At 42.6% G+C, this 202,329-nt stretch overlaps 4 protein-coding genes, 1 long non-coding RNA gene and 1 pseudogene across 7 annotated transcripts; 3 read left to right on the top strand and 3 right to left on the bottom strand.

Moving 5' to 3' along the window:
- Positions 1-37,211: 37,211 nt before the first annotated feature.
- Positions 37,212-78,140, bottom strand: LOC116155806 (uncharacterized). Its single transcript, XR_004139695.2, has 4 exons — positions 77,403-78,140; positions 76,550-76,610; positions 42,338-42,509; positions 37,212-38,103 (listed from the first exon to the last, which is right to left on the bottom strand). It is a non-coding gene; the product is annotated as an uncharacterized LOC116155806 (long non-coding RNA).
- Positions 51,275-52,208, top strand: LOC105102857 (tRNA-uridine aminocarboxypropyltransferase 1-like; annotated as a pseudogene).
- An 85-nt stretch (positions 78,141-78,225) lies between the features above and the next one.
- SLC16A12 (solute carrier family 16 member 12) lies at positions 78,226-171,023 on the top strand. Of its 2 annotated transcripts, none has more exons than XM_031461362.2 (7): positions 78,226-78,341; positions 137,877-138,125; positions 147,429-147,532; positions 150,314-150,457; positions 152,105-152,684; positions 154,639-154,898; positions 168,437-171,023. In XM_031461362.2, the coding sequence occupies exons 2-7, from the start codon at positions 138,016-138,018 to the stop codon at positions 168,448-168,450; spliced, it is 1,212 nt and encodes a 403-aa protein (XP_031317222.1). In that variant the 5' UTR covers positions 78,226-78,341; positions 137,877-138,015; the 3' UTR covers positions 168,451-171,023. The 2 variants fall into 2 exon arrangements, with proteins under 2 accessions (XP_031317222.1, XP_031317219.1); XM_031461359.2 differs by lacking the exon at positions 168,437-171,023 and adding an exon at positions 157,769-160,488 and having other exon boundaries at positions 78,229-78,341.
- Positions 170,482-181,115, bottom strand: IFIT5 (interferon induced protein with tetratricopeptide repeats 5). Of its 2 annotated transcripts, XM_064488195.1 has the most exons (3): positions 180,987-181,074; positions 174,461-174,654; positions 170,482-173,506 (listed from the first exon to the last, which is right to left on the bottom strand). In XM_064488195.1, the coding sequence occupies exons 2-3, from the start codon at positions 174,520-174,522 to the stop codon at positions 172,063-172,065; spliced, it is 1,506 nt and encodes a 501-aa protein (XP_064344265.1). In that variant the 5' UTR covers positions 174,523-174,654; positions 180,987-181,074; the 3' UTR covers positions 170,482-172,062. The 2 variants fall into 2 exon arrangements, with proteins under 2 accessions (XP_064344265.1, XP_031317223.1); XM_031461363.2 differs by lacking the exon at positions 174,461-174,654 and having other exon boundaries at positions 180,987-181,115.
- Positions 180,462-187,001, top strand: LOC116155805 (proline-rich protein HaeIII subfamily 1-like). Its single transcript, XM_064488198.1, has 2 exons — positions 180,462-181,300; positions 183,477-187,001. The coding sequence occupies exon 1, from the start codon at positions 180,494-180,496 to the stop codon at positions 181,199-181,201; it is 708 nt and encodes a 235-aa protein (XP_064344268.1). The 5' UTR covers positions 180,462-180,493; the 3' UTR covers positions 181,202-181,300; positions 183,477-187,001.
- On the bottom strand, positions 186,231-193,769 carry LOC105102837 (interferon-induced protein with tetratricopeptide repeats 1). The gene is made up of 2 exons (XM_010996286.3): positions 193,610-193,769; positions 186,231-187,987 (listed from the first exon to the last, which is right to left on the bottom strand). The coding sequence occupies exons 1-2, from the start codon at positions 193,612-193,614 to the stop codon at positions 186,556-186,558; spliced, it is 1,437 nt and encodes a 478-aa protein (XP_010994588.1). The 5' UTR covers positions 193,615-193,769; the 3' UTR covers positions 186,231-186,555.
- Between the last annotated feature and the right edge of the window lie 8,560 nt (positions 193,770-202,329).

Genomic DNA, 202,329 nt, shown 5'->3' with positions numbered 1-202,329 from the left:
AGTGAGAGCTGAGAAAGGTTTAGGGGAGTACAGCAATGAGGGAGGCCCACTACCCCAAACCCAGCCTTGAAAGGTGTAAGACATGCTCCAAGATACTCCTACTATGCTGGGAGATTGATTACTTCCTGGCTTTGCATATGAAGGAAAAGGTGGCCAGGGTCCCCAGCCAGGTCCTTCCTTCCACTTGTCCAAGCTGCCTCTGTCCTCACATGGTCCACAGTGAATGGCCAGCAAGGGGTTTGAAGTCTAAGCTGGCTGAGGGAATGAGGTGCAGTGTGGGAAGAGTGTCCCTTGCAGGCACAAAGGTTGGTACTTACTGTAGACTTCGGTTTTGTCCAAATTATATCTGCAAGCATAGTCTGGAATTTTACTTTGAATAAGGCCATATGCAAAAAATCCAAGTTGGTAGGGTTCTGCAAGGGCAACAACCAGAGGTCTGGGTTAGGAGGGGCTGAGCACTGTCTTCCTTCTGATCTCGTAATTATGACAAGACACCCCATAACTGAGTTCCAAGGGGACTCCTATGAGGAAGCAGTTGTGTCTGAACCAACATCTTTCTGCGCCTTGGGCTCACCTGTTGTCACTGACGGTTCACTCAGAGGTGGTGGAGCTGGGCTTTGAGCACCTGGGGGCCCTCTCACTATCGCCATTACTCATCAAGCTCATTAAAGGCAATCAATCTTGTCCCCTCCACAGGGACAAACCTGGCCATGGGTTTCTGACTGAGAAGTCCCAAGATCTTCCCTAAGGTGTGCAGGCAGGGCTCTCCACCAGGCCCTCCCTTATATAAATGACAGAGAAATCAAAACAAGGTGGGCTGAAGACAGCCTTGACCTCTGTCTGAGCTGATCATACAATTCTGGGTGCCAGTGGGACTTTCTGACACTTGTGGGGGTCTATTCCTCCTCCCTGCGTTTCTCTGTGCCTATGGCAGGATGGAGATCCCAGGAGCAGGGCCAGGACCTGGGTGAGTCAAGCAAAGAGGCAAGGAGCCTGCACAGGAGAGTCTCCTGCAGAAGGTGAAATCCTGTCTTAGCTGTGGTTCTGAAGTCTGCAGTGACTGCCCGTCCCCTCCCTCTTCCTGACCCTTGATGTGCCTCACCCACCTCCACCCCAGAGATCCATCAAGCACCCCCTTCTGCCAGGGGGGGAGACAATGATTTGCTAAGGTGCAGTTCTGGGCTATAGCCCCTTGCCAGGCTGCTGGGGATTTTTGGCTCCTGAAGCAAATACCAGGGGATCCAGAGAGGGCAGCTAGTGGGCCTGGCCCCCGAGGAGCTGGCCAGGATAACATGCAAGTCTTCCTGCTGCAAGCCCCAGGGCATTAGCCTCACCCCTGCCTCCTGGCCCAGGCTGGTTATTCAAATCCCAAATGCTTGATTTACCCAACGTCAATTAACTCCAGGAACATTCCTCAGAAATGCCAGCACATCCTTGGCCCTGGCAGTCCTGATTCCTCCTGCTTCAGGTCTCCCTGAAGCTCCTATCATATCAAGACAGAGTTTGCAAATTCTCTGCTTGCAGAAAATAGATTCTTGGCCAGTGGGCTGAAGCTGGCCTGATGACATATTTTGTTAGGACTTCAAAAAATTGGACCCCATGTTTAAAAGCTGCACACTTTCTCAACGCCAAACAGCCAAAAACTTCTTGAGAGAGAACAGAGCTGGAGGTATGATGCCCCATATATACTGCAAAGCTACAGTAACCAAAACAGTATGGTACTGATGCAGAAACCAACACAAAGATATAGAGAGACCCCAAATAAACCCATGCACATGTGATCAATTGAACTATGACAAAAAAGGCAATAATATACAATGGGGATATGACAGTCTCTTCAATAAGTAGTGCATGCAAAAGTGGCCAGCTACATGTAAAAGATAAAATTAGACCATTTTCTCACACCACCTACAAAAATACACTCTTTATGGATTAAAGAGCTAAATATAAGACTGGAAACCATAAAGCTCCTAGAAGGAAAAGGAGGCAGAACACTCTTTGACATAAATCATAGTGATACATATATGTGTTTTTTATCAGTATCCTAAGACAAAGTAAACAAAACCAAAAATAAACAAATGGGACCTACTTAAACTTAAACGCTTTTGCACGGGAAAAAAACATCAACAAAATGAAGACAGCCTAATAAATGGGAGAAAATACTTGTAAATGATATAATGGATAAGGTGTTAACATCCAAAACATATAAACAGGTAATACAACTCGATATCAAAAAAAAAGGAAAACCTGATTATGAAATGGGCAGATGACCTGAATAGACATTTTTTTCCCCAAGAAGACAAACAGGCACATGAAAAGGTGGTCAACATCACTAATCATAAGAGAAACGCAATCACTGTAGAAAACAGTATGACGTTTCCTCAAAAAGCTAAAAATGGAACTACCATATGAACCAGCAATTCCACCTGTGGCTATATAGCTGAAGAAAATAGAAAACACTAATTTGAAAAGATATATGCATAGAATACAAACTTGTGGTTAACAAGGGTCGGGGTGGGAAGGGACAGACCGGGATTTCAAAATGCAGAATAGATAAACAAGATTATACTGTAAAGCACAGGGAAATACATACAAGATCTTGTGGTAGTTCACAGCAAAAAAGAAAATGTGACAATGAATATATATATGTTCATGTATAACTGAAAAATTGTGCTCTACACTGGAATTTGACACAACATTGTAAAATGACTATAACTCAATTAAAAAATGTTAAAAAAAAAAAAAAAAGAAAAGATACATGCACCCCCACTGTTCACAGCAGCATTGTTTACAGTAGGCAACATATGGATGCAACCTAAATGTCCATCACAGATGACTGGATAAAGAAGATGTGTTACACATACAATAGAACACTACCCAACTGTAAGAAAGAATGAAATGCTGCCATTTGCAACAACATGGATGGACCTGGAGGGTACTATGCTAAGTGAAATAAGTCAGAGAAAGACAAATGCTGTATGTTATCTCTTATATGTGGAACCTAAAAAAATAAAATAAAATAGTGAATAAAACAAAACAGACTCACAGATACAGAGAACAAATTAGTGGTTACCAGTGGAGAAAGGGAAGGGGAGAGGGGCCAGATATGGGCAGGGAATTAAGAACTACAAACTACTATGTGTAAAATGAATGATTTATAAGATACTTTGTACAGCACAGGGGACATAGCCAATATTTTATAATAACTTTAAATGGAGTATGGTTCATAAAAGTTTTGAATCCATATGTTACACACCTGAGCGCTGTCTTGCCTTCTGATGAGGCAAAAAGAGCCAGTATAACCTTCCTGCCACAAGCAAAAAGCCTGAAACTAATATTATAAATCAACTCAATATAAAAAATAACTAGAAAATAAATAATTCAAAACAAGTAATAGTCTGTCTATTTTCCCTATGAATCCAGATTACTAGCTTTGTTTTGGAAAATGGGAAATCTGGCGTCAGTGGGTTTGCATTTCTGCATATGAACCACTGACTAGGGACAGGCCACTGTCCTCCTCAGCTCAGAAGGTTCCATGATGGCTCAGCAACTGCCTTCCTTCCAGGACCCCTCACACTGCAACTAATCATCCTGGCTTGGCCAGGCCCACTCCTCTTATTCATGGTACTTACCTGGTCTCCAGGGGTAACTGATGGCAGTGACCCTGACCTTGGAAGAGCCTGAGCACATGGGAGAGTGGGGAGAGCCCTGAGGCTTTGAGAAAGAGTAGGGAAGGCCATCTTCACCCTGTGCTAAGATCAGGCACCTGGCCCAATCAGGACATCTTTGGTGTCCCTAAATGGTGGCACATCCTCACCCATGTCTAGTAACCAACAGCCCAATGCTGCTTCCAGCCCCAATTTTGCCAGGCTGCACCCTCCCTGCTCACATTTCACAAAGGTCCTGCACACCATGGCATGGGAATCCGTATTTGTCCTGGAAGCAGTGGTTGGGACAGTGTCTTGCACACACACATTTGCCAGCATAACGTGGTCCAACCTGAGCAGGGTGGCTGCTCCTCTGTCTCCCAGAGGATAGTTTGCAATTTACATTTTAGGGTTATTTATTGCAAAGAAGTGCTTCTTTGCAAGCCAGAACCCTAAACTAATAAACCATATAGCAATTAGATATAAGCAGAGAAGGGAAACCTCAGCTGTCTGAATATGGAGAGGTTGGGTGCTAGATGAGGCAAAAAGAGCCAGTATAACCTTCCTGCCACAAGCAAAAAGCCATAGGGAACCAGAAGTGGGAAATCTGTGTCAGGCCAAGGCATGTAGTCCCTATGCTCATTCAAAATGACACTGCCCACAAATGAGCATCTACTATGCTCCCATCTTTACACTTTCTACCTGAATTTCCCCGAATCCCATGAACTAGGCATGACCTATGACTCCAAGTTTACAGAGAGGGAAACTGGAGCTAAGATAGGGCAGGAGGTAACCCCTGGCCCCTGGCAGTTACAGGGCCAGGATCTGATCTCGAACACCAAGCCAGCACCCATTTTCACCACCTCTGCTCTTGTCTTAGTTTTGAACATCCATCACCCTGCTCTCCCGGGACAAGCCCTCTCTGATACCCTGAGATGTGGTCTTCAGCTCATGGGGCTGTGAGTCTGGACCCAAAAAGCTCCGTTGGGCACTTGGCCGTACCAGCCTCAGGGCGAAGGGTGAGCCCAGCCTCCTCCTCCGTGTATGTGATGGGAGGGAGGGCAGCAGCTGGGGACAGGGCCCTTGGACAGCCCTGCGCACAGCCTCTGCCGGCCCCTCAGGAGCAGTGCGTGCTCCCTTCCACCTGATGCCCTCCTTCCTCCCTGTGTCCCGCTGCCCTTCAGCCCTGGTCAGGGGCCGCTTCACCTCTGCCCCAGGCACTGCCCCTCTCAAAGGGGGGCTTCTGAACTCTGGCAAGTCTCCAAAGAGGAAGGCGGGGTGATGGTTTCAGATTTTTGAGCAGAAGAGACTTCAAAATAAAGGAATTTTCTTTGTCCAGGTAGCAGCCTTTTCTGTTTCCCAACACCTAATATTCTGATTCCTCCAACAGTTACAACCACAGGGTGAAAATGAAGTTACAGACAGGACTAAAATTGGCTTCCAGGGCCGTATTTCCCATGGACAGCGCTGCTGCCCACCAGAAGTCCAACAGCCTGTGGGATACTGAGCCTTTCTGGAACACAGAACTTTCTCTCTGGATGAAAAGTTTTATACCAGGTGGCCCTGCAGCTTCAGAGAGAGAGAGGAGCTGGGAAGGCAGGTGTCTGCCAGAGAAGGCCAGTGGGGCTGAGCACGGAGAAGGCATCTGACTGCAGGAGGCTGACAAGGGCGCACGGGTGGGCGGGACCTGCTCTGGGGAGGGCGGGTCTGGGAGCACCGCGTGCCGCTTGGCTCAGCTGCTTTCAGAGAAACTGGACACTGACCTTTAGGCAGCAGTTCTACTTTGGTCTTAATTCCTGGGAATTCCTGACACAGGATGGTCCCTACAATGTGACTTGTAGTATCGACTTATTAGGAACAATCTAAATATTGACCAAGGGAGACTAATGAAGTCAATTGGCCCATCTATGCAATGGGGCACTGTGCAGAGATTTGGAAATTATTATCTATTGCATGATCCCATTATGTAAAAATATCCTTGTAAAGTACATTTAGATAAGTATTTACATGTAAAAGACAAACTGCTTGTGGTTGTTATCTCTGGAGACAGTGGATGGGACACGAGGGAATCTTATCACAGTGGAGGGACAGCGGCTACCCAGGCTGGTTGCAGGAGGGTCCCTGGCTGCACAGTCCTCCTGCCCCACCCACCCCCACAGAGGGTCTCCCGGCCATGATGCAGACCTGGAGGCCGGACCTCAGAGGGACTCCGTGCTCTGCGCTGTGTCCAACTATGGCCCCCACCGCTGTGCCCCACCTGCTGGGCTTCTTTGCAGACACTCGCTGGGCCCAGCCACATACAGGAAAAAGAGGGGCCAGGTGCCGCCACCTCCAGCCTACCCCCGGGTCAAGCCCCAAGTAAATCCAAACCCAGCAAACACATAGGAGGGAGGAATCCCCAAGCCACATCGCCGAGTGCCCCAGGCCAGACACCGCGTTCATCCCACGTAAAGGAGGGGAGGAGAGGTTCTAAAGCAGCAAACTAGCCTACTGAGTGATAACAATAAAATGTATATTTTAAGGCAGGACAAAAAAGTTAAAGAGTAAAATCGTCTCCTGCGTTCACCAGTGGGCTCTCCTCCCTTGCCTCCCCTCCCTCCTGTGCAGGGAGCGTCTGCATTTCACGTGAACCAGAGCTGCTCAAAGTTGGGAGTGCCCCCTTGACCATAAAAGATTTTTTTCTCGCTTTGTTCTTTCCCAGCTCGATAGGGGCTCAGAGTGACTTACTGCTCACTTTGGACGTGTTCACCTGGACCGTGTACGTGTCCTTGGTGAGTTTTATGGAAAAACCAGTGTGTTATTTTGATGGCCCATTCTTTGTCTTGCAAAGATAGTGACTTCTAAGAGGTGGAACAGTTCTCAGTGCTTTCTGAGAGGCTGTCTACTGGGTATTAATCCTCAGTTTGGCTCCAATAAAATTTCATATTTTTCTTCTTAACTTGATTTTTAATTGAATTTTCATCAACAGGAGGAAACAATCACAGATTAGCTTCCTCTGAGGCTGAGGTCAGAACTACCAGGCAAGGGATCTGAGGGGACTTTTTGGGGACAACTGTAGTGTTCTCAGTCTTCATGGGGTTTGGGGTTACACACGTGTCGTGTCAGAACTAATCAAACGATACACTTAAGTTTGCTGCATTTCAAAAAGAGAACTCAACAAAAATTGTTCCTCAGTTAAAAGAGATGCAGAAGAAGGGCTTGGGGGTGAGGGAGCCCCGTGATAAACGATGAATGCTGTCGGATAGAAATCACATATCCAGGTAATGGGGATAAGGGTGTCCATTGTGCGATGGTTTCCACTTTGCTGGAGGACTAAAATTTTTCATACTAAAAGGATGGGAAAAAACAATGAACTGAACGACAAAAATTAAAAAACAAAGCCATGAAACAGTGAACATGAGACAGTGAAACAGCAATCACGGTACATACTGGCCGACAAATGACTAATAACAGGAGAGGATCAAGGGCTGAGGGAAGCCAGAGGGGCTAGTGGACCAGGAAAGCCCTCAGGATTAAGGTGCCTTGGGGGTAAGGTCTAAAAGGCTGGGTGGGCTGCAGCCTGTAACGCTGAGGAAGGTTTTGCAGGAAGCCTAGTCCCCCATGCCCCGCACTCCCCCGTCTCTGCAGCAGGTGGGCTTAAAGCAGAGGCTGGAGCTTGGAGGGCCCCGCTGTCCGGCTAGGGGGCCTCAGCCTCCCCGTTCAGGCTGGGTCAGGCAAGTGGCCTTCTCAGCCCCTCGGGCCCTGGGCACAGGATGGGCTGGAGCACAGGCCTGGAGGCAGGGAGGCCAGCAGAGGCCTATGACCAGCACAGGAGAGAGCCCAAGAGGCTGAGGAGGCCGAGTGCCTCATGCTCACCCCGTCCCGGCCTCCTCACAGCCGGCCCACTGACTCATTCAGAGCAACACCCTGATGAACAGGTCCGACTTTACTGGGGTCCAGGTTCCTGCCCTGAGCTTCCTGTCCAAGGAACTGTCATGCTGTGTGGCAGCTTTCGACAAGATGACAGCAGTTTTAAAGGTCAGAGCAGCACTGCTGGGCCACGCAGGCAGAAGGGGTGCAGCGGGCACCTGTCACCTCGGCTGGGCCATCCCAGGGCATAGGTGACAACTGGGGCTTGACAGGCCTGTGTGTGTCCCAGGGACACAAGCAGAGACCTGCAGCTGTCAGGCCGCTGCACGGCTGGCACGTGGCACCAGAACCCTCCGTGTGTGGGGTCTCGGGCCCACATCCACACCCCACCCTGCAGGTCCCAGGGTCAGAAGACAGGAGGAGTCTGACAGCTGCCAGCAACAGCGGGCTCAGCTGGAGCCCCTTCCCCCTGGATGTTCTTAAACAGCTTCCCGCCCCCAAGCTGGGCTGACACGGGGGTGGGGGCGGAGCTGTGGTCAGTGATGGAATCTGAGCACCAGCTCCTGGTGGTGAGGGGCCCCAGCTTCTAGATCCTGTGCGGGTCACTGTGAACGCCACTGGACTACGTCTCACTGCACATCTGACGGTGGGTGTTATTTCTACCTCTAGGGGACGGAAGTCGAGCTCATAGATATTTAGCAATTTGCCTCGGTCCATGCCTGTGGGCAGCAGAGCTCAGGAACGGACACTGCCCCGTCTGACCCCCGGCCTTGTGCACTGCAGCCCTGCATTTCGGAGCATGGGGCCAGGACCAGCTCCCGGGTCCGCATCCAGCTGCATCTAGCTGAGTGCTGGTCCCTGGGGAAGCACTGGCTCGTCCCCCCGCCTCAGCTGCACAAACCCCCGTGATGTGGACACATGAGCTGGCACACACAGTGCTCACTGCAGAGAGAGGGCTCCTATCAGAAAAGGACCTGCACAGGGAACTCACCGCACTGATGCGGGGACCCTCCCAGGGGAGACAGGGCATCTTTGTCCAGTCGCAGACCTCAGGGAGAGGCCTTCCCCATCTAACCATTGGGTGTAATGCTGGCTGTGAGTATTCGTGTGATGCCTTATGTCAGGCCGTGTTCCTAGTATGATGCTGGAATCGAACTGTGTCCAATTTTTTTCATCATCCATTGAGATAATCATGTTCCCGTCTCCATTTTGCTGATGTGGCAATTTATATTGATAATTTAAATATTGAATCAGACTCGCATTTCTAGGGTGATCCTTAATTAATCTTGATGTGTTGTCCTTTTTATATATTGTGGGTTTCATTTGCTAGTGTTATGTTCAGGGTTTAAAAACTATCTTTTCTTATTTCTTAATTAAACTTTTGGTTTTGAGTTTAAAAAAAGCAATTGTACTAAACTTACAGGGGTAATTATTTCCCAGTAAATGTATGTCAAGTCATTGCGTGGTTTATCTTAAATTTATACAGAGCTGTATGTCAAGTGTATCTTAGTTAAAACGGAAGAAATGGCAATTACACACGTAATCACACCGCAGCCCCCAGCAGGTACATCTCACATAAACTCATACTCAGGGCACAATCACATACCTGCCACATTTTTGTAAAATCTCCTCAGGCGCACACACACACACGCTCTATTCACAACACAGTACCAACCCCCCCCACACCACACTCACACAAACACCGTGCTGCCGACGACAGTGACCCCAGCACTGACCTCCCACACAGGCGTAGAATGTGTCTCCACCCATAACTTCCTTACAGGAATTTCCCACCAGCTGGAACACAGGGATGGCGGCGGGGTCAGGGAGAGTGACAGGCGTGGCCATGGTGAGAAACCACCCCACCCCCCTTCTCACATTCAGCCCACACTCACCGATATAAGAAAGCCTTCGTTGTCAGGGATTTGGGGTATCTCATACATTTGGGTCTTTCCTGCAACAATTTGAATCAACTGCAAGGGAGAGGAGACGACTTAGCCCACAGCCAGGGGTTGAGGACCTAGCAGGTCCCATCCCAGGAGACAGGCTCTTGCTTCCTGCCGTGTTAGACTCCAAGGGCCACCGCCTGGCATCTGCCAGCAGCCCATCGTTAGGGACCGGGAAGCTCTGTGCCCGCACGTCTGGTGTGTAGGTCTACACAACACTCGTTGCTCATCTGCAATGGCTGTCTGCTGTCTGAACATTGGGGTGGGTAGAGGGCCATCCTCGGGGTGACCGTGGGACAACTGCCTTTGAAAGCCTTCCCCAACTGGTTTACCTGTTCTGAATTACCTGGTCTCTCTGATAGTCTTTTATACCCAGGCTGTAAACCTTGGCCTTCATATTCCGAGCCCTGTCAGCCTAAGAGAAAGAAAGGCTTTGAGTATCAATCACACAAGCACATGGAGCACAAAGCTGGGAATGATGGATTGGACTCACTTCGCTCTTGGATTTCCGTAAATCTGTTGGCAGGAGTGGCCCAGCGGTCACAGTGAAAATCAGGCTGGCAGCCTTCTTGTCTGCAGAAGAAGCAGGGAATGGTCTGGTCAGCAAGGCACTGGAGGGCCCTGCCTCAGGCTGCCAGGCCCACAGCACTGCTCCCCACGCCCCTCCCTGGGGAGAGGCCAACCCCACCCGAGCGCCCGCCATCCAGAGCGCCTGGAGGGAGAAGGGGCCGAGGCCCAGGACCCACTTGACAGATGAGGAGCCTGAGAGCTGCTCAGAGCTCTTCCTGGTGAACCCTCACTATGACCAGATGGCACAGCCTTGGCCCTGAAAGGCCACACCAGCGACCTCCCTGGACAAGGACCAGCCTTTCTGGCGAGCAAAGGCAGGAACTGGGCTCCAGCCTGGGCAGCGAGCAGCCCCCACCCAGCTTTCCACCTTTCCCTGCAGGCCACAGATCTCTTCTGACAAGAGCCACAACCCTGCAGTCCAGGAGCTGAGAGTTCAAGGCTGAGGACTGCCCTTCCTACTGTCAAAGACTCAGTCACAGGATGAGAGTCTACCCAAGGGCAAAAGCTGAAGGGCAAGGTGCCGAGCCGGAACTGGGGTGGACACAGGTGTGGGCAGCCAGAGGGACATCAAGGCCTTTGTTCCCTCAACTGAGCCCTGTCTGCTCGTGGCCCCTGTATTTTCCTTCTTCTGCCTCATGCAGCCTGACTGTAGGTCAAGCACCTCATAATAAGAACCGTCTGGTTCTCAAGAACAACCCTGGGGTGGTTTCATCCTCACTGCGCATAGGAGAAAGCTGCAGGGCAGAGAGGGCAAGGAACTCGCTCCGAGAGGCAGCGCTAGGAACCGGCCGAGGTGGTTCACCAACCCTCGCTGCGGCCCGGCCTGGCTCTGTCCCACCCGAGCACAGTGGAGGCAGCAGGCAACTTACTACTGTAGAAAACTCTTGCAATCTCCTCATTTGCCTGCAACAAAATGAAGGAATATGGGTGGAGGGCAGTGAGATGCCCAGTAATATCTAAGAACTTGATAAAGCAGAATAAATTCTCAGAACGCAGCGCGCGAGGACGGGGGCGGGGGAGGAGAGGGGGGGTAGGAGGAGGGGGCGTGGGAGGAAGGGGGGCCGCTCGACTGAGCTTGTATGTCTCCTCTGAAACAAATTAGAAAAAAGGGTAGAGGAGGAATGAAAGTTGATTGCCACACTGAAAAAAAAAAAAAAAAAAAAGCAAAGCAGACCTGTCCTGGCACCATTCTGCCCTGTGCAGACCTGCCTGGACAGGAGAGGACACAAGTCACCCCATCATGACCTTCCTGCCTGTGTCTCTGACATGACAGGCCTTGCTCAGGACTCCTCTGTCCCCTGTTTGGTGAGCGTGGGGATGCTGCTTTGCTGGTCTCATGGGAAGGGTCTGGCTTCCAATGTGCTCATCCCTGTCCCAGGAAGGCAGCCCTCAGGGACTCAGCAAGGGCCCTGCCTTGACTGTCCGTGGTGAGAGGGCGTCACCCAGGGCCGTGCACCTGGGAATCCAGTGCTTACAACGTGACTGATGGGACTGCTGGCACCTAAGGGCTCCCCCATGAGGGCGCATCACCCTCCAACAGGCAAAGCTGAGTCTGGAAAAGGTCATCCTGCTGACACCCCTGCCCTTTCCTATCAGCCCCTGCCACTGACCCCTGAGGTCCACTTGGTCCCTCCAAGCCACTTCCCCTTGGGATCCGAGCTAAAGGAAGTGGCCAGGCTGCTTCATTAGAGAGCTGGGGCTCCTGGACTTCATGTGCCCCTGGAGAAACAGGCCATAGGCTGGAAAAGAGGCCTGAGGGCAGTCCACACAGGAGGAGAGCAGCGACCCCAGCTCACCAGGATGGCCTGTTGGCCTCTGTTAAAGCAGACGGCAAGGGGTGGGCTGGGACACGTGAAGGGGTGGGGCTAGCTCAGGCTAATCCAATGTGACTGGATCGTGAAGTCCAAGGAGAATGTGGACCTGAAGCCTGGCTTCTCACTGTGGGCAGAAGAGATTCTGATGTGTGGTGAGATATGAGAGCCCCAGACCTTCCCAGCCCAGCCCAGGAGGAGAGGACGGGCAACAATGGCCAGTGGGGGCCAAACCAAGTCTTGCCTAGTCTAGCCAGACACCTGTCTTGGCACTTTTGGGAAGATTTCCATTTTATTGATCGTGCCCTGAAATACGCTGGAACTCTCAGCCCTCCCCAGCCTCCTGCCCAGGACGCACGTTGCCAGGTGAAGTTCTTGCCTGTGTGGGCTCTCCCTGGTGCTGCCCCTCCAGGGCTACTCCCAGCTCTGTTCATAGTGGGACGCCAGGATCCTGGCACCCTCAGCAACCCTTCTACTCTTAAAATACCCCCTCAACTCCTATGAGGTCCTTCACCTCTTCCCAGTTCTCACTCACCAAGCCATCACCCCTGGGGCTTCCTAGTCCCTGTGCTGTCTGGATTCTCCAGCACCCAGAGCAAGCCCCTGTGTGGCCTGTGCCATCTCCATCCTGCTCCCCCTAGTGGACAAGTCTCAGAAAACATCATCCCTGGTCCCAGTCCTGGCCTCACCTTCTCTGCAGACCCACCAGCCACACCTCTTATCAGGCTCCACTGGCCACTCTAGACTCACCCTGCACACCAGGGCTTACCACAGCCCTCTGCCACACACTCCTAAACTCCTAGGCTGTGAGACACTTTTGGGAATGCCCAATCCCAGGCTAAGCTCAGCTTCCAGTAAGATTCTGTGGGCTCCTCCTGAGCAGAAGCATTAGGACCATGGTTGATTTTGAGATATCTTCTTAGGTGAATGACCCCCCTGCCCCCACACCTCAGGATTTCACATATTGTCAACTCTTCCAAGCCCTCCCCCACCTCCCGAACCCTGTGTCATAGAAGACTTCCCCTCCTTCTCTCCAGAGAAGAATAGGGAGGACTTCCATGAGCTTCACCAAAGCTCTCTTGGTCCTGGCCTTGAGCCCCTGCCTTGGAGAAGTCAGTGGTCTTCCTCTCCCCCATGAGCAGCTCCTCCACCAGAACCCCACAGCCAGTCCCCGCTGCCTCTCTCTCTGCCTCCTGCCAGAGTCCCTCCTCATAGACTTGCTTTCTTTCACTTCAAACCCACTCCAGTCTCTTTCCTAAAATTGAACCACAAACATGCACAGAACTTTGCCTTCCTCTAGCTGACTGAGTAGGAAGCCCAGTCCCTTCTCCTGGGAGCCAATCTCGGGGAGTGCTGTCCTCAGGCATGGCACCCCCACACTCCCTCCCTTGCAGCCTTGCTGTTCCTGCTTACCTGCTGTTCCCGGCTTCTCTCGAAGGTCCTGAAGAGTGGCTCTGTGCCACAATTCCTGGATGCATCCAGTCCCAAATGTCCTCATCCTATCTTTGGTGCGTCACCCACTGAATGGGGTTCCAGTCACTTGCATCATGGGAATCTTAACCTCCCAGCTACTCAGAAGCTCTATGTTGTCCCACCTCAAGGACTTTGCACCCACTGCTGGGCCCACCTATGGCCCACCTCTGCTGCTGGTGTATCACGCCTCCCCCCGCACCCTAGCCTAGCCTGGTGTTCGGAACCACACTCAGGAATTCCCCTGTCTCAATACCACCAAGGGACCCAGCTCCCCTCCCCTGAAGTCTCCAGCACTTTAACACCGCCCATCCCTCCCTCCCTGGTTCTGACTCTGTCTCCTCCTCACCCTGCACAGAGCAGGGAGTGGCACACACAGCAGCTGGCCAGTGTTCATAAAGGACTCACACATCTGCTCCACCAGATCAAGGAGATCCCCCCAGCCAGACTGAGCTGAGGAAAGGGAAGGGCACCATCAGGTCAGGCGGAGGGCAGGGCTTAGAGGGGGCAGAGATGGTCTAGCCGCACAGGGGTCTGCCCGTGCCAGCGCAGCCACGGGTCAGTGGGAGCCAGGGAGCTGGGGCTGGGGGTCCAGGTGGGCACTGCGGGGAGCCCACCCAGCGCAGCCCGTACCCAGTGAGTCCCCGTGGGGCTTCCAGGAACCTCTCAGCTCCTGCCTCTCCCTGAGGCCCTTTGATCCCTTGAGGGGAATCAAAGCAGCACTTACCTGTCTGAGGTGAGGCGCAGGAGGACGTTGCCATAATTCGAGTAGGTGATGAAGGACATTCGCAGTTTAGGGCTGGGGAGGAAGCACATGTGTGTGAGGAGCTCAAAATTACACCCCCGAGCAGTGAGGAAGGGGTATATTCCAACTTCCCTGGTCCCCACCCCAGCTCTTCTGTTTGGGCCCCATTTCCCAAACCCTGGAATTTCCCATTCCTTTTGTGAAGGGTCAGGAGGCCTGTAAGATGTGCTGTCTTGCTGCAAGAGAGGGTCTGGGTGGCATCATGTTCCGTCCTTACTCCCCAACACCTGAGGTCTTTCCCTTTCTCTCCCTCTCTCCCTCTCTCTCTCTCACACACACACACAAGCACACACACACAGGTGTATGCACACGTTCCTACAAGTACAAGAGGGTAGACTCCTATGCAGTCCTGCAAGAGGGCCTTCTCCCCTGGCCTCTCTTTTAATGTCAAACTCATTGGACCTTCTACTCTCCCCTCCTCGCCTGTCTTCCCTGCCTGCCTCTCATCTCAGACAAATTGATCTGCCTCTCAGCAGCCATTCATATACAGACTTCCCTCTTTCCTCCTTTCCTGACTTCTGATCCATTGATCCCCATTATCTTTTGGGAGGGTTGGGAGAGGGAGTTAATTAGGTTTGTTTGTTTGTTTGTTTGTTTATTTAATGGAGGTACTGGGGATTGAACCCAGGACCTCGTACATGCTATGCATGGACTCTACTCCTGAGCTATTCCCTCCCCCCAGATCCCCATTATCTTTTTGCAAAATTGCTCCTATAGGTCCCTAGCTGGGTTCTTCACTTCTCCTGGTTCATGTTCCAACTCATTTTAGCCATAATTATCAGACTTTTCTCCTGAAGCCCAACTTCGATCATGTCAGACCCCTGCCCAAAAATCATCTATAGCTCCCTATCGTTCACAACAGGGAATCCAAGACCCTAGGCCTGGCATTATGAACCCTATGGACTTGGCCCCAAGCCATGCTATCCAGCCTCATCTTCCAGTTCTCCCCTGAGTTAATCCTGCTCTCCAGCCAGACAGACCCCTCGCTGTACAAGAAGTCTCCTCGATGGTTCCTGTCTTTCCTCATCCTTCAAGATCTAGTTCAAAATTCCACATTCTTTAGGAAACTAGCTTTTTTTTCCCCTTAAGAATATCTGATTTTTCCTTAAAGTTGCAAGTAACTCCTTTGCCCTTTTGTTTTGGTCCTTGGCACCCTTTGACCCAGTGTTTAGTTATATGTTACTGGTTTGCCTGTTTCCTAATCTATGACTGGACAGACTATGTCTTCTACAACGTGACCTGACTCCCAGGCAGGAGCCAAGGAAGCTGCCCGGACCTGGTGGAACCAGTGTGATTGGTAACTGTTTCTGCTTCAGATCACCACCCTGGGCTCTGTGCTCCTGACCTCAGGGACTCCTGTGCCCGCCGGGTCTAAAGAGCTGTGTACTCTGAACGGCAGACGAAAATGCCAGACATACTTTGTGTACCACTTCACCATACTTTCCACTAATTTGCAAATGTCCTTCCATTTGTCACCTACGCCGCTCGACCTGAAAACAAAGAAGACCTGAGTAAGAGGGATGAGGCACCTCCACTGGGTGGGCAAAGTTTTTGCCTCCTCAGTTTCCAGCAGACCCTTTAGCAACTCTTTCCCACCACACATAGCTGAAGGCTGCCACACTCCCTCAGTAACGTCAGTGGGTCACTCTGTGGGCAACTTGCATCAGTATGAGTGCTGGGGGGGGGTGACCAACCCGACATGTGGGCATGGGATGAGGGACTTGGTGTGGCAAACCAGGATGGTTGACATACAAGGAATGAGGGAGGATGTATTGGTTGGAAAAGGCTAAGCAATTCTGATATGTTGGCTCTCCCAGTCCCCCAGTTTTGACACATCAATAAGAGTGTTGGCCTCAGGCAGGAAAAGGATGTGCTGTTCAGGCTACTTTTCCCCCCTTCTTTCTTAACAAATTGCAAAGCTGAGCCACTGTGGACACGGAAGGTCTTTTCTGGGAACACTCATGGGAAAGGGCAGAACTATGCCTTGGACACTGTTGTTCTGGACAATCAACATGCCCTGACCAGCAGGGAAAGCTGCAGGCCCTTCCCGGGTCTACTTTCAGCTTCTCACCACCATTGGCTCTGACTTTAGTGCCTGAATGGAGATTGAGGAGGCTCTGTGGGGGTTGGAGCCTCATGCAGCTTCCTGTGGGGGTGGGGGTGGGGATGGAATTCTATGTGCTGTGCTGGCCAGGGTTCAAAGGTCCTTGCAATCCCACACCTCTGCAGGTCTGCACCAGTCCAGTTTATGGAGGGCAAATGTGGTCTCATTGGCTAAGTGGTTTGTCAAGGCTCAGCAGATGGTAGGGGGGAAACTAGGCTGGTGCCCTGTTCTGGGCTCTCTCCCAGTGACTGTTGGCTTATGTCTTTCATATGGCATGTGAGTCTGAGGAACTCCCGGCAGCTCCTTCATTTCACCTCCAGTGATCTCTATGCCCCTAAACATCCTGAATGCCATATTTACATGTGTGCTTCCCGTATACCCAAGAGCATCCTTCTCCTCCCTACCACTCCTTCTACCTCCCCTTGGCTGCATCTAAAACTGTCAAGAGATGGCAAGTAAACTAGACAGGTAATTCTAACAATACTAGAATTATCACTCTTGGAGTATGTGTATACCAGACACATTACATGCATGATTTACAGTTCCAAAAGAACACTGTGATATCATCATTACTCCCATTTTACAGATGAGAAAACTGAGGCCCTCACAGGTCAAGGATTTTGCCCAAATTTCCATGGATCTGAACCCAGACCTAGCTGGAATCCCCATGATTTAACCCCTGAACTTGGTAGATCTGGGAGACACTGCTGTGTGTGACAATTGTGGGTAGCAAAGCACGAGACTCTGTCAACCCACCCAAAATACAGACTTTTTAGTGGGCACTTTTATGCATAAATGCAAGGCAACTCCTTTCCTTACTACCAATACCACTTTCCGCTTTCCTTCTCACAACTCTTCTTCTCTGCGTTTTCCCTCAGTGAAGAGAATTTCCCAAAGAAGATATACAGGAAACAAAGAGTCTTCAACCCACCTACCTTCTCTGGAAAAGGTTCTACTGTGTGATTATTTTGAGTGAAGTTCTAGCTTTTAGAACGCAGAAGAACATGAGTGCTTATGATAGTGGCAAATACCACAGGGACCTTCAGGTCCCTAGGCAGGAGGTAGTTTGGAAGATAGCTTCAATCATGATTTTGTGCCTGACTTTTAAATGAGAATGGAGAGATAAGGGTCATCAGAAATTTGAGGTTATTACTGCTACTAAAGCTTGAGGCCAAAACGTCCTGGTGAGATACCTACACTAGGAGATTGGAAATACCTATGGCAGCGTCATGCGGGGGAGCTGACCTATAGAAGGAAGCTAAATTTTCCTCCCCCATAGTAAGAACACAGCAGAGGATGTATAAACCTCAAAAAGCAGGAAACGGCAGTCAGTACAAGGTTGGCATTAGAAACAGGCTCACACATAGCACCAAAAGAAAAATCTGGAAGATTTTTAAGTGGCTGCCTCTGGGAAGTGAGATCAGAAGTGGGGAGGAGAAGTTTAGGAGCCTCAAGATTTTTGTTGTTAACAGCAATGTGTCTGATTTAAAATGTATGTTCAAGCATTTCCCTCTAAATGTGAAAATAAAGTTGCAAACAAAAACTTTTAGCATGGAGGACGTCACCAAAGTGGCAGATTCTGAAACTCTAAGCCTCATTCCCCCACAGAGACATTGAGCAATCAATTATAAGCTGTGCTGGGAAACAATAAAGCGTTTACAACCATAAAGCAATGTGCAGTCAAGAAATAGCTATCTTCAAAAGGGTAGGAGAGTTTTGCTGCATAATTCATTACACTTCCCCCACACCTTCTCTGGCGTGGTGGCAGTTTTGGTCTTGAACACTGGTTCAGTCCCATGTTGTCCTTGATCCAGAGGCAGCAGTATAGAGTTTACTTAAAAATTATTGGGTAAAACTCTCCTTCCCTGACTGGCACAGCTGTGGGTATAGGTGAATTTAGAAACTGACACATATGCCCAGGCCAGGAGAATGCTCAGGAAAGTCTTGAGAAGACCTCAAGCTTTTACCTTAGGCTGGTTTCTAGGCTCAGTGCTAGTCCAGCTAAGTGTCAAAGGAATATCCCAGGAAATAACCATTCTGCAAAAATGGAAGAGGCTGCTGCTCTCTCTCTATCTGTCTTTTTACAATTTTGTAATAGTTTTATGTTTGTTTCAGATCCTGGTATTTGAGGAGATCTCTGTGAAGACATTCAGTGAATAAGAGTTAAGGGAACAGAAACTCCAGTCATCACATACAACAAGGAATATTCTTTGCAAAAATAGTTCGGAAAAGTTTCAGAATAAACAGGCAATGACCCACGTCTACATTAAGAGATGAAAGCAAATACAACCCAGTAAGCTGTGGTGAATTCTGCTTTCTAGAGTTACCACATTACAGTAATAAAAAATCCTAATTTTCAACAAAAACTGAAAACATACAAAGAAACAGAGGATCATTGTTCATCCAAAAGAACTAAATAAAATTATAGAAGCCATTCCTGAAGAAGCCAAGGCATCAGACTTACTAGATAAATGCTTCAAAGTATCTGTCTTAAAGATGCTTAGAGATAAGAAAAATAAGGGGAAAAAACAACAAAGAAATAAAGGAAATCAGGATAATGATATATGAGCAAAATTAGTATCACCAAGAACAAAAATTCTTAAAAAAAAAACAAGAAGAAATTTTATAGAGGAAAAAGGCAATGATAAATTGAAAACTTCATTAGAGTAGTTCAATGATAGATTTTACTGGGAATCAGCAAAGTTGAGGATAGGACAGTTGATACTATTGAGTGTCAGGAGTAAAAAGAAAAAAGAATTAAAGGGACCTGTAGGACCACCATATATATTGCATGAATCATAGGAGGAAATAAGAGAAAGGAGCAGAAACATTATTTGAAGAAATCACACCCCAAACTCTTCAAAATTAGATGAAAGACATGATCCTACAATACCAAGAATCTCAACTAACTCTAAATGCAGTAAAATAAAAACATCCACACCAGGACACAGTATAATCAAATGTTGAAGACAAAGACTAAGATTCCAGAGTTTAAATTCTGGATCTGTGTTTTCTATGTGGAGGCTTTGGTGGGTCATCCCTAGGCCTACAGCTGCCTCCTTGCCTCATCTGTAAAATAGGGGTAGTAATATATAGTCACACTGAGGAAGACATGCTGATGAAACTGCTTTCCCACCCTACCCCTCTGGGGCATTCTATGGACACATCTGGCTTTCCCCAGCCCACACTGTCTGGAATCCTGTAGCCTCTAATTTGAAAATAGGTCCAGAATATGTCTACTCATCATTGCCACCCATACCCTACCGGTCCACACCACCATCGTCTCCTCCCGGGATCCCTGCATCAGGCCTCTCGCTTGTCTCCTGGAAGACTCTGTTCTTGTGCCCTTTAACTGGGACCCTTTTAAACATGATCTAATCACACACTTCTCCGCTCAAAAATCACCTGAGACCTCCCACCCCACCCCCTCACCAGTCTGTCAGCATGGCCTTCCTGAGCACCCCTTTAGAACAGCCCTTCCCTCAGCCTTTCCCATCCTCCTGTACTGATCCCGCCCCCCCGCCCCCCGCGCCGGTATTTATCCCCATCTAATACACTAGTTCGTCTTTTATTTATTTCTTGTCTCTCTCCTACCATGAAAACTCCAAGAGGACAAAGACTTTTTTTTTTTAAGTTTTAAGAACTTATTCCTACTTCCCCAAAAAGTGGCTGATAAAGCAGTTGCTTAGTAATTATTTGTGAATAAGACTGCCCACCAATGGATGTAAGATCCAGAGAACTGGGTGTGCCACCAGCAGAGGTGTCTGACCTGCACCCCACCTCCCCGCAAGGACACATGGGAAGAGAGTGAGCCAGGGAGCCAGGGCTGGACGAGAGGCCCCTGCTGTGCCAGGGAGTTCCCAGAGTGTGTGACTCTGACTTCCCTGGCCATTTATTTTATGCTCATTCCCCATGATTGCAACTGACACATGCTGGTCAAAACGTCTATAAAGTCCCCTCCATCCTCATCACAACCTGGTGAAGGGGGTATGAAGACCCCACTGTACAGAAGGGGATGCGGAGGCACAGAGAGGTGAGGTGACGCGCCCAAGGCTGCATAACTGACTAGTGGAGTCTGCCTGACTGCAGAGCAGGGGCTGTGCTCTCAGTGGTCCTTGCTCCCCTTTCCCCAGCAGAAGCACGGAGCATCAGGAGGGAATTTGTCCTCACCCTCCAAAAATTCTCTTCAAGATGGTTTCGAGGGCAGCAAGGATCTCTACAACTAGACTGAATGAACACAGTTCCCAGGGAGAAAGTGTTATTTCTTTGGGACTGAGGAGTATGCTGTGCTTTAAAACAAGCCTGGCCTGGCCCTAGAGGCTTACTCCTCCCTGATGCCTGGGGCCAGGAAATGGGTGTGCAGGGCCCTTTTTTGGACACCCTCAGCTCCTCCTCCTGTTTGTAGAATCCAGTAGGATTCAGTCCTGGAAGCCCTGCCATCTTCTGGGCTATACCTCATCCAACTTCTAGGAGCGCACTTCCCTTTCCAGGAGATTGCATAAGCAAATACCTTCCCTGCACTACCTCCCAGGATTGTTTTGAGGGTGACAGACATGCTGTGGTGGGCTTTGGGGATTGTCAGTGCTTCAGTGATATTGTGAGTCATACCACTGTTGTTATTGAATAGGTCAAGTTTATTCTCAGCCCCACGGAGGAGGTGAAAATGGAACCAAGGCAAAAATCTCCAGCCCGGGGACCCGCTCCTCCCTTTCCTTCTTTGAAGGCCAGATGGTGCCTAATGCACAGCCCAGCTGTCCCAGGGCCACACCCAGACACCTAACTGTTCAGAAAGTGCACACAAACTGTTATGTGGGTCTCCAAGTTGTCGGGAAAAGAAGCAAAACACTTAGAACCAGCAAAGCAAAGGACTTCCTAAGCAGTGACACTATGAGAATGCCTAACCAAAGACACAGCAATCTCTCTGGGGTCTGGTAAAAAAAAAAAAAAGAAAAGAAAAGAAAAACAATACAAAGCAAATCCAAAACCCACGGTGAGCTTCTCAAAACTACTGAGAAAGCAGCTCCTAGCAATTAGCTGCCCCCTCTCCCCAGTTATCTAAGGGGTGTGCAGATCACAGATCCAGGCCAAATTGATGGAGAGATTGAGTACCATCAAAAAATCTTATGGTGACTTTTTTCCTTTCCAGAAGTAAGAGTCCCAGGAAATAAATGCCTGGGGCTTTCTTTTCTGTTTAGGAGCACGGAGGCCACAGAGGTCTGCTCCTTGGGTCTGACTGAGACTGTCCTTGCTTCGTCTCTTTCAGAGGCTGGGGTCCACTTGGACCACTTCCTGTCATCAGTGACCTTGGCAACAGCAGCACCCTGAGGAGCACCAGGGACCAGGTGGGAGGGCCACTTACGCATCCAAGACGAAGTAGAGGTCAAAGGCACCATTGCAGTCATACAACTTCTTTGACTTGCCCTTCTTGAGATCTCTCCACTCTCGGCTGAAGTAGTTGTAAATATCTTTCAAGTTAATGTCAAAGTGGCGGAAATTTCTCCGGTCCAGGACACTGTGCTTGAAGCTCCCTGCACTCAGCAATGGAAAGGGCAGCAACAGCAACAGGAAGAGCCCGGGGCCGGGCATCCAGGGTCCCCGGCTCTCCATTTAGCTGTCGAACCTGCGGCCCCACTGGGCCCCAGCCACCTCAGGCTGCAGTTTCTACCAGCCCTGCTAGTGCTCAGGGGCCTCCACCTCTCCAGCCCTATCACCAAGGTGCACTGTGAGCCTCCCCCTGGTACCTGTCCTGAGGGTGAAAGAGGCAAAGACGGCTGGCCTTGGGTGATGGCCCCCTACCTGCATGGCCTGTCCCCTGCCTCCAGAGGGTCAGAATTTCCTGTGATGTCCATTATGATGGGCAGGAAGGTTGGCATGGTGACTTTGTGACCTGCAGCTCTGCTCAGCGTCTTACCTGTTGACAATCCCAGGGCAAGTCAGGGGAATCATTGGAGGGGCAGTAAGATGAAGCTCCATTTACTCTTCATCCCAAACCCTCTCCGATGGCCATTAAATCCTGGAGAAATCTAACCTTTTTGTCAACTGAAAGAGGGCAGCTGAAGTGGCTTAGATAAGAACATCACTGTAGGGGAGGATGTCAAGGAATTGGGAGTCTAGATTGTGGCAGTGGTCATTCCTGTGACCCAGTGGATAGAAGGATCTAGAAGGTGAAGAAGGTCCCACAAGTATGTCAAAGTCCTTTGTGAAAGAGGCACATGTCAGTATCTTCTGCTGTGTAACAAACCACCCCAAACTGAACAACAACAAAAGAACTGTTTTATTGTGCTTACGGGTTCTATGACCAGAAACCAGAGAGGGCTGAGTGGGGATGGCCTGATTCTGTTCCATGGATCAATACTGGGCATTAACAACTCTGAGTCAAAAGTGATTCAAAAACTCAGACTGCGAATGTATGAATTTTTAGAAGTATTTTAACCAATTTATTTTGTTTAATTTTCTTTTGTATGCAAAAAAGTAGAGTGATTTATGCTAAAAAGCCACTCTCTAGTGAGTCTAAAATAGATCTTTCAATATGTATAACAAAAATATTACCGGCTGGAATGACATCTCCAAATGGAAGCCCTCAAGGCACAATCAGATTCAGGATGAGAGGTCACTGGCCCCAGCCCAGGCTGGCAGCCCCTAGCCACAGGCCCCAGTGACAGGTGACCAGGAATCCCGGGCCGTTTACTGGGAGAACAGAAGGCGGAGGAGCAGTTGCCTTACCTTGGGAGAGCCTGGCAAGCCAGCCAGGGTGACTGACAGTGACAGCTCGCCACTGCTTCCTGTGAAACTCAGGGTGCTCACTACTCAACCAACTGCCTTTTACCCACCTTTCTGGGTCACTCAGTCTGCCTCCCTCCCAGCAGCTGAGGTGGGAAGGCCCCGGTGGGTCGGCCTGCCTGGCTTCGTGTGTGCTCAGATCCCAGGGTGGGAAAAGAGCTTGTCACAGCCATTGCTAGGATAAGGCCAGGGGAGAGCATGTGCCAGGGACACTACGTGAAGTCTCAGTGACTCTCAGGCACAAGGGGAGAAGTTGGACCGAGGTAGCCACTCTTTCTACGACAGCTAATGTGTGTGTGTGTGTGTATGTGTGTGTGTGTTTAACATTTTTTAAATTGAGTTATAATCAGTTTACAATGTTGTGTCAATTTCTAGTGTAGAGCACAATTTTTCAGTTATACATGAACACACATATATTCATTGTCACATTCTTTTTCGCTGTGAGCTACCACAAGATCTTGTATATATTTCCCTGTGCTATGCAGTATAGTCTTGTTTATCTATTCTGCATATGCCTGTCAGTATCTACATATTTCGAACTCCCATTCTGTCCCTTCCCACCCACCTCTCCCTTGGCAACCAAAAGTTTGTATTCTATGTCTATAAGTCTGTTTCTATTTTGTATTTATGTTCTTTTTTAGATTCCATATGAGCAATCTCATATGGTATTTTTCTTTCTCTTTCTGGCTTCCTTCACTTAGAATGGCATTCTCCAGGGACATCCATGTTGCTGCAAATGGCATTATTTTGTCGGTTTTTATGGCTGAATAGTATTCCATTGTATAAATAGATCACATCTTCTTTATCCAGTCATCTGTTGATGGACATTTAGGCTGTTTCCATGTCTTGGCTATTGTAAATAGTGCTGCTATGAACACTGGGGAGCACGTATCTTTTTGAAGTAGGCTTCCTTCTGGATACATGCCCAGGAGCGGGATTCCTGGGTCATATGGTAAGTCTATTCCTAGTCTTTGAGGAATCTCCATACTGTTTTCCACAGTGGCTGCATCAACCTGCACTCCCACCAGCAGTGTAGGAGGGTTCCTTTTTCTCCACTGCCTCTCCAGCATTTGTCATTTGTGGACTTTTGAATGGTGGCCATTCTGGCTGGTGTGAGGTGACGCCTCATCATAGTTTTGATTTCCATTTCTCTGATAATTAGTGATATTGAGCATTCTTTCATGTACCTATTGATCATTTGTATTTCTTCCTTGAAGAATTGCTTGTTTAGGTCTTCTGCCCATTTTTGGATTGAGCTGTTTGTTTTTTTCTTATTAAGTCATATGAGCTGCTTATATATTCTGGAGATCAAGTCTTTGACAGTTTCATCTTTTGCAAAATTTTTCTCCCATTCCATAGGTTATCATTTTGTTTTGTTCATGGTTTCCTTTGCTGTGCAGAAGCTTGTAAGTTTAATTAGGTCCCATTTGTTTATTCTTGCTTTTATTTCTATTGCTTGGGTAGACTGCACTAGGAGAACATTTTTGAGACATATGTGAGATAATGTTTTGCCTATGTTTTGTTTTAAGGGGTTTATTGTATCTTGTCTTATGCTTAAGTCTTTGATCCATTTTGAGTTGATTTTTAGGAGTGTTCTAGCTTCATTGGTTTACATGCTGCTGTCCAGTTTTCACAACACCATTTGCTGAAGAGACTGTCTTTATTTCATTGTATATTCTTGCCTCCTTTGTTGAAGATTAGTTGACCAAAAGCTTGTGGGTTCATTTCTGGGCTCTCTATTCTATTCCATTGGTCCATATGTCTGCTTTTGTACCAATATCATGCTGTCTTGATAACTGCAGCTCTATAGTATTGTCTGAAGTCTGGGAGACAGGACAGTTAATGTTTATTCAGCGTGTCCCAGTGCCCGGCTCTGCAGGCTGGCTGACCCTCACAATAGCCCTATGAAATCAGTCCCGCTATAGCCCCTTTTACAGGAGAGGAGACTGGGCAGCTGGGAGGCTCAAGTCATTTGTCCAGGTCCCAAAGGAAGCCAGCGTTCTAACCCAGGGCTGCTGGAGCTCAGAGCCCTGGTGCTGGATGCCGGTTCTGGAGGACAGGATGCCAGGAGCCCTCAGGCTGCCCCATTGTTGGGTCCTCTGACTCTCAGCTTCTTTCCAGACAGCCTTGGTCCTCCACATCAATCTGAAGAAAGATGAAGAGCTCTCAGGCTTGCTGTGTGCTACTCTTGACAAGGGTTTATTGTATCAAAATTATATTGTAGAGAGGGACAGAGAGACCCAGAGAGGTTCAGCAAGTTGCCTAACAGTACACAGCAGCGTTGGGAGCAGGGACAGCATGCCTCCAGAGTGAGCCCATCCCAAGGATGCTCTGTTACCAGGCACCATAACCTCTAGGTCTGTGTTACCTTAATAGTTGTGGGGAGGGGGAAAGGAGGCAAAATTGAGGATAGAAGTCGTCCCCAAGGTCCTGGACCCAGCCCAGAAATGAGAGCCACATAAGCTCAAGAGGTCACCTGCCACCAGGTGCTCATGTGGGAGGACAGAGCCTCAGCCTCTCAGCTCCCTGGCCCTGCCCCAAGAGGAAAGCTTCATGACTATCTTTGCCCACCCCTGTCTCCTGCCCCAGGCCCCATGGCTAAAAAGACTCCCACAAGGTGGCTTTGGTGTTGATCTGGCTGGGGTTTACTTAGAGTTCATAAGGCAGTGACCACCAGAGTCCAGAGCCTTCTAAATAGGGTCAGCTGCAGACCTCCATCCATCTGGAGACTCTGGAGTGGGGAGGAGTGAAGGGATTCCCTAGAGATTGGCCAGTCTAATTCTATGACCACACAGGTGGGGGAACCGAGGCTCAAAAGGAGAAAGCAAGTCAGCACCACAGCCTGTCGGCCTACCTGGAAGGGCTCCACCTCCCCTGGAGCAGGTGCCTCCTCTCAGCCCTTGGAGCCTTCTCCCTAACATGGACAGAGCTGATCAGATCCCTGGGGCTGTGGGCCATGGGAGCCTCAGGCTTTTCCAGCAGGTTTAGGGCAGGGCATTCCTTGACTTATGGTTCCCCTGGCACCATGACCGGCCCTTCCCACCTTCATGTTTACCTGAACTCTGGGAGGGGAGAACCCTGAGCCCCTCCCCACATTCCCAGCACTTGGGAGGACTTCTGCCCCCACCCCCACAGCAGCCCCAGGACCCAGACTAGGGAGCCTCACTGGCCTGGGGCATACAGTTTAAGGGGGCATCAAAAAACTCAGTAATCAAGATAAATATTTTATGTAATTTTTAAAAATGAAGATGAATACAGAAACATCTATCACGTTAGTTTCCTACTGCTGCTCTAACAGACTCACAAATTTAGCAGCTTAAAACAGCAAGAGTTTATTCGCTCACCGTTCTAGAAGTCAGAACTGAGATTTTATGATTCTAAAATCGTGGTGATGGAAGGGCTGGTTCCTTCTGCGGGCTCCAGGGGAGAATGCATTCTTTGCCTCTTCCTCCTTCTAGAAGCTGCCCACGTTCTTTGGTCATGGCCTCATCACTCCAGTGTCTGCTTCCCTCCTGACATCGCCTCCTCTTCTGTGGTCAAATTTCCCTTTGCCTCCGTCTTTTAAGGCCCACTGGGATAATCTAGTATAATCTACCCATCCTCAATTTGATCACATCCACAAAGTCCCTTTTGCTCGGTGAGGTAATGGAGTCACAGGTTCTAGGGATCAGGACATGGATGTCTTTGGAGCGGGGCCTTATCTAGCCTGCCACATCCGTGATAAAGAAAATATCAAAATTTTAAATCAAGACAGGACCTGTGAGTGGGATTGGGGGAGGCAAATGAGGCACTCACTCCCAAAGTCTGCAAGTGCAGGGTAGGATCCTGTCTTGATTTGAAATGTTGATATTTTGTTCATTATGGATCTTTTTGCATTAATTTGTATTTTTTAAAATATTGCAAAAATATTTATTTTGATTACTGAAAATTTTGGCACCCCCCCCCTTTGATTTTGCAACTGTAGTGCAAAATTCATTTGCCTCACTCTGAGTCCTGACCCTGATTAGTTGGTTGAGTTTTGGTTACAGCCCAGACAATTGCTTACAGCTCTGCGGCTCAGCGGTACCTAGAGGAGGGCAGCGCTTGGGAGTGATGGACACAGGGGATTTACCCTGCCCTACATACTCGGCTTTCAGATGAGCCCTTTCCAGCCCCAAGGCTCCCCAAAGCCCCTCCCTTACAGAGTTCTGCCTACAGACCCCTCTGGGATCTCCATCCCTCCTTCTGGTGACGCATGGCCCCAGCTCTGCTTCTTTCTTCACCTGCCCTCCTGGTGAATGCCTGAGGCTGTGCACCCATCTGGGTCCTCACACTTTGCACGCTCTGGAAGTGTGGGATTGTGGGATTTTTTCATTGGGATAGAATCCTACTCTGGGAAGAATACAGGCTTTGCAGAAAAGCTAATATATGTTTCAATGGACTCTGTCACTAGTAGCCCTGTGGCCTTGGGGAAACTACGTAACCTCTCAGCTTCAGCTGTCTCATCTGTAAAATGGGGACATTAATGCTCATACTGCTCCGGGCTGCACAAGACACGAATGTTAAGCACCCTCCCTGGCACTGAGAGCGCGCTGGCCCCGGGCCGGACAGAGAGCTGGAGCCCTGAACGCCAGCTCCGCGGCCCGCAGCCCAGCTGTAGATCAACGCAGACCGAGTCACCTGACCTCCCTGAGCCCCCGCTGCCTCCACCTGGAACACCTGCTTCCCATTCTGCGGGGAGCGGAAGCTCCTAAAGCGAGTCCTTGACCAGGAAGAAGGAGCGGGTCGTTGGGAGTTGCTGGTATTCCTAGGGTGCGTGTAACATCGAGCGTTAGGGAACAAGGGGGTCGAAGGTCCGAAACGGGAGAGCCATGGGGGCCACCTCCAGGCGCCGCATTCCAGGAACTCGCCGGTCCCGGGCCCTCCCTCCCTCCCTCGCTCCGGGGGCCGGGCCCTGGGCGGGCGGCGGGCAAGACGCTACCTGCGCGCGTGCCGGGCATTCCTGCCGCCGCCGCGCCGCCGCGCCGCCGCGCCCGGGAGCGCCGTGGGCCTGATGCCGGCGGCGCGGGCCTTCTCCGGGTGCCGCGCCGGCCCGCCGCCGCCCTGCCGCGTGCCCGCCTGCCGCGTGCCCGCCGCCCCAGGTAGAGCGGGAGCGGGGCCGGCGCCCCGCGAAGCCGCGCCGAATCGGTGTTCTGGGCCCGAGAGCGCGCTCCAACCCGGGTCCGCGCACACGGGGCGAGGACCACGCTGCGCCGGCTAATCGCGGGGCGCCCGGGGTTGCCGGGGCATCAGCCTCCAGACCGGTCGCGAGACCGAGGGAGCGGGTGCGCGTATTGAGGGGGAAGAGGCAGAGCCTGGACGCCTCCTCCTACCTCCCGTCGAGAGGTGAGCATCCTACGTGCAAGGATGAAGAACCCAGTCTTTAGGGGCGCGGGAACTTGCAGAGGATCACCCCTCCACACCCCGCCTCCTCCACCACTGCTAAGGGGACCAGGCAGGTTGCCAGCTCTGGGTTACCGACTCCAAGCCCAGTGCTCAGCCCATGTTTGACTCTTTGGGCCTCAGGAAGGCCCCGTGCCTGGGTTGGGGCTGGCTAACACCAGAAGGCTAGGGATCCCTTCTCCCCTCGGCAGGACCCCCACCCCAAGATGTGTGCCTCTCGCTGTATTATCTGTCTTTCCTGGGCCGATTTCAGCCTGTTGGTTGGCTGAGGCTTGGTTACAGCCCAGCCAATTGCTTACAGCTCTGCGGCTCCGCGTACCTAGAAGAGGGCAGCGCTTGGGAGTGAAGGACTCAGGGGATTTACAAACCGCAGAGTGGATGCAGGGAGGATGGAAGTGCCCTGGGTAGAGGGGTAGAGAACAGGAGGGGCTTACCTAAAGTGTGACCCTCTGGAGTGAATTTAAGAATTATTTTCCTCATTGTGTCTCTTCTCTGACTATGTGCCCCACCCCCAACCAGAGAGGGCCCTAGTATGGCCAGAGCAGGCCTGAGGTCTCCACTCAGGGTTCAGCTCCAGGAGGGAATCCCAGCTGCCTCCCTTTTCTGCTGGGACCTGGGGGCAGGCAGAGCCCTGACCCGGCCCTCCTGGATCAGAAGCAGCCATGTTTATCAAGCACCAGCTTCTTTGTGCCTGGTGCCATAGGCTCTCCTGCAGCTGCTGACAGCCCTGTGAAGTGGCAGAGACAGAGGCTCAGAGAGGTTGAGGACTGTGCCCAAGGTCACCCAGGACAGGGATCTGAGTCAGCTGAGTGCTGGGCCTGTGCCTTCCTGCCCCTGCCTGGGATTCTGGGGAGAGGGGAGTAAGGGCCAGGCTTTGCCAGGGAGTAGTGGGCAGGGGAAGAGGCCTGGCTCTGCACCCATCAGCAGGTTTACCCAGAGGAAAGGTGGCCTCTGCCAGTTTCCTCTCCCGTGGTAGAGCCGGTGCTGTGGACAGCATGGGCTGGGACCTTGAGGAACCCACACGCTGGCTGGGTTTCCAGGGATTTGACAAACCTACTGTAACTGGTTCTTGGCAAGGCTTCCCCTCTGAGATGTGCCAGGAGGCCTGAGGAAGTTCAGTGCGGCCATTCCAGGCCCTGCCAGGCTCTGCCCAAGAGACCCTGGCAAGGGGAGTGGTGGGCCAGGCCTCTGGCTGAGCACAGGGGTCCTACAGCGGGAGGAAACAGGGAGGGAGGCCCCGGGAGGCTGAACTTCCCACGGGGCTCCCAGAGCATCTCCCCTCCAAGGGGGCAGCTTGCATCTGGAGTAGAAGTAGGTCTGACGAAGGCCCCACAGAGCCGTGCTGGGAATGTGGAGTCAGTCTGGGCCTGGTGTTTCCTGGGGGCAGGGACTCAGGCAGCCGCTAAAGACAGGTGTGATCACTTCCCTGGTGTAGATGGAGAGAGTGAGCCCCAGGAGAGGGTCACTCCACTCCTCCATGGCCCAGCCGGGATGTGCCCCCAGACCAGTGCAGGTGCAGACTTGGCATCTTTGTCTCTGGCCTTCGTCCTTGACCAGCGCCTGCCCCCTGTATCCCCACCTCCATCTTAACCCAGCATTCTCACCAGGCTTAGTGCTTGGAGGGCCTCTGGCGGTGGGGGCCGGGGAGTCTTGTCATTTCCCAGAGCCCCTGAGCCATGGATGGGGTCGGTGCTCACCAGGACCCATGCTCGTTGCCAGGGCAGGGGGCTGTTGTGTTCATAGCCTCTTCAACCATACTCTGTCACACCCACCCTCCAACCCCCAGGGTCCCCGTCAAACCCTCCCAACCCAGGTCTGCCTTGTGGTCTCTGCTCATGTGCCCCTTCCAGCCCCTGGCCTGCCTGCCTGCCCATCTCCTGCTCATTCTTACACCCCAGTTCCCATGTCGCCTCCTCCTCAAAATCGCCTCTGTGTAGAAGCGCCCAGGGCCCTGTGGACTTGTGTTTCCTGTTCAAGGGCTGGGAGAATGGTCTGGAAGGCTGCACGAGGGAGGCAGTGGCTGAGCGGAGCTTGGGAGAGGGCTTCAGACATGTGGGAGTTGCCTGGCTGCAGGCGCCGCATGGAGAGTGGGGCTGACCTTGCAGCAGCTGCTCTCTGCCTGGCCTGGGCTCTGTGCCCCAGAAGCTGGTGGAGGGAGGCGGGGGCAGAACCGGCCTGCCTGCCAAGTTTGGGTTTTATCCTGGGTGGGGAGGAGGAGGCAGCAAAGGGTTTCAGCAGAGGAACTCGTGGTAGGATTTTTGTGTTTCTAGCCCTCTGGGCAGCTCTGAGACCCTCTAAACTTTAGAACTCAGGGTGGGGCACGGACATGAGAATGAGGGAAGGGTGGATGGATGGACAGATGGATAGACAGATGGCAGGTGTCCTAGGGACAGCAGATGGGAGAGCAGGAAAGGCTGGAGCCAAGAGGAGGCTGGATGGAATTACCCAGACTTTGTGGATCTCTAGAGAGGATTTTAGAATTCCTTTCCTCAGTGTCTCTCTTCCCTGACTGTGGCCTTCAGTCGCTTGTGAGCCGAGGGTGGGGAGCTGAGTACATGAAATCAGGACCCCAGACTGTCTTGGTTTGTGGGTTCACCATTCTTCACTCAGTGTCGTTTGACCTCTGCTCAAGCCCAGCATCGGCTCAGGACTGGGGAGAGAGGGAGGTGGTTCCCAGAGAGAAATCAGGCAGAGGCAAATGTCTTCACATCATGTGATTGATTGATTGATTGATTGATCAACTGATAGATGAGAGCCAGCCAGGAAGAGAACCTGGGAGCCCTTGGTTATGCTGAAGGAAGAATCCAAGATAGCTCACGTAGGAGGGGACATCTGAGCTGTCCTCAAGGGCTAATAAGAAGTTGGTGCAGACTGAAAAGGGAAGAGACTCCTGTATACAGGCCAGGCAGCAGGATAGCAGACGTATTCAGGAGGCTCACATAGTGGGCAAAGAGGAAGTGAAAGGGGGCAGGGACAGGCCCCTGAGGGAGGAGGGAGGTGGGGGGCAGGTACTGAGGATGCGGGGCCAGGCTGGCTCCTTCCCCTCCCGGGCAGTTCCCCTGTATGTTCTCTGCTCATGTGCAGTCCTGGCAGATGCCTCTGGTCCTGACAGGCCTGGCTCCCCACTTCTCCCTTCTGTGGGTCAGGACCCCTCTCCTTCATCCTGCCCCAGTGCACTTGCGGGAAGTCTCTGCCTTGGAGGTAGAGGTAAGAGAGGTGAGTACCTGGCAAGGCCACATGAGTGGTGTGAGGCAATAGGGAATGGTGGGGACGGTGAAGAATTAGCAAAAACAAGGGCTGTTGCAAGGACACAGGTGCCACTGAACTCTGCCAATGTTTCCATTTGGGAATTTGGGCCTGGTGCCGCCAGGTCTGTGGATTCTTTCAAGAGAAGCTGGGAAGCCAGATTTGGATAGGAAATCTCTTGATTTAAATAACAAATTTTAAAATGTGTCAAACTTCATAGACCTAAAAAAGCGCACCGTGGACCCTTGTGGCTCGTTGTCAGGTGTAAGTGATTGAGCCCTGAGAGAGGTGAGAGGGACCCGTGGCTCTGTGTCCCCAGACCAGCCCAGGCCACTCTCAGGCTGGGCAGAGCGGCCAGGAAGAAGCCCTTGGACAGGCTTCTTCTCTGAGTGGCCCCAGGTAGCCCCTAAGCCAGTCAGCCCCTGTGTTCAAGGCCGATGACTGGCCCGTCAGGCCCCACCTCAGTGGGCAGGGGCGGCTGGGCGCTTCCACCAGGTCCCAGGAGACAGACAGTTTCCTTTCTTGTCAGTGTCTAGCCTCTGCTTACCCCTGCCTGTCACCCACGTGAGCACATGCTTGGGAGCTACTGGTGAAGAAAGGGAGGAGAAAGATGGGATGCGAGGCTGGTGGGTGGAGATCACCACACAGGTATCTGTTCCCGCTTGGGTGGAGAGCAGCAGTGTCTTCTCAAACATTCTCTGCACCCAGAGCCAGACTGCTGGGGTTGGAACCTTGACCCTGCCACATGCTGAGTGAACTTGGGCCCATTCTGAAGCCCAGTGCCTCTCAGTGTGTTCCTCTGAAAAATGGGAATGATAACGGCGATGATAAGAGTAAAGGCCATGTTCCCTGAGTTACCCAGCTGTGCAAGGCTGGAACAAAAGGATACATGTCAAGTGCTTGCAATAGCACCTGACGCCACAAGTGCCGTGTCTCGGCCATTTCAGCACACTGTCCTTATGCACACGCACATGTGCCCACACAAGTCCACACACGTGTGTGCACGTACACCCACACGCTCCCATATGCACGCATGCACACACTTCTCCCTGAAGTGCCTGTGTGTCTCTGGGTGCCTTCCACGTGGGCATGTTTTTTTGAAAGGGGAAGTCTCATCCCCCAGGTTCTGTACGCTGTCTTTCGGTTGAGCAGGATGAGAAGGAGCATTTACCGAGTCCTCCTCTGTGCCAGGCACAGTCTCAGGAATGACTGATGTATCTTATCTCAAAAGAGCCATTGTATGTGGGAAGCTAAGTAGCGCCCAGAGTCCTGCCACCTACTCACCTGGCTGGTTCACCACCCAGGTCTTGGGAAGCCACCGGTCTGGGCTGCATCCCTCTGGGATGACAACTGCCTGGATGGAATGGAGCTTTGATGTCACACCCTGGCACATTTCACAGCCGCCCTGTGGGAAGATCTCCACATTGGGGGGCCTCCCAAAATCCTCATAGAGCTTAGAGCTGGGAAAAGTCTCTGTCCTGTCATTCACTGTGAGAGAGAGAGCTTCATGGATCTCAACTCCTTTCACTCTTTGCCTAAGCTGCCAGGAACTTCTTCGCCCAGTTGTATATTTAGGTGTCACAGGTTTTCTGGTCAGAACTTCCTCTACCTTCTTGCTGTCTCCCTCTGTCCCTCATTTGCTTTCTTGTCCTGTATTTAATGTTTTGGATCTTTTGCTTCCAGATTTTTTTTTTGGCAAATGTTATTGAACGGTAGCAGACAGAAATGTGTAAAAATCACAAGTGTACAGTTTAATGATTGTTCTCAAAGTGAGCAGAACTGGGTGGGCAGTGCCCAGGTCCAGAATCTGAGCGTTACCAGCACCCAGAAGCCCCTCAGGCTCCTTCCAGTCACTGACCCACCAGGGTAACCAGGTCCTGACCCGGTTTTGCCCTTTACATAAATGGAGTCATGCAGTGTGTCCTCTGGCTCTGGCTTCTGCTCACAATTATGATTTTCTTTTAATTTTAAAAAATTTTGGTAGAATAGATCTGACATAAAATGTACCATTTTAACTGCTTATTTAAAAGTGTACAGTTCAGTGGCATTAAGTATGTTTGTCATGTGTAATCACCACCATCCTCCATCTCCAGAACTCTTCTTATCTTGTAAAACTGAACCTGTGTCCGTCAAACAGTAACTCTCCATCCCACTGTCCTCCAGGCCCTGGCAACCACCATACCACTTTCTGTCTCTATGAATTTGATTATTCTAAGTATCTCACATAAGTGGAATCATACAGTGTTTGTCTTTTAGTGACTGGCTTATTTCACTTGGCATACTGTTCCTCAGGGTTCGTCGATGCTCTAGCATGTGTTGGAATTCCCTCCCTTTTTTATGGCTGCATGATATCCCATTGTATGTATGTATCCCATTTTGTTTATCCGTCTATCCATCAGTGGACACTTGGGTTGCTTCCAGCATTTGCACATTGTGAATAATGCTCCTGTGAACACGGGTGTACATACATCTGCTCCAGTCTCAGCTTTCAGTTCTTTTGAAGGATGTGCCCAGGAGTGGGATTGTGGGGTCACATGATATTCCTGTTTTAAATTTTCTGAGGTGCCTCCATGCTGTTTTCCACAGCGGCTGCCCCATTTTATGTTGCCATCCGCAGTGCACCAGTGTTTCAGTTTTTCCCCATCCTCACCAGCCCTTGTTTTCTATTTTCTGGATAGTAGCTGTCCTGCTGGGAATCAGGTGGTATCTCCTTGTGGTTTTGGTTTGCATTTCCTGATGAGTCGTGATGTTGAGTTGTGATTGTGTTTTCACACTGTCCGTCGTCTGTCCTGTTGCACAAGCTTTGCCCCATCTGTTCCCATCGCTGCCCGGTGGGTGCTGCCCGGTGTGAGCAGACCGTGACCATCCACTCATTCCACTGCACATGGGCCTTGGTGGGGCAGTTTCCCATCTGGGCAGGTGGCAAGTAGTGCCGCTGAGAACCTTCTAGGGTGCATCTCTCAGTGGACACTGCTGGGTTTTTTAATGTAAGCCATTTCTATTTGGAGGTTAGTGTGCATAAATAAACCAATCAGTAAAGCACGTGACGCATACTCCCTGAGGACCCTTTGAAGGTTCCACAGGCCAGGCTGCTGCCGGCTGTGCCCTCCAGCCCCATCCCAGCCGCCTCGTGCATCTCCTCCCTCTTTCTAATTTGCTCCCTTGGAAGGGAGCCACCCTTGGCTCTGGCAGAGCCCCCTGCTGTCCATTGTCCCCGGCGCCCTCCCCCATTGCTGAGCCAGATTGCTGAGGGTGTGACCAGGGAGCTTTGTGCCCAGGGATCTTCGGGCAGCGCCTGGAGGACTCTGTCCACCACGAGTGCAAGTATGGCCCACGCCTGGCACCCCTGCTTGTGGAACAGTGCGTGGACTTCATCTGGGAGCATGGGCTCACTGAGGAGGGCCTCTTCCGCATGCCCGGCCAGACCCTCCTGGTGAGGGACCTGCAAGATTCCTTCCACTGCAGGGAGAAGCCCCTGTTCGACAGGTGAGCTCCTGGGATGGGGGCACAGGTGGGGCCACCTGCCCATTCCCCACAGCTATGACCCAAACTGATCAAAATCTTGTTCTTATTTGGTGAGAGTGGGAGGGGGACAGGGAGACCATAAACAAGATAGGTTTTTAAAAAACTATATGTTAGAAGGTCAGATAGAGGAGGCGGGCAAAGGGGAGCATGGGGGAGAGGGTGGGGAGGCACTGCCGGGAGGGGGATCAGTGCTGTGGGCAGAAGGCCTGGTGCAGAAGCCGGCAGCTGAGGGGGGCTGGGGCTGTGTGGGCAGGTGGGGGAAAGAGTCGGGGCAAAGGGCCGGGGAGGGGAGGCGAGAGGCCTTTTGGCAGGAGTGATGCTCTGATTTTATTCCCAGTGAGATGCGAAGCTGCTGGAGGGCCGTGAGGACTTTGATCACTTTGATGAGCCTGACCAGGCTCGAGAGCAGACAAAGACCAGTCAGGAGGCCCCGGCCACGCAGGCCAGAACTGCAGTTGGTGTGGACCTGAGGGGCAACAGTCGAGGTGGGAGAAGCAGCCAGATTCTGAACATGTTTGGAAGAGACTTTCCAGTTTTGATTGGATGTGGGGAGGGAGAGGAAGAACTGACTTGAGGGACATTTTTGTTTTGGCTGAGCAACTGGAGGAAGGTGGTCACTGGGCGGGGAGACTAGGGCAATGGGAAGGTGACTTGGGGAAGGACGGTCAGGAGCTTGGCAGTGGGCCTTTTGGGTTGGAGATGCTTATTAAGTTTCTGAGTGGAACTGAGGGAGATGAAGATCGAGAGCTGTCGGCACGGAGCTGGTGCTTTTGGGTCTGGAGGCTGGACATGGTCACTCAAGGAGCGGCGTGGAGGGGAGGCCCAGGCTGTGCCTGAGAGCAGCTGGGGTGGGGAGGACCTGGCGAAGGAGGGGCCTGGACTGGAGGAGGAGCAGTGGGGGGAGTCTTTTCTCTCACACCATGCCCAGTGCTCAGGTGGGGTGGGGACGAAGGGAGGCTTTCTCCCTTCTCCGTGCTTCGTGTTCGGTGGTCGAGGGTGGAGGCCCGGGCCTCATCCCGGTTGCCGCGGGGAGTCGATACTTGCTCCACACACCCCGTGTACCAGGTGGTGTGCGGCACACACGTGGTCTCCTTGGGCCACTGTAGCTACACCGCTTAGGGGAAGGTTGTCCCCTGCATTTTTAGGAGAGACACCAGGGCTCAGTGTGGTCTGTGTCCCACGCACAGTCACATGTCTCAGTCAGCCCGGTTCCCAGGGGCCAGGCGCCGCACGTCCCTCAGGCCTGATAGGAGCACGTCGTCTGGTGCAAGAACACAGCCAGGAGACCCTGATCACATCCCCGGAGCCTCTCTCCCCTACTTCTCTGTAACCTTGGGCACAACGACCCCATCTCTCTGAGCCTCTGTCCCCACACCTGCAGTGAGGAAATGCCGGGCACCTGAGAGCTTCAGAGAGCGCTCACAGACAGTCCCAGCACACGCCAGGCCCACGTTGGGGCTTAAGGAACAGGATCTGTTCTCGTGCTGTTGTTCATAACCAGGGGCACATGTGCTGCATTCGAGGACCCGCGCACTGCACAGCCTTCCCTAAGTCAAGTGCTCTGCTTGAGAGAAGCAGGGCAGGGATGAGGGCGAGAGAGCCTGTGTGCAGGAAACAGGGCAGATGAAAGGAGAGGCCCAGTCAGGCTGAGGGGACTGTGTGCTGGGCCTGGAGCCTGAGGCTGCTCCTGAGTTCTCTACTAAATGTTCCTGTGGACGGATGGCTGCAGGGGGTGGCACCCTGGTGGGAAATGTGTAGGTTCAGTCTCTGATCTGCGGGGGGATGTGCAGGGACAAGGGAGACAGACACAGGGAGACTGTCACATGGTTGGCACCCTCACCAGCTGGTACTGGACACTAGGGTGGTGGCTACCCGGCACAGGTGTCCCTCACTCCAGCCTGACACTCTCTGTGCTCCTTGTCGGGCAGCCCCAGGCTAAGGTGCCCAGATGATGTGGAGCTTGGAAAAGTGGGTCTTAGGGGAGCATCCCTGTGTTCCCAGCTTCCTCTCCCCAAGATGAACCCCCACCCTCCCCACGGCCCTGACAGCTTCCCGACCAAAATAGGAGAGTCTCTCTGCAGAGACCAGAATGAGTCAGGACAGAGGAACAGCTGAGGAGCATGAGAAAGAAGAGGCACAGGGAGGCTGATGACATCTGCAAAGTGACAGCCAGTGTCCCCAGACAGGCTCAGGAGGTGGGGGCTGTGATGGTCAGGAGTGGGTTCAGAGCCCTCCCAGCTGCTTCAGCCACACAGCTGAAGTCCCTGACTCTGCTTGGCCACAGCTGGTCCAGTCCTCCCGACCCCTGTACCCGAGACCCCAATTTGGAGGGCCCGAGTGTCCCAGAGGTCCTGCACTCTGTCTCCTAGGACACAGTGTCCCAGCCTCTCCAGCTAACCCCGCTGGAATCCGAGATGGAGCCCGGAGCTCCCCGGCACAAGGCTCGGGCCAGTGGGGATGGCTAGGTGGGTCCAGGGTGGGCAGAGCCTCAGCACTGTTTCTGGAGTCTGTTTAGAGCTCTAATTGGTCCCTTCCAAGTGCCTTCAATGACATTGCTTTCACAGAGACAGCAGAGGTTTGCAAGGTCTGGACAGTAAGTAGTACCCCGGGTGCTCTTTTTAGTAACACTCCCAGAGCACTGCCCAAGCCTGATGCGGGTTCAGCTCCTGGATGTGGGGCTCAGGTCCCTGAGCTGCCTGTGAGATGCTGCTCTAGAGGCCTGCCTGCACTGGCTGCTTGCCAGGCCTGCCCAGGGCCCACTGCTCCCCGCACTGGCCTCCCGGGGCGTCTCGCCCTCCCGCGCAGGGGGCAGGGCGGCCCTGGGTCTGGGAGCCGCACCCCGGTGGCCGCACGGCTCCTGCTGCTGATGCGCACGTCGGTGTTGGTGACGGCGGTCCCGTGGTTCAGGCCGACGTCAACATGCAGCTCCCTGCAGCAGAGGAAGGGCAGGCAGTGACCACGAGGCCGGACAGACACTCTTCTTTCACTTGGCTCGCATTGTAGTTCATAGTCTCCTCACTGTAATGACTTTGAACACCAGGCATTCGGGGCTACCGCAGAGCAGACAGCAAGGGTAAGGAGAGCTCATCCCAAAGTACTATGAGGTTGACCTCTGCATTGAAGGCTGCCCAGGCAGTGAGGACCCCCACATGGATCAGATGTCCTCCTGGCCATGAGCTAAGTGATTAGGGATGGCAGTACGGTGACACCATCCCGATTGCTCTGTATTTAGAGTATGTGAGTTTAGCTCCAAAAGGCTGCCTGGAGCAAAGGCACCACCCTGGGGGCACATCATCTCCTGCATCCTGCCCTCCTCTGCAGAGCCTGGGCCACAGTGCATCCCCAGAGGACCATCAGCCAGGGCAGGTGCGGAGGATTCCCTGAGCGCTCCTGGAGACAGACAAGTACTGCCTCAGGAGAGGTGGCGTCCCACATTCTTTACACTTCATGGTGGCAAAACCTGCCCATGGGGCCTCCAGGCTGGGCACTTACTCATCTGGCTTCTCTGCCTTTACTCCTGGGCATATTATGGTGGCATCTTCCACAGAGATAGGTTTTTTTTATCTAAGACAACCACACAAGAAGAATGTCAATGGACTTGTCCATCCATCCATCCCTCCCCTTCTGCCTGCCCTTGGCAAGCCGAGCTCACACTTTGGCAGAAGCAGCTTCTCTTCTCTGCCCTGTTCTGACACCTCCCGTGCACCAGGCACTGTGCAGGGCTCGGGGGTTTAGTGGGGACAAGACAGGCAGACACCTTGCTCTCCAGGGCCTGACATTGGAGGGACTGGGGAGGGAGACAGACAATAAAGTAACAAACAATGAACAAACAAATGCTAAAATGAAGTGCTATGACATCAGTACACAAGGGAAGGGACAGCCGTTTAAGAACAGGTGACCTGTCCTGTCTTTTAGAGACAATTTTTCTTTAAAAGAAAGTGAAATATTTATACAGGAAGTGATGTAATGTCTGAGATTTGCTTCAAAATAATCAATGGTGAGGGATCAGTAAAACCAAACTGGCCGGGGTTGACCATCACTGAAGGTAGGTGAAGGCAGCTTCAAGTGCCATATACAACTTTTGTACTTTTGTATATTATTTAAAATTCCCAGCAAGCTCAGCTGTCTCTGAGGCAGTGGTCCTGGAGCTGAGGCCAGCTGATGGGACGGCCAGGTAAAGTCCCAGAGGAGAGGGTTCCAGGCTGTGTGACCAAGACCTGAGGTATAACCAGCTGAGCCGGTTGAGGGGAAAGAGGTGAGAGGCGAGGGGCAGTGCCTCGGGAGCCCCGGGAAGGGGTTGGGGCTTTGCTCTAAGTACAGTGAGTCTGTGGAGGGGCTGGCAGGTCCGGGTGCATTTGGACACAGAGGCAGCAAGAACAGCGGGGAGGACTGGATGAGGAGGTAGGGGCCAAGGGGGATCCAGGACAACGTTCAGGGAGTAACCTGAGCGCCTGGGGGTGGGGGTGTCATTTACTGACACAGGGGAGCCTGAGGAGGGGGTGGGGCTTCTGTGTGCGTGTGTACTGTTATTTGGGGGAGCTGGGAGGTGGCACTCACGGGGCTCAGACAGTCCACAGCTGGCAGCTGTGGAACCATCTCTGTCCTGAGCCCTAACTCGCTGCGTCCCTGCTGTAAGGAGAGAAGGGCAGGCCCAGCTGCTCTGCCTGGTTGCTTTCCTGCCAGTGCCCTCCCCACCCTGCTCCAGCTTCCCCAGGTCCCAGACTCCTCTGAAAGTTAGGACCCATGGTTCCTGAGGGCCACACCACTTCTGACATTGGTGATTCGGGAGGACAATTCTTTCCCTGGCCTTTTTCATGATCCATGCTTCCCTGGGTCCTAGGAGCTAGGCCACCAATTCCCAGAGGCTGGAACCACGGCTCCGCACCTGCCACCCGGGGTGGACAGATGCGGGTCTGCACGTTTCCCTCTGTAGGACGAAAGGCCAGTTCTCTCTTGCATCTGCACCCACTGGGCTGTGATCAGAGGGTGGGGAGGAGGCTCTGCAGGAGGGACCATACTCAGAGACTACCCTAGGAGAATCTCCCCAAGAGTGAAAGTAGTCTTAAACGTCGTTCTTTAAAAAATTTTTCAAAAATAGACTTGTCTGTTCAGAAATACTCTAATTTTTATGAGTCTAATTGTCACTACCTGGACACTTAAATTTTAAAAACACACAGATTATAATCAAACTAAAGATTCTCCACTTAAAGCCCTAATCTGTTAGTGGTTTCATAGACTCATTTTAACTTTAGGGTTTTTTTGGCGGCAGGGGGTGGGGAAATAGTTTGTCTCATGAAGAAACGTCTGTGTGATGCTCAATACTTTCTTTAATTAACTCCACTGCAATTTTTGGTCTGTCCTTCAAGGAGAATGAGGTTTACTAAAGTGTATTTGACACAGTACAGGCACTTATCTGTGGGTTTAGGATTTGGGGTAATATTTTATTCTTTACTCTTTTGTATTTTCCTGCTTTCCTGATTTTCGTATCTTTTTAATTTTTATTTTTTATTGAAGTGTAATTGATTTACAATGTTAGGTGCACAGCAAAGCGATTCAGTTATACATATATACATACATATATATTTAATGATTCTTTTCTATTGAAAATAAATCTTTGGCTTTTGGGGGGATAATTAGGTTTCTTTCCTTCTTTCTTCCTTCCTTCTTTCCTTCTTCCTTCCTTCCTTCCTTCCTTCCTTCCTCTCTCTCTCTCTGTCTAATGGAGGTACTGAAGATTGAACCCAGGACCTTGTGCATGCTAAGCACACACTCTACCACTGAGCTGTACCTGCCCCCTGTGTATCATTTTTATAATGAACAATCTCTAATAATTTAAAAAATTGGACACTCTGAGCCACACTTGAAAAGCACTAACTCTGAAATATCCTATTAACTGTGTATGCCACAACTCTTACATTTCTGTGAATAAACCAAAAAGAGAGAAATACAGCTGAGAATCTTACCATGAAACTCTTAGGAGCTTCAACCTATTTGGGGACCAGATTCTTTTCATTAGAAAAACTAAAAATAATCTTATTTCACTTAAACCACATCTAGCATGTAGTGAAATCTAAAACCATCTATAAGAATTCAGAAAATTATTTATGAAAATGAGTGAATAAAGTTAAAATTTAGTATCAAGATCCAAAGTTCCTGAGTTATTCTTAATAATTCAACCTACATAAGCACCAAAAATAGTCATCTTATACAAATTCTGAAGAAAAATTTGGGGCAAATATTCCTCTTCATTAAAAAATTTATATTATATAACAATAAACCTACAGATACACCTCATTTTTTTTCAACCCGTATTTGCCCTCTAAATACAGTTGCTATAAAAGCTACTGGAAAACTTTTATTAGTTTCCAAAACTGCTAATCACTGACATTTACTAATTACTGGGATTCAGCAACCTTAAATATATCTTTAAATGCTGTGTAGTTTGTTATACCTTCAACCAGGAGTTAGCAATTTTTTTTTTATCATCATTTCTGTAGTTAGGAAGCCAATGCAATTTAGTGAAAAGCATTTCCCACTAAAATGGTAGCAATTTTTCTGGTTATTTTCACTATTTTACTCTCTCTTCATCCCAAAGTGTATAGCATATTGAACCTAAAACATACCCTCTTTACTTCTTCACTCAAAATAAATTACTTTAATTACATTTAGTTCATGGAAATTGTGTGAGTGTGTTTGTAAAACTCATCATCGAAGGCATTATTCTATGTACTATGCTTCTGAAAATGAAATTTATAAACACACACCCACATTTGAGTTCAGGAAGTATGTTATTACATTATACCACGCAGTGAGTAAATTCCGCAAATTCTGTATCAATGTTAAATTTTAACAATTGTGTATAGATGATAGCTTAGTATATCTCAATAGTGACACTGGTTAGGGTCATTTTTCTATTTCTGGTTTATTAAATGATAAGCTGTTTGTAACTATATGCAAAAATATTTTAAAGTAATCCCTAATAATTACAAATTAACCTCAAAGGATTGAGGCAAAAAGCTAGGAAGATGCCACCATCTGTTTCAGCTATTTACAAGGATTTACATTTCACTTTTATATTCAATTATACATTTTTTTCCTCCACAAATGGTAGCTTCTTTGCTTATATTAAAACTAGCAGTATCTTATGTTTATAGAGATCTTACCTGAATGCTTATCCTCTAGGTGTGTTGCTAAATCTGACATCTTCACAAAGGAGGGTGTGCTTCTTTGGAACTTTGCTTTAAATGTAATTGCCCTTATATCATCATCAAACAGGCACTCACAGGATGGCCATGCTGTTGTATGCAACTCTAGGTTTTCTAGGATGCAATTGCGCTGAACAAAAAGATATTTAAATTCCCAAATGCAATCTTAAACAAACAAGCAAACCAAAAAGTTACTAAAAGGGAAATAATCTAGGCTCATAATCACATTAAATAGATTGACCTGATTAAATCAATGAAATACAACTTTTATCACATTAAGGAATTTGGGTATAAAGAGGCAAAATGTGAATGTTGTATTGAGGCAATAAGGAGATAATATTAATCAAAATTTTTCCAAAGATTACCTGGCCTCCTTAATAGTCAAAATTTATCATAACCAACTGCTTTTCAGAGCAGCAAGTTCTTATTTTGATATCTACAGGAAAGTTTTTTTAAAATAAGAACATAGAAATAAACACATCTGCCGTATGCAGTATTTCCCACTGATTTTTCAACACCTTGGTTTCCTTATTTAGCTAATTTTTTCAGAACAACAAAAAAGCATTTAGATTCAGTTGCTCCTATTCCTACTATTCTCTCAGTAATAATTCTAAGTCTTAACACCACAGTAGCACAGCCTTTCTTGCCAACTAATCATATTATATGTTAATAAATTCAACTTTAAAAGTACGTTAAAATAAAAAGAGGCGTCTTAGCACTAAGTTTTCTAATAACAGCTATCTTTTTAGTATCCCACTTACTTCAGCCTATAAACCTAATTCACACACCCCACCCACTTCCTCAGTTTCTTTCACTGGACAGATTTTTTTGTGGAGAATCTTTAAATAAGTCAGTAAATCCATATAGACAGAGCATCATTAGATAGTACTAAAGCATATTTATTTCAAGTTGTTGCTTAAAACCAATCGCTATTTTTAAAATAGTTTTTTTGGTCTTATTACAAAATACATGCTTAGAAATCACAGATAAGCTAAGCAAATAAATAAATGGCAGCCTTAATCAGCACCCCAAAATAGACACAGTTAATGTTTTAGTGGCCATCCAGTTATTCTCAATTTGTTTGACTTTTACTTAATATGTCAAATACATGTTTACATGTCACTAAGTATTATTCTACATTATTTTAAAATATTGTGTAATATGCCATTGCACAGATACATCAAAATCTTAAAAATTACTATATCAATGGTCTATTTTGGGGCATGTTGGTTGTTTCTTGTTTTTCACTATTATAAACAGTACTGGGATAAAATATTTTTAACTGCATCTTTATGCATAGCCATGATAAATTCCTATTAAGTATAATTATTAAGCCAAAGGTATTCCAAATTCTAAGGCTTTTCATATGCATTGTTAACTGCCCTCAAGAAAGGTTTCCCCCCTGAAACTAATATATTGTAAGTCAATTATATTTCAATGAGAAAAAAAGAAAAGATTTGCCAATTTACATCTCCAATACGTTACAAGAGAGGCTATTTTCCTATATCTTCTCTATCAATTTCTTAGGAGTAAAATCATCCATCATTATTATTTTATTTGTCTCTGTTCAGTTACTAGCAAAAGCAACTTTTTAAATATATTTGTTGGCCACTTTAATTTCTCATTTATGGACTTGGCTGTTCATGTCTATTGCCCATTTATCCTTACAATTATTTGTCTTCTGCTTTTGCATTATTTTCTGACAAAATGCAACTATTTTCTGGCTTTTCACTTGTGTTTTAATTTTGTATACAGTGACTTTTATATATGGTAGTTTTTGCTGCTGCATTTTATTTGACTTACAAATCTCTGGAGACCAAGTGAGTTTCCTTATATTTTCTTCTAGTACTCATTGTTCCTTTTTTTTTTTTTAGTATCTGAATTTCTAATGCATCTGGAATTTCTTTTGGTCCAAATATAAAGCATAAATTTAATTCTTAATTTTTCTCAAGTTGTTAGATATTCCAAATATTGTCTATTCTTTTTTTAAAGGAAACTTTTGCTTTAATTTTTAATTATGAAACTAAATGTACTTTTTGTAAAATACTTAGACTGTAAGGAAAGTAATAAGTGAAATAAGATTGGCCATGGTTTTTTTGTTGTTGTTCCTTTTTATTTTTTTGTGGTCATGTTTTAATAAGATGGATAATGGGTACTTCAGTTCATTATATTATTCTGTCTATATGTTTGAAGTTTTTCATACTAGAAGGTTTAAAAAATAAATGCAGATTCTATACATTAAAATTCAAACTAAAGACATAAAGAAAAAATTAAAACCACATAATATTACTATATAGAGACAGTCACTGCTTGCATTTTAGTATCTGTATTTTCAGATTTTTTTAATGTGTATTTACATACTTACACATTCACTTTTACTAAAATGGGATCTTATTATAAAAGAAGTTTTATAATCTACTTTTTAAAATTAAACATAAATATTATATCACACACACCTCTCCAGAACATATACATCTTTGGTAGTGAATATCTCTGTGTGTCCATGAGACCACAAATGACCCTCTTCACTGTTCCCTCACCCTCTGAAATAAGCTCAGGTATTCCAGTTTGTACTTTGTGACCATGTCCTCCAGGCCTCAGTTGATTGAATCAAATTCAGTCTGGGCAAGCAGATTCTCTTTGTTGGGAATTTGGAAATGGAACTGGTCTCTTGAAAGGAAAAGTAAAATAGGAGCTACAGAGTAACAATCTACTTTCCATAAGATTGAGAACCAGAGAAAGTCTATACCGAGTGAATAAAAGCAGATACATGCAGAAGCTGCCTTGGACCTAAAAAGCTTTTCAGCACCTAGTTCCCAGTCCCCATGAAACCCATGAGCACTCTTGCCCTATGTACTCTGAGATACTCCCATATGCTTCCAATATAACCCGTAAATTGTTTAAGTTAACCACAGTAGAGTTCTAGTTTTAACTATGAACCCTCAGTGCCCAAGTTTAAATATAATTTCTTAATACATCCAATGGTTTGCAAAACCTTCACGTGCATGTCCTTTCAACTCAGATTTTTTTTTTCTTATTATCTGAAACAAGCAAAGTTATCTCCTCCTCAGGCTTGAGTCTCTTACTCCTTAAACATAGTGGGAATTTTGAACAGTTGCCTGAACTGTTTTCTTCTTCATTGATTCGCAAAAAAGATATCTGCTAGTGCAGGCAGTGCTAAGTGATGGGGATACAATGGTGAACAAACTGGTCAGGGTGCTTTTTAATCACAGAATTTACAATCTACCAAGAAATTTAGTTAATTATCAAGCAAGCAAATAAACTAGATAATCCTGATTGTGTTAAGGGGCAGAAAAGGAATACAGGGTGATCTGATAGGGAGTGATAAGCATACACATGCAGGAGGGCTCTCCGAGGGCATGAAATTGGAGCTGGGAGGTGAAGGAGCCATCTGTGTGGAGAGCTGGAGGAAAAAGCACCCTAGGCAGGGGAAACATGTAAACTGATGACCCGGAGGCAGGAAGAAAAGACTGGTACAGTCAAGTAACAGAAAGGAGTTGTATGCAGGTTAGGCTATTAAGTCTGAGGGAGACTGACCAGTACTGAGACAATTTGTGATACATTTCTACATTTCAGTCATGAATTACAGGTGTGAATGGATTTCAAACTGCATGCAGACATAACTGTGATTCTGCATGAAGTGTAATCACAAAGGTCAGGGTCATCTGTATTACTCTGTGCTTAATTAGTTATGTCCTAAGAGTACTCTATTGTAATCTGTTATACTTTTTAAATACTGGACTTTATTTAATGAGTTCAGGAGAATACATTGGAATGGCATTTAGTTTTGAATAGCTTATTTTATGTGTACCCTATTATTCCCAAGAAGCGTAATTTATGTCCCTAGTCTACCCTCATTAGGACCTAAGTTGTGACCAATGCTCGCTACATATGAGGCATACCAAATTCTTACTAGCGATGCATATTTCAAAAAAATGTGAATTTGGTATTGATATTCTATTATTCTTATCCAAAACATCAACTGTGGTATCTCCAGTATTCAGTAATGACTCCTTGATGATCATTTCTGATTATATCACCTTGGTGTGAGTTTGTCATCCTTGGGAACTAGTAAAACCAGTGCCCAGTATAAAGGTTAATACAGAGAATGCCTCAAGAAATACTAAATGAATAGACAGAATGCTAACAATTTCTAAAAGTAGAATCACTTACTTAAATGATCCTTCCAAATTGGTATTTTCCCATTTAAATTTTTAAAATTATTATTTTTATTTGTTTAGGAGGGAGATAATTAGGTTTATTTATTTATTTATCTTTTTAATGGAGGTACTGGGGGTTGAACTCTGGACCTCATGCATGCTAAGCGCACCCTCTACCATGGAGCTATACCCTCCCCCTGTATTTTCCCATTTTAGAGAAAGTCATATGATTTTTATTCTTCATTTTGTTACTGTGGTGTATTACATTGATTGATTTGTGGTTGTTGAGCCATCCTTGCATCTCTGGGTAAATTTCAGTTGATTTTGGTATATGATTTTTTTATGTATTTAAAAATTTTGTTTGCTAATATTTAATTAAGAAATTTTGCATTTATGTTCATTGGTGATATTAGCTTGATTTTTTCTGTGCCCCCACCCCCTTTTTTGTAGTATCTTTGCCTGGTTTTGGTGTCAGGGTAAAGCTGACATTGTGGAATGAATTTGGAATCTTTCTTTCCTCTTCAATTTTCTGTAATAGTTTGAGAAGAATAGGTATTAACTCATCTTTAATGTTTGGTACAATTCACTTGTGAAGCTATCTGGTCTTGAATTTTTGTTTCTTGGGATTCTTTAAACTGTTCATTTGATTTCATTATTAGTTATTGGTCTATTCAGATTTTCTATTTCTACCTAATTCAGTTTTGCAAGATTGTATGTTTCTAGAAATTTATTCTTTTCTTCTAGGTTTTCCAATTTGTTGGTATGTACTTAATCTCTTATGATCATTTGTATTCCTGTGGTATCAGTTGTAACTTCTCCTCTTTAACTTCTTAATTATTTGGGCAAATTCTCTTTTTTTGATGATGAGCCTGGTTAAAGGTTTGTCAATTTTGTTGATCTTTTTATAGAACCAGCTCTTAGTTTCATCGATCTTTTCTATTGTCATTTTAGTCTCTATTTCATTTATTTTCATTCTGTTTTATATTCTTCCTTATTCTAACTTTGGGTCTTATTTGTTTTTGTTCTAGTTCCTTTAGCTATAAGGTTAGATTGTTTGAGATTTTTGTGTCTTGAGGTAACCTGTATCACTAGAAACATCCCTCTTAATACTACTTCTGCTGCACCTCATAGATTTTGGAATGTTGTGTTTCTATTTTTGTTTGTTTCAAAGTATTTTTTGATTTCCTTTGATTTCTTCTTTGACTCATTATTTAGTAACATACTGTACAGTCTTCACATGTTTGTGTTTTTTCAGTTTTTTTCCTTGTATTTGATTTCTAGTTTCATTCTTTGTGGTGGAAAATAATGTTTGATATAATTTCAACCTTCTTAAATTTACTGAGACTTGTTTTGTAGCTTAATATGTGATTTATCCTGGAGAATACTTCATGCCCATTAGAACTGAATGTGTATTCTGTTATTTCATATGGAATATTCTGTATATATGTATTAAATTTATCTCATCTAATGTGTCATTTAAGGCCAGTGTTTCCTTATCAATTTTCTGTCTAGATGATCTACCCATTGTTGTAAGTGGGTATTAAATCCTCTACGATATTGTATCACTGTCAAGTTCTCTTTATATGACTGTTAATATTTGCTTCATATATTTAGGTGCTCCTATGTTGGGTCGATAAATATTTACAAGTGTTATATTCTCTTGTTGGATTGATTCCTTGATCATTATGTAATATCCTTATTTGTCTCTTATTACAGCTTTTGTTTTAAAGTCTATTTTGTCTGATATAAATATTGATACCCCAACTTTCTTTTTGTTTTGTTTTAAAGTCTATTTTGTCTGATATAAACATTGATACCCCAACGTTCTTTTTGTTTTCATTTGCATGCAGTATCTTTTTCCATTCCTTCACTTTCACTCTCTGTTTTTCAGCCAGTTCTTCAAATAAGTTTTCTGTCCCTTTCTTTCTCTCTTCTTCCTCTGGGACCCCTAAAATGTGCATGTTAGTATGCTTGATGTTGTGCTAGAGATCCCGTAAGCTATCTGTATTTTTTAGGATTCCTTTTTCTTTTGCTGTTCTAATTGGGTGATTTACAAAAACCTGTCTTCCCGATTCCTGCTCCACTCTTCTGCATCATTGATTCTGCTGTTCATTCCATGTAGTGTATTTTTAATTTTATTAGTGTGTTCTTCAGCTCTGATTGATTCTTTTTTATATTTTCTATCTCTTGAAGCTCTCACTGTATTCATACATTCTCAGAGTTTGATGAGCATCTTTATGATCATTACTTTTATCCCTTTATCAGGTTGATTACTTATCTGTTTAGTTTAGTTCTTTTTCTGAGGGTTTTGTCTCATTCTTTTTAGAACATCTTCCCCTATGTCTTCATTTTGTCTAATTCTTTGTGTTTATTTCTATGTATTAACATAGATCAGCTACATCTTCTGGTATTGAGGGAATGATCTTACATACAAAGTTTTCTGTGGCTTTCAGGAGAAAAATCCCTCCTGATGACCAGGTCACAGGTGTTCCCTGTGCGTGGGCTCTGTGCACCCTCCCGTTGTGGCGGTTTCTTGTTGCTGGAGGCATGGAGGTCTGTGGGGTTGTCCTTTAGATTGAATGGCTGTAGGCCTGGCCACAACTGCAAGCACACTGGCGAGTGGGGTTGGCTCTGTTATGGCTAGCTGCATGGCGGTCATGACTGCTCTGCGTGCTCCAGTGGTCTGGGTTGGCCCCCCAGCAAGACTTGGCCATATTGTATTTCATGCAATAATGACCTCCTAGAGTTTCCTCGTAGCATTTAAACAAAGAGTCAACATGGGGTATACAAAATCCCCAAATGATTTTGACATTTGAACCAATCACATCACTGGAGCCAAGACTCTGTTCTTTAAAGTTGCAGCTGGCTGTTCTAACGGCTGGCTACCCACCCAGCCCACTGAGCAGGGGGCTTGGCAAGACTTTGAGGGACATATTCTGCTTCCAGAATCAACACTGCATAGTGATTATTTCTCTCTCTCTCTTTTTTTTCCTTTTCTTTTCCCCCGTCACTTTATTTTCAATCATCCCCACTTTCCTGAAAGAACAGATTTGGGGAATGTGGACCACTCTTTCAAGAAAAGTTAGAGTTAGTGTTTTAATCACCAAAGGCAGGGACTAAAAGAACACATGACTGCACCACATTTTTGTGTTTAAGTCAAGTCAGGGTTATGACAGAGATTAATAACACATTGACTAAAAAAGTCAGCTGGCGTGATGACGAAGGGCAGATTTTTCTGGTTTTAGTGGAGAAAACAAAAAAAGCATATAATTGACTGCATTCTATTCTACTTGAAAAGGGCTTTCTAGCTTTTTTAAAAAAATCTTCATACTTCTGTTCCATATCAAACTTGGAATTCTGTGCTTTAAAAAATGTGCTATTAACAAAATTTCGTCTTGGCAGCTGGTTTAAATATTTATTTAAGAATATGTAGCAGTCACGGCACTTAGAATTTCAAACAGATGGTGGGACTACCCTGGCACTGTACATTATTGGCAAAAGAAGATTATTTGAATTTTCTTAAAGTTGTGTTGCTTTGAAGTTTGAAGGGACATAATTTACCCTCTTCTGCTCTGTCTTAGGGAAGCACCACGAAGGTTTGTGATGCTCACTCAGCAATCGTGACTCTGAAGATGTTTCCAGCTGTTTAGGAGAGCGAATGTTAGCGGCCGGTACCCACAGGAGTCTCACCTCCCAGCCCCTCCCTTCCAGCTCACTTGTTCTCTCTTCTTGTCAGGACATTTGCTTTATTTTCTGGCTCTCTGGAGACTTACTGCTAGAACATCTTCCCACACTAAGACAGTTCATTTTCCTCATCAGGAAAGATTAAGAAAAGAAAAGAAGACTGTGTGGAGGTAAAATGCCTGTTGCCAGCATTTCTCTACCAACCTCGGTTATTAATGACTCCAAAGTCCACATCTTGGTAGAATCTTAAAGATACTAAGGGCTTAGCACAAGGTCTGGCACACAGTAGGTACTCAGTAAATCTTGAACAAATATTTCCTTCAGTTAGACCTTCCTTAGCTTATTCGGACTCGCTGGTAATTATCTTATTTGTTCAGTTATTTATTCATCATTCAATCAGAAGATATTTCTTGAGAGCCTACTAAGCGCCCACGACAATACCATGATTTTGACGAATATTTTGCCTAGACCTTGCTCTTTATCCACAGGATTTTACTGTAAAAATAAACACTTTAATTCTGCAAGCATTTTTTTTTCTATTTGGTTCAGTAATTTTCTCCCAACACAGCATAGCTGTTTCACAAACAAGGTCAAGAACCATCTAGATGACTCAGTCAAGTGGTAAATAAAGTTTAAGTAAATGTTTGGTCTGAGATAAAGACATTAATGAGCATAGGAATTGCTTGAGGGGCTTGGTTGAATGCAGATTCCTTGGCTCTATCCGCAGAGATTTCAATTAATCAGTGGAGAAAGGGGCCAAGTCGTAGTTTTCAACTCTTTCTTTGTGATTCTAATTTGCAATCAGGGTTGAGAACCACTGGATTGAGGGCAGCAAAAGATACTGGAAGTCAGCACTGATAACATTTCAGCATCAGTGATTATTTAGTGACAGCTTCTGACTGTGGGATGCTGTGTGAGGTGAAGGAAACTAGTGAAAGCTTTTCTGAGCAGAAGTATGATGTGATCTATACCATGTTTCTTGAATTTGTTTGGCCAATTAAAAATTATACTGTCAGGCTCGGGTGGAGTGGAAGACACGTGGAGCTGTGGGAGGACCTGTGGGCTGTGCAGGGCTCCTGTGATATGTGTCTTAGAAATAGATGTTATACTTTGGTTTGAATGAAAAAAATGCCTCTCGATACACCTATATGTCTCAAAGAAAGAGAAGAAGATAATTCAGAATTTGTGGAAGTAAAACCTACTTCCATAGCTGTAAGAAGGTCCTCTTCAAAATTTATCCTTAGCATATCAAAAAGTTCTTCAAAAAGCTCAGCAAAATGCAAGAGTAAAGTGTCTCAAATGTGGTGGTTCAAAAATGTTCTCCTGCTACACGTGTTATGTCCCAGTTGAAAATGTACCTGTTGAACAGACACCATGTGTGACGCATTTGCTTTTAGACAGACTGCCTGGGAAGGGAAGATGACACATGACAACGCCTACTGAAGGCAGGTGGACATCATTAAACATCGAGTGAAATAGATAGCAAAAGCACTGCTGTCTGTGCAAAACTTAGCACCTGAGTTTGTAAGTTTATAGGTTTTAAGGTATTTATACATGTCCTTGTATTCCAGACTATGAAGAAAAGGACCATGAAGTTGTACCTGTTTTTCCTGAACCTATGTCTGTCTCAATAAAAGGTATTTCTTTTCATCTGCAAAAAAGGATTCAAAATAATGTAGAGGCAAAAATGATGGCCCTGACAAGCTATCCATTAAATGCAAGAAAACTGAAGAAACAGGATTTGAATGACATTAAGTGCAAAGACAAAACACTGAAAAAAATTTTATTTATAGATAGCACCTGGAACCAAACAAACAAAAATATTCACTAATGAGAGATTTCAAGGGTTGCTAGGAGTTGAAAACAAGAAAAACTTGCTTTTGGAGCCATCAGAAAGGAAAGCCAGATACTTTCCTTTCCACAATGGGAGCCATTTACTACTTTTTGGTAGACTACCGTACTGATTTATTAAAAGAGAAATACAAAGGACAACTTGATAACCTTCTAGTTTTCCTAGTTTTTTATGTACCAGTTGATAAAGAACGCCAAAAGCCCCGGAGACAAGGAAACAAGAAAGCTTAACCGTTAGTTTTTAAGAAGTCACTTATGTTGTTTTATTTTGCTAAAAGCAATAAAATTATAATTGTGCTTTGTTTAAAAATAAATGTCTTTTTTTTTTGCATTCTTGTCTTGTTTATTTTTGGTGGGGAGGTAATTAGATTTATTTATTTATTTATTTTTATTGACGTACTGGGGATCAAACTCATGACCTCACGCATGCTAAGCACGTGCTCTACCACTGAGCTATATACCCTCCCTCCACTTTACTCTTATCCATTGCCCCTGTCTCTGTCTCCCCAGAGATAAGCACTGATGTCAGTTTGGTACCTATATTTCCAATTTTTTCTATTCATTTGCATTTATAGGCTCTCATGGAAATATAATTTTAATACTATATATTAGTTATGGATACATACTTACATATTAGAAATATAAAAGCATGCATGGGAATAATAAAGATGAAGTTCAAGGTAAGGTTATGAAAGGAGGAGGAAGGCATAGGAGGTTAACAGGAGATGGCTTCACATGCTGCGAAATAAGAGGGGTAGATGAGTGTTCTTTACGATACTATCTACACTTCTCTAAATGCATGGAAGATAACACAAATCTATGCTTTTATTGTCTGTCGGTACATATTTTTATTTTAGAATAGTTTTAGATTCAGAGAAGATGTGCAGCTAGTACAGAGAGCTCCCATGCATACAGTGCACTGAGTCTCTCTACTGTTGGTGTCTTACAGCAGCAAGGTACATGTGTTACAATTAGTGAACCAGTCTTGTTAACTAATGCTTTATTAGGACTTCACAGCTTTTACCTAGTGTTCTTTCTCTGTTCTAGTGTTCCATCCAGGACATCACATTGCATTCAGTTGTCACGTCTTCTTAGGCTTTTCTTTGCTCTGACAGCTTTTCACTTTCCTTGGTGTTTTGTTTTTGTCTGTTTGTTTTAATTTTTATGGGGGGATGTAATTTAAGGTTTGTTTGTTTGTTTATAAGCAGAGGTACTGGGACTTGCACCCAGGTGCATGCTAGGCATGCACTCTACCACTGGGCTTTACCCTCCCCCTACCCACTTTCCTTGTTTTTGGTGACCCTGACAGTGTTAATTACTGGGTAAGCATTTTGTAGAATCTCCTCAACTGGGATTTGTCTGGTGTTTTTTCATGATTAGACGGGTTACAGGTTTTGGAGAGGAAAGCCACGAAGGTAAAGTGCTAGCCTTACCACGTGATACTGAGGGTACGTACGATCAACATGCTTCATCACTGATGAGGCTGACCTTGATCACTTGGCTGAGGTTGTGTATGTCAGGTTTCTCCTCTGCAAAGTCTTTTCTCTCTGCTTGCCGTACTGTGCTTGTTAGAAGGCAGTCACTATGGGAAGCCCACATGTAAGCAGTGGGATGTTATGTCCCACCTCTACATCATTTCCTTAGAACTCTTCGGCATGGGAAACTTGTCTCTTCTCTCATTTATTTATGTATTCAATCTTTTACTTACCTCCATATGGATATTTATTTTATTCCTTAGGTTAGAATCTAATATGAATTTATTAATTTTGTTGCTCAAAGCCTGCCAGCTTTGGCCACTGGGAGTTCTTTCAGATTATATATTTGGTAAAATGCTTTTAAAAAACAGCTTTGAGACAATTTACAAACCATACAATCCATTCATTTAAAGTGTGAAGTTCAAGGGCTTTTAGTATAGTCACAGAGTTGTGAGACCATCACCACAGTAAGTTTTAGAACATTTTCATCACTCCCCCACAAAAACCTACCCTATTAACGGTCAATCCCCATTTCTTCTCAACCATTCCCTAACGCTCTAGGTAATCACTAATTTTCTTTGTCTCTATAGATTTGCTTGTTCTAGGCATTTCATATAAATGGAATCATACAATATATGATTCTTGTGACTGGCTTTCACTTAGCATAATATTTTCGAGATTCATTATGTTGTATCATATATTAGTACTTTCTCTTTTTTTTTTTACTGCTGAATAATATTCCATTGTATAGATATACACTTTTAATTTATCCATTCAATATTTGATGAGCATTTGGGTTGTTTTCACTGTTTGGTTGTTGGGACTGATGCTGCTATGAACATTCTTGTACAAGTTGTCACGTGTACCTGTGCATTAGTTATCAGCATGATACACCTGTATTACTCTGCATTCTACCTGCCACATTCATGGTCATTCTACCTATTGGCTTAAGCTCTACTATTTAATTTTTTAATAAGGTTGTGACTATTTACTTGTTGAAATGTTTTGTATCATAAATTACTGTCTTTTCATTCTTTTGCATTCATTTTAGGGTTTTTTGGTCAATTCTTTTAAAATTCTGTTGTAGGTAAGTTATATCCAGGAATTTTATTTCGGGATAGCCAAAAGGGCATTCCAATGTATTTCATATTAAAAGGAAAGGGTGTTGGATTTGAGAAAATTGGGGACCACTGGCTCTCTTCTTCCCCTCAGTCAGACTTAGGGACTCCTCCTATGCACCCCATACTTTGTATTTATTGTCACTAAAGCAATTATGCAATTGTATGATCATTGTTAACAGGTCTGTTCTCCTTTAAAGACTATGAGCGCTTTGTGGGCAAGAATACTGTCTTTTATTTATCTGTTTCCAGGGTCTAGACAGGTTGTAGCACTCAGTCAATATCTGCTGCATGATGAATAATGATGAATATATGAAAGGACCATACAAAGCAGCAAAGCAGGGATAGGTGGGAAGAAGGGATAAGCACTGGGTGCTGACATCTGATTCCAGACTCTGTCCCTCACTTCTGATCTGATTGCAGGTTGGCCTGCCTGGATCAAGGCTCAGATTCCATCTGGCAGAATTCCCTTCACCATCACCTGCCCCAGCTCCAGGTGGCCGGGACTCCGGATGCCCCGAGCTCTCAGTCGCAGTGGAACACGGCATTCACTTCCAGCTCTTTCTCTAGTGCCCACTGGGTGAGAGCTGCCTTTCAGAATACTCGCGCCCAGACCTCACTGCTAGAACAGGCAGCAGTGAGACGCACACTGCTGCACTGGTTGGGCTCCATGACAGCGTGTTTAAGTTTAAGCTGAGTTCTCTGCAGTGTGTTGGTTTCCATCAAACTCCAGCTCTAAAACCACCTTCTCCAGGAGTCTTCCTGCACTGCCACCCTGCCTCAGCCCCCACTGTGAAGAGCTCCACCATTCCCCGGTTAACCAGAGTGAAGGCACACCTCGTTCTGTTGTGTTTCACTTTATTGCACTTCGCAGATATTGTGTTTTTGACAAACTGAAGGTTTTTGGCAATCCTGCATGGAGCAAGTCTATTGGTGCCATTTTTCCAACAGAATTTGCTCACTTGGTGTCTCTTTATCACATTTTGGTAATTTTTGTAATACTTCAAACTTTTTCAACATTATTATATTTGTTATGGTGATCTGTGATCACTGATCTTTGATATTACTATTTTAAGTATTTTGAGGCACCAAGAACTTTATCGATAAATGTTGTGTGTGTTCTGACTGCTCTACCCACTGGCCATTCCCCCATCTCTGTCCCTCTCCTCAGGCCTCCCTGCTCCCTGAGACACAACAGTATTGAAATTAGGCCAACTAGTAACCCTACATTGGCCTCTAAGTGTTCATGAGAAAGGAAGAGTCGCACGCCTCTCACTTTAAATCAAAAGCTAGGAGTGATTAAGCTTAATGAGGAAGACACGCTGAAGGCTGAGACTGGCGTCTGGTGCCAGTCAGCCAAGTTGCGGATGCAAAGTACAGTTCTTGAAGGAAATTGAAAGTGCTACTCCAGTGAACACACAAATGATAAGACAGTGAAACAGCCTTGTTGCTGATGTGCGGGAAGTCTGAGTGGTCTGGGGAGAAGATCAAACCAGCCACAACATTCCCTTCAGCCACAGCCTAATCCAGAGCTAGGCCCCAACTCTCTTCAATTCTGTGAAGGCTGAGAGGTATGAGGAAGCTGTAGAAGAAAAGTTTGAAGCTAGAAGAAGTTGGTTCATGAGGCTTAAGGGAAAAAGCCGTCTCCGTAACATAAACACGCAAGGTGATGAGCACGTGCTGATGTGGAAGCCGCAGCACGTTACCCAGAAGATCTAGCTGAGATAACGAATGAAGGTGGCCACCCTAAACAACAGATACTCAGTGTGGATGAAACAACCTGCTGCTGGGAGGAGATGCCAGCTAGGACATGCATGGCTAGAGAGGAGAAGTCAATGCCTGGTTTCAAAGCGTCAAAGGACAGGCTCTCTTGTTAGAGGTTAATGCAGCTGATCACAGTAAGTTGAAACCAATGCTCATTTACTATTTTGAAACCCTGGAGCCCTAAAGAATTATGCTAAATCTACTCTACCTGTGCTCTATAAATGGAACAAGTCTGGATGACAGCACATCTGTTGACAACATAGTTTATTGAATATTTTAAGCCTGCTGTTGAGACTTACTGCTCAGAAAAAAAGATTCTTTTCAAAATATGACTGCTCATTGACAAGACATCTGGTCACCCAAGAGCTCTGATGGAGATGGACAAGGAGATTCATGCTGTTTTCACGTCTGCTAACATAACATCCATCCTGCAGCCCAGGGGTCAAGGAGTCATCTTGATAGTCTTATTATTGAAGAAATACCTTCCATAAGGCTCTAGCTGCTATAGTGAGTAATTCCTCTGATGGATGTGGGCAAAGCCAACTGAAAGCCTTCTGGAAAGGATTCTCCATTCTAGATGCCATTAAGAACAAGCTTATGGGAAGAAGTCAAAATGTCAACATTAACAGGAGTTTGGAAGAAGTTGATTTCAACCCTCATGGATGCCTTTGAGGGATTCCAGACTCCAGTGGAGGCAGTAACTGCAGATGTGGTGGAAATAGCAAGTGAACTAGAATCAGAAGTGGAGCCTGAAGATGTGACTGAATTGCTGGAATCTCGGGATAAAACTTTTGCAGATGAGAAGTTGCTTCTTATGGATGAGCAACCAAAGTGATTTTTTGATATGGAATCTACTCCTGGTGAAGATGCTATGAAGACTTAAAATGACAACAAAGGATTTAGAATATTACATAAACTCAGTTGATAAAGCAGCAGTAGGGTTTGAGAGGATTGACTTCAATTTTGAAGGACATTCCACTTTGGCTAAAAATGCTATCACACAGCATTGCACACTACAGAGAAATCATTCATGAAAGGAAGAGTCAATTGATGTGGCAAATTTCCTTGTTGTCTTATTTTAAGAAGTTGCCACCCCAAACTTCAGCAACCACCACCCTGATTAGTCAGCAGCCATCAACACTGAAACAAGATCCTCCACCAGCAAAAAGATTACAAATCACTGAAAGTTCAGAGGATGGTTAACATTTTTTAGCAATAAGGTATTTTAAAATTAAGATATGTACATTGTTTTATTAAGACATAATGCTATTGCGCATTTAATAGACTACGTTATAGTGTAAATTCACTTTTCTTTATATGCACTGGAGAACCAAAAAATTTGTGTGACTCGCTTTATGCCATGGTCTCCAACAGAACCCGCAATATCTCTGAAATATGCCTGTAGTTAGCTTTCCTCTCCCTTGTTCCACTCATGACATTTGTCTGGTCCTGTTTTTTGAATGTACAACTCTTCACCACTAACCTGTAACTTCTAAGGATCGAAACTGGGTTTTGCATTTTCATATTCTCTTAGTGCCTTAGAACACTGTCTCAGTCAACAAATGACAGGAGCAATATGGTGTATTACTTGTTTCGTACAAATGAAGATATTACAAGTTAATAAGTTCTATATATTTATATTATTAAAAATGTTTTAAAATGAAGTGAAATTCAATTAATGGCGTATAGAATGGTGAATCCTTCCCCGAAGGTTTGCAACTGACTTTGCCTGCTTTAACGTGAGCAATTCAGTGGCATTTAGTACATTCATGATAGAACGCATCAACTCTCTGGTTCCAAAACATTTTTACCACCCCAAAAGAAACCTCTGCCCATTAAGCAGTTATTCTCTTGGCCCCTGGCAGGCAGTGATGTGCTTTCTGTCCCTATGGATTTAACTATTCTGGATATTTCATGTAAATGGAATCATATAAAATGAAAGCTTTTGTGTCTGGGTACTTTCACTTACCACAATATTTTTAAGATTCATATATGATATATCACATGTCAATATTTCATTCCTTTTCATGGCTGAATAAATTAATTCTCTATATTTTATTTGTGTTGTCTTGCAGGTACATGTCATCTGCCTGATTTTACCATTAGATGGCACTACCTTCCTAAAAATTTCCCAGTCTGTCCCATACTAGTTAGTGAAATTAAACTGTGAAATTATATCAATTCAAGAACTAATTTCACTGCAAAGCCAATTGACGCCTAATAAATCTGACTTTATGGATGCTTTGACACTACAGCATACAACATGTTGTGGATCTGGTCACAATATACTGTTACAAGCAACAGCGACTTCCAGGTAAGTAGATACTACTTTTCAGATGTGTTTTTTAAAAATATCTATTTCATACTGAATTATTGTAACATGAATCTTTTTATTAAGCTGACAATAAACAATAATATCCCTGTTAGGACTGGAAAAACAAAATACTGTAGGGGATTTTGTAATGTCATTGTGAACCCTACATGATACTTGATTTGGTTTATAGACCTGGCTCCACCTATCAGCTAAAGGACCATCGACAAATCTCACTGGGCTTGCTTAACCGTCTAGAAAAAGATGAAAGTAAATTAGCACCTTCCTTCTGGGATTTTATGAGTATCAAATGAAAAATGTCTGAGAAAACACACTGTCATCTAAGGAGCACTATGTTAATTGTTCCTAATTTTGAAGACTTAAAAATTCATACTCATGGGTATTTATGCATAAAAATGTTATTCTCTTTAAGGTAGTCAGTGTAATTAAGCTCAGGACTTACCAGGAATTTTAACAGTTTAAAAATCAATTTGTTTAGTTCAGTGAAGTGAGGTAAATTTGACTTGATTGAAATAGATTTTAGTATGAGAAGCATTTGTCTTTTCTGGTGATAATAGTTCAGAGCTTCTTTGTACATTTAGTGCCCAAAAGAATTTGACCTATAATAACCCTTAAATATATAATGATAAATAAATGAGTTCTATTTCTTAAATTTCTCCTTTCTGACTAGAAGTTTCTTTAGGATAACAATAATTTTATTGTTTATTGAATTCTCATTACCAAACAATGCCTGACCATCAAAAACAAACAAACAAACAAAAACCCTCAAAAAAAACACAACAAAACCCATTCAAACCAAAAAAAGTGTTTATTGGATGCAAAATGGATAAATTAATAGATACAGATATTGCTACTAAAGATGCAGAAAATATAGGTTTAAAACAGTTTGTTGTTTTAAATTATTAACAGTTTATTCCAAAGTTATATGTTCTCCACTTGTTGACCTAGTTGCTTAATTAAAGCTGCCCAATCTGTAAGCATCTTTTGACAGATAAAATCAAAGTAAGTAGGTGGTGTTCATATGTAGGTTTATAAATGAGCCATGTGACCTAAATTTCTTAAAATGTAAGCAATACAGAGTTCTCTCCATGGGTATGAAGCACTGAGATTATGAAAACAGAATGAGCAGAGGCTTGGGGACAGATGGGTTAAGTGAGATAACACACACAAAGCATTCAACTCACGAGGGGGCTCCCAGCACCTTTGTGCTAGTTATGTAAAGGCCTCTCTGGGCGGATGCAGCCCGGCAGGCCTACAGTTTAGCAAACAGAGTGAGGACTGAATTTCTGTCCCCAGACTCCCTTTGGCGGCAACCTTGCACAATGAACAACCTGCAGAACTATTTTTGGAGGCCCTCGGGCTAGCTATTGTCATCAAGAGACATCACTGGAGGCATCACAGAGCAGTCAACCTCCCCAGCTTACCAGCGGATGCCTGGCAACACAGTAACCTGTCTGTGGCTTACTCACTCACTTGCAAAATGAGACAACGCTAATACTCACCTCACTGGGTCATTATGCAGACTGAATGAGCGAATGCATCTAAAACAGTGCATGGCAAATGTACATATTCCATAAAATGTTACATAATATTATCAATATAAGACTTGTTCCAATAACAGACAAGGCACAGCGGTATCCACTCTTTGAGGGTCTTGAGGCACGGGGTTCAGGATGGTAAGGCTTTGAAGAGAGAGCCATGCTCTGCACAAAGCTCCCGGATGAGAGTGCTATGACTAAGTGGTCTTGCAGAGAAGTAGGAGAAGCCAAACCTAAAGAGTACTGTCCAGATTTAGGGGAGCGGAATTCTTCCTTTTTAACTCTGTGATCTCATTCACTACCTCTGTTCCAATGACTTCCATGTAGATGCTCAATACATATTTGTTGGTGAATTTATGAAGTAATTGGAAATGTCTACAGATCTTTGCTCTCCGTTCAGTGCTGCCAACTGGTTTGCTAGGACTGCTAGTTTATGCTGAAGTCAAATGAGGCAGTTTTCTCAATCTCTTCCCTAAGATGATAATTTATGACTCTTTTCCAAATACTGCAACATTCTTTTTTTAAACATTCCAGATTGAACTTTTAATTAATAATTTATCTAATTAAAGTATGGATAATTGACAGTTTTATATTAGTTTCAGATGACATAGTGATTCAATATTTTAATAGTTTATACTCCACTTAAAATTTTATTACAAAAAATGGCTATATTTCCTTGTGTTGTACAATAGATACTTGTTGCTTATTTATTTTATACATAGTAGTTTGTATCTCTTAACCTTCCACCCTTATCTTGCCCCTCCCCTCTCCCCTCTGGTAACTATTAATTTGTTCTCCACATCTGTGTGTCTGTTTCTGCTTTGTTATGCGCATTCATTTGTCTCTGTCACTGTACCCCCAACGATAGGAATGGTGCCTGACTTTTGGCTGGCAACTCGTGTATGTTTATTTTTAAGTGAGTGCCATGTCACTGCTGTTAATTTGAAGTCACAGTACACTTCGCTGAATGACAGTTTTGCTCATATTTAACTTGTGCATTTGTTTTTGTTTTATAATCATGCAAGAGCTAAAGACCTACAGAGCTCATAGCTAACATTTTTATAGGTACTAAAACAGCCAGCACTATGATCAAAATAATTCAAGCTGAGCTTGGTGATGGGGAAAACTCTGAGAAGTTTTTTACTCCTTTAAAAGGGGTTCCCACATTCCTCAAATGGTGTATAAGAAACACTGAGAGTATCTTGGGCTATCTGCCCTTTTTTTTTTCAATTAATAAAGAAAATGGGAGTTAAACATTAAACACCTGAGTCCCACTACTTTCTAGCCGTGTGATCTTGTACAAATTACTTATCATCACCTGCCTATAGTTTGAGAGGACTGAATGAGATCATGCTTGAAAGGAGCTTAGTACGAGGTGCAGGCAGGTAAGGTTCTCAAGGAACTGTTCTACATTTTGCTAATTGTCTTGGGAGGCAGGGAGTAACACTGAATCCTTCTCAAAGCACCATATCCTTTCCTCCAAAACAGTTACTGCAGCTGGAAGTTCCGTATTTGAAGAATCATATACTTGAGTTTTCCCTCCTGAAATGTCAGGAGCTGTGTTTTGCTCACTCTTGCTCTCTAGCGTTCTCATCTCACAGACTCAGCGGAAACAGCGGTGTAAGTTCTAACACTAAACACAAGGGGGTAGCATTCTGCCACCCATCCCCACCTGGGCTCCACTCAGAAACCTGATTTTCAGAAAGTGCTTTTTTAAGCCTATCTTAGTCAAGGAAGCAAATTCATCACTCCTTTAAGACTCAGGCTTACTGTTTTTCTTCACTGTCTTGCCTTCTGTAGAAATAAAAATGAAGCTAAAAGCCTGACTTATATTTGTATTCAGGACATGTTAATGAGTTTACACAACAAAATATTTAAACTAAAGCTGGCTATCCCTCTCTATTGGGTAAAAAACGATATTGCACATAAGGTGATTATATGTGCTCTCTTAAACACTGATTTGCTCTGTTAGTCATTGTGGATTCTTTCCAAAGGAAATTGCTAACCCCGAATACTCTATTCCATAAATATTTACTGAATGCCTTCTACATGCTAGGGATTTTTCTCAGCGCTGGGGATTTAATGGAAGACAGACCAAGATTGTATCTTTGCATTTAGACTGGTGATGTCCTGCCAGGAAAGGGAGGGAGCAATATACCCGTTTGCAGAGGCTCGACACCCTTGAAAGAAAATCTTAGAAATCTTAGATCTGTTAAGGTGGAAGAGGATTTAGAGATTATCTAATGGAAACTCAGATGCCTAAGTTAACTAATTTATTTGTTATTTATTTATTAAATAAATAAATAAAATAGGCAAGGTGGGGACTACTATTAAGTGATGAGCAGGAGTCCAATTTAAAGACCACTCTCTCCCAAACAGTTCAGACTAGAATTATCTTCTCTCTTTTTTTAATTTTAAATATTTATTTATTTATTTATATTTGACATACAGTCAATTTACAATGTTGTGTTAATTTCTGGTGTATAACATAGTGGTTCAATTACACATTTATATTTATTCCTTTTCATACTCTTTTTCATTATAGGTTATTACAAGGTAGTGAATATAATTCCCTGTGCTATACAATAGAAACTCACTGTTTATCTACTGTATATATAGTAGTTAGTACCTGCAAATCCCTAACTCCCAATTTATCCTTCCCCACCCCCTATCCGCTCTGGTAACTGTAAGTCTTTTTTCTGTCTGTGAGTCTGTTTCTGTTTTGTAAACAAGTTCATCTGTGTCCTTTTTTTTGGTTTTCACATATAAGTGCTATCATACGGTATTTTTCTTTCTCTTTCTGGCTTACTTTGCTTAGTATGATGATCCCCAGGTCCATCTATGTTGCTGCAAATGGCATTATTTTATTCTTTTTTATCTCTGAGTAATATTCCATTGTATAAATATACCACAACTTCTTTCTCCAGTCATCTGTTGATGGACTTTCAGGTTGTTTCCATGTCTTGGCTATTGTAAATAGTGCTGCTATGAACATTGGGTGCATGTATCTCTACGAATTAGACTTTCTTCCAGATATATGCCCAGGAGTGGGATTGCTGGATCATAGGTAAGTCTATTTTCAGTTTTCTAAGGAATCTCCATGCTGATTTCCATAATGGCTGTACCAAACTACATTCCCACCAGCAATGTAGGAGGGTTCCCTTTTCTCTACACCCTCTGCAGCATTTATTGTTTGTGGACTTTTGAATGATGGCCATTCTGACTGGTGTGAGGTAATACCTCATTATTGTTTTGATTAGCATTTCTCTGATAATTAGGGATATTGAGCATTTTTTCATGTGCCTATTGGCCATTTGTATGTCTTCATTGGAAAAATGTTTGTTTAGGTCTTCTGCCCATTTTTGGATTGGGTTATTTGTATTTTTGTCATTGAGTTGTATGAGCTGTTTGTACGTTCTGGAAATTAAGTCTTTGTCAGTCGCATTGTTTGCAAATATTTTCTCCCTTTTCCCTCAATATACACACACACATGCACACACACCCCTTCTCCTAAAGTCACCGAACAGAAAGAACCACACTAGGGAAGGTGGATTCAGAGAACTAGAGGGATGAGAGGGCAAGACAAGTCACCTTGTTCTCCAGCCCACCCCTCCCCAAGTATTTTTTTCTTTTTCTTTTTCTTTTTCTTTTTTTTTTTTAATGGACGTACTGGGGATTGAATCCAGGACCTCATGTATGCTAAGCACGTGCTCTACCACTGAGCTATAACCACACCCCGACCCCAAATATTTTTTGAAACAAACCTGTTCAACTCAAACTGTGCTAAATATTGAACAATGCAAGACCACAACATGAACAGTGACCAAGGGCTAAGGTATAGGTGAGGTCACTGTTTTCCTCTTTCCTCAGAGAATTTTCTAGGCCACTAAGGGAGCTTCCCTTTCTGATCTGGTTCTTCTAAGCCTTCTGTCAGATTTCAGGAGGAAGGGCCTGGCCCACAACCATCTCAGGGGCCATCAGACGACAAGTGAGATTGGCTAGCCGTGTCTTCCTCCCTTGTCGTTTGTGAGTGTGACAAGGATGTGAGATTGAGGCAGTCTCTGGGGCCAGACTTTTACAAGGGAATTCGGGTATTGATTTTTCATGAGAAGCCAGAAATCCGAAGTTTCATGGGAAAACTCCCAATTTTAGAAAGCTGCCAATGAATAAGAATTACCTAAATGCTGTGAAGGCCAACCCGAGCTCATCTGAGAGCTAAATTTGCCTCATTGTCCAGTAGCTTAACCTCCAGCCTAATTACATCCTCTGATTTTACAGATGAAATAACAGGCTCAGAGACGTTAATGACTTGCCCAACATCACCACATCATCTGTAATTTTTCCACTTACTCAATAAAATAGCTGAAAAAAGTGGAGGAAATGGCTGACAACTAGTGAGAAAACTATTGGTGACTTAAAATAAAAGGTTAGGTGTGACATGAGCCATCTGCTTGGCAATGTTGGTGCTGAAACAATTCAAAAGAGTATGATTGATGCTGACAACGAATGCAGTGCCTAATGTGGAAGGGGAGGGTGTAGCTCAGTGGTAGAGTGCGTGCTTAGCATGCACAAGGTCCTGGATTCAATCCGCAGGACCTCCACTGAAAAGTAAAAATAAAATTAATTTAAAAATACATAAATAAACCTAATGTGGAAAATGATGATTATTGCAGAGGGGATAGTGAGAAGACAAAAGATGCACTACTCTGGTTGCCATCGGGAACCGGCAGGCACCATGATGATGCTCTCAAATGCGAGGCAGTAACTATGATGACAACAGTATATTGGAAAACAGCTGCAGGATCACATATCAAGAAATTCTGGGCAAGTCAGGCATTCTATTATTTCATAAACCTAATAAGAGGAGCGTGTACTGATTTCACTATTAAATTAAGGGGGGAAATGGCGCAGTATCACACAGGAAATGCAGTAAACACGGAGGTATGGTGAAGGAGCTCAAACAAGCGAGGAAGGATGAAGGAATGAGGGAACATTCAAGCGAAGGCAGTTGGAATTTCAAACTCTGGGGCCATTTCAAATGCACCCAGTGGTCATTTCATGGAACTGGTGACTAAAAATGTTTTGGTACCATTCAAGAAAGTGCTATTTCTTTGATTGTTCATGACACGTAGCTGGTTCTGGTGCCAAACTGACACTCCGAGAGGAGAGCCACGTGCTGACTAAATGATGTCACCATCTGGTTTGGCCAAGTCATGTTCACTTCCCATTTACCATCTCCAGATTCTGTCAGGGCAGAGTGGGTGTCTGAGTTGTTCATGCTTACACTCCCAGCTCAGTTCCTGGCACCCAAAAGGCCCTCAATAACTGTTTAGGTTGACTGAATTGGCTCAGCTGGACCTGAAGAATCAGAAGCAATTGGAAGGGAGCTTAGAGCTAGTTCTCGTCCTCCTCCCTCACCCTCACCCCTCGCAGCACGACATCATACCCTCCTCTCCCACGTCCACTTCCATCAGTGCTGGGAAGTACAGTGTAGCCAGATCTACACTGCAGCCAGATCTAATTCAATAATCCTGCCTTAGATCCTTTCCAGATGATGCCTAATGTCAAATAGATTGTCATAATGTTCTTAGCCAAAAGCCTATACTTTTAAAATGAGATTACATGGGACTCATGAGTTTTAATATAACCATAATAAATATTAATAATGTATGCTGTATAATCAATTGGCATTCTACCCTAAAAAGCTCAAACTCATTTCTTATTGTGATAAATTTGTACTTACAGATAAACATTAATAAATCTTTTTTCATAAGAGGCAAAACAACCTTTTAGCTTCATAAAAGTTCCTCAGCAACAATGTGATCCAGCTCCACTAGGCAGGAGGAGCCATGGGCTTAGGAATTTCAGATCACCTGTCACCAATCTAACTCTGGAATGGAGTGTAATTTCCGAATGCACACTCTCACCATCCAAAATTTCTCACTTGTCTACCTCAGGGACCTCCACACCTTGACAATTTTGGATCCTTTTAGCCATTCACTCATCCAGTAACTGAGTTCCTAACATATACCAGGAACCATGCGAGGTGCCAGAGACACAATGATGAACACAATGAATATGGTCCCTGTTCTCACTGAGGCCTTAGCTTAGAGCCAGATAGAATGAAAGCAAACAGCAACAAAAATTCAAATTGCAATAAAAAGTATGAAGGGGAAAAAAGTGATAAGATGGAGAGTAATGGAGGAGGGAGATTGAGTTTAAATAGAATGGTTTTTGAAGACCTCTGGGAAGGTGATATTTAACCTGAGGTCTTTGCAAAAACAATGAAGAGCTTCCCAGGCAGAAGGAAGAACAAATGCAAAGACCTCTGCCTCCTTGGCTTGATGCTAAGAAAAACAAAACAAAACAGACATGGAGAAGATGACGTAGAGACAGGCAGGGGTGTGACATTCTTACAGGCCATGGTCAGCAGAGGCCAGATCAGTGCTTCGGAAGCCATAGAGAAATTGTAAGCTGGAAGGCAATATGATGTCATTTAAGTTTTGAGAAAAACATTCTTGGTGTTCTAATGAGAATGGAGTGGCAGAGGCTAAGAGCAGAAACAAGTAGAAGGGTTAGGGGGCTATGGCGGGAGTAGGCAAGAGAAGGTGGCAGGTTGGATTCAGGTGTTGGCAGTGCAGATGGAAAAAGTGAGGCAGATTTTGAGATATACTTTGACGAGATAATTGGCAGGACTTGCAGATGGTTGATGTAGGGGGTAAGGGACGGCTCTCAGATTTCTGGCACGATGAATGGAATGGATTGGGAGTCCAGTGCAACAAGACCATAAAGCAGAGCTGCTCTCCTTAAAGAGGGAGAAAAGGAAAAGGGGAGGGCTGGTTGGGTCCTGTCTACGTGGGCGCCTTCCCCCTTTCCAACGGCCCTTGGTCTTCCTGGAATACGTAGGTTACGATTCTCAAATTTTAGGGTGCTGATCTATTTGGAAAGCTTGTTAATATACCGGGTCCTACAAGCAGTGTTTCTGGAGCAGAGCACTTGGAGCAGATATAGACCAGAAAGTCAACGTGGATGGTTCCCACTAATGTCTGGCTGGATGTCTGGTTACAAAATCCACTACTTCCCACTAACCTTCAGATTAGTTGGAAACACTCTAAAGCAACTGGTAAGCAGTTTGCTGGCAGACTTATGGCTTCTATAAATTTATAAAAATAAAGTAGCCTTAAAATATAGAAACAAAACAACAGCCTTTTTTTTCACTTTGTGCTTTTCTATTCTTCACACTCTACTGAAATAAAACACAACCAATGGCTATTATTTATAGTGCTAGGAACTCTGAATGGTTCTCCCAGTGGTTGGTATGAATTGTACTTTCTCAGTGTTGTTATCACGGCATATCTATAACCATGATAACCAATTAATATGAGTATAAATAGGAAAGAAACAGATACAGTAGTATCCAGTATGTGTTCATTTTTGTACCACTTAAGATATACTCTAGCATAGAAGCTAAAAAGGTATTTGGCCATTGTTTATTTACCTTGGTGCTTTATTTATTCGGATTGGCTTTATCCTCACCAAATATTTTCAATTTGCACTTTCTGAATTTATCAAAATGAAAAAAGGTGAAGCAGAAACTTGCTAATTAATCCATTAAGAAGATCAACACAGATAGTCAGAAATGGTAAATCAGCCTCAAATAAAGCTGGTTAATTTTTTTTTCAAAGTTTAATCAGTCTCCACTGTGTTTCTGATGTCAGCAGGTGAGCTATCTAGCAGGAACCATGCATCCCTTCAAATGACTTACAGCAGCAGTGCAGTCCTGCTGTGAGCAGATCCTGCTCATTATCACTCACTCTTCTCTCAAAAGAGAATGTTTCTGCTCCGCTGGTGTACACCTCTCTCCTGTCTCTGAAATGTTATCACACTTAAGTGACTCATGTGGCCCCCACTACATCCTGCTTAGCAATAAGCTGCGCGTCTTATCTCCCCTACTAGACCTTGCAGACATTCCCCAAGGTCCAGTCCTTGCCCTCCTGCTCTGGTTTCATCTCAGCTCTGTTGCACTGAAGACTTTTCAAGCCTTATCTCTAACTTTGACCTTTTCCCTTGGCCTCTGACCTAAATTTCCAACAGCCTGCTGGGTATTTCACTCCCATCTCAAGCTCCATGTGTCATATATTGAATAGTTTATCAACTGCTACCTCTTAACTCCTCTCTCTGTTAATGATCACCATCCTCCCAGTTGGAGGCACGCATGCTCCTCATGCCTCTTTCACTCCATATCTAATCAGTCCCTTTGTCCTATTGATTTTCTCTGTTCTCATCAAAATGACTTATTTACTCACTGCCAAATACACCTTGCACTTTCCCACTGCTAATACTTCTACCTGCAGTTTCACCTACTGTGGGAGCCTTCCTACCTGCATTTTGAAGTGCTCCAGTGAGTTCCAGCCCCACCTATAAAGTCAGCCTTCACCTGGGCAGCTTCTGTCCCAAGTGTTTAACTTCTCTTCTGAATTCTAACAAGTGTTGACTTCCTTTATCAAATTGATTATGCACTTTTTCTTTCTCAAATGTACAGTTGTGGTGAAGGTGTTCTTGAAATCTTTTACTGTTATTCAACTTCTCTCATTTGCATGGCTACCTATACTTCAGTTAGATTACAAATTTCTTGAAGACAGGAACCCTGTCTAAAAATACAGTGGTACCATGCACAGGCTAGATACTCCAAAATACTGGCTGATTTGTTTTCATTGAATTTGATATTCTGAGCATTCTGATGATAGAAATGGAGAGACACGCACTGCAGTTCAGTTGGCAATTTAGTCGCTCATTAAATTGGTCCATTAAACACAAATAATCTCTTTTCTGATAGATCGCTCGCAACACTTGTTTCCCCTCTTGAGTAACTGAAAAGGGCATAATAGGATGATAAAAACTGGGGGAAAAGACTTCTGACAGATATTTTGCAAAAACTTCTCTTTATACTATTATAAGGTAAATAGATCTGCAGACATTGTGAATTTATATTAGTTATCTCTTGGTTAAATAATGCTGCATGACAAACCACCATAACCCCTCAGTGGCTACAGTAAGAAACCTTTATTTCTGTGTGTGAGTGTGAGTGTTGGCTGGGCAACTCTGCTGACCAAAGTTGGTCTTGGGGGGCTCACCTGTGCCCCCGAAACCTCCCGTAGGACTATCAGCCAGCTTTGCTAACCTTAGCTTAGCCACCTCCCTGGTGTCTGTGGCTTTGGCAGGTGTGACTGAACAGACTGAATTTGGCCCCATGTGTTCACTCATCTTCCAGCAGGTTAGCTCAGGCTCGTTCTCATGGTAAAGCTCACATTGCCAAGAATACAGAATCAGGTAGAGAATCCCAGCTGTTTTTGCAGTCAGTCTGCCTCCGGGTTAGACAGACGTGGTTTCATACACTAGCACAGTTTTCTAGTTGCACAATATTGGGCAATTTATATAACTACTCTGAGCCCCTTTCCCCTCAACTGGAAAATAGGTCCTGTAAGAATCAGATGAAATATATACACAGGGCCTGGGACACCACAGGAACTCAGTAAATATCAATGAGTTCCTCACAACTCTCCCCCCCGCTGTTCAGAGAAGGGAAAAAGGGGTCCATCAGCTCTTGATGTTGCCAGAGAAGAGGTTCTTGTCTTGCACAGGAAAGAATTCAAGACTGAGGCATAGTAGAGGGAAAGGAAGTTTATTCAGGGAGATACACACTCCATAGACAGAGTGCAGGCCGTTTCAGAATGCAGGAGAGAAAGCAACCAGGAGATGCCGGCTTGTTAGTTTTTATGTGCTGGGTAACTTCATATGCTAATGAGTAGGAGAATTATTCCAACTGCTTTGGGGAAGGGGCGGGGATTTCCAGGAACTGGCCCCCCTACCTACTTTTTGACCTTTTATGGTCAGCCTAGGAACTGTCATGGTACCTGTAGGTGTGCTGTGAGGCTCAAGGTCTACTGGAAATCGAATCTTCCACCATCTTGGTTCTAATCAGTTTCTTGTGTCCTCAACTGTTGTGTCATTCTTTCAAGGATTGTGCTCTGCCCCCTTCCCTCCTGTCTCACTAACATCAGGAAAATTAAATAATTTTATTTAAATTGGATTTGGAAAAACTAAACCCAAATGCATACTTCAGAAAAAACTGACATAAAAGTTTGAGCATTATTTGGTGTAGCCACTTTGGAAAACAGTGTGGAGATCCCTTAAAAAACTAAAAATAAGAGTTACCATTTGAACCAGCAATCCCACTCCTGGGCATATATCCAGAGGAAACTCCAATTCAAAAAGATACATGCACGCCAGTGTTCATAGTAGCACTATTTATAATAGCTAGACATGGAGGCAACCTAAATGTCCATTGACAGATGACTGGATAAAGAAGTTGTGGGATATATTATATAATATAATTATATATATATAATGGAATACTACTCAGTCATAAAAATGAATGAAATAATGCCATTTGCAGTAACATGAATGTACCTAGAGATTACCACACTAAGTCAGACAGAGAAAGACAAATATATGATATCACTTTTATGTGATATGAGACTCACAGACATAGAAAACAAACTGGTTACCAAAGGGGAAAGGGAGTGGGGGAGGGATAAATTAAGAGTTTCGGATTAGTAGATAAAAACTACTATCTATAAAAATAGATAAACAACAAGAATTTACTGTATAGCACAGGGAACTACCTTCAATAGTTTACAATAACCTATAATGAAAAAAGAATATTAAAAGAATATATATATGTATAACTGAATCACTATGTTGTATACCAGAAACTAACACAAAATGGTAAATCAACTACAATCAATTTGAAAAAAAGTTCAAACAATAATTTGAAAGATTTTAAAGAAATTAACTGGGAAACAAAGCTCAATATTATTAAAATCAGCAGGACCTGTGTGCTGTTCCTATGGGATCAAAAAAGGGTCGGTCACAAAATCTGTGGGTCAGACCATGGGGAACTTCCCACTGTTTTTTGGTCAAACTCCACTGACGGGGTGACAAAACCAGCAGCTTTTCTCTCTTCCCCACATGCTTATCCCAGATGTGTTCCCAGAAGGAGTCCTAGCTGGGTCAGAGAGCTCTCAAACTGCATAGCAGCTCTGGACTAGGGAGACACAGTCCTGGGTTAGGTGTAGGGTTATCATGGGTCTTCCCAAGGTTGCTGACTTTGTTCAAGTCAAATGCTTCATAAATACTAATCGATTCAATATATGAGAGGAAGAACAACAGAGGTGACAACAAAGTGATGCATAACTATATTCACTCATTCCACAAAGATTTACTGAAGTGTTCCTACTCTGTCAACATTGGGGGAATAGTAAATGAGACAGAGAAGCTTCCTGCCATCAATAGCCTGCACTCTATGTGGTCCAGGGAGGAGTGTTTGTATTTGTTATATTTTCAGCTAATATTTTTAATTTAGCTCTACTGGGGTATAATTGACAAATAAAAATTAAATATATTTAAAGTGTACAATGTGATGATTTGATATATGTATACATTGTGGGATGATGAACACAATTAAGCTGCTTAAAACATTCATCAGCTACCATAGTTACCTTTGTGTGTGTGTGTGTGTGTGTGTGTGTGTGGTGAGAACATTTAAGATCTACTTGCTTAGCAAATTTCAGTATACAATACAGTATTGTTAACCATGGTTACCATGCTGTACATTAGATCCTCAGAACTTACTCATCTTATCACTAAAAGTTTATACCCTTTGTCCAACATCTCCCCATTTCCCACGCCACCCAGGCCTTGGCAAACAGCATTCTATTCTCTGCTTCTGTGAATTTAAAACTTTTTTAGACTTCACATGTTAGTGAGATTATAGTATTTGTTTTTCTGCGTCCAGCTTACTTCACATAGCACGGTGACCTCTAGTTTCATCCATGTTGTTGCAAATGGCAGGAGCTTCTTTTTCAAGACTGAATAATATTCCATTTTATGTTTATAGATCACATTTTCCTTATCCACTCATCCGTCAACAGACAGTTAAATTGTTAAGTTAAGCCATATCTTGGCTACTGTCAATAATTCTGTATTTCTGTATTAAGTATGCATTGGCTAGTGTGCTAGGTACTTCACAAGTAGATACCTTATCTAACCTTTACAATAGTCCTAGAAGGAAGTTGGTGTTGTTATGCTCATTTCATTAATGAAGAAACTGGACTTTTGAGTTGACATGCAACATACCCAAAGTCACCTAGTTAGCAAGAGGTGGAGCTGGCCTTGTACTCATATATGCCTGATGCCAGAGTCTGAATTCTTAACCACTGTGGACAGGAGATGGGTGGAAAGGCTTGCTATATTTGTTTTATTTTTCTTTTTTTCTAATTTATTTTTATTAGAACAATTTTCAAACTTAGAAAAATGTTAAAAACATTATACAGTGAACCCATATACTGCTTCCTAAACTCTAGATTAACATTTTACTAAATTGCTTTTATCACCTAACTGTTCCTCTCTCCATTCCTCCATCCAATCATTAACTCATCTTATTTTTTGATGCCTTTCAAAGGAAGTTACAAACATAAGTAGAAGTCGGAGTCTGAATTGGGATGTGAAGGATGTTATCAAGTCTATGAAGGCAGAATTGAGAAAGCAAGGGGAATTCCCATTACGGGGAACAATGTGGATAAAAGAATAGAGCCAGAAATGTGTGTGATGACTTCACAGAACAACATGCAGGAGACTGTGACAGTTAAGTGTTGGGGAATATGATAATGAAAAGTGGAACGAAGCTTGGATGGAAGAGGACTTTGGCCAACCAGCAGAGGAATTCCTTTCCAATGAAAGTAAATTTGGAATGGGGAGAGAATAGCTCAGTGGTAGAGTGCATGTTTAGCATGCATGAGGTCCTGGGTTCAATCCCTCAGTACCTCCATTAAAAAAAAAAAAAAATCTAATCACCTCCCCTCAACCTCTGCCAAAAAAGTAAAGTAAATGGGAGAAACAGGAACTACCAGCACCAAGAGTATCAGGAAGATTAGCTGTATAGATGGGCATGAGGAAGGAAGTAATGGAAGTGCAGTGGTTCTAGTGATGGACCTGAGACAGGAAGGAAGGGGGCAGGGCACAGCCGTTCAAGGAACAACGCAATAATTGTCATCAAAATGGCAGAAGATCCAACCCCTCATGAGGCCTTGAGGCTCAAGATGGCGGGAGATTTGAGTTCTAGTAGACTTTGAGCTTCATTATACGCCCACTGTATTAGCATGGTGAATAACACGCCCACAGGCACCATGGCAGCTCCAAGGCTAACCATAAAAGGTCAAAGAGTGGGCAATGGCCAACTTCCTGGAAATCCCAGCCCTTTCCCCAGGGTAGTTAAAATGGTCTTCCCACTTGTTAGCATATGAAGCTACTGAGCTCATAAAAACTGGCAACACGGTGCCTGGTGGCCTCCTCTCGCTCCCTCATCTTTGAAGATGGCCTGCACTCTATGTCTATGGAGTGTGTAACTACTTTTACTCTAATCAACCCCCACACCTCGTGGCCTTTCTCTTGCCTTATGAAGCAGCCTACACTCTATGCAGTATGTATCTCTCCAAATAAATCTACCTTTACTCAACTGTGGCTCGCTCTTGAATTCTTTCCTGTGTGAAGCCAAGGACTTACACTTACGGGGAACTCAACTGAGACCTGGGACACAGTCCTCCTCACTCCCTACATCCGCTTTTCCTGCATCAGACCCATGAGGCACTCTGAGGCTGGAGAGGAGTGAGAATAAATGGGCGAGAACAAAATGATCAGGAAGATGTAATATAGAGAACTTGTTTTAGTGTTGCTTAAATCCAAAAACAATACTTGCTAGGATATAATAATTGTTCAGAACAATGCAATCTAAATTTCTTTTTTCCTAAAAATGTTTTTCAACTGTGATTTTCGGAGAATCCCTTAACTTGATGGAGCTTCATGAATAAGTGAACACCCACGTTCTGCAAATGTTGAGGTGGTCAGGTGCTGTGCCAGTGGCTTTTTTTTTTCATGTTTGTCATCTTGTGTAATCCTCACAAACCCACAGAGTAAGGCACTACTGCCTCTCTAAACTACTGGTTCTCATCGGGTGGTGATTTTTGCCCTCCGGCTCAGGGGACATCTGGCAATGTCTGAAGACAACTGTGACCATCATGACTGGGAGTGTTATTACTGACATCTAATGGCTAAAGGCTGGGGATGTTGCTAAACATCTTGCAATGTGCAAGGCGACCCCATGACAAAGATTTATCACGTCCAAAAGGTCATTACTGCAAAGTGGAGAGTCTAACCTAATTAGCACAGAGGCTGAGATAAGCAGCTGCTGAAACCATATTTTCTGAGAGGTACTATTGACCTAATTTTATAGATGAGGCTGAGGAAGGATAAAACATTTCCCAAGTTCATCCTGCTAAGAAGTGACAAAAAGGGGATTTTTATTTTGGTCCCATAATTCCAAATCTAGTGTCTTCCATTATACCAATTCTCCACGAAGAAGAAAAATGAGTTAAAATGATTCCACAGTTCAAGTCATTCTCTCCATGAGAGAATTTTAGCCCCAGAGACCAAGGCCGTGATGACAGAGAAGAGAAACAGGAAGTTTGGGGGGAGCTCCGAGCAGATCACAATGACAACTTTAGTTCCTGATGGGGTTAACATTTGAAGTGATAGGGTGAGGAGGATTTCAGTGACAATATCCACTGGGGATCTGGCAACAAGAATTGGTGTTCAGAGAGAGGTCAGAATTGGAAATGCACTGCCCAGGACAGCGGCTGTTAGCTATAGTCATGACCAGGGGGACGGTATATGGGTGACGAAAGGAGAGCAGAAAAATAGGGGCTGAATTCTAAGAAAACCTTCTCAAGGAAAAGGAACCGAGGAAGACAACAAAGAAAATGGGATCTAAAAGGTGCCCACAGAGGGGTGGTGGGTATAGCTCAGTGGTAGAGTGTGTGCTTAGCATGCAGGAGGTCCTGGGTTCAATCCCCAGTACTGCCACTAAACAAACAAACAAACCTACCTAATCCCCCACCCCTGCCAAAAAACCTAAAAATAAAATAAACAATTGCTTTAAAATCAATAAAAAATAAAAGATGTCCACAGGATGTGATCTTATTAAAGAAGTCAGAAGGAACAGGAGTTTGAGAAGGTTATTCACAAATCACTGTTTCTTGCTGTCCCAGGAAGAATTTCACAACTTCACATTCTAGGTCTTGCCCTCATTTGCATAATTGACAGCATAACATACTTGCATCTTTTTTATGCTGTTTGTAGTTATCCTTAGAATCTTTGTTAGCCATGGAAATAAACCTTCAAATTCTATTTAGGTAAAAGCCTCAAGTTTCCACCCCCCACCCTCAACCTTCAGGTAATCCCCAGTCTGACCTGGACACCCCCAAATGTTTCTTATCTGAAGCCAATGTTCTCGTTTCTAACTGCTGAGTCCACACATCCTTGTTTGACCAAATAAAAGGAACAAACAATTCCTTCCATAATGGATGTACCCTAAGGTGTCAGGCTTCTGAGAATCTCATCTGAAAATGGATTCTCCTGAACCATGGTGCAATGTGATTTTAGTTAACACACTCATTTATTGGATACAAATGGTAGGGATATGACGAAGTATGCTGTGCCTCCAGGCCAGAACAGTACAGGTAGTGCCCAGCTCAGGGTAGGGAGGGAGAGGCCACGGGAGGGGCTGGAGCACAGATATTAAATGGTAGTTGAGGTACCAGAGTAGCTGATCACATCAGCAAGAGTTATTTAACTAATAATGCTGCAACTGTAGTACCTTGTCCCCCCAACTTCGTAAATATAAAATGACTAGCACTAAGACACCAACAATCTGAATTTAATTAAACCTGAATCTTAATTAAAATTTAAACATAAAGAGCCACATTTCATAGCCATTTGGGACTATAGACCACTTCCACCACTGCAGGAAATTCTATCGGACAGTGCTGTTTGGGAGAAATGCTGCCTTTTCCCTTTCCTCCCTGGTTGGATTCCAAGGCAAGCAGTGGGGTGTCTCCTCCCCTCCCCAGCTCCTCCGACCCTCCCGAACTCAGAAGAAGGAGATTCCTTTCCTTTTCCCATCTTCCCTTTCTCTGCCTCCACATGGCCCACCCATGACACCAGCTTGTTCAACAACCTTGAGGGGTTTATTTGCAGCCCCCAAAGGGGAGGCAGATGGAAATGACCTGATAGAGTCAGTATCAGCGTCATCGACAATCCAGAATTACTCACCTCGCAAGAGATGAACAGCACTCTGCCTGTGGTAGAGTCAGCCAAACTACATCTGAACACTCTGAGAATTAAAAACAAACACACACACACAAAACACAAACACAGAGCATTTAATCACATAAAGTAATTGCTTCGGACTTTGCTAGAGCCTCTGTAACTGCTCACTTAGCTAGGTAGAGGAAAGCACGTGAGATTTCTTTCAATTTTTCAAAACTTTTAAAAAGAAGACACCTGGGCTTATTTGCCACCCCAAACAATGTTTAACTAAGAGGAGTATTTTTCTGCTAAAGTATTCAGGCCTTTAACCTAAAGGCCTTCACAGATGAGAGCTCAGGGCTCACCCCCGCCTCAACATCTTAAGTCCATTTTCAGTGCTAATGAATTCTTTTACAAGCCCTATTTGCTAATTCTTTTCTGATTTTAGACACAGATTCACTAACCATTACTTAGAGGTAGCCCAGAGGTTTTTGCAAGGGAAAAGAGGACCTCAATCCAGATTTATAGTTGAAGAGCAGGAAATTGAGGGGTGGGGAAGAGATGAAATAGCCAGAGGGTAAAATGAGGACGGACTTTACTGGTCTATTTAAAAAAAACCCCGAAGGTATTGTGTGGCCACCATACAGTATCTCTCAAGTATCCTTTTAGTCGAACTCACTTTGAAACTTGGAAGTACAACAGAGTAAATCACCTAGGGATTCTGGCTGAAAGGCTCTGGGGTTGGGCCTGAGGTTTCGCATTTCCAGCAGGGCCCCGGATGAGGACGACGCTGCTGAGCAGCGAAGGTGGAGACCCCAAGACGTTGGCATCAGTCCTCGTCAGTTCAGAGACTGTGCTGACAGGGGGCATAACTTACAGGAAGGTTAGCCTGGCATCTGCCTTATCTGAGGTACATCTCGGCAGCTCCTTCCTCAAGCCGGTGAGATAGGCGATCCCAAGGCGACGTTTGGGGACTTGGGCGAACCTCAGCACAATCAACAGCAGTAACTTTCACTGGGCTTGTTACATACGCCGGGCTTCTGCGCCTCCATTTCCGCCAACCACAGGAAGTGCGCACTATCATTCTTTTAGAGGTGAAGAAACTGAGGCTCGGAGATTTAAGTAACTTGTCTAAGGTCACTGAACTTTTCAGAAGAGTTGAATCCAGGCCGGTCTAACTCCAAGGAACAGCTTTTTAAACGAACACTTTGGGGCCTCGGTTTTCTGTGCTGTGAAATGGGACGGGCTGCAGATACACCTAAAGGAGGCCTTGGATTCCTTCTCCACAGCTTGCTCTTTGGCCCTGCCGGGGAAAGTTCTTTTTGAGAACACCGGGCCCTCTGCTTGCCTAGGTCAGGGGCACGCACGGCTGTTCCGGGGAGGTCGGGCAGTCCGGAGCGAGCTAGCTCGGGTCACAGCGGGCTGACCCATTACATAACCGCCGGGCGTCCCTCCTCCTGCGCGCCCCTCACCCTCCTGCCAAACCGCAGCACGTAGAGCGGATCCCGGTGGTAAATCCCATTCACCCGCCGGGCAGAGTCCGAGGCAGAGCCAGGGTCGCTGAACTCGCCAGTGCCCTTCGCGGGCAGAACGCCGGAATCTTCCCCCGCCACGCGCTCCGCCTCCCGCGCTGCCCGCGGGGCCCTCTGCCCCAGCCCCGTCGGCGCCTCCGCCCCGTCGGCTCCCCGCCCCTCAGACGCGCGGACCGTGGCGTCTGGGGCCCGGGAAGGGGCCACCGCGCGGGGACGCGGCACGGTGTGTGCGCCCCGGGGGCATGTCCGCGCGCCGCAGCCCGGGCTGCAGCCGTCCACACGAGGTGAGCGGGCGGCGGGGCCGGGCGCGGGCTGGGCGCGGGCTGGGCGGGGCGCGGGGGGGGGGTGCGGGTGGAGAAGGGGTCTACGCGCTCTGGGCGGGCTGCGGAGCGCGGGAGCCTGGCCAGGCCGGCTGCCGGGGCGCCGTCTCCCTCCCGCCGCGGCGGCGCCCGAATCCCCAGCGCGCGGGTCCCGGAGCCCCCTGGCTCGCCCTCTGCCCGCTCCCGGGTTCGGCTGTGACGAGAAGGCGGTGGCTCAGGTGACCCAGGCATCCCTTACGGCGGGGCGACGGGCTCTAGGGCTGGGCTGGGCGAAGGTGGCGGAGGGCGCTCCCTCGGCTCCTCGCCGCCCCCGCGCCGGGCGGCACGCGGGGAGCCCGGCGCCGCAACCCCGTCCCTCGGAACGCCTGTTGGGTTGGGGGAGAGACTCGTGCCCGCTGGCCCCGGCGGTGTTGGGCCGGCGCTCCGGCACTTTCAGGGCAGGTGGCTGGAGAGGGAGCGGCTGAGGGCCCCCATCTCCTGTGGTTTCCAAATGCAGACTCCTCGTGTGATGAAGACCGCCTTTCTTCTGGATTCTGTTTCTACTGTATCTTACTTATTTTTTTTTAAAAAAGCTCTCCCCTCTCCCTCTGGTAATAATATTCACAACGTTCAATTGACTTAATTTCTTAGTTGCTTTTTTCCGTGAAGAAAATCAGTGATACCTGTAGTGCAGGCTCAAGGAAAAGTGTTAGAAGCAAAATTTAAAAGCACGATTCCAATTAAGTCCTGGAGCTATTTGGTTAGACATCGGCTTTCACAACTCAACGTTCTGAACCTCCTGTAATTTTTTTTTTTTTTTTTGAAGTGTTGAGTCAGATGGGACCTGCCAGAGCACTGGTTACACCCTTCCATTCTAAAGGGTCTCTAATGAGTTCGTCTTATCTTTTCTTTGCTGAGAGCTGGGAACTCTGGTGGTGCACTCAGCCTGACTCAGGAAGAAAGTCTTCAAACCCTCCAAATTTAGAAACACACAATCTCCACAGATATCCGAGATCACTAGCTTTTCAAGTCGTCAACTGCTTCTGCATAGTTTGCTCCCCACCCTCCCCTCCCCCACTGTGAATGTCCTGCCAAACTAGGCAAAAGGCGTCGCACCGTCCCAACGAGAAGTAGAAATTAAGTGACTGGATTTGATCATTTATAATCACAGGGTCTTGGAAATTGTAAGAGTTTTTAGAGATCATCTAGTCAAAGGCTTCACTGTGCAACCCAGGAGGAAGCTCAGTTTCCTGTTAGCAATGATTGGTTAAGCTCATAGTGTTCATTTTTGATGGAGTCAACACTAGAATCCAGGCCTTCTCCTTCTGACTTAGTTCAGTTTTCAAAGCATATTGCTTCCAGGCATTTTGAACAGAAATGATGACCAGAAACGCCTAATCATATCATTTGCCTGCTCTTATTTTTTATTTATCTATCTTTTTTTTTAACTGGTGGGATTCTGAAGTGAATGAGAGGTTGATTTAGTCAAACCACCTTTGTAGTATAAATTTTAAAAATACAAGCCCTTAATTTTAAATAGTACACTCTTCTTAAACGAAGATGAATGTGCAGATACATCTCAGGTGAACTTCCAGTAGAAGAACAGTAATCAAAACAGTTGAACTAAATTTATTTCCATCTCTCCTTGGAGTTTCTTCTGATTCTTACCTCTCTAGAGAGATGATTGGTTAGAGTTTAAAGTGTGATTTGTGACTTTGGAGAAGGCTTGAGAAAAGTAGCTTATATGAGGACAATATGTGTGTTGTGATTAATACTGTGACCTATAACAGAGCTGAGAAAGGAATTTTAAACTGACTTATTTAGCATTACACTGCACATTTTTTTGTTTGTTTTTCAATTTAGTTTAATTTAAAAAGCATTTATTGAGTGCCTACTATGGGCTCAGTGTTGTTCTGGACACTTAGGGGTATATCAGTGAACAAAACAAAGATCTTTGATCCCCTGGACCTAAACTTACAGTGTATTCGTTAGAATTTTCCAGAATTTTGTTTGGCAGATAGAAAAAAATTTCAGTTTTGTATCAAACATTAATGTCCCAAATTATTTTTCTTGCAGTCCTGTAATTCTGCAGATTTTATAATCACTGAAAACAAAGAAGCAAATTCAAATAAAGTCAGTTTGACTTTTATGAATTGAAGTATGTGAACTCTACATGAATAGAAATTCTCCCACATTTCATTATTTTATGTATGTTTGTTCACTGTCCCTGAAATTACATTGCCTTTAGTGCAAGGACATCACTGTAGTGACATTAAACTTGATGAAGCATGAGAGGATTAGTTTTCTCAATAGTGTCGGTGCCCTCATGTCAGTGTGGCAGGCTGTAATTGTATTAGTTTTAAGATGTAGCTGCTTATTTATTTATGAAGATGCTGTTCTGCTTTTATTTTGTCTCACTTTATATTTTGTCCCCCCTCCATATTAATAGGTGACACGGTCCTGTGACTTATTGGTATATCCGTTACCACAGAAGTTGTTTTTTTTTTAAATCAGATATGCAGTTTTAAGCATTTTCTAATTCTCTCAATGACTTGTTCTTCAAAATGGCATGGTTTGCAAGCTCAGGCAGGTTTATTGTTTTTAATAAAGGCTTATCAAAATGAACTTGGCAGTTTTTCAGTTATATACAGCCAAAAAAAAGTATTCAGTGTGCCTGTTGGGGTTGTTTATGCATTCCTTACCTAACCAATTGCTTTTCTTTAAAAAATTGCCAGTTTGGAAGCTATTTGCTTATGAGTACCTTTCTAGGAGATCTAGAAACCCGTTCAAGCAGTAGAATAATTTAATTGAGAAAAACCAAATCCACATTTGAAGATGTTAGGAGGTTTTCGAGGACAAAGATTTTCTCTCTGTTTTTAATTTGTTCTACATCAAAGGACATCAGGAAGTGTCATTATCTAACAGTGTCCTGTTTGAAAGTGATCTCTGTTAGACACTAGGAGGAGAGTCATGGTTGCTGACAGCAGCGAGGCACCCAGAATAGCTGCTTTTCTTCCTTTGCTCACCACTTTTCCCCATCAGATTCTCATCCCCCATCTTTTACTGCAGGTTGAAGGAAGAGGTGTGTTGCTATATAGCCAGGTGGGAAGTTACGCACCATTAATTAATCATTTAATCAATGTGCTCCTTCATTACTTACTTCATATTTCTTGAACTTCTTACTACAGATTTGTGCAGAGATTGTGTCTTGAGCCCCTCTGTTCCTGTGCTGTAAAGACACAAATCCTGCCTCTGAAGACACTTCCAGCCTGGTCTGGAAGAAAAGATATTGTGTAACTAGCTACCTAATACCAGTTATAACCACTGTGAGGGAGAAAGAGAGATAAGTACTTTGGAAATTAAAAGGAAGGAGAGAGAGCATGTAGGCTCTGCGAGGAGTCAAGGCTTAGGGAAGACTTTAGAGAGGAGGACACTTTTGAGCTGATCCTTGAAAGATGGGTAGAATGGTGACGCTTTTATAGAGGCAGAAGGGTCTACCTATCTATGTGGGAACATGTGCTTGCTTCTTTTGAACACGGAGACATACAGAAGACTTCCTTTTGGGGACAGTCGAGGCTGGGTTGGGTTGTCTCCCCTTTACATCCTCTGCATGCATACCGCTCAGTCCTGGGTAACGGAGTACCGACAAACACTAAAACAACTCATTGGGTTAACCAGGGCTCTCCTTTTCCTCGGAGAAACGAACAGGTTGTTGCTCAGAGCACAGAGGCCACTATGGGAAATAACTGTCATCATAATAAACTGGTGTACTTTGCTTTTATCAGCTCAGGTGCACGCTTATGGTGGTGTTTGGTCACAGCCTTATTTATTTTAGTAGTACTTGCTCTTGTAATTTTGTAATTTGATTAACTATTACGTAAACTGATACAATGGGAGTGCCAAATAAAGAGTGCTCTTTCTACGAAAACTAAGTTGATTGCCATAGAGACTCATAAAAATAAGGCATTTAAAAAAACAATATTAAGGTGCTACAGCCTGGATGAACCGTGAAAACCTTATGCTAAGTGAAAGAAACCAGAGACAAAAGACCACATATTGTGTGATTCTATTTACATGAAATATCCACAATAGGCAAATGGAGGAGACAAAAAGTAGATTTGTGGTTGCCAGGGTATGGGGTGGGAGGAATTGAGAGTTACTGGTCATGGGTACAGTGTTTCTTGTTGGGGTGATGGGGGTTCTGGAATTAGGTTTTACAACATTGTGAGGGTGCAAAAAGCCACTGAATTATATATACTTTAAAATGATTAAAATAGTGAATTTTATCTTAACTTTAAGAAAGAGCGTAAGGCTATATTGAAAAAAAAAATCAACAAACTACTGCTCCCCATGTGTGGAATAGACAGCTATGAAAGATTGGAAAATTATAGTAAAAAGCTAGGAAGATTTTGCTGTCAAGGTTTTCACAAGTGCCTTCAAGGTACAAATGCATTTAAGAAACAGAGGTGACAAGAAAAAAAAAAAAATGGAGGTGGCAGTGTGGGAGTGGTTTAAACACAAAAATGCAATCATGACCTGACATCCAAAGATCAGTGAGTGATTTTACTTTTGTTTATGTGGCTAAAATTGAAATATGACACAATATTGTAAACTGACTATACTTCAATAAAAAAATACATAACAGCAAAAAAAAAAAAAAAAAGAAATACAATGTCTGAAACATGATGTATCCACTTTTTGACTCTCTACTTTTACTGACTCCTGATTGCTTCAGTTAAGAGAGCTTTTAATGTTTTCAGTTTCTTAGGGTTCCCCGGTGTATCTTGAAAATAGCTTATCTCTTTGGCTCTGGAGAGAAATTCCATGTTTATGAGCCTTTCCTATTGATGTAATATTAGTCACTTAAGATTACAGAGGAGACATAGAAAACAAACTTATGGTTACCAAAGGGGAAGCGGGAGAGGGATAAATTAGGAGTTTGGGATTAGCAGATACAAACCACTATATATGAAATGGATAAACAACAAAGTCCTATTGTAAGCACCGGAAATTACACTCAATATCTCGTAATAACCTGTAAAGAAAAGAATATGAAAAAGAATATGTGTGTGTATACACACACACACACGCACACACACACACACACACATGACTGTATCACTGTGCTGTACACCAGAAACTAACACAACATTGTAAATCAACAATAAAAAGAAAAAAAGATTGTACAGGAAACCTGAACCTAGGTTTTTTTCTGCATAGGGTGGGGGTAATTGCATTTATTTATTTATCAATGGAGGTCCTGGGGATTGAACCCAGGACCTCTTCCATGCTAAGCATGCACTCTACCATTGAGCTAGTTTTCAAGCTTCTAAATCACCATGAAAATCACAATCTGTTTTAACCCAAACTGCCTTATGGCTCCCTGGTTCATATATGTAAACCAAGTAGCAACATAAAATCTTAACTCTAGCAATACTTAAACACTTGTAGACTATAATTTTTCAAAATATTTCTGAGCACAATTCATCATTTTCTGGTTTACTGAATATATTACAGACCAAGGCCATAATTACTCATTTTGGGGGACAGTTAGTACTGATTTTGTAATTCTCCTTTTTTTGATGAAATACTTCCCATGGAAGTGAGCTCATATCTGTGTACCAAAACCAGTTGTATTTATTAAAATAGCAATTCAGTTCTCTCTACCTGTATCCAGACAACAGTGTTCACAGCCCATGAAGGAATCACCAACCCCCCCGCCCCTCCAATTCACACTCACAACAAAGTTAGATCTGCTTTAAAGGAGAAGAAAGTGCTGCCTCGTCAGTCAGATATGGGTCAACCAGACAGCTAGCAAAAAGCGACCTTACCCATCACTATTAATTAGTCACCGGTAGAGGGGAACCCAACTCCCAGGCATCACTGTTATCAAAAAGGAGTGGTTTGTTCAAATTGGTGTTTGACAACTGAGTTGATGTGTTGATTCAAGACTATATTAATTGTTCTCAACCCTGATGACACATTAGAATCACCTGGGGAAGGTAAAGAAAATATTGGTGCCAAGGACCCACCCTCAAAAATTCTAATTAGGTAGGTCTGGGATAGATCCAGGGCATCAGGAATTTTTAAAGCAACCCCTCCTGCCTGGGAATCTCATGGTAATGCGGGCCTAGAGTCACCAATCTATATAATCTACATAATATTTAATCACTTTATGCTTTTTCAGAATAAATTTTATAGAAACAAATGGTTGTTATAGTATCTTTTTATCATATCTGGTAGAAAAATAGAACATGATAATTTTTTCTTTTAATTTTTTTTGTAATTTCTCTACTCTGTGTCCATACAGTATATGAGAAGCTTTCCTTTTTTCTAAATTAAAGTATAGTTGATTTACAATGTTCTGTTAGTTTCTGGTGTACAGCATAGTGAATCAATTATATATCTATGTAAGAATATACATATTCTTTTTCATTATAGGTTATTATAAGCTATTGAATATACCATTAATTTCACTAATTTTTATGGAATGCAATCTTTAGGGAAGCGATATTTATTTATTTATTTATTTAAATTGAAGTATAGTCAGTTTACAATGTTGTGTTAATTTCTGGTGTACAGCATAGTGATTCATTTATATATATGCATATTCCTTTTTACATTCTTTTTCATAATAGGTTATTATAAGCTATTGAATATAGTTCCCTGTGCTATACAGTAGGACCTTGTTGTTTATCTATTCTGTATATAGTAATTTGTACCTGTCCTTTTTTGTTTAATACTCAGAAATTGTCACCCACAGTTACTGGGTAGCTTTTCCAATTTTTTGTGTTAAAAATAGCACCCTCATGGATCTTGACCAATAGTTCTTGAACTAAATTTTGCAGATTTCTGAGAGTTTCAAGGAGCCTCAGGGGCTGTGACACGGCACAGGGACAGGGGAGAGGGGAAAGTCCAGCTTAGGGTTCCTATGCATGGTCTCTTCTGTAACCCAAGCAGGTGTGCCATCCTAGATTGCACATTTTGGGTTTCCAAGTAAGATTTTATTTGAGCAAAGGATTTCTTGGCAAAAAACAAGTTTGTAAATACCTACGCCAACATGTTTCTAAGTTTCTGCTTCCCTCTCCCTACCAAATTTGGTTTATGAGGTCTGATAGCTCCTAATTTTGAGTTGCTACTGTGTATCTGTGTTGAAAAAGCAAGGGAAGACTTGGGTCTTATTAACTTTGTAGCCTTTGTGCTTGTGGGGAGTGAGAGCCAAATGAGCAGTTAGATGTCCTGGGCAAGAAATCTAGATTGGCAGTTATCAGCATAGAGAATCAGTTTAAGTTGCGTGTGTGGAAATCATTACCCAAGGAGAGTGCTTATAAAGAGACGTGCGATGGGTCAAAGATAAAATCCTGAGGAATGGCTGTGCGAGGTCAGATACCCTCTTCTGTACTCTCATTAACCCAATACACACTGGTCAGTGAAGTTTCCTTTGTATATTTTTATTTGTTATTGCTTCACACATGCGTGTGCAAAACTGTGAAAGAGGTGGCGAATGAGTGTATGTGTGTGTGGGTGGGGTGTGGGGTAGCCTGGCAGGGTCAGGGCACAGGCTGTGGAAGCCAGTCAAGGAAGTTCTCCCACTGTTCAAAAATCCTACATCCAGTGCAAACCTATAGGGCTCCTTCTATATGAGTATTGAGGTACAGAATGAGAAGATAAACTTGAGTGGTTAGCCAGTGGATTTGGCAGTGTAGACAGCCATGGTGGTATTTTTGGCATAAAATCATTTAAGAAGTATTGTGGTTTCTTGACTTTTAAAATCCAGACATTTTCCCCATGTCCCCGTTCTCGCTTGGAATCAGACCAGTGACTGCTAGGTTCTGGGTATGACCCTGGTGAGGCCCGGGGGTAAGGTCCATTCCACATGGGTCTGATGCTTCATTTCATATCATTGACACAGACCTGACCCTCAGTGCTGGCCAGCTGTTTGGCAAATTTAGTTACAAGGCTCACCAGGCAACAGTGTTTTGCCTTAATTAAAAAACTCATAAACATTCTTAGAAAAGTCTGCCTGGGGAAAGCATAAGCGGTTATAAATGAGATACTTTAAAAAATATTTTACTTAATATTTAGGGTGTTCCAATGATAAAGAGACTTGGTCATTGGGACAAAAATTAAGCCCTACATATTTTTTTCTCTCCTTTTTACTTCTTTAGGTTGACTTCCTTGATTATCCTACACATTCAAACAAGATAAAATATAGGCAACCATATATTTTAATTTTATTAGAGATGACAGTCTAACTAAAATTTCAAGTGACATACCCAAATTGGCATCTCAAAAGTGTCGGGGCACATTCTGCTTTACATACCCAAATTGGCATCTCAAAAGTGTCGGGGCACATTCTGCTTTATCAATTCTTGCATAATAGCATACCTAATTGGCTGCAAATACAGCATCTATTAAGGTGAAGTTTCCATTTAAGCTTTCTATAGTTTTAATAGTCTTAAGCTGGGGAAAGAGACATTTGATGAAATAGAATTAATTACTTTTAAGGCCCCTAATGAAAATATTGTGATTAAACAGTGTTAAAATAGTTCAGAGAGTTTACCTCTTCATCAGGTTGAGTACCCGGCACGTACTAAACACTGCGCCGGATGCTGAAGACCCACGGAGAATTGGCAGGGTTCTGACTCAAAGGCTTACATGCTTCTGGGAGGGACAGGTGTGTGGACAAGTAATCACAGCCTTGTGATGAGTCCCGGAAGTGACTGCCTTCTATGGAAGTTTAGCGCCAGAGGCAAGAACGCTGCCCAGATTGGTCAAACAATTAAAGAAATGTAGAAATTCCCGAGGTGAACAAGCAGAGGAAGGGCGTTCTAAGCAGCAGGAGCGGTAAGTACAGAGGCAGTGAGGCGGGAAGGTACACCGTGGATTGAAAGAACTGAGCACTTCTTCGGGGAAGTTTGGTGTGGCTGACGCACAGGGGACCTAAGTGGCCCCACAGATGCCAGACAGACGAGCAGGCAGGAGCTAGATCGTTTACCAGCTTGTGTCACACGGAGGTCCAGGGAGTTTCAATTTTGCTTTGGCCGCTAGGAGTAATCCTTGAAGGCTTTTCAAGTGGGAGTAGGGCTTTGGTGAAAAAATTAGCTTGTGTTTTAAACAGATAACTCTTAGTTGGGCTTCTACAAACGTCCAAGAGGGTGACAAACTAGGGGTGGGAGTCTCCTGAAGTGGTACCGATGGGAAATAAGACTTGCTTTATTTATATTTATAATTTTGGTGCTCAGTGTCCCTTAGGGCACGTGGTAGAGATGTTTGGTCGGCAGTTTGATAGTCTGCAAATAATACAAAATTGGGGCACCATCGGCTAGTAGGTCCAGATAAAAATCACATGATTGGATGTAATTACCTGGGGAGCATGTGAAGAGTGAAGTGTGAAATGAGTCAAAAAATTGCAGGGCATAACTAGGGTGTGTTCACGTTCTACACAGAGCACACCTGGGTCACTGTGCCTTTCTTCTTGTCCTCTGATGGTCTGCGACATGTTGGTCTTTTTCACCAGACTATTTGTGAGGGTAAGGACTGAGTCCTGTTTACAGGGTGGCTGCCATCGCCCGACTTCACAAGCCACCACTTAGTCTGAGTAATCGTGTCTCATGCGGAACGGTGTCCCCCGGGGGTTGTGTTTCAGCTGTCCCTGCTTAACTGGTGCCAGCAGCTGTCATGGGACCTGACGTACCGTAAGTGTCCAGTACATGTGTTGAGTGAATGAATAAATGACACAGTGCATAATGAATGGTCAGGGGAAGAAGGATCTAGCGACGGAAATAAGGAATACGGGTCTGCGGGGAGGAAGGCTAAAAGGAGAGGCTCCTGTCATGGAAATTCAGAGCAGGAATGAGAAGGTCTGCAGTGTCAGATGCTACAGACAGGTCAGTTCATTAAAGGTGGCAAAGCTAACACAGGCAATTAGGAGTCATTGGGAGTAAGGTCAAAAACAGCCCGAGTGGTGTGTATGGAGGCAGGTGGCAGACTGCATTCCATGGAGGTGGGAATGAGAACAGGGATGAGGAGACAGTCAATGCAGACGGTTCCTTGGGGGCTGGGCACATGAGGGGAGGGAAGTAATTGGTGGTAGCCAGGAAGGGTGGGAAGGCTGAAGGGGAGTTTTCTCCCCTTCTCTTACCTTTTCCTTTCACCTGCTCTTCCTTCCTGCTTTCAAGATGAGAGACACTAGAGTAAATTTATAGGGTAAAGAGGACCCAGTGTAAAGGACTAGATTCAAAATATAGAAGAGAGGGGATGCTAACTGGAGAAATTAATACAAATGAGAAAGGTAGAAAAAAGATAAAGATGTATGTGGATGTGAATAAACCAGAAGACTAGCTGAAGGAAAGGAAACAGGAAAATCCTACCCAGCAGTTACTCTAGAAGAGTAACTGACATGTTTTGGACAATTTCTATACTCTAAGCATGGTTAAGGTACGTATGTTAACTCGCTGATTTCTTGCAACAACCCTATAAGGACGGGATTGTTATGCTCACTTTACAAATGAGACAGCTAAAGCACAGAAGGGTTAAGCAACTTGCCTGAGGTTGTACAGCTACTAAGAGGCAGAAGCAAGATGCAAGGCTGTTCCCTACTGTGCTCTCCTGCTGGAAGTGGCAGGTACGCAGAGTCCTCTGGATCTGCAGTAACCAGCGTGTGTACGGGACGGGCACAGCGTCTTGTTGTTGAGTCACTCCAAGCTCTTAGCCTGTGTTGGAAATCCTAACTGTGCTGCGCCATTAATCTGCAAGGTTGAGGGATTTCCTGCGTCAAAACTTGCCTTACCAGTTATAGGAGTGGAAATGTTTGGTATGAAATTGGGGATTGGTGACTTGGAAGGACTGGGGGTGCCTGAAAGAGAGCAATTTACATGATGGATCATGAGCTGTAGCCTCCAAGGAGAAGGAAATAAGAGTGGGACAGTCTGATGGAATGGGAGAGAATGGAGGAGAGTGGACTTAAGGGCTCAAGGAGGTTGAAAACCAGGTACAGTAGGGGTGGAGGAGCTGGAGACTTGGGGAGGATAGAAGGTTGGGGTTAGAGAGGAATATTCTTAATTTTCACAACACCCCTACATTTTGGAAGTGGAAGTAGACACAGATGAAAACAGGCTGATGGTGTGACTTTGGGAGTACACGACTGAAATGGATTGGAGGTAAATCTCACGAGACATGATGAAGTCAAGACTGAGGCTGAGATCAGCAGAGATGTTGGGTAGGTGTTGACTAGACCCTGCTTCTCCTGGGAGGATGGTGCCAAGAAGCCCTAAGGGCTGGACTTGAGAAAGCTGCAACTCAAGTATGGCATGGTTTTAGGGAAAGATAACAAAAAGTTAATGGATACCTGGCATTCAATAAAAATCACTCAGTGGTTTCAATAGAATCTTGTCAGAGTGGTTGATAGCTTCTGTTTTGCACTATAATTTTTGAAAAAAAGAAATTGAAGTGTCAATTGACAAAACAGCACATTTCACAAGTAATTTTGGATGCATTAATCAAATCATCATGATCGTCCTGGAACGAAAAGACCACATGCTCTGATGAAATCTCTTCCTCTTTTTCCTTCTCCCTCCTTCTTCTCGTCTCCTGGTGGTGTGCAGTATGACACTTTCTGGGCAGAGAGACACAGCTGAAGATCATCAGGCTTCCAGATGTAGAGCTTTGTTGTGATTTATGGGAGTGGGGGTCATGGGAGAGGGGCGGGAGACTTCAGTGGGACTCAACTCAGTGTGGTGTTCTCGGCTTCTATAGTTAGCCATGTGCTGGGAACCAGCGGTAAGTGTTCCCTTTGTACAGCTGTGCATACCACGGTCTCCTTTTTTCTTCTGCCATTTAGAATTTCAGGAATCAAAATTACATTCGATGTAAGTTTAGTAATCCCCACATGTGAAGATACGGAGCTACCGCACAGGGGAAAAAAGTGTATATGCTGGGTCTGATACATGAGTGGCATGTGTAGCCTCTGTGTTTTTCTATAGGATCATTGTGGGAGTTGACAACACTTTATAAACTTAAAGGAGCTATAAATTTAGTAACTACTTAGTTAATAATAATATAATATTTATAAAGATTAATTAAGAATAAAAGCTTTTATTTACTGAACAGTTACATGTTCCAGGCACTTGCTACGGGCTCAAGTGCATTCTCTTTATTACTCACTAAACACATATTAAGCAACCATCATACTCCAGGCACTCTACAAAATGCTTTCTTTCTTTTTTGTTTTTTTAATTGAGATATGGTCAGTTTACAATGTTGTATTAATTTATGATGTACAGCATAGTGATTCAGTTATACATATATATATATATATTCCTTTTCATATTCTTTTTCATTATAGGTTATTACAAGATATTGAATATGGTTCCCTGTGCTATACTGTAAATCCTTGTTGTTTATCTATTTGATATATAATAGTACCTGCAAATCATACTGCCAGTTTATCCTTCCCCACCCCTTCCCCCCAGTAACCATAAATTTGTTTTCTATGTCTGTGAGTCTGTTTCTGGTTTGTAAATAAGTTCATTTGTGTCATTTTTAAAGATTCCACATATAGGTAACATCATATGGTATTTTTCTTTCTCTTTCTGGTGTACTTCACTTAGTATGATAATCTCTGGGTCCATGTATGTTGCTGGAAGTGACATTATTTCCTTCTTTTTTATGGCTGAGTAGTATTCCTGTGTGTGTGTGTGTGTGTGTGTGTGTGTGTGTGTGTATAGATATATATCTATATATATGTATATATATCTCACATCTTCTTTATCCAATCATGTTGCCTCCGTGTCCTGGTTATTGTAAATGGTGCTACTATGAACATTAGGGTGCATGTATCTTTTTGAATTAGAATTTCCTCTCCATGTATGCCTAGGAGTGGGATTGCTGGATCATATGGTAGGTCTATTTTTAGTTTTTTAAGGAGTCTCCATACTGTTATCCGTAACAGTTGTGCCAAATTACATTCCTACCAACAGTGTAGGAAGGTTCCCTTTTCTCTACACCCTCTCTGGCATTTATTATTTGTAGACTTTTTAATGATGACCATTCTGACTGGTGTGAGGTGATACCTCATTGTAGTTTTGATTTGCATTTCTCTGATAATCAGCGATTTTGAGCATTTTTTCATGTGGCTGTTGGCCATCTGTATGTCTTCATTGGAGAAATGTCTGTTTAGGTCTTCTGCCATGTTTTGATTGGTTTATTTCTTTGTTATTGAGTTGTATGAACTGTTTGTATATTCTGGAAATTAAGCCCTTGTCAGTCCCATCTTTGCAAATATTTTCTCCCATTCCATAGGTTGTCTTTTTTCTGTTTATAGTTTCTTTTCTGTGCAAAAGCTTGTAAAGTTTGATTGGGTCCTATTTATTTATTTTTGCTTTTATTTCTATTGCTTTGGTAGACTGCCCTACGAGAACCAAAATGCTTTATTTCTGATTTCATTTAATCTGAGATTGCAACAGTAAGGCTCAAGGGTATGGATAGTGAACAGATGTGGGCTCAGTTTCACTCAGGGGTTCCATTGTTTTGGCCTTTGTGACTGAGTCCCGGCAGCTGGCTGTGGGCGTCTGACAATTGCTCTGTTTTCTGCAACTGATTGTCTTTAGCTAACTAGTTCAGGGCTCACTGCACCAGGGATTTGCTAAACACAGGTGTATGTGTACGTTTAGAACACGTGATACTTTTCTTTCCACTCTTCCTTTCTTGCCCCAAATACAAGCTTTCTGCATATTTGTGCTTTTGAAATAGTAGAGGGATTTACAAATGTTTATTATTAGGTTCTCCACATACGTTGTGTCACCTGAGTCTCGCAAAGAAGTCAAGACTGAATTTGTGTTGTATTGAGGTTTGGCGGTCCAGAGACCTATCCGGTAATGAAGTCACTAAGTGTGAGGCATCATTTTTTTGATGTTGCAAATTGCCCTGCTTTGAACATCGCTGTGAAGTGAGCTTTTTCTGTACAGGTATTTTGGTGTATATCCCTATGATGGTTTCTTTGAAGGAGAATAGCTGGGTGAACGAGTTTGAGATTTTTATATGAGTGGCCTGATTTGTTCATGGAAGGTTTTTGAGCGGTGAAAATGACACATTTAGAGTGTTATTTTGGGATGATGTGTTTTATTGTTCTGGTGTTTTATATGCTTGGGATCATCAGATACTTCCAGAAAATCTGAACTGTTCTGTCTGATACCACGTAACTTACTTTTTCCCAGGCCCCCTTTGCAACTTTAATAAAAATAGTGTTTCCGTGGCTCAGCCTATACTGGATTTTGAGGAAATCCTGCCCATGTCAGTTCCTCCTCATCAGGTGTTAAGTCCAGGGGAGAAACTAAACTTGTGCATCTTGGCTCATTCTCCCCTTAGCGTGTTACTGCTCATAAGGCTACTTGATTTGCATGCAGATCAACTCCCTGAAGGCTTGTCTTTCAGACACATCTGCTTTTTATTCATGGTTCTGGTCCTCATGCTGGGACCTCTGCTATACTCCTAGAGAATCTGTGAGTAAACTGATGGGAAAAATGATGTGAGAGATACTGGGTCTTTTTGCTAACGCAGTAGGAGCATGGAGCATTTGTTCTGATGTTGTGGAGAAAGTAGAAAAGACTTGCATTCATGTAACTTAACTTCCCGTGTGATTCTTTCAACAATTCCCCTGGTCCCTCCCCCCATGTCTTCCCACCTCCCACAAGACACATTGATAAATGAACCTTGGTAGCAACAGAAAGTCAGAGGAAGGAACTGCCACTATTAAATAGATTTTTAAAAACCATAGTTGTGAGTGGAGTGTATACCATATAAATTGTGTTCTCTGCCTGTATGTTTCCCCAGGTAATTTTAAACACTAAGTGTCATGTATGGTAAAAGGAAAAAGCAAGGAATGCGACCATCCCTGCCTTGGAGGGGCCCATTAACAAACTGACCACACAATGTGACCCGGACTGTGGGTTTGGGGAGGTGGACAGAGCGCTGTGGCAGCAACTAAATTGTCTGGAACACTCCTATGAAGTAGGTAGAAAATGGAGACCTGGTTACACAGCACGTCAATGGGAGAGCCTGGATTTCAACCCAAATCTTTCCGTATCCAAATTGCACATTTTGCATTTGCTTTTCTTGGTTTCTTTTTCCAGATTTGCATTTTCAAAATTACCTCTAAAATAATTCAGACTTTACAGAAGGGTAGGAACAATGTGCTACTCCGCCCACCTCCCCAACACCCCTTCCCCCAGGCTTACACTGCTAACACTTTGGTGGATGTGCTCCCTGGCCACCTTCTCTGCATGTACAGATCACCTAAGAGAGCCAGGTCTGCCGGTCTCCAGCCAGACAGAACTGCTGAGAGGGCAGAGGTGGGGCTCAGGAATGCATGGTCCTCTCGAGGACCTACCTGGGTGAGGCTGGTTGGGGTGCTGGGCTCTGGGAACCAGGATATTCGCAGTCCTTGAGGCCAACCCTTCTGGGAAAGGAGAGTGATTTGTGCTGCCCCGGTGCCCTGCCTTGCATCGCCTGCCTTACTCAGGCAGAGAGCAGAGCCCCTTACAGTGAGAGGTGGGGAGGGCACGAGGGGCTGCCTCTTGCCCATCTGTTTTTCTAGTGCCTGCACGTGTTGGTGCTCAGCTGCTGCTGCACGAAGGAAATGAAGACGCTCTAGCCTTAGTCCTGCAGGCAAATCATTTGAGTGATTTTGGACAAGTCGCTGAAGTTCAGTCTCAGTTTTCCTACGTCTAAGATGTGCTATTTTTCCTCCTCATTTTAATGTTTCTGAAATAAAATGTGATCAGCAGTAGATACATTTAATATCCTAGTGTTTCTTCATTTTTCTTTTCTCTTGGAAAACTGTTATTAAGTCTGTGTGGTAACTTACAATTTTTGTTATTTTAGGATTGTGGGAATGTGGTAATCAATCCCTTGAGGACTGGTTTGGGGAATGGATAATGCCTGATAACCCACTTTGTGAATGGCAGAGTTCTGTATAAATATGAAAGGTCAGAAGACTACCCAACTGCTCCTGCATGATAGTTTCTTAGATTTGCTCTGACAGGAAATTCTTGATTAAAAAAAGTAGAGACAGTCTTGTATTCAATGAAGTTGATGTTCTGGGACATGAGAAGTTACATTTCTAATCTCCCCATTCTCCCAATAGGATTTAAGAAGCTATTTTCATCTTGAATTTTTAAAAATGGCTCTTAAACATTTGAAATTTTTTGAATTAGTCCTTGGCAAGAACTGTTTGCCTATCAGGGATTTAGTGGATTCCTGGCCGTTATTGGAAATACCAGATTGGCTACAAAACTGTTGTGACCTGAACAGAATGTTAATCCAAAGGAAGTGCCTCAATTCAAATGGGAAGTTGCAATGCCAGATAGTTCCTGTGGTATGCCAGGTAATGAGAGAGGATTAAAAACAATTACACTGTTGACCTAAAACGAATAGACTGCCAGACATTCCTCCAGCAAAGATGAGTTTATTCGGGATCAGCAGAGAATTGTAGTTCAGTGTTTGCCACCATGGTGAGCCACCAGCTAGTCCCCACACAGCCAGGGGAGAACTCTTTTATAGAGGGGAAAGGAGGTGGGGAGAGCTATAGTAAACCCAGAGTCCGTGGCCTTTCATTGGCTGAGTTGTTGCCAGGAAACAAGAGGAGTCTTTTCATCTTCCTACTGGGCTCTGCTCTCATCACAGGTCACGAGCACTCCAGTCTCCTGACTCCATTTAACTGAGGTTTCTGTTTGTCAATTTTTTTTATGAGACTTTCTCTCCAGGTGGAGTTCAGTTTGGAGAGCCTTTAAATGACGAAGGCTAGGCACCAAGCTAAAATTTCCCTTTGCAGCTCAGTTCAACCAATTTGCCCCAGTAACTAGATGAAGTTTACAATCTGGTAGGAAACAAGGTAGACATTTAACCTGGCCAGATAAAAACAACCTTGCTAAGCAAACAACCAGTGAAAACAAGACCACAGAGAGAATATTTATTTTCCTACAAGAAATTGTATCTGTTATTTAGAGTATCCGTTTACAAGCAAATGGACTGTTGTAGCACTTAAACCAGGGGGTACAAAATCAAAGGTCTTTGGGGACTCAAGTGTGAGAAGTGGCTGAGTTGTGACATAAGGGGATGGGACTGGGCTATAAAATTGAGGAGAACATGTATAGGCTCATTCTCTCACCATCCAACAGATGCTTTGAATTCTCTTCTTGGTGTCAGAGAATCATCAGTGAGCAAAACCGACAAAAATCCTTGCCCTCCTGGAGTTTGCTTTCTGATCTGTTGCTGCCTTGAAAAGCAAATGACTAAGCCAGTTAGAATCATCTAAGCTGGAGTAAACGAATCAGACACGTTGGTATGTTCCTGTGAATAAACTGCACAGATTTCAGTTTTGTTAGCTCTTTAGGCCTTTTTCACATAGCTAATATTTCTAGATAAGTGAGATTATTCTCCTTATAAATCGAGATAGCTTCTTTTTTGGCATTCTTCTTGGCCTGTTGCCCTAATTTGCCAAATAGCCACGATTATCAAACATGATTGGCTCAGCAGGGCAGCACTTGGTTTATTTAATTTAAGTTTTAATTGAAAAGAAAGCCCTGTGGAAAATCCCATCTCTCCTTGTGTAGACTGTGATGACTTTCCGTGATTAACTAACGATAGCTAAGTGCAGTTTATGGTCACCCCAGTTAGTGGGTCTTGGGGGTGGGGCCCAAGAGCTGACAGCTGAGCTGGGAGCCCCCCCCCGCCACCGCCCCAAGAAGCTGTCCCACGGGGCGGAGAACTCTTGCAGGCCTGGTTTCCTGCAGGGCTTTCTGCAGGGTGACTCTGATGAGGTCACTGGGATAACAAGCCTGGGATCTTGGACCTCAGAAACCATCTGCCTTTTTCTCTGAGCTTCTTGTGGGAAAGAAGCATTTGTGACTGCACTTATCTGCCATTTCCACAGACAGGACTACTGCTGGGCCTGCAACGTGAGGCGAAATTGATAGTTTCAGAGAGAGAGAGTGCAGGCTGCAGGGATTAGAACCCGCTGACCATTCTGGTCAGTCTGCAGGGCCCAGGCTGACTGTTTTTAGCAAATTAAAGGGTATTAGGGATGTGAATGTTTGCGGCCTGGGCTCCTGTTTGAGGAGCTTCTTGGCCTGTGCACCAGGAGCTCCCGCCTCCTCCTGTGTGTGAAGGGTGCTGCACTGAGCCGGGAGGCAGCGATTCTGCAGAGCCAGGACCTCAGCATTCCCACCCTGGGGGGGACTTGATGGTCCTGACAGGCCATGAGTATTACAGAAGTGGTCTTTGTTGTCCTAATGAATCTTGTGCCCTCAAGTAATCATATCACCCACTGAAGTGGCCGCCAAATACCTAGTGGGCATCTTGACATTTTCACAAAGTCCAGTGGGCACTCTTAAGGATGCCGTGTTTGTGTCCCCTCCCCAAATTCCTATGTTGAAGCCCTAATCCCCAGTGTGGTGGGGCCTTTGGGAGGTATTCGGTTTAGATGAGGCCATGAGGATGGGGCTCATGATAGGATTAGTATCCTTGTAAGGAGAGGAAGAGAGAGAAAGCTCTCCATCTACATGAGGGGAGACCATGTGAGTACATAGAGAGGAGGTGGCTGTCCACAAGCCGGGCCGAGAGCCCTCACTAGAACTGGACCAGGCGGGCACCCTGATCTCAGGCTTCCAGACTCCAAGCTGCGGGAGGACAGATGTCTGTTGTTTAAGTCACCCAGACTGCGGTACTTTGTTGTGACAGCCCGAGTAGGCAAAGGCAGGCTCGGGACCTCTTCTTAAGGTCTCAGCTGATCCATCAGTAGGGTGGGTAATGCTGTTCCTTTCTTCTTAGACCTCAGTGACCCCAGGCTCTCTCGGACTTCTTTTACCTGTCTCAATTCCCTTGCAGCCTCCTCTTCTAACCCTCCCATGAAGATCAGGGTTCCTCAAAGTCCTGTTCTCTCTTCTGCCCACCTCAGGACACCCTGCTCCACAGTTTGTAGTCTGTGGACCAGCATGGGCCTCCCTCGTGAGCTTAAAATATATGAAGATCTCAGGCTCCCCCCAGACCTGCTGAATTGACTCTACCATTAACGGGTGACACTCACAGAAGTCTGAAAAGCCCGCTTCTTAAGATCTCAGGGACAAATTGTGTGCTCCAACTTCCAAGTGCACGTTTGATCTGGACACCAGATCTCTCTCCTGGGCTCTGGACCAGTTTATCCAACAGAACCTCTAGACTGTCCACTTCCGGGCCCTGCAGGCATATGGAGATTCACCAGTCCGGAGCCGGGCTCCTCTGTTCCCAAACGCGCTCTTTCTCCTTTGGGCAACCAACAAAAGATAGGGTCTGCTTAGAAACTTTTACTTTAAACCTCCCCTTCAACCACATACTCCTGGGTTAAATGGTTTCTTTGGGGTTAGTCAGGGCTGCTAGTCAAGCAGTGTGCACCAGTCTGACTGACCCATTTTCCAGCTGGTGTCTTCTCTGAGTGATCAGCCTCTTGTTAAATATTTTGAATTTTGCCCATGGTATCATGTTCACTTAGTAACATTTCTTATTTTTTTCCCTCCGTCATTAAGTTTGAAAATGTAAAAGTACTTAATAAATATTTAAGTATTAATCATTATATTTGTTATTAATTATTAATATATTACAGGTATAAGTAGTTAATGAATATTTTTAATGGTGAGGAAGTTTTGCTGACGGAAGCGCAAGATTTTCAGAGTATTTGTGAATGACCATAATGAGTCCAAAAGGAGGATCATCAGGAATGGAATGTGACCTGATGTCACATGATTGAATCATACATCTTTTGGGAGAGAAAAATCAAAGGCAGCCCAACTGTCTCTAACAATAGAGGGTTGGTGACATGGATTATAGTACATTCATACAATCAAATACTTTGCAGTCGTGTCTGAATGATCAGAGTACGTTCATTAACATTCATGGTATCAAATGAAATGAAAAGAGCAAATTACAGATGGGATGATCATAGTTCTTTATTTAATTGTGGTAGAAAATACCAAGTGTAAAATTTACCATTTTAACCATTTTTAAGAGTGCAGTTCAGTGACATTAAGTACATTCACATTGTTGTTCAACTTATCATCACCATCTATTTCCAGAACGTTTTTTATCATCTGAAACTGAAACTCCATGCCCATTAAACAGTAACTCCCCACTCTCCCTCCCCAACCCCTGGCAACCACCATTCTCTTCCTGTCTCTATGAATTTGACTACTCTAGGTACCTCGCAGAAGTGGAATCACAATATCGTCCCTTTGTGACAGGCTTATTTCACTTCATGTAATGTCTTCAAGGTTCGTGCGTGTTGTACCATGGGTCAGAATTTCCTTCCTTTTAAGGCTGGCCAGTATTCCGCTATGTATACACGCACCACATTTTGTTTACCCGTCCATCTGCACACTTGGGTTGCTTCTCTCTTTTGGCTGTTATGAATCATGCTGCTATGAACATAGATGTACAACTGTCTGGTCTGGTCCCTGCTTTCACTTCTTTTGGATATATACCCAGAAGTGGGATTGCTGGATCATATGGGAATTCTATTTTTAATTTTTTGAGGAACGGCCATACTGTTTTCTGTAGTAACTGCACTCTGTTTCCTTCCCACCAGCAATACACAAAGGGTTCCAGTCTCTCCACATCCTTACTAACACGTGCTAACTTTTGGTTCTTTGCCTTTTTTTTTCTCATGACAGCCGTGTGGGAATGGGTATGCAGTCTCAGTTTTGTTTTTTAAAAGATGTTGTTACATATATATGTAATATAAAAAAAAACCCTCAAAGGATTTATTCCAAATAAAAACAGTGCCTATTAGTTGGCAGGATGTAGATGATTCTTATTATTGTCTTTCTGCTCTATTCTCTCCTTTTTCTGCAGTAGGCGTGTGCAGTATGTGTGATGACAGATGCCTGAAATTCAGACTCTGGCTCTGTCAGTTCAAAGGTTGACGGTGCCTCCGGTTTGCCCCTGGCTGTGCAGCCTTCACGTGGGTCCTCAGACTTGTTGACTTTGGACTTGAGGCTGCCCCTGTCACGTTGCCACTTTGTGTGGGTTGAGGCCATGCACGGATGCTCCAGTGCTCCAGCCTAGCTGCCACACGTTCCTCTGCCCGGTGAAGCAGAAACAGGGCTCTTGGCAGTGGATTAGACCACGCGGGCTCCTACCACCAAGTCTCAGCATGGGGCTTTCTAGTGCCCGAGTCCACCTTCCTCCCTCATTTCAATGTTTAGCGCAAAGAAATCTCCTTCTTTTTAGGTGTGTTTACGCACCAAGGTTTTGGCTGATTACAAATGAAAGGGAAGGGTGCTTTCTTCCTATCCTGTGAAATTATGTGTTTTATAATTTTCCAAAGAGTTTTAAGGCTCATAGCAAGTGTCTCTGTCAGCTTACAAAGCAGTAAAGATTGCATATTTACCAATTCAGGAAGAGCTGAAAGAAATCCTTCCACGGAGCAAATGACTACCTTTATGAAAATAAGACTTAACCTACTTTACAATAATATAATTTACTCCTTTTTTTTTTTTCAGTTACTGTATTTAATCACCTACAGGCTGAAAGGGTGGGTTACAAAGTATGGATTTTTAGGGATAGAAGGAGTGATGAACGAGGGCTAGAAGGACAGGTGGTAAGGAAAGGCACTAGTTAAGGGCCTCTTTACATGCGATTGACTCTTTTAATCAATTATCAGTGACCTTTTGTGGGAGCCTTCGGTTTGTTTTCTCTTGATGTGATGATTCCGGCTGCCTCGTTGGAGGGCCAAGAATTTGAAGCAAAGAGTCCGTTGGAATGGTCTGAGCTTGAGCTGTTAGGACTTGTGCTGGTTTGGTGGAGACATGAGAGAGAGCAGGAGTATCTGATGACTCAGAATGGGGCCTCGTAGAGCTGGCAGGAGGTGAAGGGGAGGACAGATTGCGTACCAGGGAGGCTTGAGAGTGATTCCACTTCTTAATCATATGACATATGGATAGACATCGCTGTTCATTGCATCCCAGAGTCTCTTCCCATGCTCAGTTTGCTCACAATATTCTGAAAGAGGAGTCGTGACTTGGGGCTTTGGCTTTCTGTCGCCTTCCTCCCTCATTTCCAGCCTTCAGGCACATGGCAGTCTTCCTCCATAGCCTCTCCCCACGGCTGCCGTTCTCATCCACCGCCGCAGCCCCCAGTGGTCCAAGTGGTATGGGGACCGTTGCAAACTCCCCTGCAAGCCCCTTTCCTCCCAGTCTCTTCTCCACCTGACCCGGGGTTTGTCTTCTCCAGTGACTCTGCACATACCCACCTCTCCTGACCCACCTGGCCCTGTGGCCTTTTTCGGATCACAGCCTGTGACTCACCTGTTTGCGTCTCTCCTTTTTTTACATGCATCTAGAAATTCATGTGCTCCAGGCACTTGCCGGATGCTGCCTTCTCTCTGCCCGCCTCAGTGTGGAACGACTTCATGTTTCGTCTACTTCACCATCACTCTGTGCTTCCACACAGAGAAGGCAGAGAGCCAGGAAGAGAGGTTCTCCACAGGTTAATGGGATTTTACAGGGGCCTTTTTTTTTTTTTTAAATCATTCTAAGTACGATTGGCATAGCAGCTCTGAATTTGAAAGCACTACATTAATTGTGAGTTTTCTTTTTTTGCCAAAGCACATTTTGACCACCTTCTTTTAAAACCAGGCGACGTTTATGTCATGAGGCTAGTCAAGGATGTACTGCTTTAGTAAGGATTTTATAATGTCAAAGGAAAACAATGTAAAAAAAGGTAGAGCCTAGTTACGTGAGAATCAAGTCGTTTGATGTATTAAAATTTAATACGATTTGTTACAGGAAGAGAGAATTGCCTCATCTTCTTTAATATCTGTTGTTTTGAATGACATGGGGCTGCTTTTAGAACATTTGCCAGAGAGAAATGAACTAAGCATGTGTCTGTTTTGACAAGGTTCTCATTATCAAATAGGAATCTCCTAACCTGACCTCAGCTTAGGTAGATCATGCGTTTTCTACAAGCTTTGCCTGTCACTGTTGCTCCTTATCTTTTCAGTCATTGATGAAGACGTCAGAGAAAGCTGACTCCTGGCTTCTTTGGACAGATGGAGGCTGAGTTGATATGAAGTTGGGGAATTTTGATCCTCTGCCAAGTTAATATTTATAAGCGTCGTGTTGGCCTCAGTCTGTGCCAACCAATGTGATTTAGACTGGAGACTAGATAACTGCTCCTTGTGGACGTGGTATCAACTGTATTGATGCCCAGCCAGTGTCCCACCAAGATGACGGAAGTCTCTTGGCTTCTGTAATCCCAAGGGCTCCAGGGACGTGACTCAGTTTTGATAGCCCTCCAGTGACAGGCTCTGAAATGCTACAAACTCCTGGGCAAGCTGCTGAATTCTGCCCACCTGCTGGTGAATGCAGGTGGCATCTAGTTCTCAGCTGGACCAGGAATATTTCCAGAGGGCATCATCCTTGCCAGAGTTCCATTGTCAGATGGTGGCTGTGCCGCCTGTGTGCTTCCTATACCGTCCTGACTGGGGCAGGGCTTTCGAGCCATAGTGGATCTGGGCCGTGTGAGCAGCCAGCCAAGACCACTAAGAAGGAAAGCAACGTGGCAAGGGTCACATTGTCTGTGATTCATGAGGCAACTAATTTTTTCAATTTCAATAAATATTTCCTGGAACCTGCGACTTATAAGGCACATTCTAGGTGCCGGGAATCCAGCAGTCAGTAAGGGAGGCAAGATTCCCTCCCTCATGAAGCTTACAGCTTCGTGGTGAAGATAAACAATAAACAAATACATTAATACATGTGACAACTTCAAACAGTGGTAAGTGTGCTCTGAAGAAAATTAAACAGCCTAATTTAATAGAGAGTTGCTAGAGGTTGGCGGGGCTGGGGACATTGTAAATTGTTACGGTGTGGAAGAGCTTTCTTAGAAAGAGACGTTTGATCTGAGATCTGAAGGACAAGAAGGAGCCAGCTTTGTAAAGAGGGTGAGGGTGGTCGTGGGGCATTCCAGGCCAAAAAGAGCAAGTGTGAAGGCCCTGAGGCAGAAGTGAGTTTGGCATGTTTAGAGAACAGAAAAAAAGGTATAGGAAGCTGCTTCACTATGACTGAGGGGAAGAGTGGTAAGAAGTGACATTAGAAGATTTGAAGGGGGGTCATTCAAGGCTTTGTGTGTTTTAAGGAGGATAGATGGTATTCTCAGGACAATGGAGAGACTGGAGAAACCATTGGAGAGTGTTAAGCAGAGGAGTGATGTAGTCTGATAAATAGTGCTGCCTTCCATTCAATTTTACTTTTATAGTCCAGTCTAAAAAGCCCTCCAAAAAGTGGTGCTGTGCCTTCTATTAGAATGCTGTTGAGGATCCATCAGTCCTACTACTAGGCATATACCCAGGAGAACTCTTACTTGAAAAGTTACACACACCCCAATGTTCATAGCAGCACTATTTACAATAGCCAAGACATGGAAGCAACCTAAACGTCCACTGACAGATGACTGGATAAAGAAGTTGTATATGTATGTGTGTGTGTGTGTGTGTATGTGTGTGTGTATATATATGTATATATATATATATATATATATATATATATATATATATATATATATGTATGTATTTTTTAAATTAAAAAAAAGACTGCTATTGAGATGCTAGTCTTACATCACCCAGTTTTTCCTATGAGGGATCGAGGAGACACTGTAGTGGTTAAAAGTTGCTCTGTCTGAATTCTAGCCTTAAGTGGAATTTGTAGGGATTATGAAGCCAGTGTGCTACAGGCAGGGTTTAAACACGTGTGTGACCTTTGCTGAGTCATTAACTTCTGGTGCCTCTGTTTCCCCATCTGTAAAGTGGCACTGATCATTTTAGCACTTCCGTGGGTCATTGCAGAGGAAATTAAATGAATGGTGCCCAGGAATATGGTAAGCACTATGTAAGTGTTCACTCTGATTACTATTAGGAAAAATTGTCTGGCTTTAGCCCAATTGGTTTGTCTTTACCTCTGGACTATACAAATTATGTAACTGCCTGGGTTTCCCTTTATAGTCTATGTCTGGAATTTTTTTTTTTTTTTGGCCGGTGGAGGTAATTAGGTTTGTTTGTTTTTTTGTTTGTTTTTAGTGGAGGTACTGGGGATTGAACCCAGGACCTTGTGCATGCTAGGCATACACTTTACTACTGAGCTATACCCTCCTGCCATGTCTTGAAATTTTAAGGCCAACTTTTGTGGCTTCCTCATAGGAGGTGGATTGGTTTTATCTGTGTTAACATTCTCCTTCGTTCCATTTCATAGCTTTGCCTTAGTCTTTCCTTTCTATATCTTAACCTTTTACAATATAATGTTCCAGATGTGTTGTAGGTACTTTATATATATATTTCATAAAAATGAGGTAGACCGTACACAACTTTGCAATTTAATTTGTTCACATAACTGTAACTATGGATCTGGAACAACTCTCCTTGTAGGTAATTATACTTCAGCCAATTGTGTGTAAATGAGAATAATTAATGTATAACTAATGTAACTAATCTCAGTCAATTCAGCCAGAAATGTTACTGTCTTTATTTTTACCAGTTGTAACAGTAATACTTGTTGATACTCTTCTCTTTATATATATATATATATATATATATATATATATATATATATATATATATATATATAAGTATAGTCAGTTTACAATGTTGTGTCATTTTCTGGTGTACAGCACAATGCTTCAGTCATACATGAACATACATATATTCGTTTTCATATTCTTTTTCACCCTAAGTTACTACAGGATATCAAATATAGTTCCCTGCGCTATACAGTATGAACTTGTTGTTTATCTATTCTATATATATCAGTTCGTATCTGCAAATCTCTAACTCCCAGTTTATCCCCTCCCACCCGCCTGTCTTCCCCATAACCATACGTTTGTTCTCTATGAGAGTCTGTTTCTGTTTTGCAAATAAGTTTGTCCTTTTTTTTAGATTCCACATGTAAGTGATATCATATGGTATGTTTCTTTCTCTTTCTGGCTTATTTCACTTAGAATGGCAATCTCCAGGTCCATCCATGTTGCTGCAGATGGCACTGTTTTATTCTTTTTTATGGCTGAGTAGTATTCTGTTGTATAAATGTACCACAACTTCTTTATCCAGTCGTTTGTCGATGGACATTTAGGTTGTTTCCATGAATAGACTTTATTTTTTGGAGCAATTTTAGGTTTACAAAAAAACTGAAGAGAACATATAGAATTTTTATACACTCTTTCTCCGGCTTGCCACGGTTTCCCCTGTTATAAACATCTGGCATTGGTGTGGTCTGTTTGATACAGTTGTTGAACCAGTATTGATACATTATTATTATGATTATGACTAACTAAAGTTCCTAGCTTCCATTAGGCCTCACGAGTCTCTCATTGTGTTTTTAATTTGCGTATCTCTGATTACAAATAAAGTTGAGCATCTTTTCACATATTTATTGGCCACTGGATTTCCATTTGGGTGGATTGCCTGTCCAGGTCCTTTTTCTATTGGATTGTCCCATTAATCAAATTGATTAATAGGAATTTCTTCTATATTCTCAATAGGAACCGTTTGTAGGTTATATATGTTGCAGATACAGTCTTCCACTTTCTGTCTTCTTTTTACTCTTTGAATAATATCTTTTGATGAACACAAGTGATTAATTTTTAATAACAGTCGAATGTATCAGTGCTCTTCTGCTTTATGATGAGGACTCTTAAGAGCTCTTCTTTAGAATTCTTTCCCTACCTCCAGCTCATGAAGATGTGGTCTTCTTAAAGCTTAATCGTTTGGCTTTCATAGCTTGTTGTGTAACACACCGGAAATTGATTTTTGTAAATGCTGTGAGGCTGGGAGCTGTGGGTTTCTTCTTTAATTTTGTTGGACACTCAAATGTAGGATATATAGTGTTTATTTCATCATGTATTTCCTCTTGTTTCTTCTGTTTTGGGAACACCTATTATTTGAATATTTGATCTTTGAACTAATACAATAATTTTCTCATTCGTTCTCTCTAATATTTTATATCTTCATGTATTTGTCTACTTTCTGGGGACATTTCTTCAACTGTATCTTCCAATCCTTCCATTATATTTTACATTTCCACTATCATATTTTCAATTCCAAGAGTTCTTATTTTTCCCTTTTTTGTAGCCTCTATTTTTTGTTTCATTTGTGCACTTTTCTTTATCTCTCTGAAGATATTAGCTAAAGTTTTTTGAAGTTGTCTTTCCTGGCCTTGGCCTTTTCTTTCAGGCCCTGAGTTGTCAATGTCCTTGTTTCTTCTGAGTTCATTTCCCCATCCCTCTCCTGATTCCTTATATCCTGGCTTTTATATTAGAGGCTTTTAACCATCTGGTGAGCTTTGATTGTCTATTCATTTAAGAACAAGATGCTAAAAAGCTGATTGGATGGAAGGGTTTGTGAACTGACCCGCTGTGTTGCGAATGAGGCACTCTGGATCCAGCAGTTTTGTTGGGTATAGTTCTTGCATCTCCCAAGTACTAGTGCCTTTTCTTTCAGTTTGGTCAGTTTCTCCAAAGATACATCTCAGTCCTTTGCCCCAAGGTTAGAAGCTTGGCTGCTAGTTCTGGGAGTCAAGTGAAGTCTGGGTTTCGGGACAGGGTATTTCACCATTCAGTATGGTTTGCATTTCATCGCCTTACCTCCCCCCACCACCCCCAGCTGTATCTGCTGTTCCCAATAACTTAGCATGTAGCATTTCCACAGAGTAAACAACATTTTTTATTCCATAGAAGTGGGGAGGCCAACTATCTGCAGTAGGGGGAAGAACTTTTAAAGACTTCCTATCAGTCCTATTTTTAACCACATTTGCTGCCTCTGGAAGTCCTCTGTTCCTTCATCCCCGAGTCTCTCTGTGATTCTGTAGTTGGCTTACTCCTTATTGTTTTCCTTCCCTGTTGGCTTAGATTTCAGTGTTCTCTGTTTTGCTGAGTTATGTACCATCTGTGCATTTACCTCCCAGCTTCCAATATTTGGTTCACATCTCCTGTTTGTGCTCATCCTCTCTCCTGTCCTCTTTATCTTCCTGGCTTGTTTCTTTTTTATTCCTTTACCATCAGTGGTATTTTAGGAGAGAGCAGAGATACATGTGTGTTCAATCTGTAATAAATTGATATCCGCATGTACCACAGTTTATCCAGCTTATTCCCTGCTAATAGAAACTTATTCCAGTGCTTTTGCAGTTATAAGTAATGCTAATGCACCACTATACAAACATACCTGAGCATTTGGGGGAGTGTTACTATAGGATAGATTCCTCCATAAATATAGAAAGTATTGGGTCAGAAGTTAAGTTCATTTAAACTTTTGATAAATGAAGCCAAGTATCACTCCAGAAGAACTGAACCAGTTCAAACTCCTATCAACAGTGTGAGAGAGAACATATGTTTCTGTTAATGAATGAGTTATACATCCTCTCTGATCCTTGACTGAGTGATTTCTTTGTTGGATTTAAAACTTCTGTGTTATTTAATAATCCTGGCAGACTTTCATATTAGATCATTGAAAAACTTGACACTAAACATCGCTGTATTACAGTTCTTCAAGAAAAGAAAAGGTAGTGTGTGGATGATTTAAATTAGTTTGCCAACAGGAACAGAGCCAATACGATTACTTGGATTTTCTTTATTTCTACTGTGTTCCCGTGGCTCATAATGCTTCAGCTTCCTAGGCTTCCAGAACTTTTAGCATTAGAGAAACTAAGACTGACTGGTACTAGTCTGCTTTGACAAAATCGCTTTAGTGAGAACCCTCCGTTTATCTGCTTTCTGTTGCAGACTCTTTCTCCTGATCCTCCTGCTTCTGATAGGGCTGCAGCCTCATCTGATTGAGTGTTTGTGCAAAAAAGAGAGAAAATGTGTTTGCTGAGGCCTATACAACACTGGTAATATAACTATACGGGATGGGCAGCCAAGCTTGGAATTGCAAAGAACTCCGGATAGGGAATTAGACAGTTTGGAGTTTGCATCCTGGCTGAGTGACCTATTACTGCATGATCTTGGACAACACGTAAGCTCTGAGCCATGTTTATAAGACAGAATAACAGTGCTTCAGAAAATTAGTCAGGAGCTTGGGTGCCAGTGACAGAAATCAAATTCCACTCGACTAAAAGCAAAAAGCTAATTCATTTATTCACTCAACAGAGAACTCCAGGGATGGAGTTTAGATGTCGCTGATTTGGATAAGATTACACAATTTCAGAAATATGTATTTCTCTACCTCTCACTCCTCTTTCCTGGGTTGACTTCATTTTAGGTGGGGTCTCTCCCAGTGGCCACTGGCAGCGCTGTGCTTCCATTCTGTGACTTAGAAATCCCACGCCGAGAACATCCTTCCCAGTCGTTCCAGCAAATGCTGCCAGGCTGACTCTCATTGGTCCATCTTGGCCCATAAATCTCCAAATGAATCATTGTGTCTCTCTCATGGGCCAGGCCACTGCAGGAGCCTGGAGGTTCCCAAAGCACATGACCTGAGTATGGGTAAGATGCCCGACGGAAAACTGAGAGGCTGCTGCCCAAACGCTACGGCCTGGGTGCTGGGCAGCAATAAAAATGAGAGCTGACTGTTGCTTTCTCTGTTTTCTTCACTGCATCTGAGGCTTCAACACAGCAATAATTGTGAATAGAAAGTCCATTGTGCTTTACAACAAATGTAAGTTATTCTTTTTCCTTCATTTTACAGATACTCAACCATGACTAAGTAGTGCAGACGTACTAAAATAAATTATTGGTAGTTAATCTTTGCAAGTTCTTTTAGGCATGGCTGGGTGGTTCCCATTCTTGTTCCTAAACTGCTCATGTCTCAGGTCACAGAAGATAAAGGATAACTTGAAGGGAAGATCAATAATAACCTTTAGTGGATAACCAATATACATTTATCGCCATCTTTATAGAGCCTTATTTAAAATGCCTTGGTCAATGAAGTAATAATCATGATAGATCACTCTATCTTGGTATATAATGGTTCTGGTCAATTATGATGTGCACAGCTTTAAAACAGCAACGCTGATCTTTCGCTTGTTTGTTTCTGTGACACCACGAACAGAAGAAGCCAGTAGGAGGCCAGGGATATCATGTTTTAGCCCGAAAGTGTGACAGCGTCTTCCAACTATTCCCTCTGTCCCATGGTAACCTATTTTGATATTATCCACGAATTGGTCTAAGCTTTTCTTGACTCTGTTTACACGTCAATTGGTATTGCCTCCAGAGATGTGTTCTGTAAAATTTTTATAGGTCTTATTGCGCCACTTCCTCTTGTGTATTTGATATGCTGCACAGGCATCACTTGTGGGATGTAATATGGCTGATTTTTGTTTCTGGTTTTTTTAGGGGAGGGTGGGGAGGGTGGTAACTAGGTTTGTTTATTTATTTATTTTTAATGGAGGTACTGGGGGTTGAACCCGGGACCTTGTGCATGCTAAGCACGTGCTCTACCACTGAGCTATCCCCTCGCCCTACTTGCGGGATGCAATAAAACTGCAACTTTATTTTTCATCTCCTGTTTTCTCTGTAAAACTTGTTCCTTGGGGAATTGCCCTCCCCTATCTCTGGATGAAACCTGGACAGGTCCCCTGGCTTTGTGTTCATTCTGGGTTACTTCAAGTCACATGGTCTCAATTCAGGAATCAGAATATCTAACCCATGTAAATGATAAAAACATAGAATTTAATTTAATGGCAGTTCTTCCCTCCTCCCCGGGCAGCACCATTGTAAAGTTGGCTGTTTGTAGTGGGAGAGGGAGGGATGAGCCTTCCTTTTCCAGCCTAATGTTTCTTTTTTTCCCCACTAGCTTGCTATAAAGGAGGGTGGGGGGTTAGGAGATGGGGACACAGTCTTGCTTGGTGTGTACACATGTGGACTCTTCATCCAGAGGGTGATTTCATATTGATTGATTGATTGATTGCTTGTCTCTTCTAGGCACAACATCTGTGAGGCATGTGGTACATCCCCTCTGGCTGGTTGCAAGCTCCTCAGTCCCTGGTTCTCCTGGCTGGGGACCCTTGCCGTTACAGAACCATTTCCCCTGTTAAGAGGCCCTCTTGGGTGGGACTCTAATGGCTCCAGGCAGATCTTTCCTCAGCAAAGTCTGTCCCTGGCCTGTGGGAAACTTTCCTGCTTGTCTGGAGTCACCGTGGGAGAGGAGGCGTGTGGCTACTATTCCTGGGAGGATGCAGCTCTCCTTTGTTCCAGGGTCAAAGCCATTTGCCAGGCTCTTTTCTGATCCCCCGGGCCTGGAGTCAGATCCCCCTCCACTGTGTTTCCAAACACAGAGTCCCAACTAAGGCCCTGGATTCCTCCACACCTTCTTTTTTCTAAGCTTGAGGTGGGATGGGGCATCCCCCATGTCTAAAGAAATTGTCTTAAAAAAAAAATCCTCTTTTGAATCTCCATTCTCCCAGTTTATTTTTGTATTTTCAAAGCTGGGTGAGGAGCCCAAGAGCTATGAAATGAAATTTTTTTTGGGGTGTAAATTCTAAAGATGGTCATCTGGCCCTTCACAATAGAATTTCATGCCAATTTTATTTGGGTATCTTTGCTGAAACTTTAATGTGAACATACTTGGAGTATAGTAAAAAAATATATTTGATCTTTGTCCCTAGCTACTGGCAAGGCACCCTGGGAACCCTTGGGATTTCCTGAGTGATTGGAGTGTCTTTTGTTATTTTATAAGGAGCCCCTTTGAGCTCCCCTGAGTTTATGCTAATAATTTCGGGTAGGGCTGCCTTGATGGTGTCAGGGTGGGGCTGGTCTCCAGAAAGACTGAGTGATTAGAGGGTTGGAACTTTCAGCCCTGCTCTGCAGAGCTTCTGGGAGGGGAGAGAAGTGGGGCTGGAGATGTAAGTCTATAAAAACTCTTGAACTAGGTGATTCAGAGGGCTTCTAGGTAGGTTGGTGAATACATCCACTTGGTGGCACACCGTAACTCCACAGACAGAAGCTCCCAACTCAGGATTCTTCTGGATCTTGCCCTCTGTACCTATCTGGCTGTTAATCTGTATCTTTTATAATAAACCAGTAAACGTAAGTAAAGTGTTTACTTGAGTTCTGTGGGCCATTCTAGCAAAGTATTGCCCCTGAGGATGGGGGTCCTGGGGACCCCAATTTCTAGCTGGTCAGTCAGAGGTATAGGTGCTCCAGGACCTGAGACTGGGGTTGGGCTGAGACTGGGATCTGTTGCCAGCTCCGGGTTGACAGTGTCACAATGAGTTGACTTGTTGGATGCGCAGTGGGTAGAGGACTGTTGGGGGACTTGAGAATCAGAGAATGCTGTTTTATGTATAAGCCGACACAATCTCTTCCAGGCTTCTGGAGTTGTCAGCAAATTCTGATATTTGTTGCAAGTCTAGGCTCACCAGATTCGCTCATCATGATTTGATAATCTTCAAGCCCATTACCCTTTGATCTGTTTCTTTGCCTATTGAAGAAACACTCTACTTTTTAATTCCTCTTCGTGTGAAGACCCTTCGTATCTTGAGCCATCTATCTCTTGACCTTTCTGAAATTGTTATATATTTATTTTTATTTGCAAGTGAACAGAACTGTATGTAGCACTGTGGATGCCGATGTTTGGGGTGAGGGGAATTATATTTTTCAGTTTGCTCCTCTTTATCCTTGATGATGACCAGCAATTATATTGACTTTATGATCATAGGAAGACAGTGGACTGTAATCTTTAGGGATGGGTCAACAACTGTTACACCTTTTTCATTATATCTGAAATAACAGACCTTATTCTACATTCACAGGTATAAACACAAGTAAAATATTGACTCAAAAACATAGTGTGAGATATATAGACAAATGATACCATCTTCCTACAAGTAGCTTTAGGAAAGTTTAAGGTCAAGCTGTCATTGTTCACGAAATTTTAGAGCCTCATTTTTTGAAAGCACTTTAAACTTTTAGTTCATTCTTCTGAATATCAGTAATGGCTAGTCTCCAAGAAGGTGATTGTAATTTTTGGAAACAGCAAAAAGTCACTGGGAATCAAGTTTGATGTGTGTTACTGATCAAATTAGGTAGCGCTGTTGGCGTCAAAATAATATGTCTACAAAAATCATGAGCCTGGTTTCCTTATTAAAATGACCTGGCTTTGGAAACAATACCAAGAGTAATTTCAAAGGCTTTTTCACAGTATAATGCCTTTATAAAATACCCACATTTTCTAGAGGTGATTATGTAAAAGTAAAAAGTTCAATCACCCGTTCTTTCCTCGTCAAAGACTCCTTTCAGGAGGCCAAACCATACCTTGTGCTGACAGGGATGTTAGCCATTTGCTAGTCACTTTTCTGATATGTCAGTTCTCATTTTGACTCTTGTCACATCAGAGCTTCTACTGTGCAGAATAAGCTCAACCAGATCTTGATATTTCTAGGTATAGATTATATGTTAGTTCACCATAAACTCTCTGCAGCCTAGTCATCCTTCCTCCTAACTTCTTTTGTAAGAGGGAGGTGGTCCTCTGAAAATCCTCCAAACTGCTGAGAAAAGGAGCACCTTTAGATTTCTAACGCATCCTTTGGTGGGGGACTGTCACTGTTGTTGGTTTGCTGCTGCTGCTGCTACCCCAGGCACAGACATGGCAGTGACCCCAACTAATGAGAGCCAGCTTATTTTCAAAGCCTCACTGAACCCCACCCACAGCCCCCCAGTTTGGAGGTGAGGGAGTTTGGTCCCCAAGCCCTTATTAGCACCTCTATAGGCATGGCATCAATTCGGAAAGGAAAGTGAAACTCTGCTGTACCAAATTGTGGTACCATGATGCCGAGCTGCACCAGTGCTGAAGAGCTGGTACCCAGATTTCCTTCTGAATGACTATAATGAATGTATGTGTCTATCTGAGCAGAGTGCCTGGCCTGCAGGTAAATTCTCAAAAAGTAGTGGCTTTTGTTATGATAATGATACTCATCTGTGGAATTAAAATGTTGCGCAGTCGTTTTGCCACACCATCCTGGGTATTTCCTTTAAACACCCCATTGGTTGATCCGATGTTATTTCCCGTTAGAGGAGCCTTGTTGCCTTTCCCCAGGATGGCCGTGCTCCCTCAAAGGAATCTGACCCTTTGTACAGACCCCGCAGAGCCCACGGCCTCCTTCCCAGCCAGCTGTGAAAAGGGTTCCTGGTGGCCGTCCACCAGCCTCTGAAGCACTGCCTGTTGGCAGTGAAAGGATCTGCATTTCATCCCATAGTTCCAGATTTCATTCTTGAGTGTCTTTTGACCTGCAGGGGTTTGATTTGGTACCAGGAAGCCACACACATCTCTCCTGGAACGTTGTGTGTTGACTGTTTTCGGATCTGAGACTTTTGACCTGCTGACTACAAAAGCAACTTTTCCGCAGGGAGTCACATTATCCATGGTAGAAAGCAAGGGAGAGGAAAGAGAAATAAGGCATTGAGGAGGTCTTTGTATTAATAATACTCATTTCTTCTTCTCTCTTTGCTTCTAGACTTATTTCTCTCACGTGTCACAGTCACATAACTGACATGTGTATTTGTCCTGCTTGTTTTTTCTTCCCCAGGAAGATTGAAAGATGCTTTTAGGAATCCTAAATCCCCTTCCTTGACTGAGATGAAGGGGGAGTCCATTTCACAGTCTTTGTGGACTTTTTCTTTTTTCCTTTTTTTTCTTTTTTTTTTTAATAAGTAAGCCATATGGGGCTTTTACATTCAACCTCAGACCCTCATCTGTGCCAGGCAGTGAGCTGCTCGCTGGCCCCCCGGCCCTGTATCTTCCCTGACAGAAGTGGATCCAAAGAGTTTATTGATTAAAAACTATTTTGGCTGATGGCCACAAATGCTAGAGATTTCTGCTTCTGCTTTGGTTTATTTCACATATTGGGAAAATTCTGCTTGTTGTTTTTTTTTTTTTTACGGATCGGGCAATGTTTCTACCCAGTACAGATGGTTTGCTATGGGACTATACAGTCCCAAAGGTACTGCACTGCTATCTGTTCAAAGGATGAATTAGGCCTAAAACAGTCACTGTTATGCAAGCCTGTATTACAATTGTCTAGTCTGATGCTTCTTTCAAAGCTGTTTCCACTTAGATGAATTTCTTTAATTTCCCTAGCACACACCTGCTGGTCTAGTCAGACCACTCTCTGTCCTGCATGGAAACACCCCACTCTTATTTATTGCTGCTTCTTCGCCCTGACTCATGTCTTTCCTCTCATCTGCCTTGTTCTTCATTTTCCCCTCTGTGCTTCTCCACCTGCCTTCTCAACCTCTGAGCCTCGACGTATCCTGTTTATTCTGTCTGAGACACTCTTCCCATCGTCTTGCGTTGCTCCCCCTCAAACCTGTCTCTGGTATCTTTGGTTACAGGTAACATCAACTCATTAAATTGGTGGAAGGTAAAGGGGAACTTTTATGGAATGATACACAGACAGGAAGAACATGGGCCATAAATTTCCTCAGGGGAGCCTGGGGTGGGAAGAGCCATCAGGCTTTCTGAGCAGCTGGAATTGGGATCTGGGAGCCACGGGAACTAAAGCAATTAATTTCTCCATCTCACCCTCTATGTGGGCCACATGGTTGCTTGTCTGAGTCTATACCAGGGTTTCTCAGTTTTGTCATGATTGACATTTTGGGCCGGATAATCCTCCCTCTCTCTCTTTTTTCCCCAGGGCTGTCCCATGTGTTGTAGTCTGATTAGCAGCATCCCTGACCTCTGTCCACTAGATGCTATAAAAAGCACACTCTGACTATGACAACAAAATATGTCTCTAGACATTGCCAAATGTCCCTTGGGGGACCAAATTGTCCCTGGTTGTGAACCACTGGTCCACATGGAACTCCTTCCTTCCTCTCCTAGTCCCTGGCTCCTCTGTATACGTGCATGGCAGAGAATGGCTCCCCCTCCTGGCTCTCAGCACCTCCCAGCTCCAGCCTGACTCAGTCCCCATTCCCAGCTCCACAGATGCAGAACCTCAGAGTTTGGTTCAGCCTTTGGTTGGTTGCTTGGGATCAGGTGAGGCCTCCCAATTCGGTGAGCTGGACCAGGGAGGTACAGATGTTATAGCACTGATGTGACTGCTGGTCCCCTCCCCCAAGGTCGGCCCTTGAATCATTCTGAATGATGGAGCAAAATTCCCTTGGAGCTGAGCTGAAATTTCTAAAAATATTTTATAAAAAACATTGCTTTCTTAAACATGGAACACTGAACACAGTTGAACAAAAATGAAACACGTGTAACTTGTGGAGATGGCAGAGTGCAGTGGTTAAGACCAGTCTTTATGACTGAGGCATTGTGCTGTACACCAGAAATTGACACAACATTGTAAACTGACTGTAGTTCAATAAAAATATATTTTTAAAAATCTCACTCAAAAAAAAAAAAAACAACAGCCTTTGGAGCCAGACTGTCTATTCACTTTCAGCCAGATTGCTAGCAGCAGCTTAGACAGACTGATTTCTCTTTGCCTCAGTTTCCTCATCTAGAGAGTGACAGTAAGAACAGTAACAATAACAACAACAGTAATAGTAATACTTGTGTCCCCAGGCACTGTCCTCATTATGTTAGTTAAATTAACTTACTAATTCTCACAACTAAGTTGAAACCTTTGTTCAGAAATCCTGAGGACCAGGTGTTTTCATCATGGTATGTAGAGCATATACTTGTAACCCTCCCACAGGGTCTGGCGGGGAGCACCCTGTGATGATTCTGCAATGAAACACATAAGAATATTCCACTCAGAAAGATAAGTAAAAACTATGAATGTTTAGGTCTCCCCACAAAAATGAGTGCACTGCCAATGTATGGAAAGATTTTGGTGTTCAGAGCTTTTTGGAATTGTATGCTTGTATGTTTATCTCCGTTTTATAGATGAGGAAACTGAGGTTCAGAGAGACTTAGTAACTTGACCAAGGTTACAGAGCTAAACGCACAGAAGCTGAGATCTGAACTCAGGCAACTTGATGCCAAAGACCATGGGGTTATAATACTTTATACAGCAGAGGGCCGTTGTATTAAATGAGTGAACACAAATGGAAAAAAAAAAAACAAAACGCTAAGAGCCGGTGCAGCACGTAGTGAATGTTATTTAAGCATTCGTTATTATTGTGATTTTTCTTCACTCTAAGGGGCCACTGAGATTTATTATCATAATGGTCAACGGTGCAGTGATGTATTCAGGGTTCACTAAAGCAGTTCTTCCCAACCTCTCTCATGGTGCCAAGCCTCAAAAATCATACTCTTTCTCAGCTACATTGGGGTAAACCATGAGACTCTTCTTGGTCTGGGCTCTGGCCCACCAGAGGCTCTGCCCAGCTGGGGGACCCTGTTATGGACTGAATGTTTGTGTCCCCCTCAAATTCATATGTGGAAGCCCTCATCATCTTAGCCGTTTGGAGATGGAGCTTCTAAGGAAGTCATTAATTTTAAATAAAGTTGTAAAGGTGGGGCCCTGTTTTGATAGGATTAGCGTCCTTGTAAGAAGAGACAGCGGAGAGCTCCTCCCACCTCTCTACTTCTGGCCCAGTACCCACCTCCTCTGCCCCCCACACTTGCCAACGAAAGGCCTTGTGAGGACACAGCAAGAACGTGGCCATCTGCAGGCCGGGAGGAAAGCTCTCACCAGAAACCAGATTTGTCAGAACCTTGATCATGGGCTTCTAGCCTCCAGAACTATGGGGAATGAATGTCTTGTGTAAGCTGCCCAGTCACTGGGGTTTTGTTATGTAGTCTGAGCTGACTGATACAGATCTGCCTCTCACCTGTAGCCCTGTGCAGCAGTTGGGAAGCTCTGAATTGAGACATGTTGATGTATTTCCTTCTACACAAAATGTCCCCAAGTTGTTGAATTTTCTGGGTCTTTTTTTTTCCCCTTTCTTTTTCTTTCTTTCTTTCTTTTTTTTTTCTCTTGGTCTATTCTATTGCCATTAGACTCAACAGTGATCTCGCACTTGGTTACAGATTTGCCTGTGATATCTTTTTCCCTCACGCTGTGGTTACAGATCATCACTGGTGGGCTTGAAACCCATAAAATTAAACTTGTTAGTATAGAATACACAGTAAAATTACACTGGCTTTTGGAAGGTAGACTTCAGCCATTCATCAGTCTTTTTGGCTGTGTTCTTAATTGGTTGTGTTCTTGAGAAATGAGAAACCAAGTCAATTAAGTTTGCATTATTTGACATTCCTTCCTAAGTGAGGAGTATGGCTTTAAGACATGAATGGTTAATTGCAGATAGAACTGTACTTTTCAATCTTATAGGTGATGGATTATTTTGTAGAAATTTTCTACATTTTATTTTATATTCTCAGTTTAAGATCCTAAAACTATTCAGTATAAATCAAGCTTTTATTTATTTTTCTCCTGAAACTATTAGGTAACTCATTCTTCTCCTAACCCCCAGCAAAGACAGTTTTGTCATTGTCAGCCTTCCCTCAAGAAGTTTATCAAAGAAAAGGGAATGGTATCCCTGTGTGAATCTAAAATGCCATGAGAAAGAGCATCACGTCTCATTCTGTTTAGTACAGTTGTCCTGAGGTGGACCTCCTCATTCTCTGTTGTTTACTCATCAAATATTGCATCACTTTGTAAGAGGAACGCAATGTTGAAAATTTCAGTGAGACACCATGTTGGAATCAATTTCTTTATGTTATACACAACACACTCATTCACTTTTATGGGGGGGAAAAAGACACAAAACAGCCTTAAAATATGATTGTAAGTGTCCTATTTCCACAAGTAGATTTCTTGCTTTCAGCCTATTGGGAAGGAAAGAAGTGAGGGGTAACTTTTAATCCATGTATAAGAGAGAGGCCCCAAAGCAGAGCCCTCTCATGTATTCCAGGAGGATAATCTCTTGACAAGTTTGAACAAAGGGCAGACATAAGCATGACAAAGATATAAAATGGCAAATGTCAACTCTGTCAAACATACAAAAAGCTTATATGAGTCAGTGTTGGATGGAAGAAAGGGAAACAGTAAGAATACACTTAGTTGCTATTATATAAAAGTGGTTTGATTATTAAGAAAGGTATAAGAATTTCAAGAAGTTCAGAAAATACAGGAAGAGATAATTCATCTGTTTCTGTTTTTTACGGGAGGTACTGGGGATTAAACTAGGACCTCGTGCATGCTAAGCACGTGCTCTACCACTGAGCTATATACCGCTCCCCACGAGCGATCATTCATAACCTTACTTCCCTCACACAACTATTTTCTATTTCTGTGCATTTCTTTCTCATTTTCCCCTTGTTCACATGTATTTTCTGTAGTTGTATTTACACCTTACACATTTTGTGTTCTGATCATGAGTTAGCCCAACGTAGGTATCTTTTTGGTGCTGCTACAGCTCTCGTAACTGTCATTTGTAAAGGTTTTATAGTCATGGATGGGACGTGCCATCTGTACTATTTAGGAAAAGTCACTAAAAAGGGAAGAGAACATGGACGCAGGTATTTGGTATACGGATATTTGCTTGCAAAGAATTTCAGTGTGCAGATCAAAAGAAAGAACCAACTAAATGCTGCAAAGAGGTGAAAATTAGTTTGTATTCAAAGAGCATGGTATTTCTTGAATTTATTGTTTTCCCAATCATTTTCTCTTTGCCACTTCCCACTATTCACTTACTTAGCTCTTTCGTATTGTCTCTATATCATAAGGGAAAGTTGACATAGAAAGCTCAGGTCTTGGGGTCCTTTCCTAACACTTTTTCCTATGAAAAGAAATACGGTGCTTTCAGCTATGATGAACATATTTATTTACTAGTAATCTGCTAATCATGTCGCTGTTTGACCTAGTAACTTGTATAAGTTTAACTTAGGTAAGCATTTTTGGAGTGCCTATTGTGTGCTACTGTATAGCTTTTACAATTGCTTTGCTGTTTTTTTTTTTTCTACTTCACTTTTTAATTTGGGAAATTATTGAAAGGAATGAGTGAAGATGAAAAAAATGTATCTGCTGGTATAAGAGAGAAGGAAATGCATGTATGTTATTATGTGCATATTTTAATGGTTGTCAGGCGCTTTTACATGCCTTTTGCCCTTTAATCCTCATTAAAGCCCTAATAAAGAGACACTATTAACTCCAACGTACAGAGCAGGAGACAGACTCAGGAAGCTAAGTCTCACATCCAGGTCATTCAGCTAGTAATTGTCTGCCCTGAGTTTCAAAGCCAGACTGTGTGTGACCCCAGGCCAAGTGCACTGTTCTGTGTGCTTAAAAACGTAATGCAGCATTCATATCTGTAGCAATCTAAAAGGCCTCAAAGAGCAGTTGTAGGACTTAGGGCCAGGGAAACCTCTGGAACTCTTTAGAGAGGGGTATCCTGTCAGAGAAATGTGGGTTTCTTTTTTAAACTTTTTTTTCTGAGCCATATTATGCTGCTATTTACAGCTGCATCATGGCCTTTTGGTTTTTAAGATTTTTTTTTACTTATTTACTTATTTTTTAGGGTTTTTTGTTTTTTTTTTTTGGAGGGGAAGGGGGGTAATTAGGTTTACTTATTTTTTTTTTTTAATGGAGGTACTGGGGATTGAACCCAGGGCCTTGTGCAAGCTAAGCATGTGCTCTACCACTGAGCTATACCCTCCCCACTGAGGGCCTCTTGTAAGCCTCCTCAGAGAAGTGTTCTTTCAGAATCCTTTTCGTAATCAGCCTTGGAACACGTGTGAATGCCTCTCTGCGAAGCTTCTGGAGAGGAGATGGGGATAGATTTTCTTTTGTAGTTTATCAAGTTCTACTTGTGACTGGTGTTCTCCCACACTATCTCAAGATAATATATTATACTAATTGTACGTTATTGAAATTTTAAATTCCTACCCCTTTCCCAAGGCTCACGGAGGCAACCTATAACCACAAGAGCAATAATAGTAGTAACAGCTAATGTGTATTTGAATGAGTACTATGGCTAGATCCTGTGTCTTGTGATAGAGTATGAATGACCTCATTTCATTTTCTCAATAGCTTCACGAGGTGGGAATTGGGATTTGAAAGGATGAATAGAAAGCACTTGTCTTCTCCCTACATTTAAAACCAATTTAGAGCTAGAAACAGAAATCAAAGGTCGAAATGCTACCGTATGTGCTAATAACAGTGATATTGGGGACTAAAACTTAGATCTGCTGGCCAAGTAGGACCACAGTGCTCTCCCCACATGAAAGATGGATTCATCCAGCTGTAATCCCCCGCAGCCCTCAACCACAGGCGTCCCTTTAAGGGCACCAGCCCCCGTTCCATTTACAGTGTGGGTGAGCTGATAAGGATCAGCTCCAGATGCAGAAACTGAGCCACTGAGACACTAAGTAAGAGTCGTAAGTAGTAAGTGCAGGGAAGTCTAAACAGGGTCACTCTCTCAGGAGTAGAGTCGGGATTAACCAGGCCAGCTGGGACAGGCTCGGACCTCGTACAAGGCCCTGGGAAATCAGCAAGGGAGGGCAGGTGTGAGAGGGACACAAGCAGGTTTAGACTCACTTGTTAGGAGGGGTGGGGAGGAATCAATTGACTCAAAGTGTTCTTGCATGTTTAGTTGGAAAATGATGAAAGCATTAAAAAAAAGTGTTCCTAGGAAGAAAGGAAAGGGTGTGCTTTTCTGGACACATGAATTTGAGGTAACTTACAGGCTGTTGGAAATTTGAGTCCAAAACTTGGGAGGAAGATTGACAGCAGAGATGCAGATTTTGGAGTTGCCCTCCAAGAAATAAAGATAATCACTGGCTGAAACTGAGGGAGCATTTAAGTATGAGCAGCAAAAGAGGAGGTTGGTTTCACCATTGAGTTTTGTACATGAAATACACCAAAAGTAAGTTGATATCCTTGAGTGGCTTGATCTGGTTTTAAAGGCAAGGCCCAGTATTGATTGGCTCGGGACTTGACCTCGGTTTTTGTTTTTTTTTCAATTGAAGTATAGTCAGTTTACAAGGTGTTAATTTTTGGTGTACAGCATAGCAATTCTGTTTTATATATATATATATATATATATATATATATATATATACACATACGTATATATATATATATACACACACACACACATATATATATATTGCCTTTCATATTCTTTTTCATCATAAGCTATTACAAGATATTGACTACAATTCCCTGTGCTATACAGTAGGACCTTGTTGTTTATCTGTTTTTTATATAGTGGTTAGTATCTGCGAATACCAAACTCCCAATTTATCCCTCCACCCCTACTTTCCTCCTTTGGTAACCATTAGCTTGTTTTCTATGTCTGTTTCTGTTTTGTAAATAAGTTCATTTGTGTCACTTTTTAAAGATTCTGCATATAAATGATATCATATGGTGTGTTTCTTTTCCTTTCTGGCTTACTTCACTTAGTATGACAATCTCTGGGTCCATCCATGTTCCTGCAAATGGCATTGTTTTAGTCTTTTTTTTATGGCTGAGTAGTATTCACAACTTCTTTATCCAGTCATCTGTTGATGGACATTTAAGTTGCTTCTATGTCTTGTTGGAGAGGGTGTGGAGAAAAGGGAACCCTCCTACACTGTTGGTGGGAATATAGTTTGGTGCAGCCATTATGGAAAACAGAATGGACAATCCATAAAAAGCTAAACGTAGACTTACCATATGATCCAGAAAACCCATGCCTGGACATATACCTGGAGGAAACTCTAATTTGAAGATACATGCACCCCAATGTTCATAGCAGCACTGTGTACAATAGCCAAGACATTGATCCTGTTTTTAACCATACCCCGAGTGCACTACCGGGTAATCTTACAGGTTACGCTGGTGTGCAGGACAGTTTCCATTTGCCTCTCCAAGTTCACTGCCCATCCCGTTCCCACCCAGTTCTCGGCCCTGTATAGGCTGCATCAGCTGGGTTCCTGTTGGGTTCAGCCACTGATGGGACTGGGAAGGCAAGAGGAGTGTGAGGTTGGTGTATTTATTTCCTTGGTTCTTTTGCTGTCAGATCTTTGTGGACGGGCTGCTTTCCTTTACCCAAGACTTTCTAAAATGACTCTGTGGAGGGTTCCAGTAACTGCTCTCTCCCTTTGCCTCTCAGGCCTGGAGGGGGTAATGTCACTGGCCCCAGGGGACTCTACTGACCTTTGTCAGATTTTATGAGCACTTGTTCACACCTTTATAGATGTCTTTGTTGAAGTCTCTCCAATTCCTTAATTCCTCCTGGGGCCTTGAATGAGTAATATACCTAGTAAACCAGAAGGAATTTCTGTTCTTTAAGGCGCCAGCCCTACCCTCAATAAACACAGTGAGGCTTCTCATCTGAGAGTCTCAGACCTGGGAGGAGACAACAGAATTAGTTCAAAGTGTGCAGATCCACAGGTGCGTGACAGCATTCTGTCAGTGGTCAGAGTGATACCTTACACGGTTATCACGATTCTTCAAGTGTTTCTAAGTGCTTTAGTGATTCAAAAAGTAAAATGAAATGTATTTAAAAGTACCATGAAATTTGATTTAACTGTTGTCTTTACATATTTTCTTAATCAACAGATAATTGACTCCAAAAATATAACTGTTGCCATGTTTGGCTAAGGAAATATTTTTAAATGTGTAGAGAGGACTCACACTCAAAAAAGTCAGGAACCACTTCCAAGGCCTTTGTTCATCAAACTTTTCCGTGGGTCCAAAACTAGAAGGCAGTGGAATACACTGGTTCAGGCCTAACTCTTTCTATCAGGATAGAAACAAAGACGACCACCTCCATCTTGAAGGAACTTTTATAACAGCATTTCTGACTCTTCCATTGCCAGGAAGAAATTCAGATCCTGGGTCTTGCACAAAAGAGTACACCACATTCTCAGCTTGGCAACACCTTGTCCTCTGTGTGACCTACCGTGGCTCCAGCAGGGAGCTGAGTCTACAGAGCGCAAAAATAAACATCTCTAAGGGCCTGTGGAATTTGATGGCCTGTGCAGTGTGGGGCAGACAGTGGGCTGAGCGCCAGGCCCTGTAGGTGAGCCTCCTAACAGCCCACGTTCGTTTTTAGCTGCTCTGCAAAAGCAGGAAGAGAGGGCCAGCCTGGCAGTGATGTTCTGGGTCCGGGTTTGACCTTGTCTGGGGTCTACACCTGCCCGTGCCCCAGGTTCTCAGTGAGATATACTCACTTGCGGCTCTGTTACTCAGATGCTGGGAAGGCAGGTTAATCTGGTTTGTCAGTGACTGAAAAGAACAAAGACAGATGGGTAATTTCTTGCCCATTCTCAAGCTCCGTGTACCCGCTCCCCGTGTGACTTGAGAAAAACATCTGGCGCTTGAGAATTGGAGGGGCTTATTCACTTAAATATTTACTGAGTGCTGGTCTCTTCCAAGCCCCACCTGAGGCACTGAAGCAGCCAGGGCCCGTGCTCTCAGAGAGCCCACACTCTGAGGGCACACCCTCAGTTCTCCGGCCTGCACTCTGTTAAACACCAGTGCTCCACCACACTGTGTGACTTCGGGGGTTAACTTCCAGCCGACTGGAGTACTTCCCTCGGCGCCCCTCCCATGTCAACAACATGGTGGGAGCAGTGATGAGAGAGTGAGGAAAATGTGGTATAGACGGGCAGCCCTGTTCAATGAAAGGCTCTCTGTCAACCAACAGAAAGACTCTGTGAAGTGCATCTCAGACTCTAAGGTTCTCCTCTGTAGCCCAGAAGCCTCTGATATAACATAATCTGACTTCATAATTCCATAGGCTGTAAGAGTGTAAAATTAGAATTCAAGAGTCCTGCAAGGCCACTGAGTTAGACACAAACATTCATTCCTTGAACCACACAAATACTGAGCTACAGTTTTACACCAGACATTGTGCTAAGCACTGGAATGCCTGACTGCATGTTATATTTTTTATCAAAAGGGGGCTACCGCGCAGGCCTACCACTTCTTTTACATATACTTCCAAAAAGGGGAGAAAAGAACTCTGTTTCTGCAGGAAATGGTTACTGGGGGGAGGCTCCTGGTTATGAATTGCAGTGTCAACAAACTATTAGACTCTGAAGTAAGCATTTTTCTGATGTTGCCTAGAATCAGCGACTCTGTGGCTTAGGAACCAGCAGGGTGGGAAAGAAGCTTGCTTTCTACTCTCTGCCTCTTATGTGAATCACAAGTTGTACCTTTTCCCCCTTTCTGTAGACAAAAATACCGTGTAAATCACTGCTGTTTATTCTGGGTCTCATGTAAAGTATTCCTATGCTCAGAGTCTCACAGACAATGTAGAAACGTTGTCAGCTTTATTAGCAAAGGTCAGTGTTTCAGTTTAGTGCCCCAGGGTCCTGACAGACATCCAGAAATTTCTGGTTGAAGTCAGTAATTATTTACTCTCCTGTTACCAGGGTCTGTTTGAAGACTAAGTAGAGAGAAGCAGAAAGGAAAAGAAAAGGGGAATAAAAAGCAAATGACTAGTCTTTCTGCACCTAAGAACAATATATTTTTTATAGTACATGTATAATATCATTGAGGAACAAAAATAAATAAATCTGTATGCATTAGAAGGCGTCCCTAAGATCCAGAGACTCCAAGGGGCAAAAAAAAGCAATTGGGTTTCTGGGCCAGAGATTATACAAACCTGAGCAGAGAAAGAAGGGGTTTCTTTAACTTGCCCCCACATTCAGTCCTTTTTGGAGTTTGAGTTTGCCCCTGGACAGAAGTGTGTAAGGCTCAGCTGGAACACGGCTCCTCTGCTCTAAAGGCTGTGCAGGAAAGTGTTGGAATTCCTTCCTGGCTGACCTGAAGATTGCCCTTTAATGCACACCTCCCAGGCCAGGGTCTTCAGTGGGGTGCTGAGTCCTGGGATGGGATAGAACTGGACATTTAATCCTTGGTGAGAGGGTGTAATAAAACGTCCAGCAACTTGTCCGGGAAGCAAGATTATCTTTCTCTTCCACAGGAGGCTTATATTTCACCACAACATTTAGCAAATATACGCCAGGCACTGTTTTAGGTGCTGGAAACACAAGATTGCACATAACCGCGATGACTTCCGCCATGAGGGTGCTTGGCGGCCCGTGGAGAGCAACAGGATGCAGCGATTAAGACCACACAAGCTTTGGACTCAGGCCGAGGCTGAATCTTGGAGAGTTAGAGCATTCCTTACTTTATCTGTAAATGGAAATTGTAATAGCTCCTTCACAGGGTTGGGATGAAGATAAAGTGAGATAACATGTGTAACAGTGAATTCAGAAACTGGTGGATGAAGTGCCCCTAAATAGTAACTGTTGCTGCTATTATTACTTCGTGACTTGCTCACTGACCTGGGAGCCAGAGGCGTGAGCTCTGAGTGCTGGCTGGTTCCTCTGTGACAAGAATGCTCCTGAGCGCGCGTCATTTAGAGGAAAGCTGATTTAGCTAAATATGCTTCATTTTCTCGTGATGGTTGATTTTCTTGCTCGATGTCTGAAGGTTAGGCCTCTCTGATGAAGATAAAGTGCTTTTCATGTTTCAGTCAAATTACCATTTTAAAACTAGTGACTGTTATTTATGCTTTTAATTTATTTCTTATGACTTGCTGAGATTGTCTCTGGTGAGGGCAGAACTTATTTCGTTTACTTATTAGACACTGATAGAGCCCTGCTCTGGACCAGACATGTGTGTGTGTGTGTGTGTGTGTGTCTGTGTTGGGGCTTGGAGGCGGTGGAGAAAATTGGGGGAAGATACAAGGATGACTTAAGATAGCTTCTGTTCTGTGGAATTAAATAGTGGGAGAGAGAGACAAATTAAATAGATAACAGCAGTGTACTTGACAAGGGCCAGGAGGGCCGCATACAGAGAGTTCCAAGAGTCTGTGAAAGGGAGATAACTACTTTGGGGGATGGAGGTGGGGTGGAGGTGGGGTGGAGGCAGTTGAAGCAGAAATGATAGATAAGTCAGCTGGGCAAGTGGGGAAGGGGGAATTTGAAGGTAAAGAAAACAGCATGTAAAAAGATAATAGAGCTTAATTTTTTCAGTGGATTGCAAGAAACTTATAGTATCATAGGATAGATGGGAGTGATCTAATAGGCTGGGAGTGAGGCTGCTATTTGGTGAAGGAGATGGTCATATATATGGACTGTTATCGGGACCAGACAGTCTTCAGCCAACAGCATGTGGCTAACTAAGGACATGGTGTTCCTCTATCAGGAACAGTATCTCTCAGTTTCCTCCTTGTTTCTACAGAGACAGGAGTATCTAGATAAAGAGCTTCAAATGGGACACCCTAAGGGCTACAAATGGTGTATCTTGAAAGAGTACTTTCCCACTGCAGAGGCAGTAGTGGAATCCATTTGGAAATCTTCTCTAGTGAGTTGTGATAGGGTTGAGATTTGCTCTTATAACAACACAGATGTGAAAAAAATAACAGCTTCCTTGCTGCTATAATAAATCTAAACCTCTTCATAAGCCTCTGTGAAGGCAAGAGTGGGGAGTTCATTCTGCTTTTTATGTCCTGTCTGAAAATCCTTTGCCAATCCGCAAATTATCAAGATTTTCTCCTATATTTTCTTCTAGAAGTTTTATAGTTTTTGTGTTTATGTTTAGAAGTTGTTTTGAGTTAGGTTTTGTATATGGTGTGAGGTAAGACTTGAGTCATTTTTTTTTTTCCATACAGGTAAATGTGTGCATCTGTTTCAAAACTCTATTTTATTCCACTGATCTAATACACCAGTATCACACTTGATTGTTTTGGTTTTAGAGTAAGTCTTGTAATCAGTTATAAGTCTTCAACTTTTGTACTATCTTTTGAAAATTATTTTGGATTTTCTAGGTTCTTTGCATTTCCAAATGAGTTTAAGAATCAGCTTGTCAGTTTCTGTTTTAAAAAAAAGACTGCTGGAATTTTGATTGGGATTTAATTGAAGCAATCAACATCAGTAGCTATGACATCTTCTCAGTCTTCGATGGAATGAGCATGGTCTCTCTTTCTCTCAGGCCTTTATAAATGTCTCTCAGCATTGTTTTGTAGTTTTCAGTGTACAAATAATGCACATATCATATTAAAATTATTTGTAGGCATCTCATGGTTTTTGATGAATTGCCTAATGTAAAGTTTTTTTTAATTTCAATTTCTAATTGTTCACTACTAATGTATAGAAACATAACTAAAAAGAAAACTAATAAATTCCAGTTCACCCAGAATTAGTAGTTTTTGCTCTTCAAAATGAACTATTAAGAAATGAATAAGAAAATATTTGCAGTACACATATCTACAAAGGATTTGTATCTAGAATACACAAAGAATTTGTATATCTCAATAATAAGAAGATAAATGATCCAATTAAAAATGGGCATGATATTTGAGCAGAGACTTCACAAAAGAACATATATGATAGTTAACAATACATGAGAAAATGGTTAACACCATCAGTTGTCAGGAAAGTGCAAATTAAAACTACAGTGAGAATCCATTACACACTGGAGCTCTAATATGTTACTTGTAATACCATACAGCCATCTTCAAAAACAGTTTGGCAGTTTCTTCTAAGGTTAAATATACACTTATATTATGACTCAGTAATTTCATTCCTCGGTATTACTCGAGAATGAAAACATCTGTCCACAAAAAGACTTGTATATAGGTGTTTGCAGAAGCTTCATTCACAGTGGTCTAAAACTGGAAACAACCCTAATATCCATCAACAGTTAAATAAATAAATTATAATATATCCATAAAACAGATTACTATTCAGCAATAAAAAGAAATCAACTACAGATATGCACAGCAACCTGGATAAATCTCAAAACATCATGAGTGAAAGAAGCCAGAAGCAAAATAGTCCGTATTGTGTGCTTCCGTATTTATGAAGTTCTTGACGGGCAAAACTCATCTGTGTCAACAGAAAGCAAACCAGTGGCGGTGCAGTGCTGAGATTGGTGGAGACTGGCTGCAAAGGAGCATGAGGGAATGTTTGGGGTGATGGAAATCTTCGATATCTTGATTGTGGTGATTGTGGTTACATGAATGTGAACATTTGTCAAAAGTCATCAAAACGTAGACTTAAAATGGATGTGTTTTATTGTATGTAAATTATACCTCATTCTGAAGAAGTTTCTAGCAGGTTTTGCAAGTTTAAAGTAATCTTCATCTTAGCTTAGTCTTGAATCGATTTTCAGCCAAGCTGAAGGTTAATATCTGTATAAAGTCATATCTCCCCTGTGTTGTGTTTTTCCCTCCCTCTCCTTTATGAGTGTTTGGTTTAGGGGAGAATTCATATGACCTCACAGTAATGGTGGAGGAGGTGGTTGTTGGTGTGCAGATCCCTGGGTTCTCACTGGCCTAAGCAGAGTTGCCCCTAGTGTTGGTTACCGGGCCTTCTGCTGATGAAACGCATCTTGCTGGTCTCTAGGCAATGGCTTCTGTTGTCACTGGGTACGGTGCTGATATATCTGCTGCTGCTGGCACTTAACGGTTTGTACTCTCTGTCCAGCACCTGGGGAAATTCCTCACCTTTCCTGTTGTAGTTCTTGAGGATCAACCATGATTTCCATTTGGTTCACATTGTTTGCCATGAACTCCCTTTCCTCCTCGCCCCAGCCTTGCCTCTCATCTCTTAGTTGTCTTCATGTCTCCACTGAGAACATGAGACAGCCTCCAATCACACTCCTGTGGTAGGTGAGGGACAGTCAGTGGGCACTATCTGTGCCTGTCTCTCTGCCCAGACATCACAGGCAAGGGGCTCCCAGGGGAGCAGTGTCTTCCCACTGTTGCCCACGGGATGCACAGCACAGGCCTCCTTATTGCATCCTCGCCCTCAGCTACTCCGGTTCCTGTCTCTTCACTGTATCACCTGCCTGCCCCTGCTCAAGACTCAAGGGACGGGAGACGTGATCCCTGAGATACCTGAACAGCTCATCACTCTTCCTTTAAAGAAATATTTCCCCTCCCTCTCTTGGTAGGCCCCTGCTTTCTCTATGACTTCATACTTATGGATGGATTTACTCTGGGTGGGACCTCTTCTTGTTCCCTACAGCAGTAAACTTCTTGACTTAGCCTTAATACAAGAAGGGGGCCAGTGGGATAAACTGGCTTACCAAAAGGAAGAGCAACACATCAAGAGATATTTCAAAAATATCGTCTGTAGTACAAGAATATTTTAGAAAAGCCTAAGAGAGAGAGAGAGAGAGACTGGCAAATTTCACAATTCTTAAGTAATAACAAAGCAGAGTTGACTCCTTCAGAGAGGTGTTAAGTATTAAGGAAGGGTGCAGCCAGTCAGAGTTTACTTAGAGTGCATGGTCTACCAGGTATCTTAGATACTGGAGACGAGATGCTTAATAATCAGTCACCTGGTTTAAAGTCTAGACATCAGTAATTTGATGCCCTGGTTTACCAGATTTAGAAATAGTGGCAGGGAGGAAGTGATTTACACAGGGTCATAGAACGAAGTATTGTCACTTGGACCCAGTGGCTTTGAATCCCACTCTTGGTATCTTTCTGCTACACACCTTTACCTCTCTTGTGGCTGCAAATCAACTTAAAACCTAAGGGTACTTACTGGTGTACAGCATAGTGATTCAGTTATACATACACGCACATACACACATTCTTATTCATTACAGGTTATTACAAGCCATTGAATATAGTTCCCTGTGCTATACAGTAGGACCTTATTGTCTATCTGTTTCATATATAATAGTTTGTATCTACTAATCCCAAACTCCCAGTGTATCCTCCCCCCATCCTTCCCCACCCCATGTAACCATCAGTTTGTTTTCTATGTCTGTGAGTTTGTTTCTGTTTTGCAAATAAGTTCGTTTGTGTCTATTTTTTAGATTCCACATGTAAGTGATATCATATGATATTTATATTTCTCTATTCGACTTACTTCACTAAGTATGGTAGTCTCCAGGTCCATCCATGTTGCTGCTAATGGCATTATTTTACTCTTTTTTATGGCTGAGTAGTATTCCATTGTATATATACCACATCTTCTTTATCCAGTCATCTGTCGATGGACATTTACGTTGCCTCCATGTCTTGGCTATTGTAAATAGTGCTGCTGTGAACATTAGGGTGCATGTGTCTTTTCGAATACCAGAAATAGTCCATCAGAAACTAATACAACAATTTAAAAAAAAGGGGAAAAAAGAAATTCCATGGGGGAAAAATGCCCCATATTTCACCCAAAAAGTTGGTCTGATGTAGTCAAAAAAAAAAAAAAAAAAAGTAAGGGTACTGCTTAAGATTAAGGCTCTGGAAATGGAAGGGTTTGGGGAAGGAAAGAACAATGGAAAGGCAGTGTTGGGAGTCCCCCAAAAAGGCCCCTTTTCCCCAGCTGAGTGCTGACTGTAAGAAAGGTGTGGTTTTTCTGCTGGTAGAAGGCATCACTTCAGAAAACTTTCCTGAGGGCACCATGAAAGATTTGCCCCACAAATGGAGTGCTTTACTGGAAGGTGATTCTTGCAAATCGTTAGGTTTTTGAAAGCAAAGAGGATAAAGTGAAATTGAAAATGTCTCCCAACCTGCACCGTTAAGGAGTGACCTTACAGGGACATTGTAACACAGAGCCTCATTTGTTTCAAATACTTTTTTTCTGCAGCCAAAATGAGATGATGCCAAATGCAATTACATTTTAGTGGCTGGATGTCAAAATAAAATAGAAATCTCTGTAGTAAAATGAAGAATTACATGGTGGTAACATACTTCCTTTGCTTGTAGTTTAAGGCATACTACTAACTCAGTGAAGACTTTTTCCACTATATGTGTGTCATATCAGGTGGGTTAATTACAAGATGCTCAGGCTGATATGCTAGGGAACTGCAGGCTGCTCCAAAGTCTCTAGGAAACTAGGTTAGCCTGGTTTAACCTGTGCGTGTCTTCTGACTACATATAAATCTCTTACACGACTTGTTTTGAAAGAAACTCACGTGTTGTTTTGCGAGCAGCAATATACCCCTGAGTTAACTTCTTGGTTAACCTTCCCCCTGCTTCCTTTTGTCATGGCCTCTCACCTGAATGGGTGCTTAAGCTTGGCCATGGCTTGGACGGCTTGTTGACACGAGTGCCCAATAACAATTTTGAAATCTGGAGGGCAGATGGGCAAGGGCACTGTGCCAAATCTGCCAGGGCCACTTGTCTTCATTTGGATCCAGATACTGTGTTGTCAGCGAGCTCTTCACTTCTTTGGACTTTAGCTTCATCATCACAAAGGGGGAAAACAGTGCCCATTTCTGAGGCTTTGAGGCTCAAGGGCAGCCACTCATGAGGAATATTAATAACAGTATCACACACTGATGGCTGCAGAGGTCATTTCTCCCCACCTGGAACCCTGTGAGGACGTTCCTTGTTCCGTGGTTTTATGCAGCTATACTCTTAGAACAGACCTTTGCTCATTGTGCTGTTACTTGTATATTTTTATTTGGATCTATGCAATTACAGTTTTTAAGAGATCCTCACAAATCAGGTCTTAACTTATAAAATGTGGTAATGCCGAAGAGAGGTTGTCCAACTAAAACAAATGAAAATGGAAGCATCTAGAGAGAGCAGAGGCAAGGTGAAAATGAATGATGCTTGCTATCCTTGTGAAGAAGTAGAGCATTCTGTTTTGCCTGGGGCTTGGTACCTTCAATGTGCCTTTTCTGGGATAATCACGCAGTTTTCAATGTGCAGCATCAGTAAATGATCTGGTTATCTTTAGTCCTTGAGAAACCATACAAAAGAGATTTTTGTGCCCATATTTACACTTGGGGAGCAGCCTGAAGTATCTCTTTAAGAAAATTATATATAAAATGGTATTAAATGTAATGTAAAAAATGAATCCCAACTTAATTGTACCATCCCACCTATGCTTGTTTTTGCATATGCTCCCCATTTTTTGTGACAGTTACAAGTATACAACTTTTACATAAGTTGTACATAGCTTCCCTCACAACATGTATGCAATTTTAGACTCTTCTTTTTGCTTTAGCATTGCATCTTGCTTTCCTGTTTTCCAGTATTATCTTCTTGTTTATAATTTTAAAGAATTGTCTACCATCCCATTTGTTTAATGTACCATAGTTCTCTAAATGCTTCCCAGTTGTTGAGCATTTAGGTTGTTTCTGTTTTATACGTTGTTCATCATGCAGCTATTATTTCTTTGCCCATAGTGTTCAGCTTCTCTGAAATTGTTTTCTTAGGATAACTTCCCAGAACTGAGATTGCTCTTCAGAGAGCAGAAATAACTTTGTAATTCTTGATCCGTTGCACCGCGTTGCTCTCCAGAGGGCGGTTGCACAGCTCTGCCAGCCTCAGCATTCTTACACAGCCCTGGGCCGCGCTGACCCAGGCTGGTCTCCACCTGGACATTCATGGGCAGGTGGGTTTATCACCTTAGGTTGGAAGACAGTCTAACCGTGGGAACTGTTTGATGTTAACACCCGTGAAGGGGCCAGGACTGTACCAAGGCACAGGTTCCTAAGCTTCGGCTTTTGCGCTTGGACAACTGATCCTGTCACCTCGTAACACTTAATTGAAGTGTCAGGAAATTGATGTGTCCAGTTGGTGAGTTTATTACACGGTGTGTGTTTATACGCAGGTGTCGGTAGAATCTCGAATGCGAGTCCTGCTGGAATTGTGAGAGAGAGTGCTAGACGTCATGCATACCATAAACGTGACTCACATGTGACTGTTGAAGAAGCTTTGACTTGCAGCAACACAGTACAGGCAAAAGTGGAAGATCTGACTGCCTCCAGGGGCCCAGCGGGTGGTGTCCGTGAAACAGCACAGGGGCTGGACAGTGCAGATGTCAGGGACGGAGGGAAGGTGGGGTCAGGCCTCATCCAAAGGAGGGGTGCCGATCGTGACTCCAGCTGAAGGCTGCCACGAAGGAATGCCAGCCCAGTATCTTTACTGCTTTCAGTTTTTCAAGACAATTTGGAAATCTGGATTTTTCGATATCTTAGTTCAGGCTGCTATAACAAAAATGTCACAGACTGGGTGGCTTAAACAACAAAGCTTTAGTTTTCATGGTTCTGGAGGCTGGGAAGTCCAAGATCAAGGTGCTGGCAGATTCAGTGTCTGGTGAGATCTCTCTTCCTGGTTCATGGGTGGCTGTGTTTTCGCTGTGTCCTCATGTGTCAGAAGGGACAAAGGAGCTCTCTGGGGTCTGTTTTAAAAAGGCACGAATCCCGTTATGTAAGGGCAGAGCCCTCATGACCTAATCACTTCCTAAAGGCCCCACCTCCAAATTACCATCACGTTGAGGATTAAGTTTCAGCATATGAATTTGGAGGGGACAAATTCAGTCTACAGCATTAGGTGACTCCTATTTACATGTAGCAACCAAAGCAAACATTTTAAAAACACTGTAAGCCTAACAAAAATGTCCTAAAGTTTGATTTGCTCATCACTGCCCCCAGCTGAATCTAACTACCATCCTATGAAGTAGGTGTAGGGGACTTTTTTTTTTCCTGTACAGACCAAGAAGCTGAGGCTCAGAAATTATTGTTCAACAGTTTATTGACTGCCTATCCCACTAGGATGTAAGCTTCCTAAAGGCAGGGCCACTGTTCATTTCCTTCACTGCTCTAAGACCTGCTCCTAGAATAAAACCTGGTACATATTGGGCACACAATAAATATTTTTTTATTGAAATAAAGTCAGTTTACAATGTTGTGTCAATTTCTGGTGTACAGCATAATGTTTCAGTCACAACATATACATACATATATTCATTTTCATATTCTTTTTCATTATAGGTTATTATAAGATATGGAATATAGTTCCCTGTGCTATACAGTAGAAACTTGTTGTATATCTATTTTGTATATAGTAGTTAGTATCTGCTAATCTCAAACTCCCAATTTATCCCTTGCCACCCTCTTTATCCCCTAGTAGCCATCAATTTGTTTTCTATGCCTGCAAGTCTGTTTCTGTTTTGTAAATAAGTTGATTTATGTCTTCTTTTTTTTAGATTCCACATATAAGTGATATCATATGGTATTTTTCTTTCTCTTTCTGACTTACTTCACTTAGAATGACAATCTCCAGGTCCATCCATGTCGCTGCAAATGGCATTATTTTAATCTTTTATATGGCTAAGTAGTATTCCATTGTGTAAATATACCACAACTTCTTCTTTTTTTAAACATTTTTTATTGATTTATAATCATTTTACAGTGTTGTATCAAATTCCAGTGTAGAGCATAATTTTTCAGTTTTACGTGAACATACATATATTCATTGTCACATTTTTTTCTTCATGAGCTACCATAAGATCTCATATATATTTCCTTGTGTTATACAGTATAATCTTGTTTATCTATTCTACAATGTTGAAATCCCAGTCTATCCCTTCCCACCCTCCGCCCCCATGGCAACCACAAGTTTGTATTCTATGTCTGCAAGTCTATTTCTGTTTTGTATTTGTGCTTTGTTTGTGTTTTTTTTTTTTTTAGATTCCACATATAAGCGATCTCATATGGTATTTTTCTTTCTCTTTCTGGCTTACTTCACTTAGAATGACATTCTCCAGGAGCATCTATGTTGCTGCAAATGGCATTATGTTGTCGGTTTTTATGGCTGAATAGTATTCCATTGTATAAATATACCACCTCTTTATCCAGTCATCCATTGATGGACATTTAGGCTGTCTCCATGTCTTGGCTATTGTAAATAGTGCTTCTATGAACATTGGGGGTGCATTGGGGTGTATCTTTTTGAACAATATTTGTTGAATTAATAAGAGATGAATAAATGAAAACAAGTTAAGTCACATGGCAAATAATATGTATGTTTCTGTACCAGGTGCTCTTCATGTTTTATCTCACTTTAATCCATACAACATTCTGTGAGAATATTACCCCAATTTATGGATGAGTAAACTAAGGCTCAGAGAGGTACAATAGGTTGCCTGAGTTCATATAACTCATGAGACAGAGTCAGGACCTGGAAGGACCCAGATCTCCCTCTGATTGCTAGTTCTTTTCATTCTTCTACCCTGCCCCTCTGCCACCATAGTCATAAATATCGATGATCTCCCACTACCTCCCAAATGTTCACATTTTATTCTGCAGACCAATGCATCACATCTTCCCAGAACAGGGGTCTGCATACTTTCTGTGTAAAAGGCAAGATAGTAAATATTTTAGGTTTTGCTGACCTAGATCCTTTTATTTTCTCAGTCACAGCTATTCAATTGCCTTTGTGGCATGCAAGCAAAGACAAAATGCAAATAAATGGATATGGTAGTGTTTCAGTAAAGTTTTATTTACTAAAAGAGGCAGCAGGCCAAATTTTGCTTGAGGGCTGTAGTTTATTAATAAGATAAGACACACAAATTATCTTCTAAAAAAATTTTGTTTTCCTTCTTAATAGAGGTACTGGGGATTGAACCCAGGACCTCGTGCATGCTAAGCACACACTCTACCACTGAGCTCTACACCCTCCCCGACACAGACAAATTATCTCATCAAAAAGATAACAAGTTAGCTAAGTTGCTAGCTCACTGTATAGATATTTCAATTCTTTTCTAGTTCTTTGGCTTTACTTCATATTTCATAGAAATATTTATTGTATACATCTTAAATTACCCCGACGTTGCAGTGGGGTGCTAGTAAACGTTTAATGACTGGTTCTCTCAGAGGTTGTAAAAACTACAGTATTTGATGTGGAGTGTACCAGTGTATGGTTTCTGTGGTAGAGGCACTCCTACTATGGCCAGTTTCAGACCACCGACATGACATCACTGAACATGGTTGCAGCATACCACTGTAGAAGGCATATATCCATTTGGATTCTTTTGGCAGAAATTACAGAAATCTCAATAGTTCCAGCAATAAGTAAATGTATTATGTTACCTAATAAGCTAGGCAGGGGGGCTCCAGAATTGGTTAATTTGGTGTTTCAGCCATGTCATTAAAGTTCCATGTTCTCTTCCTCTTTCTACTGTGCTTGACCGATGGTTTCTTGACTTTGTCCTCAAGCCAGCTTCCTCATGGCTAAGAAGTGATGGCTGTAGTTCCAGGTGTCGTATCCAGATTCAAAATGTCTATGGAAGAAGAGGTTGTTCTTTCTGTGTCTTTTATTAGGAGCAAGGAATCCTTTTCCAAAGGACTTTCCCTCATAGCTCATTGGCTGGAATTGCTTCACCTCCTCTCCCTAAGCATTTACTGACAAGGGAAAGGGAGACCAATCAGAAGCCGTTCCCTGAAACAGGGGATTGGACCACCTTCCCTGAAGCAAACAGCTGCTGGAGAAAGAGCAGATAGTGTAGATCCCTGAACAAAGCCAGGCTTATGATAGACTGGAGGAAGGGGTGAGCTATGGATCTGGGATAGGCAACCAGCTCTGTCTGCTGCAGTAGGCTGTGTACATTTAAAGCAAAAATACAAGTATGGTAGATCTTTTCTTTGTGTGTTTACTGTTGGGGAAGAAAGAAGTTGACTATTAAAAATACTTACCCATACACAAAGTTATGTTTGGGAGGGGTTGGTCCTGAAGGTCCAAGAGTATTGGAGACTCCTTTGGTTGCTTTGAAATCAGGGCTAATTCCCTGGCTGATTGAGTCCTTGGCCTACAGGCATGTTTCGGGGAAATACCAATGGTACCTCTAAAGAACTGCATTTCTAGCTGCGTCAGGCTGCCATTAATGTTGCCCTCCTGGTGTGCTTTCAAGAATTATATGTGTATGATTAGATGAAAATGTCCATGAATTGACATCGAGGAATAAGGGAAGGCAGGGGAAGCAGTGTAGGGCATTGGTTAGGAAAACTGGTCTTGGAGTAAGACTAAAGTTCATATCTCATTTCTGCTGCTTGGTAGTGCTACTAATAATTGGGAAAAGTATTTAATCGCTCTAGGATGAGTTGCTTTATCTGTAAAATAGGGATAATAATACCTACCTTCTATGGTTGTTGTAAGGGTTAAATGAGATACTGTCTGTAACGCTGCTTCCTGTGGTAATGCTCTGAGAAGCTACTGCCATATTGTTTTCACTTAGCCCAGTGCTTTGGCTGCTACTCTGTCCTCAGGCCAGTGATTAGCAGTGTTACCATTTCAGACAATAATTTTGAATTTCTGTCACAGTAAGCGTAATATTTGTACTAATACTGCTCTTCTGATACTTCTGATGGATTTATACTCTCCAGATGTTCACTCCATCTCCATTGTCAGCGCCCCTGCATTCATGGGATGGCTAATTAAGATGAAGAGGGAGGCAAAGCTGAGTCCTGAAAGTGCCCAAACCTAGGTGGTCTGTGTGAAATCTCTCTTGCTGCCTTGGCCTCACTGTCTTCGCTCTGCGTTTGCCTCTGAGCTCACAGGCTGCCACTTTGTTCCTGTGGCTGCAAAGATTGCACACTTGCAAGAGTCTACTCTGAGCCATTTTCTTGAGAAAGTTGTGGTTTTAAAGTAAAACTTTCTTATCAGACACTTTGGTTTGCCCATAATTTACCAGGTGGTGCATAGCCTCCATTCACCGAACAATGTACGCTTGGTTGTATTTGAAGTGTTTCATTTAATTAATATTACCTAATTTTTTCCTATTTTCTTATTTTTTAAATTAATATTACTTAAAATTTCTTCTTGTGATCATAATAAAATTGTACCAGCAACTGGGTGATTGGCTCAATCCAGTGGAAAAATCATCTGTTAAAATTCTTATTTAGCCTCTTAAAAAATTCATCCCTAATCATAATTATGAAGCTTGTTCAACATGCCGAAGGCTACCTCAAGGAAGACTCGATCTCCCAGTTCTTGTGGGGTCAAATCCAGGCATAGTTTAGCTGGGTGCTTGGCTCAGGGTCTCACAGGGCTGCAGTCAGAGTGTCAGCCAGGCTGTGTTCTCACCTGGAGGCTCAACTAGGGAAAAATCTGTTGCCACGCTAAACTTGGGTTGTTGGCAAAATCCATTTCCTTTCTGTTGGGCTGACAGCCTTAGCTTTTTGCTGTCCCTGGAGGCTATCTTCAGCTCCTGCAGGCTGCCCACAGTTCCCTGCCACGTGGCCCTCTCCATAGGCAGTGTGCAACGTGGCAGTGTGCTTCTTCAAGCAGTCACTGTCAGACTCATTCAGTACCATAATTAGGATGTAGTCTGAGCTGTTGTAGTGGAAAGACTCCAAAATACAGATACACAAATAAAACTGAAGCTTATTTACCTTCGGTGTCACAGTGAGGGGTATGTGATGTCCAGAGCTGGAGAGGCATCCCTTCTCCACAGTCACTGAGGCCCCAGGCTCCTTCTGTCCTGCAGCTCTGCCAGCCCCCAGGGTGATGTCTGGGCCTGTGTGGTTGGAGCTGTCTCATCTCCACATCCATGTTCTAGGCTGTGAGAGGAGGTGGTGGCCGTCTTGGGAAAGGGCCTTTGCCTCTAAGCTGATGAACCCGAAGTGGCATGTATTCCTTCTGCTCACATTCCATTAGTCTAGACTAAACCGTGTTGCCACATCTATCTTCAAGAGCGACTGGGGAATAAGGAATCAAACTGGATGGATGTGGATGTGGCAAAAAGTTGAGAGAATCTACTCTCAAAAGAAGAAGGGAGATGGGTTCCAAGGACATCTAATGGTCTTTGCCCCAGTCCAGTATTCATAGTTACAGATAATCACGTTTAACAGCAAAGTAAAATCATTTTCACCAAGTGAAAAATTAACCTTTGGAAATGGCAGTAATATACAAATATGTCCTGATTTTTGGTTTTAGATGGCCGGTAACCCATGTGCCAGGTAGCACTCCCTGCCAATCTTGAATGCCAACAGGAAGTCACTGGACAGCAGACTTTTCCAAGATCATAACTGGGCTGTTGGAGTAACTTGGAAAAGAAGAAAAAAGAATCGAAACTATGGCAAAAGTAAATAGAGCTCAGTCTACCTCCCCTCCGGATGGAGGCTGGGGCTGGATGATTGTGGCCGGCTGTTTCCTCGTTACCATCTGCACCCGGGCAGTAACCAGGTAGGTTGCATTTTCTTCTTGCTTTATTATTAGATGATCTGGCTCGTCTGTTTTCCTAAGTTGGCTACATTCCATTTCTGAACCTGTCATTGTGAAAATATACGTGTATATGTAGGCTTTGTGCTTGTTGGTGTGTATTTCCTTTGACTGCTCAGACATCTTTTTCTTTGCAAGGAATGTGATTTTCTGACAGTTGAAAGTCCAGGATAGTGGTCTCTTTTATATCTGACACGTAAACCTGGAGAGTTAGGACATTTTTAGACTAAATATCATGGCTATTCCAGACATTTATTTTCCTAAGCAGCTCATCCCACAAAGGACAAATTTATAAGCTCAAAATAGTCCTTGGAAACCTCTCAGCTCACCAGAATCCTGAGCCCTTGGAAGCTTAAAACCTAGGATTTACATACTTTTGCTTCATTTTGTATTTGGCTGTGGGAGTGGAGGCTGATTTCTAGGTTGAAGGAGGGAAACAGGGATAAATCCAGAGATTCTCTCATCTTACTCAGTCATGTCTTCTCTTTTTCATTTACCCAAGAGCATAGTGTTGATAAAGCTTAATAAGTTAAATGTGCATACGCTGAGACACATTCGTCTCATTCACATTTGGAATAAATACACACTTGAGACCTGCATGTGCTAGCTCTTTCCTCTAGAGGTGCCTGCTTTTGAACTGAACTCTTCATTGCTCTTTGGCAACACTCCCTTGGCGCCAAAAGAAAGCGATCTGCGCTGCATAACTTGACTCAATGGCCTCATCAGTAAGAGCATGGATGTTCCCCTCATAACAATATATAATGCAGGAAAGAAGCCGGATGTTTGCGTTTGCTACAATAAGAGTTAGTCGATTATGTGTCATAATAAGCCGTAGATTTATTTAACATATTATGATTGCTGAGTCTGAGTTTTCTCCCGTGTCTATTAGGATCGTGTGTTCTGGGAGTGAGGAGGCCATGCAGGGGTGAGGAGGCTCATCTTGGGTCTGACGTGTAGAAGCTCTCATCATTCCTGTGAGAGGAAACTTCTACAGTGAGCTCAGTGCTTTATAAGAAAGGCTGTTGGAAACCAGAAAAGAGGGTTGTGGCTAGCAGCAAAGGCTTGATTTCAGAGGTTCCTGGGAGAGGCTGAGAGGAGCATACCTGAGCAGAATAAGCTTAGAGGAGGAAGTGGGAAGACCAGCCTTGGCATCTAAGTGTCACACACTAGGCAGCAGCCAAGAGAACGGGAGACAGAGGCAAGGAAAGCAGCCTGCACGGTGATTTGTTGATTCAGGGGATCTGTGCCTCCTGGGCAATTATTCTTTTTTTTCTCTTTTTTTCCCCCCAGTTTTACTGAGAAATAATTGATAATAGATCACTGTAGAGGTTTAAGGCGTACAGCATGATGACTTGATTTACGTATGTTATGAAATGATTACCACAGTAGGTTCAGCCAACACCCATCTTCTCGTATAACAACAATAAAAAGAAAAGGAAGAAGAAAAGAAAAAAAGGAAAGTTTTTTCCCCTTGTGATGAGAACGCTTGGGATTCATTCTCTTACCGGCTTTAGTATTATCATAGTACAGTGTTAGCTGCAGTCATCGTGCTCTACATCACATCCCTGGGACTCATTTATCTTATAACTGGAAGTTTGTATCTCTTGACCAGCTTCCTCCAGTTCCCCTTTCCCCCACCGGCTGCCTCTAGTAACCACAGATCTGATCTTTCTTTATATGAGTTCAGTTGTAGTTGCTGCTGTTTTTGATTTCACATTAGGTGAGATCATATAGTATTTGTCTTTTTCTGTCTAACTTATTTCACTTAGAAGAATGCCTTCAAGGTCCATTCATATTGTTGCAAATGGTAAGATTTCCTCATTTTTTCTGGCTGAATAATATTCCATTGTATATACACATCTCACCTTCTTTATCCACTCATCCATCCATCAGTGGATACTTGGGTTGCGTCTACGTCTTGGCTGTTATAAATCATGCTGCTGTGAACATGGGGGTGCAGATATCTTTTCTAGTGAGTGCTCTTATTTTCTTCAGATCTATTCCCAGTAGTGGAATTGCTGGATCACATAGTAGTTCTGTTTTTACCCATATTATTTTCTGTAGTGGCTGCATCAGTTTACAGTCCCATCAACAGTGCACAGAAGTTCCCTTTTCTCCACATCTGTGCCAGCATTTGTTATCTCTTGTCTTTCTGATGATGGCTATTGTAACAGGCATGAGGTAATATCTCATTGTGGTTTTAACTTGCATTTCCCTAATTAGTGATGTTGACCATCTTTTTGTGTACTTGTTGGCCTTTTGTATATTTTCTTTGAAAAAATATGTTTAGGTCTTTGCTCATTTTTAAAATTGGGTTTTTTGTTTTTTGGGTTTTTTTGTTTGTTGGTTGGTTTTGTTTTTATTATTTTTTTAAACTTTTTTTATTGAGTTATAGTTATTCTACAGTGTTGTGTCAAATTTCAGTGTAGAGCACAATTTTTCAGTTATACATGAACATACATACATTCATTGTCACATTCTCTTTCGCTGTGAGCCACCATAAGATCCTGTATATATTTCCCTGTGCTACACAGTACAATCTACTGTACTGTTTATTGTATTGTTTATCTATTCTACATTTTGAAATCCCAGTCTGTCCCTTCCCATTCCCCATCCCCCTGGCAACCACAAGTTTGTATTTACTATTAAATTGTATGAATTCTTTATATGTTTTGGATATTTAACCCCTTATCAGATACATGGTTTGCAAATATTTTTTCCCATTCTCTTCACTTTCTTGATGGTTTATTTTGCTGTGCAGCTTTTTAGTTTGATGTAGTCCCACTTGTTTAGTTTTTATTTTGTTGCTTGTGCTTTAGGTGTCATATCCAAAAAATCATTACCAACACCCATGTCATGGAGCTTTATTACTATGTTTTCTTCTAGGAGTTTCATGGTTTCAGGTCTTATAGTTTCTTTAATCCATTATGTTCAATGGATAAAAGACAATTTCTTCAATAACTGGTGCAGGTGGATAGCTCAGTGGTAGAGTGCTTGCCTAGCATTCACAAGGTCCTAGGTTCAATCCCTAGTACCTCCACTTAAAAAATAAGTAAAATAAATAAACCCAATTACTTCCTTCTCTAAAAATAAAAAAGACATTCAAATAATTGATGCATAGGTAATTGGATATTCACATGTTGTCTTGAAATCTGTCCAGAAATTTTCCATTAAAACCTTATACCCATAAATAAAGCATATTCTTTCCATTTACACCAAGAGGATCATACTGTACATACTATTTTGAACTTTTTTTTTTCGCTTAATACTATCAACAATATGGTTCTACCTCATTGAGAAGTAGCTGCTTAAAATTTCACCATATGGATGTGTCCATAGTTTATTTAAAGCATTTTTATTGATGGACATTTATATTGGTTCCTGGTTTTTGCTTTACGAAAAATGCTACAATTATAATCTAGGCCATTTAAAAAACCGTATTTCAGCTCTTGCCTTTAACTGATGATGCTTCCTTACACATAAAATTTAAAGCTTAAAGTTGTGCCGGCTATTAAAGCAGTCATTCTTATTTTATTTACCCCCTGTGTTTGTTAATGTGCATTGATTATATATTTTTTCTTTGAGACATCTTATTACCAAACACATTATCTATGTTCAGAATCATATTTCATTGTAAAATTGCATGACATTGTATTAGTAAATTGACATCTGGAGTTGGAGTTGATACTTGAAAAGCAATATTTGTTTTAAATGTTCAAGGAAACCCCCCAGCTCTGAGACCTATTTTTTTCTAAGTCTTCTGGGTCCAAATTAACTTAATTGCAATAGATGTCCAGAGTCCTGTGGAACTGTGGATCTCTCTTAACAACAGTTGAATTCCTGTAAATAATTGCTTATGTTAGCTGAGCCCTTACTCTGTGCTTGTTGGCATTATTTCAAGCACTTTTCATTGAGTTATTTAATCCTTATAATAACACACAGAGGTTGCATAATATGTCCAGAGTCACATGGTTAAGTGGCAGTGCTTTTAACCACCAGGCTACACTGCCCAGTGGATTACTCACTGCACTGATTTAGTGGATAGCTTCATCAACCAGAAAAAAGTCTTTACCAAATATCAGATATAGTCAGCTTTCCGCTGTACAAGAGCCAGAGAAGAGTTTTAAAGCAGAGAAGAAAATATATTGACCCCTTGAGAGAAAATATCTTTGAGAATGTTATTTCATAACATATAACACTTGGGTGGTATTATGATCAAAACCTATCAACTCCTGAAGGATGTTTGGAGTTACTTGCTATTGCAGCATGACCCAGTCCACTCCACTCTGATTCATACAGTCATGCTTACTAAAACGCTTATTTTATAGCTAAGGAAACCAAGATCCTGAGAGATTAAGAAGCTTTATCAAAACTCTCAGCGTGGGAATCAGAGATCAGAAGCCAGTTCCTCTGATATCTGTCTGATGAGCAAATATTCCAAAGGACGACAAAACTAATTTCTGGAAAGAGAATTACATGTACTTCCAATAAAATTTGTTTTCTTTAAGGGCCTGTGTTTAGAAGGCATAAATCATGAAACTTTACCATTTGAAAAGTTCCATGGTCCTTTCCCTTTTGAGAACAAATTAAAATACAGTGATTCTTCCCATATTTTGTGAAAGTCACAATCAGTCAGAAACATGTATGTGGTTGTTAAATTTTGCCTCTGACAAGCCTACTCACATGTTTAGACAAGACTCTTAGGTGTTACTCTTGAATTTCACATACCTAAATTTTGACTGAGATGACTCTCTTAAGTCAGTTTCAAAAACCCATCAAGCAGAAAACAACAGCAAAACAAGATGTGTAAAGAAGTCACAGGGGCAAACACAGCCACACAAATATTCAATCCTCCAGAATGATTTAGAGAAGAGAAGAGATTGCGATTTACAGTTCCAAAATATCTCATCATCATCCTGGGTTGTTCCACATCTCCGGCTTCTGCATCTCCCTTTTACTAATTCTTCCCCTCAGATGCTTCACATCTCTGCTTGACCATATCTAGCCACGTGCGCCTATGTGGCTGCCATCCATTCTTCCTCTTCTCTTCCTCATTCATGTTCTTGAAGTTGCTACTCAACCATTTCACTTCTTTATCTTCCAGTCCCTTCTCTGCCAACTCTCATCCTTCCTTCCCTCCTAGGTTCCTTCCTTCCATACCTTGACCTTGAACAACATTTAATGAGCACCTGGTATATGAAAGCTATAGTACCAGATATTTGGGAGTCAGTGCAAGATTAGGCAGACATGGTCTTTGCTGTCCCAGAGCAACAGTCTAGTGGAGAATACAAACAAATACAGAGGGCATTGCCGTGCAGTGTGGTAAGTGTCCAGCTGTAGGGGAAACACTTAAGAAAAGCCCAGATTCAGGTCATCAGGGAAAGCTTCCCGGAGGAGTTGACTATTATCTGAAGACTTAAAGAATGAGGGAGGCTGGGTGAGCAAAGAAAACCCTAGAAAAACAGTAATGCTCAGAGGTGTGAAAAAGCATGTGTGATGCGTTGAAAGTTGTAGAGAGAAGTTCAGTCTGCCTTTCATGAGGGATGCACCGGTGGGAGGAAAGGAGAGACTCTAAGAAGGGCCAGTGTATGCAGGGTCTCCTAGGTCATGTTAAACAGTCTGAAGCATCAGGATCTGATTTGTGTCCCAGTGAGGTCATTCTGACCATTCTGAGTGTAGAAAGGACTGAAGGTGGCCAAATGGGAATTCAGGAGAATCAGTTAGGAGGGTTTGGGCTGCCGTCCAGGAAAGAGATGTTGGCACAAGTGACGAAAGATGAAGGAGATATGCGGAGGCATTTGAAAGACAGGAATGAGGGAGAATAAGCAGAATTTGACAACTCATGAGATCAGTGGTCCTCAATGGGCTGATTTTGATCCCTGGCAGTGGAGCGGGGTGGCATTTGGCGATGTCTGGAGACATTCTGAGTAGAGGCCAGGGTGCTGGTAAACATCCTGCAGTGCACAGGACAGCCCCATGACAAAGAATTGTCGGGTCCAAAATGTCAAGAGTGCTTGGGTTGAGAAACCTGCACTAAGGGTATGTAACTGTTTTGATAATGAGGCTGTGTCCAAGAGACCCTTTTCCTCCCTTTCTTTCTTTCTTTCTTTCTTTCTTTCTTTCTTTCTTTCTTTCTTTCTTTGTATAGTTGATTTACAATGTAGTATTCGTTTCTGGTGTACAGCATAGTAATTCAGTTATATATTTCTTTTCATACTCTTTTTCATTAAAGGCTATTACAAGATATTGAATATAGTTCCCCGTGCTGTACCATAGGACCTTGTTGTTTGTCTATTTTGCATATAATAGTTTATATCTCAAGGAATCATTATTCATGTAAATTGAAGGCCTAGAGGTTGGGAGAAAATCATAGAGTTTTAAGTACTAGTCTGGTAATCTTTAAGATGTTAAGAACCATTATAGAGTTTTCTGTTGTTGTACTGAATTAAAACTAGTATAAGGCTGTTGCATTTAATTCATGCTTGAAACAAATATTCTGCAATATATTAATTAAATTTAGATTTATACAATCAGCCAGGTAGTTTATATTACCATTCTTGGTAATGTTAGTTGTAACATTGTTTCTGTACTCCAAAATCTGATATAATTATTAATCTCGAGTCCTATCTACTGTAGCATGTTGTCTGGCTTCTTAAATCTGTGGGTGGGGAAGGACCACTTTTGGGAGCCCTTTCACAGAAACCATCACATACAGTGCTCAGTATGGAGAACAAGAAGCAAGAACGGGAGTGTGGTGAACACAGAGGTGTGCCATCCAGAGGGCGTCAGCTGCAGGGTGTACGTCAGCAGACAGCCTGCAGCTGTCAGTGTCCTCAGGGTCCCCCTCAGCTGTGGAGAGCTGCCTCTCTTGAGAGCTTGCCATTCCAGGGGCACCCACATCCAGTGAGTGATGGAGGGAGGTGGGTAAGGGCCCGGCCATTTCACTAGGGACTGGCCGAGGACTGTCAGGCCTGATCACTGGGACCTCTGTCTCTGCCTAATCCTGCTTCCACCCTCTTCCTTGCACAAGGGTTATCCCTACCTATACTCTGCACATCAGACTCCGTCTCAGCATCTTCTGGGACTTAGAAATTCGCCCTCCACATGGTGCCTTTTCTCTTTCCTCTCACCAGGGCTGGCGACATAGTTGCAGGGCCCAGTGCACGATGAAAATGCAGGACCACTTGTTCAGAAGGCAAGAGAAGAAGGGCTTTTAAAAGTAGTAAAATAGGAAGCTTTTCCTTTCTTCAGTGGTCTCTCTCGGTTTTTCATGGTGTTTTTAATTTGCTATTTGTGTTGTTCTAAATAAAGAAAAATGGAAATGTTAAACCACTAGGACACATTTACTGTTCATCTTTGTATTACGGGTAGTCCTGTCTTTCCTTGCCTCCTATGTCATCATTTTCAGCCTAAGTGGGGGGTTAAAGCAGAGAAGCAACAAAGTAAGAAAGGATCTGCTAGGAATCCTTGGCCCTTTGTGTTTCTTAGAACATCATTGCCTTCCTTCTGCATTTGAAGCAAGAAAGCGTGGTCTCTCTCATGCCCCTCTGCCCAGGCTCACTCAGCTGAAGGTGTAGCACACTTCCCTTGTGCTCACTCTGAGTCTTGCTGAGCTCCCACACAGCATGAGCCTACTGGAATCCTGTGCCCTGGGGCATCTCTAACACCAGGTGCAACTGGAAAAGCAAAGAGTTGCAGACAAGACGATGTGTGGATCTCCTCTGCTCAAATGCATACTCCATTGTCCCATTGGATGTCACTGACAAAATGCAAATTCAAAGATAAAATTAGTAGGAATTTTAGGACAGTGACAGCTGAGTGAAACCAAGTTTTATGCTTCTGAGTGCCAGATTCTCTGTGACTGTATGGATTGCACGCCCATAAAGCCAACCTGCCTAACACAGCCATCCTAATTGAACCTGATTCTCTTCCCTCTTCTTTAACTTCTCCATCACCCACCTTCACATCCAGCAGCAACTGGAGAGGGAAGGGAGAGTAACGTGCCGGGTTACTCTGGGCTGCTGAAGCATAGTGAGTTGGAACGTAGTCCTACCCAAAGAGACTGATCGCCTCCTATCCCATCCCCAAGCCGCACGGCCTCATTTCTTTCCCTGCTGTCACGGAGCTCTGAAAGCTTCCTGTCCTGAATTAGGAGACCAAGCTAATCTGCATGAGGTTCATTCCAAGTTGTACAGTGATACAAACTATTGCTTTTGGATCACTTATGTCTTGTTTCCTAAGTAATTAGCTCTTTTTCTTTTCTTTTCTTTTTAACGCAGGTACTGGGGGTTAAACCCAGGACCTCATGCATGCTAGGCATGTGCTCTACCACGGAGCTATGCTCTTCCCCCTAGCTATTTTTCAATATAAAAATTTGTCTCTGACTCCATCTCTGTCTCTGTGTACAACCCCCCATATATATGTATATACATACACACATATATTTCTGATTGTATAAGAAATCATATGCACTATAAAATAATTCAAAATGCATAATAAAGACAAAAAAGAAATACTTTATAACCCTACTATGCACATATATTGACTGGATACATTTTGGTTTATATGTTTTCAGGCTTTTTCTATTTACCTGAACTATGTTTTTATGAAAATAAACCATTATTTTACTTAACATTGTATTGTGAATTTATTTGGAAATCAATACATACAAATCAAATCATAATTTTTAATACCTAATAATATTTCATCTTATTGATATGCTATAAACTACTTAACCAGCCCTTTATTGATGGACAAATAGGTTGGTTACAATATTTAGCTATTGTAAGTAGTTCTCCAGAATATGCCTTTTTATGTGTATGTATTATTATATCATCATTTGTTTATTAACTTTCGTTAAAACCTAGAAGTGAAATTGCTGGGTGGTGTATAACTTTTTACTATCAAATCATAACTTATATAACAACCTCTTAGAAGTTAGAGATATTACCGAAATATTAGGCTGAGTAAGAATCCATGATTTTGACCTGTGGTCTTTTCCATGAGACCTTCCTTAGAGCAGCCACCTTCACAGCCACTTGGCTTCAGCAGCCCCTCTATTGGATGAACACTTGTTCTTCTTATCCCTTAGGACGTCCCAGTGGTTAGCTTCTGATTTCCCACTTCCTGTGGTCCAGCAGCGTACCACTGAAAACCAGTGGAAACCTATGGAGATGGGAACAGCTGATTGAACCAAAACTTGAAGCTCTGGTTCAAATCCATGTTTGTTCATTTTTGTTGTATAAAATGCTTCACTGTATTTTTCAGATGTATTTCAATTTTTTTTGTGGAGTTCCAGACATACTTCTCTCAGGATTATGCACAGACAGCATGGATCCATTCCATTGTAGACTGTGTGACCATGCTCTGTGGTGAGTATTACTTACCAAAGATAGACAATTACTGGCTACCCTTGAACTGTACATGCCAATGATCTTCCACTACCTTTGATTACCAGTTTTTCTGAGTAGAAGGGTTATGGTAAAAATTGTCTAAAATGATATGAAAAGAAAAGTAGGATCCTGTCTATTGCCAGACGCAACCGGACGTGCTTTTGGAATGAATGTTCTTGGCTGACATCAGAGGGACCAGTTAGCGAATACAGACAAATAGACATATACCATTTGGTTCTTCCATGTAGAGTAGGGTGCTGGGCATCATAGGACTTGTCCTGATTTTGGAAGCAGTTAACCGTCAGTATATGCTTGCTTTCTTCCTAATGCTGTGCCCCCTCATTCTCCAGTCATGTAAACAGTCATCGGAAGGCACTCTGAGCCATTTCTATGTGATCTCCTTGCATGAGTGCCAGCAGTATGCGCATCATGTCTCAAGTCTTATTTTCACTCTCTTCCCTTCCCAGAGGGTTCAAAATTTGGCTCATGGAGTTCATTTTTCATGCATTAATCTTCATTCTTAGAGAAGTATTGGGGAAGGATAGGATGGTGCAGTCATGAGATAAGCACATTCACCATGGCTGTAGTTTCATTCCAGAAACCTCAAAGGTGCTGTGTTCTCAGAATTCACAGACTTTCTCATTCCATCTGTATAGTAACGGAAAACTAACCTTGAGATTTTTCTTTTTCTAAATTTCCAACCAAAGTTATTAAATTAGTGTCTTACAGATTTTCTGAGGTTGGGTAAAACTGGAATGATCTATTTGTAGGCTCAACCCATTTAATCCTTTCATTTAGATGAATCCTGAGTGTTTTAGACAACTATTGTCTGTTCAGGCCATGTCTTGGTGGCAAAAGAGAAATACTATACTATTTAGTAACTCATAAATAATCTCATCTATTCCGTTTTAGGAACTGATTCGTATTTATTTTTTGGAAAAACATGTATATAATCAGGAATCAGTTGAATTGTGCAGAAATGTATTTCCTTGGTTGGGAGGAATTTAAGTGCAATTCTAGGACTAAAAGCATGTTTCATAAGATGGTTAAATTAACTCTACTGATAATGCTGGAAGGTTTTAAGGGATCAAAAAAATCATATCTTTAGATTTTCTGGCCTTTTTTTTTTAACTGTTAAGACAATCCCTTGGTTTTCAGGGTCAGATGGTTAGTCACAGCCTTTGCACCAGCACGTCAAGACAGCCATGTTTATCTTTCGCAGAGAATACAGGTGACTCATTTCTCTCACTGTTATCCCTTGAACAATATTTATAATCCCCCAAAGAGGAATAAATGGCCTTCAGTGACCAGTATGGTCACAAGGACCATGTAAGGCACTGAGCTAAGGCAGGGCCATGTTAGATGCAGTGTATCTAAATTCTTTCCACAGCCTCCAGGCCCCTTGTACCTAATGGCCGTATATTCACTTGCTCATTTGGCAACATCAGTTGAGTTCAGAATATGGACAAGAAGCTGCACGATCACATCCAGGACACCCCTTGGGGCCGTATCTGCCCTGTGATAAACAGAGAAGTGAACGCTTTTCATTGAATTTGGTGTCCATTTTGTCACTTTCCAGTAACCATAGCAGCAGTGGCCTGGAGAATTGGATATATTTTCAGGAGATTTGCTCATTCCTGTTCTCCAGAGGTTGTAGATACAGCCAGTCACTGTTCTGACTAGACAGGGGATATTAGGCTGATGATATCGTGTACATTTGAGTCAGGTTCCAATTTTAATTTGATCAGTATAAAAATTATGCTCCACAGAAACCCAGAGAACGACTCTTCTGTTCTTGTTACTAGGAGTACTGGTGTCAGCACCAATTGTTCTTTGGAAAGAAATCACGTGCTTTCCCCACCCATTACCTCTGCCATCGTTCTGGGAGACCTAGAGAGCCAGAGTAACAGGGTGAAATAACCCTGCACTCGGTGCCAGGTCCCCTGAGCTCTGTACTTCTTGGTGATCTTGGGTATGTCGTATTCCTCTGAACTTCAGTTTCCTTTTGGCCTCTTTCAGCTTTAATATTCTATAAGCCTGGAAGTTGGCAAAATTCTGACACATTGTTGAACCACAAATAGAGTGAGGCCAACCAAAATGTCACCATGGCATTTCCTAGATTTTCTGACCTTTGATTTCTCACCACAGAGTTTCCCAAAGCTCAAAAGCAGTGCCAGATTGTGGAATTTGTCTACGATCTCTCTCCCTGACCTATTCCTGTATCACACTGTTGGCCACACAGTGTTGCCCAAATTTTGAATATCTGTGTCTGCAGTGCCTTGATGCAACCAGTTACTCTTAAAGAGGAGCATGCAACTCCGGAACCACGTCTGCAGAGGGTGCAGAATGTGCCCTTCTCCACCACTTAACTGTCATGATTATTGCTCATGGTGTATGATCAACACTATGTGAACCATAGAAGGCACATTGCTGTACAAGTGACATGTGGTTCAAATAAGCAGTTAATTCACTGTTTAAGAAGCACTCTATAGCTCTGGGACTGGGACCGTCGTAGACTGGAGGAGTGCAATGAGAACAGAAATGCATGTCAGCAGGCATGGTCCTAGTGCCAGCTTGGCTGCTTACTCTCCGTGTGAGTGACCGTGGGCAAGTCTTGTTCTCTCTCGGTTTCCAAATCTGTGGGACGGGTGGGGCGGGCTCAGTGCTTTAAAGGATGGCTCGTTCTCTGCACAGCACCACAGCCTTTCCACAGTGCCCCCAAGGCCTTTCTGTTGAACCTATTTATTATTGTTTTTGAAGCTCCACTTGGGAGTGTGGTCAGTAACCACTTATCCTGTCAAGTGGGAATCATGCTGGGTGGCTTGCTTGCGTCTACTGGTCTCATCCTGGGCTCATTTGCCACCAGTCTGAAGCATCTCTACCTCACTCTGGGAGTTCTTACAGGTAAGGGCGCTTCGTACCACTCGTCTCACCCCACCCTAGTCGGGGCGGTCAAGCACCTCCCACAGAGCTGCAATCATAAAACATTCATTTCGTTAGATGCATCATTTAGCCAAATGTCTGCCTACCTAGCGGTTAAACAAAAGGGCTGGGAATGCAACTGACTATATACTGTCATGAAAATGTGTCACCACTTAAATTCAGCCACATGACAAAAGTGACTGCTGCCTTTCCCTTTGGCAGCAGTGTATGACTGAGATTCTTTGCTTCAGGCAACAAGATGTTAGCCAGGGCAACATGCATTTTTCAGCAATGATCATTCTCCCAACATCTTTGTGCCAAGACTTTGAAATACTATCTGTGGTTGACCTGAACTGCCCCAATTTTATAGTGAATATCATTGTCCAATAAATGGGGTGGGGGGGGCTACAATGTGAAAAGGAAAGCCCCTTGGGAATATTCTCTTTCAATGTTATGGAAGTAGACTTTAGAGAATGAAGTCCATAGAAAGAGAAGCAGCCTTTGTGCACTCCAGAGATCACACTGAAGGGGACTGCACAGGGTGAAGGTGGGCTCGGTTGGTGGGACTAGAGTAGCAGTTTGCCCCGTCCCTCGGGGTGAGTGGCACCGGCTCTTGTCTGGGCTCTCTGTCGTGGGATGGGGTGGCCTGATCAGGCCAACAAAGGATATAATCTCATGGTGAGGTTGTAACTCTACCTCTATCAGGTGAAAAAGGTATCTGTCCCCTGTCACCCAAAGGGCCTGACTGCTAGGGTGTCCCATCATCCCAGTTTTCCAGGAACTGTCCTGGTCTTGGTGCTGAAAGTCTCGCATCAGGGAGACCCCTCAGCCCAGGCAAACTGCGATCTTTGTTCACCCTGCACTGCAGGGGGGGAGCAGGGACTGATGGTAGTTCTCCTTTTCCTTCCTTGACGTTGAAATTCCAGGTTTAAAGCCCTTCAGACTTGCTTGACTTAAAAGGAATAGAAGTGGAAAACCTTTAAGAGCCTTTCTGCTGACTTTAAGGGATATTTTCAGATAGCTACATGTACATGCTATGTTCATGTATGAAATTGGCATGACATTTCCTAATGTGAAATTACTCTGGAACTTTCATGGGGTCACATATGCTGTTGAAACCCAAATTCCAGAGTGGTCCAGATGATCAGAGTTGTGTCTTCATAGGCAGTGAAAAGTTGAAGTAATTCTCTGGATAATTTGAGTATTATTAAATTACCTGGAGATAATTGATTAAAATTAATTTTAATTTATTTTAAAAAAGGTGTCGGTGGAGAGAATAAGTTTCTTAATTAACTCAGTGTTATCCTGATTGTCTATTTAATTCTAACTTAATTTAAATTTAGTTTGTCTAATAGTTTTTAAATTCTTCATTTCACTTTAGTCATAATCCCTTAAGGCTTTTCTTCCCAAGAAGAAAATTGTACGTAGGTTATACTTTCCAAATTGTGGATAGCTTGTGTGGGGAGACTTATTTTCAGCTTGGTGTAGTAAACAGTTTTAAAAGCGTTTATTTGAAAGTCAGATGCTCTTTAATCCAAAGAGTATTATTCTGAGAAATGTTCTTTCGCTGGCTGTTCATGGTGTAGCACCGGCGCTCAGAGATGTTACCAGAACTCTCTTTATCCCCAGGTCTTGGATTTGCACTCTGTTACTCTCCAGCCATTGCCATGGTTGGCAAGTATTTCAGCAGACGGAAGGCCCTGGCTTATGGAATCTCCATGTCAGGAAGCGGCATTGGCATCTTCATCCTGGCTCCTGTGGTCCAGCTCCTTATTGAACAGTTTTCCTGGAGGGGAGCATTACTCATCCTTGGAGGCTTCGTTTTGAATCTCTGTGTCTGCGGTGCCTTGATGCGGCCAATTACTCTTAAAGAGGACCGTACGACTCCAGAGCAGAAGCATGTCTGTAGAACTCAGACACAAGACTTTAAGCGGGGGTCTTCCTACTCGACTTTGACTAAAGAATGGGTGCAGACCTGCCTCTGTGGCTCGTTGCAGCAGGAATACAGTTTTTTACTGATGTCAGACTTTGTTGTGTTAGGCATCTCTGTTCTGTTTATGGCTTACGGCTGCAGCCCTCTCTTTGTGCACTTGGTGCCTTATGCTTTGAGTGTTGGAGTGAGTCACCAGCAAGCTGCTTTTCTTATGTCCATTCTTGGGGTGATTGACATTGTTGGCAATATCACCTTCGGATGGCTAACCGACAGAAGGTAAAATCCTTGAGATCACCATTGGTTTCCCAGCAGAGGCTTTAAGCTTTGAGTTCCCCCTCATCACCTGACCCTCTAGAATACCTAGATCTGAATAATGTTACCAGATTTTCAATATCTGAAGGCTACTCCCTTTTATTATTTTCAGAAGAACATTTTTTGTAAAGGGACAGACAGTAAACATTTTTGGCTTGTGGGTCACATGATTACAACTGCCCAGCTCTGTTGTAGCACAAAAGCAGCTACAGACAATATGGAAACCAAAGAGAGTGGCCATGCTTCAGTAAGACTTTATTTAACAACACTGAGATTTTGTTTTCTCATAATTTTTACATGTCACAAAATTTTATTCTTTTGATTTTTTTCCCAGCCGTTCAAAAATGGGGAAAACCGTTCTTATTTCACAGTTCCAAAAAACAGGTGGCGGGCCAGATTTGGCCATAGTTTGCTGACACCTGTTCTAGATGGTTCAGGATGGTGGGTATGTCTAAATTTCAGAAGCCTAGGGTAACTGACTGTGAGTTCTAGTGACAAATTTAATTCCATCCTAAGTCAAGTCAGTCCACTGGTAAGGACTTCTGGCTGGGTACTATGGTTTTAGTTTCTTTTAAACCACCCCAGAGACTGGCTGGCAATAGAGAGGAACAGAATCCCGTCCAGGCAGGAGGATCAGGTGAATAATAACACGGTATCTGTAGCCTCGTGTTTATGTTTGACGGTGCAAATAGCAGATACTTTCATTATCGTCGTAGGGTTAGAAACCAAAGTTGTAGGAAATCTATTAAGTAGTTTATTCAGCTAATGCTCATCTGTTTGGATTGAAGAGAGCAGGCTACGCATATCTCCTAAGTGATGGAGTCCTCACACTTGAGCTGTGACCCGGGAGAGCTGGTGTCACGTGGCTTCTCACTCGTTATGTCTTTGGGAACTAAGCAGGCTCCAACTGCCATTCTCCGGTGTTAGGAATATAGTTTTAGGATTAAATCCACATTTTTAATGGTTAAGGAAGCAGGGGAGAGCAAAGGGTATGTATCTTTACAATCAAATAACTCAACAAGAAGCAGCCTGGCGTAGGTCTGAGAGAGGAATCTCTAGTCTGAGATATACAAGACCTAAGTTCTTGTGCTGGCTCTGCCCCTTATTGTCCCTGTGACCTAGAGAAGATCACCTAACCGTCAGATCCTCAAGGGTCTTCATCTGTAAAATGCGCCAGTTCAATATTTGCCTTGTTAACCTTATAGCATTTTGTGAGGCTCAGATGAGATTGTGGGTGGAAAAACATTTGTAAAGCATAAACTACTGCTGCTGATATCATACAGAATCTTTAAAATGATTGGTATCATAGACAGATTTGGATCTACAAGGGAAAAAATGTTCTTGGAATTACCACTGGGGAGGTCTTGAAATAAGACTTAGTCCTAGGGCAAGACCTTCATAATCTCTGGTAAATCATTTTCATGTCTTTATATCATGGCTTTGCTTTGTATAACCTACTTGGGTTACTGAGCATAGATGATGTGCCAGATACCAATGGATAACATATCTGAAAGCACCTAATATGGTAGACTTCTAGGAAATATTAGTCTCCAGATACTCTTCAAGTTATGTCACAACTATCCATAGAGTAACCCTGTGAACCAGGTGACTTTTCCATTTTACAGCTAAAGGAATTAAGGTTAGAGTTAGGCAGTTAGTAGGTGGCAGAACTGGATTCAAACTTCCATCTTTCTAACCTTAGAGCATGTATGATTTCCTGCCATACCATGCTTCTTGGGAACATGAATTCTTGCACTTGTATATTCCAGATAAAGCTAGGAAGACAGTGTGTGTAACACACAACAGGGAAGCCATCCCTGTAAATGACTGCAGTGCTTACTGCTGCATGGCCTTGCTTCTGAAGCTTTTTGATGGAACCTGTGCATCCTCCACTCATTCTTGGTCTTCAAATCCACAGGTGTCTGAAGGATTACCAGTACGTTTGCTACCTCTTTGCCGTGGGACTAGACGGGCTCTGCTATCTCTGCCTCCCAATGCTTCAGAGATTCCCCCTGCTCGTGCCTTTCTCGTGTACCTTTGGCTACTTTGATGGTGCCTACGTGACTTTGATACCAGTAGTGACTGCAGAAATAGTGGGGACCACCTCTCTGTCATCGGCGCTCGGTGTGGTGTACTTCCTTCACGCGGTGCCGTACTTGGTGAGCCCACCCATCGCAGGTAAGTTTCCAGAGAGAACCTCAGTCTCCTCTTCTCTTTGTCATACTGAGGTAGAAACAGTGAACTCACACCCAGACCATGAGGATTGGAAGTAAGTTGGGAAGAGAGAAAGAAAAAGGGATGCAAGAGCCGCCAGAGACATCGTAGTCTCGCCTGTATCCTTGTTTTACAATCTTCTTCCAACTAAGTGGGGGGAACCTTAGCCTACTTGGAAAGAAAAGGTCCCAAATTAGAGTCTTGATTCCATTCCACACTAATGATGGGACCAATGGAATGGAGCGGCTGTTCAGACTCATAAATAAGTAAGTTGGGCACATTCGGAGGAAGGTCTGGCGGGAATACAGGATTCCAGTAGGGGGCAGGAGGCGGTGAGGCTGGCGCTGAGGCTGAAATGGTGATGTGTGGGTGTCATGGTGGAGTGTCTCGAGTGCCAGCCAGAGATGCCGGGGCCCTGTATTCTTCAGAGACTATGGGTAGTAGTACAGTTTTTGTGCAAAGGGATAATATGGCAAAGAGTATATTTTAGAAAATGTGATCTAGCAATTTAGGGGGAAAGCAGCCAGGATTTCACTCTAATAGCTCAAGATCCAACTGATAAAGGCCTGACCTAGGGCTGCTGCGGCAGAAATGGGAACGAGCTCTGGGGGCGAGGAAGAAATTTGGGGGAAAAAAAAATCAACTGATTTTAGCATGTGGGGATGAGGGAAGGAAAGAAGTCATGATAACTTAGGAAAGAATAGTTTGGCAGAAAGAAATAAGGAACTTGTAGTAAGTAGCTTTGCCAGAAAAATAATAAATTTGCTTAGACATATTCAGATATCTGAAATACCCAATAAAATGCTCAATGGTGCTGTTTAAGGATGAAATCTGAGCCTTAGAGGGAGGCCAGATTTGGATATACAGACTTGGGAATCATAAGACAGAGCATATAGACTGTTTTGTAAACTGTAAAATGCCATAGAAATTCAAAACAGGATTAAGCAAGTAATTCAACAAACGTTTATTGCTTGTGTACACCAGCACTGTGCATGGCACTGTCTGTATAGCAGCAAACAGGTCAGAACCTGTTCCTCCGTCCTGGAATGTGTGGTCTAGGCCAGCGTTCCTCAGAAAGAGGTCTTGGGACTACCTGCATCAGAATCCCCTGGGCCCTTGTTAGGATGCACATTCCCTGACCCTCCCGCTGGGAACTGAACCTTTGGGGGTAAGTTCCAGGAGTCTACATCCTCAGCCAGTTTCCTTGTGATGAGATGGTACCCTGAAGATGAGACTAATTGGTGCAGATTATTCCCTGCCTAAATTAAAACCGAGAGTGAAGAAGGTCTCTGAAGGCAGGTAAAAGAGAAATGAGCCAAGCATTTGCCTAGAAAGGAGGAAGGAAGGGAATTTTTTTTAAACATTTTTTTTTATTGAGTTATAATCGTTTTACAATGTTGTGTCAAATTCCAATGTAGAGCACAGTTTTTCAAGGAAGGGAATTTTTTGAAGAAGGCAGGATTTCTGCTTTAGCTGCTTTGTGAATAGACAGTTCAGGGTTATTTCTAAACCCCAACGATGTTAAAGCAGCACATTAGGGGAAACTGTGGCCGCTTGATGGCTGCAGATGAAAATTTCCCTAGCAGTTTAAACTCCATGATATAGGACTAAGTTTAGTGCTTCATTTTTGGCAAATGCCCTGCAAATGCTCCCACATCCTCCCTCCATAGCCAATTTACGTATTTACCAACCTTTAGGAACAGTGTAATTCTGTTAAAAAAGGCATAGGACATAAATTGCAATTCCTGGATCTTTTTTTCAAACCATGGTCTTCATTTGGCAAATCAGACATTATGCTCATTGCCAGGTTTTAGAGGATTCGTGTGTGAGTTCCTATTGCAGTACTTCTCTTATTTAATTACCTTTAAGATGACAACTCTCAACTCAGTCTCTTCTGTTTGCTGCTATAGAAATTCACAAGTCAATCATATGGTAACTAAAATATTTGAGAGTAGTTTGGGTTGCAGGAAACTTTGTGGGGCTTCTAACGATTTTTGCATGCTGTTTTTGACTAATGGATTTGAAGTGGGTGAGAGGAGAAATCATATATTTCTGTGGTGGATTTTCTTGGCATGTAAGTAAAGTTTGGAGGAATTAAAAAAAAACAAACCTTTTTAATCACAAAATAATTTCCTGCCAGGGTCTAATCTTATCCCACTGATTCTCTGATCATTGTGGCCTTTATTTTGCGTATCACATGTCCTGGTTCTCCTCAAAATTTAGAGCTGGAATAGATATTGTGGTTAACTTGTTGCAATGAGACATAAAGAAAAAAAAAGCTGTGATTACAGAACTATGACTTCTGAAGTTTGCATTTGAAAGTGCTAAGATGGCCCAAAGACCTAATTTTCAAACTGGATGGGGTACAATGACTGGATCTAATAGAAAATTTGGATTCTGCTTTCACCAGAGAATGTGATGTTACTCAAGACAGATGTTATATGGGGGCTGGGAATACTTGCAGCATTCTGTGCAATTATATTCTCTCTAGATAAATAAATAATCCCAACATAAGTAATTCGAATTATGTTCTTCTACCATATTTCATAGGATTAATAATAATAACTACATTTATTGTGTAAGTACTAGGAATATGACACTCTTCCAAGCACTTTCCATAACAGCAACAATCTATTTTAGAAGTTTCCCTCGCAAAATAGAATGCATTGTTCAGTTGCTGCACAATATTTTTAGGAGATCTACTTTTTATGTCAAAATTATAGTGGTGGTGCTAGCAATCTATCATTATTATCCTTGCAAATTATTAGATTTGAGAGTGGGTAAATAATTGAATTTTCAACTCACCAATGCCGTTTTGCTGTTGCTCGTTACAGGCTGGCTTGTAGATACGACTGGCAGCTACACTGCAGCGTTTCTTCTCTGTGGATTTTCAATGATATTTAGCTCTGTGTTGCTGGGCTTTGCTAGACTTGTAAAGAAGATGAAAAAAAACCAGCTGCGTTTCCTTGCCAAAGAATCTGATCCCAAGCTGCAGCTGTGGACCAATGGCTCGGTGGCTTATTCTGTAGCACGAGAACTAGATCAGAAGGACGGGGAATCTGTGGCGATAGCAGTGCCTGGCTACAGCTCCACATGACCAACGGCCTTGAGCCGGGGAATCTTCAGGCCTGAGATAGGTGGGACCACTGGGTTATCTGTGTTTCTAAAGCGTTTTATTTTGGCAGAATCATTACCTTCCAAGGAAATGAAATCGTTCTACTAATACATTTATAGAGGAAAGTAGCAAGTAACAAAGCAAGCTGGACGGGCTCAGCGTTTCCTCCCGTGGGATTCGTACTCACAAGTAAACTCACGTCTTTTGAGCAAGGAGCAACACTTTGTGGAGAATGTTAGGACCTAGCGGATATAATTAGCTATAAATTGGGATAATTTCAAGGCACAACCAAAGCAGATGACACTGGGAACAGCTTTGTTTCAAACTCTCCGCCCGTCCATCCAAGGTCCTCAGTTAGAAGGTAAACAGACGTTGACACTTAACGTTTCTTACTCTATGCTGTTTGGAGCAGGGGTTCTGTATTAATCATTGCCTTTTGAAGGATCTAAAGTATTCTTCAAAACCCTGTCTAAAATCCTAGTGAGAAACTCTACCGTAAAGAAGGTTTGACATCCTCACGTTTCCCCACCACTGAAGGCTCTTCTCCCAAGAGTGAGGCACGTACCTCTGACCAGGTGCTCACCTCTGTTAGTTACTATGACGTAGAACACTTAACTCAAAGTTTAGCAGAACACGCAAGACACTAGAGCGATTTCTAAATTTTACCTGAAATGTTAACATCAACACTGCCCCCTTTTTTCCCCCTTAGGAATAAGGCATTTATTTGAACTGTAGACCATTTCTGTTAGGAACAGAAAAATGTTGGCAGCATTCCAACTGGACAGGAATTGAATGCTTGAATCAGCAGGTCTCTGGTGAGAGTTTTCTTTTCAGATCAGACACTTAGGTTCATCATTACCCGAAATGGGACTTGGGAGTTTTGCCTGAAAAATATTATTCTAGAGATCTTCTAAAGGTGAGATTCCTTTCTCCCTGTGTTGGTTTTTGTTCCAGTGTCCACTGCTCTTCATCTCTTTATGGATAATCGTTAGAAACCTGGAGGACCTTTTCAGCTGGATGGGAAGGCCTCAGGGGTTGACTCCAGCATCACAAATGATAGCTTTGCCCAGGGGAGAGGGAGGACAAAGTTATGCAGGCTAGTGGTGTGACGTTTTACAGTTTATGGAACTCTTTCACATACCTTCACCCATTGGATTAGAATAGCTTACTCGTTCCCAAGTACTCTGCTTTCCTATGGTTTGGGGTAAAGCCTTCAGACTGAAGAGGGAGGGCGTGGGGAGGGAAGAGAAAGGCTACATTCCCCTAGCCTGTCTCATCCACATAAAATCCTCTGAATTATAATCCTGAATCCTAAATCAGGTTGCACTTGTAAATAGGGGCAAGTTATACAATTGAAAGGGGATTTTTAATTATTCAAAAATTTAAGACCTGAACCTCAAGGAACTATTTTGATCCAGAAGACAATTTAACTGAGGCATCATTGTCTCCCAAGAGGCCTCACAAATGCTCTGCCAGGGGAACCAAAAGAAAAAAACACAGCTAAGGGGAAGATCCTGGGTTCTCTAAGCATGTTCAGCAAGAGTCTTTGCCTATAACTGGATTATTTTTAAAAATTACATATTAATACATTGCTTTTAGAATGAAAGACTGACTTGATTCGATGGGAGAAGACTAAAATTTCATAGGTGTTTTCCAAAGAGAGATTTGAACGTTACTTGTTATCTTTATACTTTTTGGATTTAGTTGTGAAACCACGTATTTTGTCGTTTGCAAGTCAAAACCAGTATTTGGAAAATTAAAGGGTCAAGTTAAAGTGAAGTCATATGTGTTTGGAACAGAGCTTTACACTAAATGTCATTTCTTGAATCTTCAAACCTAAAGATTTTTTTCGAAATATAAATGGTTATAAATATTCTTCTACATATTTTTCCTAGTGATGATCACAGCAAAATTTTGTTTATCTGTTTCTGCGATATAATTTCTCTAAAGTATTATAAAGTATTCATGAAAAATGAGCATGGAGATCAGAGCTTTTAAAAATTTGTATAAAATATTTGGGATATTCTGACTTTATACATGCATAAATTTGTATTTTACTTTTCTTTTTGGAGCAGCATTTTCAGAAAACCAGTAAGGAAAATGTAGATCTTAGAGATTACCATTGTTGTTGACACAAAATTTTACTGTTATGTTTCATGTGCCTATACTGTTTATTTCAAAAAGGAGAGATTCATGGGCATGATGTATTTTGTGGGATCAAGAACAAAATTGTGGTGGATGATTCTACACCTTAAGTATTTCTTTGTAACACTGCAAGCTCTACTTTGAAACTGTCTGAGTAGAAAAACAAAAGAAATATCTAAATACACTGTACCTACCATTTGGCCTTTTTTTCAGATTGTGATTTCACTAATAGATCAAATATTTATGATAATATTTTCTTATTTCAAAAGCATAATAAAAACGAGTTTCTAGTCATGTTTGGAAAAACATTTTTCCCCTGCACAAGGAATTTGGATAAATTATGAGTGGGCCTGTCTGGATCACGCTAAGATGTAGCTGGCATATAAAGATGTGGTAAGCAGTCAAATAATTTACAAAAACCCAAACCATTTACTGAGTACTTCCAATGTGTTAGCTACTGTTTTAAGCACTTCCTATGCATTATCTTATTTAATACCCATAATAATTTATATTATCACCATTTAATAGATGTAGAAACTGAGGCATCAGGTCCCACAGGTAGCCAGTGCACTCCAGGGCCTCTAGTGAATTCCTGCAAAAGTCAGGAGCTGTCTCATGCTGGAGCCTGCGCCTCCCCTTTGTGCCTACTCAGATCATCTGCTCGTGTAAGTTCAAGAGGCCCTCCCTTGGGCAGATAAAATCCTTTGGATTATGCTTCAGAATTCCAACTAGTATAGATGGAAATTTCCAAGAGTTTTCCCAGGACTCTGATTCTATCAAGACCACTACTTCCAGGCTAAATGGTTTAATTTGCTGTCTTTTGATCCAGGCTCCTCTTTGGGAGCCTATGTGTGGGGGGATGGGGAGAAGATTGGGGAGCACACTTAGCCCTGCCTTCCGCATTACCAAAGTCATGCTTTCCTAGTTGGGAGCTGAGTTCTTTCTGAAGTGCCTGCACCGTTGCCCAGTGATGATGAAGATGGTAACATCCATTTGGCCCTCACCTTCCTGGTTCTAATAGGTCTAATTCTGAAATGAATTATTGAAATGAAATAGTGTGAATTATTCTAATTCTGAAATTTATTGAAACGAAGTGGTACAAATTCAAGGTAGATATCTGAGTTTCTCATACTTCAAAGTTTGAGTCTTTTTTTTTTTTTTTAAACTCCATCAAACAATAGATTTGTATACCTGTTGCCAGAGCAGCTACCAGTAAGAGATGACTGGGATTTTGTCCCATAGCACAGAGAAGTATTTGGTGGGAGGAGTGGGAAGATGTTAAGTAATGATAAAAAGACTGACGTTTAAAACAGAACATTTTATTATGAAACTTTTTTATACCACCCTTTCCATGACCTCAAGTGTGCTGCCTAATTGGTAAATTGAAACAACACAGGTGAGGACAATACCAGCAGGTTATTAAGTGCTGACCTGAGGCTAAGGGCACTGCATACTCTGGGAGTTAGGAAAGGAAGAACTCATGATGGGCTGGAGAAATCTGAGGTGGTTCCGAGGAACTCAGGTATGGGACTGTATGCGTTGGAATCAGCCTCTGCTCTTTTCAGGGAAGAAGCTGGGGAGTAAGGAAAGAGATGTGAGGCAGCTGCTTTATGTGGCTACCCGAGGTACCAGCAGCTACCTAAGGCCAGTGCAGAAGCCAACACAAGCTGCCGCTAATGCATGTTCAGGGGAGGGGATCTGCAAGGGTGTCTGGACCTTCAGAGATGGAGATGCTGGGATTTGGGGTTGCACATGGCTCCTCTAAGTTAAAAACAGGGATTTTAGGGCATGGGGTTATACTTTAATAATTACTTCTTAACTCTAAAAAGGAATCATCTGTAAGTTATTCCTTCTTAAAAGGTCCAGAGATTCAGGAAAAGTTTGTTTTTAAATAAGTATGTGTCATGCAGCACTGCCATCTGCTGGAAATAGTGAGACCACCTCCCCAAGTCAGCGATGCCTCCAGTTACGCTCAGTTGGACCAGGCCTGCCTTAGAAGGAACATTAACGTTCGTTGTTCCCTCCTCTTCCCTCCCCAGTCCCTACTCATCACCCATACCACATTCATCCTCTTCTTGCAAATACGAATATAGGGATAAAGATGCTGTGTTGTGATTTTTAGTATTCTGGTTGCATAGGTCACTTCTTTATGCGGAACATCAAAGTAAATATGAATGATGATTTTAGTTGACTTGACTAGGGATAACCATAGGTAAAATTTAATGTGAAAAAAAGTTTTTTTGAGCCCTCTGTTGCCTTCCTTGGGAACCCAGATTGTCCTTCTGGGGTGGGGGGACTATTCTTGGTCCCCTACTAATGTGTTCATTGATATGAGTTGATAAAGGATTAAGTTAAAGTGTGAGACAAAAATCTCAAACACATATGAGCAGTCAAACTTCGAGAAGTGTTGAAACCCCTGTATCATTATACAGGGGAATTGTATGCTGTGTAATTTGGAAAGAAAACATCATGCTTGTTATACTCTTTACAAATTGTGACAGATTTAGCGATTGAATTTACTTTAAGATGTAATAATTCCTATGAAATTGGGAGGGGATGCTCTTTATTTATAACAACAATTGCCTTCGAAGGAGAGTGTGTCTTGTTAAAATGAACGGCCCTTTGGTTGAACCAAGCAACTTGATGAATTTGGTTATGGGTCAATGGGTCTGTAGCTGTATATGAGGATAAGAGAGGACTGAGTTGCTCTGTTTAAGGAAAATGGTGGAACTGGGTCTTAGTTCAGAAGGAGAAGAGTAGAGATAGGGAAGGAGGTGAGGCCCAGAATCATGGCAGGAGGCAGGAAGAGCAAGAAATGGTCGAGGGTTTTTCCTGCTTTCCTTCTTTGTTTCTTTCTCTTTTTCTCTCAGTCCGTCTCTCATTTCTTTCTTTCCTTGCTTCTTTCTCCCCATCTTCTCTCTCCCTCCTTCAATGCTTTCTCCCTCTCTCATTCTTTAAAAAAAAATGGTGACTATATGATATTCAACTTCTAAAGTTACAGATTCTTCTTTGCTGAAACCTTGTCAATAAAGGGTTTTATATACAAATGACCTGCGTGGTTTTCATTTTTGGTGTTGGTTTGGGTTTTATGTTTGTTGTTTGTTTTGGTGAGACTGAAGCATGAGGTTACTGGAGTTAAGGCAGTATGGAAAAGGGAAAGTGTGTGAACAGACGTGAAGCTACCTGTGAACTAAATTAATATTCGGTGGAATTGGGGGCTTAGAGCCACCTTCCAAAGTGCATGGCTTGGAGCCTCAAGGCCAACCCTGGGGATATTAAGGGACAGGTGATCCCAGCCTACTTCTGGTTGTCACGTGAGTTGCAGGGACCTCCTCCCTTGCTGCCTTGTGTTGCTCTCCACCCTGGGTGAAGGTGCTGATTCTGGTTGGTGTGTGTGTGGGACACACCAAGGACGAAGGACTGGGTGTTCTGGCTTCTAACCGCTTGCTAGTTATTCAACCTCCCAAAGTAACTTTGCTTCCTTACTGGGGACTTTATTCCAGTCTCTGGTTTCTCACATCCCCCTCTTACGCCGTTCCCTTAGATCGAGCTGCTTGATTTCATAAGCCGTTCTCTCCAGGGGTTTCGGAGTAGCGTTTATTCCTTTTCATACACCCTTCCAGGGAGTTTTGGGAGTCTCTGTGAAAGTGTTGGGTGACCTATGATTGTAGAATGTCTGAACTTCATGGGGTCCTGTGTAGCATTCTCCTACAATCTCTTTAAAGATTGGCCCCATCTTCCCACATCCTTCATTCCAAATTTTAAGACTATTTAGAAAATATTATCTAGTGGTTAAATGCTAGATTCTAGAGCCAGACATCCAGGGTTTGAATCCTTTCCCTACCTCTTATTAACTGTGTGACCTTGGGCTTACTTAATGTCTCTAAATTCCAGTGTACTCATATGCAAAGGGAAATGGCAAAATGCTTATCTATCAGGATTTTATAAGCTTAACATATGTAATGCAGTTAGCCCAGCACCTGGTACAGATTATATACAGTGTAGCTGTGAGTTAGCTGTGGTGATGCACGTGTCACTGGAGTCTGTGTATGTGGCTGAACTAGCATCCCCTCCTTTTTAGGGCTTCGCTCCCGTCTGGTGGTAAGCTGGGGACATGTATAGAGGAAACCAACCTATAGGCTCACTTCTGAACTCTCGGCTGTTCATCTCGTTCTTTCTTTACCCTCCCCTTCTTTTACCCTTGACGGTAGAATGGAAGAAGCTTAGACAGGAATGGCTTTTCCTGAAGGATAGGAAAGGCCAGTGTGTTCAGTGTCTTCAGTGTTCAATCCAAGAGACATCAGTCCATGCTTGTCCTTCAGAGTGTACCCATGAGGCAGGCCCCTGTGCGCTTCCATGTGGTGTGGCTTTCCCTAAACTTACACATTTTGCCTTCATTATTTCGTTGCTTACTCTGCCTAGGTGCCCTTAGGAAAGGAGATACTGAGAATTCTAGTTTATCACTTATAGAGGACCCCTAGGTTCAGAGCAGATATGGGAATATATACATGGCATTTCTGTGCATATTTCTAGTAATTGCATCTGTTTTTAAATTCACTTAAAATGAAGTACAGCAAAGTGCTTTGTGAAGAAATTTATCTGAGTAAATGAGACACTGCCAGAAAGGGTGAGCGTTTTGTTTCGGGTGGGATAAGGTGTGTATGGCTTGATCACAGGAAAAGAGGAAGCTAAGGTGGAAAGGAAACCACATCTCAACGACCCTGAGAACCTTGGCTAAGAAGAGAATTGCTGAGGAACGAGAGACTGTGGTCCTGGGAGAGAAGTGGGGGAGAGGAGTGGAGGGAGTGTTAGAGCAGAAAGTTAGGTGAGAAAAGACTGGACATTAAATATAAACCAGCTGTTTGGTAGGGAGGGAAAGAGGAAGGAAGGTCAGTTTTTGGAAAGCTGTTCCCACCTGCAGTGGGTGCCTGTGGGCTGCTTGTAATGCTGTTTCTTGATCTAATATAAACTTTATCTGTTAGTTCCCTGCTATGTTAAGTGAGGATTTAATTATTGAATTTAAAGAACCCCTTTTATTCCAGTTCCTCCTAAGTTTTGACAGTTATGGCTCAATTTTTAGTTACTTAATTAGTTTTATAATTTATGATAGCATACTGAAAACTTTATTTCTTATTCCATCAAATTTTAACTATGTCTTTTTGACTTCCTTTATGTAAAATAAAGCTTTGTTTTGTTTTTGTTCTCTACCTTTCCCTTAACTTCTTTGTCTTTTCCAACTCAAATACTATCAAGGTTGATAAGACTTTTGTTTGTTGTGTAACCATAATTACTGATCCAAAGTTGAAAAACCGTGAGTGGCGTTTCTATTATGTAAACATGATTTACTCTACAGCCAATTAGAGTCATCTAATTGCATTTCTTTGGCAAGGTGAGTTAATTTGACCTTCAAAAGGAGACACCAAGATACAACTGAACATACAAGAAATTTATTAGGGTAACACCTGTAGGAGGAGATGGAAGGCAGCAGGGAGAGGCAGGGAGAGCCACAGGGCTGTGAGGCAAGGCTGACTTCAAGTGCAAGAGAGAAGAAAGAAAAGTTCGGTGGAAGCACCTTAGACTACAGAGTAGTTTGAAGAAAAATTTGGCAAGGGTGGTGGGAACACTTGAGCCCCAGTCGCCTGTTCTCCTAGTGAGGGCCTGAGTTACATAAGGGCCTGTGAGGCTGGTAGCATAGGTTGAGAGTTGTACAAAACAGTTTCTGAGAGTACCTTCGAGATTTGGGAAAGAGGCACCTTTTTCTTCCTGAAGAGTGAAATTACCCTGAAGGGCAGTTACAACCACTTCAGTGGGTATAGTTTTTGGTTGTCTAGCAGGTGCAAAAAAAAAAAAAAAAAAAAAAAAAGAACTTGGGCCTGGTATCATAGAACTTAACTGGCCTACAGGCTGTTTATGTAAGCAGTAGGATTTGGACCTATTTTAGAGGTTTTGAGTCAATTGGTAAGTCCAGACTTCAGAGGTGGGGGCAGGATACTATGCAATGCAATTCAGGCAACTTTTATGAGACCTGTTATATACCACATACTATGTTATATGCCAAGAGATTCAAAAACAAATTAGATACTCGAGGAATTTAAGATCTCCTGGCTTAAGCCTATTAGCCTAACTAATTTTACTCTCTTTTTAAGTTTTTCATATTGTAGATCAGTGGCTGTCAAACTTTGTTGCACAGTAGTATCACTGGGAAGACTTAAACATCATAATGCCTGGGCTCCACCCCATACCATTACATCAGTTCTGGGGTGGCACCCAGACATCAGTGTTTTGTTTTTTTTTTTTAATTTCTCAGGTGATTCCAATGTGCAGCTAAGTTTGAGAATCAATGTTGTAGACCCTTACTACTCAAAATGTAGTCAGAAGGACAGCAACTTCATTATTACCTAGAAGCTTTGTTAAAGCACAGAATCTTAGCCTTTGGTGACATCTACAGTCAGAACCTGCCTTTTAACAAGGTTCCCCAGTGATCTGCACGCACATTCAATCCTGAGAAGTGCTGTGGTAGACCACGTTCCCCAGAGACTTCTCCTGTGTATGAGGCAGCTCTTGTCTGCTGATTACTGGAAACAAGTTAGTTGAAGCAAATCATCTTTTCTGACTCAGTCTGAGTGGTCCTTGAATGTGGGAATGTTCTAAATTGTGTGACGAATGTTGGAGTTACGTGCGTTCAGGTAAAAGAACAGGGTGACTACCTACAGTTCATGCTCAGGGTCCAGAGACAGGCCTTGGGGAAGGGGGAAGGAGGGAGAGAGACCTGAACCCGAAAACCCAGTTTGTGAGTGTGAGGGGCTAAAGTGCTCCGTGTGTGCATGCGTGTGTGTGTGTGTGTGTGTGTGTGTGCGTGTGCGTGCGTGTGTGTGTGTGTGTGTCTGAGAGAGAGAGAGAGAGAGAGATCAATGTGTTTATGCAGTGGGCAACTCTGATGGATTCTGAGGAGACATGTGGAATTTTAGGAAGAGATTCAAGGTAACACTGGGTTAGCTCCTTCTGCCTTAGTTGATGTGGCCCCAGAGTTGTGAGTCAGGCTGACATTCTGAGGTAAGAGCCTCCCCAAACCTCTGTTTCTACATTATTCTTGCTTATTCTTTCTATTATTTCCCCTAACCTTTTTATTTCAAGAGCTTCCACATAATAGGGTGAGTTGTGTCTAAATTTGGGCTATTAACTTTTACCTAACACATGTATAGTTTCTCTCAGGATTTCTGTTTACGAATGCATCACTTTGGGTGCTATACGTAGGCCCCACCCATAAATATATAGGTCCCACCTCTACAGGTTCTGGTTTGGTATATCTGTAATGGGACCTGGGAATTTGACTTTTAAAAAGCTTCACCGGTGGTTCTGATTTAGGGTAAGGTTTATGAACCACTGATGCAATGGAGAGAGAGTAGACTGTAAATTAGGTCAGATCTGGTTTTAAATCCTACCACTTAGTAACTTGGTAGATTCTGTGATTTTGATAGTTTCTTAACTGACTTCTGAGCCTTGATGTATTCATTTTTAGTGTTCAGACAGTTAAATAAGTTAACATATTCGAAATTTGTAGATACTGACAGGCATATGTAGAATAAATAAGCAAGATTACACTGCATAGCACAGGGAAATATATACAAGATCTTGTGGTAGCTCAGTGAAAAAGAATGTGACAATGAATATATGTATGTTCATGTATAACTGAAAAATTGTGCTCTACTCTGGAAATTGACACAACATTGTAAACTGAGTATAACTCAATTAAAAAAAATAAGGTAACATATTAAAGTACCTTATAATATAGTGGATGCAAAGCAGTTGTTTTTATATGGGCTTTTACCGTTGCAGGATACACACATACACACACACACACACACACACACACACACACATACAGGCTGACCACATAGGTAATCTGGTTGTCTTCCAATGTCTAGGTCACTCCATGCCCTTTTATCATATACTTTTATCACTTTAAATTCGAACTAGTTCAGTTCAAGGCCTGTAGACCTCACAGCAGCTGGTGAATAAGCTGGTGATGGCTTTTTCAGGGGCTGCATGGTTTCACTGGATACAGGTCACTACTTTAGTCAACACAGCCATCTTTGGTGCTTCATACACTTTCACAAGCCTTGATGCCTCTGGTCGTTCTACCTGTTTTTTGAAATTGTCTGGATTACAGCTGGTAGCAGGTGCTACAATGTGAATATAACCTCTTCCCTTGTTCTGCCTTTCATACACCACCCCCTACTAGGCCGCCCTCCATGATGCTTAGAACAGACCTGAAGGAATGAAGATGAGGAAGAAGAGAACCAGACCGAGGAGATACAGCTCCTGAAATCCCAACAGAAAAAGTTTACTGGGGGCTTCCGTAATGACTAGAGCTAGAATGACTAGCTCCTTTTTGAAATACTTTTCCTGCCACAGAGAAATGTATGGAGTGGGAAAGAAGGCACAATTTGAATTTACATACCTTTTGGTGTTCTTTTCTTGATAATTTCATCCCTGCACCTTGCAGACCATGTGCTTCCAGGGAAGTCAACTTTCTCCTTATTCCTGGCTTGCTGTGTCAGCTATGTCTCAGGCCTAATGAGCGTGGTACCGTCCTCCCTGGCTATGATTTGAAAATGAACATGTAACCTAAGATGGTTCTATCAGACTGCAAGCCTGGTCTTCTGAGATGGCTGAGGGAGGAGGTAAGCTCTTTTCCACCACATAGAGGTAAGAGTGCACGTGGCAGCCATCTTAGGATCATAAAGGTAGTTTTCTCAGAATGGAACCAAATTTGATACATCAGCTGAGAAGTAGAGATAGTGATTGTGTCTTGGTCACACTGCTTTGCAAAGATTGCAAAGCATGCTTGAAAACAAGATTTACTTTTGTTTCTTATGGTTTAAAGACAGCTTAAGTTGGGTTTTCTATTATCTGTTATTTGCAATGCATAGCATCCTATATACAAATATTTCTTCAACAATTTAAGAGATATGGGTCATCTGAATTGAAGGGCTGAATGATGCTAAGTGACATACAACACTTTCAAAAGCCAAAATGCTCAGGTATAGGATGTGAAAGGAATGCCTTAAAATGGCATGTGTGGAAGAACATACAAATAAGAAGATAGGAAGTGGATATTATTATTTTGGCTACATTAAGTGTAGTTCATAGAAAAGAATCCTAAAACCTCACTTTCGATATTAAGTTAAACCCTGTGCACAAACCATTAGAAGAGGATGAAGACAATTTGGAGAGAATTCAAAATAACCATGATGGGGAGGAGACTTCAAAATGTCTTATGGGGGTGGGTGAAAGAAAATGGCATATTTAACTTAAAGAAGTTTCAGGGGACATAGGGCAATTGTCTTCAAATACTTTAAGATGTGTGTAGTAGACATTTGGTTTTTGGCTACTCAGAATCACTTGACTTCCAATAATAGCCAGGTGTATTTGGCGATTCATTTGTTTCTTCAAATTTATCTGAATTTAGTGCTGCCCCTGGACTATTAAATCAATCAGCCATTGTATTCCCATTTTTGCTTAGGTTGGTTTGAGCTAAGTTTTCTGATCTGCAATCAAGAGTTTTAACTGATACAAAATGTCACCTCTAGAAAGGATTAAATCTTTGAGGTCCCTAAGGACTGACCAAAGTGTGTAAACTACAGGCTAGAAGTCTTCAGTTAAATGGAAGAAACACCTTTCTAAGAATAAGGACCATTTAAAGATGAAATTATCATTTAGGAAGATAATTCAAGCTTCAAGTTTTGATGGCTAATTGACAAAGGTGAATTTGGAGGTCTTTTTTAAACCCAAGAGTCTATGAAAGTATTTCTAAATAGTTATAAATTGTAGGAAAGCAAGTACAATTATTGACAAAATTTTAAGTTAATATAAATATTAATTTTAGTTCAATATTATACAGCTTTATTTTTCATATGCTGATTTTAGTTTCTTAGTATGACTTCTTATATATTTCAGTATTTTAATATCATTTAATTGACTTTAAAATCTAATGTTTAAATATAGAGGTTTATAGTTTTATCTTTGTTTTGATACACAACTGTAATTTTATTGCATGTGAAATCTTTACTTGGGATCATAACCTTAATCATAACATTATTTCCAACAGGAGAAATGACTTGCCGCAAAATAAAATATTTGCTGCAAAATTGAACATATGCTTCTACTGATAGGTCAGAACTTCAGTCCTAAATTATTGAAATACTTGAATAAAGACTGTTCTTGCTTATTCTTTCTTCTTGAATAAACAAATGAAATGAGCAAAATAAACAGAAACAGCAGGGATATAAATAAAACAAACATTTAAAAATTTAATTCATGAGATACACTGCAGTATTTATGTTTGAATATGCATAGAAAAAAATATCTGAAAGGATACATAGCAAACTGTCAACAGTTTACCTTGGTAGGGTGTATGGAACTGGGGTACAGTGAGGGGAGCACTCTTTTAAATTCATATAGTTCTGTATTGTTTGAGATTTTACAATGAGAAATTATTTTTATAAAAATCAAAACCATAATAGAAATTTTAAAAAATAAAAAACAGTAACAAAAAGTAAAAAAAATATGCATATACACAGTAGTTTTAAGAACTACATTGGAGGTAAAGGAGAATTAAATCATATGGCACATTCTTCCACTAATACTGTGGTGGTAAATACAATTGTGTAGTCTATAATCAAAGAAACAACATTGAAGAATCCACTTCTAGCAACATCCCGATTTAAAAAGTCCTCTGGGATAAAAGCCCTTAAGCAGAGATCCTTCAAGGTGGGTATTAAAACTGGAAACAGGGCTTAACTATTCCTAGAGGATCTATAGGAAAACATACCAATCTGAAAACTTCAGACAAAAGGAAAAACTTCACAGAGGTAACTTTGGAATATTAAAACAGTTAACCAAAGGCCATAAATTATGGGCAGACCCAAAACTAAATCACTGAAATCTTGGTAATCTAAGGATGTAGGTTAGAGGCATCCGCTTTACCCATTGGTTTATAATTTCTCCCAATTTCTCAATTAGTCTGCTTCTTACCTCAATAATTTTAACCTAAAATACTGCAATTTTAATTGGAAGGAATAAAATCAATTCAATCCAGATTCAGTTTATGTTTATTCTAGTTAAAAGAACTAGCAAAACTTGAGACTAATTATTTTCCATTATTCATTTTTTTCCCTCATCACTACTTCTAGCTACTTAATGAACATTTTGGGAGATAATACTTTGGATTTTTCATGGGTCCCTAAAGTTCTACATTTGAGGAAATTTTTCTCTCATGTTCTAGTTTTTTCTCCTTTTATTGAAGACATCAAGGATGACAAGCTTTTTATTATGTTTTTTTCTTCCAACAAAAAGCATTCTTTAGGTAACTATCAGGTTGATGGTTAAATATCTGCATCAAAGTCAGAACATCTGTAACTAGAAGTTTCCATCTTTTGCAAGCTACGTAGTTAAGAGCTTAACTAATATAATTTTACACTCCTGAAAGAGTGTTCCTGACTTAGGTATCGAAGGCTTATGCAGAATTATACTCACAGCATAAGTAACGTGGAAAATTTGACAAAATTTCATCAGAAAATTATTATAAATAGCAGAGATAGATTACAAAGTCACAATGACCATATGATTTTTAAAAGTTACAACAGCTGAAATTTTGCTGTTTCTCAATGGATTACTATAGTTTAATTTAAAAAACCAGCAAAAGATTCATCATAATGTATATAAAGCATGTAGCATGATGCGTGGTACCCAAAAAAATTCAATAAAAGTTAGCTCTATAATGAACAATGGATTAAAACAATAAACAAAAATATAAGAACCCAAAATGGAGACAGAAGCTTAGATCTAATATCCTAGAGTAAGTATTTAAATGGAAAGTCGAAGCTCACAGAGAGCAGTAAGAAATTCTGCATTTTCTGGATCTATCTTTTGGGCCCTCTCGTAGTACTCAGCAGCTTGCCTCTTTTCTCCCTCCAGCTTGTAAACAAACCCTAGGGCACTTAAACTCTGCACATCTGAAGCATTGTGACCAAGCCTCTTGGTAGCCAGTTTCTTCAGAGCACTTGTCAGTTTGGTACGCAGCGATGACCTGTCTTTGACCTTTAAGGCTTCTAAATAATGGTGGATGGCAGTATTTTCTGATTTACGATGAAATTCCTGAAAGCGGCCATAGTGGTAGTGGATTTGATGTTTGTGGTCATCAGTTATGTTCTCCAGACGAAGAGCTTTCTGAAAAATGTCTTCAGCATTGCTGTACTGGCCTCCCTCAGCATACATGTTGGCCAGGTCTGTGTAGGCAAATGCAAACATAGAGTCTCGCTCCACAGCTGATTTGAAATGAAATATAGCAGATGTAATCAGCTCGTCAACTTTCAGTTTATCCTTTCCTTTAGGTCTGTTGCGAGTGGCCTTCTTGATTTGGATCATTTGTGCCCTATAGCAAAGTCCCATTTGGTGATGCAGGAAAGAAGAGGTTGGTGTTGCCTCCAAGGCCTTTTTCAAAAGTTCAAGAGCTTTGTCCCAGGAATTTTTTCTCCTGTAGAATTTGGCTGCATAACGAAGGACATAAGGCTGGGATGCTATTTGGCCCAGGATTTCTTCAATGTACTTTTCCCCTTCAGCTTCTGCATGTACATCTTGAAGCTTCAGTGCCAGAAAAACCTTAATGTAGGAATTATCTGGATTCAGGGTAACAGCTTTCCTCAGGGGGCCCAGAGAAAAGCTCTTTATAGACCCTTCTCTGTCAGAGTCATCCAGCCGATACACCGTGATGGCATAGCCAATGTTAAATTCTGGATTGTCTGGTTCCGCTTCCAGAGCCTTCTCAAAAGCTGCTTTAGCCTTTTGGTAATACTTTCCTCCAAATTTCAAGAGTGCCCACCCTTTCTCACAGTCAATCTCTGGACACTCCAACTTGTAGTTAGAAGGACTGGACAATTTCTTACAGACGTTCCCTACTTTGTCTATATAATTCTGAGCTTCTTTAAGCTGGTCCATGTGATAATACACCCAGGCGTAGTTTCCCCAGGTGACCAGACTTCGTACTTCTACTTTGTCTGAGTGCTCTCGCTGTATTATTTCTTCTGCCTGTTTCAAGCACTCTAAGGCATCTTTATTTTGGCCCTTTAGGTGTTTCACATAGGCCAATAGGTTATAAAGAGTGAGTCTGGATTTTGTGGTAAGAAATTCAAGCTGTTGCCCAATTGTATCTTCCACATCAAACAGATCGATGTCTTCCTTAAGTAAATTCCATGTAAAGTGACATTCTAACTCCAACAGAATGGCCTTCAAGGAGTCCTTAGGAATTTCACTGTCAAAGATAAAATCCTTTTTTAATTTTTGAAGAAATAAAGGAAATAATAAATTTTTAAACCTTAGAGTTCTTCTTTAATAAGCAATTTTATCTATTTGATCTAACAGTTTAAGTACTAGGCTACTATAATTTTATACTAGTTTCCTCTGCATACATTTATGTCCTAGAAATATTTCATTAAAATCACATTATTTGTTCCAAAGCTAATTCTGGAAAGATGACAGCATTTTCTATGTTACAGGGTATCTATTTCCTTTTGGCAGTCACTAATCCACAAGGACCACCTGTTTTTAGAGAGAGGAATTTAAAATATTTTATTTACTAGCCTTGAAAATTTACTATAATAGATGTGCACACAGTTAATAAATAACATAAAAAATCATTTCTGTATTGTGAGTAGTAAAAGGAAAGAGGTGAGAAATAAGAAGTAGTAGTACAAGAGACAGAGAAGCCAAATGAATATATAATTTTTGCAGAGAAAGAAACCCCACAGAGAAAAAAAACACAGATCAGACAGGAACAAATATACCGAGAGATGAGAAGTATACATTTGATATACACGTAAAGAGAATAACAAAGATTTAGAGAAAATGGGGAAGAGGTAAAAGGAAGCTTAGTAGGTTTTGATTTAAGTGTCACATCCTTCTGACCTTTAGAGTTGTGGGCAAAAATAAAGGCTAACACCTATCATTAACTTCTCAATGCCCTTAACACTTCACAAATACTTGTTCAACTCCCTTTGTGCCAGACACAGTGCAACCTTGATAGGGCCCATTGGAAACACTGTCTCTAAAACTAGGAAGATGAAGGAGAAAGGAAGGGACAGGAAATATTTATTCACTATTGGGAGGCTCTTATGTGCCAGATCTTCAGAATAACCCTGGGGATGTAACTGTGAACAAGACACAGCCCTGCTTATATACATCTTATAAGTAAACAGTTACAACTCACCATTCCAATAAAGTTCCATGGAAGTGACTTGGGAAGGGCAGATAGTCCAGTGTTGTGGACATCTGTGGCTTTCACTTGGTGGAACAACATCTGCCCTTACTCTCAGTCCATGTGATTTGAGACAGGCTCTCTACCCTTTCCTCCAGTGTGTAGGAAGGCACACAATATTCCAGCCATTCCCTGGTCCCAGTGATCTTTAGTCAAAGAGAATTCAATTAAAATATAATTTTGCTGAAGTGGGGCTTTGCTGGAAGTAGCTCTCTTCCTTCTAAAAATTTTAAGCTGGTAGGATATAACCTGGAGTTGCTGGTGACTATCTTTCCAGACTTTTGAGGAGAGCTTGCCTGAGAAAGAATCAAACAAAGAGGAAAGCAGAGCTTAGGAAGAAAGACAGATTGCTTGAGATATTGACTAAACACCAGGATCCAGGTATTGCCTGGAACACCTTGTCCATCTCTGGACTCCTATTTTCTTAAGGAAATAATCTCTCCCTCTCTTTTTGCTTAAGCTAGTTTTAATCGGGTTTCTACTGTCTACAACTGACAAAATGCTGACTAATATATCTAGTTTTGTTTGTTTCATGGATGGTAGTGGTGAGGTAGTCAGGAAAGACTTTCTAAATCTACTGTTGGGAATAATTAAGGGTCTCAATGTCGCAGAAAAAATTTACAGAAAAAATTACTTAAGGCTTCTCTCAAAGAGGGAAATGCTCTAATTCAGGGATGTACAGTGTACAATGTGTGTCTATTTCCCTTTCTGCTGCACACAGGACCCACCCCTTCTATGTATGCCTGTACATATGAATGTATGTGTGTGTGTGTGTGTGTATATATATATATATATATATATATATATATATATGTTTATGGGGACTATAGAAATATTTCTATCAATAAACATTTATGGATCATCTCATGTCATACATGTGAGGTCATATGCTACCTGTAGTGAATATAATACTGAGCAAGATAGAAAAAGGACTTTCTTCATGGTAATTCTAATATAGGAGAGGATGGAACAAAAGGAGCTGACAGAAAATAAACATGTAGGTAAATCAATGGACAACATAATTCCAGATAGTAGTAAGTGTTAAAAAAATAAAAAAATAAAAAAAAATAAAAAAAATCGGATTAAGTGATGGAGGTGATTGGGGTGGGGTCCTTTAGTTATGAATGTTAAGGAATAGCCCTTGTACAAAGGGGCAGTTGAATTCATTCAACAATGAAAAGAAGGCTGTCATAAAAGATCAGAGGGCAGAATGCTCTAAGCCAGTGCTTCTCAACCAGGGTGATTTTGCCCCACAGGGGACATCTGGTAATGTCTGGAGACAATTTTGGTTGTCACTACTGGAGAAATGCTCCTGGCAGCTACTAGGTCAAGGCCAGGGATGCTACTAAACATACCAACAAAAAGAATCATCCAGCCCCAAATGTCAATAATGCTGAGGCTGAAATGTCAGTATGTCAGTAATGCTGAGGCTGAAATGTCAGTATGTCAGTAATGCTGATTTGGGCTGAGGGGCCAGCGAGTACAGAGGCCCTGACAAAGGCAAAGTTGGAGTGTTCCCAGGGAACAGAAGCAAGGAAAGTGTGGCAGAAGCATAGTAAATAAAAAGGGGAGTAGCGGGAGACGAGGCACAGCAGTAGGCGGGGACAGATGATGCAGTTTGGTAGGCCATGGTAAGGAATATAAATTTTACTCTAAGTGCAATGGAAAACTACTAGAGGAAGATTTTTTAAGGAGGGAAATGGTAATGTTAGATCTTGGTTTAAAAAATCCCTCTGGCTGATCTGTAGAGAATAGATGATAGGAGGTCAAGAGAGGAAACTGAGAATTGGTGGGAAAGCTATTTATTTTTAAAATATTTATTGAGAACCTACTATATGCAGAGCACTGTTCTAAGTGTTGGGAATACAGTAGTGAACAAAAAGGGAAAAAAAATCCTGACTTCATGTAGCTTACATTCTAACATGGCTGGACTCTAGGATATGCCAAAAAGGATCAAAAAACATGAAAAAACAGAGTATGTGAGATTATAACAAGTGCTAAGGAGGAAAAGTAAGCAGGGAAATGAGAGGCTAGTGGGGGTCTGGGAAGTAGTTTATAAATTTAAAGAGCAAGGCCAGAGCAAATCTCCCTGACAGAGATATGAAGGTAGCAGCTGTCAGTAGCAATCCAGAATTCCTTCAGAGGAATCTAGAGAAAGATGATGCAAGCTTACACTCAGGTTGTAGCAGAGGTTTAGTGAGGATAGGATGGTTATATTTCAAAGGCAGACCTGACGGGTCTTTCTGATGGATTGGGTTACGGGGAGGGCCATGAGGGAAAGAGGGAATCAAGGATGATGCCTATGCTTTTGATCTTGGGAACTAAGTGGGTAAATGTTAATTCTGAGATATCTATTAGACACTCAGGTGAAGATGTCAAGTATGAAGTTGGATATTAATGAAGAAAATTCTGGAGATGAGGAATGAAGTTAAAACTAAGGACATAAAATTGAGAGTCATCAGCATGCAAATGAATTTTAGAACCATGAGATCTAAAATGAAATTACCTAAGGAGTGAGTACAGACAGAGAGGTAAAAAACAGGTATTTCAGGTCAAGCAGGGTAGAAAGACCACGAAACGAGGCCAAGAAAGAATAATCAGTAGGGGAGCAGGTAAACCAGGAGACCCGGTAGACACTAGCCACACATGGACACTGATCACTTGAAATGTGGCTAGTATAACCAAGGAACTGAATTTTATACTTTATTTACTTTTAATTCATTTAAATAGTCACATATGACTAGTGGTTACTGTATGGGATGGGACAGTTGGAGACACTAGGCCTACAGAGTTTAGTGGATAAAGAAGCCTCAAGAACAACAAGTTAGATCTCTCCTTTAACTTGAAGTTTTTGCTATTTTTTTCAAGGTGAAGAGCTAAACTAAAGGACAAACAAGGATATGTTTAAGAAAACAACTACAGATTCAGCTCATTAGTATTAATGTTACATTTCAATAATATACTATCTAGAATCAGATGAGAACTCAAAAAACCAAACCAAACCAAACCAAATCCAGCCCACGAAAAGCTAAGGCTACCATTCACTGATAGTTTACTACATGCCAGGCAGTGTGCCAAGCACTTTATACAAATTACATTTACTTTTTAGAACAACCTGTTATTATTTTCACAGTTTTATGGATTAAATTACATGCCCAGGGTTACCGTGCTATAAAGTGGTTGAGCATAGATTCAAACCTAGTTCTGCCTGACTCAAACAAAAGCTATGCCTTTCAACTGTAATACTATACTAACTCTTTAACATAAAAATGGGAGGGTTTTTTTTTTTTTCAGAACAGTTTGCTTTAAAATAAAAATAGGATATACCTAATTACATAAAAATCACTTTGCCTGGGAAGGCCCTAAAAGGAAAATATGAAGGGATTTTAGGACAGCTTAAAGAGCAGGTAAGAGGTCTGTGTGACTGCCCATTGGAAAAGACATGCCACATATTTAAAGGTCTCAGGTTAAGAAAACAATGGTTTCAAATATGAGCCCTCAATCTAAAGTCACAGGATTCTACACTGTTTTGAGATGGAGCTCCTTTTCACTAGGACATGCTGCAGAGCAGCAGAGAGATTTATTTATTTAAGGATTAATGATTCTTTCAAATAACAAAAGAGCTGGGTAAAAAATGTATTAGAAAGGAAGGGCAAAAATCTTAGTTATCAAACATACAATTATCATCATTATTAATATAAGGGAATCAAAATACCTTTCCCCATAATCCAGTGAAAGACTTTCTGATGTATATGCTGATAATCTTCCAAGGTATTTCCTCTGTCTCTGATCTCTCCCCTGAATTCCAGACTTAACCTAATTTTTAGTTTACAACTTCAATTGTAAGTTCAGCTGGCATCTCAAATAAATATATCCAATACAGAAATCTGGGTTCCTTAAGCCTGTCCCCCTCCCACCCCCCAGTCTCCCCCAGCTTGTTTGGTACCTCTTAGTTCCACAAGTCAAATAACCTAGGCGTAATCTCCTTTCCTTCACTCAACCCCGCATCCAATCCAGTATGAAGTCCTGTTAATTCTACAACCCAAATGTATCTCAAATCCATCCACTTTTCTCCATTTTCACTGCTATTTTCCTGATCTAAACCACTATTACCTTTCCTTTGAGCTTGGGCAAAAATCTGGTCTCCCTGTTTCCACTTTTTGTCCCATACAGTATTAGTAAACTTTTGAAAATAAAAACCAGATTACATCAGTCCCCTGGTTTAAAATCTCCCGATAGCTTCCCAATACCCTTAGATTGTATGCTAGCCTTTGCCACGTCTTACAAGTCCCTGAAGGAGCTGGACTTGTCTACTCATCCAGCCTTCTCTCATCGTACTCTCCTCCTCATTCACTGTGTTTTAGACATACTGACCTTCTTCCTATCTTGAATATATCGAGTTCAAAGAGTTTTACACCTGCTGTTTTTACTCTACTTGGAATGCTCTGCTCCTAAAACTTTGTATGACTAGCTCTTTCCTTTAACTCAGCTCAAATATTCCCCACTCAAGAAGCCACCTGTGGCAGTTATCTAAAATAACCCCCTCTATTCTAGGTCACTCTCTTAGCCCATTACATTATTTTATTTTCCTTATAGCTCTTATCAATTTCTAAGTTATGTTGATTATATACTCATTTAACTATTGGTTGTCTATTTCCCCCATTTAAATGACAGTGACTTTGTTCTGCTTTTATTTTTTCACCTCTGTGTGCCCAGAATCTATTATTTCAGGCATTTAATAGAAGCTCAATAATAAATATGTGTTAAGTGAATGAATGAATGAATGAATGAATGAATGAATGAATGCCCTTCCGTACTGGCAGCTTCTGGCATTTCCAGCCCAGAGGCATAGGCCTAGCATTAAAAAAAGCACCTGAATTTTGGATGAGGGAATTCCTGCTAGTTCTTCCCATCCTGCTAATGGCTCTAAATTTTCTCCCACTTCAGTCTTCCCTATCCTATTTGTTTTTGGCATGCTCTCTCTCTGGCTCCATGTTTAGATTTTGAAATTAAGTTTTGGACTGTTTTCTATGTTGCTGACTGGGAAACATGGGATGACTGTCTCTTGGCAGCTGTTCCCTTTTGTGTAAATGCACCAAAACCACAGGCAAGACATGCAATGCCCTTAACAGCCTGCCCAGATCCACTACACCCGTGAACAAGACCGGCTTACCAGCCCTCTGCTCCTCTGTGGAGTAAAATGAACATCTGCCTCTGCCCTAGAGCAATGAGGAGGGAGGGCTGCCTCAGGCATCACGAATGTGGTTGGGAGATCTCAAAGTGCTTGCACACACCCTGTGGAATTTATGCACAACTAGACACTATGAGAAGTTTTACTTTTTACACATTGTCTCTAGGAAGCTGAAAGAGAGAGGCTTTTGTGTCTGCAGAGACATTTATCTCTAGGTAATTTTACTTAATTATTATTTTTTTGCCAAGAAGGAGCAGTCTTTCATTGTCCTTGGGAGACAGTTATTGGCCAATAGGGTCCACCCCTTTTTCAGCCCATCCTGCATCCACATACAGAGCACCTGCCTCTTCCTCCTTGTTTCTTCTCTTTCTGAGACCTCCCACCTCCCTCCCTTCCCACAAATGTTAGAATTGAGGCATTAACGTTTTTTTTTTTAAACTTAGGATAGTGAACGTTTGCAAATGTTATGTGCTAGGCAGTCAAAGAACCCTTTCCACAGTCCTAAGAGATAGATGCCATCAATTTTTACGGATAAGAAACAGACTCACCGAGTTTAAGCAACTTTGCTTTGGGTCATCCAACTAGTAGTAGGTGGTCAGAATCAGGATTTAGAACAAAGGGCCTTATGGGCTTCAGGAGCCCAAGATCCGAACCCCCCACTCTAACTTCCTAAATGCGGACAGTTCGCTAACCACGTGCCGGGCGGGGGGCAGATAAAATAGGGGAGCCAAGCCCCCCCCCCCCGCTCCCAAACCAGTAAGGGAGACAGAGAAAGAAGGCTCCTAACACGGCGGATGGGGCGGAACCAGAACAATCTGTCCACGTACAAAGGAAGGGACGAGACCAGACCCAGGCATGAGAAAGGCAAAATGGCAGGAGCAGGCGTGTGTGACGCGGGGGCTGCGGCTGCGGATATCCGGCCACGCAGCGGCTGCCCGCACCGACCCCGGGGGCGGCGGACCCAGGAGCCCCAGGGAGGTGACAGGCCCGCGGGGCGCGTCGCCCGGCCTGCCGGCCCGACAGTCCCGACCTTCGACGCCCGGGAGGATCGGGACCCACCGGAAGGGTCCCCTCGGCCTCCCTCCTCGACAGACCCGCCTCCGGCCACCCCGCACCCGGGCGCGGCTCCCAGGGAGCGTCCTCCAACGCGGACGCCGGGCGGCCAGGCGGCCGGGCTCCAGGAGCTCGGCCCCTTCAAGGGCCGCAGCGCCGCGGAGGAAACGGAACAGCGGAGATACGCGGGTCTGAAACAAAGGCCACAGGGAGCTGGGGAGGAGAAGCCCTTACCTCATGATGGCTGGGCTCTGCGGGCCGTCCTGCGAAGCGCGGGTCCCCTCAGGCTTTCTCCTCAGCACCGGGCTCCTGCGCGGCTGAGCGACAGCGCGCGTGCGTGTGCGCGTGCGCGTGCGCGCGGGAGCGGGGTCCGCAGCGCTACGGCCGCGCGCGGGCGGTCGTCTTTGTTAAAGGCAGGGCCTCCGCGGGAAAAGGAAACTGGAAAGTGAATCTGATCTCTGACTAGGCGGAGTCCAGCTTCAGCAAACAGAAACTTCTGGAAGAGTTGAGTGAGCCCCGGCCGGCGGGCTGAGGAGCCACGGCAAGAGGTTTGCACCCCGCGGGGGTCGTTCAGGGTGGAATTTGTAGCTGGGCCTCGGGACTTAAGTCTCCACCCGCACTTCCTTCGCCGAGTCCCCGTGCCTCTCCATTAACTTTTTTTGGTTGTTGCTGTTGATTTACATTTTAACTAAGATGACAGGAGATTGTTCAGCGTTATTTTTATTGGGTGGCAGTGATGCTCTTTCCAGCCTTCTGCATCCTAAGTTGAAGTCTGGATTCAACAAACACAGATGCAGTGCTGTGCGCTTGTGCCATAATTTCCAATGAGTAAATCTAGAGAAATTTGGGGTTCAGAATGTATACACATTGAAAATTGATAGCTATTGCCAAATAGCTTTGCAGAGAGCTGTGTACACTCCCATGCACAATTATATGAAAGTGCCCTCGCCAACCGTGCTTCCTGTAATAAGATCCCAATAAAGATGGGGTGGGTATTAGGAGTCTAAGCAGAAAATGTCAAATGCCCATACACTAAAATTTTGGTCCCCGTCGAGTTCAATCATTCACTCAACAAGTTTTATTAAAAACTGCTGAGAGCGAGACGTTGTTCAAGGCCCTACCAATGTAACGATGAATAAAACAGACAAGGGACAGGCCCTACCTCCTCACAGTCTTCTGCATTTTGTCCCTGGTTATGCAGAGAGACTAAATTCTCAAACTTTGAGAAAAAGTGCTCATCATCAAAAAGCTGAAGAGACACCGGTTATAACTTTTCACCATCCTAGTGACTTTGCCTGTTAAATGAATGGACAGCAATGTACAGTTTTGTTTGTTTGTTTTTTTATTGTGTGGCCATTAGTTTAAAAAACGCTGACTGGTTTATCATTCAGTTTTGCCAGAAAAAGGGACTTGTAGGTAAAGTCAGTTCCTGTTCCCCCAGAAGCACATTCACTTTGGTTAATAGTATAGGTACAGAGCTGTAGTGAGTTGTGCATTTGTGATTTTATTACTCTCTTATTTGTTTGGAGTTAACATCTAGTGTGGGCGATAAAGAACAAATAAAACTTGAGATGTCAGACAGTGCTGTGGAGAAAAAGCAGAGAGATAGTTGGAGTGCAGGGTGATTTGCTATTATAAAGATGTTGGTGAGGGAAGGTTTCAGGGAGAAAGTGGCGATTGAGCAAAGATCTGAAGGGGCTGAAGGAGTAAGCACTGTGGATATGGGGCTAGGAAAGAGCATTCCAGGCAGGGGAAACAGTAAGTGCAAAGGCCTGGTGGTGGCAGCATACTTAGCATACACAGATGCAGTTGGAGTGGAAAGAGCAGAGGAAAAGTCATAAGAAATGAAGTCGTAAAGGCGATGCAGATGTGGCGGGCCTGTTGGCTATTGTAATGTTTAAGGAGGAAGCCACATTTTAGAAAAAGTACTGAACGGTTTATATGAAGGTAGAAAAATAAGCCCAGAATTTCTTCTTTTCCATGGATGTAGAAAAATTTAATAGTGCTCCAATGTTTGAAAAAATTTCTAGTGCGTTGGTCATGTTTTTTTCTTTCTTGTTCCAACTTACTTCCTTCCCTTTCTTTTAGCTACATCTGGGCCAGGAGATAGTCTTTGTTCATTAATGTTTAAATGGACAGCAACTGAACAATCAATGATAAAAATCAAAGGGAAAAAAAATCCTGCTTATCTGCTTAACATTGTTTAGGAATTCTGATTCAGAGTGACAAAAACCATCTGTAAAAATTTTAAAGGAATATACATTTTCAGGATTGAAAAGAAACAAAGACCTGATTGTTGAGTAGGTGTTGAACATGCTGAAATTACTTGAATATAAGTCATTTTTTCATAGACTGTTGGATTGGGTGGATTCTTGGGAAAATTAGTAGTGAATTGTCTTTTGGATTTATTCTTACCAACATGTAAAACAGCAGCTAGAGAAAAAGAGAAATAGAAAATGATACATAGAAACTGATTAAAAATATGCTTAGGCAATGGAAACTCAAGTAATATCTGTTCTGAGGAATAGATATAAGCCAGTTTCTTGACCGCTATTGACATTTGGACTGTGGAAAGCTGTCTAGTACATTTTAGAAAGTTTAAGCGGCAACCTTGCGTATATCCACTAGATGTCAGTAGCACCCTGCAGTTATGACAAACGAGATTCTCTCCAAATGTTGACAAATTCAACCTTTTTTTTTTTTTTTTTTTTTTTTGGCCTCAAGGGACAGAATCCTCCTCTTCCTTCTACCCCTTACTTCTTACCCACAGTTGAGAATCCTGTAAGTAATACCTTCATGTATATACTGAATTTATTTGAACTAGTCTGCACAGCGTAGCCTGTAGGAGACAGGAGGTGGACTTTAGGTAGGAAAGAAGTTGAATACAGATCTAGGGAAGTCAGAGATGGATGGTACTGGAGTTCAGGAGGAGCCTGGGTGAAAGAACTGATATCCAGGGAAATGTCAGAGGAGGCCTGCTGCCTTCAGCATGGGACTCCAGAGTGAAGGTGACTGGATCACATTTGGTCTGGCTAGGGGCAAGATACAGAAATGTGGACACAGACTGAGAGTGGGCAGTTCAAGCTGGGGCAGGCTGTAGGGTAGAGGCTGTTAGTCCCAATTCATTTCCAGCTCTGGCAGCATCATGACAATGGAGACATTGGTGGTCAGGATAATCCCCAAGGAGGTGGACCCTGTGGTGATGTGTAGATAGCAGAGACCTGGGCTGGGGCACTTGTAATGGTAGTGAATGGCAGGAACTATGGCCTGGCCTAACTTAGGGTACATGAGAGTCACTCTCTGGGCACCTGGGGGTACTCTAAATAAGGACACCAGCTGAGGTTCTGTCAGTCATGTAAATGATAGTAACAAGCTCCTGAAATTCAGCTGTCAATGTAAAGAGCCCTCTTGGTAATGCCTGGAGAGAATTCATGTGTAAGTTTGGCAGTAGCATTTCAATACCAAAGAGCATCTGTTTTCCTGGGTTTGCTGCTTGTTATTTTTCTCTGCAATCTCATCTGGGTTGTTCCACATTTTAGTTTTACTGAACTCCAGGAAGTGCAAAGATCTCTTCCAGAGTTGGGAAGGATGGGAGAGAGAGATGGTAGTAGGTTATAAAACACACTAAGTAAATGTGATTTCTGGAGATTGTCAGATACACCTCACATAAACACAGTATATAATCCTGAGATTTATTTTGCATTAATGAGCTCTGCTTTCTGAGTGCAAGTGATGTATAATAATACCTTGGAAGAATTGCCTAATCGGCCAATTATCCAACAGTTATATACTTTTAATATTTCTGACTTGGGGGAGTTGGCAGTGGTTAGACTTGTTTTGCACCATACAGCCTCCTCCCCAAACACAGGCACTTTAAGTTATGTTTTTGTTAATCTGGTATGTCTCTTGTTTTAGTGACAAGGGAATTGGGAAGATTGCCTCTGTGTAACTCAGAAACCTGCCCCTCAATGATAAAAATTTTGCTTATTTAAATTCCTATAGAATTTCAGTATAAATCCAAAGCCTTGCCCAATATTTCTGTGAATTCTTTGGGGACTTGTATTCTCTGTAGATTAGGGGTCCCCGCCAAGAAATAGAGGCAGCCAGAACCTGGCAAAGTTACCAAAATGATTGTCCCCTAAAGACCCTGGGAGGGATTTGGCTGCACCAACACCTTAATTTCAGGCTAATGAAACCTATTTCAGACTTCAAGCCTCTAGAACCATGAAGATAATAAATTCGTGTAGTTTTAAGCCACCAAGGTTGTGGTAATTTATTAGACCCACAATAGGAAATTAATATATCCTCCACGCAAACATACAAGAATGAAAAGCAATCATGTTATTTCCTTATTTTTCCTTTTAAAAATATTATTTGTTGTACATTACCTTTTAATACAATGTCATAATCAAAGGTGATTGTTACAGATGGTATCTCTCTGATCATTTAGCATCCTTTTCATACTTCCTGATCTAACTAAATCAACGTCAGCAAATGACTGAAGAAATAGTTCTTCAAACAAAATGGCATAGAACAAGAGAAACTGCTTGAAAGAACTTGACAGTGAATTAAATTTCAAACATCTTCATGGAGAAAGCCGACCTTTAATTGACTGTGTATTTGTTTTATTGTCGGTCTGTCTCACTGGATTGTAAACTGCGTGAGGTTTAGGGAAAATGTCTGCTTTGCACACTAAAGAGGAGCAGAGTATGCCACCCCCAAGTACAACACCTTGGCGTAGGATTATTGTGAGCTGAAGGCAGTTGAGAAGAAGCAGATATAAGAAAAGCTCTCTGCCCTCTCCCACCTGCCTAGAAAAATGTCTCCCCTCCCCTCTCTACCAGGAAGGACAAAGTTAGTCATCTGAGAAACTCTAGGCTCTAATCAGCCCGAAGACACTAACAGAAAAATATACATAACAAGCCTTTTTAACTAGCTCTTATCTTCCATTAATTTCCCCCGTATATTTGCCTTCGTACAATTTGCCATTTGGAAACTCAGAGTTCTTTGCCTTTACCTATCACTTCTCTAAAAATGTATCACTTCTTTGTTAGGATGCTATGTAAGCCCAAGTTCTAACCACCCCTTTGAGTTACTCATCACGGGGTCCTCCCATGTGTGTGCATGATGCACATGTTAATGAACTTCTGTTTGTTTTTCTCTTTTTAATGTGCTTTTTTTCCCCAGTCTAATTTGTAAGGCCTCAGCCGATGAACCTAAGGTGGGGTAGAGGAAAAAGAATATTTCCTTCCCCTACATTACCACAGTATTTTTGGTATCTAGCACTGAAAATTATTCGTTGATAAAATGAATGAATTAGAGGGGAGGGTATAGCTCAAGTGGTAGAGCGCATGCTTAGCACACACAAGGTCCTGCGTTCAATTCCAGTATCTCCTCTAAAAAAAAAAAGAATAAATAAATAAATAAGTAAACCTAATTATCCCCCCAAATTAAAAATAAATAAATAAGAAATTAAAATGAGTGAATTAAACATTTTATTTTCTGTTAAGTCCAGTGCTTTATTTGCTATAAATCTACTCAACAAGCTGTTTCTCCTACTATATAACAGTCACAGAGAAAGAGTTCTCTCTCTTCCTCTCTCTCTCTTGCACACAGACACATATATTCTGTTTCACTATTTCCTGAATACAACTAATGTTTTATCAGCTTTGAGTAATTGTTCAAAAATTACATCATTACACTGAATTACATAATATGTTTCTGAAAGCAGCAAGCAGAGAAGATGACTAGACATATTGACCTAAAATCAAATGAAATGTGAGAGTGGTCCATATTTCAGTGCCTAGAGAACATGTCCCACAGAGTTCTCTGAGTCAAGAGCCAGCCTCAGGGCCTGCTCATAATACTCCAGAGCTTCATTCATTTCTCCTTTCAATTTGTGGGTGAGCCCAAGGATGCTCAAGCTTTCTATATCTGATGCGTTTCTTCGAAGTTTCTTTGAAGCCAGTTTCCCCAAAGCAGTGATGCTTTTGTTCCTTTCAAATGATGCCTTTTCTATTTTCACTGCTTTTAAATAATGGCTGATTGCATCAACTTCAGATTTTTTATGAAATTCCAGAAATCGGCCGTAGTGGGAATGTACTTGTTGCAGCATGTCTTCGTCGAGTGTTTTCAAGGATAACACTTTTTGAAAAGCATCTTCAGCTTTTCTGTACTCACCTGCTTCTGCATACGTTTCTGCCAGGTTTATATAAGCAATCTCAAATGTGGGCTTTTGTTTCACAGCAAGTTCAAAATGATGTTTGGCTAAGTTTATTTGTCTGTTGAAGTTTTCCTTATCCTGTCCTTTAGGCTGCCAGTTTTTTGCAGCTTTCTTTATTTGGATCATTTTTGACTTGTAGCAAAGCCCTATCTGGTGATGCAGGAAGGCAGAGGAGGGTGTTCCACTTAAGGCCAATTCTGAGAACTTAAGAGCATCATCCAGAGAGCCTTTCCTTCGGTAAAACTTGGCGGCATGTCGAAAGACATAGATCTCTGAGGAGGTGCTGGTCAGTGCTTCTTTAATGTACTCTTCTCCTGCAGCTTCTTGTCCCGCATCTTGAAGCTTCAGGGCAAGGAGAGCCTTAATATATGCATCTTTTGGATTTAGCCTGACAGCTTGTTTTAGGGCGTTCAGACAGAATTCACTGAAATGTTGTGGTCTGTTAAAGCCGTCCAGGCGATAGACAGTGATGGCATACCCAGTGCTGAATTCGGGGTTTTCAGGCTCCACTGCCAGAGCCTTTTCAAAGCAGACTTTGGCTCGTTCATAATTCTTTCCTCCACATTTCAGCAAGGCCCATCCTTCCTCACAGTCCATCTGAGGACACTCCATTCTGTAGCTGGAGGGATTTGCAAGCTTCCTGCAAGTGTTCTTCACCTTGTCCAGGTAAATCTGGGCTTCTGCCTGTTGGCCCATTCGGTAATACAGCCAGGCATAGTTGCCCCAGGTAACCAGGCTTCTCACGTCTGATTGGCCGCCATCTTCTTGCTGGGTTGAGTCCTCAGCTTCTTTCAGGCTCTTCAGGGCTTCCTCATTCTGGCCTCCCAGGTGTTTCACGTAGGCCAGTAGGTTATATATTCCCACCTTGTATTTGGTGTCTAGGAACTTAATCTCCTCCAAGACTCTGGTTTCTAAATCCGGTATTTCTGTGTCTATAATGACCAACTCCCATGTAAAGTGACATCTCAGCTGTTCCAGCCTATCCTTGATCTGATCCTCATCAGCATTCTTACTGTAAAAACAAAAGCAGGTTTTCTTTGTTAGGTGACAAGCCGCCAGTAGAAAGAAGCCAGATAAAAACGCCTCATATTTAGAGCTTAGCTTTGAAAAGAGCACGCCTGCTTTGATTTTCCTTAGAGTGCCTATATTTCTGAGATCCGCATGGCCTTTGAATGCAGTTTGCTTGGCTCCATACGCTGGCTCTAGCACTCTCTGGCTATGCAGTCTCTCTGTGCTTCAGAGCCGCCTTTGTAAAGTGGGGATGATAATAGACTTATCACTGGTGAGGATTGGTGAGGATTAATAAGCACTTAGAGCATATATGTTTCACGCTATACAAGAGTTTCCTATTTTCCTATTACTATAATTAGGGCAGAGTCCAGCCTTAGGAAATGTTATTGACCTCAGAACCTTTGTCTGCAGATCATGTAACAAATAAAGACCACCTACGTGAGATAATATTTTACCACTCCTTTTCCACTTATTATTTGGAAATAATTATAGATTCACAAAAATTTGCAAAGATACTACAGAAGTCCAATGTATCCTTCACCTAGTTTCTCCCAAATATTGTTTCTTTCCCAACTATAGTACAATATCAAAACCAAGAAACTGACAGTGATACAACATGTGTATAGTTCTGTGTCACTTTATCACATAAGTAAATCCACGGACCCATCACCTTGATCAGGTTAGAGAACTACCCCATCATCACAGACATCTTCATACTATTTCTTTACAGTCAAAACTGTTGCCTGCCTCCGTCTCCAAACATTCCTAGCCTCTGGTAACTACTAATATGTTCATCTATATAATTTTGCCATTTCAAGAATGTCTTGTACGTGGAATCATATATTATGTAATCTTTTGAGATTGCCTTCTTTCACTCATCGTATTGATTTTGACATCCATCTAAGTTAAGTTTTATCAATAGTTCATTCCTTGCTATTGCAGGGTCATATTCCATGGTATGGGAGTACCACAGTTTAACTATTCATCTATTGTAGGACATTTCAGTTGTTTCTGATTTTGGCTTATGGCAAATAAAGATGCTGTGAACACCTGTGTACAGACCTTTGCATGGACATAAATTTTCATTTCCCTGGGATAAATGCCCAGGAGTGGAATTGCTTGGTCGTATGGTAAGTGTGTGTTTATGTTGCTAAGAAACTGCCAAACTGTTTTCCAGAGTGACTGTATCATTTTTCAATCCTACTAGTAATGTATGAATGATCCAGTTCTTTGCATTCTTACCAGAATTTGATATTTTCACTTAAAAAAAAAGTGTTAGCTCTTTTAATAGACATGTAGAGATACCTCCTTGTGGTCTTAATTTTCATTTTCCTAATGGCTAGTGTTGTTGAACATCTTTTTTTTATTTGTTTATTTGCCATCCACATATCCTCTCTGGTAAAATATATCTTCATATCCTTTGCCTATTTTCTGATTAGATTGTTTGTTTTTAATTGTTGGGTTTGAAGAATTCTTTATAGAGTCTAGATATGAGTCCTTTGTGAGGTATGTGGTTTTCAAGTATTTTCTCTAAGTGTGTAGCTTGTCTTTTTATCCTTTACTAAGGTCTTTTGAAAAGCAAAAGTTTTTACTTTTGATGAAGTGTAATTTATTGATTTTTTTCCCTCTTATTGATCATGTGTTTGGTATCATGTCCAGGAACTCTTCACCAGGCCCTAATTCCTGAAGATCTTCTCCTCTATGTTTTCTTCTACAAGTTTTATAATTTTACATATAAGTCTGTGATGCATTTTGAGTTAATTTTTGCATAATGTATGAAAATTAGGTCAGTGGCTCATTTTTTGGCCTGTGATCTCCAATTGCTCCAGCACCATTTGTTGAAGACTAATTGTCCTTCACTGAATTGCTTTTGCACCTTTGTCAAAAATCAGTTGGCTGTGCTTGTGTGGGATTATTTCTGGGTTCCTTACTCTGTTCTACTGATCTATGTGTTTTTCCCTCCACTAATACCATATAGTCTTGCTTACTGTATATAATCAGTCTTAAAACTGGGTAGTAGGTGAAAGACTTGTGCACTGAAAACTACAAACCATTGCTGAAAGAAATTTTAAAAAGACACAAACAAAGGGAAAGGAATCCTATGTTCATGGATTGGGAGACTTAATATTATTAAGATGTCAGTATTACCCAAAGCAATCTGCAGATTCAGTGCAATCCCTATCAAAATCCCAATGATTTTTTTTTTCACAAAAATAGAATAATCCATCTGAAAATTCATATAGAATCTCAAGGGGTCTCAAATAGCCAAATGATCTTGGAAGGCAGCTATGCTCACCACTATACCACCAACGCTGCACAAAATGATCCTGAAAAGGAGCAAAATTAAAGGTTTCACACCTTCTGATTTCAAAACTTGCTACAAAGCTGCAGTAATCTAAACACTGTGGTCCTGTCATAAAGATATACATAGACAAATGGAATAGACTAGAGAGCCCAGAAATGAACCCTCACATATATGGTTGTGTTAGTCAGCTAGGGGTACCATAGCAAGGTACCATGGAATGGGTGGCCTAAACAGCAGAAATGTATTTTCTCACAGTTTCAGAGGCTAGAAGTTCCAGATCAAGGTGCTCACTGATTCTCTTCCTGACAAGAGCTCTCTTCCTGGCATCTGCACAATCCTTCCTCTGTGGTGGATGGAGAGACAGACAGTGCTTTTCTTCTTCTTACAAGGACACCAGCCCTGTCAGATTAAGGCCCCATCCTTATGACCTTACTGAACCTTTGTTCCTTACAGGCCCTATCTCCATAGTTGCATTGGAGGGTAGGGCTTCCACATATGAATTTTGAAGGGGTGGGGCACAATTCAGTCCATAACAATGGTCAAATGATTTTTGACACATGTGCCAACACCACTTAATGCAGAAAGGTCAGTGTTTTCAACAAATGGTGCTGGGAAAATTGAATATTCATATACAAATACCTTATATTATATACAGAAAAATGAAGCCAAAATGTATCAAAGATATAAATGTAAGACCTAAAACTATAAAAATCTGAGAAGAAAACATGGGGAAAAAGCTCCCTGACATTGGATTTAGCAACAGTTTCTTGGGTATGACACCAAAAGCACAGGCAGCAAAAGTAAAAATAAATAAATTGAACCTCATCAAAATTAAAAACATTTGTGTGTCAAAGGGCACTATCAGTAGAATGAAGAGACAACCCACAGAATGAGAGAAAATATTTGCAGATCATGTACCTGGTAAGAGATTAATATCCAGGCTATGTAAGCAACTCCTACAACTCAACAACAAAAAAATAAACAACTGATTAAAAAGTGGGCAAAGGTGTTGAATAAACATTTCCCTAAAGAAAATATACAGGTGGCTAGTAAGTACATGAAAAGATGTTCAGAATCACCAGTCATTAATGAGATGCAAATCAAAACCACAATGAGATACCTCTTCACACCTATTAGGATGGCTGTTTTCAAAAACACCGAAAATAACAAGTGTTGTCGAAGATTTGGAGAAATTAAAACCTTTGTACATTGTTAGTGAGAATGTAAAATGGGGCAGCTGCTGTAGAAAATGGTGGTGATTCCTCAAAAAATTTAAACACAGAATTACCATACAATTCAGCAGTTCCACTTCTGAGTATATACCCAAAATAAATAAAAGCAGGGACTTGAATAGATATTTGTATACTTATATTCTTAGCAGCATTATTCACAATAGCCAAAAGGTGGTTATAACCCAAATATTCATCAGTGGATGAATGGATAAGTAAAATGTTGTCTATACATACAATGGAATATTATTCAGCCTTAAAATGAAAGGACATTTTGACACATGCTTCAGCATGAAAGAACCTTGAAGATATTACGCTAAGTGAAATGAGCTAGTCACAAAAGGCCGTGTGTTGTATGCATCCATTTATATGAAATATCCACAGTAGGCAAATCCATAGAGACAGAAAGCAGATTAATGGTTGCCAGGGCCTGGGGTGAGGGGTGAGTAGGAGTGATTGCTTAATAAGCATGGGGTTTCCTCCCATAGTGATGAAAATGTTCTTGAAGTAGATGGTGGAGATGGTTCCACAATATTAGGAATGTACTAAATACCACAAAATTGTATACTTAAAAATAGTTAAAATGGTAAATTTTATCTTACACATATTTTATCACAATAAAAATCATATTACTAGCCTGAATATAAATTCTACAAATTTTACATATATATATATATATGTGTATATATATATATGTAATATATAAATATATGTATAAATATATATATATAAATATATATATATTTCTAGAATTTGTAGTAAACACAAAAGCATTGAAACATAAAAGCTAATTACTATCCCATCTGAAATGATCTTATGAACCTCTACTGGTATCCTTTAAGAAACATTGGTTTAAAGGTTAAATAAGGTATCATTGAATAGAGACTCTGGTTCATGTCTCAGCTCTGCAACTTATCTGTGTGATCTTACTTTTCTAAATTTAAGGTTTGTTATTGCAGAATAAGAGTATTAGGAGTACCTGCCTCGTGGGTTTCTTTTGAGATTAAATGTAATAATTTACATAAAATATTTGGGAGCCAGACTGGCACCTGATAAGCATTCAGGAAGTGATATCTATTTTTATATTATTATTTTTATTGTTATTATTATTATTTTCTTAATTATCTGTGGTAATCCACTCTTATCTGTCTGTGGACTAAAGGAGTGAAGGGTTGATAATAGGCCCATAATTATGCACTTTCTGGAACTGTTGCCACTTCAAAATTTTGCCCACTGGAGCACTGAAGGGAAATTTGCAGGTCACTGTTAATTAACGTTTTTTTGATCTGCTGATATCAAGGGTTATTTGAATCAAGATTCAGTTTGGATAATACACAAATGTTCACCTTATGCCCTTTAGCTGAGGAAGATGTGGGTGTTCCCAAGCACAGAACTCCAGCCAAGCCTTGTGGGCAGGAGGATATTAAGGATCTGCAGGCCACCTGGCTTCCCCAGGGGAGGGGTGATCTGCAAATCTTAAATCCAGTCAGATGGAGAAGGCCTGACATAGGAGCCTGACAGTGCAGATAGTGAGACCAGAAGCCAACAGAGAAAGGTCTTGTTCTCTCAGCAGTGAGCTTCTCCTGCTACACCCCCAGCAGTGTTTCCCTCAGGACCACTGAGAGACCCCACGACTGTGGCTCACACAGCTCTGTGGGTCCTCCTGCTTCTTCCGGTGAGGAGCCAGCAGAAAGCAAAATATCCAGACAAACTGTCCCTTCCTTCCATACGTCAGACAGAAGGGATTTCGGTGGAAAATAACTTCAGAGATTGGGGTCATTTTCTCTCTGCCTCCCTTCTCAGTTCCCTCCCCTTCCTTGGGCTTTCACACGACCTAAGCTTCCTCAGGGAGATGCTAACAAAAATAAAAATGCCTGAATTAATAAAACAGTTTGTGTGTATGAACATGCATGCGTGTGAACACCCACACACACACACACACTCTCTCTCTCTCTCTCTGTCCAAAGCAGATGTTCAAATAGAAGAGTAAGAACATAACATCACTGAAACTAAGTCTCTTAAGTTAATACGATTAATGTGTTTTTCAGAAACGTCACACAGAAAGGCAGAGAAGCAGAGAAACCCTTACCTCATGGTTGCTGTGAATTAGGCAGCAGTTCTGCAGTGTTTTGTTCAGCTGGATGGGCTCCTCTGAGATCTGTCCAGTCTGGTGGACTTTCAGATAAATCGAAGCCCCAGGACAGGGCTATATAAAGGAAATGAACAGTAGCTAACGAGGAAACCCCTGGGTGTGTTGTTGCAAAGATAAATTGGAAACCAAAATGAAAACTGAAAGTAGAAAGTGAAATTAAAGTAGGCAGAGTTGTGGAAAACGAAACTTAAACAGTATTGTTTTCTTTGCTCTGTTTTGAAAGCTCCTGGAAAAGATGCTGGGAAAAAGCAGGTTTACTGATGTGTTAATCCCTCTCGCAGAGTCTATGAGACCTTGTAGAAACCTGGGGGCCAAGAAATCCTGGTAATGCAGACTCCACTGAACGCATAGCCAGGGAGACCTGTGAAAATCAGCTGTGTGAACTTGCCAACGTCATACCCCCGATCAGTGCCTCTGTTTACTAATCTGGAAACAGAAATTATTCTTTTTACAATATAAAATTCTGCAAATCACTAAACTGAGTCTTAACCCAAATTTGCTCCTATTCACTGAGAGGTTGTGTCTTATGGGGTTTCCAGGCGAGTACTGAGTTGTATGAAACCAGATTACCAATGACTGTGGACCTAGGACCATGTTGAGAGGTGTTCTTAGTGCTGCAAAAACCCAGTGACTGGCAAGGGTGTTGGAACCAGATCTGCCTCCCTCCCTAAAGGAAAGCTTTACTCCACTGTTGCTTATCATGGAGGTTGGTGGCTTGGCTCTGGAAGAGTGTGCAGAGAAGGAAGAATTGAGGGTGGCAGCCTCATTTTTAGTTAGCCTCCTACATATAGAAGGAAACTTCAATGAAATATGAAAACCTCCTCCTAATTAAGTGACATCCTGAACTGGTTAGAAAGTGCTGTACAAATAAAAATTTCTGAATTTTAAATTCATAAGATGTAATGAATAATACAGGTTTATCCATGTATTCTGACAAACGTTCAGATTGTAGGCAAACACTGAAATAAATGAATGAGAAAACCTCTCTTTTTTGGGAGCAAGACATCTTTGGAATTCTTGTGGAGAAAAGCAGTTAGGTTTGTAACTTTCTAATGCACTAGATAGAAGGCAGAGAAGCAGACAAAATGTTTATCTTGTCATTGCTGTGAATTTGGCAGTGGTCCTGCTTCTGTGGGGCTCTGACTTGGGCTGATTAGGTATTTGGAACTTTTCACTCAACCCTCAACCCGCAACAGCAACATCTAATGTAACTGTAGTCAAATATCAAAACCAGGAAAATAACACTGGTACTGTGTGTATATTTTAAAGATAAAATATATTATGATTTCATCTTACACATTTAAATTTATAAGATTTTTACTTAATCTAGTTGCACGTACATCTGTGTATCTTTTCTCCTGAAGCAAGTCAAACAGATTTTCCTCTTTTCCATCTCAGGTTTATTGTGAAACAATTATTGACTCATAGGAAGTTGCAGAAAGAGTCTTGTGTGCTTTTCACCCAACCCCCAACCCCCGATAGCAACATCTAATGTAAGTGTGGTACAATATCAAACCCAGGAAAGTAACACTGGTAGTGTGCGTATATTTTAAATATAAAAAATATATCTATTATAATTTCATCTTACACGTTTAAGTTTACAAGATTTTTACTTAACCTAGTTGAACCTACATCTGTGTATCTTTTCTCCTGAAGCAAGTTAAACGGTAGCGGTAGCAAGGAGAAAAGCAGGTTATTCAGTTAGAAAGCACTCTGAGAAAACAAGTTAACCGATCACAGTAAACTTTGAAAGCTGTCTTAGCCTCAGGGAAGCCATCTTGTGACTCCTCCAGTACTAACTGAACTCTTTTCTAAGTGATACCAGCACACATCTGATCTGTTCCACAGTATAATAACAATAGTCCCAAAATAACAAAATCAACAAAACACATTCAGAATGATTGCTGAGTAGAGTTTAAGATTTTGGTTTTTTGCTGTTTTTTTAATGCATAAAATATATCCTTCTAATTTTAATCTATTAAACAAACCACTTGGAATACTTCGTCTCTATGTGGCTTTATCCTTTATCCCATATATATTTTGGTTCATTTGCCTCATTTTGATTTACTTTTTAGATACTGCCTTTTCACTTTTTTATCCTAACATTTTATTACGAAAATTGTTAAACAGAGTTCAGAGAATTTTCCAACACTAATATACTCACCACCTAGAATCTACAGTTAACATTTTACTATATTTACTTTATTGCATATCTATTCATCCGTTAGTTTCTCTATCCAGCCATCAACTTATCTTATTTTTTGTTGCTGTGTAAGAAGGCAGTCAGTACAATTAGCAGATTAAACATTTCAGCATGCATATTGTTATGGCTTTAGTCAGACCTTGTTTACAAGGAAAAGACTGTTCCTGCTCTAGTGGCTTTCTTCTGGTTAAATCTAATAAATCTGCTCTTTGATTAATATCAGCAAAGTTGAAATGGGTGTCACATCTGTATTCCCCAGGGGTCATCTGAATGAGCCACCCAGACTCCTCTACTCTCGGCCACTGCTCAGCTCCAGCTCTCAGGGATCAAGGTAGCATAAGTCAACCTTATAATTCCATGGCTTTTACAAGTAAATCCTCCCCAGTATTTTAAAAAATTCTTGGTGGAGTTTATGTTCCCATAGGCTTCCTAGCCTCAGGCCTTCTACTGCTACATAAGTTGCCTCTGTGTTTTTCTACTTCCACTCAAGCATAGAACACACAGAAAAAAGAATCTTTTAAAATTTCACCAATAAAATTTACACAGAGACTGTTAGTTTATCAAGTTGTTAACTTTACTCAATATTTTTGGAGAAAATATTTTAGAAAAAGGAGAAGATTGCATTGCACACCACACAGCAAACACTTAAAGGCTGCTTTAAAGTGTTTATGTCATTGTCAGCTTGCACATCCTAAACAGGTTTTTCCCTCACTTTGTCTGTCCCCCATACATTTTCACTTTCTTAGATATGAATAAATGTCCAGCAATACGTGTGAAACACATACCTCTCTTGTGATTGCCAGTAGCTGGACAAATGTAAATTTAAAAGTTTGAATTTATTTTCAGGTTATAGACTTGACTCACTGACCAGCAAATCTAGGAACTCATTCAGACCCTGTTTTCTAAATCAGGCATTTAAGCATCTTCAATTAGCAACTCCCATGTAAAATGACGCCTCAATTGAACCAGGCTATCTTCCATGGGATTCCCATTTGATTTACCGCTGTAAAAATAGACAATTATTTGTATTTTCTAGGAGCATGCAGTCTAAAGGAAATGAAGTATTCTGAATAGTCAAATATTACCCTGCAGTGTCCCTGCCTTCATGTTCTGTTGCCTCCCAGGATGGTCACATGCCATCAGGACAAAGAGCAAACTGACATAAAAACCCTGAGGAAATGCTAGTCTTGTCATGGTGCCAAAAGTTAGATTATGTGACGTCTAAAAGACACATAGAAAGAGATTAATTCTGCTGATGTTAAAATAATTTCAGCACCACCCTCAACACTGCAAAACCCTTCTTTCCTTCTGCCCCCTCTCAACATTGTAGTACACCACTAATGCTGTCAGAAGAAATGTGGAGAGAGGGTTCACAGAAGGGTAGATTCCTTATTCATCTCTTCCATATTCCCAACAGATAAGCATGTTTTGATTTTCTCACTTCCCAGGAAGGATTCTGAGTGAAATGTGAGAGCCAAATATGGTTCCAAATGATGGGTGCCATGTATGCTTAAGCTGGAATGGAGAATGTGGTAGAGCATTCTACCTCCTATGTCTATATGAACTTACTCAACCAGTCCTAGAAAGAGTGAGAAATGGGTGGAACCACCTCACGATGATGGGCTTACTGCATGGGATCAGAAGTAGAGGGATGGTGGACATTATCTGAAGTCAGATGTGTCTATGCGAAGAAGTAGTATGTCTGGATCTGGGTTTGTTCTTGCTTCAGAGCATGACTGTGTGGTTGGTTGACTGCTGAGATGAGAAATTCCGTGACCTTCCTTTTCACCACCCAACCATGACCCAGGAATATTATCCAGCAAAGTGTGTGTGTGTGTGCGTGCGTGTGTGTGTGTGTGCGCGTGTGTGTGTGTGTGTGTGTTGTGGGGGAGGGGTGAGATCAGGAGTGAATAAAATCAATACTGTTCCTAAGAATGCTCACTGAAAACAGTTACCACCCCAAACAAGATGGAAGCAGGAAGAGCTTTTGACCCAAATGCTCCCATTCTGCCCATTGCAGTCTGTGGTATGATGAAGACAGGCATTGCCCAGGGAAGACTGACCACATAGAGTGACATGACCTGAGGAAGCTGCTAGAATATTTGAGGGTGAGCCATTCGAAGTTTTCTAAACATGTACCCCAGTCTGTGCACCTCTACCCAGCCCTTCCCTAGGAGGAACTGACTCAGCTCTCTCCCTTTGGTTCTGTATCAGATGGAAGGCTTCTAGCAGGCCAGTTGAGTTTCAGGTGAAGATAAGATACTTCCTGCAAGGCACCAGCCCTAACCCAACTCTGAAAGGGATGAAAACACAAGCAGATATTGAAATGAAGTTTAAGAGAGCTATTTGCTTTGATAGCAGTATGGCTTTGGATTTTTGTGTGTGTGCATAAAATTTAGTTAAGTGACAACATGTCAGAGAAACAGAGCAAGTGTTTTTCACCTGATCACTATGAATTTGGCAGCACTCCTGGTTCTGTGGGGCTCTGGCTCAGCTGATAAGGTATTCAGAATGTTGCCCATTGTGTCTTTGGTGTAAACAGACTCATGAACCACAGGGGACAGAGCAGCATTAAGGAGAGAGGAAACAGCCAGCAATGTGTGTGTGTGTGTGTGTGTGTGTGTGTGTGTGTGTGTGTGTGTGTGTGTGTTTACAAATAGGAAAGAGCAATGGAAACTAGAGAGGGAAATATTTCTAAAGAACTGGAAAATTCCTATTTGAAGAAATGAAACTTAAGTACTGAATTATAAGTTTGATTTCAGGATGTCGGGACCAGCTCTGTATTTGACTGAGAAGCTGTGTTGGACTGACAAGCTGAATTTGATTTAATTTAAACTCTATCAGTTGCTTTATCAGTTAATTAAAAAGGTTGGCCTTGAGCAGTGGTTTGCAACCCTGGCTGAAAACTAGAAAATTCTCTGAGACTCTTAAAAAAAATTTACTGATGTCTGAGCTAATCTTTAGTCCAATGAACCAGAATCTCTGGGAGTGGGGCCCAGGCATCAGAATTATTATTAATTTTTAAAAAAAGGTAATTTTATTGCACAATCATCGTTTAAAGCTACTGAACTAGATTTTTAGTACTCAGAGTATGGTCTGAGGATCAGTAGCATCAGCATTAACTGAATCTTATTAGAAATGCACCTTACAGACCTGCTAAATTAGACACTTTCTTTTAACAAGATGTCTAAGTGATTTGTTGCTGTGTTAAAGTCTGAGAGGTGCTTTCTTATATGATTTCCAGGTCTCTTTCAGATCTAAATGATATGGAAGAGTAGACAGGGACTCATTCTCAGGACATGCATATCTTTCTGTGAGGCTCTGAGTCAATAACTTCATTTCTCTGTGCCTTGATGTCCCTACGTGCACCTAAAGAATCTACACAATGTGGTAAAGGAACGTAGGTCTAAGTGCTTTGACCTCTACACAGAGCATCTGATGTTCCACCAAGAACTACCCTGCTCTAAGTTCCAGTCATTTTCATACTATCTCAGGGGTCTTGATGGTGATCTTCGGGCCACCATGATTTGCATTTCTTGCTAACTCCTATGTATTCCAATTCTAACTGAATTTTCATGGTTTCATTTTTTTTTTTTACATGCCAAATGTTCATTCACTCGGAATTGTCAATGCAAATTTTAAGGAACATTTATACCATTAAGCTCAAGACATTGCATAGCGTACTTCTATAATGTGTATGAGAAAAGCTCTCAGGTTCCTGGGAGGCAAATCATTTTTAGACTTGTCTGACATATCTTGGGACTTGGAGAGTTCATCTCCACTAATGGAAATGAGACGACATAAAGATAGTTTCTAGTTGGAACTGAAATTTAGGATTCTAAAGTGGGCTGAAAAAACAGGTTCCATTCTTCATGTCATTTCCATGGCTCTGGGAAGCCCATAGATGGTTAAGGAACTTGTGGTCTAAACATGTTGTTGGCGTGTCAAAGAAAGCTTTCACTGCTGTTAGCTCATTAACCACTTAAAAAATCAGCAAGCTGTGAATGATCATAAGTTACATGCCAGGTGCTCTGTTGGGACTTGGTTGTACTTCCTTTTCTCAAATGACTTTCCATCTAGCAGGAAAGGCAGATTGATAAGCATTTCATTGAGTTTTCATGCAGTAGGCATTGATTGCTTTGTAATCATAGAGGAAGGGGTGTTTATCTCTTCCTGAGGTATAGAAAAACCTTTTTGGGTTAACTCTTGATCTTTAAGGCAAGTGTTTGGCAGAATCATAGTCATACTGGCTCCCCACTCAGAGACTGCACCCAAGACTATATGCTCTGACCAGCCTGTCCCTGGAGGAGAGGTTTTTGTGGCTACTCCTGCAGTGTGCAGTGATGTTAGCTGCATACATAAGGCTTCCAGAAGACTGACTTGGGACCTCCAAACCAGCTCTCATATCTCAAGTCTCAATAATCCTACAGAAGCAGATAAGAGGGAGTTTATGACTGTAAAAGTGCAACTGGCTACTGACTTGGTACTCTGAGACTAGAAAGTTTTATGTGATAGGAGCCCCCAATATGTGGTATATGTCTAGTATTCACTCAAGTATGAGTTTGTTTCAGATGTCTTGGCAGTTGTACCCCTTGAAGGCCAACAGTTGTTTAACGGTCTGTAGGTGAGATCTAGCCCTTACTTTTCCAAGGGCCGACAAAATATCACGTAGGGACAGATTAAACGCAGAGAACCAGAGGCACAGAGCTAGATTATACCCTTTTTCTCTCAATGAGTTGGCTCATCAGGTACCTTTACTGGTGTACATGTGTATAAAGAACCTCTACAACTACCAGTGTAAAGTGTGGTGCAGTGATATCACACTCTGGCAGCATATGCGTTTGGTCAAACACATTGAAGAGCTCCAGAAATTCCCTTGAGCTGCAGTGGTTCCTTTGAACATGGACAGGCTTGTGTTGAGTACCTAATTCAGTTGCTAAGCAACTGGTAGCTGGTCTCACCTTTATCAGAAACCCTTAATTCCATTCATCCAGGCTCTCTGCCTTGGGTAGTGCCTTCTAAAGGCTCTGGACTATGCTTCTAGAACTAGACACAAAGAGCAATATTCTTTACTTGTAATGTATGTCCCTGGGATAAATGGACCCATGACACACAGGAAAAACAGCATTAAAGACAAAGGAAACAACTGACAAAGTGTGTATGTGTTTACAAATATGAAAAAACAATGGACAAGCCCCCTTCAGAACAGACAGCTTCATAGGTGAATCCTGCCACTTAAAGAAGAGTTAATACCTATCCTTCTCAAATTATTCCAACAAATTGAAGAGGAAGGAACATTCTCAGATTCTTTATATAAGGCCAGCATTACCCTAATACCAAAAATCAGACAAAGACATTACAAAAAACAAACAAAAAAACAAAGAAAATTACAGGCCATAATCCCTGATGAATATAGATGCAAAAATCCTTAATGAATTACTAACAAACCAAATTTAAAAATATATTAAAAGGATCATGCATTATAATCAAGTGGGATTTATCCCAAGGATGCAAGGATGATTCTGCATCTGCACATCAATCATCGTGATACACCACATTAAAAAGACAAAAGGTAAAAACCATGATCATCTCAATAGATGCAGAAAAAGCATTTGACAAGATCCAACATCTATTTATGGTAAAAACTCTCAACAGAGTGGGTATAGAGGGAACACACTTCAACATAATTAAGGTCATAAATGACAAACCCACAAGTAACATAATATTCAACAGGGCTTTTCCTCTAAGATTAGGAACAAGACAAAGATGCCCACTCTCGCCACTTTTATTCAACATTGTATTGAAGTCCTAGCCACAGCAATCAGACAAGAAAAGGAGATAAAATCCAATTGGAAAGGAAGAAGTGAATTTGCAGATGGCATGACACTATATTTAAAAAATCCTAAAGACATCACCAAAAAACTATTAGAACTAATGAATGAATTCAGTGAAGCTGCAGGATATAAAATTAATATACAGAAATCTTTTGCATTTATATATACTAATAACAAACTATCAGAAAGAGACTTTTTTTGTATTCAGTTGTGATCTTTTGTGGAATTCGTGGATTAGCATTTTTCATTAATTTTGAAAATTTATCTTCAACTGTTATATCTCTTCTATTCTCTTTTGCTTATCCTTTTGGAACTCTGATAACATGTGTATATAACTTTCTCACTCTGTCGTCAATGTCTCTGAACACATATCTCTTTTTAGTTTTTCATCTCTTAGTCTTCCTATTCTGCATTCTGAGTAATTTCTTCAGATTTGCTTCCCAGTTCAATAAATACCTCCTCAGCTATGTATAGTTTACTTCTCAGCCAATCCTTTGAGTTTCAAATTTCAATTATTTTAGTTTTTATTTTTTGGAGTTCTGTTTGGTTCTTCCACAAATCTGACTAGTCAAATTTAAGTCTCTTATTCTTTTGTCCCTTTGTCATAATTTAAATTCTTC

The sequence above is a fragment of the Camelus dromedarius genome, chromosome 8 (genome assembly GCF_036321535.1).
Source record: "Camelus dromedarius isolate mCamDro1 chromosome 8, mCamDro1.pat, whole genome shotgun sequence".
Taxonomy (NCBI): Eukaryota; Metazoa; Chordata; class Mammalia; order Artiodactyla; family Camelidae; genus Camelus; species Camelus dromedarius.
This window is presented reverse-complemented; position numbering and strand designations above follow the sequence as displayed.

Bases quoted from the DNA above. Each gene is read 5' to 3' on its own strand.
- IFIT5 (XM_064488195.1), bottom strand. From the start codon at position 174,522: ATGTCCACAACACTGGACTATCTGCCCTTCCCAAGTCACTTCCATGGA. The intron at 173,507-174,460 runs GTGAGTTGTAAC...TATCTTTGACAG, and splicing joins CATGGAACTTTATTGGAATG to TGAAATTCCTAAGGACTCCT.
- LOC116155805 (XM_064488198.1), top strand. From the start codon at position 180,494: ATGGGGCGGAACCAGAACAATCTGTCCACGTACAAAGGAAGGGACGAG.
- SLC16A12 (XM_031461359.2), top strand. From the start codon at position 138,016: ATGGCAAAAGTAAATAGAGCTCAGTCTACCTCCCCTCCGGATGGAGGC. The intron at 150,458-152,104 runs GTAAGGGCGCTT...CTTTATCCCCAG, and splicing joins CACTCTGGGAGTTCTTACAG to GTCTTGGATTTGCACTCTGT. The intron at 152,685-154,638 runs GTAAAATCCTTG...TCAAATCCACAG, and splicing joins GGATGGCTAACCGACAGAAG to GTGTCTGAAGGATTACCAGT.